General features: G+C 36.6%; 2 protein-coding genes across 3 annotated transcripts; one reads left to right on the top strand and one right to left on the bottom strand.

Moving 5' to 3' along the window:
- Positions 1-7856: 7856 nt before the first annotated feature.
- Positions 7857-58051, top strand: SLC12A2 (solute carrier family 12 member 2). Of its 2 annotated transcripts, none has more exons than XM_014062037.2 (28): positions 7857-8588; positions 8983-9792; positions 19556-19675; positions 22422-22497; positions 24001-24096; positions 24811-24950; positions 26120-26230; positions 26951-27059; positions 27715-27842; positions 27921-28005; positions 31664-31815; positions 35232-35339; positions 35632-35755; positions 37420-37521; positions 37916-38071; positions 39224-39323; positions 40218-40329; positions 41782-41922; positions 43469-43575; positions 45126-45205; positions 48837-48962; positions 49946-49990; positions 50653-50775; positions 50879-50990; positions 52425-52511; positions 53974-54109; positions 54228-54295; positions 55548-58051. In XM_014062037.2, the coding sequence occupies exons 2-28, from the start codon at positions 9070-9072 to the stop codon at positions 55681-55683; spliced, it is 3603 nt and encodes a 1200-aa protein (XP_013917512.2). In that variant the 5' UTR covers positions 7857-8588; positions 8983-9069; the 3' UTR covers positions 55684-58051. The 2 variants fall into 2 exon arrangements, with proteins under 2 accessions (XP_013917512.2, XP_013917511.2); XM_014062036.2 differs by having other exon boundaries at positions 7858-8588; positions 49943-49990.
- Positions 58052-69780: 11729 nt separating this feature from the next.
- Positions 69781-193758, bottom strand: FBN2 (fibrillin 2). The gene is made up of 65 exons (XM_087715879.1): positions 193535-193758; positions 191166-191248; positions 187682-187780; positions 185906-186001; positions 180956-181051; positions 174250-174447; positions 169114-169239; positions 160741-160866; positions 157102-157254; positions 155883-156089; positions 154141-154278; positions 152398-152517; positions 150797-150922; positions 150323-150445; positions 149194-149316; positions 148544-148696; positions 147321-147374; positions 146480-146605; positions 144649-144774; positions 139001-139120; positions 138173-138310; positions 131867-131917; positions 130018-130143; positions 127133-127360; positions 124948-125073; positions 121609-121737; positions 119820-119945; positions 115012-115137; positions 114485-114607; positions 112375-112500; positions 111224-111349; positions 109896-110018; positions 108820-108942; positions 108393-108518; positions 106800-106922; positions 105731-105853; positions 103565-103726; positions 103270-103338; positions 102324-102449; positions 100938-101063; positions 99311-99463; positions 97324-97392; positions 96736-96861; positions 95643-95768; positions 95149-95274; positions 92509-92625; positions 89888-90016; positions 89065-89184; positions 88287-88412; positions 87363-87515; positions 86885-86950; positions 85663-85788; positions 85424-85543; positions 83213-83335; positions 82718-82849; positions 81437-81562; positions 80769-80975; positions 79844-79969; positions 78976-79098; positions 77678-77794; positions 77054-77182; positions 75920-76039; positions 75363-75594; positions 73140-73305; positions 69781-71690 (listed from the first exon to the last, which is right to left on the bottom strand). Exons 1-65 carry the CDS (start codon positions 193756-193758, stop codon positions 71325-71327), a joined length of 8667 nt encoding a protein of 2888 aa, XP_087572005.1. The 3' UTR covers positions 69781-71324.
- Positions 193759-283495: the final 89737 nt, after the last annotated feature.

The raw sequence follows: 283495 nt of genomic DNA on the forward strand, positions 1-283495 counted from the left end.
GATAAAGACATTAACACCAGTTATATGAGTATGTGAGATAAGGGTTGAAAGTAATAAGAAACCCTTTTCCCACACACCTTCAGGTTCACCTTCCATTGCAGGCGGCCAGGGATTTACAGAATCTGACATAGCTAGGACCCAGTGATAGCCTGCCAGGCCTCTGACCTTCTCCAATAAGACTTATATATTTCTTCATCTTTTTGGAATGAAGCAGTGATATTCTGTAAGTATTCTCCTGCTTTTGGGAATACAGTCTAAATCTAAGGTGTTCTGTTTGGTAGATAATATTAGGTTATTACGTGTTTTGTAATTCTGTATCCCAATAGGTCTCAACCTTTTCTTCATCATGGATCCCCTTTAAATAACCTTTTGTGGTCATGGATTATGGCCACGAACTACCAAGACAACTCAAGATTGAAATCATTAACATTTATTCAAGCCTTCATGGACCCCTGTGATGATATATGGACCACAGGTTAAGAACCATTGTTGTACCTTGTTTAGATTCTGCATTATTATTACCTTCCCATGGAAAAACTTAATTAACTAGTTTTGATATTTAATCAGGATTTTCCCTTGTATTTCCAGGAGAGAAGAGAATACCCTGGTTTCATGAGTACCAGTTTGAAATAACCACCAAGGCATGGAAACAAGAATGCAGACATTGAAGATGCCATTGTTCTCAACTCAATAATAGTTGGAAAGCAATCCCATTCATTTGTTGAATCAACAATAAAGAACTTGAGGCAGGTGATAAATGAATTTGTTAGGACTAATCCTGCAGTTGAAAATTAAGCAGTTGAGTACTGAAGAGGAAGAATATAAATACCAAGGTGGGAAATTCTGGTGTATTCTCTGAAATATCTTCAGAGACAAACCACAGAATAGGAACTTATAATAATATTTATGTGGCACAGCTTGGATTCTTTGAAAAAGCTGCAGATTAAATCAACTCAATAGAGATTCTAGACTTTTGTTTTACACTTTTTTTTAAAAATGTAGTTTATATTGATCAAAACTCATAACATAAATATACTGCCCCCAACTCAATGCCCTCCAGATGTGGTCTTATTAAATTCCCAGAATCTAAGGTTGTTAATGGTAAGTCTTATGTAAATATTCGTAACACAGTCATGAATGTATTCAGAACGATCTTCATGGCTAGATTTACATTATAATTCCTCTATTAACCTTAACAAATAGGCTTATGGCTATAGTTTTACCAGATATTTGAGCCAAAGTTTTGACATTTACTTTGGATGCAAATAAGGAGGCAACAGAGTCATAACCTTCTTGGAAGCAAGTTTTGCCCAAAAGGTGCAGTAAGTTAGTAGATTTTATATCATTTAGTAGTTTTGAGAATAGATATTTCCTTATTTTCTAGGACAGGGGGCTTCTATAAATTGCAAGTTTTTCAATTTTATAAAGCTTTTATTCTTTCCTCTAGTTAGATGCTTCAGAAAGTCATGGACCAATCTTAGGTACTTAGGATTCCTGATTCATGCACAACAAAAATAGTTGCACCCATCAAAGCATTAATAATTAAGCTTGCAAGGAATATCTGATGATGTGAGAAAATATAAGGTATAAACATCGTTCTACAAAGATATTTTAAAGAACAGTATTTGCTAATTGTGTTCGTGATTAAAAACATCAGCATAAGACTGCAAAGCTGAAGATATAGTAGCAATTATAAATCAGCACACTGAAAAAGGCTTTTGGGCCTCTAAATTAAACAAGGAGTGCAAATTGCTCTGAACTATTTTGGCTAGAAAGGATTAATCAAGGAATTTGCCTGGCAAAATTTCAGAAGTCTACAACACTATAGAAAATCAATAAAATTGTGTTGTACTATACAAATGTTTCATTAATAATTTATCTATTATTTAAGAAGAAACATAGCAATTTCTAAAGCAGATCCATTTCGCACATTGAGATGACAGTTCAGTGTCCATCCATGAACACTAATTGTGCAACAAAATAGAAATAAGTCATCAAAGCAGAGTGAACATTTGAATGGAAAATATTATTTTTATATAAAGTGGCACACAATTTTATCATGATATAAAAGTTTTATGAAAAGAAATTCAAATTTTGAGCATGGCCTAAATACATGGTTTGTTGTAAAATTTTACTTTATGTAATGCAAAAGTGCCATAATATGGCCAAATGTATTGACTTTGAAGGTTTCATTCTAATTCACATTTGCACAAAAGGGAACCCCATTATCCTTACTTGAATTATTTTGAAAAAAAGTATAAAATTGGGTGGCCAGGTTCACTGAGATCAATATTTAAAATATTTAGAGATACAGAATATAAAACCTAATTTAAAACAATAAAACTAATAAAAAAGAATCACATAAATTAAAATAATATAATAAAATCATCTCAACCCCCTCCCCCCCCCAGCAACAGCAGATCACACGAGCCATTTAATGGGCTCCATCCTACTCTGGGTTACCCAGGCCTGCTTGCAGAACCAGGTCTTCATGCTTTCCAGAAGAGTATTAGAGTAGAGGCTGTTCTAATCTCTGGGGGAATGATGTTCCAGAGAGAGGGAGCCACCATGGAGAAGGTCCTTCTTCTGGTTCCCACCAAGTGTATCTCCCTTGGGAATGGGACCCGCAGCATTCCCTGCTTCTCCACTCTGATGGGTCAGGTAGATGTGACCATCAGGAGACGGTCCCTTAGATAACCTGGTCCCAAGCCATGAAGGGCTGTAAAGGTGACAACCAGCACTTTGAATTTCACCCGGAAGCAAATCGGCAGCCAATGCAGCTCCTGCAGGAAGAGGTGTTTCATGTGCACACCTGGTCTGCACAACAACAGCAAAGAGTTTCTTGAATTGTGATGCCCTTGTCAACTCTGTAATCTGAGCTGAGGCATCTTTGTTTATATACAAACCTAAACCTTGATCTGGTAGTAAAGAAGCTACTGAAATGCCTTGGTATACAAATAAAAACCATTAGAATGTAAAAAAAAACATTTGGTATTTATATCAGCTGAATAAATATTAACAAAAGATGAAAGTATGCAATTAGCAATGAATTATATACAAATGCACATGCAGGTAAGTTGATACAATGTTGCAAATAAATACAGATATATGACTAATATGACAGCATGTTACACCCAATTACATAGATTACACAGCAACATTTCACACCCCAAAGAATAGAATAGAATAAAATAGAATAGAATTCTTTGGCCAAGTGTGATTGGACACACAAGGAATTTGTCTTTGGTGCATATGTTCTCAGTGTACATAAAAAGACAAGATACATTCATCAAGAATCATAAAGTACAACACTTAGTGATAGTATTAGGGTACAAATAAGCAATCAGGAAATAATCAATATCAATATAAATCATAAGGATACAAGCAATAAAGTTAAAGTCCTGCAGTCAAAAATGGGAGGAGATGGGCAATAGGAAAGATTAGAAGACCAATAGTAATAGTAATGCAGCCTTAGTGAATGGTTCGACAGTGTTGAGGAAATTATTTGTTTAGCAGAGTGATGGCATTTTGGAAAAAACTGTTCTTGTGTGTAATTGTCTTTGTGTACAATACGCTATAGTGTCATTTTGAGGATAGGAGTTGAAACAATTTATGTCCAGGATGCGAGGTCTGTAAATATTTTCACAGCCCTCTTTTTGATTCATGTAGTATACAGATTCTCAATGGAAGATTGGCAGTAATTGTTTTTTCTGCAGTTCTGATTATCCTCTGAAGTCTGTGTCTGTCCTGTTAGGTTGCAGAACCAAACCAGACAGTTATAGAAGTGCATAATGTTCCCACAGTTCTTTCCTCACTACATACATGTATAACCTGAATCACAAAATACATGTTTTGTTTGGTTTATTGTAAAAATCCACATTGTGATTTATAAAGCAAACCATGTCTTACCATGTCATAAGTGGTGGGCTCCTACCGGTTTGGACCGGTTTGGCCGAAACAGTAGTCGTTTGGCAGCCTGGGTCACTGGAACCGGCAGCTACTCAGGCCTGCCAGGCCCCAGAACCTATGCCGCCGGCATCTTGTTTTTCGCTTTTGCACATAACAATTTTTATTGTACTGCGTATGTGCACAGGCTCACACAGCACGCCCACGAGCAAAGAGGCAGTAGTGCGTGCTGGAACTCACCCCTGTATGTCATGCATAATACCATGTATTATAACTTCATCAGTAACTGTCTATATGCTTTCTAAATACCATTTTGTAATGAGAAAACAGATTCTGCCATCAAATCTCAAATCTGTCAAAAAGTGTGAGTTATATGAATTAAGTTGTTTCCAGATGACAGGTTTCTAGTTCTATGTAGCAATCAAAAGAAATTGTGCAAATATTCCTTTTACCCCTTTTTCATGTATGTGCTGGAGAAACTGAAAAAGCAAAAATCAAATCAACCCTTGGCCCCCTGAAAAATTATGTAAATAAAGTATACTAATTACACATTAAATAAAAAGTCTGTCCAAAGAATGCAATATTTTCTATATTTCTTTAAAAATAAATATTGACCGTACCTAGAAATATATAACATATTTTACCAGTTAAAGATATTGTTTTCAGTATTTTTCAATTTTTGCCATAACATCAGATGTTATGTCAATCTGAATGTCCTTACAAGACTGAGTCTTCTTGCCAAAGTTTCTACTAGAACAAATTGTTTTTCTCTTTGGGTAAACAGATTCAAATTGATAGCAGATATAGATTATAAATTAGAATATTTATTGGCAATTAAAAATAAGGAAGTTATAGATGCCTTTTCCTGATTACTTGGTCAATTCAGTCTTATAAAACTAAGCTATTTTGAAACTGTTTACATGTACATAGTGTTGGTTACCTTTCTTTGAACCCACCTCAATTGTCCAATATTTGTGGAGCTCTTGATGCTTCCTAAACTGAGTGGGCAAGTGACAAATGACCAAAACAAACAAACCCCAAACAATAACAAAGGAAGTCAAAACGTTTATTAGAAGCAATCCACTTGGGAGATATTCAGGGGCTGCAGTAGACAAGAATCTCCTATCCTTCAACAGATGCCACTAAAAATATCCAAAATTAATCCAGCTGTTTTAGCTGCAGGATTTGCAAGTTAACGTCAGTTGCAAGAGTGTAAACCATACACCATGGTTGTCAAACTTGTCTAGTCACGTTGCTGTCATGTGACATTTCGCAACAGTTTCCCCATTCGTGGAACTGGGGTGGGCATGACCTTGCATGATGCATCCGGCCCATGGGCCGCCAGTTTGACACCCCTGCCATAGACTGAGTCATTAACTAGAGTAGGTATTATTAGTACAGTAACAGATAACATATCCCATTCAGGAACACAATATAAAACTGAATCAGGAAACATAAAAGCAGGTAATTCTGAATCAGTATTTTGTACTACAGTATAGGATATATAAATTGGATTATTTTGCCACAACCTTGATCTAATATCCACACTGAGAAAAATGGGAAGAGCAGAATTCAACAACTGCGTTAGCTGTCTTGAACTAGAACATCTCGGATGGAGAATGAATGCATATATTTATGTACAGGTGGTCCTCAAAGTACAACCTCAATTGGGACCACAATTTTCACTGCTAAGCAAGGCAGTTGTTAAGTGAGCCAAGCCCAATTTACAATCTTTTGCCATACTTAAACTAATCACTACAGTTGTTAAGTAAATCATGCAGTCATTCAGCAAATCTGCCATAACCCATTGACTTTGCTTGTCAGATTCCATCTGGGAAGGTTCATAAATGGCAATCCCATGAACCTACAAGGCTGCAACCATCATAAATAGATGCTGGTTGCCAAGCTCCTGAATTTTGATCACATGACCAGGGGGAATGCTGCAATGGTCCTAAGTGCGGGACAAGTCATAAATAATCTTTTCAGGGCTATGGCAAAGAGATTTAGAGATTTTATTAATATTTATAGGCCGCCCTTTTCCCTGAGGGGACTCAGGGCGGCTTACATAAAATGGGGAAGGGAGGGTACAGACAATAGACACACAATAGTACATAAAAGTAAAATAGTAAACATTCATTCATCATTCGGGTGGGGACAGATTATCTTTATCCCCAGGCCTGACGGGCTAGCCAGGTCTTAAGGGCTGTGCGGAAGGTCTGGACGGTGGTGAGGGTACGAATCTCCACGGGGAGATCGTTCCAAAGGGTCGGAGCTGCTACTGAAAAGGCTCTCCTCCGTGTGGTTGCCAGTCGACACTGACTGGCAGATGGTACTCGGAGGAGGCCTAATCTATGCGATCTAATTGGTCGCAGGGAGGTAATTGGCAGGAGGCGGTCTCTCAAAGATTTTCCAAGGATGCCTAAACTTACAATAATTCTATTGCTGTTGATATATAGATTGCCCGTTTTTCCTTTTCTACCCACAATACTAAACAATTTGTACAAATGGGACTATATATATATATATATAAAGTCCCCCTAAATGGGACTATCAATTATTTTTGTCTTGTAGATAATTTAGAATCTTTAGAGAATGCTCATACTATCTCTGTGCCAGACTGCAAATTTAGTAATTCTCCATCTTACCTAAGAAAGTAATCTATTAGAGACACGGCTTCAACCTCATGAATACACATTGTATTGTTTTAATTGGGTTCACCCAGCACATTAAAACAGATTATGACCCAATGTGATATGCAAACCCATTCAATATCTCCTCCCAATTCCTCAGCTTTCCTTTTTAAGTTTAAAAACAACTCCCACGCACATGGCAAAGGAGTTGCCTTTTCACCAAGGAACTTTCTACCACAACACTATTTATGTAAGAGCCTACTGTTTTCTACTAGGACGAAGTTGTTTGAAAATCGATGATCATTTCCCATTATTTGTATGCTACATGTAGGGGCAGACTAGAAATCTTGGTTTTGTAGAGCTGCTCCAAGTGTTATCTACTTCAGCAGGAAAAGAGTTAACTCAGAGTAAATGTTTCCTTCCATGTTCACTGACAAAGTTGATTTAGAGATACCCCCTCAGCTAAATAGGTTACAGAATTCACATGACATCAGCTAATCTTCCTCGACTGGGTTGAAAGGGCAAAAACAGGGCCCTTAACATAAAATAGCGTCATAGCAGAAGCTTCCTAGATGTAGGGCTGTTATTCCTTTTCCTTGAATGGGAGTTGTTTCTAAACCTCGGGCCTTGAGGGAATAATTTCCACATTATTTAGCATGTCCACGAATCCTCGCGCACCCTTGGGATTCGGGGGAATTTTTGGAGGATGCTCAATTCAAAGGAAGTATTCACTAGTATGTACCACACCAATACACATGGCTCAATTTAATTCCTGTGTAGCAACAACCACCAACTTCTCAGGATTGTGATAGAATTGAATAAAAACAGCAATAAAAACATTAAGTTTTCGGTTTGTATAACCATGCATGGACTGTTTTCGTGTGGGGACTTTGTTTTCCCCCTAAGGTAGGACATCTTTGACATCCTAGGAAAGCAAGGCTTGATTCAATGAAAGCCATTACACATCTTTTAGCAACTGAGACGTCCTGAGCAGCTTTCCCTGGGAAGCCAACATCCCCTTGGAGCATGTGGAGATCCACTCCCTCCTTCTATAAACCGCCCGCCTCAACGTAAAGCTTGACGGGGCTTCTTGCAACCTCCGTCACGTCTGAGCGTCTTGCTCGCGAGATCTTGAAGCTTGGTGGGGTTTTTTTTCTTCCTCCGCAGCAGAAGGAAGAGTCGGAGAACTTTCCTAGCCGTCCAGCTAGCCGTCCGCCCACGGAGGAGCAGTTTGCTTCGTAGGCCCGCCCATCCCCGCTTCAGCCGAGCGTCAGTTTTATAACCCGCCATCTGCCTGAAAGCTCTTCTCGGTCGAAAGGAGGCGGAGGCAAGCAGCACGCCGGGTGGATGCCTTCTTCGTCTCCCTCCTTCCGGACACTACAGGAGTAGTAAGGGCGCTGCTGGCTGAGTCGTCCCTCAGGGGGAAAAGCGGGCCACGCTGGACCGCGGCCTCGCTCTTTCTCTGAAAGGCACTTAAGCCAGGCTGAGGCTCCCGGCGGCCACGCAGCGGACAAGCCCTAACCTCGAAGTACGCCAAAGGCGAGCCAGCATCCGCCTGCTCCAGGAGCAGCGCTCGAACGCTGCTCCGCCCTCGCCGGGCCAGATTCCCTCCCTGTCGGGCTTTGCCTCCGCCTCCCGCTCCCTAGCAGCGGATGCTTTAAAGACTCGTCCCTGAGCCGCGCGGCTGTTAGGCGATTGGCTGCCGCCGGCCCGCTCTCCTTCGCTCCTTGGCGCCGGCTTTCGCTCGCTTCGGGGGGAACCGAGGGGAGGGAAGGAGATAACGGAGGGCCCAGCGGAAGCTTTGCCGCTGATAGGCCAGCGGCCCGCCGGATCGCAGAGGCATACACACACACGTGTCGAACCCTATTGAGGCTGAGACAGCGCAGGTCCGTGGCGGGTCGGTCAGCCGGTTTCCTCCTCCCCTCCGCGGTCCCCCAGGGAGCGCTGTCTCCTTGGCGCCCGCGATATCAAGCGTGTGGCGTTGCTGCTTCCAGCCGTCCCTGAGACTTCGGGAGACGAACCGAGGGTGCTCCTTGTCTGCGGGGTCGTGAGGTAAGAGAAAGCGGGAAGCAAGGCGACGGGGGGGGGGTGGAGTAGCGGAGACGTAGACTCTCCCCCCCCCCTCCATCGGCTGTTTCCTTGTCTCGGGTTTCGAGGAGGGGGACCCGGGTAGGCAGAGGGGCGAGAGGGGCCAGCAGCTGCGGAACATCATCATCACCTGGTGCGGCGGCGGCGCTAGAAGGACTGGGGTGGAGGGACCGGCAGGGAGGGAGCGGCAGGGCCGGGCCGCGCGGTTATCTGCCGAGGAAGTGCGGCGTGTTGCCTTGCTTTCTCTCGAGGGCGGCGGAGTGGAGCCCGGCAGCCGCGGGGCGCCATTTGGTGGTTTTAAAGCGCCCCGAGCGGCAGCCGACTGAGGGTTTTTGGTTTTTTTTTGCTTGCTTGCCAGAAACGAAAGGACTTCATTGAACCAGCCAGAACCGCAAGGAGGTCTGTTCCGGTCCGCATTGTCGCCGCCCGAGGAAAAGCAGAAGCCATGGAAGCAAAATCTTCGCGCGCGTCCTCCCCGCCGCCCCGCTCCGGCTCGCCGAAGCTTAAAGCTGCAGCGGAGGCAGAGAGAGAAGGAGGAGGAACCGCCGATGCAGCAGCAGCCACAGGCGCGGAGGAAGTATCTCCTCTGCCGGCGAGTGACGGGGATGCGCCGACTGGCACGGGCGACTCCTCGTCGGAGCCAGGGAGCGCCTTAACTCTTGCCTCTGCAGCCTCTGGAGATGGGCTCTGCAGACCTCTGGGTCCGACGCCCAGCCAGAGCCGCTTTCAGGTGGACCTGGTGGCAGAAAACCTGAGTCGGGCGGCCATGGCAGAAGAGTCGAAGAAGACTGAAGGGGCCCCCGAAGTCCCCGGTGATGGGCATAAGAAAAGCAGTGAGGAAGCAAAAGGCCGGTTCAGGGTGAATTTTGTGGACCCCTCTGCTGGAGACGATAGCTCTGGTGAACTTGGAGGTGGCGGCCCAGAAGGCTGCAGTGTCAGCTTCCAGAATGGTGGTGACACGGTTCTGAGTGAAGGGAGCCTACATTCCGGGGGAGGACACCATCACTACTATTATGACACTCACACGAACACGTACTATCTGCGCACCTTCGGCCACAACACCATCGATGCCGTGCCGAGGATAGACTATTATCGGCATACTGCTGCTGGTCTAGGAGAGAAACTTATTCGGCCCAGCCTCGCAGAGTTGCATGATGAGCTGGACAAGGTGAGTGATGGTGAGCAAGTCAAGAACAACTGGTAACCCTATTTGGGATATTTAAAAAAAAACCTGGGGCATCAGGCTGATGCAGTGTCTTGCTGAGAGTATGGAAGTAGAAAAATACTGTGTTTTTCTAAGCAAGATGAGTTTTACTTAGAATCTATAAATGTTATGTTTTCTAGGTTCTCTCTGCATGGACTTTGGCTTTAAAGATATGCATTGCAAATGTATTTGCTGTCTTTCTGTCTGTCTTTATGTTACATGTTGTCTCATGTTTGTGCATCTTTTACATGGAGCCAGTATACTTTATAGGTCTGTAAAAGTTAATGGAACACAACAGCAGTACTTGTCTGGTCTAAGGTAATATTTCCCCCTTTCAGATATTTTAGTTCATTTTAGATTAGGACAAGGGGTTAACTAGTTGCTGGAGAAACACAGTGTAAAGTCTCTACATGATGTAGGAACAACCAGATAGGCCAGAAGAAATCCCTTTATCTCTATTAATATGGATGCTTGAAATAAAATATTCTTCCCCAGCTTTCTGGTTTTCTGTATGCTTCGATTATTTACTGATGCCAAGTTCTTTGTCAGTCCACTGACCAGACTTACTGCAATGTTCATGGATTTATAAGCTGTCTATAGATATGTAAATTATGTTTGAGAGGCTATTTTCAGAATAACAACTTTTTAGCTTTTGCCTAAATAATTTAATAATATAGGCTGCTTTAAAGTTGCATCTTCCCAATATGTCAGAATTAAACATACGTTTGTTATAAGATGATGAAAGGAATTTAAACTCAGCAGCTTAAGTACTTCAACTATGTGTAGGTCTGAAATATATTAAAGAGTTTATAGTGCATTATGCATTTTATTAGTGCTTATTTATATTGTATTTGAAAGTTTTGATAACTTTCTGAGCTCTGTGTTTGAAAAGTAAGTCTATATGAGCCATTGTTAATATTTCTGGTTTTATTAATAATTAAGATTTCCCAAACAGAATTGCATATTGAATATTGCTATTGAAAACCTGTTTGCTAAATTAGTATAAAGATTAGATAGTTAGTTGAAGCAATATGTTAAATGTTAGCAATAAGGTAAAATATACAATGGAAATTTGGTTTCCATTGGGTTAAGAGCCTTTTAAAGATATAAACATTGTTGCTGACAGGGGAAAAATCTGGCATGATGAATATTGAACAGGTATTATACTACCTATTATTATAAAGCTTGCTCCAAAATCTATCTATTGTCTAGTGTAATATGGAAGAATTATATTAGTAGAATATAAATGTCCTTTTCCTGTAAGTGTGCAACTCTGTTAACTTCAGAATTCATTGAGTTGGCTTGGGGCTTAGGATAGACATATTTGTCTTGAGTATTGTCTAAATTAGATTTCCATTTTTTCAGGAAGTATATTCTAAGCATGGCAGTTTGAATCTAAATACATAGAGTGTATTTATGGAAGCAGTAGGATATTGTCTTGAAAGAAATGAAACAGGTTAAGCAGATATTTTTAGACAAATGAGTATTTTCCATTAAAAGTATATGTTGATTGCTTTTTAGCAGTTATAAAAATTGCTACACATGTATAAGCAATCTTGAGATGAGCAGTATATTCTGTAAATGTAAAATGGTTATTAGTTTAAAAATTGAAGTTAATGTAAATCATCCTGCTTAGAAAGTGGTTATATTTATTATCTTTCTGTCGTATAGCTTTGTCATCAAGAAATCTTGCAGTATTAAGGAAATACTTTGCAGTTGTGGTTATGTTGATTGTGTGAGGGCAGCCTGTCCTATAGAACTGCATGCAAATCTGGTATGTTTGAGGATTATTGTCAGGTCAAGAGCTGAAATGTTAGCTGGATGGCTCTTTAAAGCTTGCTTAATCAACTATCTCTAATTATCTATTAACGTAACATTAAAAGTAAAAGAAAATGTTAAAGAGGGATAGATATCCAAAGAAATATATCTAATGAAATCTTAAGCCAAGCTAAAATGCACCAATTCAGTTGGTTACATTGGTTCTGCATTACTTTATATCTTTTTCGATATAAAAATGAGGGTTACCTTGAAGTGAGAGGTTCCTTGACAAGGATATTTTGAAACTAGTTATGCATATATCACTAGTTTAGGTACTTTATGATATCAAGTCAGCTGATGTTATAAGAAGGTTCAGCCAAAACTACTAATGCATCTCCAAGTAGCAAATGCATTAATCATCTTGGCAATCATTCTGGCTTTGCTGTATTGTGTAGAATGTGATCTTGTCAGTAACATTTTATGTTAAAATTTGAAGAAAATATAATTTTCATTTCTTAGAATATTTTAAAGTTGATCTATGTTATTTGGGCAGATGAAGAATGGTCAGCATTTTGATACAGATAGTGTTTGTGGATATATATTGTATGAAACTAATGAGAGTCAGGATTAAGAGTAGACTGGCTTAATGTGTTAACGTTTACTGGTTATGAAAAACTGTTTTGAAAAATAGGTGCAGTTTAAAGATATCATTATGCTGGTTGTAACAAGTGTACCTAGACTGAAAATGATTGGTTTGATTAAAATCACAAGACTGATTCAGCAGCACTCCAGGTTAAGAACAATGTCTACACCAACAGGCAGAATGAACTGTCACCTGTCTCAAAGAAAGGCAAGTTTAAGCACCTACAGAAATGCAGGATGAGTGGCAGCAGAGAAAAGCTGAGCAGGTAGAACACTGCCACTGAAATTCTTCAGCGTCAATTTATGGCACTTGTAAATCAAGATGCTTCCTCTTGCTGTCATCTGATGGGCTGAGCTTAATCAAAGATCAGGAAGAATGGAAAAATCACTAGGCTAAATAATTTTCTAACCTACTCAATAGGCCATCCACAACTGATCCTGCTGCCTTACATCAGATTCCTCAGTTGTCAATTTTGGATGCCCTAGTCTGATGAGACCAAGACAGTGATCTTGCAGATGAACTCAAATAAAGCAACAGAGCAAATGGTATTCCTGTTGAGATCTATAAAGCTCTTCACCTAAATATCTTATAATTGTTTCAAGGAAGACATTTAGTTCATGGAAGAGATGCCTGATGATTTCTGTCATGCCCTCATCATAGCTCTCTATAAATAAGGGAAGTTAATCAAACCGCATAAATTATAGAGGCAGCTCACTGCTGTCCCTTGCTAGATCTCCCCCCACCCCCGGTTCTCCTGAGTACACTTGCCAATGTTTTGGAAAAGAACCTCCTGGAGGCGCAATGTGGCTTTTGGCCAGAAGTACAGTAGACATGATATTTACTGTGAGGCAAGTCCAGGAAAATTTCATTGAGCAGAACAAGCCTCTTTACTCTTGTCATCAAGTTCATAAAGCCATTTGACCCTGGAAACAGGGAGACTCTCTGGATCATCCTGAAAAATCATGGATGACCAAAGAAATTGATTGGAGTTGATTCAGCTGCTTCATATCAGAATGACAGAATAGGTCCTTTACAGTGGCGATAAGTCAACTGTATTTATCATTTCCATTGGAGTTGAAGCTGGTACTAGCCCCAGTCCTGTTCAATCTATCCTTTGCTTGCATGTTGTCCTATTCTGTCCAAGGTCTGAAGGAGGGAATTATATTGACAACTCTCTTTGACCCTTGTCCCTTGAACACATGGACAAAGGACCTCCATACATTCAAAAATAATGATTGCTTATGATTGTGTGCACTTGACGCACAAAGACAGTGATCTTCAATTTATGTTAAATAAAATTTTACATATTGGTATGCTCTTTAGCATGACTATCAACCTGAATAAGACTGAAGATTTTGCCAGCCTGTGTCAAATACCAACCCGATAGAAGATCACTGTTGATACCCAGCTGACAAATTAGACAGTTTCAAATACCTGGGAAGTATCATCTTGATCTATACCTCTTTGGACAAAGAAATTGATCACTGGATCAGTAAGGCCAGCCAGAGTTTGGGGCAGTTGTATACTAGAGAGTTTAATCATCAAAATATCCGTATCTCCACAAAGCTGAAAGTTTGCAGAACTAAAATTATCGTTTTTCTCCTATATGGGTATGAGCCCAGATGCAATGGATGAGACACATCATCAGAATGGATGAATATTTATGTCTAGTTAATAACTGTATGATGAATTGGAGACCAGATATAGACCTCAAGCTTGTCCCTACATGTGCCAAAGAAGCTGCCACCCAAAACTGATAGAATATTATGAGTTAGCAGCACAGAATAGCATCCACAATTATTGTAATAATGGATTTCTAGTGCCTCTATTTTCTAGAATGTGCTTCCAGACTGGGACTGCCACCTCTGTGTTCATAAATGCACAACATTGTGTCTTTTTGAACCCAAAGGACTACCTGTTATTGTGTGAACAAAACTTAAAATAGAGTGCTTTAAACTCTCCTGGGGAGACAAGAGGTTTATAGCTGAAATAATCATTCATTCTGCCTTATATTCTTATCTACTATATTGGATTATTTGGATTTCCCTACAATACAACATATTTGGTTTATTGTATACTTTTGATTATAAATATGCTGTGTGGTAATCAGATTAGGAAATGAAAAAAAAACATGAAGGGTTACATGAGTAAAGGCATTTCTTCTGGCAGAAAGCATGTTGAAGAATCCTTCAATCTATTAATCTTACATTATCTGAGGATTACCAGATTTCAGAAGATTTAATGAAAAGTAATGACTTTGATGCTACAGGTCATTAACAGATGGAATTGGTAATTGAATTTTAGCCTAATGAAGTTCACTGTCAAATTATTGATTATTTATTTATTTATTTAAAACATTTATATAGCCTCCCTTTATATCAAATTCTGGGTTGCTGTCAATGAAGAATTAAAACAATATAAAAATCATCTAAAACTATAACAAAAAAACTGACACTAATTCAAAACTTCCAACATTCAGTTGCTTTAACCATGCCAGTGCTTGATGGAAAATCTAGGTATTTAATTTTCAGTTTCTTTTTGGACAACTAGAAGTGCTAGTAAAGTTGAGGATTTGACATATTGTGCTTTGCTGAGTCCTTTCCCCCCAAAAAATAAAAACGATGAACCAAATAGTGGTGATTTGTGTGATTGAGAATGATGTGGATGACTTGCAAGAGCAATTTACAAGTTCATATGAAAAAGATTAATGAACTTTATTCAGATAGAAATTGCTGTCAGGTTTGACATTTCATAGGAATGCCTGGGCCATGTTACTAAAGTTCTTCAATTTTGGAAGATTGATGCAAATCAAGTCTTTCTTACATCAAGGGTCAAAAATTGCCAGCAATTATTGTTATACTATAAGAATGAATGTGAGGAATTTCTTTACAGAAATGTGACAGCCAACAAAACAAGTCCCAGGAACAAAATGTCAGTCCATAGAATATTATTATAAAATCTCATATACGAACAAAGGATTCAAAACATAGGTTTTGACAGGAAACCTCATGGTTATCATTCAGGGTTTGACAGGAAAACTCCTAGTTATAGTTTTTTAGATGCAGATAATGGTGTTCACATAGATTTGATAGCAATAGCAATAGCAGTAGACTTATATACCGCTTCATAGGGCTTTCAGCCCTCTCTAAGCGGTTTACAGAGAGTCAGCATATTGCCCCCAACAATCTGGGTCCTCATTTTACCCACCTCGGAAGGATGGAAGGCTGAGTCAACCCTGAGCCGGTGGGATTTGAACCGCTGAACTGCTGATCTAGCAGTAGCCTGCAGTGCTGCATTTAACCACTGCGCCACCTTGGCTTTCCTTGAATCTGGCACTACTATTAATTTAAAGCACTATACTGCAATACATACTATATACAGTTCAGAAACAAAATAAGGAAATTTGGATTGCAATCTGGCAGTGTTAGGTCTCATATTTCACAAGCCACCCAATAGTTATTTGTGAAATTGAATTTCGCAACCTTATTCCATCTACCACATAGCCCAAACTTTGTACCATACAACTTTCACCCTTTCCCAAATTTAGGAATACTTTTGTGGATATTCATTGGACTCAAATGAAGAGGTACAGAGGACTGTCAAGACTGGGTGAAAGACAAAGTTTAGAGTTCTTTCATAATAGGTTTAAAAAGTAGTTTGTTCATCATTGGCAGAAGTGTAACAAATGGTGATGATTATAGGACATATATATTGAACACATAGAAAATAGGAAGGTGTGTTTGATATGTTCATGGTCCTGAGTTATTTGTAAAAATAACAGGTAGAATATACATAATGTGAAGAAGTAAATAGAGATAAAAAATAGAGCTTATTTTGAGGATTATTTTTTCTGTTTCATTTATTATAATATCCATATAGATACTATGGAGATTAAGGTATTACATTCATTAAACTTCTTATAATCATTTTCTGTGCTTTTTAAAAAACATTAAAATCTACAGCAGCCTTTCTCAACTGGGGTTCCATGATGAGTTGTTTGGGGTTCTGCGAGAGGCCTGATTGGAAAAAAAGGGAGGTGGTGTTTTTGTTTTTTTACTTTATGCATCAATACTCACAATGGCGGGAATTTTTGCTCACCTGAGTCAGCTCCTGGCCTGCTGTTTTGCTGATGTTTTAAATGTGTTGTATAAGCAAGAAGTGAATTCTGTTGTAAACTTTTAAAAGTATGTTTTGTGATTTTTATACAGGGATCCTTGATATCTGAAAATTATTTCAAAGGCTCTTCTAGGGTAACAAAGTTTAGAAAGTCTGGTGTAGAACATTGAGCCTTTTGACTGAATGTAAAAGCGTGGCCCGACAAAACCGTGCTTGTCAAAATAGCGGCGACAAAACCACGTCGCTAAAGCCGCAACGTCATCACCGTGACGTCATCACCGCGGCGACAGAAGAGCGCTTTAAAACAGTGCGGCGGCAGAAAGCCGATTTAAATTAAGGTAAGGGTTAGGATTAGGTTTAGGGGTTAGGTTTAGGGTTAGGGTGCTGAGTGCTTTGGAAGGCGCGGATTTGCCCTCTGTGGTTATGTCGTCGCGCTAGGGTTGCCTTTTTCCTTAGCGCTTCGGACGGCGCAGATTTGCCCTCCGCGCTTATGTTGGCGCAGATAAGGTCTTCGCGGTTTTGTCGGTGAACCATGTAAAAGTACCTATGAATTATGTATACAGATAGTTCTCACTTCACCACCACGAATGGGGCCAGAAACACTATCACTAAACGATATCATTAAGCAAGTCATCATGTGACAGCAACAAACATAACTCCTCACTTCCATCATAATTGTTAAAAAAGTCAGCCATGGTTGGTAAGAGAGACATCAGTGACCAAAACTTGCAGTTTTATTGCCAGCTTCCGTATTGACTCTGCTTGTCAGAATCCAGCTGTGATGCATGCAAATGACAATCATGTGATAACAAGACATTATGAGAGTCATAAAATACCAATAGTATATAGTATTTATAAGTATGAATAGTATTTTAGTAAAAATATCATGAATATCATGTGACCATAGGGACACACTGACAGTTATAAGTGCAAGGACTGGCTATAAGGTTCCTTTCTCAATGCTGTAACTTTGAATAGTCACTAAACAGGGCAGTTATTTAGCAAGGAATATCTGTATATACTTGCTTTATATAATTGCCATGCTTTCTATAGTCTTTTGCAAAAGTTATTCATTTAAATATATTTTGTACATCATGCACAACATATTTCATTTAATAAATGAATCATATAAAACAGTGGTTCCCAAAGTGGGCGGTACCGCCCCCTGGGGGGTAGTGGGATGACTTAGGGGGCCGCTAAGAGGCAAGGGGGGGCAGGGGGCGCTAAGAGGCAAGGGGCAGCAGGGGGGCGCTAAGAGGCAAGGGAGGTGGCAGAGGAGTGCTGGAGGTGGCCCTCTCGCAGGGCGCAATTCTGCCTGGGGCTCTGTTGGCCGCCAGTCAGCTGAGCACTTCCGGCAGGGGTGAAATTCAGTCTAACGTCCCAAAGACTGGAAGGATTTTTCGCTCGCTCACTCGCTCATTCAGGAGGCATACAAGCATGTCAGGCTGTGGGGAGGCAAAGTGGGGGAAGAGAAAGAAGAGTATAGCCTTTTGCCTGCATTTCTCCTCTGATACGACTGTGTGTGCTGTGAATGGAGAAGAGATGCGGGACTGAACGGGGCTGTCCTTGGCCCTGCATTTCAGGGATTGGGAATTGGCGCTGCATTACGCAGCGAGTCCGATGTCACTACACAAGAGCACTTGCCTGCCTGCCTGCCTCTCACGCTTTTATAAATAGCTTTACTTCTGACTCCCTTTCCGGGGCTGTGCTGCAAGCCGGATTGCACCGCGGCGCGCCTGTGCAACGGAGCCATCCCCCCAATTCCTCTTGCACCCGCTCCACACGGATGCACCACTCTCGCCTATCTACCCCTCCCACCTTAGAAATACAACACAGGTAAACATGCAGTGGGGGGAAGAAAGCCTAGCCCCCCTCTGCCTCCTCGCTCCATTCATAGAGGTGGTCTTAAAAAGCGAGGAGTGGGAGGAAGGGCACTTGGGGTAGTTTCTCAAACTTTGACTTGCAAAGTAATCTCATTGCAGGCTGAAATATAGGGAAGATTGTGGAAAAGGGATAAGCATTTCCAACATATACTGTTTTTTAAAAAGTAAATAAAAAGTGGTCTAATTACTGTCTAAAGTTGGATATTGTCACATACAGGAAAAAGCAAAGCAAAACAAAACAAAATTATGATAGAACATCCCATATTAGAACAAAATGCTGTCTAAATGTTCCCAGTATGCCAAACAAGTTGTTTTATAACCAAATGGAGTCAAAACACTGCAGTTTTTTTAAAATAAAGTGCCCTTCCTATCTTGATATTTATGCACAGTGAGACTTTTGTCACAGATAAACCTGGATAATGGCATCACTCTTACGTTGTGTGAATACATGAGCTGCAAGGCTTGTATTTTGCCATAGTATCATCTACAGCTCCATAAGTAGTACTAGGGTTTTGACCAGCTGCTGGGCACCAATATATTGAGGAATACGGAAAGACTGATCATGTGGGGCAGTGTAATGGGCATTTCTGAAATGGCAGAGACCACAGAACAAAGTCGTCTTCTTTCTCTACCCCCACCCTGTTATTTTGAAAAAAATAAAAGGCAGCAGTGTGTGTGTGAATGATCAGGCATGTACTGTATTACACAGAATTTACTGAACAGTGAAGTAGTTACTAAATTTACTGAGTTTACTAAGTTACTAGTTACTAGTTACTAAGGTTCTTGATAAATGACTATCAGACTTTGAAAACCTGGTATCACTGGATCATGTTCAACAATTTTGTTGAATTAACATTAACTAAAAATGTTTTTAAATTGGATTTGAATAAATGCAATTAATTGTTACAGTTTTGAATTTTACTGTTACTATCTTCCTTCCGTCGTGCAAACCACCCAGTCACATGACACCCCCAGCCACGCCCACCAAGCCACGCCCACAGAACCGGTAGTAAAAAAATTGAATTCCACCACTGGGGGGAGGCACTGAGGATCAGTTTGTAGCACCAAGGAGCCTGTGAACTGAAAAAGTTTGGGAACCACTGATATAAAACATTCATATGAAGCTTCACTAGCTTTATATAAAAAATGTTATACAGTGGTAGACTACTTTTCTACAAAGAAGAAAACATTTCCAAGCTTTCTGATATTAGTCAGAAAGTGTTCTGCCATTTAATTCTTGGTTACAACACTATCAACATTAAACAGATTTATTAGAGACTCTTTTTTTACAATCTCCCTTTCCCTTCTGATTGTTATTGTGCCTTAGGAGCTATTTGAAGATGGCTATGCAAATGGAGAAGAAGGAACTCCTACTGGAGAAGCCACTGCAGCATATACTGCTGATAGTAAAGGGATTGTCAAATTTGGTTGGATTAAAGGTGTATTGGTGAGTAGAACTTCGGTATTTCAAGTAATTCTTAATTTCTATTTAATGTTTTAAATCATGTGTGGGATGAAGTTCAACATTTCATGAATGGTAAAAAACGATCTTATGATAGAACAGAACCAGAATTACTTGTAAAATAGAAATATTTCAATTTAGTCACTTAGCTCACAGTATTTTCTGTTCACCCAAATACCAATATTTAATTGTATTACTGATTTGATATGTAATATATTTTCAAGTTCATATCTAGGGTGAGATAATTTATCCATCTACTAAAAGTATGCAGACCCTGCTTTTTTTCTTGTCTTGGTTCTTTTCAGTCTTTTTCATATATGTTGTTACTTGACATCTCTATTTTTGCCTGGCAGAGTTTTTCCTTTTGTTTGCCTAGCAGCGATGTATTTTGTTTGCCTGTTTCCTTTTCTTCTTGCCTGGTAGAGAGGTTGAGAGCAGGTGTGGGTTCTCAGGGAATGGTGCTGCCCATCACAAGGAGATTTGTGGGGTTGATAGTGTTCCCTATGCCCGGAAAATATGCTAGGCTGGCGTATTAAGACAAGTTGTGAGGCTACTATTTCCAGACTGTTTCTATTCCAGGCCTTTTCCTATGGCCTGGAATTCACATCTGTAGAGCACTCACTGCCCTGCCTTTGCTGTTTAACATCCATGAAGTGTCATTATAGGCCATAGAAAATGGCTTGGAAAGACAGCATTTTGAGGTCCCTGTCTGTCTATCTGGCAGTTTTCATAATCACTGCCCCAAAGATTCTTTTTTTAAAAGAAGGAAAAGGTAAGAGTATCACTGGACTGAAAAAAGTAAGCTATGAAAATGTTTTCATTTGTGTCTTTTCATTCTTGATAGTCGGTTATTTTCTTTTGTTGATTGGATTACCATAATCCACAGACTACTTAGAAAAAACCCACATCCCATATAATTTATTAGTGCATTCTACCACAGAAATATTCTAGAGCTGTATGGTTAATTTGTAATAAGCAATATTATCGTTAGTTATATGTAATTAGCATCTTTTAAATTTATTTGAGATTTCTATCTTTATATTTTTAGCTTTCTGTTCAGTTATGCTGGCTTCAAGGATAGTATTGTATCTTTTCTATGGTTTAAACACTCCTTACAAAACAGTTTCCAGTTTGGCATGTTAAGAAACTACAGCTCAGTACTCACACTCTTCCTATAACCATACAAAGCAAATGGCTCCAAAATGGTGGTACAAATAACAACAAATGATATGTTTTTGGAGTGGCATTATATATTATGTTAGTTTTATTGCTATACTTTTGGTTTATAAACAGTGATCAGTCTTTTTCTGGTGAACATGTTTTCTTGCTATTAGGAATCTAGAAAGGTAATACATTTGTTTTCTTTATATAATTATTGATTAGATGTTAATAATAATTTCTTTCAATAATATGCAACTAGCTTTTTAAAATTGTCATCTTGCAATCTTGTTTTCTAAACTACCTTTTTATATGTAAATTAGAAACTTTTGCCCGCTGTTAAGAATATAAGAGCATGAACAGTAATTATAATGAGCTTTAAACAGAATAAGAGAGTTGGAAGAGACCTTGGAGGTCTTATAGTCCAACCCCCTGAGGCAGGAAACCCTACACCACTTCAGACAAATGGCTACCCAACATCTTCTTAAAAACTTCCAGTGTTGGAGCATTCACAGCTTCTGGAGGCAAGTTGTTCCACTGATTAATTATTCCAACTACCAGGAAATTTCTCCTTACTTCTAGGTTGCTCCTCTCCTTGATTACTTTCTACCCATTGCTTCTTGTCCTACCCTACTGTAGGTGCTTTGGAGAATAGCTTGACTCCCTCTTCTTTGTGGAAACCCCTGAGATATTGGAACACTGCTATCATGTCACCTCTAGTCCTTCTTTTCATTAAGACATACCAAGTTCCTGCAGCCGTTCTTCATGTTTTAGCCTCCAGTCCCCTAATCATCTTTGTTGCTCTTCTCTGCACTCTTTCTAGAGTTTCCACATCTTTTTACATCATGCGACCAAAACTGGATGCAGTATTCCAAGTGTGGCCTTACCAAGGCATTATAAAGTGGTATTAACATTTCACGTGATCTTGATTCTATCCCTCTGTTTATGCAGCCTAGAATTGTGTTGGCTTTTTTGGCAGCTGCTGCACACTGCTGCCTCATATTTAAATGGTTGTCTACTAGGACTCCAAGATCCCTCTCACAGTTATTATTATTGAGTGAGGTACCACATATACTGTGTTTTTCTTGCCTAAATTACTTTTTCACCATTGAATTTCATTCTGTTAGATAGAGCCCAATGTTCAATCTGTCAAGATCCTTCTGTATCTTAAGCCTATCTTCCGGGGTGTTGGCTATTCCTTCTAGCTTGGTGTCATCTGCAAATTTGATGAGTTCCCCATTTATCCCCTCATCCAAATCATTAATGAAGATATTGAAGATTAATGGGCCTAAAACAGAGCATTGGGGTACTCCACTGCATGCAGTTACATTGAGGACTACATGTTGAGTGCGGTTGTTCAGCCAGTTACGAGCCCAACCAGTTACAAATTTACTTGCTGAAAACTCATCTATGTGCTGTTAAAGTTAAATGGCTTCCAAGTTGCATTTTGAAAAGAATGCTTGAAAGCTTGAGATGCTTGGTTCTCTCATAAGAAACTTTTAACTTGAACTGTTACAATTACTTCAAAAATCTAATTTTAATATAAATGTTACTTACTTTCATGTTGATGTAGGTACGATGTATGTTGAATATCTGGGGTGTGATGCTCTTCATTCGACTATCCTGGATTGTAGGACATGCTGGCATAGGTAAATACTTCTGAACACCATATTTTCGCTATTGCTAAAATTCCTGTGATTTGACATGTGACAAAATATGAATTATAGAGTAGGATTACTGCTAAATGTCCATAATTTCTCAAAAAGCAAGAATTGAATGGTTAAACAACTGTCGTTGTTTTTTTTGCAAAACTTTCACATTTTGGGGTGAGGGAAGTTTGTTTCTATATTAAAACATAACACACCTGAATGATTAGCCCTGTATTTGATTTCCAGAAGTTTATGTAGGTGACTTTCTTACTAAAAATTAATATGATTTCTACTAAAGCTTTGTTTGAAAAAAAATATTGAGCAATTGCTGAATATGTTTCATTTGCTGTGAACTAGCAGTATCTTTTATACTCCCATCATTAAACATGTTTCCATATGTGACATTTATGCTACTTTTGTTATTTTTATATATTGCAATCAGTTGTTAACGTCCCATCAACCTGGTATCAACAACACTTATTGACTAGATAAATAGATTTTCAGGTCTTCCAATAGCACATCTATTGCTGCTGTAATTCACCACTTAAATGTATTCAATTTTAAGGCTGGGTTACTGCATCTGTTTTATACTAGTTTGGTTTTCTTTATATTTAATTATACTCCTATTTTCTCACTGAGGTGTTTGACTTTGATTACTACAGTAGAGCTCTCTAGTCATTTGTACTTTTAGAGTAATGTCAACCAACAAAGCCCAGTTTGATATTTATTTCTCCACTTTTAAAATTTCATTCATCAGCTTCTGATCAAGCTTCTTTCAGTATATATTTGATACATAGATCAAATAAATAAGACAGATAATTCAGTCTTTGCTGACCTGATCTGATTCTTTGCCATTTTCCTGTTGTGTGTGGTTTTTGCATTTGAAAATGATCTGAGAATGCCATTTACCTAAAGACATACCCCAGCTTGAGAGAATTACAGGCCTTCCTGTAATCAATGTAGTACATAGTGAATTATTTTTGGTATTCTTTGGCTTTCTCAATTATCCAGAGAGCAGTATTGTCTCTTGTTTTTAAAACATAATATTCTATTCAGCTTTGGATGATCCTAAGAATTATTTTGCTAATGATGAAATTAAAGATACGATATAACAGTTTGCAGAGAGTGTTCTTTCTTTGATATTGGCATTAAGCTGATCTATTCCAATCACTTGCCAATGTATCTTTCTCCAGATTTACTGTTATATGGAATCATTCAGTCATTATTTTGTTACTTTGTCATATTTCTATAAAATTTCATCAAATCCTTTAGCTTTTAAACTTGATAGTGGATTGTTGACCTAAAGTTATCATCTAGTACTAAAGGTCCTTGTAAATAGAGATTATCTTCTAAGGTAATTTGGATGTTGACATTGCTGTTATTCAGAATTTCATTACGTATTTTCCAACTTTGGTTGAATCAGTATTTTTTGTTAAATAATATACATTTGTTTTAGGAAATATATAGTCCTTACAAATCACAACAATTCTATTTTCCTTATAGGACTTGCTGTCTTGGTTATTGCAATGGCCACTGTTGTAACTACTATCACTGGCTTGTCTACATCAGCAATAGCTACCAATGGTTTTGTGAGAGGAGGTAAAACTTCATTATTACTTACATGATTAGTAGTCTTCAAATGTAGTTGGTATAAATGGTTTGTTAGCCCTACATTTATATATAATAACTTATGTATGTAAATTCCCTGATGGAACCATTTTTCGTATAATTTAAAGAAATGTTTAAAGACCATGAAATATATGATTGATGTGCATCCAACAGCAATTTGATACCACCTGCAGCAGCAATAACAAAATATTATGCTAGCTTGTCAGTGTCAGTTGGTTTCAAAAAACTTCTTTTTGGTAACTTGTTATAAAAATCCTCTATTCATCATGAATGTTTTGCTTAACAAGCAGAACAGTTACTTGCATGCAGTTTCATAGTTCTTTGGTTGTAAGGAAAGTTCTAGAAAATACATGAGTGCTTTATCCCTTGATCTTTTTCCATACAGTTAGTAGCTGTAATTCTCTCTATCTTTCTGCCTCTCTATAGTATCTATCTGTCAGTAGGACAGTCTGTCTGTTAGGTGTTGTTTACTTCAGTGCTAAACAGATGCAAACATTTTCTTACAAGTGAATAATATAATGTTATTAATTCTGTACTTCTTAAGACTGTGCACATGAAAATCAGAATTGACCTCAAATAGAAAAAAGGGGGAAATCAGTGCTTGTAAGACATAATCATAAATTTTGTGCATAAATACATAATATGTATCATAACTTACATCTTACACTGTCTGTTCTTTTTTAGGTGGTGCATATTATCTCATTTCCAGAAGCTTGGGGCCAGAATTTGGTGGTGCTATAGGCTTGATCTTTGCATTTGCTAATGCTGTTGCCGTAGCCATGTATGTAGTTGGTTTTGCAGAGACTGTTGTTGATCTACTTCAGGTAAACTCATTCTTCTAGTGTGCTGTTTGTTATCTTTCTGTTTCACAGTTTGAAGAAGATTTCCTCAGAACAGTTCTACTTTGGAATAGTTTATAAAAACTTTTTAGGAAGATGTGGGACAGTTTGGATTTAATGGTGTAGTAGTGCAATGGACAAATATTTGCTGAGATCAGCCCAAAATCAAATACATCATTAAATTATGCATACTGGAAAACCTGAGGAGGTCTATGATTCATCAAAATAGTTTGATAGTTCCAGTAGAAATAAACCTGTGAAAAGCCCATGAGTTTATAAAGTATCCCTTTAAAGGTTTGTGCAACTCTAGGAATAATTATAATGGGGGATTTGATGCTATGAAGATTATTCAGTCATTTAACATCTTTCATTTATTAACATTGGTGACTATAGCTTGTGCTTTATATGGTGTGCTTTAGTTCCAAACCAGAATTTGAAAAAAAAATTGAAGTCTGGATTAGAGGGCAAAGGCAAGTTCAGTGGTTGGATACAAATTTTTTTACTACCGGTTCTGTGGGCATGGCTTGGTGGGCGTGGCAGGGGAAGGTTACTATAAAATTTCCATTCCCACCTCACTCAAGGTGAAGGATACTGTAAAGTCTCCATTCCTTCCCCACTTCAAGGGAAGGATACTGTAAAATCCCCATTTCCTCCCAATCAGCTGGGACTCGGGAGGCGGGGGCGGGACCAGTCAGAGGTGGTATTTACCAGTTCTCTGAACTCCTCAAAATTTTCACTACCGGTTCTCCAGAACTGGTCAGAACCTGCTGAATACCACCTCTGGGCAAGTTGTACTTCATTGATGACCAACCTAAGTGGAAATTAAGGCAACATGAAAATATGGAGCATACATACATGTCATGTAGTTCTAAATCACAACTTTATTTTTCTAAACTTAGTAATCAAGTCAAAAACATTAAATTTAGAAGAGTTTAATATTAATCTCAATGATTAGAGATAGTTCTTATAAAATAGAGCAAAATAAACTTCAACACTTGTACAATCAGGATCTTTGATCCAATTATTGTATGTGACAAACTAAAATGAAGTTCTGTTTTCAAATATTCTTCCTAATCTTCTTTGTATTTGTTAAAATATTGTTTTAGTTTGTTGCAATATTAACTCTATTACAATTATCTCATTTTTTTTGGTAGGAACATGGCCTAGTTATGCTGGATGCAAGTAATGATATCAGAATTATAGGAGCAATTACAATTGTTGTTTTATTAGGCATCTCGTTAGCAGGAATGGAATGGGAAGCTAAAGTAAGTAACTATGATTTTAAAAAAAGATATAAATATGTAAGTAATTAAGAAAAAATGCATACATTACAAAAACAGATGCATACATTACAAAAACAGAACTAATATTCAAACATCTAACAAGGAACATTCAGGGTCTTATTTTCTTTTGACCCCCGAAAAAAGCGCTTGGACTTATTTTCAGGGAGGTCTTATTATTTTTGAGGTGTAGGAGGCATCGAGTATAGTCACCTCATGGCTGCTACTGTGTTGCAATATTTTGGGGGAGGGCTTATTTTAGCACATGCGCTCAAAAGCTCAATTGAGCTTATTATCCGGGGAGGTCTTATTTTCAGAGAAACGGTACATACAACGAAAAAACATTAAAGCAGTAAAATGGTAATTCAAACAGTAATAATACTATCATCCAGTTTCTGATGATTGAATTTAACCTTTTGTTTCTATTTTTAATATCTGTTTCTGAGACAGGTTTTTGACCCCTTAGGCTAATAAGGTTATAACAGATAATAGATTGGTGAACTATGCTTTTAAATTTATTCAATATGAAAGAATATTTTTGATAAGCAGATGGCATTGATTAAAAATAGAGAACTCAAACCTTTATAATATATATTTCACTCAACTAATAGATCAAAATATCTAAATATAATGATGGTTTTAATTTGGAGAATTGTTTTATATAAACATATTAACCAATTGATATTAACTACTTGAAAATTATAGGCACAGATTGTTCTGCTGGTGATATTACTGGTAGCTATCGTTGACTTCATCATAGGAACATTTATTCCATTTGAGAACAAGAAGCCTAAAGGATTTTTTGGTTACAAAGGTAAGACCAAAAAAAGCAAGTAATTTCTGTAAGTAATCTCTCCTTTGCCTGACCCTTTCCTGCTTTCAGCCCAGTCACATTGCTTTCGATGTGTAGAAGAGCAAACAGCTTGCTCTCTTACAATCCCATCTCTGTTCTGCAAGATGGGGAAAAAAGAAAAAAAACAACAATAACTAAAGGTCAGATATACGATGTGTACTGTCTGTAATGGGGAATTATGTGACTGAGGAATAATGCAAAGGTCATTAAAGATTGTAAGCAGGCTGTAAAGTTGTTTTTTCCAGCGCTGTTCTAATTTTAAACAGTCATCCGAAGACTGTTCAATAAGTGAGGACTACCTGTATGCTGTTTGTAGTTAATATGTCTACTATAATCCTACAGGAATTCTTGTAAATTTAAAAGTGGATTAAATTAATATCTGTGTTTTAGTTAATAATGGGAGAAAAATTACAGGTAGTAGAAAGATACACTGATTTGGTGAAAGATTGTATTTGGTAAAAAGACACATCTTTAAATATCTACCTTACAGTTTGTTTTTTTAAGTATCAGATACTTTTTTAAGTTTCATTGTAGTTTCTTCAATGGAATAATAAATATAAGTTTATTAGACAGCACAATGTTAAAATAATTCTTTTTTAACATTTTTATTTAATAGCTGAAATATTTTCAGAAAACTTTGGACCAGATTTCCGAGACGAACAAACTTTCTTTTCAGTATTTGCTATATTTTTCCCAGCTGCAACAGGCATTTTAGCTGGTGCAAATATCTCAGGTGATCTTGCGGTGAGTGATGTTTAGTTATTTTGTCGCTATTCAGTTCTTTGGAGTGTTATTGTGGTTCATAAATTCAATTTTTTCCAGGATCCTCAATCAGCCATACCTAAAGGGACACTGCTAGCCATCTTAATCACTACAGTGGTTTACATAGGAGTAGCAATATCAATAGGTAAGCAATTTTCACTTCTAAATTGTTTGGAAGTTTCTTGATGTGTGAGCCTAATTTTTCCCAGATTGTTTTTTACAATTTGAATTATTGTTTATTCTTCATATAGAGGCTATCATCTTATAATTTACCAAATACAAAATTTATCTATCTACTATGCATCATCTTAGACCAATCTTCTATATTGTAGTCCACTTGGTATTACCAAGTATTTATACCACTAGATAGGCAGAAAAAGGTAAGGCAAGAATAATATTATAAATATTGTATATGCTTCTAAAGGAGAACAAAAAGGACAAGAAAACCAAACTGCAGTTCAGATAAATTAGTTGTTTAAAATTTTCTAAAAATAGATTATAGATATTGTGAAGTTAATTTTTTTTCTTTATAAAACGTAATAGTCATTTCAGTAGAAATTCTCCCCAAAGCCAGGCATCATTTTTGCTTTTTATGGTATTTATGTTTTATGTTATTTAGATTTTTATACTACCAGTATAAATTTATAGTGTATGTCAACTACTTGGATTTCTAAGCAGTGCTTAGCTTTCGAAAATATCAGATTAGCAGTGTAGGATACTAGAGCCAAGCATACAGAACAAATGTTGTTAAGGAAATTATTTAAAAAGTTGAATCAAAAAGAAAGAAGAGTCATTACTAAGAACCTATATTTCTTCTTTATAACATATAAAACAAACTTTTATTTTAAATATGTTAAATTAGATAAAATAAACCTAATTTTACCAGAGTTTAGTCCATAGTTTTTTTACACTTCTGAGGTGTTGTTTCTCTAAAGTTGCTTAAAATTAGATCTATAAAAAACAGTGTTAATTGCAAAGACAATCTGATAGTTTGTTAGATGTTAGTTCTTGGTAATAATTTTTTTACCTAGTTAATAAAAAGTTAAGTTTAGTTTTGTGATGCTTATATGGCATTTAAGAACCATATCATTCAAGAATACGGCATTTTTACAATTCTGTTTCCCTAGTAGCATAGAAGGTAAGATGGGGAGATGAGGTCTGGAAAAAAAAAACCTTCCCCTTTCTTTCCACAAATAAAATCTCAACCATTTCTTCACGGACCCCCTTTAAATATCTTTTGTGGACACAAAAGACTTAATTCAAGATTTAAGAGCCAAGGTGGCGCAGTGGTTAAATGCAGCACTGCAGGCTACTGCTAGATCAGCAGGTCAGCGGTTCAAATCTCACCAGCTAAGGGTTGACTCAGCCTTCCATCCTTCCGAGGTGGGTAAAATGAGGACCCAGATTGTTGGGGGCAATATGCTGACTCTCTGTAAACTGCTTAGAGAGGCCTGAAAGGCCTATGAAGCGGTATATAAGTCTACTGCTATTGCTGCTATTGCTAAACCATAACATTTCTTAGAGCCTTCATTGACCTCTATGATGACTTTGTGCCCCCCTCCCCCCTGAGGTCCATGGACCACAGGTTGAGAACCACTGTTCTATTAGATTCAATTGCTCTTTTGGGTTAAAGGCTATATAGAACGAAACAAGTCTGCATCTGCTATTTCTATCATGGTATATGTTGCTATTGCCATTGCAACTTCCACAGATTCTGGTGTATGTTTGTGAATAAGTTCATCTAATGTCACTGGACATCAAGAAGCAAAGGATTTGTCAATTTTGCTTCTTTTCTAGTTCATAATTTGTGTTAATATGTTTAATTTAATTGCTTGAATTTATTGGTCCACTCCCACATTCCTGACTTTCTGGAAGAGCCTAAAATGCGCTGTGTGCTATGCTGTTTGACATGCAGGTGGCTGACGGAATAGAGAAGATTCTTACCCCCAAACCATCCATCATCTTGGTTAAAACTTCTTTATTCAAATTTTATAATTTTAATTGATTTTAGGACTTTTTAACTCTATTATACACCGAGCTGCCCAAAGTTGCTTTTATCAGTGAAATGTGTGGCATAGAAATTTAATAAATAAAATAATTAGAAAAAAACATAATTTACAAATGTGGGTTTTTTCAGAAGATAAATTTGTGTGCAGAGTAATGGGCTATTATTTTTCTTTTCCTGTCTCTACCTCTGGCTATCAGATGTTTAGAATTTTTTTACTCCCAGGCCTCATTTGTTGTTCCTGCAAAAGAATCTATACATCAGCATAAACTAATGCCTGAGCAACATAACTTTATATTTCCTTGCCGAAGTAACATAACTTATATTTGTGGCCAGAGGCTTTTCATAAATGTGCATAGATGCTGGCTAATATATTACAACAATATTAGTTTCCCATTCCTTGCGAAACAGGTCCAAAGAATTTTAAATTACTAACGGACTAAATCTATTTTCAACTTGTTAACCTGTCATCTACAGTGTATTCAGAACCCCTTTACTTTTGTCAATTTTGTTATGCTGCACCCTGATTACAGTCGTTGAAATTCATGTTTTTTCTCATTAATCTACACTCAGTACCCCATAACGACAAAGTAAAAACAGTCTGTAAATTTATTAAATATACTATATTAATAACAAAATAGTTATCATGAAGAACAGTAATAATACAAAAAAAAACAACCCAAGATTAAAATTCCAAACTCTGTTTACCACAGCTTTTTAACTATTCCAAATCATCCCCAAAATTAACCCTGGTTGGTTCCAGAGTAAATATCCACAATTGTTTTTTAATGCTGTCTCTCATCAATTGTTTTTTGATTCAATGCAATAAGTCCAATCTTTAAAAGCCAGTCTATCGTCCCTGAAAAATCCAGATGAAATTGTTTTCTAGTTAAATGTGATAGATTCATATTTCCTTCAATCCACTTTAAAAAAAAAGGAATTTCTCATTTATCCACCCAGACAGTTTTCTACTTTATATAAAAGTACAGATTTGGAGTTGAGGAAAATGTATAAAGTTGACTCTTGTTATTTCTGAGTTCATTTTTCTTCTCAACCAGTTACTGCTTTGAAATCACATTCCTTTTGTGGATTTGATTTATTTATATTCGGTTTCATCTGAATGTTTTCTATGCTCTTTATGAGTTCATCAAACATTTTAGAAAAACTTTCACCTAAAGATTGCATGTTGTCAAGCAGTCTTTTTCCCCAAAATGTCAGCTTCCTTCCCTCTGTAATCTGATATGTTGTTACTCAATGTAGTAGATAAACAGAACAAGAAAAAGACAAAAGAACAGGAAAGGTATGATATCTCATTCCAAGAAGTTAATGAATTTAATGAGAATAGCCAAATAGATCAAAGAAGAAAATCAGAAAAAAACCAGATAAAATCCAGCAGGGACTTAAAATAAATCATCATTCAGCCAGCCAATTAACCTTTAAAGATAAAGAACAAAGCTAGATAAAGAAGGGAGCTAGAATCTTCGAGACTCCTCCTCCCACATGGGTCCATAGCTGTCCAAAAGTTGCCTTGGGTCATTCCTAGGTGCCCCCACTGAACTCCAGTAAGCAACACTGCCAAAGAATCAGTTTTGGCAACAAAAACAGCAGATTGTCAGCAGGGGAGAAAAAATTTCCCTACTGGGCAGCAGTCATCATGGGGGAATAGTAGTTGATGATATATTTATGAAGAGCTTTAACAAAATCTAAATGACCTTCTTTATAGGAATGGGTTAAGATAGCTGTAATGTAGTGTGCTTTTCTGCTTGGTAAATCATCTCTTTTTCATCTACTTTTCTAGGTTCCTGTGTTGTTCGGGATGCCACCGGGAACCTTAATGACACAATTATTAATGAGCTGACAAACTGTACATCAGCAGCTTGTAAACTGAATTTTGATTTCTCTTCCTGTGAAACAACAAAATGTTCTTATGGGCTAATGGAAGACTTCCAGGTAAAGCACAATTTCCAATCCTGGGAATTCTTGGAGGGAGGGAATTTTCCATATTATATACAATTTTACAAAGAAAGATCTTTTTATGTTAAAAAGGATGTGAAATCAAATACTTAAAATGGAAAATGTTCCTCTCATTGGATGTTTAATTGAAAGTCGTGCCTTTCTATGTTTTTACGTTGGTGGTTCCTTTTTGTCACCTCTTCATACACACTCTATCATCTATCTATCTATCTATCTATCTATCTATCTATCTATCTATCTATCTATCTATCTATATCTATCATCTATCTATCTATCTTATCTATCATTGGATTTTACTTATAATAGTAAAATCTAATGCAAAAAAGAGAAAGTGAAAAGTGCAGAGGAGAAGAAAAAACAAAGAAAAGGAAAGAAAAGAATATAGAAAATATATGAAATAGCGGTCTTCCATCTTCGTGTTCATTATAAACATTTTTGTAACTCTTCATCCCCTCTTAGTTTACAATGATCTCTTCATCCCATATCCATCCCATCTCTTATCTATAACAAATTCATAAACCATGGTCTTTTCAGTCCTAGTATCAGTAGAAAGTTCATTAAGGATTAACAGCAATATCTTATTTTGACCTTGATCAAAGAAACCAACTTTATATTCCTCCTTTTTAGTTCAAAATATTATTTTTATGTCCATTCAGTGTTTCAAAATTTGATTTCATTTCTTTTTTTGCCAATTCTCACAAGATTCTTGAAAGTTTTTAACAAGTTTTTTTGTAAATCCAATGTAAAAAATTGCCCAGGTCACTCTCTTGGTTTATTATTTTTATTTTCCTTTTTATTAAACATCGACTGGTTTTGCATGTCTTAGACTTAGACTAACTTTATTGTCACTTTAAATGTACACTAATCAGCATACATTAAAATGGAATTTTGTTGCATGCAGCTCTCAAAGGGTCACCACCTCCAATGTACACTACGTAAAAATCAAAAATATAAAGAAATATACATATACTCACATATATTATAGCACAGAAAAAGAAAGATGTGCTCTCTTCATCCGATGCAGGAAATGCAGATGCTGGTTTGCATGCTTCACTAAGGATGACATGTAGAGATATCAATCCAGATTGTTAGTTAACTACACCCCCAGATATTTAATACTGTTGACCACCTCTTCAGCTGCATCCTTGATACTGAGTAGAGTATGACTATGCTGGCTCTTCCTAAAATCTACAATGATCCCCTTTGTTTTATTAACATTTAGAATCAGGTTACTTGTATTGCACCCTCCACAACAGCCTTTACCTCTTCCCTATAAGTATCTTCATTATCATCCCGGATAATACCCACCGCTGCCGTGTCATCCGCATACTTCACAATATGATTCGTAGTAGATTTGGCACAACAGTTGTGGGCAATGGTAGGATTCAAATAATTTAACAACCGGTTCTCTTCCCTAACAATTTCTTCCAGCAACCAGTTCACCAAGCTGCTCAGAAAGTTAACAACCGGTTCTTCCAAAGCGGTGTGAACAGGCTGAATCTCACCACTGGTTGTGGGTCATCAAATTGAACAGTAGTGGATTCAAAACACAGCTCTGTGGGAAACCTGTACTCAAGGAGATGGAATTGGGAACTTATTCTAACTTGCCAGACTGAGGCCTATCAATAAGGAAATCAAGTATTAAAACCTAATAGCACTAGTTTGTTCACCAAATGCTGAGGAATGATTATGTTGAATGCTGAACTAAAATCAACAAACAGCATTCACACATGAGTATTTTTCTCCAGGTGCACCAAGCTAAGATGAAGCACATAGGCTAGTGCATCATATATAGAGCGATTCTTCCGATAGGCAAACTAATGAGTCAAATGTAGAGGGAAGACATGAAACCATTTAGAGAGAGATCTTTTTCCATGTCGTTTTTAAAATGGTCAGTTGTAGATCCTTTTCTATCCATATCTATCTTGTCAAGTAAAACGTGTTCTTCACTTGAAATATATTCCATAATATTTTTGCAGACGAATTGTTGATAGAAACAAACATTACTATTAAGATTGGTGATAGTAATTTCTGGTTCCAAAAGTCCCCTTCAGTAGCTATCCCAGTTAATTAACTGTTAATTAGGCTTGTGTAATTTTATCCTTTAACTAAAAATTTTACTTCCCTCTAGTATCCAATTTTTAAAATTTATATATTTCTTTTTAAGGATTAAAGGGAAAGTCCTGTATAGACCTGTTGCTTGCATGATGCCTGGTGCTTGGACCTAAAAAGCCTGCAGGGACCCAAGGGCAATAAATGGATCTCAGTGTATTGGGGAGGGCGGGCCTGACAGGCTCAGGGCAGATGGGCCTGGGGCCTAGGCCTGTGCTAGGAGGCCTGAGGCACCCCATATTCTGCTTAAAGACCTATTCATTTAATGACTGCATCAGAGGAGCAAGGAGTGGGATTATTAAGTGAGGCCATCTTGCTTAATAGCCATTGTGACTTGCAACCATAATTAGCAGACTTCATTATCGTTGTATTTCAAGGACTGTCTGTACTCCTTTCTTCTACTATTTTCTCCACAAGAAGCCTGTGAGGTAGATTGAGCTGAGAGACAGTGACTGAATCAAAGTCACCTAGTCAACTTCATTTGTTTTTCTTTTGTTCTTCTTTTCTGTAATAATAATTTCAGGTTTAGTCTTGGCAAACATTTTACATGTCTTCAAGTTTTCAGAAAGTATAAGGACATTGAGGCTAAACAGAGAGTGCAACAAATATTTTAATTAGAAATACTGCCGTTCAATTTTTTGAGGAAGTTGCATTTCTTTTGTACAATTTAAAAAGTTTTAAACCTCTAAATACTTAGTAGATATTTCAGGATAATAATCTCATTGACAGTCCATATATTACCCCACCATTGTACAGCAGTTTCAAAATATGAATTGTTCACACTATGAGAAAAAAATAAATACATTTAAATTCCTGTCCAATAAAGCTCAAATAAGTCTTGTCCCCTTCAGTGGGATGATACAAATTTGTATTGTAATTGGAACCAAGAGCTTGCCAGGATTACAAGGGTACTGAATCGTAACTCATAATGGTGAGACAGTATCACTCACATTCCAGGCAAATAGTGTTAACAAATATCACATAAGTATTGTTTAAAATAGGAAAATTAAAACCACAGTTTTAAAGGAATATTATCTGCTATCTGAGTAATCTAGGTAATTTGGATAATCTAGGCTCCTTCCATCTAGGTAATTTGAGTAATCTAGGTTCCTTCCATTAAAAAATTTAACAATTCATTTATGAAACAGTTTAAAATGTTTAAATGTAAGCAGTGTGGACCTTGCTTTCAAAATAAATGTAGTCAGTGTTAATACAGATTCTATTTTCACAACATTAATTCTTCCGGCAAACTATTTTCTTATTTCTTATTCAATATACAGGTAATGAGCATGGTATCAGGATTTGCCCCACTGATAACAGCTGGTATATTTTCTGCAACTCTTTCTTCAGCATTAGCCTCTCTAGTCAGTGCACCTAAAATCTTTCAGGTAAGAAGGATTGTTTTCTTCAAACATGATCTATGTTAAAAAAATACTTTTCTCAACTTATATGTAGTATTCTTTTTTTTAAAAAAACCCTACAATATATCTAATAATGCTACCTGCTTTGTTTATCAACTATATCGTCTTGTGGCTATATTGTTGATGATCTGTATAGTTTTAATGTTATTGGATTTTTTATTACTGCCTATGTGTGCTTGGCCCTTGTCTTTTAAGATTTAATGCCTTGAGTATGTTTTTATATGTCCCTACTTTAATTGGTCATTTCTTTTGATCCTAGGCATTGTGCAAAGACAATATCTATCCAGGTTTTCTGATGTTTGCTAAAGGCTATGGGAAAAATAATGAACCTTTACGAGGGTATCTTCTCACTTTTTTGATTGCTCTTGGATTCATATTAATTGGTTAGTTTAAATCATATTTGTATACAAAACTTTAAAAAAAATCTGAATTATGTGGCATGATCTGTGGAAATAAAAAATGACAATATAATACCTGAACTGAGCCTTACAAGTTTTACCGTGTTTTTCCCAAAATAAGACACAAGGATAATAAGGGTTTGGCCTTATTATCATGGGGACTTATTTTCTGGCAGGTGGCGGGTGAGAAGTGAGACTTGCATCTTACCTTTCCAGCGCCATCACGTTTCTCGCCGTTGTGTCCAGGAAAACACGTTGTTAAAAAAACCTCACGAGTTCAAACTTCTCGAACTTACGAGAAGGGTTTTTTACAATGTGTTTCCCTGAGCACAACTGTGATGAACACAATGGAGCTGCCAGTGTCTGGTAAGACATACGTCTCGCACTGGAGCGCAATTTGGGGGTTAGCAGGTGGGGTGCGGGATGGGACAGGGCAGGCCGCAAGATGCGCATCTTACTGGATACTGGCAGCTCCATCACGTCTTTTAGCCAGTCAGTGCAAGGAAACACTTTGCACAGTAAAGAAAAACCTCTTGCGAGTGTGAGCAATCAACAGCTTCTCGAACTCGTGAAGTGTTTCCCTGCACTGACTGGGGTGCAATTTGGGGGTTGGCAGGTAGGACAGGGGATGGGGCTGGCCGGGCTGTAGACACACATCTTATCGGACATTGGCAGCTCCATTGCGTCTCTCAGCCAGTCTGTGCAGGGAAACACCTGCACATGCGTTTTAGTAGGTTTTTTGGGAGGGGGCTTATTTTAGCCCATGACCTGAAAAGCCTTATTGAGCTTAGTATCAGGACATGTCATATTTTGTGGGAAACACAGTATACAGATTAATTTCATCAGTCACATTAACTAGTTAGACTTTAAAGGCTTGTCACTAGAATTTCTAATTTTCTAAATATTTGAAGAATCTTTTTGTTAATCCAGCGCTCAACATTAACAAATGCAAAGAAGTATGTCTACCTTGCAATTACACTATGAAAAAGATTCCTGTGTAAATTAACCTGCTTAACTATCATGATGTTGAAAATATTGCACTATTAAAAATAAGTTATTAACATGATCTGGTCTAAATCAGATACTTTGGTCTTATGATCAAAAACATCCCATTTTTAATTCAGAGCAGCTATATAAACACTTACAAGAAGTATCCCAATACTATTCCATCTATTAGAACAGAATTGGAATGCTTCTCGAAAGCTCGAAATATTTCAGACTTGAAATATTTCTAGTTCTAAATATTTTACATACTATTAAAGTTTGGGAGGGGTTTTGTGGAATCTGTGTTGAGCAGAGCGAGGGAGGGAGAGAGAGAGAGAGAGAGATTATGTGTATTTATTCTTAGTAAGAGATATTTCAGCTTGATTTCAATTCTAGAGTTGTGTCATCCTACTAAGTGGCTTTAGCAGAAAAGCCACTTTTGCCACCCTAATCCAGATTGCATATGTCTGCATATATGAAGAAGGTAATCCTTTTAATTTGCAGCACCACTCTTGGAAGTTATGTCTATCGTTCGTGTAAATGCCTCACTATAAAAGAATACAAAGAATACAAAATCAAAAGAACCACCAATTCAAGTAAGGAACTGTTTTTCCATAGCAGTCTAATCTAAAAATCAATATGATTATGTGTTTCTGTCTTTGCAGCTGAATTGAATTTAATTGCTCCAATTATCTCCAATTTCTTCTTGGCTTCCTATGCTTTAATTAATTTTTCCGTGTTCCATGCTTCACTGGCAAAATCACCAGGTATGGATTTTATATTGATCCTAGTGAGAGCATGGGGTCTTTTTAAAAATACTTTTCAACAACGCTAATTGTACATTCATTTTTAAAATAAACACCATCAGCAATAAAAATAATTTTCAGCTTAATCAGATTGTAATCACTTTTGCATTGCAAAAGTTTGGAGGGTGGGGAGAAGGCATAGTATTACTATACTATTTTCTTTCATTTTTGATATATTTAAGTACATTGTACATAGCAACTGCATATATGAATGCTTTTGTTTATACAACATATTAAATGTGGCAATTAAAGGATAAGTTTTATATATGTCATATAACATGATAATAGATATATAGACATGTATATGTATGTATGTATATGTATGTTTATTTAATTTTTATTTGTTTTTGAATAGGCTGGCGTCCTGCTTTTAAATACTACAACATGTGGGTATCTCTAGTTGGAGCAATTCTCTGCTGCATAGTCATGTTTGTCATTAACTGGTGGGCAGCACTCCTCACATATGTTATTGTTCTAGGACTCTACATTTATGTAACTTACAAGAAGCCAGGTGGGTACATCTTTTTTAGCCAGTTAGGTTTGCATGGTTTTCCCCTTTGCTGCTACTTCACTCCAAGTCTAATGTTAAGTTTAGGTGAAGTAAATTAAAATCAGGATTTGTCTGTATGGTAAAATTGAAACCTTCATTTTTTTCAGAGTAACAGTTTATAGAGGAAATCAGTAACAAGGGGAAATAAAGCACTACTTTTCAAATAATGTTTGAATAGTTCAAGCATTTTATTATATGTTTACACAGCAGTCCTATTTTGCAAGACTTTCTTAGCTAATATGCCTTCAGTGGCTTTTCTTTCAGACCAGACTCTCTTAAGCTCCTTCTCAGCAACATTCACAAAGCTTTGAAGAGAGGCAGTAAAGTTTTTCTTGATTACATCTGAGTTTTGGAATCAATTTATTTTTGGTATCTTTTTCCTTAGGTTTCTTCTTTCTTAAGTTTCTTTAGTCATAAATCTGAAATCTGATACGCTCCTTTGTGCCTTGAAAGTTCACTATTACTTCACAGTATAGCGTCTTGGCTTCTCAATCATTACTACTGTCCTCTGGGACTTTTTCCAAATAGGATTCTTATACCATTTTTTTGAGCTCAGATTTTCTCATCTCTTTCTGAAACTGTTTGTCCAGAAATGCCATTCTAATTCTTTTTACCAATTAATATTTTACTCTAATTTCTTATAGTTGTGTCATATAGTCATTAATGCATAGTCAAGATTCTAACACTCTTAGAAATTTAGCTAGAGCTTTTTTCTAATAAATATATTTATGGTAACTATTAATTATCCTTTATATTAAAATGTGAAGAATCACCATTTTATTTAGCTATAAAAATATAAAGGGACCCTTAAATTCAGAAAATTTGCATATCTGATTATTGTAGGAACTTGTCTGAAGACAACATTTTATACCTCCATAAGATACTGTATTTGATTATAAAAATACATTTTAGGATCAAGTAAATTGCTAGTGATACTGCCTAAGTGGTTTTTTTTTATGACATGCTAAGATAATTTATCTTAACTCTTGAGTCGTGTTGAGATGTGACTTCCCTGATAAGTAGAAGCATGAGTATAACATTCAGTTATGTTTTCTTGAAATTAAGATTGTTATAGGGCATTTTTGTTTTAACATTAAAAGTTATTTTTTGCAGATGTGAACTGGGGTTCCTCAACTCAAGCTTTGACTTACCTGAGTGCTTTGCAGCATGCTGTCCGCCTTACTGGTGTGGAAGACCATGTAAAAAATTTCAGGTAACTTGAAAAATAGTAATCTGTATATTGCTAGATTTGAAGCATAAGAACAGCAGTCTGGGGAGAAAAAATATATATTTTTGAAATCAAATGTTTGGAAAATTAGGGTCAGTTGACTTACACTGAATTGGAATGTTCAAAAGTATCGCTATTGGTATTGAATGGTTATAGAATTATTATAACCTTATTGATCTTGCATATCAGTGCCTGTTTACCATTTTCCTTTAGATCTTTTAAAGTGACTTGATTGGTGATATGGTAAATATGGTGTGAAATATGCATAGATTACAAAATTCATTTAATGTACTTCCCTATTGCTGATTTGGACTAAGCATTCCTCTGACAAAACATATAAGTGGTTCTAGCTTCACCGTGTGATATTGTTATGGATCTCAGAAGAGGAATTTTGAAACTTAGTGTTTTTTATTAATTACAATCTCCCAGAGATGGTAACACCAGGTTAAATATGCAAAGGCCAATATGCAGCAAAGATTCATAAGTCGGGTTTTTTTTTCCTGTGGGAAATTTGCTTACATGATAGCTTAACAATAACATCAAAATATTATTACACCCTTAGGTTGTATTTATCTTCTTTGTTTTGATATACTGCAACCTAGTCCCTGACCGATAGATTAGGTCAGAATCCATGTCTTTATTTTAGTAAATATATATGTAGACCATATTTTTCACTTGGACAACATTATTCAAGGCCAGTGTAAGCGAGTCTTGATATTACAAATGAATAACAAGTAGTGATTCCAGTCACATGAAAAACATGGTGCTAATTCCGAATTGTTTTCGTGTGCAGATTCTGCTTAATGGCAACATTTTAACAGCAGTTCAGATTGGATTGCAAAAATGTAAATGTTAACTGTTGTTTGCATCTAAAATTAGGCCACAATGCCTTGTCATGAGTGGTGCTCCAAACTCACGTCCAGCTTTGCTTCATCTGGTCCATGCCTTCACCAAAAACGTAGGATTGATGATCTGTGGTCATGTACATAGGGTAAGTCTCTAAATAATTGGCTATACTTCTCAAAAAAATATATTTCTGTCTCGTTGTAATTTTTCCCTTTCCCTCGTTTATCTAGAAGTCTAAGATAATGCAAATTGCATGAAATAGAAGAAATGAAATAAAAGAAAATAGTAATACTCTAGTTATGGTATCAACTAAATTTTTGTTTAATAGTTTTATCTTTTAAAACCGGTAGCACATCTTGATTCTTAATAATCATAAAGCAGGTAAAGGTGAAGAAAACTCTTCCTTTCAGATAATTGCTTTTTTATGTGACATAATTAACAGCGACTATTCAAAGATTACTATTGATACAAAGATCTTGCCAATCAGTATTACAAATAACATCCATAACTTGATACAAGTTTAAAATATTAGTTCAGGGTATAGGCTGAAATCAATTTTTATTAAGCTCCTTTGCTGCTGGAGGTTACAATTTAATAATGTGTCATGAAACATTAAAATCTTATTAAAGTTATGCACGTTGTCCATTCTTATATTATTTTTGTAAAACTAGTTATTGCTTGTATAGGGAGTAATGTTTGTCTTATGTAAGTTTTATAATGTTGTAATTGACTGAATAGAAGCATGCAGATAAGATGTTCTTGGAGAATGAGTTGTTTGCTAGCTACTGAGGAACATTTTGACCAGCCTTGTCTGTCTAATATTCAGATATCACGGTACACAGAAATACTTGAGATGCAGAAGGTTTTAGGTATGCAGTTTCTGCCGTTTCTCATACTCTGTGAAATGGGTAATATTGGTTATATAATATATAATATATTTTATATATATATGTTATATTTGTGCTGATAAATAAATAAAGGGAGACTAGTATAGATCTATTTCAAGCTATTTAGCTCTCATCAGCTTACCCTTACTGAGAATCAAGCCTGTGCTGTATTGCCTCTTAGGCAGATGTGTTAACCACTGAGCTACAGAGCTCGACTCCTTACCAGCGAGGCCAGGGTGAAAGGTATATATTTTAAAGTCACAACCCCTGGTATGCCCAAATATGGGAGGAAGGTCACTACTTCCATTCTCTGTCATTCGGCTTGTCTCTCTCTCTCTCTCTCTCTCTCACACACACACACACACACACACACACACACACACAATGTAATATAATATAATATAATATAATATATATAATCACTATGTATATATTACCCATTCATATAGGGTATGCAAGATTTCTAAATTGTTTTGAGAGTGGTTATCAGTAAAGGTTTTTTTTTTTAGTTTGGCTTTTGTGTTAAAAAAGAATACTAATTTATGGTTCATAGTTTCTTCAATTATGTTCTAAATAATTTGTTTAGGATTTTTTTTTAATCGAATCTAAGAGATATCATATCTTTTGATAGAACAGTACATGGTCCTCAAAGAGGAATGCACATTTAAATTTCTTCCAAAAATTTTGATCAGGGGTTATGTTTCTTTTAGGGTCCTCGCAGACAAGCCATGAAGGAATTGTCAGCTGACTTGGCCAGGTACCAACGGTGGCTTATTAAAAACAAAATGAAAGCATTTTATGCTCCAGTACATGCAGAAGACATGAGAGATGGTGCCCAGTACTTAATGCAAGTAGGTGGTCTTTCTAAAAGAGAGATTTCTCTTTTGCAATTATTTGTGTTCTTTATTATATTATTATACAAATTATTTTGTATATTTTGTGTTATAGTAACATACATCCTGATAGATGGGAAGGCTTTACAAGATCATTTACTAAATAATTTCTGTTTATAAATGATGTTATCTACACATGTTTTAGAACTACATTATAGGAAAAGTAATATCCAGAAAATAAAAATGGTGACAAATAGGTGAACACTGCTTTTCATACAGCAGAAAGTGAAGCTTGATTGTTTTTCATGTATTAGAAATTGACATTCTTTTGGTTTTGAGTATCAAAAAGCAGAGGAGGGAAAACTATTTTTTCTGCAGCTGGGTTTCATGCATTGTGAAGCTGGATTGCAATTCACTGCCTCTCACTTGCTGCAGACCATTCTAAAAATTAGTACATTTTAAAGAGTTCCTTCTTCTACTCTTCCATATTAATGAAAGGTACACGTATTCAAGAAATGTGTATTTAAATATTCTCTTCATTAGAAAGCAACGTGACAATAGATTTGAAGTAACTATAAAAGTTTATAGTAAAGCTATAAAATTCTGTGTGCTCTTATAAGAAGACAAAACCACTCTCCTGTTCCCTTTCAGAAAGAATTTCATCCATAATAGAATAAAAAATGCTAGGTCTCTACATAGATAATTCTGGGTTCCTTTACCTTTATAATTGTACCTCCTTTCTGACTTTCATTAGAAGAATCTAGAAGGTGGCTGATAGAAATCAGGAAACAACTGCAAAGTTTAAGTTTATAAGTTTATAAGTTTAATAGCATTTATATGCCGCCCAATATACTGCAAACCCTGCAGTATATTATTTTAGTAGGAAAATAGGTGCCGTTCTGAGAATCTCTTCATAGCCTATTCCAGCGATGGCTAACCTTTTGCCATCGCATGCCAAAAGCAGGGGAAGCATGGGGTCGTGCATGCCCACACCCATAATTCTATGCGTCCTCCCCTCGCGCTTGTGCGCGACACCTCCTGCACATGTGCACGTGACCCCCACCCTCCCTCTGCTTTTGGCATGCAATGGCGTGGTGGACCTGTTTTTCATCCTCTCAAAGGCTTTCTAGGAGCCTGGGGAGGACAAAAACAGCCTCTCCCGCCCCCGGCCCGTTTTCCTTCTTCTGGGTTGCCCGTAGGTTGCTGTTTTTCTCCCTCTGGAGGCTAATGATTCATTATATGTAGGGAGAAGGATTATGTATGTATTAATATAATTTTATAATATAATTTTATTCTAATGTTCTATTAAAAATGTAGGAAACGTTTTGAGACATTAAAATCACATGTTTGGGCTTAAATTTGCTTACAAGATTAGTTTTTACTTCATTCCTCATCTCGAGGCATTTAGAGGGCTTCAAAATTTCAGCTAGTGTTGTCAAATGATTCTCAGTAAAACATAGGACTAGGTAGGGTAGAAAAATTCCAGTGTTTTATCTAATCTGAATAAAGCAAAGTTTAAAGATAGACATACCATTCCAAAGTGCTGTATGTACTTTTTTTCTAGGCTTCAGGTCTAGGAAGAATGAGGCCAAATATTCTTGTTCTCGGATTTAAGAAGGATTGGCAGTCAGCTGATATGAATGATGTTGACATCTACATCAACTTATTTCAGTAAGTAGTAATTAAGATATTGTTCTTGTAACCGAATAGCTATACTTATCAAGTTTTCAGAATAATTATAAGCCACCTTTTTTTATCCACTCCTGTTGTGGATGTTCTGGGATTTCAATAAAACAGGGTCCTGGATTGCTGATGAACTGACAACATAACTTCAAATGAAAGAAAACACAGCTCCTTGAACTACCTACAGAGAGTTTTCAAGGGTGGTTATTGAGATAAACACCCTGAATGAACTAGATTGTCTGGATCCTTTTCTCTTGGGTTTCAGGACAGGATATGTAACTAAACGTATTGTTTTTATGGGTGATCCTAGTTAGAATAACATAGGAGAAATGATATTCAGTTGGTTTTCAGTATCATTTTTCTAGATCGCCTGTGAAGGTTGAGAGTGAGGACATCATATAAGTGATCCATCAGTGGAAGAGAGGTTAAGCTCTTCAGTGGGCTGCAAGGCACAACTATCCCACTTATATTTAGTATTTACATAAGCCATTGAGAACATTTATTCAATTGCATAAGATGAGGTATTAACAAAGTTCTTTTTTAATGTATGGAGATTGTTGGGGTCTGGATGAAAACAACCATATTTAAATTGAATCCCAGCATAGCAAGTGTGGCCGTGGGTTGAGAAATTAGCTAATTTCAATAGAATTTTGATCCTAGATTGCTCACTCTGCAATGCAAGCATACAATTGTGAGATCCTATCATCATTACAGCTCCTGCTGGAAAAGCAGAGTGGAGGACTTTCAGCACAGCACAGTCTTATGTGGGCTAGTCCTATACCAACAGGCTTTGTTATCTATTAGTCATGCTTTTGTTACTTTATACTTGGATTTTGCAATTAATTTTACACTGGCTTGCCTCTGAAGACTATTTAGAAGCTATAGGTGCTCCAGAATGCAGTAGATCAGATCAGTTTACTCAGATTAGATATCTATTACAAAAGCTGCATTGTTTGTCAGAAAGCATATTGGTATAATTCAAGTTAATTGTCATTATTTTTAAAGTGTTTATGGCTCAGGCCCCTCCAGTGAATTCCAAAGAGGACATTTGCTGCAGGTCACAATCCCTGGGCAGTATCTCTAGTAGGATTTCTGAAGGCAAGCTTCTTTGTGGCAGTTCCTTCGCTTGGGAATAATGTGCCTAGAGAGATGGGAGTGGTCATATCCTTGATATTGTTTTGCGATGTGAAAAAGACATTGGATTTGAGGATTGTGTGGAAGGATACATTGTTCCTGGAGAAGTGATGTATGATTATAAAACTGTGATTATGTACTGTGTTTTTTGCTTTTTTGTGTGATATTGACGTTACCCAGTTGTTCTAAGTCAAAGACTTAGATTTTGCCAATGGATAGCATTTGAACAAAAAGCTGAAGCTAGAAAGAACAGTATTTTAAGTAAGTTTTTTGTTTTATAGGATGACCAGTGGAGACATTTCCCATATGGTTTGATTGATCAAATTTGCTTGTCCTTTCACATTAATTGTACTAGTTAGCCAATTGTGACTGCTCACTGGTTTTCCCACTTTATTTTATTTCAGCGATGCTTTTGACTATCAGTATGGAGTGGTTGTCATCCGTCTGAGGGAAGGTTTGGACATATCTCATCTTCAGGGACAAGGTAATCCTTAATATGATTTGGGATTTTCATAGTATTACAATTATATCCTTGCTTTACAACAGTAACCACTCTTCTGATGTTCTCTTTACTGTAATAAGCTTCCTAGATACTATTGTAATGTCTGCATCAGACTCTTGAAAACCTCAGGGGAAAAACAAACCCAACTCCTTAGAACATTGTTATAGTAGCACTCTACTTAATCTTGTTCTCTTCCCATTATGAGCACTTGAGTTGAGTTCTATTTTATTCTCAAATGTTGTATCACCACCTCTGATGGTGGCTTCTTGGGAGTTTTGCCTTTTCTTTTAGCTAAAAATGATAAGGACAAGAAACACTTTAAAAAAAATCTTTCTTTCCATAATCACACAATTTTGACACTAGTGAGTTCATTATTTAATAGCCTGGAGCTACTATTTCTTGCTTTGCGTCGTCTTCAGCATTTTATTTCTATTGATTTCATTTCTGCTATCCATCACTGCTAGTTTGATAAACTTGGCTCCAAGAATTGAGATCATGAAATTACTGCTGAACACCCCCCCTCCCCCAATTATCTCTCAGGTTGAAAATGAAACGCCTCTGTCACAGTAGCCCCAGGTTCAAGCATGTAGATTATTGCATCTCCAGTGATCAAATATTTCATCAGACTTTGTTTACACAATATTGTTGAAATGATTTGCATCAAGATATGCATCAGTGGTGCTCCTCCCTTTTCCTCCCTGTTTTAGAATTGAGACCAATAGCAGCTGGAATATAATGTATGTGTTGTGGCCTCAAAATATGTACCACTCCTGCTTCTAGGAATATGTTGTTTCCCCTGTGCAGTTTTTCATTTTTCCTTCACTAGACTTCCTAAATACAAATTGTGCACTTCTCTAGTTTTGATAAGAAATTCCATCAATTGAACCCAAACTGCTTCATATGAATTGATGCTTCACTTAACTATATTTTGGATAATTTTTATTTTTTGAGAATCACAGTCATCAACTTAATTGTCTCAGCAGTAAAAACTTAAAGGACAACTTTTTCCGTAAAGTAGGCCATAATAGGTCATTCAGGGACATTGATCTGCACAACTGCAATGGGCCATACTTTGAATATGCTTTTTCTTCTGTGTTGTTGCAAACATTTTCAATATGTTCTTAGATCCTTTGGTCCTTTGTATCCTGGTCACTCTGTCACAGTTCAGGCAGCTGTGATTCTCAATCCTTTTGTTATTTCTAAAGAACTCATTGTGCTTTCCGGCTAGAGATAGTCTTCTGATGCAGAGTAAGGCTAATTGCATCATTTGGATCAGCATTTTCTTTGTCTGATAACCTGGTTCTTTTCCAGGAGATATTTTCAGTAAATTTAGGAAATTTCCTAGAAGCAGTATATAAACCTTCACTTGAAAAACCTATGGTTATTAATCGAATTCCTTGTTTAAGTCAAGTTATTTACATGCTTGATATCTATTACTGAGACGTTTTTCATTTTTTTAATTTAAAGTTCTATACTTTCTTTCATGAAAGTATATTTATTATTGTTTCTAGTGTTCCAGTCTCAGATTGCAATTCAGTCTCTTTCTCCTCAGGTCTGAAGTCTTTAAGGATTTTCTAATTGTCCTTCATTTTTTACATTTCTTTTGATTAGTTCTTGTTTAGCCACTACAGTTGGGACCAGCAACTTGGTTGTTATGAGAAATGGTCACTAAATGAAACACATCTGTGCTTAAGATTTCTTTCCCTTTCCTTTGTTTTACAAACCTGTAAAGATTGCAAGCACAAGGATTGGTCACATATTTTATTCTCATCACCCTCATAATTCTGGTTGCTAAATGAGGCAGTTGCTAAATGAGAACTACTTTATATTTCAGATTGATTACTATGATACAACCACCAGAAGCATGAACAGTTGTCCCAGGTTATAAACAGAGCTTTAGTGCTGACTATCCTTTCTTTATATGTTCAGAAGATTCCCATTCCGTTTTTATCTAACATAGTTTACAAGTTCTACTTAGTTAATTGCCTATACACCTTAGGACTTCTGTAGGCTAGGGGTCCCTAATTCCCGGTCTGGGGATTGGTTCCAGTCTATGGCCTGTTAAGAATGGGCCGTGCAAGTGAGCAAGGCTTTATCTGTACATGTGCAGGATCTAGGTAGCACACAAAGTCACGCCCAAACCCCAGTCCCTGGTGGCCAAAAGGTTAGGGCACCATTTTTTGGTAGGTCCAAAATCTTTTCTTTATTACACAAATTCTTGCCAAAATATTTGCCAGTTTAACACTTTCCCAGAGGGATCATAGGCTAAGTAGAATTGTTTTACCAGCTGGTTGCTAGAACATTTCCAACGGGGAGCTAAATAATATCTCTATAAGGGCTAATACAATTTAGATTGTCTTTAATCATGGAAAACCATTACTGAAACCCATAATACAGATCTCTGCAAAGTGATCAGTCTTGATCTTCAAGGGTCAATGAGATTATCCAATATGTAAAGTACTATTATTCAAAGAAGTATTTATTATATTATTTTCATAAATTTCTTGGGATCAATGAACAACCTGAACCTTGATGAAGAAGTTAATGAGGTGAAGAATTGGGGATACCTTATCTAATGCTGTAACATTATAACCATCTTTACATGTGTATATGCTCATAAATTGATGTTTCTGAAACCTTTGGTATTGGACCTGGGTACTTGAAAGACCGCCTGCTGCCAATTACCTCCCAAAGACGCATTAGATCACACAGGGCTGGCCTCCTCCGGGTTCCGTCTACCAGCCAATGCCATCTGGCTACCACCCGGGGGAGGGCCTTCTCTGTGGCAGCTCCGGCCCTTTGGAATGAACTCCCCGCAGAGATTCGGACCCTTACCTCTCTCCAGGCCTTCCGAAAAGCCGTTAAAACCTGGCTGTGTCGGCAGGCCTGGGGTTGATGAGTTCCCTTCCCCTCTCGATCTGTGTGGCTGTTGGCTATTTTTAAATGCTTGTATTTGTACTTTTATGTTTCCCTTTCCCCCTTGGGTTTGTTTGCCGCCCTGAGTCCCGCAAGGAATAGGGCGGCATATAAATAAAACGAAACCTAAACCTAAACCTTTGGAAAAAAATATTTTACATCCTTTCCTTTCTAGCTGGAACCATTTCCAGTGATAAGCTTACTAAATAACTATGTATTTAATATGTAGACACCATGAGGAATGATTATTTTCCTGTGATTATAACTCTTCACTTGCAGCACATTCACACAACCAATCTCCATTCTCTTGCACAAATAGCAATAGCACTTACACTTATATACCTCTTCACAGTGCTTTACAGCAGTCTTTTAGCGGTTTGCAGTCAGGAAATTGCCCCCAACAATCTGCGTCCTCATTTTACCCACCTCAGAAAGATAGAAGGCTGAGTCGATCTTGACTTAGAGTACTGCATTCTAACCATTGTGCCAGCATGGCTCTTGGCAAATGCTACCTTGGCAGTTATTACTGTGCATTCTGAATATGAACTTTGAAAATTTTTAGTTAAGAGATTCTAGTGGAACACCTATGTAGAATCCCTATGTGCAAAAGCTGAGATTCCTCCTAGAAAAATCATGGTTTAAAATAGCAACCTATCCTTGCATAAATATTAAGCTATATATATTTTAATGTTCACAGAAGAATTATTGTCATCCCAAGAGAAATCACCAGTAACCAAAGACATTATAGTAAATGTGGACTACAGCAAGAAGACTGATATGGTAACTTCTAAGCCTGTTAGTGAAAAAGGACCTATTCATAAAGGTAACTATGTATGTAGTATATGTATACTTCTTTTTTTTTAGGAACTCAAGGTAGCTTGTATAGTTCTTTTCACATAGGTGTATGTGTGCACACACACATACATACACACACATAATTATTATTATACCAACCCTACAATGTAGATTTGACTCCAAATAGTAACTGATGACAATGTCATAGTGCTGTGTTTATTTAAATCTAAGACTCCTTGTTGTATAATGGAATAATTGTTTAGATCTTTTATTGGCCAGATATCTGGGGAAGGGAATATGTTAATTCAAATCTTTTCCTTACTACATTTTGCTTCATATTGCAAAATTTGAAGCTGGTGAGAGTTTCAGAACCAGCAGTGTTCAGCTTTGTTGGTACACAGTGTGTTACTGAATCATATTCATTACAAATTAAATGAATAAATAAAGCTTTTGGTATATTGAGGCACTGCACCAAAGGGGCTGCTGATATGATTATGGCAAGCTTGTTGACTATAATGTGGATTAAACTTAATAGGTAAATATATTGGCTCTGCCAATTCTAAAATATGTATTACTTGTATAGTAACTTAGTCTATTTTACATACTTGCCCAGTGGTACAGCTGGTCTTGAGTTAAATGTGAGACTGATCATGGATTTTACTCATCTTATTTCCATCTTAAGCTAATGTGGAATTTTAAATTCTATTAATATTTTGTCCCTGGATAAAAATATTTTTGTGTATATATATATGTTTGTATGCATGTGTGTGTTCATATATCTAGTGCAAAGAGGAGGGATATAGTGGACATTTATTTCAGCTACTAACATGATTCTTTTTTTAAAAGTAGTGGTATAAAGAAAAGTTGTGAATATGCTAATTAATAACGATGGCATGTATTTATTCATATTCGTTTTTTACCATTGAATGGTAAAACTGAATGGTCCATTATCATTAATATTGCAAATAACCTTTTTTCATTTTTTGTTTACTTTTAAAACTTGTCCAGAAGAAGAAGAAGATGTCAAGACTACAACACAGCCACTTTTGAAAAAAGGCAGGCCATTTTCCATCTTTTTTTTGTTTAATCCATTTCCTCTTTCTGTCAGTGTCCATTTATTATTTCTTTCATATCTTATTTTGTATATGGTTTATCACAAGTAGAAGTTAATAATTCCGACTTCCTTGGAACTTGGGTGGATGTTTTGGCTAGGACAGTGTTAGCATTTTTTAAAAAATTTCAGTGTTTACCTAAATCACTTTTTATTGCTGTGCTAAAAATGTAAGGATACTATTAGCTGATAAAAGTGATGCTAATTATTTCAAGCCATGACCAATATCTACATCAGTGTTTCTCAAGATTTTGTAGCTTTAAACTGTGTGGACTTTAACTGCAAAGTCCACACAGCTTAAAGCTGCCAACAACAGAGAAATACAGATCTAGATAGCGGAGTAAAAAGTGGTTGACCATTCATTTACACTCCCACTCTTCTCAGCAGTCACCTGCACTGCATATTGGGAGCTTCAAAGCCATGCAATGTGATGAAACTAAAAAAAAAAAATCAAGTGTTATATTAGGTCCATAAATTTTAGAACATATCCTCTTTATCTGTTATTTTTTTCTATTCCTTGTAAACCAGCTTCTGCATTTGAATGGAGATGGCTGATCGGATATTTTGGACTTCATTTTCTTCCAAATGTCACTTCTCAATTTTACAGATCCTAAGGGCCCGTCTGTTCCTCTGAACTTGGCCGATCAAAAGCTGCTTGATGCAAGTTCCCAATTTCAGAAAAAACAAGGCAAAAATTACATTGATGTTTGGTGGCTCTTTGATGATGGGGGTAAGACTTTACAAAAAAAAATTACAAGAAAATTAGAAATGTTATCGTATTTCTTTTCCAGCATTTGCTCCACACTAATATTGGCTTTTCTTCTCCCCTCTAGGCTTAACACTTTTGATTCCATATCTTCTGACAACCAAGAAAAAATGGAAAGACTGCAAGATCAGGGTGTTCATTGGTGGAAAAATAAATAGAATCGACCATGACAGAAGAGCGTGAGTTTAATGAATTAACAAAGTTCCCTTTATAATATATACTCTATGTTTTGTTGATCATGTTCTAAGCACTTAAGCATTTATAAGGAATTGCTTATGAAATGAAAAGTGGGATGAAAAATTAAATGAATCTATTTTTACTTAATCATTAGATTTAGAACACACTAAAAAAATCTCATACAAAATATTTTACCCTACACATTTCATAGAATGTAAAAGTTGGAAGAAATAATTTAGTCTAATGTCTGTACAGTGCAGAAATCGATTATAGCTAGTCCTTGACACATGACTGGTTGCTTAGCAACTGTTCGAAATTACAGTGGACCTCCCCAGAGCAGCTTACAACCCAGATTCAAAGTTTTGATGGCTCACCCCAGTCACATGATCACATATTGGGCCCTTGACAACCATATTGCATTTATGGTTGTTTACAGTGTCATATAGTCATGTGACCATGTTTAATGACGGGTTTTGCCAGAAGCTGGCAGTTACTTGCAGTTTACAGCAAAAAGCAAATGCTCAGGGAAAAGGGCGGCCTATAAATCCTAATAAAATACTAAAATACTCATTGTGAACGGGATTTGCTGAAAGACCATGTTCGCTTAATGACCATGATGTTTGCTTTATAAACTCTGCATTTAATGACCACAAAAAAGGTTATACAATTGAATGGGAATCACATGATGACTCATTGAACAACCAGCACAACCATAATTCCGAGCTCAATTATAGTCATAAGTTGAGGACTGCCTATATTAATAATATCCTTACTGAGACCCCGGTTACTTGTCCCAGCTTCTGCCAACCTAGCAGTTCAAAAGCATGTAAAAATGCAAGTAGAAAAATAGGGACCACTTTGGTGGGAAGGTAACAGCGTTCCATGTCCCTTCAGCATTTAGTCATGCCGGCTATATGACCACAGAGACATCTTCTGACAGCGCTGAAATGGAGATGAGCACACACACCCCTCTAGAGTTGGGAATGACTAGCACATATGTGTGAGGGAAACCTTTACTTTTATGTTACAGAGGCCATTCTATTCAAATGCTTCCTCAGAAAGAGGATCCACAACTTTCAAGGCACTATACATTTCATTGTTGAATGTTCTATCAAGATTTTCTTCTTGATGTTTACCTGTGCCTTGTCATTTAAAGCCATTGCTGCTTCTGTCTTCAGAAATAATCTTATTGTTCAGTTCTGTTTCCTAGACGACAGCCTTTCAGAGACTTCTAAGTAATCATTATAGCTCCCCATCGCCTGCTCTTCGGGCTAGCTGTACACAGTGCCTCTTAGCCTTTCATAAATATGTTATTGTGGCTACTGTCCTCTGGAACCATTCCAGCTTATCAATATCCTTACATTACTGAGCTCAGAAGTGGATGCAGTATTCTAAATTCCTACTGTTAAGTATGGTCTCCTCCTTTTAACTTTCAGGATGGCAACATTGCTTAGCAAATTTCGGATAGACTTTTCAGATATCATGGTTCTTGGCGATATCAATACAAAACCAAAGAAAGAAAAGTAAGTTGCATACTGATTTCCAATATCAATTTCTATGTAATTTAATGAGATATTACATCAATATTTAGACTCTAATGTAAAATGATTATACAATGAGGCAGGGGTGAAATTCAGCAGGTTCTAACAGGTTCTGGAGAATCTGTAGCAGAAATTTCGAGTAGTTCAGAGACAGGCAAATATCACCTCTGGCTGACCCCAGAGTGGGGTGAGAATGGAGATTTTGCAATATCCTTCCCCTGCCACGCCCACCAAGCCACGCCCACAGAATCAGTAGTAAAAGAAATTGAATTTCACCCCCTCAATGAGGTTACATTTTTAAAAATAACTTAAAATAATTAGTAAAAAAAAAATTATAGATATTGGGTAAGAAATGGCTTTTACAGAACATGGACTGAATTTCTATAAAAACAGAATCATTAAGTGCCATATGAATGCCATGCTACTATTTAAATGGCATTTCCCTGTGATAATTTATTTAATTATAGTTTTAACAGCAGAATCTCAATAATGAAAATAACGTGTTAGTATGATTTTTTTAATTACCATATAATCATTTTCTCAAACTAAAATCTGAAAACAGATGGTAATATGGAAGACTACAGATAATTCTTGCTTAACAGCTATAACTAGGATCGGCAATTTCATCACTAAGTAACAGTCATTAACCAAAATATCACACGATCATGCCAAATTTACAATGCAGATGCATTGCAGTATTAAGCATATCACAATGGGTTGTTAATGTCACATGACCACAATTTATAATCTGCCCCTTGAGTTTTCATGTCGAAACCTGATTTTGAAGGGTGCAAATGGTAACATCAGGTTGCAAAGTGCCTGAATTGAGATTGTGTGACCATGTGGATGCTGCAACCGCCATTATTTCAAGAACCAATTCTTAATTTATTTCTTCAGCACTCTGATAAGTCCAAGCACACTATTATCTGCAATAATAAGCCTCTGCCCTCTAAAGTCTTAACCAGTGAATCTTGTCCAGATATAAAAAGGCAGAATTAAAGTTTCAGTGAAATGAAAATTCCAACTTTACAAGGTAATCAACAAGGCCCTACACTATCTGGGAAGACTTAGTTTTTAAATAGAGGTAAATTGCAAAGCAAATTTGTGGTGTCCTTAGTGCTCTCTCAACTTGGTTGTTTGCTCAGGGTCTGCACTGAAGATATTATCTAGTTGAGATAACAAAACATCCAAGCTCAGAGAAGATCAAGGATTCCATTGCTTAAACCCAAGCTACATTTATTCTCTTCTATTGGAAAAAGAAATTGCTAGGGACCAGGATACCTCTGTGCAGAGATATAGTAGCTGTTCAATTCCAGTTACTAAGCCTGCAGTTTTTAATGGCATGATATGGTATGTGACGTGGTAGTCGTATGCCTTACTGCTGACATTGTGGTTAAAACCTAGAATTGATATATTCCAACTCTTGTGATCAAATAACTTTCAGCATTGCAGCCTTTGAAGAAATGATTGAGCCATTCAGACTTCATGAAGATGATAAAGAGCAAGATGTTGCAGACAAAATGAAAGAAGATGAACCTTGGAGAATCACAGATAATGAAATTGAGCTATATAAAACCAAGGTATGTAGCATTCTTTCCCACATGTACAAATTTTTGAACTTTACATCAGTATTTCAAATTAATTTTAAAATGATTATTTGCCTTTCAGAAATCAGTAATGCTTTCATTTTTCTTACAGAGTTACCGTCAGATTAGATTAAATGAATTACTGAAAGAACATTCAAGCACAGCTAATCTAATTGTTATGTAAGTACTCATTTCTATAATTCTTGGCATCCTTTCCAGTAAATATTTGAAATAACAAATCACTCAAAAGTGTCTTTGTTTAATGCCCTTTCATTCAGTAAATATTAAAAGTTGCAACAGAGGTGGAAAAAAATGAAATTGTGATTAATCATTGAACTTACGATCATCATTGTACCCACATGGTAATTTAAGCCAGTTCACATTTATGACCAGTCTTTGTCTTTGCCTGCTTCACCCTCTCCGCTGGGTTTACCATCCTGGCCATGCGTGGAGGCACCGTGACTCCAGGACTTCTTGTGCTGTGACTCTAGGGATACTTGCACCCTTGTGCATCATCTCTCACTCTTGCCAGGCCTCACCGGCGACCTGTTCTCTTAGTCCATGGTCATGCTACCGTTTGTTGGCCATTCACATACCCTCCCCCAGTCCCACTGCAATTCGCCTCACCAGCCACTTGCACATCCCACCTACACCAGTTCCAGTTTAACCTTGATCATTCCTTGAATGAACTACTTTAGATGCTTTGTGAGATGACTCAGGCTGCACCTAGGACAAACATGATAACAAACTCATTGTGAGATGACCTCATTTTTGTAAAATGATGCCAATTATATGGTTGTTGCACTGGTTGTCAATAGCTTCTGGGATCAGTTCATTTCCTTGAAAGCCACTGTTGCAACAGGATACATGATCAGAGATTTTCTAGCTTGAGTCTGTCTTAGACATGTCTGCTGTGAGTCCCAACCCCCTTCTCATGAAGTTCCTATAGAACAGACTTCCTGTGGGAATTTTCATTTTTATACCTGTTGTCTTTGTTTTGCTTTCTTTTTTTTAAAAAGAACATAATTTGGGGGGTTTGAGGAAATTTATAAATATTGCTAATAAGCATTAAATAACTAAAATAACCTTGGATCAATGTAAACTTGACTGCATAAGAAGTGAGTGATAATGGAAAGAATACAGTATGGGGGTTTGCAGTAAATTACTTATTTAATTGGGTGAGTTCTGCTTGAATATAGGTTTTGCTACTAAAGAATTTGGGGATGATTAGTAGAAATAGTAAATCAAATAAAAATTTAAAAACTGCTTTCAGTAGAATTGTTTATCAATACTACTCAGTGAACAACATTGAGTAAAACCATTTCATGTCAAAAATATTTTGGATGTCAGATCAGTTTAAATTAGATTACATAATACAATTCTAATCCTGTGCATCTGTGAATAATTCCCCCCCCCCTCTGTTTTTTAATAGGAGTTTACCAGTTGCACGAAAAAGTGCAGTATCGAGTGCATTGTACATGGCCTGGATAGAAGCTCTTTCAAAAGACCTGCCACCCATTCTCCTTGTCCGTGGAAATCATCAAAGTGTTCTTACCTTCTATTCATAAACTCTCTTGTGCAAGATGCAACGGGGAAGAAATGGTACTTCAGTGCCTAGAGGAAAGGGACTGGAACGTTCGATTAAAATATTAACCTCATACAGAGGCAGAAAGTGATAACTTTCTCACTATTCCCCTGACTCAAAAGCACATAAGGAAAGTCACTATACTCCTAAAGTTGTGGAAGTTCCATTTTTTTTCTAATTCTTCTGTAATTTAATCTTGCTAAATGGGGGAGGATTCCTTAGTAAAGAATAAATAAACCGGTTTTTCTTTGCTACTTGAAAGGCAGCAATAAAAGTGTTTATTTTTGATCAATGAATGGGTTATAGATTTATAAAAACCTTTTAGCCTTGAGGTGCCTTCTGAAGTTAACCAAATTTCATCCATATATCGTTTTGTAAATTTATAAAGTCAGTCTGCCATTGGTTAAAACTTTAGATCAGACTTCCTTTAGTTTCTAGACTCTTCCATCTTACAATAATAAAGATGCTGCATTCTGGTCTTCCATGAAGGTATTAGTTTGGACTGTTGTATGTTTCTTACTGTTTGGAACAAGGGGTTGTGTGTCTGTGGTCTGTGTATGTGTCAGTTTAAGAGACTGGTTAGACCTAAGAGATAAGTGGGATGACTTGGCTATGATAATAAAGTCAAATTCATGCAGTTAGCATTGAGGACTTTGTAATGTTTAATTTTTACTACTGAAAGATGTACTTAATGGGGAACTACTGATGTTCTCCGATTCCATCCCGTCCTGTTTTCCCTGGGCTCCTATGACAGAAGATTAACCAAACAGATTTTATTGTGCAACTCCGTTGTCAAAGGGTGCTTTTGTCACAGGATGCCATCGGCGTTGGGACTGATACTGTGTGTGTTCTTTTGGGGGGCACCATATGGATAAAGAGTAGTTCTGTGGGACCATGTTTTGTCCAGGGCATCCAAGGGCAGTTTATTTAAAATCTGCTAAAACTCTTGCTAAACACTCAGGTTTGGTTCTCTTGAGCTTTTTAATTTGATAAGATGGTGTATTCCAGAACTGCCCATTTGTGTGCCCTCTGTTTATGGATGGGTATATATTTCAATTGCTTTATATTTTTTTATTCTATGAACTGCTTCCTGAAGAATCTCTTGAGGCTTTATCCAATAAATAGTAACAACGCTTATACCTGTTACCTGTAGATTGCCTAAAATATGTTTCAACTATTGGCTTTAATACAGAGCGCCATATTAGATCAAAGATCTATAATTTCAGAGTTTGTAAGTGAATACATAGCATATAAAAACACAGCTTTCTTGCTAAGTGAGATCAAAATCTGTGAACAAATAATTGTTTTGGAAGATCTGGTTATTGGGACAACAGGATTCTTGCATATTGTAATTACCTTCAGTAACCAACTGCTCTAATGCTGATTGTTTTTTTTTCCAGAAGTGCAATACATGTTGGCTGCCACATAGAGTAATTCATTGCCAGGATATATTTTTCAAAGGAAATTGGAAGTTTATAATAGTTTGTTGTTACTTTTTTAAAAAATCACATTGCAAATAGAGTATTGATTACTACCAGATTGGTTGATTGTTGCTGTGATGAGAGAGGATGTAAAATTACTCAGTGAGGCTGAATTTCCTTTCCTTTCCCTTGTTTTGTTAAGTGCAGACTTAGAATAGGATAGAAAACAATGTCACCCTCCAGAGGAAATGCACTTGGGCATGTAGTAGTTTGGCCCATTCAGGGCAGCCATTATTTGTGATGTGCAAAAGAAAGGAATTGCATTTCTGTCTGTGTGGTGGCTGAAATAATTATTTTAACATTTGGATCTATTAATGGTACCAAATGTAGTCTGTGACTTAAAAGTTCTTTATCCAATATTAGAAATTCCAAATGCCAAATCCTGATTATAACATTAAAGCTCTCCAGGTAATATATACTATTAACTTGTTAGCAAATTTACCCATTCCAGTTTCTATTTACTACACATTTAAATTTCTTTTGGATGCTTTTTAAGTTTCAATCAATAACTTGAAATAGTTTTCCATTGACACTCAGCAATATCATTTTTATAAATTTATTTTGTGAAATTTGGAAGTGTTTAGAAAATAGTTGAAGAAATTGATTATTTATTATTTTCATTATGTTTGTCTTTCCTTTTTACACAATTATTTTATATGCTACTTTGTTTATTTAAAAATGAACTACGGTCTTAATTTAAAGCTTGAGCTTTGATTGGTACTATCCACAGTCCAAAAATGTTATGTCATATTTTGATAATGTATTGTAACTGTTATCTACAGTTATGACTTTTCTAATGTTTTAACAACATGGAGTATTGCAGCTACTATACTGAAGAAGGATCACTGCAATAAATGGAAGTGAATTAAATACTTTTTGTCTAAATCATTTCATTTTTATTGATGTGCTTCCCTGCACTTCCCACATCCACCCAGTGGAGTTCTGACCATTTTCCTTCCATGTCATCTGTTTTGGTTATTGCAGGTTTAATATTTTAAGCACCATTGACACTCTTTCTGTCGTCTCCAGATAAGAGAACTTTGATCTATCATAGTTGGTCCACTTCCTTCTCTAGGGGAATCTGCCTAAACAGCTACTTGGTCCTAACTGTGTGCACACAAGCCCAATATGAATTACTTGGCAGAATCAGCCTAGCCCAAGCAGTCTTGCTTGTCAGAGATAAGAAAAAAAATGCACAGGTTTTTTGCCTATTTATTTGTGAATAAACTCATTCTTAAGTTTGAAACTTGTATGCTTAAGTTCAGAAACATCTAGTCCCATCCAAAGACTATTGTGTCATTCTTCCCAGTCACCCACCCAGGCCACAGATGGTCTCTGTCTCTGTCTCTCTCTCCCTCCCTCCCTCTCCCTCTCCCTTCCTCCCCCCCTTCCTCCCTCCCAGGCTGTGTCCTGCCCCCAATTCAGCAAAACATCAGCAGCAGAATCCTCATTTATCTCAGAAGCCAAATAGAATATAATGTTCCATATTCCAGTGTATATATGGAATATTCCTTTTTTCACGATTATTCTGCATATAATGAAGAGGACTGTGATCCATAAAAATATTTGTATTGGTATTAAGGTGCCACAGAAATCTGCATAGATCTATCCGAATCTTATTCCACTCAGTATCAGTACCCTAAGTATGAAAAATCAGCTTCCCTCAGTATTGGCTGTCTGCATGTGAACATCACCCCAAGGAACTCCATTCTGGCTGTCCCTGCTTCAAAATGTTATCTGCTGTGGCAGCTCAGTCGCAAACAAGGGTATACTGCATTTTGAATACAGGCAGACATAGTCACAGTTTTACAATATCTAGAAATTGAGGCACTTTTTCAGAGGGGGGGAGGGGCATAATTTTACTGATACAAGGGCTGTGCCATTTGTGCTGTTTTCCAACATTATGGATGAGTGCCAATAGTTAAAGAATTCAAAATAACTATCCACACACAAAAATGGGAATAAAAAGCACTTAAGACTTCTAGAGCCATCACAATTGCCTTATTTACAAGCCTATAGAGAAGCACATTTCCAGTCCCAGGAAAATATTTTCCCAGTCATTGCTGAACTTGCATCTTTCAATTTTATTTAATTGCATTTAAAAATCCCCTCCATTGACCTCATTTGGAGCTCTCCTGCTCTTCCATTGGAGGGCCACAGTCCCTTGAGATAGAACCGGTCAGCACTCCTGGCTTGTCTTTGATACAGCGTGTGTTGCATTGAAACCACCCCTTTCTTCAGCTTCATGATCAGCTTCACTGAGCTGGAACTGGTGGTTAATTATGCAGCTCCTATAAAAGTTTTAACGCTTTTTAAAAAATTCAGCTGACCTGTAATCATATTTTATTGTATTACTGCAATACTTCTTGTGAAAATGAAACTTGGATTATTTTACATTCATTTTTTGTATTCAATTTTTTTTCTTTGTGAGATTGTTAAAGATAAAATTTCCTGTCTGCTTTTCTCCCATTGTCCTCTTCTTCAGCTGATTAGTGTACAGTTCTACAAAAACCCAGTTCTATTCATTAAGATGCAAAAGAATTCTGCATTTAGTTTTAACCCCCGAGGAGTTCAGCAAAATATTTCAGTGATTCTCAAATCTATGCAGAATTACCAATAATTGCCTTTTCAGCTCTAGTCTAGTTAGTGTATGGTTTAACACAGGGGTGTCAAACTCGCAATGACACGTAATGTATCACGACTTTTTCCCCCTTTGCTAAAATGGGGATGGGCATGGCCAGCATGTGACGCATCCAGGCTGCAGGTGGTGAGTTTGACACCCCTGGTTTAACAGGTTTCATGATAGATATTTTTCTGGTCATGAGCTCTGAATCTAAAATTGCAAATCCTATCCAAATACTAAGCTGGGCCAGAGGGAAAAAAATAAGCTGCTATTTATTTTATTTTTTCACCTGCTTAGCAACGTTGACTAACCACCTGCATCTTGTTGGAGGCTGAAGCTTTCTCTGTGGACCTGTGAGCATTCCTGAGGGGGAGAATCTTACTCAGAGCAATAATTAGTGAAGCAGGTTTTTAACTGTAGCAGAACATGCATTATAAGGATAAGCAGCTCCTAGCACTGAGCTAACTACATTCCATGCCCCACGTTGCTGAGAAGAGGCAAGAGGAAATAACCTCACATTAGCCACCTCTTATAGCAGGCAGATAGCCAATATAAGGTTAGCCCCACCTTTGGCATGAAAGGCAGCTGGGTGACTGGGCCAGCCATTCTCTCACAGCCCAACGTACCTCACAGGGTTAATGCTGTGGAGAAAATAGAAGGAATGTGTGTTGGATATGTTCACTATCTTGAGTTATTTATAAAAATAATAAAGGCAAGATTTTTTTAAAAAATTAAATTTACTCTCTATATGTACTTTGATTCACTATATCTATGGCCCATAGATCATGAGGGAACAAAGCGCCGTGGAATTGGAATCTTCAACAGGCATTTCATTTCCTTAACTCTGCCTGTGGCCCCAAATGACACCATTCACAGAAATCTAGAGGTAGGTCTGCTGAGTAGCATGCCTTGAAATCACTGCAGGGCTGATTTGTTCATCCAAAATGGGAGCACTAGTGTCAGGCCTGCGGTCATATTCCTTTTAGGATCTTTGGCCTGCCACACTCACTCTCTTTACTATGCTGTTTCATTAGTGGGGAATTTGGAGGCAGAATAGTAAGGAGTAGAAGCCCAAGGTCATTCTTTGTCTCCGCATCTCTGGACCTGACTGGAAACAGATGGGTGGAAATGCCAGCATGGCAGTAGATATGATGGACTTGGGGTTGTGGGGAAAAGATCATGAACTTTCAACTGGGTGGAAACCCCAGGAAGTCTTCAGATTCGGGTTTCCACAGATGTACCAACATGTCTCTCTTATTAAATTGGAACTTTGATGAAAGCTATGCCTTGAACTCTGATTTAATTCTGGATGATATTTGGAACGCTGACAACTAGAGCATGACAATTATCCCTCGGGAGGGGAAAAGTTATATGTGAGCGATGGTGTTACAGATTGGGCTGGATAAACACACTATGGATAACAGAGTGAATGAGTGGTAGATCTTGCTAGTCCTCCTCTATAACTTGCCTTAGAATAAAGAAGGAGAGAAAGATAATAGTCAGGACTGAACTCCAATGTTCTGGTTCAAACTTAGACTTCCCTTTGGAGAAAGCTAGGCTTATATTGGAGTGGAATGTAGGCTCACAAGTTAGTTTTCCATTGCATTTAATTTCCTCCAGGAAAAAGGAGTAGATATGAACTTGCTACCTGGGCTATATAAGCTTGTTAATTTGGGGTTCTTGTTGCATTTTTTAAATATTCAATATTGTGTTATTGTCTTCTCTTTTTTTCTTTTTTTTGCAAAATTAGAGTGAAAATATTTCTGAAGAATGATAGGAAATGTCCTTTTTATCTCTCCTCCAATTTGTTTTCCCTTCCAGCAAGGTTGCTAGAAGCATCTCTCAACGGGCCTCTTCATTCCTGTCTATTCAGGAATGGATAGGCCAGTTGAATTGAACCAGATAGTATGTCAAGTTTGAAATGTACCAGATAGTATGTCAACCAGGAAACAGAAATTGAGAACACATATAAAAGTTGTCGAACGCCATCTTGTGGTCAGAGAAAAATCCTACAAACCCTACTTAATTCGATTTTAATATCAAACTATAGACACTTGTATTCGGGTCTTTTCCCATGTAAGATTGAGATTGTCTTGGCAACGTTTCGGCGAGGTCTCACTTGCCATCTTCAGGCTGGTGTTTTCTTTTAGCGTGGTCGGAGCTGCTGTCTTTCTATAAATCTTGGTGGAGGTGTGTGGAGTGTTTGCTTTGTTTTAGTAAATGGATTGATTAGTTGTGTGGTTGTATCATGATTGGTACATTGGTGCTGATTGGTGCTAGCTATATGTCCGTTGTTGTTTTGTGTTGTAATGACCTGGGTGGTGGGTGGGGCTCGTTTGTTGACTAGGGCTGGTTTCAAGATGTCTGGTAGGTGGGAGGTATCGTCACGTTTATTCACATTGTGGGGGTGTTTCTCTATTTCGATAATTATTCTCTTGTTGAAGTGTTCAGTTTTGGAGATTAATTTGGTTCCTTCAAAATTAATTTCATGTCCTGTAGCTTTAAGGTACTAGAAAAGGGAGGAAGTTTTTTTTTCTTTTTTTCTTACTGCATTCTGCGTGCATTTATTCTCCTGTTCGTTTGCCCTATGTATGTTGCAGGGCAGATTTTGCATGGTATTTCATAGACTCCTTGGTTTACTAGCTGGATTTTGTCTTTGGGGTTTCTTAAGATGTTGGCTATTTTTTTGGTCAGTGCTGAAGGCTGTCTTGATATAGTGTTTGTGGAAAATTTTGCTGATTTTATCTGTGGTGCCTTTGATGTAAGGGAGGAGGGCGATGTTGTTGTCCTGTTCTGTGTCTCATTTTTGGGGGGGAGTCTCCCTTTGGATTAGATTGGTAATTGTTTTTCTTTGGAATCCGTTGGAAATTAATATGTTTGTGAGAGTGTGTAAAATGGTTGGTGAGACAAGCAGGCAAAAGCCGCCCTATGTCGGACACAGCGGCAGGGCGTTCAGATGCCCCAGCGCTGTGCCCGCCATAGATGCGAGACACAGGGAATAGGTCAGGTGGGGTTTGGGTGAGCTGGCTGGCGAGGGGGATCATGGCCGCTCAGGTGGCCCCTGCCGCCAGCAGCTTAGGTGTCCCGGCTCCGTCCAAGTTGAAGAAAGTGGAGGATTGTTCGGAGGAGGAGGCGCGGCAGCGGTGAAAAGGAGCATCCCTGCCGCTGTGTCCGACAGGTGTCTCACGTCTGTGGTGTACATAGATGCGAGACGCCTCTGTCGGACACAGCAGTGGGGATGCTGCTTCTCGCTGCTGCTGCGCTCCGCCACCTTGCACCCTGCCTCCAACGAACAATCCTCTGCTTTCTTCAGCTCGGACAGAGCCAGGACACCCAAGCTGCTGGCCATGATTCCCCCTTCCCAACCAGCCAGCCCACCCACCCCCTGCCCGACCTACTCCCTGCCTGGCCGGCCGGCACAAGTCCTCACCACTCTCCTCTTCCTCCTCCTCCCGGAGTGGCAGGCTCCGTGGGACAACGGGGTCTCATTCCTCCCCTGGCGTGGTGAGCTCCAGTGGGCTGGACGCGGGTGCGAGGGGCCTGGTCCCACGGTGCCTCCTTGCTCAGTTGCAGCCGGTGAAGAAAGGGGAGAGGAGGAAGAGGAGGAGGAAAGGGAGAGGGGAGCAGGACAGGGTTCCCAGTGGGGGGAGAGGAGAAAGGGAAGGGGAAGCACAGCGGGCAAAAGAAAGAAAACACCAGCCCGCCAGCAGAGGCGGGTAAAAGACCTTCCTCTGCTGGCGGGCTGCCCTTCTCTTCTCAAACAAGGCTGCCCCTCTCTTCAAATTGAGAGAGTTTGTTTGAGTGAAGTGAAGAAACAAACACACACACACACACAAATTACTTACAATAAAAAATTACTTACAAATTACATTAATTTTGAATTCCTCCCCCCTCCCTTTGACCCACATACCTTTTCCAGCTGTTTCACAATCACAGAGGATTTCAACTCTGCTCTTGCCTGCCATGATGAAAATGTAAAAAATGTAAAAAGAAAAAGGCAAGTGCTGCTGAGGTCAGGCTGGGTTAGCTGCTGCTGCCAGAGCCTCCAATGGATGACTCTGCTTAACTGTTTAAAAGAAGCCTCTTAAAAAAGTGCCCTCTACAGGAGGAGGCGAGAGAACCACGTGCCTCATCTACATAAGGAATTTTTCGGCTTTTAACCCTTGCTTAACTCTGCTCAAGTGATCATAAAGATAGACTAAATGAGGCACGTGGTTCTCTCGCCTCTTCCTGCAGAGGGCACTTTTTTAGAGGCTTTTTAAAACAGTTTAGCACTAAGCAGAGTCATCCACTGTGATTCTGGCAGCAACTACCTCAGCCTTTTTTCTTTTATTTTTTTTCTTTTCATGATGACAGTGGTGAGGCCCTGCCTCCCCTGACTACACATCCCTGATACACACACACACACACACACACACACACACACACACACACACACACACACAAACACATGCAATGAACCTCTGCTGATTTAATACCTAGACTTTTGTATTATAGCTTGCATGAGGTTTTCAGCAAAGTTATCAAACTGACATTATTCCTTTAGTTCCAGCACTATCTATACAATATTCAGGAAAATCTTTGTTAATTCTAATTCTATAGAGCAGGTAAAAATTACTTTTGTTGTGCTTTCAGCAAAACATACATTGAAATACAGACATTTAAAGTGTGACAATTTCCCCATATCTCAATTTCTATGATAACTTTTTTTTGTTCTAGAAGCCTTATATATATATTTAACTGCCAAGGTGGCGCAGTGGTTAAATGCAGCACTGCAGGCTACTGCTAGATCAGCAGGTCAGCGGTTCAAATCTCACTGGCTCAGGGTTGACTCAGCCTTCCATCCTTCCGAGGTGGGTAAAATGAGGACCCAGATTGTTGGGGGCAATATGCTGACTCTATGTAAACCGCTTAGAGAGGCCTGAAAGGCCTATGAAGCGGTATATAAGTCTACTGCTATTGCTATTGCTATTGCTATTAACTAACCAAGAGCTACAATTGAACTAAAATTATCAATGTATACAAATTCAGGCTAAAAAAGATCTGAGGTCATATAACAGGAGTTTCTGCCAGTGTCTTTAGATTAAGCACTGGAGAGAAGGGTCCTTGAACTAATATGAATAACTATTAAATATTTAATCCAAACAAAGCAACCATTCTCTACGAACAGAACTTTCATTATTTGTAGTGTAGCTAACTTTGTATTGCTCATCCTACCTTCTTCAGCATTTGCTGAGAAATGCAGGTGATTCTTAAATTCCAAAGCCAGCATTTTTTTTAAACTCCTTGTGCTGTTTTCAAAAGCAGAGGAGGCACCCATTTAAATAAAGGTAGGGCCAAGTGCAGCCAACTATTTTAAATCTTTGAAGAAGAAAAGAATGAAGGAGAACCTGATTCTGTGCATTACCAGGTACAATTTGAAAACTGAACCGAATGTAAAAAATACACTTCCACCTAGGTTGGCCTACATTTCCCATAATTCTTAGCCACCATACAGTATGCTACAGATACTGATAAATTATAATCAATTTGCTACACTTTCACCTGTAAAGGAAAATATTCAGGCTTACTCAATGCAATAAGAATAGGTATAAAGAACAGCATAAATGCACAACAGGGGTGGTTTGAAATCTGGGTTTAATTCTTAAAAGTAAGGTCATTCTCACTAACTTTCTATTTACCTGGAATGCCGCAGGTGATCTGAACTCTGCCAGCCTGGTCCCTGAGCTCTACAAAATTCCATTGTCATTTGCCAGAGTAGCTGCACTGAAAGTGGAAGCATCTTTTAACATGTAGCTAAAAGCTACAAAGGGAAAGGAGAAAGAGGAGGGGTAGTATTCCCTCCCCCCCCCCCCAATTATAATATTCTTTGCAATTGGGCCCCAGTGAGAAGAATAGATTGGGGGAGTAGAAGTTCAAGGATTAAAACATGATCATTTTGATTTGCCTCATTCTGATTTCTGGAAAAGACCAGTGATCCAATAAACAATATTTGTAGCAAAGGGATAAAATGTGGGATCCTTAGTGTCTAGACTTGGTTGTTTTCTTGCAGACATTTCATTATCCAAACTGGGTAACATCTTCAATGCACTGATGGTCTTACCTAAGGTGACCAGACGTCCTGCATTTGGCGGGACAGGGATGCTTCTTCATAATTTTTCTCGTGTCCCGGGCCATTGTCAAAAGATCCCGCTTTAATTTTGGCACCTTCTTTGATCGCTCGCTCCCCCGCCCATCCGCTGCCGCTCGCAACACCGCACAGCACTTTTCAACTCCCGCGCAGCCGCAGTGATTTGTTTTGATGAGCATGGGGCGACTGGACTGACGGTAAGCCCCCGCCACCACTGGACTAACTGCAGCTGCCTCCTCTTCCTCTAACAGCACCGCCGGATTTGCTGCCTGGTGCTGTGGCTGAGGTGAAGCTGGCAACACCCCCCCGTGCTTTTGAGGAGCCTTGAGGCCAAAGGAGCCAGTAGGAAGGCGGCGGAGGGGCAGGAGCAAGAAAAAAGGCCCAATGGCTACTCAAAAGCAGGGTGGAGGAGGAGGGGGCAGGGCAGGGGTAATGTAGTGCCCAGCTCAGGTGCTCCGAGCAGAGGGGGAGCCACCCACTCTGCCAGCGCTGGGCAGCAAAGCTTAACATCACAGCGCTGAGATGTTAAGCTTTGCTGCCCAGCGCTGGCAGAGGGGGCAGCTCCCCCTCTGCTCAGAGCACCTGAACTGGGCACCGCGTTACCCCTGCCCTGCCTACTCAGACCAGCTGAGCCTCCCTGGACGTCGCAGCAGCAGCAGCCCCAAGTGCGCCGATCTCGGCGTTTTTCGCATCGGGGCGTGCTGCAAGAAGGGGGAGTGAGTGAAGACCTTTTCTAGCCGGCGCAAATGGGGCGGGCTGCAAGAGGGAGGGAGTGAGTCTAGATTGCTGCAAAGCAAGTCTTGGGAAGTCCTTTGTGCCGGCTAGAAAAGGTCTTCACTCACTCCCTCTTCTTGCAGCACGCCCCGATGCGAAAAATGCCGAGATAGGCGCACTTGGGGCTGCTGCTACTGCGACGTCCAGGGAGGCTCAGCTGGTCTGAGTAACATGAGGGATCGCCCTCATGTTACTAGTCTTCCCGGATGGACTCTTTTGTTCAGCCTGTAATTAAGGTTCTTTGTTATGTCTTAGTCTCAGAAGATCACCTGGTTAAAAAGAAGGAAGAGGCTCCCCTGGTCCAGGGCCCATCTGCATGTTGGGAGGGAGGGAGAGACACACAGAAAGACAGACAGAGAGACAGAGAGACACACACACAGAGAGTGAGTGATTAAGTGAGTGAGTGAGTGACAGAAGAAGGGAGGGGAGAGAGATTGAGAGATAGGGAGGGAGGGAGAGAGACAGACAGAGACACACACAGAGTGAGTGATTAAGTGAGTGAGTGAGTGAGAGACAGACACACACAGAGACACATACACACAGAGTGACAGAGAGAGAGAGGGAGGGAGGGAGAGAGCTTTCAATTTGTAGGGATGTAACCTGGCTGTTTTTGCCTGCTCTCAAAAAGATGAGCAGGGTTGAACCTGGCTAATAATTGGAGGGGAATCTACCTGGGAATCTCAGTACTGTATATTTAATAGGAAAATATTAAAAATTGTCCAAAAGCAACAATGACAATTTCCAAACTACTGCTAAGAAAATTACAACACATCAATAAAATTATACAAGCTGAGTTTAACTCAAGAGAAACTTTTCTAAAGGTAGACAGTTATATAACAATTCCACAATTCTGAAAGAACAAGCTTGTTCTATATGAAATTTAATGCTACAGCAGAATGAAGTAACAATGAAGATAAGTGCACGACCACAATTGAGCTTAAAATTTATGTTGTTAAGTGAGAAATTTATTGAGTTTTGCCACATTTTACAATTTTTCTTGCCACATTTGTTAAGTGAAAAAAAATTTTTTTTTAAATCCCCCCCCCCCCTTTCCGGTCAAAGGTGTCCCTCTTTACCAATCTGAAAATCTGGTCATCTTAGTCTTACCTAATTGGAGTAATAAAACATCTGCAAGAAAACAACCAAACTCAGATAACACCAAGGACCCCTTAAGACTAGTGATGGATTCCTTACATTGCTTTGCTTCCTGATAATCAGTTCATCTGCATCATTCCTTATAAACCTCCATTCTTTCCAAATTGGCCTTTCAAAGTATAAGACTCCAATTTGTTCTATCAGGAATACTCTCAAAGCCAGCATCTGGGAGAAGGGCAGTGTGCAGGGTCAGAAAGATGGAAACCACATCAGGCCTTTGTGACACAAGCACACACATTGATCTTGCATTGTTTTGCATGCACCCATAAAAGGGGGAAGCTCACAGCACAACAGTGCCACACTACTTAGCCATTTTGACAAAAGCAGCAATCCTGTAACTATCCAGAACCACCGCATCTTTGATTGTATTCTGTTCCAAACAATAAAATTAGAAGCTCCTCAAAAAAAAAGTCAGATATTTAAAAAGTATAACTTAGAAAGTTCCAGCAATAATGTCCATGATTTAATACACGTTGGTGGCTCTTAATGAACACCTTATAGCAACTTGAAGTATGTTTTATAGAGGTACATAAAGTGGGAGTCTTAATCAGTAAAAGCTCATTAAATCTGTTAATTAAGGAAATATTTCTCTGCCAAACTGAGAACACTGGTGCAAGAAGATAGCTAACCTTGAAGCCTGATCTGTCTTGCCTCCTTTTCCAGAGTACAAAGGATGTTTTTGTTCAGAGGGAGGCAGGGCCAGCTTCAATCTGTTATCACCATTTTTAAACAATAAACATAGGGCCCCACATGACTCACATCCTTCTGCCTAGGATTCTGCTAGCCATCAGAATAGACAAGTATCAGCAGAAGCTTTATGGATTGTCTAGCAATGCTTTGCCAGGAATAGTATGTATTATTACACGCACTGATTTCTACACTACCTATTTTTCATAGGGCTCAAGGTTTAGAATCCTATGTAATAAACAGAAGTGTTGTAAGGAGACCATTGGCACCCTGAACGCTCAGAATAAAAACCTGTTTTTAAGGTCCTTTTTAAAAATCGGGTCATCAGGACAGCCATCAAGAAGCCCTCATGGGATGGGAATCCTCAAATCCTTTCTATATGGGTATGATCTTGTGAGATCTATATGTGTGGGGGACCAGAGCTGTCATGTCACTAAATGCTGGGACGAAGGCATGTTGAGACCCAACCCAGGTAGAGCGCCTCCCTTCCGAGTCTAGGATAATTTGCCATGGCCAATTCACTGAAGCCAACTCACCATAGCCAATTTGCCACAGCCAACTTGCTGCACCTAACTCATCATGGTGAACTCACTGCAGGATAACTGGCCACAGGACAAGAATTACATAATATTTAAGAAGTGGTGGAATAGAATCATTAAAGAAAGGATGTAAAAGGAGGGACAAAATGAAATGTGAATGAAAAAATAATAATATTTTTTAATAATTATTTTAAATTAAATTGAATTGTTGAATTGTCCCACAGTAAATTGTCCCAGAGTGAGTTGGCCACGTTGAGTTACTCTATTCTGCTCCCCTCCTGCCTTTTCCTCTGTGCAGGAAAAGACGTCTCAGACTCTGGAAATTATTGCTCTTCCTACCTGTGCAGATTAGATCACATAAGTGATTAATTTAGGACCACCACTTAAAATTGTTAAATAAAATTACCAAGTCATTAACTTAATTCATTTAGATTCCCAATATACTTTAACCCACAATGTACAAGTGGAGCCCTTTTTCATACTTTCCACCTGTCCTGTTTTTCACAGTAACATTTTTCAGTTTTGTTTCAGGAAAAATGCTATAATTCACCCAGAAAACAATTATAATCCTGTGCAAATTCTGCAAAATTGAAAATAAGGAGAGAAAACACATCATCATCCTTCACTCTTAATGTTATAAGTTTGACCATTTCCCCATATCAAAAGAAAATAATGCAGCTACCAGAAAATAAGTTTTATTTCAGGAAAATTGATGCTGTATTAATACAAAGACCAACAAAATAATACTGCTTTTTTCCAAAATGCCATTTACAAGGTTTTCTCTTTTCATAAAAGAAAATAGACAGAAAATACAGAGTATGAACCAAAACAGTGAGCATAACTTCTGGTAATTTTTGATCAGTAAAGATTAAAAAAAAAAACAGAGGAAAAAGCAGGCATGGAATGTGTTTTGTGTTGGTTCACGTGAGGCTTTTTTATATGACTTGTAACAAGTACAAGTTATTATTTAATAGCACCATGGTGACATACACTTATTAAATGACAAATTAAAACAAAAATAAAAAACACACTAAAATAAATGCCAACACATTGTACAAAGGTAACATAAAATAGGTTATGATAAAAGGAGACATATTGTGTATAACTACAGCATTAATGAACATTCTTATTTTCCAATATGTGCTTTTTTCCATGCAGCATGAATAGTGTACACATATGACAATTCTGCAATAGCTCAGCCATGTTTATTTCAGGATGAATTCAAGCCAGCACCACTTAGAATGAAACATCTAAGATGTTCCCTTCTAAGAATACATGATTTGTAATCAGCTGCCTACAGTAATGCAAATACGTCAAGCACCTTTTGTTGTAGTTTATGAGGTTTGTGTGACATAGTGAGGTTACCTGAAGGAAATACAGTACGGGTTAGCTTGCAATACCAAGGATATCACAAGCATTCCAGGTATTTTGTTACAGTGGTTGTGCATCATTTCCATGAATAGTCTTCTCGGATAGAAAAATCTAGTTTGTATGATGTGTATATTGGGTATCAGCACCAAGTTTAAAGTTGAAATTCTGATCGTACTTATTTAAGATAATGCATTATTTAAATATCTTGCCTAGGGAAAAGAAAGCCCTTGGGTAGTATATTACAGTGCTCATTTAATCATGTGATTTTAAAAAAATGCTTTGTGGATAATAGGCACAAGACTGAGAGGAAACTTTTTCAATCTATTCGTTTCTGTTCTTTTTTCTAAAATACCTAATACATGTAATAGTTCAAATTCATAAAATTGCAAAGAAAAGCAAGTGTTTTCTTTTTCCTTTTTAACACAGATTGCTAATTTCTCCATATATTATTGCATTAAAAATAAATAAAATCTCTGTTTTTAATTTAGGAACTACAGCAAAATCATCAATATGCTAGAGTGCTAATAGGAATAAAAGTAACTCACATTTTGTGCCATTTAGTGCCATATATGATTTTTAAAGCACATCTTCTTTTTTTAAAAAATATATATTTAAAATTGAGATTATATAGACAATATAGTAATCATGATTGTTGGCATTGTAATCAAGGTTTTGGTAATAGAAATGTTGAGGTCTGTTCTTCAGTCTTATTCAGGACAGAAGGATGCAGAGGTCACTATTTGCAATTTTGGGTCTTCTGAAAAAGTAAATTACTGACCCCTTTAAAGCTTTCAAAACCAAAGTATATGATATGATACGTGAACAGAAGGGAATCCTTCATGATGGGAGTGAGGAAGGAAGGTTTTAATAGAGTTCAATCCAAAGTCTCATTTTAAGAGCTTCTCCAAGTTCCCCTAGGAGGTAGTTGTCCTCATTGCTTTCTTCCAATTTCTTTAGTTCTTCCTTTTTGTACAGAGGAATGCTAACTATTTCCAGTGTGTAAATACCAGCTGTGGGTTTTTTCTTAGCAACCTGAAGATAACTGAGTCCATCTTTCTGGTGTATCCGGAAGGTGCTGTTGTGATTACCAAAGGAGATAACATAGCGGTTGTGATTTGTGAGGGTCTGTATTGCAGGCATGAGATCTAATATATGTTCTTTATTGCCAAGGCCAGTTACGCTGAATCTCATCTTCAATGGAAGATCAATGTCCAAACTTTCCAAACTGATCTGTTAAACCACAAAACAAAGATAAGGGTAAAAGGGATAGGCAAACCTCAATATTTCTGTTTAGGCATTTTTTAAAACCATAGATCATTAATTATTCTAATTTTCCATCATTGCTGCTACCTGGCTGTAAAATGGTACCAAGACCAGAAACTGCATTTTGGAGCATGTATGGACATCTAATGGACATCTACCATTCTTCCAGAATATTTCATCCAACATGAATTTTACAGAAATAAGTCTAAATTATCATCTTTTATGCTCTAATAATTTACTGGGTAATTTATTCAACAGCAAAATATAGAATTTGCATAGAACCAGATCAGAAATACTGATCAACACACAAGCTGAACAAGCTTCTTGGATGAGAAGTGAAACAAAAGGAAAAAATAGGAAAGTCAAGTTCCCTTTTGAAAAAGCATCTTTGGGACAATCATGACCTAGATGTTTGAGAATCTCCACAGACGCTGATCAACATACTTTAATCATTTCACCAAAGCAACCTTCCTCACACACAGGCCTTCAGATGTGTGAGATTTATGTTTTGTCAGCTAGTAGGAACAAAGCATACATGGTGTTAAATATCAATTAAACCAAGTGTTTATCTAGAGGAAGGTTAGCATGAAGTAATTCTCACTCCTCACTGTTCTTTCATTTTAATAAAACAGTTGTGGGGGAAGTGTGTGTGATGTCTACAAATATCTGATAAATTGGAAAGCCTATTACTATGAAGGTTTACATCATCTGTGATGACCTAATCAAATGGCACAAAATCTTACTTGGCATCATTTGTGTGATGACTTCTGCACACATTAAGACATTTATACCATTACCATAATCATAATTAGCCAAATTATATAAACTGCAGTGAACATTTGATCCATTGCATAAAATATCTATTCCATTATGCACTGAAATTTCATTGCAGTTATAATGATTAATGACTAATGGTGAGAATAACCGCAAAGCATGAAAAAAAACAGTCAAGAATTGAAAGTAGAATTCAGTAGACCAGAACAAAATTATCAATTGGTTTATTTAAATTTCTGAGACTCACATGCTGTAATTCTAAAATGAATCTGAGTGGCTTATATCAAGTTTGATAAAGTAATCATATGAAGATTAATTTGAAACAGTTTTTTCAGGATTCTTCAATATTCTATAGTAACAATCTTTTTCTCTGATGATTGCAGATAAATTGCAACTCAGTCCAATTTCAATTATTTCAATTCAATTATTTTATTCTGTTTGTATATACAAAATCTCTTTGAAACTGGAAGGGCAGAACTACTGTGCATAATGATTTCACATTCTATATTAATGCAATGCAAACTCATGTAAAAAACTGCTATTGACAGAAAACAGTGGGCAAAAGAATATCACTCTTGATGTTATTGCTTAGATCTGGTTTTGGAAAACCAAGTACAAATCAGTTGGACAGTTTTTGCTTACCTCTCTAGGCTGAGATGGATTGAGGCTTCTTTTCTTCCTGCTGTCTTTTTGGGAGTATCCATTAATTTTACACTCGTAACATGCTTCTGGGGACAAAGCATTCTCTTCACCTTGATCCACTGGTAGATACTGGCCTTTACCAAATCCCATACCGGAGACACAGTGCCTGATAAATAATGTCATAATATTAGTACCCGGCAAAAGAAGCCTTTTTGTTACCAGGTTGCTAATTCATAAGAGAAAAGAGTAATGTTTTCAATCTTTTACTTTTCACCTTTTTTAGTAACTTAACTTCAGGGAGGGATTTATTCCTTTCTAAACTTTTTATGTATATTACATACATATTTAAACAAAAAAACAAAAGCAGGGACACTCACACAAATAGAACAAACATTTGTAAGACAAAGGAATAAATTTCTATTTCTTTCTTCAGAGTGGCAAGTCAATGATATATTTAAAAAGGTAATGTAAATGGAATTAAATATATATTTTATTGTCAAGATTCTCAATATATATTACTGCTATTTTGTATATAAAAATCAGAAATTGTATAGTGTCTTCATTCAAGGTGATGTGATATCAAAAATACATCACTGGATAATGATGATATATTCCATCATTAGCTTTGGAATTATGGTCATAAATTATGGCAGCCGTAAAGCAAGTCACCACATGATCTGACTCAACTTTATGTCCACACTCCAAATTTCCAGCCTGTGGTTGTTAAACAAATGAAGCAAAAGAACTACCTGACCACTCCCCTATATGCAAATAAAGGACTTTGTGAGAGTCTTTTTTTTTTTGACCCAGTGCTGCAGTTCCCCTCCTGTTTGCCAAAGAGACAAGCAGCATTTTTTTCTCTGAAGGAGACTGGCTGAAAAAGGTCTGTCCTGAAATCCAGTCTTAGATTTTGGGATGGACCTTTTTCAGCCTGCCCCCAGGAACCAACCAGACAGCAACAGCTTGCGATCTTGTAGACTTTCTGGAAAAACCAGCAGGGAAGTTTGCCAATGGCAATCATATGATTGCAGGGCGCTTGGCAACCAGTGGTGGGATTCAAATATTTTTACTACCGGTTCTGTGGGCTTGGCTTGGCGGACGTGGTGGGGAAGGATACTGTAAAATCTCCATTCCCTCCCCACTCCACCAGGGGAAGATTATTGCAAAATCCCCATTTCCTCTTGATCAGCTGGGACTCGGGAGGCAGAGAATACATGGGGGCGGAGCCAATCAGAGGTGGTATTTACCAGTCCTCTGAACTACTAAAAATTTCTGTCATCGGTTCTCGAGAACTGTCAGAACATGCTGAATACCACTTCTGTTGGCAACCCATCCTAAGTGTGAATGAGTTACCAAATGCCCAGATCACAATCCTGTGTCCTCATGGGTGCTGCAACAACTGTAAGTTCAGGTGCTGCTCAAAAATCTCTTTGTTCAGCACCAAAGTAATTTTTAATGGTCACTGAAAGAATGGTCATTAAACAAGGACTCTCTGTAATTGCAAGCCAATTGATAAGCACCAAATTGTGATCAGATGACTGCGGGTATGCTGTCAGGGAAGCAACTTCCAGGGTCAGATCAAAATAATTCAACTCATGAAACAACGGTGGAGAAGAGACATAGGATACCACAGAAAATAAGATTATTGTTTCTTGCATAATTTATGCAGCTAAAAAACTCTACTGATTAAATCTACTCCTGCTGAAAAAGGCTATTCTGTCAGTGGTGGTTTTACTCTGGAACTGGTTCACATTTAATTTTCATCCATCTGAATTATAGTTTGTAAATTCTGTATAATTGTAATGTAAACACCATGGCTACCATCTTATTCAGTTTCATAAATATTTCATGTTTAAGCAACAGGTATATGATTTGTCTTACAAAAATGTAACTGGAATAGCATGAATTCAGTGTACATTGGAGAACAGAGGACCTGGACATATATTACACATACATTCCTTTTTTGTGAAGGAACAAAAATTATAGTTTCTATTAACTATTATAGTTTCTATTAACTGTTTTAAACATTCAATCTTTCATGAAAGCATAATACGAAATCAGAGATCACAGATCAGGGATTTCACTAACAGGAAATATTAACTATTTATTAATGAACTAAGATTTGACTTCCAAGATAGTAGAAATTGCTTCATACTAAAATATGTTAGTTGCTCACAGTTTTGCAAAAGATGCAGGAAGAGTTTGCTACGATCAACTACTCACCCTTGCCCTGCTCTGTAATACCCCGGAGGGCAGCCACAGAGGTATCCGCCTTCAGTATTGGAACAGCCATAATTGCAGGGATTCTTAGTAGAAGAACATTCATTGACATCGTGGCATGCGCTATTGAGCTGATCATAAGAGAATCCAGAGGGACATGCACATTTGTAGCTTCCTAGAGTGTTGTAGCATGAAGCTGAACCACAAATGCTAGGATTTGTGCATTCATTCTCATCTGTTGGGCAATTAAAAGCATACTTTTTAAGTATACAGGTTTTATCAAGGGAGAGAACAGTGTGACAACAGTGACTAGTTTCTAAGGCTAATAAATGTATTTCCCGGTTTTCTTTTTTAAGATTGGCATACAGAAATAGGTGTTGTTTTAAAGAACATGGAATAACAAAATAAATATATTTCATTTTAATAGCAGGGGTTGGTATATCAATAGCAACATGAAGATTAAATGATATAAAATAAACTAATTTGTTGTTTCTGTACACCATTTTTATTCTCTACTTTGTATCAATTCTAGCACTCTTTATGTAAAATGAGTTTCTTACCGACACACTGATTCCACTGATAATGCTGGATATATCCATGTGGGCAGCTGCATCTGTAGCCACCAAGGATATTCTGGCAGCCATGCTGGCATCTGTGATTTCCATCACACTCATCCACATCTATAAATAAAGATATTAAAACAAAGAAAAAGATATAAGAATAAAGCAGTAAATAATTTGCTAAATTTTGTGTATATATGTTTAGAAAAACAATTCCATATTACTCATTGACATTTTCTTCTGAGCAAAAGATTGTTATTATTAAAGTTTTTACTAGTAGAAAAATAGATTCAAGCTGTAAAAATCCTCTACAACCATTACAAGAAAATAATGCTTCAGTTTTCTCTTGCTTCTCACTGAAGGATAATTATGAATCAAAGGCCAGGAGGGCAGCCCTACCCTTAGCCATTCAGTATTCAGTGGGAGAAGCAGATGCTTTATTGATGGTGGGGATGGGATGGGAATAACAATTGCACATGGTTAGCTAGAAAGTTAAGTTTACTTGTCGGCTATTGAGAAAAGGACAAGATTCAGGTAAATGAAAGGATGGAAGATTTATGACATATTTTGTACATTTCAGGTACTCTTTTATTTTCTCTCTCTTATTATTCATTTGTTTGTTGAATTTGTAGGCCAAATTGAAGACTCTGGAAAGCTTTATGAAATTAAAATAGCAGTAAAATACAAAACAACTAAAGCAATCCATTCAGGAAGAAAAAACATTATGTTCCTCACGGTGCTCAGAACAACAGCAATGTGGATAAGCTCAGTTACAGTGACAATGGGTATGTTGTTAGAAGACCTAAAGGAACAAGTTAGGCATAGATTGTCATCAATTTATGTGATAGAGAAAATCTATCTATGTGGTAACTAGGGGCTAAAAACAACTTGATGGCACATAATCGGTCAAAAATTCAAAATTGTCCAATCTATATTTCTATAGCTCTGCCACACATACATGACAAAATTCCAATAACACTAAGAGTTAAAAGAGTTCTGGTGAATAATAAAGATGCCAAAAATCACATGATGTCTAACAGATACAAATATGATTATTAAGTAATGACTGGCAATTTCCAGAAATACCTCTTCAGTATGTAATTTATGACACTCACAGTTTTCACAACTTATTACCTTCACAGTTCAATCCAGTGGAGTCTAAAGAGAAACCTCTTTGGCATTCACAGGCAAAACTTCCAGGAGTATTTTGACAGATTCCTTTAGATCCACAAAGTGAAGGCTGTGATCCACATTCATTGTTATCTACAAAATGGCATTTCATTTTTTCATAAATCAGATACCAAAAGAAAAATAAAGAATGCTATGTTCAAATTTTTTGCAGAATTGTATGCATAATTGATATTCTTAGTATCATAAAGACATGCTCTCAATTTCAAATATTATCAAGGCTTTTAGCTTTCATTATAATATATAAAAACTATTTGTACCTATTGCATACTATCAATGCAAGCAATATAGGAAAATTATGGTTTCACTTTGAGAATGTTTCACAATTTCCCTCCATATGAAAGAGGTTGCAAATAGCAATGAATATATGATAAAGATCAATAAATGGAAAGATATATGCCAAGTGGAATTGATCAAATTCTCATCTTAATCTTTTTCTTATTAAATCATATTAATCTGATTTTATTAATCTAGCAATCTTATTACTAGTCCGGTTTGTTGCTAAGGAGATCTGAGAAATGTTACATGTTTTTCATGAAACGAAAAACAACAACAACATTAACCTCTTACCTATACAGGCTGTATGATGTTGGGTGAAACCTGGTGGACATTTACATGTGAATCCCCCCAGAGTATTGACACAAAGGAATTGACAGTTATGTTGTTTACTTTGACACTCATCAAGATCTGAAAAAATAAAGTGTTTATTTCTTTTAAAATGAAGGCAACATAATTATTTAATCTAATATTTAATAACACCGCTGCAGCAATCAAAATTGCTTTTAAATGCAGTGAATTAGCTAAAAGGCTTTCTTTGATTCAACACAAAAAACAGCACAGTCTAAGTGCCACCCCTTATAAACATACATGTAGAATCACAATGGATATACTAAAAGGGTGGCGTTGTCCTACAATGGTATGGCACTCATTGCATCATTTGAGCCACCCCACCATAGATATCTGTTCCTTACCAATTTTGCCTAGAAAAATCCAATCTCTCTGGTTTTCTCATAAATTGTCCTTTTTTGGAATTCTCAAGATTCTAATTTTGTTAATATCCCATATTCTGTGTTGCCCTGTATGGTTTTCAGAGAAGAGGATGCTGGCAACTGGCCTGCCCTGCTGTCATTTGGGCAGATAGTGAGTTTGGTCAGGGTGATGGGAATGGCATCCAAAAAAGCATAAAAGATCAGGACTCCCTGAGCAATGCTTCCTTAAGGATTTGTGTATAGAGAAGCATCTTTAAAAACCCACAAAAATGCTCAGTAAGAATGGAATAATGGCAGTCTTTACACATTTGCCCATAGAACTGGAATATATAAACCAGGGGTGTCAAACTTGATTTCTTTGAGGGCCAGATCAGCATTGCAGTTCTCCACATGCTGGCGGGACGGGCAGCAGGGGGGCAGGCTGGATGGATGCTTCTGCAGCACTCTGCCAGCCAAAAGGGCATGGGAGTGTCCACGTGCGCCTCATTTTCATTCTCCATGGCTTCCTGCACAACTCTGATGGAGGTTTTCAGGCCCATTTTGGGCCCACTTTTTCACTCCTGATATAAACAATCCAATATAGGTGTAACTGAACTCTATGATTTTATCATTATTTTCTTTGAAGATATTTCGCTTCTCATTCAAGAAACTTCTTCAACTCTCTGAAGAAGATGAAGAGCTGAAGAAGCTTCTTGGATGAGAAGTGAAATGTCTTCAAAGAAAAACAAAAAAGTTTAGTTGCATCTTGAAAAGCACCTTTGGGATTGAATCCAATGGGCCACATTTAATATTATTGTTTTGATAGTTGATATAAAACATGAATGTATCACATAATAAATTAATTGGTTAGAAAATCCACTAAGTTACTCAATCTTTTACCTCTACAGGATTTTCCATCATCTTGGAGGATATAGCCACGTGGACATGAACATTGGTAGCTTCCTTCAGTATTCTTGCAGATAAAATTACAGGGTTTGGGAGACTGGGAGCATTCATCAAGATCTAATTACAGAATAATTCATATTCAAGATTAATTTATTCCATAGCATTGGATCCAAAATAAAACTAGAGGACAATGCCTAATAGACTAAAATTTATTTAAAAAAACATGTTTAAATAAGGTTAAAGACAAGATTCATCATAATAAAAAAGGCCAATCAACCTGATAGGCAATAAGAATTTTGAAATTCTCATTTAGTAATGGAAAAAGTTCCAACTCAATTCAGAGTTCAGCATTTGCAATCAAATTTGTAAAATGATTGAGAAAAAATATTTCAAGAAAGTTTAAACTCACAATATCAAATTTACAGTTCATATAGGAAGCTATGTAAGTTTCAGTCTCAAATTCTCACATGATAAACCACAGTGATATTACTACTTTCCAGTCTTCATAAAAATATTTCCAAAGGCACTGGAAGAAAATACTACTTTGCTTAAAATAATTTATGACATTAATCTCACTTCCCAATTCCAAGCTTTGGAACTCTACAGAACAAGAACACTATTTTTGATCACAATACAGGGACTATGTTAAAAAGCGTTAAGTTACTATTCCTATTGACATGAGACAGTCTTGAATCAGGAATATAATTGAAGGGAACCTTTTATATTTGATGAAAAAGTAAATACAGAGCATGAGGCTTTGTAGCACAATATTTTAAATCACAAAATGGAAAATGTAACAAGTTATAATATAGATATAATAATAAACTATAATATAGAAGTAACTATAAAGGCTATAACTTACCCACACAAGAAGTACCACTTATATCAGTAGTATAGCCAACTTTGCAAAAACATCTGAAGGAACCCATGGTGTTTATGCATTGGCCATGTCTGCATAAATTTGGCATGACCTTACACTCATCAATATCTATGGAATAAAAAATAAGAATTATTTTTTATTTTGGCATGTAATTGCTTGCAGTTAATGAAATACATGCCATTAAAAATACAAATTAATGATATAGTCATATCCCTATGAGTTTTTTGTATGTATCAAAGCGTAATACCTTTCTGTCTATGGACAAAATGATTCATCAGCAGAGAAGCAAGCATTATTTAGGCAGACTGAAAATGAGGGTGTTAAGATTTAAAAAGCTACTGAAAAAAATCAGGATAATTTTTTAAATAAATGAGAACCCCTGCAGCATCTTCCTTTTCCCCAAACCACAGCAGAACTTTGCTACTTCTGTCTCACTCATAGCCAACATAGATTATCCCAAATTTCACTTTATAGTATTTCAATATGATGCCTACTAGTTTTAATCACAACAGTTAGTATCAATTGTTTCAATGTTACTACAATATTAAAATTTGGTAGAGAAATGCAAAAGAAGTGCCAATTTTTGAATGGTGCACTTCTGCATGTTGTCTTGAGATTGGGAAGATTGGACAATTTATTAACAATGAATTTTCTGGCAGTTTATCAATGAATAATCTCTATAATATAAATCAATAGAAATAATCCATTTTAATTATTAACTGCATTGGAAAATTTCACGAATGTGAAATTGTTTGCTAAGCAATGTAGCTAAAGTACACCACAATATTCTTCTATTTTCAAAATCAAGATATCCTTAGGGATACTAAGGCAATATTATACATCTTCATCTTCCTACCACCCTATAGATAGAAAAAGGAAACTTGTCTGAAGATTCCATGAAGAATACCTGTCCCATCAGTGGTATATCCTGGACCATGTGGACACAGCTTCTTGTACTGAGTTGTTACTAAGAGTGGGCAAATCTCACACTGATTGCCCCACCCCCTTCCACCATCACAACAGCATTCTGATTTGGTGACAAGATTACGGCTACTGGAAGCCATTTGACACATTGTCTGCAAGACTTCAGCAAAGCAGAAACCTTGTCGGTTGTCTGTGTAATGAGTGTGGAGAAATAACATACACATTTAAGTAAGGAGCATTTCATTCTGTTAAAATAATTTCTCATTTTTCAGTCACGCTCCCTAGAGTAACCATATTTTGGAAAACATATATTTTCATAAAAACAGCATCTAAATATACATTTCATGAAATAAAATGAAGATTTTTAGCTATGATAACAATTTAACACTTCACATATAATAACTTTTAACTCAAAACATTTGATTGTTTATTTCAAAACATTTGATAATTTATCTCTCTTACATCAAAGTAATTTAAAAAAAATGATTGTAGCATCCTAATAATAATAATAAAGTTAGTAAAGATTGATTTTTGTGAAAAAAAACAACTACTCTATTTTATGTGGCAAACAAGATATCTTTATTCTTGTCAGAAGCACCTACAAACTATAAACAAACAGAAATAGAAATTAAGGAATAAAAATTTACTTGCCAATGCATTCAGTTCCAGATGGGCTTGACTGGAAACCTTCATTACACTCACATATGTAACTTCCAATAATGTTTATACAACGACCATTTTCACAGATACCAGGCTTACTGTGGCATTCATTTTCATCTTGATCACAAGAAAACAAACAAAAAATGAAATAACACAAAAGCAAAAAGAGTAACAGTAATTCCCACAATTCAAAATGAAAGCTACACTTCTGATGATAGCCGATTTAAAAAAATTTCAATGCTAAAAAGTCTAACCTCAAAAGACAGTCATATTAAGTGTAAAAAAAAATTGATATGATTTTAATTCTTAGAAAGCTTGCATTTCTAAAAAACATTTCAATGAGAGCAGTGGTGAAGGAGAGATATATAACAATTACTGCATGATAGGGATCTGCATCTGCCTTGGTACAAATATGTGTAAAATTGCTGAAAAACCTAAATGGTAAATAGTCGGAGACTAGAAGGAAAGTATGCACTTAATTGAATAACTATTTGAAGCTTTAGCTGGATTGAACAAAGAAAATAATATAAAAAGATGTAATTTCTAATGAACAAAAATATTTTAAAACTCTTATTTCATGATTGACAATTCTTCATGATATTTATAGCTATACATTAAAAGTAATGTATTTTTCATATTGCAAAATTTTCAGGTTTATTTTTTCCAGGTGTCTTAAACTATAAAGATACAAATCTACTAAGAGCTGATAAAATATGCCGGTAGTTTGTTTGTTTTCTAGCAACACTACCTTGATAATGCAATTACTATTCATTGTCACATGACAATTTATAATGACTCAATACATTCTAACCATAATATATGTAAGCCTTTTATTATAAGAGTCCTTTGTGAAATATAGATTTTTTATTTTTGCAATCCTAAATTGACTTGGCAATGTTCTCCCTAGTAGATGTGGGAACTAAAATGTCAGAGGTTGCCAGGCAGAATTATACATAGTCTTGGCATGAAGCTCTGTATCAAGGTGTTCAGTTATACCTCTTAACTCGTTAGGGTCTGGCCTTAGTTTCTGGAATGTGGAAGGTAATACATCTGTGTATTACCTGTAGAAGTCCTGTTAGCAGCTACTGCCTATGAACAAGCCTTTTTTGTATTACAAACCTTATTTGGATTCTATAGCTGCTTCTCTGACAATTGTATACAAATATAATGCCTAGCAATAACATACACAATAAGAATGAATTATTAAATCAAATAGTTTGCTTTTAATTTAATTACAGAGAAAAAAGTAAAGTACCTAGTTTCGGTACCTACCAATACAACCTTCACCATCTGGTCTTCGAGTCATTCCAGGGGGACATATGCACATGAAGGTTCCAATCAGATTTTTGCACATCATGCCTCTTGATTCACAATCATGTAGACCCTCTGCACATTCATCGAGATCTTTTCAGAAAACAAAATAATATAAATGGTGGACAAACATATCTATTTTTTCTTAATACCAGAGTTAATTGGAAATTGAATGGCATCCCAATTCTTGTAACCTTATCAAAAGCCAAACTGAAATATAATGCAGCAATTCAGTAATTTATGAGGGACAATATTTTTAATTAACACCAAATAATTCAATGTTTTATTATACATTCTGCATACATTCTTTAATGCTCAGTTCCATCTTTCATACATTATCGCAATAGCCTTCTCTTCTATAGTACATTGTCATGCTTCAGTTTCAGAAACTTTACAGAATACATTGTTCTATAAATTGTATTGGCAAAAGTGTTAACATGCTAAAGAGATCCTTACCTTTGCACATTTTCTGGTCCTCTCTTAATTCATATCCCACTGGACAAGTGCATTCATAAAAACCATACGTATTTATACAGCGAAAAGCACAAAGCAAAGGATTTTGTGCACATTCATTTATATCTAAGCAAGACAAACAGAATAATACACTTGCATTTAATAGTATACTTATACTTTATAATTAATCATTTTTTCACATTTGTTAATGCTGTGGGTGGTGCAGTTACATGTGGATAAGAATTAATGAAGTTCTTTCTCAACAAACAAAATTTAGTGTACTGGTCATACATGACTTGTTTTATTCCTAAAATAATTAATAAATACCTAAAATAATTATCATTATTATTATCCAACAATATTTAAAACAATAAAACATAATTAGAACAAATAAATAGTAGGGAAAGAGATGTTACCAAGGTCGTAAAATGAGGACCCAGATTGTTGGGGGCAATAAGCTGACTTTCTAAATCGATTAGAGAGGGCTGTAAAACACTGTGAAGCAGTATATAAGTCTAAGTGCTATTCTATTAATAATGGAAACATCTCACTAGTTCACCAGTGTGCAGAGGTCCCTAGGCCTCAATGCATCAGTTGAATATATTTTACTTTATCAAGCCCACTCTACATGCAGGAATGCATAGACATGAGATTCACTGCTGCTGTTTGTGTTTTTGCTATATTGTGGGGGTTCTGGCCATCTTAAAGCTGAACTGATTAATTTCAGGCAATTAACAATGCAATTAATTGAAAACTTGCTACAGTCCTACCATCTTATTTTTCTCTTAAATATACCGTATTTTTCAGAGTATAAGACACTCCTTTTTTTCCTCAAAAAAGAGGCTGAAAATCTGGGTGCCCCTTATACATCAAATACAGCATTTTTTGCCAACCCTTTCACCAAAATGGCTGTGCAGAGCCTTATGAAAACTTTCAGAGAACACTTGGGAGCTGGGAGGGCAGAAATGAGCAAAAAATGGGCTGTTTTTTGCCCCCCCCCCAGCCCCCAGCAGCCTCCATAAGGCTATGCATGCAATTTTTTTTGATAAAAAACAGGCCCGTTTTCACGAAAAACGGACCATTTTTTGTTAGCGCCCCCCCCCCCGGAGCACTCTGTAAGCTCCCCCAAGGTTATTCATGCCTTTTATTTGAAAAAAACAGGCTCATTTTCATGGAAAATGGGCCGGTTTTTGGAGGTTTTCAGAGTGCAAAAACTTTTTTTTCCTTTTGGAAAGCTCTTTTACTGATGAGAATTACATTGATCAAGTGCTATGCCAGCAGAAACAAAATCTTAAGGTTTGTCAGTGATTTCCTTCTCCAGCACATGGATAAATACACCTGGAAACATCTACCTACCTACTTACTCTCTCTCTCCCTACCTACCTACTGTATTTCTCTCTATCCCTTTATCTACCTACCTACTACTTTCTCTCTCCCTACCTATCTACTGTATTTCTCTCTCTCTTTCTATTTCTCTCTATCACTCTATCTACCTATCTACCTACATACAAACTCTCTCTCCCTACCTATTGTATTTCTCTCTCTCTCTCTATCCCTTTATTTACCTACTTACTCTCTCTCCCTACCTATCTACTGTATTTCTCTCTTTCTATTTCTCTCTATCACTCTATCTATCTACCTACCTACCTACACACACACTCTCTCTCCCTATCTACGTACTGTATTTCTCTCTCCCTCTCTCTATCCCTCTACCTACTTACTACCTACCTACCTACCTACTCTCTCTCCTACCTACCTACTGTATCTCTCTCTCTCTCTCTTTCTCTATCCCTTTATCTACCTCCCTCCCTCCCTCCCTCCCTCCCTACCTACCTACCTACCTACCTTCCTACTATATTTCTCTTTCTTTTTCTCCCTCTCTATCCGTCTATCTACCTACCTACTTTTTTTTTAATTTGCCTCTTCAAAACCTTGGTGCATCTTATATTTTGGTACATGGTATACGCCGAAAAATATGGTAAGTACCCAGAACAGGCTAGCTGTTGAAATACACTCTTCATTTCAGAGGTGGGTTGCTCCCAGTTTGGCTGAACCGGTAGTGGCGGCGGTGGGAGGCTCTGCCCACCTGCTTCTGCGTATGTGCAGAAGCATTGCATGCATGCACAAGCATGCACGTGAGCATGAGTGAATGGTAGTAAACCAGTTAGCAACCCACCACTGCTTCAGTTGTATAAAAAATATACTGTAACTTACCTTCACAATTCATCATTGGCCCAGGTTCAAATCCATCCAGGCAATTGCACTCAAAACTACCAATCACATTGGAACATGTGCCATTTCCACAAGGATTACCAATGGAACATTCATCAGTATCTAAAATATAACAGGCCAAACAAGTATTTTAAAACTGAAATTCAAGCCAAATTTATAAACTTTAATGGTTATAAAACATGTAGTATATAAACAACATGCAATAAAGAATCAGCACACACCTACACATTGCACTCCAGTGTAGTCAAGGTTGTAGCCCAAGGGACATTCACAACGGAATGATCCATCAGTGTTTATGCAGTGTCCATTAGAACAAATACCAGGATTCTCCAGACATTCATTGACATCTAAAGGAAAAAGTTATGCCAAATCTTTATTCTTTATTAAGATTTCGGTGTACCATTATTGAATAATAGAATGTCAGTTTCTTCTGTTAAAAACAGTGAGTAAAAAACAGAAAAAGCTTTAACACACCACAGGTTTAAATGCAATATCTGCTATCACTTTCATTAAAATTTTATTCATAAAATAATGTCAAGAGCATACAAGAATATCCTTTCAGGGATTCACCAGATTTATTCTCATTACATATTGTTGAAAATGTTTTTAATTTGACTGGAAATATTTTTAATTTGACTGGATGCTAGCATAGGATGTACATGTGATTAGCTAACTTTTATAGGTTTATATTTTAAAATGTGAAGTGCTAACTGTTTAGCATTTTGGTATCAACATGTTAACTAGTGCAATGATTTATATATTTAAGTATTTATTACATTTGTTTTTATATATTTTATTAGAATTTAATTTTTTATTAAGCAACTTTAATTTTTAATACAATAAATGGGATATAACAATTTATTTATTAATGATATAAACCAGCATTAACTATAATAATATTAAACAATATTGTACTAAAGATAAAGGTAAAGGTTCCCCTGCACATGTGTACTAGTTGTTCCCGACTCTAGGGGGCGATGCTCATCTCCGTTCCCAAGCCGAAGAGCCAGCACTGTCTGAATATTTCTTTGCGGTCATGTGGCCGGCATGAATAAGCGCCGAAGGCGCATGGAGCGCTATTACCTTCCCACCAAAGGTGGTTCCTATTTTTCTACTTGCATTTTTATGTGCTTTCGAACTGCTAGGTTGGCAGAAGCTGTGACAAGTAACGAGAACCCACTCTATTACGCAGCACCAAGGATTCGAACTGCTGACTTTCTGATCGACAAGTTCAGCATCTTAGCCACTGAGCCACCGGGTCCCTTACCTTATGATAATTCTACACTTAGAGGCAGCAAAGCTTTCTTGAAATAAAATGTATATTCACTTCCCTTAGTTAAGTATATAAATCCTTTTTTAAAAGAGATCCATCCTATACACAATTTCTTTTATTATATAAAACAAGAGTGATATTTAGTCTCGTGGTAATGAGGAAATTTGTACCTTCTCTTGTATCATCTATTCCAGGTATTGTTCCATGGCCAAATGGACACAGATCCTGAAAAGCAACTGTTAAAAGAAAATTGTTGAAATACCACTACTAGGGAGACAATATACAAAGCAATATATTAAACTCGCTATTGTAATTTAAATAGCATTTTCAACACATTCTATCAAGGAAATTTTCCAATTACTCTTGTATAAGGAATTCAGCTAAGCGAAGAGTACGTCCAAAATGTAATCAGTAATTATAGCTGTAATACTGCTCAGCATCTAGTATAAGATGATAATAAAAACAGATGAAGAAAGTTTTTCTATGATAGGTTCCAACTCATGTTTTTCTACTTCCAATTTCATATGATGACTTGATGAGTGAGATCCCATATTTTAATTTAGGATGTGGTTTTTTAAATGGAGACACTATGTATTGGCTTCAGGTTTCGTTTTCTGCTTTTCTTGAAAAGCTTTGCAAAGTTTTTACCTTCTTCTTCCTTAGGACACAGTTCACATGGATCACCCCAACCTTCTCCTGGCATCTTGCTGCAACAACATTTTGCCTTGGTGGTATTAGATGCTTTTGGCACAGAGCACTTCCCATTCTCAAAGTTAGTGAAACAGAAGCTCTGTCGAGTATCTGAGAGAAATCAAAAGTCATACCACTGTAATTAATTCCACATTAAGAATGAATTAATCCAGGCTTTTTACTTGGAAATATTCCAACATAGACATTCCTCATCAGTAGGAAATAGTAATTCGCCATACATTGCCATGTTTTTGATTAAGCCTTAGTGTTGATTACCAACAATAATTTGTATTAATCACAATTCACTACAGTCCTACTTAGGATTAATTAGTACATGCTTAATTAGCAACAATTACTTTTATGTTCAATCCTATATCATGAAGTTAGTTGAGATTTCTTTTAAATGTTTATTTGCTTATTTTTTTTAAAAAGGCATGTAGCAATAGCAATAGCAATAGCAGTTAAACTTATATACCGCTTCATAGGGCTTTCAGCCCTCTCTAAGCGGTTTACAGAGTCAGCATATCGCCCCCACAGTCTGGGTCCTCATTTCACCCACCTCGGAAGGATGGAATGCTGAGTCAACCTTGAGCCGGTGAGATTAGAATCGCTGAACTGCAGATAACAGTCAGCTGAAGTGGCCTAACCACTGCGCCACCTTGGCTCTACAGCTATACAGCTGAATTTGTTACATTTACTCTTCATATCTACAAAATTTGTTATATTAAATGATCCTTTTAACTATTCTGACAAAATTTTAAAGGGAAATGGGAGATAGAAATGGTTTTATTCAATAAAAAACATGATTCCATATTGTTGTTAATTTAATCACTCATAATATTTGACTTCATTATTATTATCTGTTATAACAATTATACTTACCAAAACATCTCCTGCCATTGTCAGATATTACAAAACCTTGAGGGCAGATGCACTGAAATCCTCCTGGAGTATTAGTGCAGGATCCAAACAGGCATATGTTAGGATCCTCATTACATTCATCAATATCTGAAAATATAATTAAAACAATAAATATTTTCTATTGCAATCAGTTGAACCAGAGAATGGACAGAAAACGTTGTAATTCTCAAGGTATCATATGTTAAAGAAATTTTAAAATCACATGTATCTTAGATTAAAAACATTTTGTTTTTATTAGTTTGCTTCAGATATGGTTTTGATAAATAATTAGCAAAGACACTTTTTTCTGAATATAAAAATAGCATCCATCTCAATTTTTTTTTAAAAATGCAGGTACTGCATTCAAGAGGAAAATTTGTTCATAGAAAACAATGCATAAGTTTATAAAATATATAGTTACAATCTCCTGAATTCCAAAAAGTCACATAAAGAAACAGGCCACCTATAACTAATGTGAATATAGACCAAATAGGAAATTTATGATGATCCAAGGCTTGACTACAATTTTCATAAGATTTATTCAGCATGGGAACAACATCTGAAAGATCACAAAGATCAGTATGTTTCTAGTACCACAGAACAATCACACACCCACACCCACACACACCTCTGGTGTGTGTGTGTGTGTGTGTGTGTGTGTGTGTGTGTGTGTGTGTGTATAGCGCAATACTTAAATTTTATTTCCATAAACAGTTTTGTTACCATGCAAATCATCTCCAGAAAGAAAAGGCAGCCTTACCAATGCAGCTTTCACTTTTTACTTCATATCCTGGTGGGCAGATACATCTGAATGATCCTTCCAAATTTTGACATGTCCCAGGAAAGCATGAGCCAGGAAGCACTACACACTCATTAATATCTAAATAGAATGGAGGGGGAATACATGGCAATTTAAGGATTCTGAGTTGAATTCATTTCTTACATTTATATTCTGTCTGGCATCCTAGAGAGCAAGATTCATTATTTATCCATAACAGAAGCAGGCATAGATCCAACTGACAGACTGTCTCATAATCACTTAATGACTCTCATGAATAAATTTAATTTCTACTGATAGTTCAGTAGTTTGATTACTGCACCATAAAGTATACAAACATAATAGGCAAACATTGTATACAAATTCTATGAACTTCCCTCAATTACTATCACTACTTTTCTGGATTCTTTTCTAGTAAGTTCATCTATATAGAACTGCTATCTTCAAGAAAGTGTCATGGCTGAAAGAACTGTTAAATCTGCAGATGAAAAAATTACATCTAATGTTAAAATCAGCCCCTGCAGATAGTGCATAATCAAATCTCTTGCATGGAAATTTAATGGTATATTTATCCTATAGAAATTAAGCTACTTCAGATCTGCATCCCAAATAGCTAAATGTTAGGCAGCCAATAAATTTAAATACATAAATAAAATAATTACAAGTTCTATGAGTGGTGCCTAAAAATTCAGAGGAATATTGTAAAATATTTGTAAAAGTATATTCCACAATGTCCAGTGCAGCTGATTAAATGTGCATTACATTGTAGTAGCATAGAGCTCTCAATAACTGCTTTTATACATACCAATACAGTTTTTGCCATCTGGAGTAAGTTCATAACCTTCATTACATAAACATTTGAAAGAACCAATTTCATTAAAGCATCTTCCATTTCTGCACACCTGCCCAAAGAAGGAACTGCACTCATCAATATCTATAAACAAGAAAAAGTTAAGTATTTCTCACGAGCTCAATACAAGGACATGCATATATAGGCAGAGTTACCATTTTAAGGTATGAACACAGCTAATGGATAAAATCATAGAAATTGCACAACAGAGCTGTAAGGAAAGAGGTATATTTTTATCCTTGCATATGAAAAAATAATATCTCAAGCACTTTAAGGTATATGGAATTTTTAAGAATAGATATTACTAGACAGATCTTTATTTTTTTAATATTTCATTCATCAAAGAAATCTATTCAGAAAGACCAGAAATATTTGCATATACATTTTGATTTTAATCTTTAGTGCATATACAAAAGCCAATATGGCTGCCACTGTCAACCCTGAAGCTGATCTGACTGGAGCCATATTGGAGCTTCAGTGCTGCCCGACTGGAGCTGAGGGAAAGGGAGAGGGGATTAGAAATAGCGGGTGTTGTGTAGCTAAAATAAAATATTTTCTCTTGAGAACCAAGGACATTCTCATACCTGGACCAAGGAAGGAGGAGTGAGGTCACTAGACAACCAGACAGCAACTTGATGAGACCATGTGGCTAATTGTTTGGGGTTGTGGGAAAGCTTTCTCTTTTAATTAGGTGAAACCCGCGGGGACCTTCAGTGTTCTTTTTTACCAGATTTGTGCCAATATGATATTTCCAATAAAGCTATTCTTTGAGGAATTCATCTGCCTCTGGGTTTTGCTAGGACTATTACATGGACTATTACACTTTATGGCAGAACTACAAAGAGAGGCTTCTTTGATTAGGTCATTGACTAAAGCAAAGAAATCATTCAAGTCTTTGCACATGACCTAATAACTCGTACCAGCATCAGGTATGTTATCCAAGAAAATTCTAGGCACAGGAAGAGTTAAACTGAGTTGAAACGGTCCATTCATATTCACTTACTGGATAGTGAAAAATGAGAAGAGTGTTTCAGTTTAGCAGAGGAAAGAAAATCTTCCAATTTTGAGGAGGGAGGCATTGCCTGGGCAAATGGATAGCAGCACTATTATACTCTGGTTGATATTTTGACTGCTGGCTGGGAATAAGCTGGAGGCATATAGCATCAAATCAGAGGATAAGCACAATCACCTTGCCTAACTGGCTGGCACACCAACAAACCAAGACATTTTAGTTTGACAGTTATATTAAATAGATGCAACAGAGACAGGGCCCCACTGGCAATGGGGAGTACAAATATAGTGTATGTTGATATATGAAAAAGAGGTTAATACTGTAACTCAATAGTCGAGATAGTACTCTGTGGAATTGGAATCGTATAATATAGATGCCAGAATAGAAGTGCAACCATGTAATTCTACTCTCTGAAACCATCCACAGTAAAACATCACAATCTCCACCACAGAAATGATTCGAAAGATTTTGTGCTTAGTGCTAAAAGTTCAAGCAGGATCAGAACTGCACTCCTTCTATTTCTCTCCAACAAAAGGAAATCTATCAGGGCAATTAGGCCAATTTTATTTTCAAATCTGTCTGAATACAGATTGCAACTGCTTAGCAACCACATTCTTGGGTAAGTTCTCCCCACTAAAGTAGACTTATTTGTATTTGATTAAAAGTAAAACTCCAAATCCAGAAAAAAACATTTTTGGAAAGGAATAAAATAATTGTTTTTTCAAGTGTGAGCCAACTGGAGATCTTCTGTGTTTGACCTACATGAGTTTGACTCAAAAGAAGTTTTGGTAGAATGTCCTCATATTATCTATCATTCTTATCAAGATTCTTGATTATAACGATTGGCCACGTAAAAAACAACAACGAAGAAATAACTGAGAAATGACAACCCTAATTTTTGCAAATTCTGATTACCGTATTTTTCAGAGTATAAGACGCACCAAGGTTTTGAAGAGGCAAATTTTTAAAAAAGGTTTTGTATTCTGCAAACCTCCCCAAAACAGCCCTTTTTTGTGAAAATGGGCCTTCCCCCTAAAAAAAAAGGCATGAATAGCCTTTCGGGGGCTTGCAGAGTGCTCCTGGGGGGGCAAAATGAGCAAAAACAGACCCTTTTTTGTCAAAAGAAATTGCATTCATAGCCTTTAGGAGGCTTATAGAGTACTACTGGAAGCTGAGGGGGGGGGGAAATTGAACAAAAAACGGCCCACTTTTCACTCATTTTTGCCTTCCCAAACCCCAGGAGTTCTCTGAAAGCCTTCTACAGGCTCTGGACGGCCATTTTGGTGAAGGGGTGGGGTTTCAGGATGCATAAAATGCTGTGTTCAGTGTATAAGATGCACCCAGATTTATAGCCTCTTTTTTAAGGGAAAAAGGTGCATCTTATGCTCGGAAAAATATGGTTGTTAAAAGTATATTTATAATTACACTGCTCAATAAAATTTATGAAATTGAAAGATTATCGTAGTATTTTCTGATAAATATTATGGCATTTCCATGTTTCTCTTTGATAGTAATATATCATCACTTTTTCTAAATGATATGTACTATTTATTCATTCTCTTACCCATACAGTCATTATTATGAGTTAGCTCAAATCCTGGATAGCACAGGCAGTTATATGATCCAACTGTATTTTTACAAGTTCCGTTCCCACAAGGATGTCTTTCACATTCATCTACATCTAGAGATAGAAAACATTAATACCAAACAATTATTCACAATACAATTAATTTTCTGCTACTTTATGTGTTTTACTAAGGCTCATATGGCTCTCAGAAAATTATTCTGGGCAGCTTACAGATCTCATTACAGTTTTGGGTTAAAAATTAATAAAAGAACAACAAAACTATAGCAACAATCATCATTATCATAATTTGTCATATATCTATGCTCATTAATATAACAAGTATCTTACACCTCAGGAGCAACTAAAAACCACCCATCTCCAAAGGTCTTGCATAACATCCACACTTTAAATACTATTCAGAAAAAGTAGCTATCAAGGAAGGAATCCTTATTTCCATGCAGTCATGAAGCTGATAGTCACATTCTCTATGAATGGGGCTCACAGAAAGACTTCCCTGCTCAGTTTTATTGGGCAAGCAAATTCCACTGAGATAAGGTGGCCCTACAGATATCCAAGTCCTCAGCCATCAAGACTTTACATTTGAACTGGATCTCCCTAGTATTATGAGTCTGTAGGGCTATAGATGTTTAATACAATGCCTTGCTACAATGCTTTGAACTTATAGCAATAGCAGTTAGACTTATATACCGCTTCATAGGGCTTTCAGCCTTCTTTAAGCGGTTTACAGAGTCAGCATATTGCCCCCAACAACAATCCAGGTCCTCATTTTACCCACCTCGGAAGGATGGAAGGCTGAGTCAACCCTGAGCCGGTGAGATTTGAACAGCCGAACTGCCGAACTGCAGTCAGCTGAAGTAGCCTGCAGTGCTGCATTTAACCACTGCGCCACCTCGGCTCACTTCATTGATGTTTTAGCTTGATTCAAATCTAGTGTATAAATGGGTTGTATTAATTGCATATTTTTATTTGCCTTTTGCCTTTATTTATATTTGCCTTATGTAGAATCTCTGGACTGAACTTTCTATCTGTGAGGTAATGACTTCCAGAGTAATTTATGGGTACTTGTGGAGAGCAAATGATCTCAGCTCCTTTTTGGATTTCATCCGCTATTGCTGGCTAATTGCAACACTGCTGACAGATGGTGTCATTTATTATGTGGTCTCTCAATGGAGTGTCAGAGTCCTATAGAGCAGTATATTTGGAAGGTTTCCAATTTTTGGATTTCTGGCTGTAGAAGCATCCACCAGTTTGCTTCTTAGAGTAGTATCAGTGATTCAACAAATGCTGAAGCCTTCTAAGACTGATTTGGATCCCCGGGATCTGGGAGCTAGGGTATTTTTGACTTTGATTCTGAATAGAGTGGTACTTTCCCATTCAGACTTGTGCAATCTAGGATTTCTCAGAGAGCAGGTAGCAATTATGGCTAGTGGGTCCTTTCCACAACTATATTTGTATGCCAGTTTCATGTGTTGCTAGCTTGGGACGCTATACTTATATACTTAGGTGGGTTTTTTTTGATTGGATTATTGTAACATGCTCTATATGCAGCTGCCCTGAAGACCATCTGAAAGTTTTAGTTGGTTCAGAGTGCAGTGGCACCGGGTGGCATCATTACATCCATGTAACATTGCTGTTCTATAAGCTGCGCTATCACTTTAAAGCCTTACACGGCATAGTACTGAGTTACTTGCAATAGTGCCTTCTCCCAAGAACCCAATCCATACTCTCTCATGAGAATGGTAGGGTCCAGTTTCCCTCTTTTAAGCTTTGCGATATTAAAATGTTTGGATGAAATTGAATGGACCTCCTTATGGTTCTTATTAGTGTGTTTGGTCACTGTTTGCCATTTTATATTTATTCCCTAATTATTACCCTATTTATTTATATTCCCTAACTAGTGGGGTCATATGAACTGACCATGATACTCCAATGGCTACTCAACTTGTTGCATTCTGAATTAAAATAACTTCTGAATGGTCTTCTAGGATAGCTTCATGCACTGGTCTTTTGCAAAATTTCTTGACACAGGAATGGTTGCAGTTGGTGTCCAATATGAGGTTGTGCAAAGGTCAAGGTCTCCACCTGCTCTTCTAGCAGGAATCATGAGACCAAGAATAACTTGCCTAGTTGCTTCATGTGAGAGAACAAAAAAACACTCAGGACCAGAGAAGAAATGCTATTAGAAACTAGGGTATTAATTTCTGCATCCATAGTCATTACAGCTTGTAGGAACTGAGGATAAGCCCATTCCTCTCCCTTAAATCCTCCAAAGACCAAGACATAATTTTAGCTAGATTCATAGTTATGTCAGAATGTGTAACTGGGTATTATCAATATTTTGATCTTCTCATGGCAATTGATGTTCGGTTACAATAGTGTTATTTGATTTTATTCATATAATAGAGTCTTAACCAATATTTGTCTATCTGGGATTCTGACAGTTGTAAGCTCTGTACCCCTGATAAGTAACAAAGCTTGGCATATTAATTATTACATTTCATCTGTGCATATAAAACTTATACTTCCCTATTATACTCTACTGTTGCCATCCTATCTTCAGCATAGCAATACTTTAATTTACTGTAATATAAGAATTTTATATATTTCTTCACATACCCATACACATTGTTTGATCACGGGATGACTTAAAACCATTTTGACAGATGCAGTAGTAGCTCCCCTCTTTATCCACACATGTGCCATGACTACATACATTAGGTATTTCCTGACATTCATTGCGATCTAAAACAAAACATAAAACACATGATGCATATATTTATCTATGGTGTTATGATTTATCATTGACTCATAATTCCACTTTTAGAATCTGTTAATGATTATTTGAGTCAAAGCTTACTCCCTGGGCAAAATTGTTGTTCTAAAAAGCTATATTCTCCGAATCAGCAATCTTTGAACAAGCTTTATTTTCTGTGCATGTTAAAATCAATATATTAGCTATACTGAAGGAAATTACAACACCAATTTTCTTACATTTTTCCATTTATGAATTTTAAAAAGGGTGAATAAAATGCAAATTCAGTATAGAAAACTGGAAAATATGTAACTAAAATGAAAATTAAGCAATATGCTAATCATAACTGACTACTTACCAATGCAAGCACCATTGGGTGAAAGTTTGAAACCCGTAGCACATTCACAGCGGTAACTACCGGGGCTATTGATACAATCTGCATTCCGTTGACAGAGATTATCACCATTGCTACATTCATCAATATCTGTAACATCAATAATCCATGATTAAGAATCAATTTATGTGTTTTATCACAATGAAATCTTCAGATATTTCCTATATTGAACAAGGAACAGTGAATATGAATCAGGCAAAGGATATTTATATTCCATTCATTTTAATCTAGCTGAAATCTAAAACCTAAATGCATTTCAGATCTATGTACCGTATATCTGCCTAGTATTTTAGACTACCTATATGTTATTAACACATAAATATTTTAATTTACTTGTTAATTAAAATATCACAACATTATCTGAAAGGCAATACGTATGTTCCCAAATATATATTTAAAATAATAAATAAAGATAGTAATAGAAGATTATCAGTATTAAAAATTATTGAATAAATCTATTATTTTGCTTATAATATAGCAAACAATAAGAAAATCAACATAACATTTCATAATGTTTGCTTATAGAGGGTCACTGTTCTCTTTTTTTCCTAAGTAGGAAATCAAATTATCAGGAGAAATATTACCTTGTGAAATATATCAAAATACAGTGTCTTTATATTAGGAAAAGAATTGTAACCCATAATAAGGTTAAAAACTTAACAAACAGTCTAAAGACTAATATTCTGGCACACACCAAGCCAGAAATTCAATGAAATGAAATTAAATAAAATCTATTTTTCAAAGACAACCTTCCTTTTATCTTTTCAACAAACATTAACATTCTCATATATTTTAACAATTGGACTGTTTTAAGGACACATTCACAAAGTTCCAAACTATGGAGGGATATGCACTGACATTCCACAAGTATTTCATCTTGTGCATTTTTTTTTCTGGCCCACTCAAACACAGTAGATGATTGGGAGATAATGGTAATTTGCCAGTACAAGTGTATAAAATCTGCAGACAGTTATCAATGCATACACCGAGTCATTTGCATCAGCTTAAAACACATATAATTGCTGTAATGGTCAGGCTTTACAAGAAAGTACATCACCTTCACAGACCAAGAGCAGATCATTGTAGCTAAATCCTGTGGGGCATTCACAACGAAAACTTCCAATCTGGTTGATGCAAACACCATTTGCACAAATACCTGGTATCTCTTTACATTCATCAATATCTGAAACATGAACATTCCTTAATTAAATGTATTGGGTTCATATGCTACTATGCTTTTATTTTAAAGCTTTAAGAAAAATTATACATAAAAAGTAAAAGTATAGGGAATCAGAGTAGGCTTTTCTCTTTTAATAATTGTATTTAATAATACATGCAGAGATACATACAGTATGTTGATGTATTTTTTTTCAAATGACTCATTTTAATGAGGAATGCTAGGCTGACTGACACATGCATATCTATGTATGTAAATATCAGAATGAGCTTCAGTTTATCTTCAAAATATAATTTGGGAAGAGATTCTTGAGAAAACATTGTAATTTCTAAAACATCAGGCAACAGAAGTTAGAATTTTATTATTTATTTGATTTTTAAAAGGTAATTAAAAATAGAAGAGGTTTGCTTATCACTGTCTTACATTATTAATTATGTAGTTTAAAAAACACACAGCTTTCAGACTTACCAACTGCTTTTCCAGTATGAATGTCAAAGGTGAAACCAGGAAAATTTCCACATAATGTTTTGAACTCAACTTAAGTAACAAAAAGGAGAAAAACTTATTTTTATTAGAAGCCTTTTAAAATTACTTCATAGTTTTATTTTACAATCCTTGTATTTAATTATTAACTATCAACTGGTATAAAAATTCTGTAGAGGTCTGTAGAAATTCATATCAAATAAAAGCTTGTCTTTAATCATCATGTTCTTCTAAAGACTGAAAGCTTTTTCCTGTTCTTTCCCTGCTATTGTATAGCTGTCAATTATCCAAGTTTTGAACTGATTTGAAAAAAAAGGTCTGAGTTATTTGATATGAGAAGAAACACAGATTACTTCCAGAATAATCCAAGGTAAATTAGTGAGAAATCAACCTTATTTTTCAGATTTGTGATGTTCCATATATGAATAAACCCAACAAGGACATAACCTTTCTGATTGTATATGTATATTGTATTTACAGTGTTTCTCTGAAAATAAGACAGGTCTTATTTTCTTTTGACCCCCAAAATAAGCACTTGGCCTTATTTTCAGGGAGGTCTTATTATTTTTGAGGTGCAGGAGATGTTGAGCGTGATCACCTCATGGCTGTTGCTGTGTTGTAATATTTTTGGGAAGGGCTTATTTTGGGGGGAAGGTTTATTTTAGTGCATGTGCTGAAAAGCCCGGCTGGGCTTATTATCTGGGGAGGTCTTATTTTGGGGAAAACAGGGTATTAATTTATTAGTATATCTAATTTTAAAGAATTATTTTTGCACAATATATTACCTCATAAAACCACTGCAGAGGATTTCTATATTGTTCTTATGATATGTCAAATTCACATCTGTATAATATTTCATTCCTTATCTTTGTTCAAGCCACTTATAATTTTTTTGTTTATAATTAAAAATGAATTACTTTATTTGTTATAAACATTAACAAAGATAGCATTCCCTAATTTAACTAAAATAACATACTTAATATGCCAGAAAAGAACTGCATATTGAAGAAAATAAATACATTTCACTGCAAGACTTAGACAAATATACCATTATTTTAAAAGTAGTATAATTATATTTCAATATTTTTAAAAAATAAATAGTTGCTTCATATCACTAATCTAATACTTTCCTGCCTTGGATTAGCAAATGAAACACCAGCATCAATAAGAAAGGAAATGTAAAAACCAGTAATTCTGAAGAAAATACTGCATTATAAACTTCCCTATAGGAATATTTACTTCAGCCGAAATAATCCAATTGTTAACTACTTATTACACACTGCAAGATACGATTGTAGAAAGAGATGGTAATTGTGAATTCCTACCTTTTTTAAATTATTCAATTTTCCTATCAAAATACAGCAATGGAGAGGAAAGCATTAATCCTACTCTCTCGAATATCCCACCTCCCCACGGAGGGATCTGCCTCTACCCTTCTATCCTTCTGCAAGATACCTGGCTCTGCCAATTGTCCTTAGGACCCAGTGGTGCAGTCCCACACTGGAGGTGGCTACTAATTTTCCCACCTTCACCCCGCATTTCCTGATCCCAGCCAGCCATCTTTTAATCTCATATTACTGTATTTTTATTCTTTATTTTATTGTTTCATTATTTAGCTACTATTAGGTTTACATTTCTTTTCATTTCTGTTTTACTATTGTAAGCTGCCTAGATAGCCTCATGGCGAGATAAGCCACAAATAAATTAACAAATAAATAATTAAAGAAATAACTGAAGGAAGACAGCTTTCTTTCACTACTATCTAAGAATTGGAATTTTCATTTTTAACAAGTTTAATTGTACATGGAAAAAACACAATACTGGAGACAGAGAAAAAATTTAAAATTTACTTTCTTCCTTGCTGTGAAATTGAAAGTGAGGCTAACATGCTAAAGCTACCATGATACCAAACTGACATTCAAATGTATCCTTTAAATATAAATTGCTCAAGAAAATGTAAATAAATTGTTACCTGTCCCCGCAGCTGGGCATGGCTCACAGAGCTTGTTCCAGGCTTTCCCAATATTGTAAGTGCAGCAACACATTCTCTTGGTAATATTAAAGGGCAGTTCATTATCACAAGATGTTCCATTGTAACTTCTATAGCAAAAGCTCTTTCTCATATCTAAATATATAAAAATCACATGCTTTTAAAAATATCTTCGCGAGTACAATAAATGTTTAATTCAGTATTTATCATGCTAAGAGATTTTGAACTAAGAAAGCTCAATTTTATATGACAGAGCAGCAAATATGGAACGAGCTCCCCGTGGAGATTCGTACCCTCTCCACCGTCCAGGCCTTCCGCACAGCCCTTAAGAACTGGCTAGCCCGTCAGGCCTGGGGACAAGGATAGCCGCCCCTCCCGAATGATGAGTGTATGTTGCTTACTATTTTATTATATGTCTCTATGTCAATGTTTGTATTCCCCCTCCCTGATTTTATGTGAGCCGCCCTGAGTCCCCTCAGGGAAAAGGGCGGCCTACAAATATTAATAAAAAATCTCAAAAAAATCTCAAATATGTCAGACATATTTATATCTCATGATTTATTAAAGTGGGTGAAGAAAAGAGGGTAAGTAGGAAACTTAGCCATGATAGAAGTTAATTTTTGTTCTGAATTTCCAGAAGAAAAACAAGATCAAGGAAGGTTAGATTCATGTGACTTTTATTTGGATCAATCTGGCCTCTTATAGCTCCAAAATTTGGCATAATTACAAAATCAAAGAAAGTAGGAATAAAGAAAGAATTATAAATGCATCATTAATATTGGACAGTTTATGTTATGGACTCTACTTTAAATGTGTTTCTTCCAATACTCATTGTTTCAAAAGTAATTTAGACAGAAGGAAGTATAACATGTATTAGTTTGGTTTAATTTATAAGTAGGATATTCAACAGATATGAAGTTTGGGGGATACCTGTATGTTTATGTGCACATATACGTTTGCACACCAATTAATAATAAATATGAATACTGTTGTGGCCCAGCAGGAGCCGTTGGAGCTGCCACCAGACTCTGACAGCGAGGGGCCTTATGAGTTGGCTCTGGAGGATGTGGAGGACCCTGGACAGGGTTCCGACTCTGAGCAGGGCGCAGAGAGTCTGGTTGGCCACCAGGTGGCGCCTGAGCCGTGGACCAATGGGGGGGGAGACAAGGGAGAGTGATCCAGAAGGCAGCAATGAGTTGTTCCTGGATGCACGCCATCGAAGAGCTACTAGGCGTCAGAAACAATTATGCAATTATAGGAGGTGATTGTACTCAGCTGGTGGTCATTAGGTTCCTCTCCAGACTATAAAAACTATTGGTGCACACGGCCCTTTTTGTAGAAGTCAATGCAGGATTGAATGTTGGAGGACAGTTCTGTGAGCTTGGCAGGCTGGATTGCTGCCAAGCCTTATCTGTGTTTATTGCTGCCTGAGTTTGTCTGAATTGCTGCCAAGATCCTTATCTGTTTGTTTGCTTGGCTTTCCGCCACCGAGGCTTTGGTGTTTTGCTAATTAAAGTACATTCCACTTAAGCTTAATTATCAGTGTAAACTGGCCCAATGTTTTAAGAATTTAAGAAAGTAAATATAGCATATAAATGTGACAACATACCCATACAGTTGTGTCCTCCATTCACCTGCATATATTCCGGGGGGCAAATACAGGTATAATTTCCTAAAGTATTATAGCATGTCCCAGGACCACATACACCAGGATGTGCAACACACTCATCAATATCTAGGGGTGGGGAATCAATCACCAAAATTAATTTTAATAAATAAAAATGACAAATAATAACAAATCAGAAAAATTTAAATATAGAACAGATTGAAGAAATGACAACTACCATACTCTATTACAAAGTTCTCAAGGTGCATATAATGGATCTCTTAATCCTGTGTTTGAAATTTTACTAATCTTTTAAATGTCAACATTAACAAAATGATCTACAAAGTACATCAATAGTACAATATTTTTCCTATACTACATTCTCACTGAAAATCACTATGTGAACCTGACAGATATGTGGTTGGAAAAACATTGACTCAGGATACAAGTTATCCTTTCCCTCTCTGTTACAGGCCCTATACAGGTAGTCCTCAACTTACAACCACAATTGAGCCTGGAATTATAGTTGTAAATTGTGTTAATTTTTAAGTGGCTCACCGTATGACTAGACATATTAAGTGAATGCTACATTTGTTAAGTGATTCTATTGTCTGCAATGGCATTTTTCACTGAAAACTAGCTAACCAATAAACACCAGTTTCCACCAAAAACAATGTTGAAAATCATGGTCATGTGGCCATAGGAGACTGCAAATGGCTATAAATGAGACTAGTTGCCAAGTGCCCTAAATATAATCATGTGAATCTGGATCATAAGTAACTTTGGGGAGATCTGTTGTAAGTTTATGAGTGCTAAGCGATCGATCCTAAGTCAAGAACTACCTACATAGATCAAGTTGTCATTATTTCAAAACAGAAAAAAAAAAGAAATCAACATTCTGAATTTAAATCAAATAACATCAATTTAGAGTTTGTATATTAATAGGTTAAACTTAAGTACATCAATTGTGGCTTATAGTGAATTATACTGCAATTACTATAAATTAAGAATTTTAAGTCCTTTGAATCTTTCTTAAATTATTTAAAATATCTGTCTTTCTTTGTGTAAGACAGTGACCTAAATACATTTTTGAACTTATTGCTTGAACCTATTTTTGAAAAAATAATTCATGGGAAAGGACATAATTTGTATCCCATTGGGTTATTTGGGTTAATATCAGAATACAAAGAAGTCAGGATTAAATTTCTATTATTTATAAGAAATTCAGTAATGGGATCTGCAGAATAGCTAGAACCCACAAGCTTTAATTTATGACTCCACATTAAATATATATAGAATATTCTCAAGAGGAAAATGGTTGTGGGACAAAATATTGCTTAAGAATATTGTTTTTCCATTCCTGCTGTAACGAAAAATAAGAATTTTCACCTTCACAGATACGTGTTTCTTCACTGAGATAGTACCCATGGGGACATTCACATTGGAAGCTGCCAAAAGTATTGATGCAGTTTCCACCTTGGCATAGACCAGGCAATTCTTGGCATTCATCAATGTCTGCGAAGAAAAAGAAGGCCATGTTTCTTGGCTGATAAAAATTACATGAAAGACGACTTTTAAATCATTAACTTATGCTTTTAGTTTTTATTATAAATCTGCTTACTTTTGTTATTACAGAGATCTGGGGGTAGGGCAGCTGCAAATAAATGATTACCCATGCAAAGTTAAGAGAATAATTAACTCTCATAATTTTGGATGGAAAAATATTAAGTACAATATTAAAATACTGAGCAAATTTGATTCTCCTAACAAAATCATTACAATTAAATCATACTTCCTATTAATTTATGCCTTTATTAAATTGATTTAACCAATCTTAGACTTTTTGCAGTAGATTTTAATACATGTTCAGTAACTTTTCATTTTCAGCCTTTTTTTTTGTCTTGCAGCAGGAACTAATAATCAAGTACAGAGTTGCCAATTCATATTTCTAATTATTCTTTTTCTGAAGTAAAGATGGAAATTCCTTAGAGATATCAAAAGTAATAAAATTTGGGCAACTAATATTAACGTCCTTATTCCCCTTTAACAGTAACTCTTGCCAAATCCAACAAGAAATTCTGAGGACCTCAGCATTCCAAAAGGAAATTGTGAATTGGTGGAAAAAATTATATAAATGGAGAAGGTTGAATTATCATCATGAACTTTTATCAATCTCCCCATCTATATTTTAAAATGTGATTGTAAATTTATTCTAAACTTGAAAGTACTTTCTCTATAACCTCAATTTGCAAATCTCCCTTTTTATAGATAATTGACTAAATCTGACTACTGTCAGCAAAACCTATGGTGGTTATACTGAAAGAAACAGAAATACCTTCTAAGATAATTGTTATGGGATTTGGTCTGAAGCCTTCGCCTCCTGGACACAAGGTATTATATTCACCTAGGAATTAAATAAAACAATTAAGAATAAAACCAAGTCATGAGGATTAATTTGACATGTGATAGAAGCATAGCACGGAACTTTGACAAGTTGATGTATCACTTCAGAGAAATGCTTGAATCCTCATAAACACTGGTTTAGAGAAAGCCTTATGGCTTATGTATATAGCCATATTATTTGCTATATTAGTTATTTGTCCTCCCATCTAACAGAGTCATTTCCTTACTGCTATTTACAGGTGGGCATGTCTCACAGGGATATCCCCAGGCTTTCCCCAAAGAACAGCAACAAGAAGAACGACTGACTCCAACACCAATTTCAGTACTGCAGGACAGACTTCCATCACCCCTTGGTCCATATTTCAAGTAGCAGTTGCCAACTCTGTTATCTGGACAGAACAAAAGAAAAAAAAGAGGTGTTGATAAGCATGTCATTAAAATGAGACTGTAGGGAGCAGCAATGAACAAATTAAACAAACAAATAAATAGCATATGACTATGGTAACCTATTCTAAGTTCTAATTTTATCACTATTACTAAACTTAGGAAATCATTTCAGTTAAAATCCAATTAAGTAAATTAAAATCTGTTAATAAGGTTGTTAACACCATAAATATTCTTACTGGGTTGAAGGCAGAATGGATGGATGGATGGATGAACGAATGAATGAATCACATTTATTATATACTGGCTATCTTCAAGATATGATATTGAAAATGATAATGATATATTTTACTCATACAGCCCCTTGTGTGCTCCATTCATATTAAGATGCAATAAATTCATTTCATTATTTCCATAAGCTTGTGAAACAAAGTTTAGGCTTTATAAATTAGCCTATGTTTATCAGCAAAATGTTGGAAAATTGACTATAGGTAATTCCTAGTTTGGTTTGCACACAGTACACTTCCAAGTCCCTAAATCAAAATAACAGTCTACAGTTTCAGTATTCATGTATTTATCAAAAGGAACTTTCTATAGTCATTTGAAGTATATTATGGGTAATGAGCCCAAAGAAAACAGCATTTGGTTTTTCTAGCTACAGCTCTAAGAGCACCAGAACAGAGATGGAAAGTAGAACACCAGTTATGCCTCCTATGTTCTGCACCATGAAGGAAATAATTTGGAGGTAGGGAGATGTATAGAAATATAGAAAGGTATTCCACAAATGCATTTAGAGAATAATCCAATAAGACTTCCCTAAAAAAGCTAAAGAACAGCTTATTTATTGTAATGGCTATGAAGCTCTGGCTATGATTCTCAGGCTGTTTTTCCACCTAACCTAGATACTAAACCTAAAAATATATTCTCTTTCATATTTTTAAGGAGTACCTCGCTCATTAGTAGTAACTGTGAGAGAGTTACAGCTGCCAAAAAAGCCAACACAGTTCTGCATTAACAAGATCCTGCGAAGTGTTAATACCACTTTATAATGCTTTGGTAAGGCCACACTTAGAATACTGCATTCAGTTTTGGTCACCACAATATAAAAAAAAAGATGTGGAGACTCTAGAAAGAGTGCAGAGAAGAGTAACAAACATGATTAGGGGACTGGAGGCTAAAACATATAAAGAAAGGTTGGTGGAATTCGGTGTGTCTAGTTTAATGAAAAGAAAGACTACAGGTGACATGATACCTGTGTTCTGATATCTCAGATGTTGCCACAAAAAGAGAGGGTCAGGCTACTCTCCAAAGCACCTAAGTTCAGGACAAGAAGCAATGAATGGAAACTAATCAAGGAGAGAAGCAACCTAGAACTAAGGAGAACTTTCCTGACAGTTGGAACAATGAACTAGTGGAACAACTTGCCTCCAAAAGTTGTGAATTCTCCAACACTTTAAGAAGAGATTGGACAACCATTTGTCTGAAATGGTATAGGGTTTCCTGCCTGAGCAGGGGGTTGGACTAGAAAACCTCCAAGGTCCCTTCCAACTCTGTTATTCTATTCTATTCAAGTAAAGTCATCAGGCATATTACAAAACACACCATGTAATAAAGCTGTGTTTATAACACAAGCATATATAACATACTGAAATGTATAGTATTTTAAGCACAGAATAATATATTTTTTTAGTTTTTTAGTTCTTTTAGATTTTAGTTCAATTACAGTGCAGTCATAAACTATAATTATGGTTATTTCTGGTTGCCTTATAACCTGCTATTTTCCTACTTGTTAATTTGTTCCTCAAGAACCAATCTGAACACAATGCTTCACTTTTAGAAATTAACCATTTTGCTAGCCATTCCCACTGGATTAGCACATTTAATGAATTTGAATCATCTGCATCATGAAACATTTGTTGTCAGTTTTGTTCTTGTCTCCATACCAACATCCATATGGTAATCTTTCCTCTCCACTTGTATAAAATAGTTATATGTGTAATTCTACATACCAACACAGCCAACTCCTGTAGGGTTCAGCTGGAAATCTGGAGGACAGTTACATTCATATCTTCCAGGAGTATTTACACAAAAGCCATTGACACAATTTATAGGATCAGCACACTCATCAATATCTAAAGTAAAAAACATGTATCTGAAATTAATCTTAAGCCTTTATAATCAGTTCATTCGGTTTTTTTCATAATAAAAAATAAACACACTTCCTTCTTAACTGTTTACTGAACACAACCTATTAATCTCAACAGTTTCTGAAATACTGAACCAATCAGCATTTCATTGCATTATATTTTGATTTCATGGCTATATTCTAGGAATTATTATTTTTTAATTATTTTTATGACCCTATAATCCTTTTTTATAGGGTGGACTCAGGGTGACTCAATGAAGCTGAATGTTTACTGGTCAGATGCCCTTTCTGATGCCTATGTGGAGTTTGCTGCAGATATTTTCTCTTTGCGTCTTAACTTTGAATTCTCAACCTTCTGAGTGGGAGGGGAGTGTCCTCACACTCGGCCATGGCACCACTCATACTCTAGCAATGAATAGCATAATGAAAAAAGAAGTCAGAATTCTTTCTTTTAACCAATGTCTAATTATATAAAATATACTTGAATTTCATAGCTATTATAATATTATTATAAGATATATATGTAATTATACTTTAGTACAGTGTTTCTCAACCTTGGCAACTTGAAGATGTCCGGATTTCAACTCCCAGAATTCCCCAGCCAGCATTCGTCCGGACATCTTCAAGTTGCCAAGGTTGAGAAACACTGCTTTAGTACATATAACTTTTTTATGCTGGCATTTTTCTTTTTAAGATTGTTTATCATTATGGCTTTTACCTAATCTGTTCATAGGAAGAATATGTAATTTTGTATTTTTGGAAATATTTGCTAACAGTCCATTTGAAAAAAAAAATCAATGAACAGTAGTCCAGTGATAATAATTTTCTCTTTGTCTCAGTAATGTTCCTGTTTTGACCTCTTTACACAGAGGATTGGTTATACACATACTTCCATATATACACCTACCACACCCAGAGACATATTTTTTTACCTGTACAATTTCCTCCAGTTCTGTCCAGTTCATAGCCATCATCACAAATACAGTGAAACATGCCAGGTAAGTTATTGCAAGTACCAAACACACATATATTCTGAAAGGCACATTCATCAATATCTGAAACAAAGGATAATAGCCAAAATGATTGGTTACTATGTATGAATACAATACATACACCCAATAATTTATTTCCTATTAATTCATAGAATGCAAACCTATATTTGAAAGGTCTAAATCTTATATGTATATGGTTCCCTGTGTTTTACTGAGAGAAAGTTGGCTCTATTAATTTTATTATACAATAAGAAGATAATGTCATGAATGAAGACAAATATACGTATTCCCAGGATAATGTTGCAGGATCCAATCTGGATCCATCACTAGGACCAGAGATTTTGTCTTCCGAGTTTTTGGACTCGTGCTACAGCCTATACTTAGGAAATGTCATACTCTGCCAGAGGGAAGTTCCCTGAAGTTGGGCTATAGCCTTAATCCTAAAACTTGGAAAACAAAACCTCTGCTCCCAGTGACCAAGCCAGATTGGATCTGCAGAAGAGAATGTATATATCTTAGAATACAATATTTGTATATAATGGGAACATTTAATGGAGATCATTTCAAAACATTTGCATATCACATTGTAGTCATATTGCATATTGTTTTCCATTCAAAACAGCTAAATAAAAAAATGAAAAATTTAAACAGCATGCCAAAATAATTGATAAAATCAATTTTTATCAACAGTGCTAAAATAAAGACTGCAATAAAAACAATAATGCAACTGGAGCTGCAATAATAAATTTAAAATATCATAGCAGAGATAAACATGATGGATATAATGCAAATGAATCATGAAAGACCACAGCCATGTCACTAAATTAAATCATTCATTTTACTTTGAAATCTACTGAAAAATATATTATCACAAATACAAAATTCTTATGTTTACTTCTGTAAGATCCCTATTAATGTAATACATTTCCATATACATACAATGGTGTATCTAGAACATTTTTTTCTACACTCTATTTGTTAATTGACAAAAATAGCCAATTGACTGTTTAATGCAACATTTTATCCATCTAGTGCAAACATCTAACATGCAGACATTTTGCTTGAAAGAAACAGCTAGCTTTATATGTAAATCATATATTCTGAATCCCACAAAAGCTCTGTTAGTACTTGGAAATTACCTCCTCATATCTGATCCAAATTCTCCCCCCCAAAAAAAAGGGGGGGGGGTTATCCCTGTGGATTTTACTCCACTAGTTGTTGCTGACAATAGACACAGTGCTCATCTCTGTTTCAAGGGCCACTGAGCTAATGCTGTCCAAAGACATTTCTGCTGTCATGAGCCAACATACTCTTACCTTCCCACCAAAGTGGTACCTATTTAGCTACCGGTATTTGCATGCTTTCGAATTACTAGATTGGCAGGAGCTAGGATGAGGACATGAGCTTATCCCATCATGAGATACTTGGGTCTTGAATCTGGGCTGTCGGCTTTCCAACCAACAAGCCCAGGGTCTTAACTGCTGAGCCACTACTCAGTCGCAATCCAGCTACTCAAAATGAGGTTAGAATTACCTTGGCAAGTTCGGCTATTGGAAGTTGAAGTAAAGCCCATCTCACACTCACAACGGTATTCACCAGGGATATTAAGACATTGTCCATTGTCACACAGGTTAATATTTTCTGCACATTCATCAATATCTATTGAATCGGAAATGTTAAAGCAGTAAGCATTTATAGATTAGAAATTCATTTCATTCGCTTTTTCTTAAATTTATTAGTAGAAAAAATAAAGTTTATTCTCCAAGAAATATATACACTATTTTCAAAATAATCTATATTTTGAAATGATGTATCAGAAAATTTAGGACTTTGATGAAACTCCATATTAAGGTTCACATAAAAGTAAATGCTGAATCGATCCATTGTCACATGAAGTTCTGAATTCAACTTCTAAATTAAATATAATTCTTTCATAAAATATGTTTAAACTTTCTCTTACCTGAACAAATAAATCCATCTCCAGTAAATCCTTCTGCACAGGTGCAATGATATGATCCAGGAGCATTTACACACTGAGCATTTATGCTACATTGGTGTGTTCCATTAGAACACTCATCGAGATCTATTAAAGCAATTAGTAAGAAAGAGAAAAATCATAAACATGCTAATAGTATCCATTATTTGGCTTTATGGAATTCACAGAAGCAAATTGCTAGCAGAAGTTGGCTTAAAAGCTATTAGTACTGGCTTCAATCACTATGATATAATTCCCTTGAAAGAGCAAACAGTTTAGCTTGATATTTATTATTGAAACACCAGAAAATCGATGAATTGGTTAAATGCTATCTCAGGTTTTCTAAAAAGGCCATAAAACATTTGGCGAACTATGAGAATAGTTATGATTCCATAAGGTGGTACCCTCTCAGGGAAACACTAGAGATCATTCAAGTTTCACAGATTGTCTTACGGATAATGGTTATATTTGAAAAGTTAATAATAGTGTAATATACAGATGTACTTTTGAAATACTGGTATGGGCAGGAAGATTTGGAACCAAAAGAGCATCTGAAATTGGAGAGAAGATACTGCAAAAAAATAATAGATATAATTGATTCCTATCTTGGGAGTGGGGAGATAATGAGATTGGTTTACTGAAATTCTCAGAGCTACATTTTAATTTTTGCATAAATACAGAGCCTAAGCTATATTGGGAATTGGTAATGAATTTACAGCTGACAGTGAAGATCATTGTCTGAAATTATCTTTTTAAATTCTATAAATATAAAGTTCTAGATGATAGTTTATAATATTTTCTCTGAAAATAACCAATACATTCAATATGTAAAATGGAAGCATTTGATTTAGCAAATTGGGGGAGGAGAGATTCTATCAGAAATTTGTTGAAATTCTTTTAGAACCATTTCCTAACAGTATATATACAACTGATTCTGTTACTGTGGTGTCAGTTAGCTAGTTGTCTTATTGACAACCTATAGAATCAATTATAAAAGAAACACATAACTTACATTTACTTTTTTATGAGGCAAACAATCATATCAATTTATCTTTACTCACCTATACACTTAATTCCATTTCCAATCCATCCTTCCTTACAGCTACATCTGAAGCTTCCCGGAACATTGAGACACAGACCATGCATGTCACAATTGTGGGCACCAATCTCACATTCATCCACATCTAAACAAAGAAATGTTAAACATTAAAATATCAAAACTTTCAATTAACTTGTTAAGTGTTAGCTAGGTTGGTAATAATGATAATGGCTTTAATGTACCACATACTTTAAGTACCATGATTATATCTCTTTAGAATGTCTGCAACTGATAAAATAGCTGTAAACAATGCCTATAAATCATAACATAGATTTAATATAGATTTAAAAATAATGGATATTAGTTTTATAAACCTAAGAAAGAAATACAGTGACCCAGGAAATTGTAAGCAATTAATCATAGAAAAGTATCAAAATATATAAAGGAGCCAATATAACATGAAAAGAAAACCTGCCACATCTCTCAGTGTCACATTTTCTTGGAGTTCCTGATATGACAGAAGAGGTACAATTTAATTCCAATAAAAATATCAATAAATCAAATACAAAAAAACCTCCAAAACAAACTAAAAATTATGTGTTTTGAATTACATGCAAGAAAGGGTGAATTAAATATAAGAACAGAAACTGATGTACAAATTTGATAGAAAGCATTTTACATTCATCTGATTTCTACTGCTGTCATCATATCTATGGAAAGTACAGCAAGAATGAGAAGAGTGAGAAACAAGCATGTGAAAATCAAAATTCCTTATAAGATTTTTCTGATGAGCATACATTTGCTTTTAAAGAAAACAAAGTACAGAAATTTGAAGCGCTGGGATTTCAACTTCAGCTACAGGTAGTCATCAGTTAATGACCACTCATTAGTGACCTTTCAAAGTTACAATCTGAGTCCTTGGCAGTTGACTCACATTTATAAAAGTTGCAGCACTCCACCATCATGTGACTGAATTTGTGATTTTCCCTGCTTGTTTCCTACAATCAAAAAGAATGGGGGAAACTGGCAGGGAAGGCCACAAGTCATCCCAGCAAGTCACTTGCATCTCCCCCTTAGCATTACTTGTTGCCAGGGCCCAGTTGCATGGCACTGCATGAATCACTTGTGCACCCTCCCTCATCTAGGTTTTATAGGTTTTATTCAACTTGTATGAGTTGATCTAGAATCAGTCATGCTCACACTAAGCTTCACCAGCATGACCTCTTATTTGTGGAATCCCTTTTTTTAGTAGGATGAGAAGGAAGCCCAATCAATAACAATGGAAAATGTTCAGAACCTCTCCAAGGAGGCAAATCTAAGTTTGTTTGTGCTTGTATTGTAATATCATACCTGTGCATCCAGTAGTTCCCTTCTTGACAGAATAACCCAGTTGGCAATGACAAATGAAGGATCCTTTGGTGTTCTCGCATTCCCCAAACATGCAAATGTTCGAATTTAGATCACATTCATTCACATCTGTATAAAAAAGTAAAATGTCTTCTATATTTTGGCTAACATTTAAAAGAGCTTGATTAACAAAAGCATTTAATAAAGAATTGTTATATATTAATAAATTACTTAAGCATATTATTTAATCCCGTGGGGAGTTATAGAATTGGACCTTTATTCTGTGTTTCACTTTTAGGATAATGATTGAAACAACCCTTTGGTTACCTGAAAAGTACTATCATACATCAAAACTAAACATAGCCATTATTACCCCAATTCTACTGCTCTAAACATATGCCAGCTTCTTTGAATCTTTTTTAAGTTTGGCATCTGAACAGCTCTCTGTTGAAATGGAGTATGAACAATACAGCATTGTAACTTTTTCTTCATGAGAACTGGAAACTTTATTTGTACTGTTGAAATCTAAGATTGCATTGTTCTTTTACACCACAATTTACAATAGAACCAAATTCAGTTTCTGATCAGTTTCAATTCCCAAACACATTTCAATAATATTATTATTTTGTCTGGTATGGAATAAAATGGACACTTTTATTTCATGAACATTAGAGCAAAGCACCCCTTGAAGCATCTTTCCAGCAGATTTTTTTAATATATGCCTCCTACTTATTAGCCATCTCATTAAGTGGTATGTGAACTTCAAATCTGATGAGCATTCCTTCTGCTTTTTCATCCAAATTATAAATAAAAAGGTTAAATATACTAGGCCAAACACTAATTTCTATGCTATTCCACTTGATATCTTTATTCAATTTGATGAGGAACCATTCAAGAAAACTATGACCAGCAATGAATCAATTTAACATATATGCCATCTTCCCATCCAAAATTAGTTTATTAGAATATCATTAGTACAAATAAAATCAAAATATATTATATTCCCAGAATTTTCACAGGCTGAAATCAAATCTATCTGAAATAAAACTACATTTAAGCACAGAAAAACTATAATTCATTTCCCCTACTTGTATGTGTTTTATAACAGTATCTTATAAAAAGTAACCTCTGAAATCTGTAACCATCTCACATACCAATGCATATTTTCATGTCAACCGAAGCCATGAATCCATCATAACAAAGACAACGATATTCTCCTGGAATGTTAATGCACTGCCCACCATCACAGATATCTGGGTTGCTGTCACATTCATCAATATCTGAAAAAAACCCTCAATATCATCACATTTGATCTTTCATTTGCCAAATAAATTTGATAACTTTTTCCCAGTAATAAAATTGGAAAAGAAAAGTTCAAATGCATCATTATATAATCTATTATGAAATATTTGTTGGGGCACACATTTTTTTTCAGCATAACTGTAGAATGTCAACATTTTGTAGTCTTTACCTGTATTAAAGTGCCCCAAATCCCCTTGTTTCCAGGCATATTTTACTTTCCTAACATTTCTGCACAGTGACTTTGCCATAGGATTTACTTATTCCCTTGGACTACTATAAAGTTCTTACCATCATCTCTATTTTATTCTAAAATCTAGGCATCCGAAATCCTTTGCCCGGGTCCGGCAATGCTAATCTGAAGTGATTCTTACACTGTACAAATGCTTCCCTTATTCCTTTTATGAAGCAATCACTAATCCAGTAGACCATGCAAAATACTTCTATTCTACAAATATATTTTTATGTTATGTGCATGTTCCAAAAGAGCAGAACTTGTATGTCAACTGTGTGACATTGTTTTTGTCATTTTGATAAAAGCAACTGAAGCTACGGCTGTCTGTGCATTTAACCCATGGCCTATTTTCATTCCTGACTTGACTTTCCTGATTCTTCATTTCATTTTTCTGATGCCTAAAAAAAAAATCCCTCATGAGTTTCTTGTTGAAAATGAATAGTTCTAATGCTCAGACTGAAATTTGTGAGGAAACTATTACCTATTAAGCAAACTTTCCTTTTCAGAAGTTTAAATTAAATATTTCCTAATTCACAGGTTTTAATAGAAAGAAAGATAGGAGAGAGATCATGTTTTTTTTTAAAGCACCATTTGATGCTATACAAGGTTGCAAAGATTGCAAAGACTTGCAGAGATTGTCCTTTCTTTCTGTATTTTAATTTTTTTAACCTGATATTTGGTGTATACTGCTACTTTGTTGTACTTTACTGGAACCACACATTTGTTAGAATCATACTACCGTATATACTCGAGTATAGGCTGACCCGAATATAAGCCGAGGCATCTAATTTTACCACAAAAAACTGGAAAAGTTATTGACTCGAGTATAAGCCTAGGGTGGGAAATGCAGCAGCTACCGGTAATGATGTCCCGTGCAGCCGCGGGAGCGATGTCCCGCCTCCTATGACACACGGCACAGTGATTCCTATCATTGGATCACTGTACCAGAGGAGGTGGGACATCGCTATGTGGCTGCTTGCCATAACAAGGAGGAGGTGGGACATCGTTGCAGAGCGGCAGGAGGGGGAGGAAGGGGAATCGTAAGACAGCCCTGCATTACATTAGAACGTGAGGAGGGGGGATGGTGCGGTGCGCGCTGCGCGGCAAACTGACACAGAGGGAGGGGAAACTCAGGGGCGCCGGGCCATTCACGAGCGTCACCCAGCGGCATGGCCCCGCCCCTTTTTCTCCTCCATTTCAGGCAAATTTTTCACTGACTCGAGTATAAGCCGAGGCGGCTTTTTTCAGCCCAAAAAGTGGGCTGAAAAACTTGGCTTATACTTGAGTATATACGGTAATTTTACTGTCAAAGCTAAAATTCTAGTGTGACAGCTTAAAGGCAAGTAAGGAAATTACTAAAAGAATTGGGCTGCAATTCTATTATATAATAGAATATAATAAGCATAATATAAATCTAACAAGTGACCATTATTTATTTGATTTATATTTCTATTATTCAATTAGCTCAAGCTAATGTACATCACATTCCCTCCTCCAATTTTCCTCCAGATCAATTGCCCGATGTGCTGGCTGGACTGTGAGAAAATGAAGGTTAGAACCTTCGTCCACCCATTTCTAGCCCAGCATCTTTACCACTATATCACCCTGACTCTAACTTTGATGGTTCGTGGTTCATTCTCTAAGCCTCTTTACTATAGAACCATATTGATATTTTCTCAATTGTTCGGTGGATATAATATAAGAAATAAAGTCAAACTTATTTATCTTACCTGCACAAGTCCTCATATCTGGCATCAGAGCATATCCATCACTGCAACTGCATTCATAGCTGCCTTCTGAATTACTGCAGTGAGTGTCACAGCCTCCATTCATAATCATGCACTCATCAATATCTAGGAGAGTATATTTGGGACAGATGAGACACGTACCTTACAAAGCATCCCTTTTTTTGTTTCTAATAGCTGCATTTTTACATTTTTATTCTCTAATTTTCACATTTCATCCCTATCTCTATCAACAGAAGAACATAAGTGCTTTTAGGAGTCAATATTTTGGTATATAACTTATCAAACTAAAGTTATAGTTTAGATAACTTTAGTTTAGTTTTATAGTTAGAATGTAAAATATAGCTAAATTGACAAAATTAACAGTGCAATTTTGTACTGAGGTGTACTCAGGGTGGCACAGCTTTATAGATCTTGAAGCTACATCTTATTTTTTATGAAGTTGAAATTCTGAAAAGAACACATTAAAAAGTATTATAAAATTGTCAGGTTTTAAAATTTCTAGTACTCACCGATGCAACCTTGCTTATCTGGAGTTGCCTGGTACCCAGGATTACAGGAACACTGATACATTCCAATCACATTCACACATTTCCCATTTCTACATAGGTTATCACTAAGAGAACATTCATTGATATCTGAAAAAGAAAATTTGCTTGCTTCAGCTCTTGCATTTTTTTTCAGATTTTCAACGGGAAAAAAAATCTAGCAATATCACGAAAGGGGGTTCTGATATGAAGTTAAACTTTTCAACAGCTAAGGGCCAGTTGTTTTATGCTGTAATATTACAAGAATGCTAATATTACAGTCATAGAAAAATCACAATCACATTATTGATATAATACAAATTCCAGTCCCTATATACGTAACACACATATACAGAGAGACACTACGTTCTCCAAAGTTGGTGGAGACACAGCCATGCATGGGTTAACTTAGCCAGTAATCAATGGACTGAGTCTACCAAAGTGATGTCATAGCGTCTGAGGAGTGTCCTCTCGCTTTTTTAGAGTCAGTCGACTAGCTGTGCTGATTGCTCTCTCTGCTTCTAGAAATTAAGAAAAAAATTATTAAACTGGCTATGTTCAAATTAAATTACCTGTTTTTTGCTTCCCCTGCTAATAATTAGGCAGGGGATCTCATTTCGGACTTCCAGCTCCCTCCTGGAGCTCTGGGCTTTGCAGCCCTTCAAGGCTGAGGGAAAGAAGAACCACAAGGTGCCTCATTTTTCCTCAGGGCTTCTTGGGCGGCGGCACTGCTGGACACTGGCCATTGGAGGCTACCGCCCATCAGGCAGCCCTTTCCAGCCTTCTGGCTTTGGGACTGGCCTTTCTTGCCATCGCTGCCACCGCTACAGCTGCTGCAGCCGCCACTTCAGCCTTCGCCTTCACTGCCGCTATCGCCATCGCTGCCATCACTGCTGCCGCCACCATTGCCCCCACTGCCATCGCTGTCATCTCCGTCCTTGCCATCATGCCCGCTGCAACCACTGTAGCATCAGGGGTGCAGCCGAAGCTTTCCGCAGCATCCTTCGTCTCCGTGGCTTTCTCTGTGGCTTTCTCGGTCACGCTGCCTTCTGAGGCTTTCTGCCTCAGTGGCCATTTTGAATTGGCAGGAAACCTCCGGCTGCCATTTTGAGTGTCACAGTGACTACTGGCCATGTCTGCCACACAAGATCAAGGCCCGCAGGCTCCTCCAGACAACCAGGCCTCAATCCCTCAGGCTGATCCTCTCCCCACCAGGGCTTCCAAATGCAGGGCCACCAATGGGGTCTCCTCTGCTCCACCACCAACTAAGACACACAGGCCCAACTGCAGGCCTACTTCAGGTACTCCGATGGAGGAAGGGGGTGGAGTCCAACTGCCCCACCCCCCAGAAAGGCCAGGGAGAAGACCAAACATGTGGAACCCTGTTCTTTCCAGGCCCAAAGGCAGGTTGAGGTTAGCTCTCCTCCAGACCTTTCTTCAGATTCTGAGGAGGAACTTTGTCCTGCAGCCTCCATCATTCAACCTGGGGAAGCCAGGGATGCAGATGCCCAGGTTTACAGTGGGGAGGAGTCGGACGGGGATAGGAGTTTCACTCCTGAAGGCAAGGTCTTCTCCCACAATTCTGGTGCTACACCCTTCAGGGCCCTACCCTATACACCTGAGATGGCAGCTATCATTTCTGATGCCATTGAGCGGGGAATTGCTGTGGGACTAAAGCACAGGTCTTCATCTTCTTCTCATTCCACTTCTCGCAGGTCTTCCTCTTCCAGTTCCAGGTGCAGGGAAGAGTGAACCTTTCAGCCTCCATTTCTCACAAGCTTCCAGGCACCTCCAGTCAACCGTCCGTTTTTGGAGAAGAGAAGCATCCAGCCAGAGATTTGGACCTGTCTGAAGATGAGGATCTCCCTCCCAACCCCCCTTCTTTTGTTGGTCTGTTTAAACCAGCGGTTTTTTGTTATCTTCTATTCTAGGTGAGAAAGATCGCGGGCATCCCAGCCCCGAAGATTCCCTAGGGGGCGGAAGCGGACAAGACAGACACTACAGATCCTTTCTCTACTCAACCCAGGGTGGAGAAGGAAGTGATCCCCTCCCCCAGACTATTCATCAATGTGGTCCAGAAACAGTGAGTGTTGCCAGGTACAGGTCCTCTCCCCTCCAATTAGACAAGCATCTGTACAATGTGGGTCTCGACCTCGCCAAAGCTCTTGAGGTACCTTCCATTGATTTGCCTGTGTTGACCTTGTCCTCTCCCATTGCGGCTTCAGCTGCTCCCAAAGAGGCGCTTCGTACGGAGGATAAAAGGATCGAACAGACTCCTCTCAAGGCCCATCAAGCCGCGGTGTGGGCTGTTCGGGCTGCAATCTCCTCCTCTTTCTTTAGCCGCTCTGCCCTTCTGTGGCTTTGGCAGCTTCAGGAAAGGATTCCTCCTAGCAATTCCAGGGCTTGCAAAAACATTAACAAGCTAAAGGCAGCCCTGGAATACAACACAGATGCTTCCTTGGCCTACTTTGCATCCAAATCTATTGCTTTCTCTATCTCTTCCCGCAGACTCATTTGGCTCAGGCAATGGCAAGCAGAGGCCCAGGCTAAGTGGAGGCTTGCTTCTTCAGCCTACTCCTCCAGCCTTCTCTTTGGAGCCCCTCTTAGTAGAATCTAAAGATAAGAGGAAGGTTCTCCAAGCTGCCATTAAGAAACAGGAAGGTCAAGGCCACTCCTTCTACTGTAGGCAGCCCTTTTGCAGCCAGGACAGGGGTTTCTCCAACTCCCATCCACAACGTTAGGCTTCTCCCAGACAGGGTCCCTCATTCTCCAACCCATCAAACAGGAGTAACCAGAGGTTCTACCCCCAGAAGTCCTTCAGGGACTCTTCCAATAAGTCATTCAAGAGGCAATAGGGGGACACCTGGCAGCTTTTTCGGACTGTTGGGACAACATCACCAATGACGTGTAGGTCAGGTCCACCATCAGATTCGGCCTAGCTCGGGACTTGTGCTCCAGCCCCCCGAACCACTTTGTCATGTGTCCAATATCCAGGGATCCTCACAAGAGACTCCTGGTGGAGCAAGCCATTCATCACCTGCTCCACATTCAGGCCATTTAACCTGTGCCTCCAGGCCAGGTAAGACGAGGGTTCTACTCTTGTCTCTTTATCGTGCCAAAGTCTTTGGGGGGCTGGAGGATGATTCTTGACCTCAAATTTCTTAATTGATACATAACGTACAGAAAATTCAAGATGCACTCTCTTTGGCAATTCTGGAGAGTGTGAGCAGTAACGATCTCCTCATCTCGGTGGACCTCACAGAGGTTATGATTGGTGAAGCTTTTTGGGTCAGAAGTGAATGTCATTTTGAATGTGATATTTTTCATGCTTTTAGCCATTTCATTGTAATGAAACTCAAGTCTGTATAAGATACCCTAATTATGCAGGGTCAGACCATTTTCATTTGTACCTGCTACAGCTTTCCACTTTAGCTTCCTTCACATTTTGGATTAGATATGTGAAATTAAATTCTTCACGTTTACTTAGAGATCCTCCTGAATAATCAACCCTGAAAATACATGTGTCTTTGATAATATTAAGCTATTAATACTTAGTTAATATTTGATAACATTGTCATTTATCTTTGTTAATTAAATAAATATAAAGGAGAAATTTTTTCCATATGGAAAGGCTGAATATTAAATAATAGCTGTGTCAGATATGTGCAAAACTGCATAAGTATTTTTCAAATTTCCAAGAAATAGTATGCATGCTTAGCAACTAGAACCAGAAATTCCTAAAAATTTTTGACCAAAATCATTACGTTTCCCAATATAAATAGGAGTTTAGTGTCAGTTTATCAAATGAAGAATGTGGAGGACAGAGTTCAAAAAATGGAAGAAAAAAAATAAGTAAAGAGATAGGAAAACTGTGGATACTGATAACAAAGTGAGTGTAGTTGGTAATGGCAAGAGCGGAATAAGGAATGGGGAGATAGATGGATTGGAACTCTACCCCAGACTTCAAAGCACAGAAGAAGAAAAGAGAGAAAAATTGATGGAGATAAGGAGACAAATTTTGGCAGAAACACTGGTGATAAGCAAAGATAAGCTGATGGAAAGAGCTTTGAGCTTTTATGAGATACAAAAGGAACAACATATTGTGAAGAGAAATTCATAAAAGATTTATTAAGAAAGTAACTAGAATATTAATGCTACAAATGGCAAGAGGTATAAGACTGCACTATTACTGGAAAGATACAGGTTGATGTAATGAAAATGTACAATAAAAACTAAGCTAAATTTAGTTTACTAGTAGTATGTATAAAATGAAGTGACAATAGCTATAGTTAAATAATGATTAATAATAATAACAAAACATATAGATATATTAGTTTGATAATATAAATTTTATATAAACAACACATGGAGAATATGAGAGGACGTTTAAAAGCTTTATCTAGAACTGACACACTTTCTACAATTTGTAATGGAAGATTTTTTTTAATTTTTATGTTTGTTTGTCTATGTTCAAAAATAAAAAAAAAATGTTTAAAAAAAGAATAGAAAATTATTGAAAATTATAGTGAATGGTGTTAGTGTAAGCTAGATTTAGTTAGTTTATTTTCTTTTATATCTTGCCTTTATTTTGTTTTGTTTGTTATTTGTTTCTTCTACTCTGAAATTTGCATAACACTGTTTTCCCCAAAAAGAAACAGTATGATGGATATGTAGGTAGTCCAAATATTCCAGGTGAAACAATTTTTAATTAGTGGATGAATTTATATCATGCTATTGAACATCATAGATGATTTATTCACACAATAACTTATTCATAAATTCATGAAACTTACCCACACATTCTTCACGTGATGAAGACAATTCATGCCCAAGAGGACAATCACACCGAAAGCTTCCTTCAGTATTCAAGCATTTCCCACCTCTACAGAGAAGCGGGTTACGTTCACATTCATCTATGTCTGAAAAGATTTTAAAGGATATGTTAATTGCCAATATAGGGAAGCAACAAGAAACAATTACATTCTAAGATTCTATTTATAAAAACAATGACAACTTATCCCTCTATGTTTTTTAGTAATAATAAAATCCTTTATTTGACCAAGTGTGTTTAGACACACAAGGAATTTGTCTACAGTGCAGAAGGTCACAGTGTACATGCGAAGCAACAGAATAATGATATTACAGGGATATGGGTAATTTGGTGCTTACAAAATCCTTTTAAAACCCAATGTATTGAGGTTTCCTTTTACTGCTATTTCTGAAGTTATTTTATATATTCTAATATGTGCAAAAAGATCATGTCCCATCCAGGAGTGGGTTGCTGCTGGCATTACTGCCAGTTCGGTGTGCGCACAATGCAATAATGTGAATTAGCTTAAAGGTAAACTGATTATAGTTTTCAAAGTGGAGAAATCAGATTTTTTTATTATTCTGTTTGCCACTCAGAATTTCTTTTTGTACATGGGTTACCAAAAAATAGATCTGCGCATGTGTGGAACATTAAAAGGGTGGGGGGACATGCTGTGCCGACTGGAGAACTGGTTTGGAGGTGTGGCAGGCCTGGGTCACTGCCGGTTCCAGAGACCCAGGCTTGAAAAACACTACTGGTTTGGCCGAACCAGTCTGAACCGGTAGGAACCCACCTCTGGTCCCACCACATTTTTTAGAGTTTTGTTTTAGACTATAAGCAGCAAAATAGGTGCTAAGTCTCATGTGCTTTTCACAAGTGGTTTGTGATCTTTTGGTATTGCTGAAAAATCTTTTTTCTGTAGTTAGACCACAATTTAATTTAATGGATTTCTATGTTCTGAAAAAGAAAGAGAAAGACTTTTATGTTTAGATTCAGTGTTAGTGGCTTCTATTAGTCCCATAGCACTTACTTTGTACTATTATGGGATACCATGCCTCTGAATTGTATACCAAGTCATCAAATAAAAATAGCAGATATCGCTAAAGCAAACTAAAATAATTAAATGGCAATCAGGATTAAAATGCTTGTATGCCTTATATTTATTTTGTAGATCTTTTCATCACAAATATAGTATAGTGTAGTATAACATAGTATAGTAGAATACCATACCATACCATACCATACCATACCATACCATACCATACCATACCATACCATACCATACCAAGTTCCCCAACCTTTCCACCTTTGTGGCCTAGTTGGGGGGAGCTATGCGGGTGGCAGGTATGTGTGCAGCTCCTTTTGAGCAAGTGGTGGATATTGTACTTACCACTGTTCCCACTAATGGAGCATAAATGCACGCATGGACCCTCTACTTGCACAAGTGGGGATGTGCACTTGCGCACTCGCCCACCACTTCCATGGCTCAGTTCCAAATGGCTGATGATCTGGTAATGAACCGCAGCCAGGGGTTGGGGAACCCTGTAATGTAGCGTAGCGTAGTGTAGTGTAATGTAGCATAGTATATAAATATGTATATATAAAATTGCTGTACCCCAATGGTGAACCCTGTGTAGTTAGTGTAGTGTAGTGTAGCATAGTATATAAATACGTATATATAAAATTGTTGTACCCCAATTGTAAGATTCTCAGTCCAATATATGTGGAAAATTTGAAGGTGGAAAAAAACTGCGCAAAAGTTCATCACTCACCCATACAGTTTTTCATCATCATAAATCCACTTTCATAGCCATCAAAGCATTCACACTCAAAGCTTCCTGGAGTGTTGACACAAGTGCCACTTCCACAAAGATCAGGTGAGATACGGCATTCATTAATATCTAGTTCCAGAATAAAAAAAGGAAATAATATGTTATTGTTAACACAAGCATCAAATAAATTAATTGTCCATAAAACAGAGACAATAATACAGTTCAAATGCAGAGACAACAGGAGCCTTACAATTATTGAAACTAATTGGAAGAATGATGACTGAAACAAGAAGATGATATTTATATAATGAAAGGATGCACTGCTATAACTAGTAATTTCTACAATCATTGACAATCAATTATTTTTTATCCCTTCTCATTCTTCTCAGATTTCTCCCTCTTTCTACTGGAATTATTTATAAGCAAATGACTTCTTCTCATAAGGTGGATAGAAGTTCATCTTGCTGGCTTACTAGGATACTGTCTGCACTGTGGAAAATAATACTAACATATCCCAAGAAGATACATCGTGGAGTCTGCAGTATGGATGGTCTTGATCTATGTTATGCCATTCAACTTCAGACTTAAAGACTACATTTTGAATCTGGAAGCACTTAACATGAACTGGTGTTCACTCTGGAAGCTCTGTTAATGTTAATCAACATTTGAATTTACAATAACCACAACCAGAATTATATTGATTTTATGTTGATATTCATAAACATTTTGATACTTTCTATCATATCTGTAATATGCATTTTAATTTTATAACTTGCTCTGTGTAGATGGATACATGTACGGATGGATATATAGACAGATAGACAGGCAGACAGATACTGCCAGTAGGAAAACCAAAGGCCTTATTGACTGATATTGAAATGCACCTCTTTCACATTGCTCTGAGATGTCCAGAACAGTTGACCGGCAAGTATGACAACAAATAAGCCTTGTCTTTCTGCGTTTTCTTTTTTGCTTCAAACTGAAGAAAAAAAATGGCAGAAAGCTTGCCCATCCTTACTAATGAATGTATAGGATGGCAGGCACATGGTTACTTCTCAAATTGGCTGGACTGGAAAGGAAGTGAGACAAGCCAATCAAAATTCTAAGACTGAAGGAAGGTTTCAAGTATATTTTTCCCAATCTAGCAGGCAGCATAGGTAGAAAAATTTAACACGCATTGTTCTGACATAAAAAAGAGCAGGAGGCCTCCCATTAACAACATTTAAAGTCACTTCCTGACTTACTCAGTTGACATTCTAATCTCTCCCTACATATTATGAAAGAAAAGAAAGGAAGGTAAATGTGATAGCATGAGTATAAACTTATGTGGGGCTCTATTTTTTTATTTAACTTGACTGGGAAATTGGCCTTGCTCCCCTAATGAGAGAATTGACCTTTCTTCTAGTGATGAGGTGACTCTATGTCAGAGGAAAAGGAAATTCTCCTGATACATAATAGGCGTAAGAATTCAGGGTAACATTTTCTTTCCAAACTTTAAGTTAAGTTTGGCAAGAACATTTTTATGAATGCAATCTTTATAAAAACAAGGAAAACAATCATTATATAAACAAGGAAATAACTGCTACAGCAGTATTAATACCAAGAAAACCTTGATTTACATGTTTTGCCACACACATTTTACATTACTCTGGTGATTTAATTTCTACCGTTCCAGAACAAACTTCTCTTTACTTAAATGTGCAGCCACCCACAATGCAAACAACTATGGTATTCTTCACAGATGTATAAAGTCACTAACTAAATCTAAGATTTTTAGATGCTAAAGAATTATTTTTCCTTTCAGAACAACGTTGGATAGTGATTTATTTAGAAAGGTTGAAACCATATTTAAACAAACTAAGCCAGTTGATGATAATTTAAATAACCTGCCTTTTCTCTTGACTCCCTGAAACTTTTCCAATTTTTTTACATTAGTACTATTGTTATTTTAAATACAGTAGTACAACTGCATTTTAAGAAATCTTTTCAAGCTCACCTGTCAACAAGATTCTTACTTATGCTTTTCTCCTTACAGTTAAAAAGATGAGATCTGTATAGGTAGTCCTCAACGTACGACCACAATGGAGCCCAAAATTTCTGTTGCTAAGTGAGAAGTTTGTTAAGCGAGTTTTGCCCCATTTTACAACTTTTCTTGCCACATTTCTTAAGTGAATCACTGTTATTAAATTAATAACACAGTTAAGTGAATCTGGTTTCCCCATTGACTTTGCTTGTTAGAAAGTCGCAAAAGGGGATCCCATGACTCCAGGACCCTACAACTGTCATAAATGTGAACCAGTTGTCAAGCATCCGAAAGTAAATCATGTGACCATAGGCATGCTGAAAGCCATAGATGTGAAAAATGATCATGTCACTTTTTACAGTGCCGTTATGAATGGTCACTAAATGAACTGTTATAAGTTGAGGACTACCTGTATTTTTAAAAAGACACACCAAGTATATTAGTGACAGAATGTTGGACTACAGTGCAAAATGGGCTTAGCATTTTTAAACTGTGGCATTGTATGTCAAAATAGATCGAGATAAGTATTTTCTATAGGCATGCTTCATGTTAAATAATCTATCAGAGACAAAAGAACTGGAGAAAAAAATGTTGCTTCTGTATGTTCTCTCATTAACAGTTCAAGATCAAAGAATTAACAAGGCCTGCAGAGAGAAGACGGGACAAGAAGGCCCCAGGGCTGAATGCTAGCAACTATTGGAATGTAAAAGTTGCTTTACCTTTAAGGCTGAAATGATTTGGAAGGAATTCTTTTCTGCTTTTCATTAAAGCAGCCCAACTTTCCCACTTTTACAGCAATATGCTCTCATGAGAGTTTGAAAAGTTAGCCTGCTTTAATGAACAGCAAACAAGTTGTTTACCTGAGAGGTGCAAAACACTTCTGAATCATTTCCAAAGCATGTACAACCTTACTTACAAAACATCTAATTCCCACATTGTGGATCTTAAACACCTGTGGGCAGGCTATTGCATAAATATTTTTTCAAAATATTTCTAAAATGAAAAGTGTACAAATATTTGTTAGTTTTGGTAGAAAAATGGAAGGTGGAACAAACTACTCAAATTTTTACTATTTGGTGATTTTAGCCATTCAAAATGACGTACCACCTAAATTTAGATTGTAGGAATGTTGAGAAAAACAATGTTTTACTTTTTTTAATGAACATCAGATGTTGATATCAATACTTTTCAAACTTTATTTATTGCAAGATCGATAGACATGATCAGTAGTGAGAATCTAATGACAGCAATGGAGTCTCTCATCTAATAAAGCAGTGAAAGGCAATCCTTTATATGTAATCCCCCCTCAAATTTACCTGTACAATTTCTCTCTTCCATATCAAGTGCAAATCCATTATTGCATCTACATTTGAAGCTTCCAATTGTATTTCTACATTTGCCATTTGTGCACATGCCAGAGAACATTTTACATTCATTTATATCTGCAACAAGAAAATAAATTCATACTTTTGGGTTCAAAAGGTTACTTATCTGATAGAAAAATGTACTTAAAAACATCATAAAGCACAGGAATATATCTGGACAATCATTATAAATATATGATAAACAGTTTTAATGTTTCCATTCATTTAGATGCCTTATACTTATTTTGTAGATCTTTCCATCACAAAACAATTCTCCAAAGAAAATTCAGACCATTATGAATTTGTATCAAAGCGTATTTTCTCAAAATGCACAGTAAACTCTTTCATTTTTGCTTTAATGTCATGAGCAAGAAAGATATCATTGTCTGAAATTAGGAATTGTGCTTCTTTGTGGCTGGCAGTTAATAACATGTCACTTAGATTAAATAAGAAAAGATACAGATTTATTTTGATGTAGGCAATTAAATCATTAAATTACTAAGCAAGTCTGTGAAGTCATAATTAAAGTAATAATAACATCCTGTATACAGAAGGAATGTTTTTTGTACAACAAACCATTTCTCAAAATATTGCCTAGAAAACTGCACATGCTTGTCCACATAGTTAGCAGGAAAGAATTATTAAAAGGCAAAAACAAACAAAATCGTAACCAACAGCAATGTGGTTTAATGATTAAAGCACTGGATTTGAGTGAAGAGACTTCAATTCTAACGCTATTTTAGGTACAGAAGACAAATGAGTGATTTTGACCTCTTAGCTGTAGGAAGAAAGCATTGGCAAAGAAAGTCTGAATATGCTGCCTGGAAAAGAATAAAGGACCAAGGGATAGATTAAGGTTACATGGCCAAATCTTGTGTTTCTGAGAGGGTTCCTTGATTATTCAGACAGTGGTCTGGGAATTATAAATGTGTTTTACCAAATAATTTCATTCCTTCACAGAAAATTAGGCTCAATAATTGAGTTGATTGTATAAATAAATATTATTGTTATTTATAGTTATATATGATTCAAAAACCCAGAGACAAATATATTAAGCTGAACAAAATCTCTTTGGCTGCAATTCAATATATAAAGACTCGGATAAGTGCTACTGAGTGCCATGTATGGGGCTGCATACTTGCATATTTCAAACTTTTGAAAGAACCTTTTGTCATCCTGGATACAGTGGTAAGATGTACTTTCCACACTCTCCTTTCAATTATACAATGGTAAAACTAGACCTTACATGGAAGAGTATTTAGTAGTTTCCTGACATCTATAACGAAAAACATCTGTTAGGAATGCTATGCAGAGCTGCTTAAATGTTTCTTCTTTAACCATTTTCCCAGTCAAAAACACTTTTCTCAGCTATTTCTCATTTGAGAGACAAAATATATGGTTTTGGAATATGATTTTGAGTGGAAAATATCTCTAGGGGAAAGAACTTTCATTCCTCACCAAATTCACAATCCTTTGTAGCTGCTTCAAAAGAAAAGAAAAAGAAAATGCTTATTTTGTTTTGCTTGAATAATTGCATCATATACTCTATATAACATTTCATATGTTTTGGAGAAGATCTTCCAAGCACAGCAAAGGGGGAAGAGACTTATGTAGATTGTTTCAACAATTGTGTATTTCATATAAGGACTTCAGTTTTTTATCAAAAGGTATCTGTTAAAATTGTACAGGTAGACCTTGACTTATGACCATAATTGAGTGCAAAATTTCTGTTGTTAAGTGAGACATTTGATGGGTTTTGCCCCATTTCATGACATTTCTTGCCATAATTGTTAAATGAATCATTGCAGTTGTGAAGTTAATATCATGGTTGTAAAGTGAATTTGGCTTCCCCATTGACTTCGCTTGTCAGAAGGTTGCAAGAGGGGATCACATGACCCCACGACACTGCAATCATCATAAACAGCTGCCAAGCATCTGAATTTTGATCACAATGTTATAATGGTCATAACTGTCAAATGTCACTTTATTTCAATGCCGTTGTAACTTTGAACGGTTATAAATGAACTGTTGTAAGTCGAGGACAACCTGTAGTTGCTGGATTATGAGTCCCTGTAATGGAATTTTAAAAAAATATCAATGAAGCACATAAAAGTTTATCTGAAATATTATTCTTTACCTTTGTAAAATGGCCTTCCAGTTAAAATATCCCCACGGTTGGAGAAGCCTGGACCTCTGGGGCATAAGTCTTCATATTCTTTTGTGCCTGGCTTGGGGCATTCTTCGCAGTCTGAACCCCAAGCAGCACCTATAGCACAGCAACATGTGTCCATACGGAATTTTCCAAGCACAGGTTGAACACAATCATCTTCATCCCATCTCAGGTAACACTGTTCCATTCGGATATCTGCATGTGTCATTAAAAGCAATATCACATATGGAAGTTTTTCTGCTGCACTTATTTTTATATGCTGTATACCTGGCCCGGTACTGGGCTGTGGCCCTTTGGGAATATTAAAACTATATTCAAATGTGTTGATTAGTTTACTGCCAGTTAAAAGTAAGGAAATCAGCATGTGCATTCATATAACGGCTTTATATGTTGCTTATTATGTGAGCAGATATGAAAATTAATATGAAAGATAAATACAAAAGATTCCCATTTGTACTTGTCAAATATAATAAAGATTAATTATAATTAATTCAAATTAAATAAGAATTCAAAAGAACACTATTTCTTCCACAACTATGTATGAAAGTCTTTCTTAAGGATTAAAAATAGTAATAAATTACAGGAGACTGTTACTTCTTAAAGAAAAAAGTCTTCTAAATATTCTAGAATTAAGTACAAAGCAGCATATAAACAAGAGGGCAGAAGGATGAAAACAGCATGGTAGATTGATGTTGTAAATTTTTGTATATGCACTATAACATTGCACCAAGGGTGGGTTCCTGTCAGTTCTAACCTCTTCTATAGAAGAGGTTCCACAAATCTACAGTGCCATTTAGAATCTGTTCCAGCTCTCCCCCCCCCCCCCCCGTCCTCACATCATCAAGATGAAGAGTGAGAGGAGGAATTCTGGGAGTTGAAGTACACAAGTCTTAAAGCTATCAAGTTTGAACACTCCTAGGGGTTTTTTTTTCTAAAGGGTTAGGGGTGCAAGGTCTTATAACTTGACAGCTTTAAGACTTGTGGACTTCACTGCCAGAGTTTCTGAGCCAACAACATTTTGGTTGCTAAGCAAGAACGTTGTTAAGTGAGTTTCACCACATTTTACAAGTTGGTCACGCCCACCCAGTCACATGGCTGCCAAGCCACTCCCACTTGATTACATGGCCAGCAAACCAATCCCACAAAATAGGCCACACCTACAGAAGAGGTTCTAAAAAAATTTGAACCTCACCACTGCATTACATGCATGTAACAAAGGAGCAGAACCTGCAGTTGTAACATTACCATGCTGCTTTCTTCATCCTGACAAAACTCCTGCAGAGATCTATCTTTTTAGAAAAAAATGTAAATGAATTGTCTATTTTGAATATGTTTTTATACTATAACAGAGAGGAAAATTATATATGTTATTTTGTGGTGAGAGAGACATAGCCCTGTTTTTAATTTTATTGCAATTTAGTTGTTTTGTAAAATTAATTCAATATGTTTACAGATACATTACGAAATGCTGGCATCTAACAAGTACAAATATAATGTGAAATTCTAAGAAGTGGGTGGAAAGTACACCTACAAATGAACCAATAAAAACAAAACAGAGGCTTTGTTAATGTATTTTTTTTCCTAACCATTTTGGTCATTCTGTGATATTAAGGTCTTAGGTGAAAACAACTTCCATTTAATTAATGGACTTCCTTTCCAGTAAGTATAACCAATATATTCCAAAGGTCCTTTTTTCAAGAGGCAACTGGACTTTCTGGTTTTTCTTTGAAGATATTTGCTTCTCAACCAAGGAGCTTCTTCAGCTCTGACTGGATGTTGGAGAATAGAGGGATTTAAACTCCTTGCAGACAGCTGATAATTTGCATTCTTTTAGCGGGTCGTTAAGGTCACCTGGAGGTTTATCTGAGTCATCAGGGTCACCTGACTGGTGCAAATGGGTGTGGAACCTGCTTGAACTGTTGGAAGGACTGCGTTGAAGACTGGAGATAGGTGATGTTGTACCCCTCCTCCTTTGTTGAGAGAGGGCTGTTCAATTTTGACATAGCAATAGCAATAGCAATAGCAGTAGACTTATATACCGCTTCATAGGGCTTTCAGCCCTCTCTAAGCGGTTTACAGAGAGTCAGCATATTGCCCCCAACAATCTGGGTCCTCATTTTACCCACCTCGGAAGGATGGAAGGCTGAGTCAACCCTGAGCCAGTGAGATTTGAACCGCTGAACTGCTGATCTAGCAGTAGCCTGCAGTGCTGCATTTAACCACTGCGCCACCTTGGCTCCACATAGATGGCCTCTTTAATCCCTCTTTCAAGGCAGCAGTTCTCTCTGTCCAAAATGTGGAGTCTGCAATCTTCAAAAGAGCTGTAAAATCCTTCCATACCCCACCACGCAGTCAGAGCTGAAGAAGCTTCTTGGATGAGAAGCGAAACGTTTTCAAAGAAAAACCAGAAAGTCCAGTTGCCTCTTGAAAAAAGCATCTTTGAGACAATCATGACCTGGATGACTGAATCTCCACAGACATTTATGATCAATACATTTGCATGTATATGTATATGTATATTTATGTGTATATGTATGTGTGTGTGTTTATGTGTGCCTGTGTTGTGTTTGTGTGCATAATTCTAGCATGTAATTCTTGTCTTTAGCATCTCTGACTCTGAAGCTAAACCTGAACAAGTGCACAATAAATGCAGAAAATACCTGTTCTATCTCATTTTTCTTCAGTTCACAAATATGTCTGAGAGTCCAAGACTTGCAGATATATAGCATTTGGATGATAACAGACTAGAAAAGGCCAACGTGTGTGAGTGATAAAAGCTGAGGATCTCTTTCACTGTGTAACTTGTAGTGGCTTATGTAGATAGACAGAAGCTTAATATCTTGAATACTCACCTAAACACACCCTGCCTGTTCCATCCAAGGTTAGACCGTTGGGACACTCACAATGAAAAGAGCCTCTGTTGTTGATGCACCGCCCATTGGGACACACACCCGGAAAAACTTCACACTCATTTACATCTGATATATACATAAAAGGGAACTGACAATCTATTCTTATAGGCATACCGTATATCAGAAATATAAAATACCTAGTATATTTCTTACAAATAAGTTACATTTTCTTTATACAGCTTATTTTTTGAAGTAAGAAAATGCAAGTATGAGTACAATGCTAGGTACACCTATTTTTGAGTAAGCTCTACTGAGCAGTGAAACTTTATATTGAATATTTAGGTTTAAAATTGCACAGTCAAAATTGAACTGATTTATTTTTAAAAAATGAAAGGTGATTGTGAAGGTATCTGTTGAGAAAAAGGTTAGAACTTTGATAATTTAATAGTTTTCTGTTTTCTATAGACTGCAGCTGAAATCAGGATTCAAAATGGATTTTTCATATAACTTTTGAACTGCAAAGAATTTGGTTACATAAGTTAGGAAATATTTCTTAATCCAAAGAATAGGTAGCTAAAGTAGTTTTTAAAATGTCAGTCATTTAGAGGATTTGGTCCCTACAGGAAAGAAGAGGTCTGGACAGTTGATCAAAAGGTAAAAGCCATGGATAGGGGATCCCTTTGACAAGCTTTGGGTGGTGGGTCATTTGTGGCTCTTTTTATAGCCAACAAATTTTCGCAACAGTGACTTTTCACCTTATACCTTAACATTAGAATGTTACAACAGTCTGCCTTTAAAGATTGTTCAGAAAGTACAAACAATACAGAAGGTAGTTGCTCATTTGCTGACGGGTGGCAGTTGCTTCAGCTGATTAACCCCAGTTTTGTGGGTACCGCAGAATTCTGAGGGCAATTCAAAATTATATATATAATTGTATATATAATTGTATATATAATTGTATATATAATTGTATATATAATTGTATATATAATTGTATATATAATTGTATATATAATTGTATATATAACTTTATATATAACTTTATATATAACTTTATATATAACTTTATATATAATTTTATATATAACTTTATATATAATTATAAAGCCTTAATTCGTGGTTACTATTAGAACCATCTCTTCTGAATAGAACAATTCTCTGCAATTCTTTAAGGGATGTTTCAGGATCTGACCTTATAAGGAATATGACAGGGGTGGATTCCTGCCAGTTCTACAGTGCCGTTTAGAACCGATTCCAGCTCCCTCCCCCCGCCCATCATCAAGATGAAGAGTGAGAGGAGGAATCCTGGGAGTTGAAATACACAAGTCTTAAAGCTGTCAAGTTTGAACACCCCTGGGGTTTTTTTTCCTAAAGGGTTAGGGGTACAAGGGTCTTGTAACTTGACAGCTTTAAGACTTGTGTGCTTCAAATGCCAGGGTTTCTGAGCCAACATTTTGGTTGCTAAGCAAGAGCGTTATTAAGTGAGTTTCATTATATTTTACAAGTTGGCCACACCCACCCAGTCACATGGTGGCAAGCCACTCTCACCCGGTCACATGGCTGGCAAACCACTCCCACAAAGCAGGCCACACCTACAGAAGAGGTTCTAAAAAAATTTGAAACCCACCACTGAATATGGAGCATAGGTCCATATCTTCTATTGCCAGAAAATAACTGGAACCTGAAGGAGTTGAAATGAACTCAAAGGAAAGATTACAATTATTATTCTAATATAAAAGATAGTGTTCATTGGAGAACAATAAGTAGATTTCAACTGCAATATGTGTCATGTAAGATACTTTCATTTTATTTTGTTAGTTAAAATAACTCAAATAGTTAACAAGATTACCTTCACAAGAAACACCTTTGACTCTTGCAAATCCTCTAGGGCATGCAGAATCTGTAAGAGAAAAGAAGAAACATTTGGAGAAATACACATATGCGCGCGCGCGCACACACACACACACACACACACACACACAAACTTAGTTTAGAACAGGATAAACCACAGTTTTAAAAACGGAAAACATTTTTTATCAGCTACATGAAGGAAAAAATATACTAAGAGAATGATTGTTGGAGTAATAGCAAATAAGTCCAATATTGCAAATCCCACTATCCTAATAACAAAATATTTCATGCTTTATGAACTAAAGATATATTAATAAATCCATCTCAGATTTGCATGTATTTTACTCATTATCCCATTTCTTCCATTTAAAAAAAAACCTGGAAGTATTTTCCCCTAACACATACATTTTATATAACTTCACCAAAGACAAACTTTTATAAGTATGGGTATTCATACATGCATACCTGTGCATATCCAGGTTAGGTAGGACTCAGATTCAAAGAGAAAAAAATATTTATTAAATTTATAAATATATAACATAGAAATATAAAAATATCATCTAGACTACAGCACATGGCTGATATATGCAGCATCTGTCAATAATTCCTTAAAGCAGCTGCAACTTTTATCAGGATCATGCAGCTGCAGCTGCTTTACAATCCTAGGAAGATGTTTTTGATTTATGGAATTATTGACAAATTTTCCTTTTGAATGTAAAATTCTGTATACATACAAACAAACAAACAAACACACACACACAAACAAGCTCTGGCAATGGTCACTCATGATCTTATCACTTCACCCACAATGTGGAACTGAACATTGTTCTGAAAATGCTAAATGTATAACTGCGACTGCGTGGAGGCCAACTGGGACTCTTTAGTATATCCATAAACACTTGTAAAGAAGACATTTTCTTCGATGCAAATTGGTTCAACATACAAGGGCCTTAAGATCTGGTTACCTGTGAGACCATTTAGTCAGATAGAATCTGGCCACCCAAGATATGTCTGAAGAAAGTTTGCTGACGTCACCATAACCAATCAATACAATACAATAGCAGAGTTGGAAGGGACCTTGAAGATCTTCAATTCCAACCCCCTGCCTAGGAAGGAAACCCTAGGAAGGAAAGCCCTATGAAGCGGTATATAAGTCTAACTGCTATTGCTATTGCTATTGCTATTGCTATTACCCTATACCGTTTCAGACAAATGGCTATCCAACATCTACTTAAAGACTTCCAGTGTTGGGGCATTCACAACTTATGGAGGCAAACTGTTCCACTGATTAATTGTTCTAACTGTCAGGAAATTTCTCCTCAGTTCTAAATTGCTTGTCTCCTTGTTTAGTTTCCACCCATTGCTTCTTGTTCTACACCCAGGTGCCTTGGAAATAATTTGACTCCCTCTTCTTTGTGGCACTCCCTGAGATATTGGAGCACTGCTATCATGTTTCCCCTAATCCTTTTTTCTATTAAACTAGACATGCCCAGTTCCTGAAACCATTCTTTTTTTTTTCTCTTCAAATGTTTTATTTCATTTTTCATTTTCATTTCATACAATCACATATATACTGTGCATGATTGGGGCCATATAACATTGAGCGATAAACACAGCCCTCCTTATGTTCCCCAAAATACAAAACCAATATAACGCTTCAACCCTCCATACACCCTTTCTTTCTCCCCCCTCCAACTTTCCTTTCTCCCCTCCAACATTCCCCTCTCCTACTTCCCCTCCCCCTCTAACACTCCTTTCTCCCCCTCCCTTCCATCTCACCCTCCTTCCAGTCCTCTCTCCCTCTCTCTCTACCCCTCCCTCTTCTTTCCCTCTGCTCCTCACTTCGGTGTATTTCTACTATCCATCGATATATTCAGCTTCTTATTTTTATACTAAAATTAAAAAAAGAGCAACAGTATACAAGTGCAATCATGTTATTTTAAAAACTGGCACATACTATATTTCCCCCCCTCCCCCCTCTCCCCTATGGCCCCACCTCCCTTCCCCCCTCCCTACTTCCCAGAGCCCGTACACGGTATAGCTTTTTATCAAACACAGTCTAAAATGTGTTAAAACCAAGTAAGTTAGGGGAAAAAATAATAAAGAAAAAAAAAGGGAAAAGAAAAAAGAAAGAGAAAAAAGAAAGTCAGTAAAATCTCTACATTGAACTCAGCTTCTTACCATTACACAAACTTAAGCAGTTTATATTGTTCCTAATCTTAATTGATTGATTACCTGCAGGATTTCAAAATGTATTAAGACCAAGTAGGTTAGGAAAAAAGAATAATAAAGAAAAAAAAGGGGGGGGAAAGAAGAAAGAAAGAGAAGAAAAAAAAGTCAGTAAAATCTCTGCATTGAATTCAGCTTCTTACCATTACACAAACTTAAGCAGTTTACATTGTTCCTAATCTTAATTGATTGATTACCTGCAGGGTTTCCCCAGAAATTATTTGTTGATTCAGCTTTTCCTGTACTCTTCTCTAGCTAGGGACCTTATCTCTTTATCTAAATATCTATCTGTTTCCAAACCCTTAATTTTGTCCTCTTTATGCCTCCTTCCTCTATAACACAATTTAGATGCATCTCAAATTTTTCTTTTGGTTTCCTCTTCCAATTCTTTTTGTTTTTGCCCTTGTTTATGTCTATATATATATATATATATATATATATATATATATATATATATCCCTGAATATGCCCTTATTCATATTCCGAACAAAGAATTCAGATAGCAATTTTTTACAATCATTAATATACTTTTCATATCAACGTAAACTCCCATTCGACCTCCAAGACCTCCTTGCCCGCACTACCCTTCCCAATTCGGTCCAAACTGAGTTATGATCCAAGAGAACCCTCACCGCAATCTTTGTCAACAGGCAAGCTGTTCCACTGACTAATTGCTCTAACTGTCAGGAAATTTGTCCTCAGTTCTAAGTTGCTTCTCTCCTTGATTAGTTTCCACCCATTGCTTCTTGTTCTACCCTCAGGTACCTTGGAAAATAGTTTGACTCCCTCTTCTTTGTGGCAACCCCTGAGATATTGGAACACTGCTATCATGTCTCTCCTAGTCCTTCTTTCTATTAAACTAGACATATACAGTTCCTGAAACCATTCTTCATATGTTTTAGTCTCCAGTCCCCTAATCATCTTTGTTGCTCTTCTCTGCACTCTTTCCAGAGTCTCCACATCTTTTCTATATCATGACAACCAAAACTGAATGCAGTATTCCAAGTGTGGCCTCCAAGGCATTATAAACATTATAAACAATATTAACACTTTACATGATCTTGATTCTATCCCTAGATATGTAGCCTAGAACCGTGTTGGCTTTTTTTGGCAGCTGCTGCACACTGCTGTCTCATAGTTAAATGGTTGTCCACTAGAACTCCAAGATCCCTCTCACAGTTACTACTATTGAGCAAGGTACCACCTATACTGTACTTGTGCATTGCATTTTTCTTGCCTAAATGTAGAACCTTACTCTTTTCACCATTGAATTTTATTTTATTAGATAGTGCCCATTGTTCAAGTTTGTCAAGATCCTTCTTAAGCCTATCTTCTGGAGTGTTGGCTATTCCTGCCGGCTTGGTGTCATCTGCAAATTTGATGAGTTCCCCATTTATTCCCTCATCCAAATCATTGATGAAGATGTTGAAGAGGGCCTAAAATAGAGCCTTGGGTACTCCACTGAATACTTCCCTCCATGTAAATGCAGTTCCATTGAGAACTACATGTTGTGTGCGGTTGGTCAGCCAGTTACAAATCCATCTGGTGGTGATGCTGTCTAACCAACATTCTTCTATTTCATCTAGTAGTAGGTTATCAAATGCTTTATTGAAGTTCAAATAAACTATATTGATGGCATTCCTTTGGTCCACTAATTTTGTCACTATCAAAGAATGCAATAATATTAGTCTGGCATGATCTGTTTTTGACAAACCCATGTTGGCTTTTGGCTATTACTTTGTCTACTTCTAGGTGTTCGCTAATTCGTTGCTTGATTATCTTTTCCAGAATCTTTCCTGGTATTGAAGTCAGGCGGATAGGTCTGTAGTTTCCTGGATCTGTTTTTTTTCCCTTTTTTGAAGATAGGAACCACATCAGCTCTTTTCCAGTCCTCTGGCAGTTCCCCGGTGCTCCAGGAGCTCTGAAATATATAGTTCAGTGGTTCTGAGATCTTGTCTGCCAGTTCCTTCAGAACTCTGGGGTGTAATCCATCCGGTCCTGGTGATTTGAACTTGTCTAGGGTAGACAGGTGCTCACTTACCATTTTCTTCCCTATTTCAACTTGTGTTCCTAATCTGATTTTTGTGGTGCTGTTTTTGAAAGGTTGGACTCTTTTATCCCTTTGTGTAAAGACAGATGCAAAAAATGAGTTAAATAGTTCTGCTTTCTCCCTGTTGCTTGTCACCTTCTTGCCACTTTCTCCAAGCAATGGACCAACTGTTTCCTTAACTTTTTTTCTTGTTATTTTTTACTTTTGTGGCAAACCTTTCTTCATCGTGAGCCTTAGCTTTCCTCACTTCATCTTTACAGGCTCAGGCTATTTGCTGATATTCTGCCTTAGTTATGTCCCCCTCTTTTCACTTTTTATACTTATCTTTTTTGTCTTTCAATTTTTCAGAGAGTTCTTTATGCAGCCATGCTGGTTTCTTTTGGGAGCTGTTATTTTTCTTCTTCATTGGTATTTTGCTAGACTGGGCTTTCTCATTTTTTTCACAATTTCCAAACCTTCTTGAGTTGTTTTCCCCTTGAGGATTCTCATCCATGGAATTCTTCCCAAGCTCTCTCTAAGCTTATTGAAATTAGCTCTTTAAAGTCCAAGACTCTAGTTTGACTTTGTTTTACTACTTGTATTTGTATAATGTTAAATTCCAATATTGCATGGTCACTTGTCCCCAGGGTTCCAATCAGATTCAGTGGAAAGAACTTGAAACACAAAAACTTTTCAAGAATACCCATACATCAGAAACAAGACCTGTAGCTTAACTCCTGGTACTTAAGGAGCTGCCAAAACCTCAGCTTTTTAAAAAAGCATTTGGGACATTTTGATATTGCTGTACTATAGACAGCCCTTGACTTATGACAGGCCTCTTAGTGACCATTCAAAGTTATGACAGACCCCCCTCCAAAAATTACTTGCAGACTAATTTCAAAGTTACAATGGCTGCACACACCCCTCCAATCCTGTGTTTTCATTTGGATTCTTGGCATCTGGATCACCATTATAGCCACCTGCAGTGTCCTGTGATCACATGACTGCAATTTTTTAATTTATTTTTGCAGATTTCAGGTGTTTACTTCTGGCTTCCAGCAAATAAAATTTCCATTGGGTAAAATGGATTTGTTTTATTTGATTAATGATCACTACAAAAAAATATATATAGTGTCCTGCCTAACAACCACAATCCTGTGATTCTGGCCTCAATTACAGTCCTATGTCAAGGACATACTATAAGCTGCCAAAAGGCAGAATGATTAAAGCAGCATAAATGCACTTGAAATTAAAAAAAAATATCAACACATAAAAACTACAGGTGGTCTTGTTACTTAATAACTGTTGAAAATTACAATACCCACAGGTTAGTTAAGAGTCATTTTTGAATTATGATGGTTACCCCTACCTCGTTCACATAATCATATTTTGGGTACTTGGCAACCAGCTTATATTTATGGCCATTTGTGGTTACGTGAACATGTTTGCAGCTTTATAGCTTTTTTTTCTATAGTTTCTAGCATTTAATGTTGGTTACCAGTAAAAAAAAAAACAGCCATTGTGTTAGGGTTCACTTAACAACTACTGAAAAAGATGTAAAAAAATATGGTGCAGTCACATAATGCCATCACTTATAACCCCAGTCCTTCTACTTTAATTCCTGGGTCAATTATGGTCATAAGTCGAGGACTACTTTTATTTTAATTGAAAACTACATTACAATATTCCAAGAAGTATAAATAAAATTTTAACTTTAATCTACAAAAAATCTAAAATTTGGAATTATATGTTTAAAAACGTAGGTAAAATGAAAGTATTCTTTTATACTCATGCATATAAATAAGTTTGTTTGTTTATTAAATTTATCTATGTTACCTATCGCCTCAGAGATGTCTTTGGAGAGCCTAAAAGCATTAAAACTAATATAGATTAAAATAATAAAACAAAATAATAATAATAAATAATTTTAACACAAAGTAAACTCTGTGTCATATACATGTTCTACTGAAGTTGAAGTCTACTTACATACACAAATATGTAAGGTATGTATAGGATTTAGAAAACATTATTAAGTAGAAATCATACCAAATTCACAACGCTCGCAAGGGCTACCCCAAGCAGCTCCCAGAGTAGCACAGCATTCTGATTTCAAAGTAGCTCCATGAAGGTTTACTTCACAACGATTATCTTGGATGTTCAACCAGCATGTTCCTTTCAGACTATCTACAGGAAAGTCAAACACAATAAGGCCTTCCTAATTCATCTGTGGTAAAGCATATTAATTATAAATGAACACAAAATAACTACTGATCTTGTAGAAATTTACTGTTAGAGCCTTTCAAACTGGCTTGTCAAATTGTGCTGCTACAATATAGTACTGCTATAAATAAGGCAATGTCATTCTATCCAGTCTGTTCTTCATGCCTTTTTAAAAATATTATTTATTCCCTTTAATTGGTTCTTCTTATAATTTCTTGCTTTCAATTATTGTGAGCCACCCAACTGGCACAGTTCATGAGGAGACCTTATCAGTAAATCAGAAAACTCCTAATTAAATATTAATTCTTCTTCTATTAACAGCAAACAATTAGGATTTTTCTAAATGTAATAAATGTACCAATCACGAATTACAGCTTATTTTTCTCTGAGGTATATTTAAGTTTCACTAAATAAAAGACAAATTCTTTTTGTAACATATTCTGAAACTTTTTTTCTGAAGTTTGATAGCATTTTCTTGCTGAAAAATGAATTTTAATTAGAATGTCACCAAGTAAGATATTGTATGGAGCTATTGTTCAGCTATATTATTTTTTGGATATTACCATATACTCTTCTTTTCTCTTTTAAAGACTATTGTGTAAAAACAAATTAAAAATTCATACTTTTTTTAAAAAAAGAAATCATTAGACTTACCAATACAAATGAAGCCGGTAGAGTCTAATTTGCTGCCAGATAAACATTCACAGATGAAAGACCCAAGATTGTTCCTGCAAGCACCATTGACACAAGGACTGCTTTCACATTCATTTATATCTATAATGCAGAAGGAAACATGTCAGACTCACTGTATGTTTCTGGAAAATATTATAATGTATGAATCTTGCCATAACAACATTATGCCAGATTGTCTGGAAAATGTGTTCACAGATCTAAGAAAAGAATTAAATGTCTATAATGCAAAGAATGTATGACAGGCAGATAACAGTGCCTGCATAATTTTGTAAGTGATAATTGGTTACCTCAAATAACCTAGAAATATATAAGAATTTCAACTGAAGCAGTTTTCCAGAATAACTGTTTTGTGAGAAATCAAGAATACTTTTTAATGGAAGCAGCATGTTCTGTGCAACAATATGTCCAAAAATTGTTTTTTTTTCCATTTATGGCTCATACAGCTTTAAGATATTTTTAAAAACTATATAAACTAATTGTGTTGTGACTCCACTGACTCAGCCAGAGTTTGGAAAATAATATTGTATAAGAGGGGTGTGTGTGATTGCAATAATCTATTCTCCTCCATTTTTTCCACAATTGTGTTTAAGTAGTTCCATGTGAAGACATATCATCTGACGGTTGGTATTAATTGCAGAAAGATAAATAAGGGGTGTTTTTAGTGACTTAGGCATTGTGTAAATGGTATATGAAAAAGACCTTGAGAAACAGGGCAAAGTGATACAGCTTAGAGAATAATCAGATAAGAGAAGATACAGGCCACAGCTACATAAAGGGTGGAGAAAGAGGTTCAGAAGACACCCTCCCTAACTTTACAGGCTTCAAAAGAAACAGTGGAGATTTATACATTCACACTTGTAAGATTCTGTTAATTAGCATTACAATATAGTAGTAGTTCATGTGTCTGTTTCATATCTGGTATAACTAAGATTAATACACTTATTTTATTGGCAAGAATACCTGTACCACTTTTCCAGTATGTTGTTCTGACTTCTAGGCCGAACATGTCTATTAATAGTCTGCTAATGATTAAATGGTACAATGGACAACCTTTAGACATTCAAATTGGGGACAACCAGTAATGGTATGTGAGAATGTATTAGATAAACAAGGGAAAGAGATGTTGTCAAAGGAACAAACAGACAAGACAAGGAAGAGTTCTCAATGGCTTAATGTCACAGCAAGAAACCTAGAAAGGACCTCCTATTGCTTTTAACTGCCTGATCAGTTAGGGCAGATCATGTCCCATTTTATCATGAGCTTGTGTGAAATTCTAGACTTGGAGGGAGGGGGTTTTCTGAGTTTAAAATCCTTGAAACAACCATTTTGAATATTTTGATAAACTTTAAATGACAATGAAAATGGAATACAATGAATTTATTATTTAATGTATCAGACATTAACACATCTGCATATCTACACATCCCTAAATTCTATCAGCAATTCAATCTGGGGGAAAAATGAACTTGGACAAGGTACTGAAAACTCTGTTTTACTTAATCTAAATGAATTTGAGTTTCTATAAAGACTATATATCAATAAAAATGCTGGCAAATTTCTCAAGAGGTTAGGTGGAAATGGGGAATCTGTATTTATGTCCTGTAGTCACTTCTAATGATTAGAAAGTGTGCCTTGTGACTTTGGCCAAATAGCCTTTTTTGGGTGCCAAATGAATAGAAGGGTTTTTTTTCCCCCAGTCGTCTCCTTCTCCCTCTCTCTTCTGCTAACTTTACACATGTTTAGTGTTTAGAAACGCTCATAAATTTAAGATATTTGCCAGGGGCATGGAGAAAATTTGCTCTTTTAAAATATGTCCACCATTTAAGTGAACTGTAAATGTCTGTGTTCTTGTAACTTTATATTTCTAGACATATTATTAATTATAATAAACCTACCAAGCCCAAGTGGCTGGTAATATTCTGGTAATATTCCATGTTTAGCATTTTCCCACTCACGGGTGGTCAGACAAGACTTTTACACAGTTTCATCTGTTATGCCAGTTATGCCCTAGATCAGTGATGGTTAACCTTTTCGGCACTGACAGCTGAAACTGGAACGTGCGCATGTGCGCCGGAACCCAGAAGAGAGCAGCCGGTGTGCATGTGCAAGGTAATCAGCTGCTCTTCTGGGTTCCATGGTGCTCATGTGTGCTTGCCAGCTGGTCTGGCACGCATGCACACTGACCAGCTTCTCTCTTCCGGTTCTGTTATGCACATGCTTCTAGGTGTCATTAGAGATGCTGGTTGCTATTTTCAAAGGCTTACATAGCATAGGGCCTGGTTACTTGATGGACCCCTGTGTTGCATAATATCTGCCTACTTGATTCAAGGTAGTAGGGTTGGCACACTGCAGGTTCCTTCTGTTAAACAATGTTATCTATTGGGTGCTGAAAACACATTTTCTACCTGCTACAAGTATGGCAAAAAAAATCAAAGTTAAGCATTACACTAAAGTACCAAATTGGCTTTCAACGATGGAAGCATTTATCTATCCAAACGTGTTAGATATAGATAAAATAAAGAGATACAAATATTTACTAAATGAGCAGGGGGAATTGAAAACGAGACTAGAACTAAAAGAGCAGGGCACAGATATCGATTGGTGGCCATACATGCAAATTCAGGCTAGATATAGGAAGGACAAAGAACAACATGGATTCCAAAATAACTGCAAGAATTAGACAAGATTTTACAAGGTACGGAGGATAAATTGATTAAGAAAATATACAATTATTTATTGAATTATAGAATGGAGAAGGTAGTTAATAATAGTAAATAATAATAATAGTAAATAATAATTATTTGAAGAAGAAAAATGGAAACACATCTTCTAGTAATAGCACCTGCCCTCTGGAATGAGATTCCTCCAAAATGCAAACAGTCCCACCCTACTGGAATTTTGAAAGGTCCTGAAGACCTGGCTTTAGATATGCTATCTCAGCCATCTTTGTACTCTTTTTGTTTTGTGAAGTTTCTTGTTTTAAAATTAACTATTTCTAAACCCAGAAATTATGGTTCGTCACACAGTCAACCAAATGTTTAGACTGGATTTGAGTACCCAGGTTGTTGAAGGCAATATGCTTATATTTGTAAACACTATGAAGTGGTATATTTAAGAGCTATTGCTATTGCTATTTGTCATTTTTATCCATAGTAAGTCCTTGCCAAGGACCTGGAATAGGCAGTTGTTGATGTCTGATGGTTAGAGGTATCACTGCAGGATGTAAGCTGTTCCCAGTAGAGCTACTACTATTACTATTATTATTTACTACAGGTAATTTATATGTAAACCTTTTTAAGACAAGTCCTATTCTTATATGGTTTGGAGTGGACTATAGTGTTACATTTTGCAACACTCTATTTTCTTTGTTTTAATGCACCCTTGAGTATTTTATATATTTGCCATAGCAGTTTAAGAACTAAATAACATTATTTAAAACAAAATAAAAAATATGACAACTTTCATTTCTGTTTCTCATAGATTTAAGCCCAGATTATTCAATATTTTAATACGCTTATAAGAGTTTGCAATCATCTTAGAACAGGTTTTAGGGAGTTTTTTATCTAATAAAATGTTAAAGAAAAAAAGATTTATAAAGATTATAAACAGGCTATTTTCCATTGTAATTTCTACATTAAAAACTTAGCGTAGCTGAATTTTCTCCTGCTATAAAACTATTATGTTATTTTTTTTCTTCTTGAAAGTCAAAGCCAACATCTGAAATGTTCCTTGTGATTACATTACAATGATTTATGTATCGTTGTTTGTGTTCTGGATTCATGTATAACAGCGTGAACATGTTTATAGCTACAGCTGTTCTTTGAAGCTAAATATCAAGATAAACAGATACAGTTAGCATCTCTTTGTTGTACTATTTCAGCCTTCATTTTTTAATAAATTCTCCATAGTACTAAAATATTAAAACACATACGCAACCATCTAAACTCCCAACAAAGGACAACTTCAAATATCCTGCAATCTGATTTCCCTTAGTTCTTCTTCCTTATTGTCTTCTACATACACCAAATCTACTCTGGAGGTTTCCCCCAACTCTTTAAACCAGATTTAGAGGTCTATAAAGAAAAAAATATCCATCTGGTGGACAGCTTTTAAAACATTGACATGCACTATAATGCTAAGCATGTTTATTTAATGCAAGTCTCCCAGGGTTCAACAGAATCTACTTCCAATTGAACCGAATTGTGTTACATAAAATAACTCTTGTTGCAGTGTTATTTGTTGCATCAATATATTTTTACGCAGATATATTTATGTATCCTGATTTTACAACAGAAATGTGATTTTTTAAAAATACTTACAAGGTTTTCAATAAGTGTTCAAATTTTGACCATAATGGAAACTGGTTATTTAGAGTGAACCAAAATGTAGATATGTAGAAAGAGTATATGTTAACCATAAGGTATGTGGAAATCAGGAGCGAAGTTTTCACTGAACTTTTGGGAAGGCTTTGAGAAGTGCTGTTTGATTGGGCATTGATAAAATTAAAATGTCCCTGGAAGTGAACTGTGAATTCTATTGACTACAATATGTCCCTGAAAACAGACTGCTTTTATTAACAAACAAGTAGGGCATTGTCCAATAGGGCATTTTCAATTTGTTGTAGCATGGTATATAAGATTATGATTCCGATGGCTATCATAAAATTATTTAAGAACAAGAAATCATGTTCTGAACAAATATGGATAATCTTATAGGAGCACATAAGTTCCTGCATGGCTGTACAAAGTACCATTCAACTTTTACCTGTGCAACAAAATTGTTATGCTACTACTTCACTGAGTTCACCACTTCAAATTTTGCTGGTTTTCTCCACATTTATCTGCACACAACACATTTCCTCTGAAACTGGGCAGTGGGCAAAATGAAGGCAATCGCCTTATCATTATCAACCACAGATGCCTTATTTTTCCACAGCACTATACTATCTCATAATAGATCAGTTAATCAACTGGAACTGAAGCAGCACCTTTCAAAATTATTGCTATTCGTATGTATAATTCAAATCACATTTTGCTTTGCATGCAGATTTTACATGTTGTAAATGTTCGGCAGATGTAAATGTTAGATGATAATTTAGAAAGTTATCTAAATCAGGCTATCTTTGTAGTACATGGTAATATTTTTCAAAAGATTATAGCCCAACATTCAAACCCAGTAATGTACTTCTCATTTAATATCATAAACAGACTTCCAGAATATTTAAGCAAATATGCCATACACCACCGTCACCAACAGCTTTTAGAGGAATAGTTACTCTGTAAAATATCTGCCCTAACAACTAAAAAACTGATGCAACTTTACAAATTAGCTTTCAATTTAGCTCCAGATATGTCCTACTTGTCCAGAAAAGTTTATTAATATTTAGTGAATCAGACTTCAAGATTTGTCTATTTTAATGTCTCAAAAATTAAAAAATTAGCTTACAATTAAAGTTTATAAGAATGAAGACTTTTGGCACTTTACATTTTTTTAAAGGAAGAAGTCCTACTGTAATCAAGTACTTTACCTTTACTAATATTATCAATTTAAATTAATGAGAGAATTGATTAAACAACAGAATCCCTATTTTTTTAATTAAAAATTATTACCTTCGCATGTGTCAGTTTCACTGCTGAATATATATCCTTTTGGGCACACACAGCTGTAACTTCCAGGCGTATTTCGACAAAGGCCATTGTCACATAATAATCGATTCACAAAACATTCATCAATGTCTAGAAAAGAAATGAATAGTTCAAATTAGTTTATATGCTAGAGAATGTGCTCTTCTATAAGCAAGCTATACCTACACTTAATTTTCACATTACTAAGTGTTTCTATAATAGATTGTCTCACTTCTTGAGACTTCATTTTATTCATGGTGACTGTCAGTTGCCTGCAATTTGGCAGTTCAAATCTCACCAGGCTCAAGGTTATCTCAGCCTTCCATCCTTTTGAGGTGGGTAAAATAAGGACCCAAATTGTTGGGGGCAGTATGCTGATTCAGTAAACTGCTTAGAGAGGGCTGTAAAGCACTGTAAAGCAGTATATGTCTAAGTGCTGTTACTATTGCTATTTCCATTGCTCAGCTAAAATAAGTAGGTGCCTATACCTAGTGGGTGGCAGTCAAATAAATAGCAACATAGGAAGATGCAAAAATCACATGAGTCACATTAGGGACAATAATGAAGCATCAATTCATACTGTGCAGATACAACAATGTGCCGTAGACAAACTAGATACCAAAATGGATGATAGCTTCTGTGTTTTAGGATCAACTATCCACAATAAAATAACAAATAGTCAAGAAAAAAATACTGCTAAGACTAGAACTTAGTAGAGGAGCCACGAAGGCCTTGAAAAATAAATTCTAATGCTGTGTTGTATCTACCTTTACAGAATTCAGAATAATGCAAACAATGGTATCTCCTATAACACTTTGTGTAGACGAAAATTGGACTGTAAAGAAACAGGATAGGAAGAGTTCTAAAACTTTTCAGTTTTGGATTTCTGAGAATACAAGCCAAAAAAACAAACAAGTTGATCATCCCAAAAAAATCAACCCAGAATTCCCACTCAAGGCACAAACGTTCAGTTTCAAACTACTGTATTACATTTCAGGCACATTGTGTGAGGATCTACCCTTCTGAAAACATCAGGGAGAAAGATGGCCTCAGTTACTGTGGCAATGGATTAGAAAGACTTAAAGGACTAGGCTAGGGACAGTTCGGCATGAAGATAATAACAGATTGTGATGGAGAAAAAATATCTATATAAGGGCTTAAGTGGTGATACTTAGTGATACTTATATGATGGCACATAATGAAAAATAACAATGATTTTTTTAAGGCTTTATTTTTTATTAGCCTCTAAAATGCTAATAATGGATTGATAAGATATTAATTATGATTTTAGAAAACGATCTCACATTCTATTTATAGGAAATGTATTTATACTGCAAAAGTTCAATAAATAGCTAAAGTAGCTAAAGCCCCAGCGGCGCAGGGGCTGACAAGCAACGTATTTCATAATTCCCACAAATGGCAATGTTTAATAGAATAAACAAAATGAATCAAAAAAGAAAATGATTCCCTATAACAGTGTTTCTCAACCTTGGCAACTTGAAGATGTCCGGACTTCAACTCCCAGAATTCCCCAGCCAGCATTCGCTGGCTGGGGAATTCTGGGAGTTGAAGTCCGGATATGTTCAAGTTGCTAAGGTTGAGAAACACTGCCCTATAATATTGGAAGGTAGATATTATATGGTTAAATATATTATATGCAGTTAAAAATTGGTCATAACTGTTATAAGATACAAAGTCAATAACTTATTGATAGTAAGTGAAGACATACTCTAGTAGAGGTCACTATTCTTTCTGTGTATCAAAATCTTAAGGTATTAGAAATAGTTTCAGAATGAATATTGTTCATATAACATACCAACACAATTTTGTCCAGAAACATCTGATTCATATCCACTGTTGCAGTTACAACGATAGCTGCCACGTAAGTTTTCACAAACCCCGTTAGAGCAAATATCGGGATCTAAAGCACATTCATTTATATCTGCAATAATAATATAATCTGTCAGAGTATATTCTGCAGTTCCTTTTTTTATTAAATAGTAAGGATATATTATTCATAAAGGTCAGCACAGGTTTATATTCAATATGAACATTAATAGATAAAATAAAAAATCTTAGTTAGAAATCTAGAGACATATACATTGTTATTTAAAAATGGCATCATCAAAATATCCAACACATTACAATGTATTAAAACAGAATGAACCCAATACTATGTGGTTCTAAAGAAAAATATGTAGTCATTATAACAGTTTACATGCACAAGAATACAGGTAGTCCTTGACTTATCATCAGCCGCTTTGTGACCATTTAAAGTTACGATGAATCCCAAAAAGGTACTTATGACCTGGATTCAAAGTTCTGAAAGTCACCCACCACTTGTGGTCATTTTGGGCATTCAGCCACTGGATGACATTTACAACTTATTGTAGCGTTTTACAACATATTTTGCTGGAAACCAGCATTTACTTTAATTTTTCAGCAAAAATGTCCATTGCCCATAATGACTTTGTATAATGACCACAGCATTTACCACAAAAAGGAAAAAAAAATCAGTGCAGTCATGTCATGATCCACTTAATGGCCAGCAGAGTTTATGATTATAATCTGGAGCTCAATTATAGTTGTAAATCAAAGACTAGGTTTACTTCTGTATATGAATGTTATTTGTTATTTTCTGTATATGCATATTTTACCTCTTCCATCCACAGTAATTCCTACTCCTCCACTACAAAGGCCATGGAACTCAGCTTCCCATGAGAAAATAAAAATAGCAAAACACAATATAATTAGAGCAACTATATTAAGTTTTAATATTTTAAAATATTTTAATGAATGTAGTTAAATTCTTTGAAAATTCTGCTCTTGTTCATACACTCAACATAATCAATTTCATTCTCTTATAAATAAAATAACTTCAGAAACACTTCCTAAAATAACAGCAAAATAATTTGTTTTAATGTTACTATAGTAACTATACCATATTTACTGTTTTTAAATAAGATAAATGTAGTCAAAGGTACACACATTACTTATATGGAAACAAACCTTCTATTACAATCATTAGATTATATCTTCATTTATAGTACAGAATACTATCTTGTTCACAATATTATTGTGTGTTATATACCACCCACCTACACAGATTCCAAAATTCCTGGACAATTACACTACATTGTAATAGAGCAGTATCTCAACTAACAATTTACCATTGGCAAAGTTTGTAAAATATGCTTTTCTGGAATAAAAACAAGTTGCAAAGTATTGGTTTTTATATTAAATATCCTCTGTTTTTATATTTATTTGCATGTTATGGAATATGATCAAATAAGCTTTTTGGAACAGAATCCAGTTCAACATTTAGATCCAATTAAATTCAATGCTTGGATTAATTTATTATGAATGTCCTGTGCACATACACTTTGCTTTCCACATTCCTATTTTGTGCTATAGGGTATACTTTTTTATTTACTAAAATTGAATTCAATCCATTGTGATTTTTTATGCAAAGCATGATTTTTTTGTATATAAGAAAAGTGTAATGCTCTCAGTAATATAAATCTTAAAGGGGATCTATATTATATTATTGTCTGTGGTTTAAAGACAAATAATGTTTCCTAAGAAAAACATACACAAGTATTAAAACTTCCACTGAAAAACAAAGAGATATACTTTCATCTGAAACTGATTTGAAATACCATTAAAAGCCCAGCAGAATCAAATGTCCTAGACATATAATATAATACTTTGGAAAACTCTCTTTGTTTCCCTCTCTTTGTTTGTAATGCTACCAAAATGGTGTAGGTTCTTCATAATAATAAAAAACCCTGTTTTTAAAAAACAATGGACAAGATTTATAATTCATTTGTTTACAATTTATTATTCATACGTTATGTAGTCCAAAATTATATCCCATTACCTGAATTCTTGGCAGGACATGGGTGGCATGGTTCGCCAAAGCCATAATCTAAATTGGCACAGCAACATTCAGATTTTGTCACTGCTCCAGGAAAAGGGCGTACACATGCTCCCTTTTTTATTCCTCCATAGCATGTGCTTCGCATATGAGTATCTAAGAAACAATGTGAAAACAATATATAAATTCTTACTCTATAATGACATAAATATGCATTCTCAATTAAAAAATGAATCCAATTTTTACACCTAAAATTTATGGATTCATATGGAATCCAAGAATTTCCGTAAAATTCTATACCAGTCAAATACTAACATCCAGTTGTGGTTTATGTAATTACTGTTTTAAGTGGGTATTCTGTCTATGTTACAAATTATTTCTTAAGTAGCATACTAAAGTTTATCAATTAATTTATTTGACAAAAACATGTTATTTCAGATATGAATGAATCCATGTTCTACTATTTGTAACATTACTTTTTTTAAAATCTAAGATATATTTGTTGCAACAGGTGATTATATTGAACTGAGCCTGATTAATTAAAAAACAAGATAAACAGGGTTGGACCCAATTAGCACTGGAAAACCACTAGTAAATCTCAAAACTATAGGTTAGACCTAAAATGTTTTCTTAAAGTAGAATAAAATACTAACCTACACAAACTCGACCATCAACTCCAACAGCTAGTCCAGATGGACAATCACAACGAAATGATCCTTCTGTATTAATGCAGTGGCCATTCATGCAAATACCTGGAGTCTTGCATTCATCAATATCTATTAGAAAAAGTAAATTGTACATATTATTTAGTACTCCCTATGTGAACACCAATAGATCATATTTTTTAAAAATAAACAAAAATCTTATTAAGTAGATTGCTTGATAAACAATTAATATGGCTTTATTAATCAATGAATATTTCCCACCATTAAAAAAAGTTTGCTATCTTACATTCACAATCATATGACCCAGCGGTCTAAACCTTTCACGGACCATCAGTGGCAATGGCAGGGGGATAAATGATGGTTTCGTGCATATAATCTAGATCCTGTGCATGCACAAATGAAACTTGATGCTTCGATGGCCCAGTTCCCAGCAGGCCACAGACCAGGGGCTGGAGACTCCTGATATAGCCTACACCCTAATGCAGTTGAACACTTGGGGACCACTTTTTAAAAAAACTATTTTCTTCAGCCAAGAACAAGCTTATATTATCATAAAGGAATTAGAAGTCAATGAAGTCATTTTTTTCTTTCATTCATTTGTTTGATGTTTAAACTTATCCAACATCTTAATGAATGTATTTTGTTCACTACCCAAAAGAAAAAAAATATACCATTGATTTCCTACTGAATTTTATCAGTGAGATAAAATTGGTGGAATCCCAGACAGTCCACAAAAAGACTGTCTCTGTAAAATATTCTTACTTATGTTATAAATAAATGTTATGTGTAACTAATTCTCCACGATTGTTCAACAACTATTATTGAAAACAATCTGGCTTAATATTATGTGGTAGCTACAGTAATGTAATTCTGCAATTACATTAAAGACTTTAACAACAAAAAGATAACATATGCATGTTATAAATAATAAAGATTTTCATTACACTTTAAAATGCAGAAAACACATCACAAACACATCACAAGCAATAGTTGCTAGGAGTCAGGTGGTATTGAAATGTAAATTTAGTAGTATTGTTATATAAGTACAGAACTTTTTATACAAATACTGGTCTCATCAAGACAGGTATAATATATATCTATATATACATATACATACCAGTACAGTAACGTCCATTAGGAGCCAGGACAAACCCAGGTTTACAGATGCACTTGAAACTGCCATCCTCATTAATACACATTCCATTCAAACACATGTTGGTAGTCGTACATTCATCATGGTCTGGAAAATAAAGCATTAGATATTACAATTTAAATAATAGCTCAAATTCTAAATACCAAAATATTTGTTTTCTACTCAGAAATAGAATTCTGATCTAATGGAAACTCCTGATGCAGGACAAAAAGGTGGGATTTTTTAAAAACTAGTTTTCCTCCTTATGCCAATCCCATTACTCCACACCTCAAAACTTGACAGTATCCAATATAATTCCTTAATCCATGGAATGCATCTTTAGCAATTTGCAAGCTTTTCTCAAGGAATTTGATTTTAGCAAATAATTTTAGGAATTATAACTAAAACAAACCATAAATTCAAAGCTCATCTAAGTAAAATAAAATAAAAAATGCATACCAATACAGTTTTTCCCATCAGTTGTTAGTTCAAAGCCAGCATTGCAAATGCACTGGAAACTACCATCAGTGTTCACACAACGACCATTCTTACAAAGGACACCATTCTGAATACACTCATCAATGTCTGAGAAAAACAAATAAAAGTAAACATTTCAATAACCAGCTATTATTTTATCTCAAGAGTTTTAAGACTACCTTCGTCTATAAATCCTGGGAACCTAACTATTTTGTGACTCAAGAGCCAGATATGGACAGAGGTGAGAGGTGGAGCAGCAAGAAAGAAAATGAATTTGGCTAAGTATAAAATGGGCATTTAATATAAAAAACACATGTTTTAAACCCCTTAAATTTTTCAAATAAATTTATTCCTTATGTCTTCCACTTTGTCACTATATTTAAAACCACAAATTTTAAAACCACTGACCAAAAGTTACTGTCAGATTAAAAAACAGCACAAGTATCTTTTTCTAAAACAAATAAAATTAACTACAAAACTAAGCTATTTACCCTGACCAAAGATTAAGACAATCAAGACTCTGTTCTCCACATACCAGTTGCTTTCTTTGCCTTAAAAATAATGTGTAGTTGCATGGGACATCATTAAATTAGGACTCTTTAATTCATACCCATATTGAGGCCCTAACTTGGATTGCTATGATTTCCCCAAAATCATTTCCCATCCCCATGGAAATAGTAGGTTAGGGGCTATTTTGAATAAGTGTTCTTGTCTTGAACATTAACTTCTGCTGAACTTAGGCAAGAATGAATTCTCCTCTGGCTATAATTTCTGGAATAAAACAGATAACCAAGTTCAGAACAATTTTTGTTCTAAAAATTGAACTCTAAAAAAAGTAACCATATGCTTGTGTTGTATACACACCAATGAGAAATTATATTCATTGCAAATTGCAAACTTCCAGAATTAATCATGATTGATGAAAAAAGAAACTGGATATGCAAGCATACAATTTATTCATTATTTTTCATTATCTAAATGGAGCATTCAAGCAGCAAGAGGGTTACAGCTTTTCATGTTTAAAGCCTCAGAATATCCTGGATATATCTGAGCTCATATACTGAAACCTGAACTCTCCTAGTCAGCAGAATACTCTTTATCACCTGAGTTCAATAGAGTCCAATATATGCTAGGGATCAATAGGCCTATGGATTAAAATTTTAGTGCTATCATTAGGATCAAAATGGGTCTAGAAGCTTCTTCAGATTTTTTTTAGTGCTTTTCTGGCAAACATTAATTTGAAAAAAAAAATGAAAAATGTGCTTGGAAAAAAGACTCATTGAAATCTTGTTAACAGAACCAGTAACTGTTTTATTAGAACTGTACATATGGAATGCTGCTTTATTTTTTCATGGTTCAAATGAGATACATGTGTGCAGGATCACCGGAGTTAAACATGATACAGTTTGTCAAATTTTGCTTCACTATACCATAAATTTAATTAAATACCTGCAAACATTAAATCATTACCATGGTTTATTGAAGAGACAAAATAATCTTGTTTTCAGAGTTGAATAGGTATCAGACTCAAATCAAATATAAGCATACGTTGAATTGATAGATTGCAAACAACATTTCCATACCAATGCAAGCCTGCTTAGTAGGTGTTCTTTGGAAACCTGTATGGCATTTGCAATAATAAGAGCCAGGTGTGTTCACACAGTCTCCATTAGAGCATGGATTTGATATACACTCATCAACATCTGTTGGCATCAGAAAAGAATGCAATCAGATTTCATAATTGATCCATAATAGTTTTTAATAAGATACAGCATTTCATAAATGAATACAATTAGCTTACATCAATCACAAACTACCTAATTCATTTCCCCATTTTAAATACATAAGTATCACAATTCTCTAAACAAACGTAATATAAAGTATAAATTTGCTTTTTAAAAAATAGAATATTAAATTCCATGCAAATAAAATCTTCAAAAAGGAAATAATCAAATATAGACCTTTACATACAAGTAATTATTAACATTATTACATTCCAATTTTTGTTTTTACTCTAGCTTGTTATACAGATTTAGATATACTGAATTTCGTTAATATAATGTTATTAACAAACAAAGCAAAATACAGTATCACAGAAGTCAAGTACAATAACATTAAAGTATTCCCTAGTAATAGGTCATTATTCTGTAGGGAAACTATTGCTCAAGTAATTGTGAGCTGCACTGTGCTTGCTGATACTTCCACTTGACTTTAAAAAATTAAGCTGCTTCATTATTTTTTTTAAAGTAAATGAAGCAACTAGCATTCTGCAGAGCAAACTGCAGTTATTAGAGAATCCAGCACGTTTTTTCCCCAAGAGTATTTTTGCCAAGAAGCACTATGGAACAAAAAATAATGGCTCCTTAGATATTCTTTGAAAATAAAGATTACATGTGACTAGCCCAATGCTTTGTTTGGCAGTGTACCACTTCTAAATTTCTAAAGTATGCTTAGAAAAAATAGTATGTGTGCTAAGTCCAAAAAGAGGCACACTATATATGTATAGTACTTTATCTCTGAATTGGACAGAAATAATATTTTCTTTCTATTCAGATCAATGAATACAGAATAAGATCAAACCTTCCTTGTCTTTTAAGTAAAAAAAAACCTATCCAGAAAAAAAAATGTATGAAATCACATTGTGTTTTGACATCTTTGTAATTTCCCAGCCATACTACTCAAACTACCTTAAGATTGTTCAGTGTTTTCTAAACACTTTCCTCCCAAGTACTCTCTTTAATATTTTAACTTACATGGGAATTTATTATACAGTATTTGTTTTGTCCATAAAAGCAAGTTATTTCACAACCAATGCTTCTATGGAATTTTATAAATGAATTCATAAACATATAGTTAGAAATTTGGAGCTGTAACTGAAATATGTATTAGGAGTTGCTTCTTAGCATATTCTAATAATTCAGTATATATTTCCTATATGAACTTGTTCAAGAATTTGATTATCTTAGATATTGCAAATGCTTTCCTGTCATTTTTCTCTAAAATGTCTCGAGAAGCAAAGGGCTAGTGGAGATCTTTATATTCTTAATTATTTTTACCTAGCAAGTATGTTACTAATTTATATATATTTTGTACAGAAACAGAAAACATTTCCTTTGCTGGATACGTCTTTTGAAGGTTTTATGTTGGTGAGATAAGTACAAATAAAAATTATGTTGTTATCAATTATCTAAAACATATCTATCTACATTTCAGATAGATCAGAGCTTGCAAAAATGCACGAGAATCAGAAACATGACATTTCTAAAAGTCTGATTTTTAAAGAAGGATATAATAAGAAAAAAGGTGAAATTGGAAGTTGCACTCACCAGTACAGTCTCCATTGGCATCCTGCTTATATCCCATATTGCATTCACACCGGTAACTGGAAATTGTTGGGATGCAACGCCCATTTAAACATAAATTTGGATGATGTTTACAGATATCTATTGTCTGATTGAGTATTGCTATAAAAAGACATAAAGTAAGTTTGGATTATTACCTCTAAAGTTTTTATTTTTTAAAAACAGTACTGTTTTTAAACATTAAATAAAAAATATTGTGTTATTAGGTGAACTCAACATTCTCTGAAGTCAACTGCATTTGTGGAATATCTCTTAGAATGGAATGTAGGACGATGCTGGAAACATTTCAAATTACACTTGACCAGACAACAAGGGTTTCAAACAGCTCAGCCAAGGTAAGGGCTTGTTACTTATTTCCGGAGTTCTTTTTGATGGATATAGGAATTTCTTGTGAAAGAAAGTGGTATTCTCACAATCCTATAGAGAATTCCATTTCAAAGGAGGCTTCATGTTACGGAGGTTCCCTTTTCTTTAAAAATTGAGATTTCCAAAGGATTTCAAGAAAAGCACATGCTTGCAAAAGTCTTCCTCTGAGCTTTACATCTGTTGGGTGCCTCTCTCAGAAGTTGCAAAAAAAGAAAGATGAGTTGAATGCTGCTGGGTCCTGAAACTGGCTTGAGTTCCAGGACCCTGCAAAGCCTTAGGTGGCTGAGTGGCTGATTAGGAAACAAGACCAAGGCCTGGAAGCTTCAACAGCTTTGCACACATTGGTAACCTCTGCAACTGACTTGAGGCTCCCTGAATGACTAGCTTGGGAGCAGGGAAAAAGTCTGCAGATTATCCAATGGGCCGGGATTGGTGAGGGAGATCTATGGGTACAGCTCTGCAACATACTGCAGTGAGTCATAAGGGTGAATGACAACAGGGGCACTGCAGTGGGTATAACTTTGAAACCAGGTCATAAGTAGGTTGGGAGCAACTATCCTAACTTTGGTCACCAAGTGACTAGTTGCACATATGTATTTTCCTATTGGTTTTTGCTGGTTTCTTCTTAATTTAAGCAGAACTGCAGATTTCTCTCGCATAATGTTGAGATTCATCATTTTTCATTCCTTACATAACTTGGTTGAACCTCAATGAAGAAATCTAGAGTTTTGGAAATGGAAATCAGATTCCACTGGACTGATGAAAGCAGCATCACAATATTGCAATGTAAGTGCTATCTGTGTTTTCCCAGAAGCCCAAAAGAGGTACAGCTTATATTGGGTTACTTCTTTCATTAATCTAAAGAAAGCAGCTAGAGAGTGTGGATGTCACTGCCAGGTTCCCTATCAGGAAGAAAATGGAAATAGAGCCCATAATGCATGAAATATGGAAAGACCAAGTGCAGATCAATTAATGTTTTTTAAATCAAAAATTACTTAGAATATATAACGAATTTGAAATTTTACGTAAGATTAAATTAGCATTGATTGTGAGCATAGACTTAAAATGTAAGATGATTTTTTTTAAAAAAAAATGAGGACACATAATACTTCACATACTGAATGACTCATAAGTGCAATAGGAGTATCCTGGGAATGTAAAGCAACTTGAGAAGCAATAGGAAGAACTGAAAAAAATCAAGTTTATATTGTTAGCCATATTTTACTGATAAAGTAGATATTAAAAACCCTATTAGTTTTAAGCATGAAGCAGAAAAGAAGGTATTAAAAAGTTTACTATAAGAGCTTTCAGTTTTATAATTATGCAATGAAGCGACTTACTCAGTCCTGTAATGATGGGGCCATTTCCTGTGGGACCTTGACCACCAGTCCCTATTCCCGTTCCATGCACACCTGGGGAAAACCCATTTCCACCAGGAATAGGGATGAATCCTGTTCCTCCTGGGCCAAAGCCATTTCCTCCTGTGCCACCAGGCCTGGAACCTCCTATAACAGGAATGCCATCTATGCAAAGCCCACGATATTCATCTACAAAAATTAAAAACATTTATAATCACATTTTTCCAAAAAATGCAAATCATAAGATCACATATTTTTCAAAACATGCATACAGACATCAATTGTTGAAAAACAGCATTTTACTATAAGATTTGCTATTCTTTACATACAAAAATGAGTAACTATTGAGTAGATCTAGTATAACGTTTTATTATAGTATCTAGTATACATTTTATTTAGTTATCAATTTAGTTTAATTCACTATATGATAAATATTGATAACTGTGAACATTTAGATAAAATTTAAGACACCTCCAATATAATTACACTCTAAGTCAACATTTCTCAGGAAATTATGTAGGCTTTTAATACGGAAAAGATTATTCTAATCAAAGTAAATAAAATAACTAAAGGAACAATAAAAGCTAGTGCAAATCTACATAATAGATGCAGATAATAGAGGCAACATTAAAATGAAGTATAATTCTGAATTATTTCCCACGTCAATATTCTCCATCAGCCACTACAAATGTTGTCCTACTCAGCAAGTCAATGAGCTACTAACTAAAGATGTATTTCAATTAGCTTAAAGGGAAAAAAGGAGTTCTATATAGAACAACTCTTACATATACAATGCAATATAGGAAAATATAATTTTGTATGCAGACAAATAGCTCATTTAACTAAATTTTCTTGCTACTTTTTATTTCAAAAACATCCTATTGGCTGATGCTTTCTGTATGTAAGTTCACCCTTCGAAGATCCAACAGAATGAAGATATAAAAAATTGTTATCAGTTTAATTTAACAATGAAATGAAATGAAAGTTGCTTCATTAAATCCAAATGATAAATAATTCCCTCAAACAAATTTTGTTTTAAAGAATTATTTCAAATAACTATAGGAAAAACTGGCTCAATCAATAATAAATCAGAAGCAGTGGGGCTTAATTTGATAAATACTTTAAAGTAAGCCTTTTCATTGTTTCAGGGTTGATATTAAAATGAGTTTTTCTAGTAAATTTAACACGCTAAGATATTTACCAGAGCCTCTAGCTGGACAAATTTCTGGAATGGATCCAAGAGCCCAACACCGTCCAGACTCACAACAGCACTGCATCTTGATAAACCTGCCTGGAAGCTCTTGTGCACAGCGACCATTCAGCAGACTGGAGAAACAAGTACCTGCTCTTTGATCTGGATATTAATTTAAAAAAATTATTAATGGAGCACTTAGTAAAAATATTTTCTTAACTATTATAAATATAATCAGTGAAACAGGCAACACTACCATCTGCAATTTATGACTGCTGTTATTGTGAATATAGCTATAAGAACATTTGGGAAGGCCATAGACAAAAAAAGACAAAAGTATGCAAATAAATTTATATCTACACCACAAATCAGTCAAGTGACTCCGTACTTAAGCACTACTTCAAACTTTTCCTTTTTCACTGCAATTCGCAGTGGGGGAGAAGAAATGATTTGCTTTTTTAGTTATAGCATTTAGTGGTGTATAGTCACCCATTTCTAACAAAGTGACTCTGAATGATATAGAAAAGTTTTCTATAAATACAAATCCTCCCCTTTTCCTCAAAAACCCCAATACAGTACTTTAAAAACTAACTAGAACCGTAAAATATATCCATCTCCCAAAACAAGCAAATTTGGGCAGTGTACAATAAAGTTAAAAAATAATCCTTCACAAATAATAATAATTATTATTAAAAACATTAAAAACTAATGGTGACTAATTGAAATGATGACTAGATTAAAATATGCTGCAAATTAACTACTTTTATTTCGTACATCTTTTATTGACTTACATTATCAGGTTTGTCATGTGGCTATTTTCAGGAATCTTGTGGCTGGAAATTAACGTGGGGTTGTGAATTTGCTACTTTGTATTTGTATCTAGATCACTTGGATGGATCAGCAAGCATCTGTAACAGAAGGTCTGTGGCACCCTTCTGTACATAGAAATTTCCTTGTGATAAATAATTTAATTGTGCCTTCTAGACTCTCAAGGAAAGCATGATAAATGTGACCAGAAAGTGTATCTTTATTGTTTAGAAGAATTGACAACCATATACAGTAAGATAGATGGCAGTTTCTGAGGAACAGTACCATAGAATAGTGCCTCAGAATTTACTCTCAGAATTTCTGTGCCCTCTTGAAGAACTACCCCCCTGTAAGAAGAAAAGCTTTGGATTTCTTCTCTTGGCCTCCACACTGTCTTTATGATGGATACTTGTTTACATTCACTAATTTTTCCTTTTAGTGCAGAAAATCTCACCAAGTTATACTGAAGCCTTTGAGCTACTAACTTGATACCTAGCATATCCACTGCTGAGTTGGTTTCTGATATAGGATAAAGAGTACAAAATGATATCTTACAAAAAAAAGTGTAGAAAAAAGGCAAAAGTGTGTAAGACCATAACATTTTCACTTCCCAAAATAATTGAGAACACAATATTGCATACCATCTGATACAATGTTCTCTGAACAAGATCTTCAGAATGAAGTAACTTCAACTGCAGAATTGGGCAAAGATTTGAAAGTTACTCAAGAGACCAGGGACATGCAGTCAGGGGAGACAGGGGAGGCAGGGCCTCACCACTGTCATCATGAAAAGAAAAAAAATAAAAGGAAAAAGCTGAGGTAGTTGCTGCCAGAGTCACAGTGGATGACTCTGCTTAGTGCTGAACTGTTTAAAAAAGCCTCTTAAAAAAGTGCCATCTACAGGAGGAGGCAAGAGAACCAATTGCCTCATTTAGTCTATCTTTATGATCACTTGAGCAGATTTAAGCAAGGGTTAGAAGGCGAAAAATTCCTTATGTAGATGAGGCACGTGGTTCTCTTGCCTCCTCCTGTAGAGGGCACTTTTTAAAGAGGCTTTTTAAAAACAGTTAAGCAGAGTCATTCATTTGGGACTCTGGCAGCTAGCCCAGCCTTACTTCAGCAGCTCTTGCCTTTTTCTTTTTACCTTTTTTACATTTTCATCATGGCAGACAAAAGGAGAGTTGAAATCCTCTGTGAAACAGCTGGAAAAGGTATGTGGGTTGGAGGGAGGGGGGAGGAATTCAAAATTATTGTAATTTGTAAGTATTTTTTATTGTAAGTAATTTCTGTGTGTGTGTGTGTGTTTGTTTTTTCACTTCACTCAAACAAACTCTCTCTCAATTTGAGAGAGTGTTTGTTTGAGAAGAGAGGGAAGGGGGAGAGCAGGGATGGCAGCTTGTTTGAGAAGAGAGGGGTAGCCCGCCAGCAGAGGCGGGTCTTTTACCCACCTCTGCTGGCGGGCTGGTGCTTTCTTTCTTTTGCCAGGCCCCTCGCACCCACAACCAGCCCGCTGGAGCTCGCCATGCAGCTGGAGGAATGGGCTGGCTGGGCTGACTGGCTGGGGAGGGGGCATCATGGCCGCTCAGGTGGCCTCCGCTGCCGCCGCCACCAGCAGCTTGGGTGTCCCGGCTCTGTCCGAGCTGAAGAAAGCAGAGGATTGTTCATCGGAGGAGGCGGGGGGCGAGGCAGTGGAGCTTAGCAGTGGCGAGAAACAGTCGGGTTCGGGGCTTCACCAGGGCTTTTGAGTCGCTAGGTATGGGGTGGGTGAGGGTGGGGGGTGGGGAAGGCTATTGGTGGTATCTTGTTTACTTTAAACCACTGCAGGTGAAAACTGATCCATCTGGGCGTGCGTATCATATGAGTGTTAAGGTTTACGAGGCATCCCAGGTTTAAAAACAGCTGTCTTGACTGGCTTCCTTGATGGTGCAAAAAGAGCCTTTTGTCTTTGACTTTCTTTGTGGAACCACCGAAACTCCTCTTTGAAAGGACAATCTGCAGGCGGGCGGGTGAGATTTCCTGCACTTTGGCAGCATCATCTCCTCACAGGGTTTCTTCCAATGTCCCAAGTGTATGGATTTTCATGCCTATAAGAGGTGGCTTCTCACCTACATATTCACACTGAAGGCTTGAAATGGGCGTTTTTGCAAACGGCTTGAAAATGTGGAGGAGGATATTCCTGCCTCTCACCCTGTTCTGAAGGTCAGCACAGACTGAAAACAGGATAAGAGACAAAATCCCCCCTCCTCATTTTCAAGCAGTTTGCAAAAACATTCCGATCCTTCACATTATCCAGGATTGCAGGATTGAAGGCATGGAATGGGGCGTTTTTGCAAACTACTTGAAAATGGGGAGGGGGGATTTTGTCTCTTATCCTGTTTTCAGACTGTGCTGACCTTCAGAACAGGGGGAGAGGAAGAAATATCCCCCTCCACATTTTCAAGCCGTTCGCAAAAATGCCCCATTTCGAGCCTTCAACATATTCCAGGATTGCAGCATTGAAGGATTGGAATGGGGCATTTTTGCGAACGGCTTGAAAATGTGGAGAGGAGATTTTACTTTACATTGTGACATCACCAAGGCCAGTCCTTTTCAATCTCCCTCCCGGTGCCCGCTTTCAAGAAAGAGGCTTTTGGCCGTTCCGGCACTTTGTCCGACTCCGACATGTCAGAGTCGGACAAAGCGCCGGAGCGGCCAAAAGCCTCTTTCTTTCTTTTTGCCTCACCAGCCATAAACCTCACCACACGTCATTGCCAGAGACTAATAACAAATGAAATGAAAAGAAAAAAGAAAAATCCGTAGAAAGGACAATAAAAATTGGTACTTTGCGGTATGGTAACTTACCAAGGCAATGAGAGCCATCTGTGGATGTCACAAAGCCACGTGGACATAGACAAATGTAACTTCCAACAGTATTGGAACATTCACCAGCATCACAGATTCCTGGGATGAGGCTGCATTCATTAATATCTACAGATTTAAACAAATGAGGAATGACTGTCCACAAAATATAATTATTTTAAATATATTTATGTTATTAAATATTATATCCATGAGTGCACTATATTGGGCTCTATATGCAAGCTGGAATTCTGATTATTTGATATATATCTACAAATATTGAATTCTGCACTTTTATATCTGATTTACAGAATTAATATTAGCTCAATAAAGTATAGGAAATCTTATGCAATTTGTGATCTGCAACTGTAACAAAATATCATTATAGTATAGAAACCGTATATAGGATAAAGCTAAACTGGGGGGCGGGAGCGATAAGACACTTCTTTAACATAAATGGATATTAAATCTCATCAACAAAAGATCATCTTATCTATGTAAAAATCCTGCACTGATACAAAGTATCTATTTGTGACAGAAGACAGGCATGTATATAACTTAACATGTTGAGGTAGAGTTCAGGAGGGATACTTTTTTACTTAACAGCATTTTTGAACCCCCACATAATACTAAATGTACTTAAGAACTTTAAACTTTAAAACAATAGATTAAAAAAACAAATATAAATTGTTATCTGTAATAAAAATACAATAAAAAGAATACATTAAATAACAAACATCTATATATTAAAATTAATAAGAAAAAGTTCTTTAAAATAGTGTTCATATATTTAACATCATTTAATAAAAGATGAAACTCATTATAAAATGAATTATGCAAAGGATGTGAAACTAGAAAAGAACCTTGCCCCATATTCCCATAAACCTAGCCTCCTTAATGGCAGAATATATAGAAGAATGAGCAACACATATCTTATTCAAGGCAGATTCATATGGAAGATTGTTTCTATAGTTAATTTTATAGTCCATTAATGCATGAAAATAAAAGTTGAATTATAAATATGTAGAAAGTATGTTTAAAGAAACTTCAGACAAACTTGTTTTACTAGACGCAGTTTTTAAATTTTGCACTTCTCTCTTTCAAAGGTTGCTGTGTTCACTTAAAATGTGTGATGTAGAAGTAATAAATCCATTAGCTACACTGGAAGTGGCCCCTAGCAGATGCTATGATTTTTTAAATCATCTCTACAGTACCTCCAAAGTAAATGTATATGTAACTATTTACAAGGATAAAGAATACAGAAACTTTTTAACTGGAGAAAACATTAATCATTGTTCTAAGTCCTAACAAGGCCAGGGATGTAAGAACCGATATTTAAGGACTAGGCATCAAAAACAGGAGTAGACACAGCTATAAAACTGATGGCCAATTCCCAGCTATGGAATAAGGTAATAAAAAGCCAGCCTGCCAGGAAAAACAGTTTTCCTCCAAGGAGAAAATAAAGGAATAAAGTAAGAATGCATCTATTTGCTAAAATACTTTCATTGAATATCTAATAAGTATCTAATAAATAATTCCACCAATATACAAGAATAATTTTGCAGACACATACAAATGAATAAATGTTCTTTTCTGTTAATAGTAGAATTGATATTATTATTAATAAAGCACTTAAAACTGTATGATCGCATATTCGGAAGCTTCTAAAAAGTCTATTCTTATAGTTCTATGCATTAATAAAACCAGAAAAGGAGCCACCCAACATTCTGAATTTGGTTGCTCTTAGAAATGTCTACTAACAATTCATAAGAAAATTCCAAAAGTTTGGAAGCCATTACTGGCAAAGGTCTATGGAGATTCTCAGTCATTCAGGTCTTGGTTGTCACCAGAATTATTGGTGAAGATTAGATTGAACTACAAATCAAGGATTACCCTTCCATCATTATAATCAATATTTTTAGATTAACTGAAATTAATGGATACTTTGTGGTGGACTGCTGTTCCTCACTGTTCAACAATTATTGAATTCCTTAATCTAGAAAGAGGAGTATTTCTCTTTAACATTTTTTGGCATTAGCAACAAGAAATCAAATGCAGTGATCCAGAAAAATGTCTCTTCCACATTTCATCTCAAAACAAATCAGGATAACTCAAAAGTCGCTGTGAGCGAATAGGTGGCTATAAGGGAGAGGAAGAGAGGGAGGAACCCTTTCTTTCTCTCTTCTTTCCCTTTTTTATTTCTTTTGTATGGGATATGTATGTGATATGTATGTAATTGAGTGAATGATCCCACTTTTTATTGCCTATTATTGTTGTATTTCTGTGTTTTTAATCATTACGTGGGGACTGCCTGGGTGAGTGAATGAGTATGTTCGATTCGGAGGACCTGTCGAGGAATGCGGGGGTCATTGGGGTGGTCGGGGGAACTATCGACATGGGAGTGGGCCGGAGCATCACGGTCGTAACAGGGAGGGGCAGATATGGCGGGGACTTTAGGGCTGGCCATTACCGGGGAAGGAGGGCTCGCTACGTTACAGAGATCCCTCCTTCCGGCCCTATGAGTCCCACTCCAAGGCCAGATGGCACGAGTAATCAGGACCCTGGTCTCAGGCTGTTGTCACTAAATGCCAGGTCTCTAGTTCATAAGGCTCCTCTCGTCCGGGACTTAATTTTAGACGAGAGGGCAGACCTGGCATGTATTACTGAAACCTGGCTTGGCCCGGATGGAGGAGTCCCCCTCATAGAGATGTGCCCAGAAGGTTTTCAGGTGCTCCATCAGCCGAGAACTCAGAGAAGGGGTGGGGGTGTGGCTATTGTTATCCGAGAGTCTCTAGTACCTCGTAGGATCCCTGCTCCGGAGCTTGTCGGGTGTGAGTCCCTGCTGGTGAAGTTGGACCTCAAGGGTCAAGTGGGTTTGCTGTTAACGTACCTGCCTCCCAACAGCGTTGCAGCAGCCCTCCCCTCGCTCCTCGAGTTGGTAGCCGAGCTGACAGTTGAGTTCCCCAGGCTTATGGTTCTGGGGGATTTCAATCTGCCTTCGCTCGGTGAACACTCTGATGGAGCGCAGGAGTTCATGGCTTCCATGACAGCCATGGGCTTGACCCAAGTAATTCGGGGCCCAACCCACTCAGCGGGTCACATGTTCGACCTCGTATTTCTCTTGTAGCAGTGGACTTGTGATCTTGGTCTGAGGGGTAGTGAGATCATACCCCTGTCATGGTCAGACCACTGCCTACTGAGGCTTGACTTTCGGAGACCAAACTCCCACTGTAGGGAGGAGGAACCAACCAGGTGGTTCTGCCCCAGGCGACTTATGGACCCTCTGAGGTTCCAGACGGAGCTTGGGGTTATTCCTGATACCCTCGCCCGCAGTTCGGTGGAGACTCTGGTTGCTGCTTGGAACTAGGCAGCGATGGAGTCTCTTAACCGGATTGCACCTCTACGGCCTCTCCGAGGCAGTGGATCCAGGAGGCCCCCTTGGTTTACTGAGGAACTCCTGGAGAGGAAGCGCCGGAAGAGACGCCTAGAGCACTTATGGAGATCCAATAAATCCGAATCGAACCGAGCACTTTTAACATCTTGCATCAGAGAATACATCAGGGCAATCAGGACGTCGAAAAGAACTTATATTGCCACTCTGATTGCTTCCGCTGAGTCGTGCCCAGCCGCCCTGTTCAGGATAACCCGCTCCCTCCTAAATAGGAGGGATATGGGGAATCCTTTGCAGGGTAGGGCTGAGGATTAGGTCCAGTTTCTAGCGGACAAAGTTGCTCGGTTTCGGTCGGACTTGACTCCAATTCTGCAGATCCAGCCGAGGCACTAAGGGATAATCTGGTAGGCCATCGCTGGGTTGAGTTTCAAGCTGTTGCCCCTGAGGACGTGGACAAGGCCATGAGAGCTGTGAGTACCTCCACATGTGTACTGGACCCGTGCCCCTCCTGACTGGTCGTTAACAGCAGGGAGGTGACACGGGACTGGATCCAGGTGGTTGTTGCCGCCTCCCTTCGGGAGGGGGTCTTTCCCCCCGCTCTTAAGGCGGCAGTGGTGAGACCCCTCCTGAAGAAACCATCTTTGGATCCAGCCGTTCTTAACAACTATCGTCCAGTCTCCAACCTCCCCTTTGTGGGGAAGGTTGTTGAGAAGGTAGTGGCCTTTCAGCTCCAGCGGTCCTTGGAGGAAGCTAGTTATCTTGACCCATTCCAGTCTGGCTTCAGGCCTGGCTACAGCACAGAAACCGCTTTGGTCACATTGACCGATGACCTCTGGAGAGCCAGGGATGGAGGCCACGCCTCCATCCTGGTTCTCCTTGACCTCTCAGCGGCTTTCGATACCATCGACCATGGTATCCTTCTGCGACGACTGCGAGAGGTGGGGGTGGGAGGCACTGTTTTACGGTGGTTCTCCTCTTACCTCTCGGACAGGTCGCAGTCGGTGGTAGTCGGAGGGCAGAGATCGACCCCTAGGCCCCAACATATGGGGTGCCGCAGGGTTCGGTCCTGTCCCCCCTACTTTTTAACATCTACATGAAACCGCTGGGCGAGATCATTTGGCGGCACGGGATAAAATACCACCAGTATGCGGACGATACTCAGCTGTATCTGTCCGCCCCGTGCCAACTCAATGAAGCAGTGGACGTGATGAACCAGGGCCTTGAAGCTGTTAGGGACTGGATGAGGGTTAACAAGCTTGTGCTCAACCCAGATAAGACCGAGTGGCTGTTGTGTTTCCCTCCCACTAATTCGGCAAGTATTCCATCTCTCAGGCTGGGGGGCCAAATACTACACCCCTCAGACAGGGTCCACAACTTGGGAATCCTCCTGGATCCACAGCTGACTTTTGAACACCATTTGTCAGCTGTGACCAGGGGGGCATTTGCCCAGGTTCGCCTGGTGCGCCAGTTGCGCCCCTACCTGAACCGGGAGGCTCTCACAACAGTCACTCGTGCCCTTGTGACCTCTAGGCTGGAGTACTGCAATGTGCTCTACATGGGGCTGCCCTTGAAGAGTATTCGGCGACTTCAGCTAGTCCAGAATGCGGCCGCGTGAGCGGTTGTGGGTGCACCTCGTTTCACCCACATAACACCTATCCTCTGCGAGCTGCACTGGCTACTTGTCGATCTCCGGGTACGCTTCAAGGTGCTACTTGTCACCTACAAAGCCCTTCATGGTAGTGGATCTGGGTACTTGAGAGACCGCCTACTGTCAATTACCTCCACTCGACCAATTAGATCCCATAGATTAGGCCTCCTCCGAGTTCCATCTGCCGGTCAATGTCGACTGGCAACCATGTGGAGGAGAGCCTTCTCGGTGGCAGCTCTGATCCTATGGAACGATCTCCCAGTGGAGATTCGTACCCTCACCACCCTCCAGACCTTCCGCACAGCCCTCAAAATCTGGCTATCCCGTCAGGCCTGGGGTTAAAGATCGTAATCCACCCGAATTGTATGAATGTTGTGCTTTTAATGATGTACTGTCTTATGTGTTAATCTGTTTGTTTTCCCCTCCTTTCGAATTGTAAGCCGCCCTGAGTCCCCCCAGGGAAAAGGGCGGCATATAAATAAACTACTCCAACCCTGCATACAGTTCCCAAGTCAAACAGCTCCCATGTATCGTCTCTGACCTGTGTCACACCCCACACATATTCCCTGACCCATGTAGTAATTTTGCATCGCTCCACATACCCTCCCTGACAGCACTACCCCACAAACACTTGCCCCAAGCTAAGAGACAAGTGAGGTGGCAAGCAGCTCCAGAGCTTCATAGTTCTTATACCATGGGAAGTTTTAGCAAGCACCAGCAAGCATTGATTCATCCAGCTGTTTTATCTCCCAAACTCAGTGTGTACCAGCAAGCAAACCAAATGCCAGCAAACATTCATTCACTCAGCTGTGTTCTCTCCCAATTCCCCACATCAACCTTTTTCGCCCAGGGCTTTGCTGCCTTTGCTGCCTTCTATTCAGACCTAGTTTCTCCAGAAAATGCTTCCTACACATGCTTAAATCTGCATAGTCTTCGAACTCCTCACCCCATTTTCAAAGTGGCTAAAACTACTATGCAGTCTTTGGAAATTTTCCAAAGACAGTGCAGCTTATGGACATTCCAGTTTGACATGGTGAAGACAGTAAGAGGTCTTCATATAAATAACAACGTATTTTTTATAGAACTGAAAGAGTCTATATGTGAGGTTCCTCTCCAGTCTGAGGAGGCAGAGAAACCGCCAGACAGTGACTATTGCAAGTTTGTAGGCTTTACAGTTCTGTAGATTTCATGATTTCTGCGTGAGTGTTTTCGCGTATATATATATATATATATATATATATATATATATATATATATATATATATATATATATATATATATATATATATATATATATATATATATATATATATATATATAAACGCGAAAACACTCACGCAGAAATCATGAAATCTACAGAACTGTAAAGCCTACAAACTTGCAATTTGGCACATATGTTCCTCTTGTCTTCCAGATGCTTGGTAACAAAGGATTTTTCGAAATGACCATCAGAGCATTAGTATTTTATATATTATTATTAACACTCTCTGATGCTAAGGAATTAGACGTTCTACTCCCCCTCCCAATGTGAAAACTTGGACATGGGCATGGCCAGCGCGTGACTCATCTGGCCTGCTGGCTGGAAGTTTGGAGAGGAGCCTGAGGGAGAGAAGGTGATAAGATAGGTGGAGATTCTGTGAGCAAACCTGAGGGAGAGAAATGGATAGGAGAGATCGATGGTAACTACTCATTAATTTTCAAGCTGTAAGTGCAAATTTATCAAGCCCATTCACATAGTTTCGTAGCAGAGCACAGGTATTCAGCTAGTATTATATATATATATATATTTAAATTGAAACCATGAAGCAAACTATGAATGCTTTTTGTATGTGATGTTTTTATACCTATTTTTAAAGCTAACAAAACTTTTCATTATTATTAGAAGTAGGATACATTAAAATCAATTGAAGTTATATCTGAATAATACTGAAAAGATAAATTTCACATTCAGATCACATAATAGATTGAAGATCTGATGTCACTTGAAATTTAATAATAAATTGCTTAGAGGCAATGTATGAAGTGTTATGTAGTCACTGCTTACTGAAATATTTGTATAAAACTGTTTAAATATATAATATACATCAAGCCTTTCATGTCTCTGTAAGTATGTGTATGTGTGTACATATATATTTGTGTATACACATGTATGTGTTCATCTATTTAATTAATGACAATAAGAAATTACGTAAATAATTTACGTCATTTAATTAATGACAATAAGAAATTACGTAAATTACGTGAGCCAAGGTGGCGCAGTGGTTAAATGCAGCACTGCAGGCTACTGCTAGATCAGCAGGTCAGCGGCTCAAATCTCACCGGCTCAGGGTTGACTCAGCCTTCCATCCTTCCGAGGTGGGTAAAATGAGGACCCAGATTGTTGGGGGCAATATGCTGACTCTCTGTAAACCGCTTAGAGAGGCCTGAAAGGCCTATGAAGCGGTATATAAGTCTACTGCTATTGCTATTGCTATTGCTATTGCTATAAAATGTACATGGAATGTAAGGTAAGAGACTATTAGCAATCCTTTAAGGTTCTATAATTTTCCTGCAATACTACTATATAACTAGTAACTAAATAAAAAGCTTTCAGTAATAAAAATAAAAACTAATATACAATTGCATGCAATTACAGAAGTACAATAGACTTTGTACTTCTAGGTAAACTAACTTTACATTTAGTAAATGTTGTGCTTTTTAAAGGAATTTTAGCTAGCAATCTTTTGAAAATGTAATAGCAATACTTATTCAGATTATTGATAGGAAAAAATATTTTAAGCATGCTAAAACATAACTGAAACTGTAGGCCTCCCATTTAAGAAACCTGGATCATTAATGTCAAAGTCATATTTTAAACCTGGCATGTTGCCTAGGTGTGGCCTATAAAACTTTTGCCCCTTTGCAATGTTTGAACTGGCTTTGTGCACGTATCAGGAAAGGAAGGGAGTAGACAGGATACTTGCGAGTGAGATCAGTTACATTAAGGAAAAAATAAATATTCATCTATTGACTGAATAATTCTCACTCTTCTCTCACTCTCTGAAAATGGGAGTTCCATTTAAAAATTATTTTTTAACCTCAGCCTCCAATTATGTCAATGTTATATTTTCAAATTTGTATTTTTAAGCAAATGCCATTTTTGTCTAAAGAACATAATATGCATTTAAAAGATTTTAAAAGTTCCTTATTATTTTTATTTAACATTAGAAATCCCACAATTGCTATTTGGGGTCATTCCAAATGACATGAAAATTGTAGGGTTTCCATTATCTATGCTTTCAAAAGGCAATATAGGTACCAACTACTGTATATTATTTTTTTAAGTCATTTTACTTACCTTCACACTTTTGAGTTATTTCATTCTGTTTATGACCAGCAGGGCATTTGCATTCATATGATCCGACTGTATTGATGCAAGTTCCCCCCTGACAGATTCCAGGGATAGCCTGACATTCATCTATATCTGTAAATTAAGTAAGATAAACTCTGAAAATTTATCTTCCATTGTTCTTCAAAATAAGTTTTATTTGACTGCAAGACATTCTAGATAGAGGATTTTTCTACTGGTAACAACTAGAATATAGAACTCATACAGAATTTTCTTCAAAGGTCAATGGAAAATGTCTCCCTTTTTATGATCTTGTAATCTCAGTCTGGGCAACTGGATGGATCTAAACAGTTATAGGCCAGATGCCTTTCCTGACATCATGCAGTTTGCAGCAGATATTTTTTCTTTGTGCCCTAAAAGAGAAATACCTGCTGCTACCTAGGATTGAACTCTCAATCTTCCAAGTAGAAGGCGAGTATCTTCACCATTAGGCCACTATGCTGCCCAGATTCTAAGAGCTGGGGTGGTGCAGTGATTAGAATGCAGCAATGCAGGCGACTTCTGCTGATCACCGGTTGCCAACCATTTGGCAATTCGGGTCTCACCGGCTCAAGGTTGACTCAGCATTCCAACCTGAGAACCCAGATTGTTGGGAGTAATATGCTGACTCTGTAAAACCACTTAGAGGGGGCTGTAAAGCACTGTGAAGCAATATATGTCTAATTGCTATTGCTATTACTATTCCTATAAATCTTAGAAAAAAATTACCCTTGCAAGCTTTTTTATTTAGTTTTAGAAAATGCTATTTGTTTTAAATTTCTGTGCACATATATCCTGAATAGTACATTTAGATGGATCCAATTCACTTTCCCTCAATTACTATACTTTAATATTAAAGTAAACAAACTTATGTAAAATAATAATATAGAAATATTTTCAAAGATCCAACAATCTGAAAGAATGTACCCTGTGGAAAAAAAGGGTTTGGAACATGTAGCATAGCAATGAATATTAAGCTTTAGTTTTTAGTATAATTGCAGGATGTGTTTATGTTTTACTGAATTTACTTAAAACACTTCAGTTTCTATAATGTATCATTTAGATTAAACTGAGACAAAGCCATGTTCATATCCTGTTTTCTTAAGGCTTACCATTTTAATACATTTCCATTTTAGTGCACAGTCTAGGCTGTTTAATATGTTTCACAGTAGATTAATAAAATTTATATTTATATAAATAGAGAATTTTACACATAGAAATGGTCTACAACGGAATTATCTGAAAAAGCTCAATAGCTCTTCAATTAGTGAGTTAATTGTTGCCAACAGTAATGATTTGATAAACATTATCTTTACCATAAAATATGTGGAAATATTCCTACTAAGGTCTTCAGAAATGTGAGCAATATTGGTAATTTAATAATTAACAATCATCGAGCCTCTATGAACAGCACAATTTTACTCTATCGTGCCTGAAAAATGAGTGCAGTTGCATATATTGTGCATCTTGTCAAAGTTGATATAATAGTACAGTGTGCTAGTATCAATACCATTTGGACCATTATTTTCTTGGATTGCTTTCAGTTGTTCTATGTATCAACAAACTGGAAACAAGATAAAATCATGAGCAAATTTCTATGATTCCAAACTTGCATACTTGTTTATCATTCAAAAACTAGCAATTTACATATATCAATAAACACCAAACAGTAAATGCACGAACAGAATTTTCCTGTCACCTTCAAACTGAATGTTTTAATTGGATGGAAAATCATTGAAATACATTCTATTTCAGGTGAAGCAATCAATGGTGAAACAGGATTAAACAACAAAATGCTAACAGGTGATGTTTGTGTATTTAAAATACTATAAAATACAATCCAGCCCAACTTAATACTAACTGAAGCATAGTATTTGTAACCATTTCAATATTCCCAATAACCTTTTCATTTCTTAAATCATGTTCTGCTTTGGACTGATGCTTCAATGGGCACTTAATACATTTAGTTACTGAGTATAAGTACATTCTTTATCTGCCACTGTTATTGTTCAATTTAGCCAAGGCTGTCAGGAAAGCACTAGCTAGTACTAACAATTTACAGATGTTTTTAAGCAACAAAGTAATGTGGAAACAGAAATATATGAATTATCTAGTGACAATTACTTTACAAAGAAGTCTCTGTCTGACTCCCTCACAAGAAGCTGTTTCACAGTTGAATGAAATGAAGTAATTAACTAATTAAAAGGAATTATTGTACTTAAGGTCTTGAAGCAGAGATGAGCAATGATTAGCAGAGTAAAATATACAAGGATCCCTTGTACTCATAGGAAACAAAAATATGCTAAGTTTCCCTTTCTCCTTAAAAATATTTTTGCATTGAACAAATGTTGAGTCAGTCTATAATGAAATTATAAAAAAAAAATTTCTAAATGAGGAAAGGCAAGTGACTTGCATTATGTTAAGACTGATCTACTGAAAAGAGATCAAGATTTTTTTAAAAAAAATAGTTTTCCTATATTATGACCTGAAGTTAGAAAATATCTTACTAGACAAGGAAATAACCTAGGGCTGAAGTATATATGCAGATATATCAGATAGACTTACACAATAATATATTCACAATAGCTGTGAATCATTACCAGAAAATATAAATGAAAAATCACATTTATTTCCCTTTGTATAGTTATCTCTTTCTATAATTCCTTTTACTAAAGCTATTCTGATTTTTTCTCCACTAGCTGAACTCCTTGGCAACACCACTGTAACAACTTTTATTTAATGTAAGACAGATATCAAATTATTGTCCTATGACAATTAGCCTATCTTTGAAGGCTAATGATTGTTCACTGCCAAATACAAACATGTAAATGGTTGGCAAGTGTGTGAAGCTTCATTTGCACATGCATGGGATTAGGTTGCACGCACAAAATCTTTGCCCTGATCTCTGCTGCTGGTCTGTGGAGCCAGAAAGGTTGGGGACCGCTATGTTAGCTTGTTTATAGGGATCTGTTCTTAGAAACAGAACCATAAAATCTTCAGTACCTATATTTGTCTGTTCTGTATTTCTTTCAAATGTAGGTTAGTTTGATTAGGTCTTTCACCTACAGCTAGAAGCTTTTTCTGAGCTTCTTTGGGTAGTTTGATTAGGTCTTTCAGTTATAGCTAGAAGCTTTATTATCATGCTTCATAATACAGTATCATATTTAGAATAATTCTATGCAATTTGAATTCTTAATTAAAATCCTTAATTAAAATGTGAATTGTTTCCTCTCTTTTATAGTTTTTAGGGATTGTATTCTTTGCTCCTGAGTTGGTTTTATTTATTTATTTATTTATTTATTTATTTATTTATTTATTTATTTATTTATTTATTTATCTATCTATCTATCTATCTATCTATCTATCTATTTATTTATCTATTTATTTATTTATTTATTATTTATCCTGATGTACATTCTTAAATCTCATTTCATAAAATCTGTAATAGCCCATATTGCTGAAATAATGCCATTTCTTTTCAGTTATATCAAACTTGACAGATTTAAGACTTGTGTACTTCAACTCCCAGAATTCCTCCTCTTACTCTTCATCTTGATGGTGTTTGGACGTGTGGAGGGAGGGAGCTGGAACTGGTTCTAAACGGCACTGTAGATTTGTGGAACCTTTTCTATAGAAGAGGTTCAAACTGACAGGAACCCACCCCTACCATTTGTTCTGACATGTTCATGTAGATATAAAGATGTTTACATCTCTCTTTCACAATTTGTTGAACATGGTCAATAATCATTAACCTTGTAATACTATTATGATAATATTTTAAAATGAAAGAATGCTGTATTCAGAATGCAAAAGAAACCACAAATAATTGGGCTTTTTTCTTATTATGAGCTTCATGTTTGTTAAATTGTACAGTAGTAACAATCTTAAAGAATAGATTAAAAATATCATGTCAAAATATAAAGCAAAATAATATGATTGCAATATTTTATATACAAGTCAGCTTGATCTAGTGTTCAGGTAGAAACTGAAAGGCTAAAAACTGAAAAATTGAGCTCTAGTCCTGCCTTAGAAATGAAAGCCAGCTGGGTCACTTTGGGCCAGTCACTCTCTCTCTCTGTTGAACTCACCTCACATGATTGTTGTGGGAAAATAGAAGGAGGAAGGATGTTAGGTATATTCACCACTCAAGTTATTTATAAAAATAATATAGGTGGGGTATAAATAAATAAATAAATGTTCATACTACTAATTCTAATCACTGCTAGTTAAATCTGCCAAATATTATGCCATCTTGTGATAGTATCAATGATGCACTTAGCAGGTGGCATCCTACTATAATTTGCCTTTTTCTTGAAATGACATTCTTCATTGCTGGCAAGCATTTGTTAACTTTATAAATAAGCAGCCATGTGCTACCCTGTATTTTCTATTATGTTTAGAATAAAATATAGCCAAAAATATCCCTCAAAGGGATATCTCGCAATCTGTCTTGTACTTTTTAGCCCTGTTAATGCATATAAAAATAATAATTAGGGAGTTATGGTTGCATAGTAAATGTTCACTATGGAATCATGTTTTAGTTTAGCATCATTTGCGTCTCTATCTTACTTCTTAAGGAAACATGAATTATTTAATACATGGAAATCTGATAATGTGTAGTAATGTTCTATTTCAAACTTCTTAAAAAATTTAATAAAACTATTTTAAGTTCAAAATAGTTGCTCCAGTTTTCAAATTTTAGGAATTCAAAATAGAGTTTAAGCATATCCAAAATGATTGAGATAATTTCAAATGCAAAAAGTTGTTTCAAATTCAAAAACGTAGGTAGAACCTGCAATGGATCATTTGCATTTGAAACCTCCCTAATAATTAATATCCAAGAAAACTGTACAATCTTTCAATGTAGAAATTAAACTCATGTCTTAATTAACAAATACACAATACAGTTCTTTTTTGCTTCTTGTTTTCTTTGTAGTATATTTCCCAAAGACATTCATTTTATTGTGACATAATGCAACCTAATAAGTACTTGATACTTGCACAAACAGTATACAAACAGGAGTAAATATCATCTGGCTGGAATAATTTATTCTAAGATATTTCACAGCAGGAAAACATTTAACATTAGTAAAGTACTTTGCTCACCTTGACATGCTCCAGTGCGGATGTTTGGAATGAAACCACGACGACATGGTTGAGGTTGAGCAGGGCACATTTCACAAGGATGGCCCCATGCACGTCCAATAGTTGCACAACAAAGTGTCTTCGTGCAAACAATACCAGCTAGCTGACCTTGACACATCTGATTGTTGACTTGAATAAAACAAGGCCCTGTTCTATAATCTGGAAATTAAAAGGAAACAGTTTAATATACAGGCAGTGTCCCTCCATCCCATCTGTTTAAACACACAAGAATTTTTCAATCTAGTTCTGTTATCCAATGCAATAATCTGTTCCCCATTAATGCTCTTGTCCCAATAAACCACTGATCTCTAAGGTCCAAGGGCATGATTTTTAAAATATTTTTTATAACCACCAAAAATATTAAAAGTGAAACTCTAGTCTTAGAGCACCTTGTCTATCTTTTCAAATAATAGAAGGGTTTAATAAAAATCTCTACTATACGATATCCTATTATGAGATACATTATACAACTGACAGAATGCCAAATTTCAAAATGTTGCTTTTTTATTATTTCAATTTACAGAAAACACACACAAATGTAAACAGATTAAAAATAATTCAGGTAAAGAATGTATTTGAGAAAATGATCATGTTCAAAAAGTTATCCCCTGAGGGGGGAAAAACACAGTATAGCCATATTATTATTCAAATATTTGCAAGACCAGAAATTTAACAAATAAAGGATTATATCTTTACTTTTGTAATTAAAGAACATCTATTTTACAATTGTAATCAGATTATTTTAACCTTCTATCCCGTTCCTGATTTAAAAAAGAGTTAAATTCAATTAATAACTTTACTGAAATACATTCTCCTCCATCATTAGATGATGTCTATATATATATATTCAAACCAACATGGATATATTTCCTAGGATGATATCTCCCATGATTATTAGTCTTATAATAAATTGAAGGTCACATTATCAGATTGGGTTATTCAGTCTCAATTTCCCTTTTGTGTGGTTATTCATTTTACTGAATTATACCATTTGAATAATCTTCATTTATTTTTTATGACTAGCTAAGCTTCCAGACTTGTAAAGTTCCATAGAGTGTCCTGGTAAATTGAGGATGTGGATGTGATTTCCTAACGTTATTCTCTTTAGCTTTTCATTTGAAAAACACTTTTAATATTATATTGAAATATACATTTTAAAAAACTAATAGATATTAAAGTTTTGGAAATGTAAAATTATGGGAAAAATCATATTTTTACTAATGGCCAGTCTTGAATGCACCATAAAATTATAACAAGATTGAACACGTAACCTAAAGCCTTCTCCAGGCAATATGGATGGACCAATTAAAACTTAATGGACTGAATGAAGATTGTTAATCACATGAAACATTTATAGGCTTTCTTTCCTTCTTCAGCTATTCAGTCCTCTAATACACGAGTAAGGACAGCAATGCAAATTATACTGGGAACTAGTAACTCTATTCCAGGTATACTAAGAATTACTGACTTTTTAACTAGGTAGTGCTTAATTTAATGCAGCAGCTCATTCTAGCACTTTTCTGTTTGTCACAAAACTTACTCTGTTGGTTATCCCTAGAATCTTTGATTTTAAGGAATATATATATTGTCCATATGTAAAATTGATTAAGGGAAAGGATAGGTTCTGACTGGAATTGTTTATGTCCATCTGTCAAAATAAACAACTACAAAGGACAAAAAGCCAGAAGAGCTGAAAAAATGCTCCTCACCATACTGACAAATTCCAAGAGTCAATATATGCTAAATAAATAAAATAAATAAAATAAATAAATAAATAAAAGCACCTACAAATAGTAGTGGTGGATTTTAACTACCCTGACCTCAACTGGGAAACAAACTCTGCACCAAGTCGAAGATCCAACAGGTTCCTAACAAACCTAGCAGACAACTTTGTTTCCCAAAAGTAGAGAAGGGAACAAGGAGATCAGCCATATTGGACTTAATTCTCACTAACAGAGAGGAAATGATAGAAGGTGTTGAAGCCACAGGAACCCTGGGGGCAATATTGGAATTCAACATTATGCAAACACAAGTAGTAGAACAAAGTGAAACTAGAGTCTTGAACTTTAAGAGAGCTAATTTCTATAAACTTAGAAAGAGCTTGGGAAAAATTCCATGGATGAGAATCCTCAAGGGGAAAACAACTCAAGAAACTTGGGAAATTTTGAAAAATGAGATTACAAAAGCCCAATCTAATGTGGTTCCCATCTTCAAAAAGGGGGAAAAAAACAGATCCAGGAAAGTACAGACCTATCAGCCTGACCTCAATACCAGGAAAGATTCTGGAAAAGATAATCAAGCAACAAATTAGTGAACACCTAGAAGCAAACAAAGTAATAGCCAAAAGCCAACCTGGGTTTGTCAAAAACAGATCCTGCCAGACTAATCTTATTGCATTCTTTGATAATGTGACAAAATTAGTGGACCAGAGGAATGTTGTCGATATAGTTTACTTGGACTTCAGTAAGGCATTTGATAAGGTAGACCATAACCTTGACTGTTGTGCTTTTTTTTAACAATGTACTGTCTTCATGTTTGTAACTTGTTTGTCTTCCCGTCCCCCTGAATTGTGAGCCACCCTGAGTCCCCTCAGGGAAAAGGGCGGCATACAAATAAAGTAAAAAACAAAAAACAAAAAACCTACTACTAGATAAAGTAGAAGAATGTGGGTTAGACAGCATCACCACCAGATGGATTTGTAACTGGCTGACCAACCACACTCAACATGTAGTCCTCAATGGAACTGCATCTTCATGGAGGGAAGTATGCAGTGGAGTACCCCAAGGCTTTGTTTTGGGCCCAGTACTCTTCAGTATCTTCATCAATGATTTGGATGAGGGAATAAATGGGGAACTCATCAAATTTGCAAATGACACCAAGCTGGTAGGAATAGTCAACACTCCAGAAGATAGGCTAAAGATACAAAAGGATCTTGACAAATTTGAACATTGGGCACTATCTAATAAAATGAAATTCAATGGTGAAAAGAGTAAGGTTCTACATTTAGGCAACAAAAACAAAATGGACAGGTACAGTATAGGCTATACAGTAGAACTGTGAAAGGGATTTTGGAGTCCTAGTGGACAACCATTTAAATATGAGCCAGCAGTGTGCAGCAGCTGCCAAAAAAGCCAACACAGTTCTAGGCTGCATAAACAGAGGGATAGAATCAAGATCACGTGAAATGTTAATACCACTTTATAATGCCTTGGTAAGGCTACACTTGGAATACTGCATTCAGTTTTGGTCACCATGATGTAGAAAAGATGTGGAGATTCTAGAAAGAGTGCAGAGAATAACAACAAAGATGATTAGGGGACTGGAGACTAAAACATAGTTGCAGGAACTGTATACGTCTAGTTTAATAGAAAGAAGGACTAGGAGAGACATGATAGCAGTGTTCCAATATCTCAGGGGTTGGCACAAAGAAGAGGGAATCAAACTATTTTCCAAGGCACCTGAGGGTAGAACAAGAAGTAATGGGTGGAAACTAATCAAGGAGAGAAGCAACTTAGAACTGAGGACAATTTCCTGACAGTAAAGTTGTGAATGCCCCAACACTGGAAGTCTTTAAGAAGAAGTTGGACAGACATTTATCTGAAACGATATAGGGTTTCCTGCCTAGGCAGGGGGTTGGACTAGAAGACCTCCAAGGTGCCTTCCAACTCTGCTATTGTATTGCATTGTAAATATATTATGAATCAGCAACACACACACACACACACACACACACACACTTCAAAATAATAGGACATTTCACTCTACTCAACTTATGCAGATCCCACTAAGCACTGTCTTCAGCTTTATCATAAAGAGTTAGATGGCTTTATAGAAGATAAATAAGAATGATTAGAGGATTATAAATAATAATTATGAATATAGATATACAACTTGAGGAACAAAAAATGTTTCAAGTGTAAGCATTAGTATCATTGTCATGTAAGGATAATTATTTTACTCATTAAACTATGTTCATATACAATTCTTAAATTTATTATGAAATAGTTTCCTTAAGTTGGTTAAAATATATCTTATTTTGGTAAAATATATGTTATGAACAGAAAAGTCAATAAAGAGTACTGAATATCTAGTATTTTAAATTGAGAAATTCCAATTATTTACTTTAAAATGATACATAGAAACAAACATATAGAATATATATATGCTCACATGCATTGCAATCTGAAACACTGGAAAAACAAAATGATAAAGAAATATTTCGCAATCTTTAATGATTGCTATTGGCGTGTATATTGTGGCTTCTTTATAGTAAGATGCGTAACTGGGCTGAATTATATTGAGTCACAAGCAGCCAATATAAGTAAATGCAAGAAAAGGCTTACTGAAAACTAGCCAAGAAACAACTAAAGAAAAAGCTTTTGAGGGTGACATCCCACTTGTGGAATGTCTTCCCTAAAGAAATGTATCTGGCATCTCTATTACAATCTTTCTGGCACCTATTTAAAACCTTTACTTTCCCAAGCAAATTAAAATGAAAAAAAATGCCTTTACCTTTTGTATCTTCTCATGATTTAAATGAAATTTATAACTTACAAATTTATATTTATAAGATACATTGTGTTTAAAAAGAATATTTCCATTTTGTTCTAGGTTTTATTCAAAAAAACCTCCCAGAATGTATGTCTTTTACACCAGAAATAGAGCTAACCACAGCCAACAGTTCAATAATGAACATAAATATTTATATAGAAAAATGTACTTAGGAAAGCACCGGAGTCTAAGACGCACCAAGGTTTTGAAGAGGCAAATTTAAAAAAAAAAAGGTTTTTGCACTTTGCAAACCTCCCCAAAATGGCCCCGTATGTATGTATGTATGTATGTATGTATGTATGTATGTATGCCACCAGGTCTAGTGTTTGGTCTTTAACAGTCAACATTTTTATTAACTACAGGTAGTCTTCAACTTAGAATAGTTTGTTTAGTGACGGTTCAAAATTACAAACTGAAAAAAGTGACTTATGACCATTTTTTACACTTACAAAAATTGCATGATCCCTACAATTGCACGATCAAAATTCAGACACTTGTCCATTGACTCATAATTATGATGGCTGCAGTGTCCCAGGTTCATGTGATCACCTTTTGCCACCTTCTGACAAGCAAAGTCAATAGGGAAGCCAGATTCACTTAGCAACTATGTTACTAACTTACTAGTTGCAGTGATTCACTTAGGATCTGTGGCAAGAAAGGTGGTAAAATGGGGCAAAATTCATTAACAAATGTCTCACTTAGCAACATATATTTTGGGCTCAATTGTGGTTGTAAGTTGAGAACTATCTGTATTTAGATGACATAAAAAGTTACAAAATTTGCAGACAACACAGTACTGGGAGGGATAACTAAGATGGTAGAAGAAAGTAGAATTCATAATGAATTTTGAATAGAAATAGACTGAAAACAGTAGAATGAAATTTGGCAGTCAACACTACAAAATTATCTATTAATACCATACATTAAATTCTGTTAAGAGAAATTGATGGATTAGGAATGTTCATGGTGTATGAGACATTATTCAAGGAATGTCACTAAAAGCTAAGACCTCTTCTTTATTATCCTGGATATAATATATGAAATAACAGACTTAATTTACTACAGAAAAGCAGATTCCATTTGAACAGGATGAAAGATTTTCTGGTAGCAAGAGAAATTCAGCACTGGAATCAATTATATAAAAATTGAGTTGTGCTCCTCCAAAAGATATATTCAAGTATAAGTAGTCGTTTGTCAGGAATTCTTTAGTTTGGATTGCTGCATGGGGCACAGTACACTGAACCATAAACTAACCAAAAGCTAAAAGCTAAGACTTCTTCTTTATTATCCTGGAGCATAAGATATGAAATAACAAATATAAGTAGTTGTTTCTCAGGAATTCTTTAGTTTGGATTGCTGCATGGGACACAATACACTGAACCATAAACTAACCAAAAGCTAAAAGCTAAGACCTCTTCTTTATTATCCTGCATGGGGTACAATACACTGAACCATAAACTAACCAAGCATTAAGAATTCTAATTCAGTTATATCTTTACTAATACAAGCAATCCTCAACATAGGGCCACAATTGAGCTCACAATTTCTGTTGCTAAGCAAAACATAAAGTGAATTTTACCCCATTTTACAACCTTTCTTGCTACACTTGTTAAGTGAATCACTGCAGTTGTTAAGTTAGTAAGACGTTTATTAAGTGAATTGGCTTCCCTATTGACTTTGCTTATCAGAAGTTTGCAAAAAAGTGATCAAATGTCCTTAGGACACTGCAACCATCATAAATACATACCAATTACTAAATGCCCAAATTTTGAACACATGACCACGAGGGTGCCGCAATCGTCATTAGTGTTTTTAACTTTAGTCACTAAATGAACCATTATACGTTGAGGATTACCTGCATGCTGATCCATTCCCAATGCTCAGATTATTGTACAACTCTACTATCTTGCTTAGCGGAAATACAGGGCCCTGCTATCTGCCGATTCTTTGAAAAAAAATCTTAAATTTCCAACTGGAGTAATATCAACATCATATTAAAAACTGCTATTCTAATTGCTTGCAAAGAGAAGTGATATCGCGCATGCCTCTTATTTAGCACTACAGCACTTAACATTCATATTTTGGGTACATTTCATTTTGATTTTGTGGTTCTTACCTCTTTCACATTGAGGGCCTGTGAATCCATATACACATGCACAACGATTGGGCCCAATGCAGCGACCTCCATTCTGGCATCCATGTTCACAGACAGCTGTGTTTTTGAATAAAAATATTATATGTCTATAATAAAGTGAAAATAGTCACTTGAGGACTATTAAAAATCTAGATAGTCACAATAATCATTATTCCTAATTTAAAAGGCTTAGAAGAAAATGAATTAGGAAAATGTGCCTGTATTAATTAATTAATTAGCTAATTCATACAATTTTAAGCCTGGGACAAGGCTTAAATTCTTTGCCAAGTATTTAATTGTTGAACATTATCAGATTTCTCTGGCCAGTTGTCATTCCAGAAGAAAGGTACTACATCAGAAAAGGCATGATTCCTGCATCCCACTAGATGACACAGCTTCATTGATGAGTCCAAAATAAGCTATGATACCTTGTACTTGCCCTCAACCAATACAAGTGTCATTGCAATAGGTGTTGACAAGGCATAATTGAAAATGTAAATGGATTTTTGAGGAACATCTAAATTAAGGTTTTTCCTCATGACCATATTAAAATGACTGGCAGATGTTGTCCCTACAATTTTAATGAGGGACAAATGAAAAAAAAACAACAACTGGTGGATTGCCATGGCTTTCTCTCCCCTCATACTAAGCATAACTTCTTGAAAGGAAAAATAATGACTAATTGCTCTCATGAACCTGAAGGATGGGTGGGTGGAGGACATTTGCTTTAATGACAAGTTTAGTTATATACATTGTGCCTAAAGCTTTGGGAGAAAGAAGGTCATACATGATGGCTGGAGAAATCAGAAGGTATTTGAATGTTAAATAGATATTGAAAATCTATTCCAAAACATGACCACAATGTCTTAAAAACATTTAGGTAAATGGCACTACTTATTCAGAGGTTAGCTGTATAATCAAAGAAAAAATTGATGTATGACAGTTTTAAACCAATTATTAATTGTAGCAGAAAAGAAAGAAAGAAATGTTATGCTACATTAAAATGTTGTTTTCAATACTAAAATATCAAAATACAGTTTCACTGAAATTCATATTCAAATATATCACTTTTTAAATATAACATAAAGAAATTACATGTGCCAAGTACAGCCTGAAAGGATTTTCTAAAATAAAGGATTTCACACATCTGTCTGGAGTAAGAATTTCTACCATACAACGATTAAAGCACCATTTGTTATGCTTTCTATATTGCCTAAGATTTTTGACCTGGCCTCTAAGAAAACAAGCATTTATATTCAGCAGAACCCACTCCCTTCTCTTGCAGATCAAGACATCTCAAGGGACATGACATTTGTTTGCAGTGCCACAGTGTCTGGGAAAAGAAGGGGGGAAAACATACATCCAGATAGTTAGAGGAGACAAGAAATACTCAAAGTGAGGGAACTAAGGAAAAGATTGTGTTGAAAAGATCAAAATGCAAAAAAAAAAAAGCAACATAATTCATCTACAGTGTTGAAAAAATAATGGCAACAGCTTAAAGACTTTTCTATCATATGTTTTGAGGCTACAAAACCTTGGGATTATGTATGTCATCTGTAAAAAGAGAGTGAAAAATTACACTGTCCATATTATACGTGGATAGTTGTATTTATATATTTTATTTCATATGCTTTTGTATCAGAGTAATTGCATTATTTTAATGCTTCTTTGATTTAATTTGTTATCTATTAATAAAATAAATATATTTCATTGCTTACTGTATTATTTTGTTAGTATTTTTATATTTACTCTTCTATAACACACTAATCAACCTGAAAAACTCCTGCATTGAATACATAAAAATATAATAAATACATTTCTTCTCTTACTGGCACAATGTAGTCATTAATAACTAAGGTAAAATCTTCCAAAGCAAGGGTGAGTAAAACTAATGAATATACAGAAATCTAAAAATGTAAACTTACAAACAGTCCTAAGTATATGTAGAAACCAGTGTTAAAATTGTCAACACATTTTCATTCACAGATGGTCTGTGTAATTGTGTGAATTAAAAAAAAATACAAATTTTGAACAGGCATCCGTTTTTTTCCAAGTATGTTTATGTTAGCTTATTTAAACTTGAATAACAGAACTTGACAAATTTGTATTACTTCTATAGCAGACATGTTGAATTCCAAGACATTTTTTAAAAAGGCAATACTTGCCTATAAATTCAAAATTAATCCTTCATTGCAGTATGCACAATTGCTCCAATAGTCTACAAAGTATGAAAAAATGATGCATAGGTAATAGTTGTATTTCACTGTTACAAAACAGATACATTTATAACAGGTTTATAACTTCCTCAAGAAAAAGCTAAAGGTTATTTGGTTTGAGTATTTTAGGCAATTTTTGCAACTAAAGGCTCAAACAGCATATGATCAGCTATTGAAAGCATTCATTCTCTTGTGCCAACAGAACAGATAAGTAGAAAGAAGGGGGGGTACTATTTAAACATGGAAAAAAGAAATTAGATCTCATTGAATGAATGATTGCTGTTTGGTAATTACCATACAATTATTTTTTATATAATAAATTATAAAGTAGGACAGTGAATTATGGCAGCAACTGAACAATTTATGTAACAAATAATTATATTGTCATAATCTAAAGATTATCTCTCTAAATACTTGTGAACTAAAATTCAATGACTCCAAATGGGAATTGCCACAAAATGTTACAATATAATTTTATCCTGACCTCATTTTAATCAGCCATGCCCTTCTTTAGGATATTCCATTCTTCTGTAACACCACTATACAAGAATTTTAAACACAAACCATGTTGATTCTTCATTGAGTTCTCTTCCCTTAAATAATCTCCCTGAATTTCACAAAGTCCCTAAGAGCTGGCTCTGCTCCAAGGCCTGGGTTAATGTGTTTCTTAATGCACATATGGGGCCCTTCTTGCATTGTATGGTTTATTGTTCTGCTTGATTTAGTCTGAGGCTGTCTTTTTATGCATTTCTAATGGGTTTTTTTTTTTGAGAATTCTGTAAACTGTCCTGTCTAATGGTGTAATAGGTCATAATCAATTTGATAAATTAAATTAATGACAATTCACAAATTTGTTAAGACCATGTATGTGGAATTTTGGTACTTTTTTCATTTAAAAATGGTGCTCCAACTCAAAACAGCAAAAATAGGATATAACAGTAAGAAACAAAGTAATGAAATGATGCATAGTTTAATCAGAACCAATGAACTAGTAGAGAAACATAGCAGAAACAGCTAATATAAAAGAAGTGGGAATACAAATACTGTATTATGAAAAGAAAGAAGGCTGAAAAAAGAGCAACAGATATAAAACAGGATCTTCTGAGACAAGAAATAGATAACTGTATTTTGCTTACATCATATATTTCTATTCTTATAGCTAAGGAACAAGTTGCCAACAACAATAAACCAGAATTTTTTTCAGAAACAAAATCAATCCTTTGATTTAAAAAAAAAAAAGCTCCATCTCCCAGTCTTCTTCTTGTGCTCCATCACTTCTACAAAACTTTTCAATTTTTGTACATAGATTATTTACCACTTATCAGAACCTGCAAATTATTGCTTTATAATTTTAACTTGCTCTTAAAATCCGGTCTAAGGGCAATTAATGACTGATTAAGAACCCGAAAGGAAACATTGAATTTATAATATAAAGAGGGAGTATAGGACTTTGGAGCCATGTTCTATTTATTGAGGTAATATCCAACCATGGCTTCACATTTTTAGAATATACTTTATAGGTCCTGTTTACAAATATTAATAATATCATGAGAAAGAAGTTTCTAAATGTTCTAGTGTAGATTCCTTAAGTTGCTTTGCTCTACACAATCAGCTAAGCAAATACTTCAGAAAATATTGTACATTCTACAAAATTAATTGCTACCAGATTAGCACCACCTATATTAGTTTTTGGAAACTTTTAAATTTTATATCCTTTAAGAGAAAAATGCATTTTATTATTTCATTAGTTATCAATTACTAGCTGTTTCAGAGACTGAGCTGTAAATTCAGTGAATGAAGAAACACTCCAATTTCCCTGTGCTTCCTTAAGTCACAGTTTGTCATTTGCTTCAGTCTGTAATTTATAAAATGTAGAGTTTTCAAACTTCCATTATACTTATTTATACATGGCTTTATATGTTCCAAAGAAATGACAACAATCACTTTTCAATTATTACATTCATTAGCAGTGCATGTAGGTATTGTAGTCATTTCTATTTCACTATGCAGGTAGGTAGACATTAAATGAAGATTACATGTAGAGTATGAGTGCCATAAGTTTAACATTTGAGGCATTTTAATGTAATTTACATGCCAAAACTTTTCTGAAAGAAAAGGCTGTTGCATAGACTTTACAGTGCCATATTGACAAAACCAAACCATCAGGACTTATTATTAAGTATTATTAAGTACTTATTATTATCATTTTTTTTCTGAAAAACACCAGAATGTGAAGCATGGCTGTAGCATTTGAAGTGAACAGCAGAAATTCAGATGATATATATACATAAAACACAAAATATATAACAATGTTATTGTTTTTACATATAAACTAAAAAGTCTGCTTAATTAAGGACTCCTTGAAATGTAAAAATTCATTCAAAATATTCCTACTTACTGCCAGTACTTTAATTCACAATTCTAATGGTGCTTAAACAATTAATGTTATTACTGCTTCTTATAAATACCTCTCTGTATTTTTATAATAATTACATGAGAGAAATATGTCTTCCCTGTAACTACCCTATCTACATAATACATGTTTGTTCATGATTATCCATTGAACCTAACAGATGAATAATGCACTAAATTCACAATTTCCATATCCAGATGAAATAGCAGCCATTCAAAAATATCAGAAGACTAAGCAAATACCTATGCTACATCCATGACAGGAATAATTCAAATAAATCACAGTTGCCAAATGTCTACTTACGTTGCCCACAGTAAGTGCCAATATATCCTTTTTGACACTGGCATTGGTCATCTAGACAGGTACCACCATTCAGACATCTGACGTTACACTGTTGTACTACAGAAAAATATAGACAATTAGTTGTGCATTAAATTGTCATTTTATATTAGGTAGCAGGGACACAAATATTGAGAAATGCAATTATATATATATTAAATCATTAAAATACATCATGTAAACTTTAATATCTATTAGCATTTTGTGGCCTAAGAATTCACTTTAAACTGATTTAAGTTTCTAGTATAAGTGACTAATAGTCATTAGAGCATCAGGCTAGAAATCAGGAGACTGTGAGTTCCAGTCCTGTCTTAGCCATGAAAACCTGCTGGGTGACTTTTGCCAGTCACCTCAAAGGGTTGATATTGTGGGGGAAATAGGAGGAAGAAGGAGTATTAGCTATGTTCCCTGCCTTGAGTTATTTATAAAAACAATAGAGGCAGGATGTAAATTAATAAATGTTTCTTTATAAATGCTACTGTATGTATAACTTTGGGGACTATCTGTTCAGCTTTTTTGTGCAGTTTTCCTATTAATGTCTCTTTCTTACTCTTCCTCAGCACATATACATTTGTCCTTAACACATTTCATCTATTTCTTTGTTTCTCAAATGCTGTTTCAATGTTTCATTTCTTTGCCAAAATAACACTAGAGTATCTGAATTCTGCATTAATAAACTCAACCCAACTATAGTTTTTCTTTTATATTTAGAATATGGTTTCCTCCACTAATTCCTTTGACTACATTACCTTGATCTTTAATCATCTTTAATTGGTTCTCTATTAATGCTTTGAAGCTTTTTTTTATCTTTATTACATTCATTTAATTTTAAAACTCTATCATTCTGATTTCCACTAATTTCCGCTTTGTTTAATTAAGTTCACTCCAACACAATCTAAACTCATGTTATTGCAATTTTGAATATACAAGTTGTTTACCACATAACACAATTGATATCTTATTTTTCAATCAAAAAAACAATGTGGCTCATAAAAATTATTAACCAATATAAAAATGCAGTAAAACAACGGGATATTGTAAATGATCACAAACAAAAATGAATGAGGTCAAAACAACAGGAAGTAAAACTATATTCACTTTGCTATAAGAAGGGGGAAAGGGATATAGTCGATGAGATAACTTCAAAGGGGTGCTTCATGCAAGCTATCAAAACAAAAAAAGGGCTTGAAACTTTGCACAGCCCTATTATTTAGGTAATTAAACAGCAAAAAGTCAACAACATCTTGCTTGCAAAGTTCTTTGCACTCAAACATATAGATCTAGGAAGAAACTAGGTAAACAGTGAAATTAGAATTAGAATCAGATCATGTTCATCCATATTTACATACTGTAAAGCAGATTGTTTGCTTCTGACAGTGTATCCACATGATTGTTTCTCAATCATGATTTAGTGATTACTGTGTTATACGAAAAGAGCTATTTAAAATTTTCAATAAACTAACATTATATCCTGACCCAGCATTATCTGTGAACAAACCCAGATAATGTGCTAAGCTTTTTGTGCTTTTAGGTATGGGTAACCAACATGCAACAGAAGAGACACAACAGAAGGGTAGGAAAACTGTGGACAGATACTAGAAGTTTCAAAAGACAGTAACTGGATTTACTATTTATCTATTTTTAAACAGAATCCCAGAATAAATGGAATCCTTCTAACCTTAAACAGCAAATGCCTTTATTACGTATAATAAAATGAAAATGATGCTATTTAAGCCTTACTAGATTTTGGTCCACAGCTTGGCAATATCTGTCCATTGGAGCAAGTGCACATATTAGGACGAGAACAAAATCCATCACCACAACTATTTCTACATATTGCTGTGGAAAAAATAATATATTAGATGACTTGCAATATTACATTGTTAAACAAACAATAAAACATACATTTTAAAGTTTCAAAACTACAGAATGTAGCCATTTTCCTTAATTATATTAGGAATTTTTATTATTTTGCTCTCATTTATTTAATGCTTCAACAAACAGAATGAAAACAATAGTCTTCATTCAGTATCTTTAAAATGTTCAGTGTGGGACAAAGCACACAAAATTCTTCTCCAAAGAAATTATATACGGGTAGTACAAAGTCGATATAGAAATCAGAATCATCCAGATCATCTATATAGATAAAAATAGGATATCAAGTTTTTATTGTCAAGACAATTTAAGACTGAGAGATATGGGGATCAGTAGGGCAGGAATGTCTACAAATAAGCCTACCCTAAGCTGCTATTAAAATCAATGATAGGCAATGGAAGTTTCCCATTGAACACCTTCAGGAGGAAAAGATTTCTATCAGAAGTGGGATATGAAAGGGAAAGTCAACTGAAATCAGTTCCCATTTATCTGAATTCTAGTTTTATTTCTCCACACAATCTCATGATTGCTACTTTGACAGATTTATTGATAGATTCTTGCATGTAGCTAGGACTAAAATATTGCTTTCCAGCTGATATCTTTAAAAAAACAACCTTCAGTAGTATTATTTTCCCAACCAAAGCATGTGTTTTTGAGATATGCTAGGTTTAGACATTGTTTAGATGCACTAATTGCAAATGCATTTCTAGCTTCACTTCAAAGAACAATATATTTTTCTTAGTTAACTGGCTACATTTATAAAATATTAAAATGAGATCTTAATTCTGCTTTAACTGCCCCTTGCAAACTATATACATGAACACATACTATAGATACATCCTTTCTTTACAGTTGATTTCTTTCTTTACTTCTTCAAAAGAAATTTATTAGTTCAAAGAGTTTTATTTCAAAATACCCTTAAGACAGGGATATTTTAATTAAATGCTATAGACAATGAGAGCCACATTAAGCAGAGTAATGCCATCAAACAAGTTGGCAAGGCTGATATTTTGGCGGAAAAAAATTATGGACATTTGTAGAAAGGCTGTACTTCAAATCTATCTTGAGAGCCAGGCTGATGTAGTAGTTGAAATGCCAGGTTAGAAACCAGTAGACTATGAGTTCTGATCCCTGCTTCTAGACAAAGCCAGCTGGGTGGCCTTGGGCCAGTCACTCTCTCTCAGCCTTAGGAAGAAGGCAATGCCAAGCCACAAAAAAAAAAAAAAAAAAAGACAAGTCACCATAATGAATGAATGATTTGAATCTGTTTCTATACCTGGAATATAACATTTACATATGCTCATAGATAGTTTTCTTGGCAACCATCAGGTTCCATCTCCCTCATTTTTCTATTTTTATTTTATTAACTGGTAGGCATCCTTTATCTCCACTCTGGGTGGTACAACTATTGTTAGAAAACAAACTCTGGATAATTGGTGTTCGACTGTCAGGCCTGCAGCGGTTCCTTTAAGAATCTTTGGCCTGCCATACTTTTATTAAGGGGGGGGGATTTAGCAAGGAGTAGAATGTGTTGTTTCCAAAATAAAAAATTCCTTCCTAGAAGCTCAAAGTTAACTTTTCTCTCCCAAACCTTTACACCTGACTGGAAACAGTTAGGCGTAGACGCCAGGGTGGAAGAAGAAGATTGGACCATGTGATGGACTTTGGGTTTGGGGGCAAGATCATAAACTTTTAACTGGGTGGGATTCTGATGTAACTTCCAGAGTTGGAATCCCACAGAACGATGCCAACATGCCTGCCTTATTAAATTGGAACTTTAAGCATAGTTTTGCCTTCGACTCTGATTTAATTCTGCATGATATTTGGAACGCTGACTTTCATCAATGTCTATGGAGATTCTCAGTCATCCAGTTCATGGTTGACCCAAAGGTTAGCATTTCGCTTCTCATCTAAGGAGGTTCTTGGATGAAAAGCAAAATGTCTTCAAGGAAAAACACAAAGAAAGTTCATTTCCTCTTGAAAAAGCATCTTTGGGACACTTTTTAAAAAGCATATCCAGATGCCTGAAGGGAACAGAGAAGCTAAAACATAGTAGTGCAAGCTGATGAACATAACTTAAGACGGAGAGTACTTTTAGTAGATTAGAGTCTGTTATATGGCATTGCACTGGCCTGCATGTTTTTTCCTTTCCTGGTGATCTGTCTCTTTTATTGATTGACATTGTAAGGTTATTTGAGATTTATGCCTCACTGTACATGTGTGATTTTAGCTATTTGATTTAGGACAATATTAGGTTTGTGGTAGTATATAAGCTTAGTATTTGCTTCATGAATTGTTATTATATTGGGTGGAATAACTGGTAGGCCTCTCTGATAACCACAACAATGAACAATAAAACAGGCTATTTACACAATGTATTAATTGGGTAGCACAGAAATGCTTTTGGGATTTTTATTTGTCAACCAAAAACCAGCACCACATAAAGAAGACTAATCCTCTCAAATTCTACATTTCTGAAAATTCACATTTGTGTATGTATGCACATAGAGGTGAAAAGTTTCACTGGAAGCAATGATTTTAATCTTCATGTATTTGAGAATAGTAAAGGTAAAGGCTGTGGCGAAAAACTTCCCCCACCCATGCAGTGGCCTTGACCTAAGTCAATCCATTGTGTTCAATTTTTTTAAAAAAGGAGAGCAACCACATATTCATAATTTAATATACTCCATTGTTTGTCCCTATTGTATTTAATAAGAATTACTTGTAAATAAACGTACAAAGGATTTCACTGTAATAAAATTCAATTTACCCCAACATAGATATAATTTATATATTATCTATAGATAGTAGATCAATAGAAAAACCAGAAGAAATCAAAAATATTCTGCCCAATACTTTTTATCATATTTTTTTTCAAATGTTCTAGAGCTGAAAGATGATCTCAACCACAGATTGTAGAGGTCTATCTTGGTGAATTCCAGGCATAGAACAACTAAATTCCATTTTACCAAGACCATTTTACCAAGTAGTCACATAATATTGGCCAAACAAGACTGATAAGCTATTAAAATACGCTTATCACATCTAATCTAAATCTATTATAACTTAAGTACAGCAAAAATACAAATATCCTAACCAATTCATATCATTTATGTACTATATTATTTATGAATTTCATAAATGAGTTTTTTTATCACATTATTTTTAAACTTTAGTTTACATTGCCCATATTTTTGTTTTAAAAACTGTCAAGCAATTGCTATTTCTTAAATTCGAAGTTGAAGGCTAAATTTATCAATTCAGCTACTGTAGTATAAATTCATATTTTTGTTTAAATATAAGTATCTACTAAAAATCAATATTGCAAATCTGAAGCCAGAACACTTACGAACAATACACTGATTTCCCCCAGGGAGTGTTTTCCATCCAGGGCAACAGTAGGAGTGGAATCTGGAGCCACACACATTTGGTCTGTTGCATGCAAACAAATACATACACAAAAACACAGGTCATTTAGAACAGCCATTCAAATATTTGCTCCACAGAATTAAAAAAAAGTATCGTCTATAGCAATGACAGACAAATTCAAATAGGTTTTATATGTCTAAAAAAAAGATTCCTACTAATTATTTTAAAAATTAATAACTTGCTTCTTAGCAAAAAAAAAAAAGGAGGGGGAGATGAGCAATATGTTTTCCATTTTAAACTATTCTGTGAATGGATCAAATCCATGCATACTTTATTTTTATTAAAGAGTGAAACATCAAAGACATCTGACAAAACATTTCTATCTCAAGAGAAAGAATTACAGCATCTATCAAACTGGTATGCAAGTAAGCCATTACAAAGACTTAAAATAGAAAGGATTTGTCACACATTTTATATAGTGGCACTTTTAAGTTTCTCCCCTTAAATTTGAAAAAGCATGTATCTTTATCAAGTTTAATTGAAATGATTCTTCAACTTTACTATACCAAAACCCTTTAAAACTTGATAATATCCACTACATTTGGTACTCTTGCTGGTATCATATTATGTATGTTTGGTTTTTTAAAAGCCAGTTGTTGTTTTCAACTAGCTTTTAGAAAAGTAACTGATGGTGTTGCCTAGTTTGGGTAATGAAACATCTGCAAGAAAACAACTAAGCTCAGAAAGCACCAAGGACCCCTGAGTTATTTTTTTTTAGTTTTAGTTTTACACCAGACCCTCAAGACACATGAAAAGTTTCCAACAAGGAGCAAAATTAAAATTAAAAAGGAGTAACAATTATAAATATGGGAAATGATATATTGCAGTGTTCAAAAGGAAAACTGAGATACCTGCCAAGTATTTAGACTAAAAGTTTTAAAGGGAATGATATACTAAGATATGATGCATTTTACCTGAGAAAACAAGTAAAATAAAGAAGTGGCTGTTGTAACACAATTAAAATGAACACAACAAGCAAATAGGAATAATGGAAAGGAAATTATATATGGAACTTCCAATTCAAACTTGTGAGCAAGATTCTGTCATGAAATCACACAAATACTGAGTGAAGTGTTGCCAATGTTATGGCAATACTTCAAACAATTAACTATTTAAAACCTAAGTACAATCCAGTTTTGGACATACAGATTTGTTAGCGAAGCAAGGTGGAAGTGTGTTTTAAACAATGTGGTTTTGCCCCAGACTTGATGCTACCTGTGGGTAAATGAATTGTTTGGACACAGGTTGCTGAGGTAGTTAGGTACATAGACATTCCTGTATCATGTAGGCCTAGCCATGTTCTTGAGAAGGTTAATAATCAAATCAAAGAAAGACAATGGGTTTAGGAGTAAAAACATAATTTGGTAGAAATGTGACATCAAAACAGACTTATGGACTATAAGCCTGTAACTACTGGTAGATTTCAAGACTGCTTTAGTCTTTAAGGACACAGAATAAAATAGTATGCTGTCTCTTTAAAGACTACAATCTTGAAATGGCATTTTAGTCAATGAGGATATACCTAAAACATAGACTTGATCAATGGCCAACAGGCTTACATGGCTGAAGAATGAAGATGGTCATTGTATTTCAAGCAGGTGAATTACCTGCCTAAAGCTATGGAAAGTTTAAGAAAAGTTTTAGAAATAGATGAAGGTCATAAGGGATTAAAGACAAAGTGTCTCTCTATTCTACAATCTATGTCACAACCTCCTTTGTTTAAGGAGGAACAAAATTAGTACCTATACTATCTTGATATTGGTACTGTGGAATAATGCTTAAAGGTGGAAGATGGCTAGTTATAAGTGTTACAGAAGCAAAAAAATGACAGCACCATTCTATCTGTGAGTTACCTTCAGATATTAAGGCCTATACAGTTCATATCTAAGTTTAAAAGATGTGGTCAACTACATAATTGCTGTTGTGGCCTATTTTCCCCCAAACAGCAGCTGAGGAAGAAAACCTGTGGCTGAATTGTACCACTTCAGACAACCCTTTCAGAGATGGAGGGTCACATTAAGTGGAACGGAGAGAGCAGAGCCAAGACATTCCTGCGCATAGCAGCAGAGCCAAGAAGGGTAGGTAGACTACAGTCCTAGTCCCCTCCTTATCTTTGCTCAGGGATTAGTCGGTTTTATCCCTGGGAAGGCACATTTCAGCATGCCACTCCCTACCTGCCGTCTGTAGTGATCCCATCCAGGCGCAGGTTTATACTACCTTCCACTGCTGTCTGCAGGAAACAGGCCTACCTGTGGCGGACGTGGGTGCGAGCAAAGGTTGCTTTCCTACCCCCTGAGCACGTCCTGCTGGCCTCTCCTGCGGACACGGTTGGCGGCGGCGGCGGCGGACGCTGTGCCTCCTTCCAGGCTCCCCAAGATAGAGTAGCGGCTAGTATCCGCACCCTCCGCCGGACGACCCTGCCGCTGCTGCCCAGAGGATCCATGCGCCCACAGCGCCACACACCCCAGCCAAAGGAAATAAGGCTGCAGGCAAAGCGCCCGCCGTCTCCCCATCGCGGACGGCTGGAATTCCTGAGGTGTCGGCACTGAGTCCGACTTGTTCCTAGGGGAGCGCCCGCTGCTGCTCCTCTCTCGCCCGCTGCCCTCCTCTGCGAAGCGAGCGACGCTCCTGCTGCTGGCCCTCCGCCCCCTCAGCGAGACGCTTTGCGGGTCGTGGCGGTCAAGGGGACTGCTGCTCGCCTTCCGCGGTACATCTTTCTCACTCCCTCCTTCCCCCTTTTTCCTCCTGAGCAACTGGAAAGCGCGCAAATTTCACCACCACCCCCAAAGAAAAAAAATTAGAGCAACAAGTGAGGCTTCCAGTTTCTTTCGAGGGAACCGTTGGGGGGAAAGGGGGGGAAGGCAGGAGGGCGGGAAACGTTGTCTGAACCAGTCGTTTTACACTAACTGAAAAGAATCCTCAGGGAGCCAAAACGACTCTTTGCAAAGAAAGAAAAAATAAAGAGAATTGTCCGCCACAAAAATAAAACATTAAAGTTACTAATAACCACAGCAGACACGAGCCAACTTCACCCGGGCGGCGAACCCAGCGGCAAAAAAGCAAAAACAAAAATTTCAGGAACTCCTTGCTACGCTGCTGCCGCCCCAGGAGCGAGGAAAGGCGGCGATCCGGTGTACGGAAAGAAGAATGAGGGGAGGAGGAAAGCGCGGCTGGGCGAGGGAGGAAAGAAAGGGCAAGGGGGAGGCGATTGCCTGCCTGTCAGTGGGGAGCAGCAGCGGCGCGCCAAACACGTGGGAAAGGAGCCCACTGGAGGCGGGAGGGAGACTGAGCCAAGGGGGCGCCGAGAGTCGGGTGGGGGCGGAGGATGGAAAAGGAAAGCCCGCGCGGCGCTGGTAATTGGCTGAAAGCAGGGGGGAAAGTTTGGGAAACCGGGATGCGAGAGAAGGAGCTGAGGCCGGGAAGTTGGAAGGGGGCGCTGGAGAAGACTGACGGAGGAGGAGGTGGGCGCCAGTCAGTCAGTCTCTCAGTCCCAGGAGTACCGCGTCGTGGTACCTTCTCCGACGGCTCTTGGCATCCTCTTTTCTTACCCAACGAAGGAGCTAAAAAGAGGCTTTCGCTCGTTGCCACCGCTTCCTATCGCAATTCTTGTAGACCCTCGGAGAGCAACTGCCATAAAAACATAAAAAGACGGATCGGATTGATTGCCAGTAAAACTTGGTGTTGTTGCCCTTCACTTCCTTAGTTTGGAAGAAATGTGTTTAGGCTACACAACTGGCTTGTGGTAGTTTGTCAGGGTCTGTGAGTCTCTCTGTGACACTCACAACGGGATTTCGTAACGATTCTTCAGTTATCTGTCAGGCTCAAGACATCATCCTTTGCCACTGATGTCACTGAGAGCACTGGCTCAGCTTTGATCAGAGAAGCTGGCAGCTGCAAACACAGGAACAAGGGAAGGTCGTCCCCCCAACCCCCCCCCCCCCAATGTTTCAGAAATATCCATGTCCAGAACTCCATTGTTGGCAAAATGATCTTGGAAATGGAACAATAATTCCTTGAAAAAGAAGGGTATGAAAATATTTGGCTGCTCCCTTTGGTCCAAAAAGTTCAAGAAAGCATTGTAGAAGGAGGGTGTTATTCCCCCCAAAATGGATGTTTTGCTCTTCCAGCAGAGATAGTTTCCAGAATGCTTTTGAGGAATCTTTTCTCAGAAGTCCTGCTCAACCCCGGGCCAATCTCTGGAATATGAGCTACTTGGGTCAGTTTAAGCTATTACTCCTAAGCATCCCCTTCTCTTTAACACAGTAACATTGTTTTAACAGGAAGCAGAAAGCAACAAAGAAGCAGAAAACAAAGGGAGAACAAAACTTAGGAACTTTCAGGATGGGTCAAATCAGAATGAGGTCTTTTGTAAGACTTCTCTGAAGTCTCTTGACAATGGGTGCAGTGAAGAGAGATGACTTCTCTTTGTACCATTGCCAGCAACATTTTTCCATTCTGAATAGAATTTATTTTTTGTGCCATTTATACAATTTAGTGCTTCCAGTTTCTTGAATTCTAGATAGTTTAGCAATATTAAAACAGTGATAATAGAATATTCTAAAATTTTAGTAATAAGGGGATAAAATAATACAAATACAAACAGGTTCTTAGAACTCTGCAGCATCAGAAGCCTTCTGAAAAAAACCAAGCTTTTATTTCTTCTGGTAGGAGAAATAAATAGATACAGGCTATTTTCATCTTGTTTTCTTGAGAAGGTGGACAAAACATGTGGAGAAGAGCAACAGCTGCTTGCTCAATTCTTCTCATACAGATGATTAAATTATCTAGCCTGGGACTAGAGAAAGAGAAAGATGGCGAGGGGACATTGATGGCTTTTTGATGAGAAGGTAAACTGCTATCTCCAACCTTAGAACTACCTTGTCTATCAAGGATGAATTCATTGTGTTCTGGCCCAACTATATTTCATCTCCAAATAAGTCTAAGCTAATCAGGAGGGACATAGATCCCATATATGGGAAGCCAAGCTTTCTATTCCAAAACCCCTGTTCATTCCACTATTACTAACAGGATCAAATTCCTTCCAGAATACTAAGCAACACCAGAGTACTAGAAAGCCTTACACTTTTCTATCAACCCAAAGGTGAATTGAAAGCTACTGTCCTCCTCCTACCTCTTCTGTGTGAAGCCCAAACAGCACCCATTTATGAAAATCTTCCAAGTTCAAATGTAACTCATTGATTAAAAGTTCATGAGGGAAAGATCTAAAGTCCAGAAGGGAAATTCAGAAGTTCCAAATACCCATGGCAGTTTTTTCCATCCTTTCCAGAGTCAGATCCTGCACAATGAGAACAAGATGGTTGCCAACTAAATTCAAAAGGTTGAGTAGCAGCTGCAAGGACAGGTTCACCCAGGCAACTTCACAAGAAGCTCTTCCTGCTCCCAGTGCTACTGCAGTTCCTCTATGGTTGCTGCCTGCTCTCCTTTCACACCTCCCAGAATGACTTACTTCCTTCACCATTATCAGTGACATGATAAAGACTGGATGGGAAGGAAGCAATCATGCTAGTCTCCTGGACGTCTTAGGGGTTTATTTATCACATTTTGGAATTTCCCATTTCCCTCACCAATGGACTCCTAATAAGGGATTACTGCATCTTAAAATATATTCTTATTGGGAGGATTCCATAAGTTGGTTGATTTATAAAAATAATGCTACAAATATAGATATCACTTCTGAAGACATCCAACACTATTGGAATATGTAGAATACACTAAAATTACTTTTAGTAATATGACATAACAACCCTAGCTGATTTTTGGAATGGAAACAAGAAAGATATATCTGGTTACATGATTAAAGTTTCCATATACATAACAAGATAGATATATCAGGTTACCATACCATGATTAAAGTTCCCATATATATTTATGCATTTTGAGTATGAATATGTTTGAATTGTCTATTTTCTTTCCTGCCATCCTTTTTCTTTAAATTCACCAATACCATTTATGGGAGAAGGGGCCAAAATCAGGGAAGAAAAGACTAAAATGTTATATTACACAATACTGAGTATAGCCATTGGAGGAAGGCTTCTCCATTTAATCTACAGCTGTCTTAAATGAAAAAAGTGTCTATCTGCCAAGCAAAGCACACTGAATCTATTACCCGGTGGATATGTTAAAAGCAATGTCAAGAGACAGATGAAATGAAACCAAAACAGAACGACAAATTCATATAAGCAAGGAACAAGAGAGCAAAGCAAAAGTTGTAACAGAGCACTTGCAAATATGAAAAAATGATCAGAAATAAGAAAAAAATATCAATAAGGAAAAATATGGGAATGCCAGGAACATCCTGGAAAAATACCAGCAAACAACAAAAGTACCAACGTTAATGGAAAAAATAGACAGGAAGTGATCAATAGGTAGATAATGTCCCAAATACCCATCCTGTGGAAGGCATACTAAAAGTCATACCAAAAAAAAGTAAAGTAAACACCATACATGGTTTGGTTTGGGAAGAATTGAAACCATGCCCAGCCAATAGTCATTATTGCATGGCCTACCACCAATCACCAAAGAGAAAGAACTCCCGAAATAATTTAAATTAAGGAAAATGTTTCATAAAATTCTATAATAAAAATACAAAATATAAATAGTATTAAAACAGTTGAATTAAAACTGTAGTCAGTAGAATTAAACTCAACAGCTATGGAATTTTTATGTTTATTGTCTATATAGAAATACCAGCTATACAACTGAAGAAGCTTCTTGGATGAGAAGCAAAACATCTTCAAAGAAAAACCAGAAAGTCCAGTCGCTTCTTGGAAAGGCACATCTGTGGGAAAAGCATGACCTGGATGACTGAGAATTTCCATAGACATTCACCAACTATATATGTTTTAACTTTTAGTAGTAATTGTCTATATTTAGACTATGTTGAAATAGAAAGCTAGTAAAAATTGCTAATAAAAAAAACTGGGATCTGTTTAGGTGTTTTTTAAATGTCTGTGTAAGAAAAATTCTTTATATATTATCTAAATATATAATTTATGAGCATTCTAGAGTGGTAGACCTGTTTGTTTTATAAACTTTTATGGATGTTGCTCAAAAGAGAATACCATTTTACTGCAACAGAATAGAAAATTAAAAACTCAAAATATAGCATATTCTAAGGCCTGACACATAAAAAATATCCTAGTTCTAAAAGATTCTACAAATACTTGTACTCTGATGTGACACTAAAACCACTATAGATTCTACAAAAGGAATCACAGTATAATGAATTAAGACTTTTTAATAGCAGGTAAAATTTTGAATTGCCATATTTCATTTTACAGGAAATCTATGTAGACCTTAGAAATAAAGGAAAACAACAAAGGATCAATGGGTCAGTTATTTCTTCCCCACCATCACCATAAATCATGAAAGTGCCATTTTGGGATGTATTAGCAGGAGCATTGAGTTCACCTCAAAAGTAGCGATGTCCCACACTGCTTTGTCTTAGCCAAGCCAAGTTTGAAATGCTGGGTCTAGTTTACATCCACGTGGTGATACTGATAGACTGTACCTGCCCCGAAAATCAGGTGGCAGAGGATTATTACAAGTGAAGCAAACAGTTGAAGAAGAAAAACATGCACTGACTGATTATTTAAAAGAAAGTCAAGAACATCTATTAATCGAAATAAAGAACAAAAATCTACTGAAGGCCCAACAGATGAAACAAGAATACAGAAAAGATGTGATAAAATCAAGAATGGAGAGTTGGCAGAACAAAGCACTGCATGGCCAATTTCTGGAAAAAATAAAAGATAAAGTGGACAGTGAACTAACTTGGTTATGGTTAACAACAGGTACATTAAAGAAAGAAACAGAGTACTAATCCTGGCTGCGCAAGAACAAGCTATCCGCACTAATGCCATTAAGGCCAAAATCGAAAAATCCTCTGATGATGCCAAATGCAGACTTTGCAAAGAAGCTGATGAAACTGTTGATCACATACTCAGCTGCTGTAAAAAAATCACGCAGACTGATTATAAATTGCAGCACAATTCAGTAGCACAAATGATCCATTGGAATTTGTGCAAAAATTATAATATTAAAACAGCAACAAACTGGTGGGAACATCAGCCTGAAAAAGTCACCGAAAATCAGATGGTCAAGATCTTGTGGGATTTCCATATACAAATGAACAAAATACTGGCGCATAATACACCAGACATCACACTGGTTGAGAAAAATAAGATCACAATCATAGACATCGCAATACCAGGTGATAGCAGGGTCGCCTAGAAGGAACATAAAAAAAATCGCAAAATACCAGGACTTAAAAATTGAAATTCAACGACTATGGCACAAACCAGCAGTGGTAATTCCAGTGGCAATTGGCACACTGGGTGCTATTCCAAAAGCACTGGAATTACATTTAAAACAGTTAAAAATTGACAAAATCACCATCAGTCAAATGCAAAAAGCCGTATTGCTTGGATCTGCACAGATATTACGAAAATATGTTACGACGTCCTAGGCCCCTGGGTGGAGCCCGACTAGTAACCAATGCCAAATCCGGCAAAACAACTGGCCGCTGTGATACAACTGTATAATAATAATATAACAGCAGAAATAGTGGTGAAAGGGGCAAGGAAGATCAAGAATTAATCAGCACCAGGTGAAGATGAACTGCATGCATCTGACTGGCCTATACCCATTCCATTGCTAAGCAAATATACTGCAAGAAGTGAAATTGAAGATTGGTTGACATCTGCCAAAACTTTCCTGATAATGAAAGCAGCAAAAAGCTTACTTGAGTACTGGAACGATCAAACTGAGAACACAAATGAAGAATAAAAAGAGACACAGCAATACAAATTACACAGCTCCATAAAAAATAGTAAAGCAAATAACAAGAGCTGGCAATGGCTAAGAGCAGGAAAATTGAAAAAAAAAGAAGGGCTAATTCTGGCTGCACAGGACCAAACGAGTGATCATGGGCGCACCTCGGTTCGCCCATATAACACCAATCCTCCGTGAGCTGCGCTGGCTACCTGTTGATCGTCGGGTGCACTTCAAGGTCTTACTTACCACCTATAAAGCGCTCCATGGTAGTGGATCTGACTATTTGAGAGACCGCCTCCTGCCAATCACCTCCCTGCGTCCCATCAGATCGCACAGAGTAGGCCTCCTCCGAATTCCATCCGCCAGTCAGTGCCGACTGGCGACTACGCGGAGGAGAGCCTTCTCAGTTGCCGCTCCGACATTATGGAACAACCTCCCCGTGGAGATCCGTACCCTCACCACAGTCCAGGCCTTCCGCATAGCACTTAAGAACTGGCTATCCCGTCAGGCCTGGGGATAGGATTACTCTCACCCCGCCCGAATGTTGAGTGAATGTTGTGTTTTATGACTAATTTTTCTTTAAACCACGATTCTTTTCTTTTAAGTCTTGTCTTGCACTCCCTTCCCTTCATTGTTGTAAGCCGCCCTGAGTCCCCTCAGGGAAAAGGGCGGCATATAAATTTTCAATAAAATCACTAAAAAAAAATCACTAAAAACCTTAAGAGCAAATGTATACAAAGCCAGAAATGAGATGACAACAACAGACGTCAAATGCCAACTCTGTGTTATAGCTGAAGAAACAGTGGACCATTTATTAGCTGCTGCAAGAAGTTCTCACAGACTGACTACAAATAATGGCATGATAAAGTAGCAATATTTCATTGGCAGATCTGTAAGAATACCATTTCTCTGCAGGCAAAAGCAGTGGGATTACAAAATAGAGAAAGAAATAGAAAATGAAGAAGCTATATTGGTCTGGGACTTCAGAATTCAAATAGACACGCACCTGCCACGTAACACCCCAACTTAACAACTGTCAATAAGAAAGACAAAAAGCTCTGATATTATAATCTTGTAAACCACCGAGTCACCATACAGTTGTTTCTGTTTTGACTAATTTCTAATACACACATATCCACAGAAGCTAACTGGATGATTTTGGATCAATCTATCCCTCTCAGCTCAACCTACTTCACAGGTCTTCTCTTGGAAAAAGGTGAAGTACAGCATATATAGCTCTGAGCTCTTGAATGACAGGTAGGATGGTAATCTAATGTAATCAATCAATCAATCTGTCCCTCTGAATTATTTACATTCAGACTCAAACAAATGGTGGATTCAAAATGTCTGCAGTTTACCCAACACACTCTGGAATACTGGCAGAGCTGTAAGGCAGGCTGGCTTCACAACAAACCCATTTCATCAATAATTTTGTTTCAGGAGAGTTAACAAGAGTCGTCCCCCCCCCCCCCCAGCAAGATCACTCCAAAATAAACGAGCAAGATTTTGTTTCAAGTTTAATTAGGAAAACTGTTAAAAATGGATCAGCAACCAATTGCCTTATCGCTTGAAACTCTTTCTCTTTTTGACGCTGAGCTTACAATGAAGGAGATCTTTCTAGCTGAGAGATCACAGAACATTTTTAAATAGTAATATTTTTATTATATTGTTGCTAACTTACTCGATACATTATATTGTTTGATATGGTGATTTTTGTGCAGTGTTGATTAAAGATTATTAACACTCTAATGTTTAGAGTGGCCTAACTTAGACCATTGAGGATTTTAAAAAAGAAATATATACACAATACATAAAAAGGGATGGAGCTTTGGTTCTATGACTTGGTTGCGACTTTGACTTTTTTGACCTCCCCTGCAAATATCCCAGACTTCAAGTGAGAATTAATTTCAAATTCATTACCTTTAAATTAAGACTGAAGGAGCAGCAGCAACAGTCATTCTTGAAAAATGACTGTGAAAGAAGACTTGGAGTATAACAGTAGGAGGGCTGGGGTGGTGGTGGATGAAAAGAGGTTTAGAATCAGATGATGATAAGGTAAGTAAGTGTTTAGCTCCAGCAATAAGATTAATGTATCACAATACTATTTTGTACAGAAAAGGGAATTTTACATGTCCTTAAAATTTAAGTTATTAGCCCACATCTAACAGGCATAAAGAGCATTATGTAGTCCTTCATCTTTTTTCTCATTATTTATAAATCATTATAATGGTTATATATTATGTATTTGATGATGTGCCCATTATTAATTTTTCCAGATAAAACAAAACTTGACAGAACTAAACTTTTAGTTCATGTCTCAGTTTTCCATAATAATATGCTTGATTTTATAGCATATTGAGTTTTGTTCCCATATTTTTTATATTAAAATTCTTTAAATTCTACATCTGTGTTTGAAGCTGATCATAATTCAAGCAAAAAGAAATATTCTGAATTCCTTTACATACACAGTAAACTGCTATTACAAAAGGGATCTGTGCAGATGAGTCACCTTTCAATATATTTTAAAAAGCAAATAACAGTATTTCCGAATCTAAATAGATTGGGCTGGATAACCACTTTTTAATGCAGAATTCTATTGTCTGATTATATATACATCTTGTAAAAATCACATTCACAATAATGTGTTTCTTCTTCGTCTCTGTGAGTGCCTGGAACGGTACCTATAATTTTCTTTGCAAGTATTTTTGGGATTGGTTTGCCATTGCCTTCTTCCTATGGATGAGAGAGAATGATTGGCCCAAGGTCACCCAGGTGGCTTCATGCCTAAGGCAGAACTAGAACTCATAGTCTTACAGTTTCTACTCTAAACCACTAAACCACTAAACCAAATTGGCTCTGTATTTCTTTTCAACACTTGTTTACAGAGCCAGTTTGATATAGTGATAAAAGCATGAGGCTAGAAACAGGAAAATCATGAGTTCTAGTGTCTCCTTAGGCCCAAAGTCAGCTGGGTAATAGTAGGCTGCTCACTTTTCTCTCAGCCCTAGGAAAGAGGCAATGGCAAGCCTCCAAAATCTTGCCAAAAAACTCCTAAAGGGATCGGTCCAGTCTCTAAGAATTGGACGTGATTGAACAGGGAAAAAAAAATCCCACTTGTTTAATAGCACCAAAATATACTAAAGATAGTATAGAAAATTTACTGCAATCATCCTATAAACTAACATTCCTACTCCTTGCATATTACCCATGTTACAAAAAGGATTTTAGGAGTAAATAAGAATGAGAAATTAACTAAAATATTTATTCAATAGTAATTTCATTTTAGTATTAGTATTATTATTTTGAGGAAGAATGGGTGCTTACCCCCCACTCAACCAGTTTCATGGAAGACAATTTTTCAACAGGCGGCGGGGGGAGCATGATTTTGGTTTTGCTCACTTGCTCACCTGCAGCTGTGCAGCCTGGTTCCTAACAGACTGCAAGGGGTTGAGGACCCCTGGAATAATATAATAATTAGCAAGGTATTGTATATTCCTAGGCTTATGTATTACAAAAACAAGTGGTCCAGTACTTTGGGTCCATGATTAGCTGAAGAGTCTCAGCTGGATTAGGATTCCATCAATAGCCAACGTGCTGTGCTTCTTTCAAAGAGACCACCAAGAATAAACTGAAAACGGAATTGGATGATGAAAAACTTTTGAATGAAGCTAGTATTCAAATACATCAAAGGTAAAAAAAAATTCCAGTTCCATATGCAATACACTATAAGCAAAAATGAACTGAATTGCATTAAAAAACAGATATATATTTTTTTAATTGCAGGAAGCCAATGGGCTAGACATGCATGTGGTGGAACTATTGGGATCCATAGTGATTTTAGACTTAACATTACTTCACTAATATAAGCTGAAGAATACTTCTTGCCCAGATTTGGGGATATTTTTGCTAACCAATCCCACTGGAGTGAGACGGTTCCTTAGATAATGTGGACCCATGACATGAAGTGCTTTAAATGTGTTAATTAATTCCTTGAACTGGACCCAGAAGCAACTGGCAACCAGTGCAGCTTACAAAACAGGGTGTGGGCTACCCTAGGGCCCCCAAGAACTGTCTGTGGAGATGTATTTTGTGCCAGCTGTAGCTTTAGAATATTTTTCAAGGCCCCATGCAGAGCATGTTGCAACAGTCCAAGCGTGTGATGATTGGGTTTAAATGAGTGGGGGCTCAATCAGTGCCATCAGCCAAAAGAATAGTATCTATTTTTCCTCAGTCCTATACTTGTGATTTATTTGGCGAACTGATTCATTGGTTGTAAATCAAAATATTTACTATTAATTTATTGTTATCCAATTTTTAAAAAAGGTATAGGAAATTTGTCCAAAATTCCATCCAACACATTCACTGCCACATATTCTTGGCGAAATAACAGCATTCCTCTTTACAGCTTGGAGTAGATGTGGAGAATGATCAATCAAGTGTGAAGTACTTTACTAAAATTGACAATAAATTAAACAGACAAGAAGGCTGAAAGATACTTCCAGCAGGTGCTTTTAGCCAGATGCTAGTTTTGATTATGACATTATATTGCTTAGTTCTTTTGTTTCATTTCCAACTATTATATTTTTCTGTGTATCATTTTCATTTCTTCTGTTGCCTTCCAAAATCTTCTATAAGTGGTCTATTTTTCCACCAATACTGTATACATTTTAGCACTTAATGTTCTTTTCTCGTACAACCTTCGGTTTAAAAAACTAGGTGGATTTTACAGCTTGATTCACTTAATCCCATTCCTCCATTCTCATATTGAATATAGATACCTGTGTGTTTGTGATAGTGAGATCAATGGCATCAAATGACAGCTGCAACCAGGCAATTGAAGTCCCAGCTCTTTTTAAAAATGTGTCATCTGCATTGCATGCATGTAAAAAGAGTCAGCATTTCAATTACCCAATTACACCAAATATTTTGACACTGTTGATCCCATACTCATGATGCAAGTAGTATTTTATTATTTTAAGATAGGGAATGTAAAAACCTTCCATTGGTATTTTATGAGTATATTCTATTCCCAAGGAATTAACTCACAAACTTTAGAGAACTGATAATGATAATGACCAGATAAAGATCTTTTGCATGCATAGAGAGATGCATAGAATCAGAATCAATACCAATGATTGCTTACATGCCATGGCAAGATGTATGTCTGATTATTTTTCTATCTAAAACCAGCTTGCTAAAAAGTGGCTTGCTTCAGTACATGCAATCAACAATGACAATTTGTGCTTGGAAAAAGAGCAGGCACAAGGTATTTATCACTGTGACTTTACCTTCGATATGCCCCACTTCCCCTCATCTTGAACCCAGTGGTTTTGAAGCCACTCATATAAAATTACTCAGCAAATACTAAGATATTAATATAGATATTTACATAATTACCATAGTGATTAATGAACAGAGATAACAGTGGTCCAGATCTAAAGACACCAACCCTATTGTGAGTCTCTCAACTATTTGTGATGGCATTCTCTCAAATTCAGAATGAATTATAGTAGTATTGAAATTTAATGTGGGGAAAAAGGCAAAACTCACACCTACAGAATTTCTATTTATTTAATATGTTAGCTTTTCAGCCTAAGGTCCGGAAAGCGTAAAATAATTTTTCAGCAAAACTAATCTATATGTGGGTATTTGGCTATCTTGAGAAACAAAGCTTCAAATACCTGTATAGTCTATCATAACTTTAAAAGTTTTGTGCTAGTAATGTTACTTTGGGTGAAAGCTATTCAATTTTAATTAGGAAAAATACAGAAGTGCTACTAGTAGTAGATACTAAAAGTAGGCTAAAAATAGTTTTGAAGAATTGGGGGGGAGATGTAGGGAGAGAAGGAGGGAGGGAGGGAGGGAGAGAGAGAGAGAGAGAAAGAGAGAGAGAGAGAGAGAGAGAGAGAGAGAGAGAGAGAGAGAGAGAGAGAGAGAGAGAGAGAGAGAGAGAATGAATGAATGAATATGAAACTCCAAAGTGATGCAGCCAGCATTCATGCCTAAGGAAACACTAATATGATACTGCCAAGCACAAAGGCTATCATGACAAAGGCCTACTCAAGTGGCTATTCAAAATGCCACATTATTTGCTATTTATATGAGAGCTTCTGCAATTTATTTTAGATCTATAAAAGAGGAAGCATATTTTCAGACAACATACTCCAATAAAGAGTTTAATAAGAAACAAAATACAAATAAACTAGAAGACAATGGAGATGGCATACATAATACAATATGCAGTTCCAGTCAGATTCTAGGTCTCATATTCTGCATTAATCAAAATTTTGCAACCTCATTGCAACACACTTCAGTAATTTAAACAAGAAGTTGTTATGACATGGATGACTGAAGCATGGCTATGTCTATCCAAGAAGGGTTGCATCTGATACAACTTGGTGCAAGTTTGTAAACAACTATTCATGCCACAAAGAACACTTTTGTTCCAATGACAAAAAAGGAAAAAAATCTAGAGACTCTCCCAAGCGTATGGAATTCATTAGTCTCTGCACTACAGTAGCTTAACCATCCCACATTCCAACAGAGAAAAATAAATGTTACAAGCATAATATTAAGAAAAATAAAGAGGCAAATTTTAGTACAAATTAATTAATTAGATGTATGTTCTTATATTTACACAAAGGATTACTGAATCAAAGGATAGACAAAGCAAGCAAATAGTGTTTGACACCCCAAAACTAAAATTGAGACATGAAATTATAGATGGTGCCTTGAGATAAATAATTATTGAGCACCAAATGTGCGGATTAAGCTGGATTAATTTATGTGCACTAATAAACTCTTTGAAGAAAAGCGAATTATATTTGTAGTAAAAAATCATAACTGCTGTAACTTATAGATTGAAAAGAGCTGAGATGTATAGTTACTCCTTACTCATTTTTTCCTTTATCAGACTTGAACATAAGCATCTGACATGAGAGCAGAAGTACAGTATTTATGATTTCATACATTTTTTTCCAACGTAACAAAGTTTTACTATGACATATTGAATTGTTGTTTACACATTAAAAATGGGTGTTTTGCCAATATTAAAAGTACAATTTTACAGCTGGCAAATATTTATTTTTCAAACAAAATATTGTACATCTATCAAATTGACCTGTATTTTTAATGACTTTTGGATATTTAGCAACTTTTCATTCTTTTGATATAAAATGCCTAAATATTAAAAGATCAAATTCTTTTTAACTCCACTGATATGTCTCACCACATATTTTGCACACCTGTGCTCACAGCATTAATAGTTTTTAGTACATGAACCTGAGAGACCGCCTTCTGCCAATTACCTCCCAAAGACTGATTCAATCTCACAGGCTTGGCCGTCTCCGGGTTCCATCGGCCAGCCAATGTCGGCTGGCAACCCTCCGGGGGAGAGCCTTCTCTGTTGCTGCACTGGCCCTCTGGAATGAGCTCCCCGTGGAGATCCGGACCTTTACTACCCTCCCGGCCTTCCGTAAAGCTACCAAGTCCTGGCTGTTCTGACAAGCTGGGGGCTGTTGAAATATCCAGGCCCGCCTCAATTGTGAATGTTGTGCATTTTTTAAATTCTTTGTATTGTCTTATTTATTTCCCTTTCCGTGTTTATTGTGAGCCGCCCGGAGTCCTTCGGGAGTGGGCAGCATACAAAACTAAAAAAACAACAACAACAACAACAACCAATTACCATATTTTGGAGTATGATACACCTTTATCCCTCAAAAAGGAGAGTAAAAATCTGGGTGCATCTTATAGACTGAATACAATATTTGGTCTACTGAAACCCTACCCTCTTTGCAAAAATGGTTGTGCAGAGGGTTTGAGAGGCTTGCAAAGTGCTCTTGAGGGCTGGAGAGGGCAAAAATGAACAAAAAATGGGCTGATTTTGTTTGTTTTTGCCCCCCAGCCCCCAGGAGCACTCTAGAAGCCTCCCAAAGCCTCTGCATGCCCTTTATTTTTTGCTTGTTTCTCCCTCCCCAAACTCCCAGGAGCACTCTACAAGCCTCCCAAAGGTCTGCTCCCCCCCTTTTTTGCAAAAAAATGAGGCGTGCAGAAGGTTTGGGAGGCATGCAGAGTGCAAAAAAATATATTTTTTAATTTACTGTATCTCTTCAAAATCATGATGCATCTTATTCTCTGGTGTGTCTTATAGTCCGAAAAATATGGTATATCCTTGTTTTCCTACTTGAAATTACTACAGCATAGAACAAACAGTAATTATGGCCATTCTTGAAGTTATGGCTATTGTAGTGGCTCTGTGGTCATGTGAACAAAATCTGCCACTTGGCAGTCCAGACATATTTATGACCATAACATGAGCTTTAACTGCCTCACCCATTTTGCTCCAATCTCTGTCTATTTGGCTGCCCTGCACTCTGCCACAACCTACATCTGCTGCCTCTTGTCAGTCCCAGCTGATTCTCATCAATTCTTCCATAACCGCTGTCAAGGTGCACCTGGCCAAGGAAGCTGCTGGTCCTTCCTGAGATCTTGATGATCTCAGGGTGGCCTCCTGAAGTACTAGCAACTGCTTTGCTCAGCACACCTCATCGTTAACATAGAGAAAACAGTGATGGTCAGCTGCAGTGGTGCAATTCAGGTGATTCTATCTGGTTCGGGTGAACCGGCGGCAGTGGCAGCGGGAGGCTCCACCCACCCACTTGGACATCATCACATCCCATTTTTGACACTCTGCGCATGTGTGGAAGGTCTCTGTGTGCACACCCTCACATTTGCAAACTGGTAGCGAAGGTAAGTTGATTTCACCCCTGGTCAGCTGGAACCATAATGATAGCAGGAAGATAAGTGGGCAGAGAGAGTTGAAACAGAAGTGACAATGTCAGGGCAGGTGAAACATGAGATCCTTGACTAATGATGGCAACTAACAACTTGCCTAACAATTGCACTAGCCGATGGGACTAGCAGAACTGTCATTGCTAACACGTTTTGATCCTGGTTTGTTCAAGGAGAAATAATTCAGAGTTCCCATTTGCACATAAACATAACGTAGCAAACCACATACTTAAATAGGGGGTTAGACTAGAAGATCTCCAAGGTCCTTGCAACTCTGCTGTTTTGTTCTATTCTGTTCTACCTGAGTAGAATTTACTGCTTGCAAAAGTAATGCCGATAATTCACAATTAAGTTCCACTTAATATTTTGTCTGACCAAAACTACAAATGGAACAGAAATGTTCTCTGAAAATCTGTCCTTCATTACATTGACAAAAAGGGGCAATTTCTGGTTGATTATAATTGACTTTTGACTTTCACATGTTTAACTGAAGCAAGCACTATCTATCTTGCTTATATCTAAATTAGGCTGTCAAAATGAAGAAAGCTGGAGGTAATATGGACAATAATATTTCTGAGTAAAAATAAGAGTTAAAAATGGTAAAGCAAACAATCAGAATATGTTCAGTATCCTTTTGTTATTCAACTCTAGTAACTGCCTACAAGACGTTGGGCTTCTAGTTAAAAAAAGATAGACTTGAGACCTATCATCTGTGATCTACATTATGCCTAGGCTTGCAATATACAGTGCAGATTAGATGACAGGACAAAAGTGCAGCTATACAAATGTAACTTATCCACTCAGCATTTCTGGTTAAAAAAAAAGACCCCAGAATATAAAAGATAAGGTCAATGTATGTATGTATGTATGTATGTATGTATGTATGTATGTATGTATGTTCGATTCCCAGTAGAGGAGCTAAATAGCTTGAAATAGATCTATATTAGTCTCCCTTTATTTATTTATCAGCACAAATGCAACACAAAATGTAACAAAGGCAACATAAAAAATGGTTTTCTGCGTGGATGGCTCCTAGGGTGAGCCAAAAACAGGAAAAGGGAAGCAGTATTCTCCCTCCCATATTTGGGCATAACAGGGGTTGTAACACAATACATACATACATACATACATACATACATACATACACACACACACACACACACACACACACACACACACACACACACACATACAGTATGTATATGTATATGTATATGTATATGTATATGTATATGTATATGTATATGTATATGTATATGTATATGTATATGTATATGTATATGTATATGTATATGTATATGTATATGTATATGTATATGTATATGTATATGTATATGTATACATACATACATACATACACATATATATATATATATACACACATACCTACTATATACTATATATATATATATATATATATATATACACACACATTTTTTAAAAAATAAAACCCTATTTGCCCCTATGAGTGGCATGAGTCTACTTTAATCTCAGGTCCTCTACCAGAGGCCTAAAAGTTTGAGGGTTCTGCACAGTATCTAAGCAGTTCCTAGCATTGTATTCTTCAGAACAGAAAACATTGATATTGTTCCTTGGATCTGTTGGAGCCACTCTCCAACAGCTTAGAAGTCACAGCCCCAAGTTCTCCTACCACCACTGGGACCACTTTAGAAATAAAAGATTAGCTTGAAGTCTGATCCCAAACACAACTGAACAATTCAGTTACACAAATGTATTCCCATGCAAATCAGAAGAACCAATTTAAAAAACAAAACAAAAAAACCTTTCCAATTGGTGCCTCCTTCAATAAATCAGAAGGTATCACCAACATGAGTGGAAGTTCTATTATGTGCCTGTTAGAGGAACTAGAAAACTCTTGGGATATACAGGTAAAACTCGAAAAATTAGAATATCGTGCAAAATTTATTTATTTCAGTAGTGCAACTTAAAAGGTGAAACTAATATATGAGATAGACTCATTACATGCAAAGCCAGATAGTTCAAGCAGTGATTTGTCATAATTGTGATGATTATGGCTTACAGCTCATGAAAACTCCAAATCCACAATCTCAGAAAATTAGAATATTACATGCAATCAAGAAAACAAGGATTGTACATAGAACAATATCGGACCTTTTTAAAAGTATAAGCATTCATATGTACTCAGTACTTGCTTTGGGCTCCTTTTGCAGCAATTACTGCCTCAATGCGGCGTGGCATGGAAGCTATCAGCCTGTGGCACTGCTGAGGTGTTATGGAAGACCAGGATGCTTCAATAGCGGCCTTCAGCTCTTCTGCATTGTTCGGTCTCACGTCTCTCATCTTTATCTTGGCAATGCACCATGGATTCTCTATGGGGTTCAGGTCAGGTCAGGCGAGTTTGTTGGCCAATCAAACACAGTAATCCCACGGTCATTGAACCAGGTTTTGGTGCTTTTGGCAATGTGGGCAGGTGCCAGGTCTTGCTGGAAAATGAAGTCAGCATCCCCATAAAGCTCATCTGGGGAAGGAAGCATGAAGTGATCCAAAACCTCCTGGTAGACGGCTGCGTTGACCCTAGACTTAATGAAGCAAGATGGACCAACACCAGCAGATGACATGGTTCCCCAAATCAACACAGACTGTGGAAACTTCACACTGGACTTCAAGCATCTTGAAGTGTGTGCCTCTCCATTCTTCCTCCATACTCTGGGTCCTTGGTTTTCAAATGAGATGCAAAAGTTGCTCTCATCAGAAAAGAGGACTTTGGACCACTGAGCCACAGACCAGATCTGTCTTTCTTTAGCCCAGGTAAGACGCTTCTGACATTGTTTCTTGTTCAGGAGTGGCTTGACAAAAGGAATATGACATTTGAAGCCCATGTCCAGGATCCGTCTGTGTGTGGTGGCTCTTGATGCACTGACTCCAGCCTCAGGCCACTCCTTGTGAAAGTCCCCAACACTTTTGAATTGCCTTTTCCTGACAATCCTTTCCAGGCTGCGATCATCGCTGCTGCTTGTGCACCTTTTTCTTCCACACTTTTTCCTTCCACGTAACTTTCTATTAATGTGCTTGGATACAGCACTTTGGGAACATCCAACTTCTTTTGCAATTCCCTTTTGAGGCTTTCCCTCCTTATGGAGGGTGTCAATGATGGTTTTCTGCACAACTGTCAGGTCAGCAGTCTTTCCCCTGATTGTGATTCCTACTGAACCAGACTGAGAGACCATTTAAAGGCTCTGGGACCCTTTGCAGGTGTTATGGCTTAATTAGCTGATTAGAGTGGGACACTTTGAGCCTAGAATATTGCACCTTTTCACAATATTCTAATTTTCTGAGATTGTGGATTTGGAGTTTTCATGAGCTGCAAGCCATAATCATCACAATTATGACAAATCACAGCTTGAACTATCTTGCTTTGCATGTAATGAGTTTATCTCATTTATTAGTTTCACCTTTTAAGTTGCATTTCTGAAATAAATGCACTTTTGCATGATATTCTAATTTTTCGAGTTTCAACTGTATGTGAAAAAAAAGTCCTCTTGAACTCTGTAATTTCTTCCCACAATAAATTATTGGAAGACACAAATATGTTCTGTTATTGGCAAATAAAAGGAAGAAAAGGAAGATGCTTGGGGAGCATAGGGAAGTTCAATATAATCAGGACACATATAAACTCTTTGTAACTCAGACTGCATTTAGGATTTTTGATATTGAAGATTTGCAACAGCCATGATGTAGAGAGGGCAGGGCCATGTCATGCAGATGGGTAGAATTGGATTCATTTTGATAGTAGTTGTTTGGCAAGATTTCTGATAGATTTTATTCATCATTTCCACTCCAGTTTTGAATATATACAAATGGGAAATGCTATGCCTCTGTTTTTCAACTGAAGGCATATGAAATGCTAATCGGGTAAGCTTACAACTTTCTCTTTTCTTCTTTTACTATTGAAATTATAGTCTTCAGTTGCCACTATGGTCTGAATGGTTTCCCCTTTCAGAGTGAAATAAGCTTCTTTCAATTGAAACTGACATGAAACTAATCTTTTAAAAGAGAACCTCAAAAAATAAATATTTGAATCCAACAATAATTTCTACCATTAGATCGCATTCAAGTTTTTCCTAGCATTTTCCCACAAGTGCAGGACCTGTTTTTCCCCCCAGATCAACCAAGTGTTGATCCTTTGATTGCAAAGGAATTGACCAACTGGCTTGTTGCCTGAGCCTGATGCTGTGTGTGGAGACAGGCTGACTGGCCCCAAATCACCCAGCTGGCTTTCTTTCCTTAAACTACACTAAGTCTCCAGAATAAGACTAGAACTCACTGTCTCCTGGTTGTTATACTGGTGTCTTAATTATTAGACCAAACTGGTTTTCTTTAGACGTACCATGCTGGTTGGTTATTTTCTCTTGAAAACATGAAATAAAAATCAAAAAGAATATTTCACGTAACTCACAAAATAATTATCATGGACTAGTTAACTACCATCAGAAAAAACCATTTTCTGTGTTAAAGCAAATGTTACACAGGATCTACATGTCGGGCATTTAAGCAAAAGTTCACATTGCAACTACGATTAAATAACATTCTTGCATCATATCAAACAAAGGATGCCAGTTCTGATGTAAATCTGGAGATAGGCTTCAGGTTTTCCTCTCAACAATATTTAATTGTTCTCTAAAAACAAGTCTTAGTTATAATATTTAGTAACCTTTAATAAGTTATTAACTTTATTAAGCAGCCAACAGTATATAGAAGTGTTCTAAGCAAGTGTTTTATTGACAAGCAATTTCTTAAATTTATACCCAGCTTGCCTCCTTTCCTCATACCAACACAGGAATAAGTCTTGTTTTTATCTCCATAGATTGACAGTTTTCTGAGTATTTCATCTAACTAAATAAATCAGCTACCTTGAGAAGCCATTTAGTCTGGCAAACAGGTTCTATCTTCTTAATTGCCAGACTGATCGAATCTGATTATTTTAATTCATGGTTCTGAAAATAGTGAATTTACTTTCCTTTGCTTTGTATTGCTTTGCTTTGCTTTCTACTGTAAGCCCCTTTTTGCCCCAGCATGATCTTGGCATCCAAGCTACAGTTGAACGAAGCAGACATTCCTAAGGTGTTCCTGCCAAAAATAATGGAAAGCTTGATACAATGGAATAGCACCTGAAATGCTTGGGAAGCCATAATGTTTAATGTTGCACAGCTCTCCTACTGGTGCCAACTACTGAATACAGCTGTTGAAATGGTCTATAGTGAAGATTTTTTGTGCTTATTTTTAAAAATGTGCAGCACGCAATAGACATTTAAAACTCACTTGTGTATAATAGAAGCAACAATGATTTCTACTGTGATTGTTTGGGGAAAAATCAACTTCAACTTCAAAATGTCATCCATAAAATACTGGAGTGGAAAAGTAACAAAATAATGTTTAACTATTTTAATATGTTAATTTAATATTGCCAAGTGCTGTCTAATAGGAAGTTGATAAGCATACAGTAAGCCACTGTAATACTGTTTTAGGTCAGCAGATGGTCCAGTCAAACTTTTCTTTACGAAAAAGAAGCTAGCAAGCAAGAACTCATTGTTTAGCATCAGGGAAAGAAAGTGATAAAACAAATATTTTTAATTAAACATCAGTATAATTTCACATATGTCAGTTATGCATTTCAGCTCAGTATTCCTCATATAGCTAATTTCTATCTCCACTTATCTTAATTATCCAGTCTTATTCTCTTACATCTATCATTTTCTTTGTCTAGTTTCTCTCAGTCTCTCTCCCTTCTTGATTGAAGGTCAACTATTCATTGTTCTTAATAATTTCAGCAATTCCTCTACCAATTAAATGTTTCTAAATTTTTGTATAGATAAAATATTTCTTAAGCAGATATTCAAATATTTTACACACACAGCAGTTTTATCTATAAAGAGATTCCTATTTTTCAGTAAGGGTAGAAAAAATGGCTCAGTTAATTACATCCAGTTTCTTAAGCACTATCAGTGAGAAGAAGAAAAAAAATCTATGTCAGGGATTTGTACTGGAAGTTGTTAGACTGGCTGAACATAGAAGGCTTCTTGCTACTGTATATAATGATCCAGAGTCTGAAACTATCTTGCTGAAAATATACTGTAAAATGTAAATGTATGTTTGAGGCTTTGATTTCATTTCTAGTGTAAATCTATAACAGAAGCTAATGGCATCATCAGCAGTGCTCTGTTATTTATTAAGTATATATCAGAACTAGCTTGAGATTAAAATGCATTCCAGGAGGGCACTTGTCTAAAGTGATATACACTAGAAAGGCAAACACAACACAAAACAAACAAACAAGCAACGATGCACCCTTGCATATGACTCTATCATATATGCTTTGTAGAAAATGTAACATTTCCATTATTATTTTTTTGTTATTGTTGCTTTTGAGTTTGTTCATGAGTCCTGACACAACTAACTGCAGTTTTCTTCACATGTTTTTCAGAATTGGCTCTCCATTGCCTTCTTCCAAGAGCTAGGAGGGTATGACTGGCCAAATGTCATTCAGCTGGCTTTGTGCCAAGGCAGGACTAGAATGTATGGTCTCCCAGTTTCTAACCCGGCTCAAAATACTTAAAGAATTCTGGAATTAAGATACAGAATTAAAGTTATAGGATACCACTCATTGTGATCACAGTAAGCTTTCATCTGCCTGGGGCTTTTACTAAATCTGGAGAAATATTTATGTGTGTTTGTGTCCAACAGCTACTCCCTAAAAGGCATATAACTTGATTTACTGTTTTCATAATAAATGAAGTTGTACAAAGAGCTAGCCCTCCAGTGCATATCGTTGTTATAAAATTAGCTTTATATTTAAGATAGCAAATGCTTTCACAATATAAACAATACTATATAATTATAAAGTAGGAGGATAGGTAGATGAATCCAAGCCCTATAACATTGAAAGATATTTTTTGCATTTGAACTACTGAAAACACAGCATTCATTATCACCCGCTATAAGTTTTGTACATAACTTTCCCTCTATGAATGCTTTCATAGCTCCATATACTGTATGCTTTTAAAAGCACTGATAATATACAAACCTTTGTATGCAATATTCACAAATAATTGCTTACGTTGGTTAAATAAGAATCTGTTCTCATGTTCCACACTCTTTAATATCTCTGGTTTTTAATTTTTTTTAATTTTAAAAACATGTATTGCCAAATTTCAAATTACAGACTTTATATACAGTAAACTAAATTTCCACTATTTTTCATATTATTGATTTACCAATGGCATGAATTACATATTATAAAGTAATTCACATAGATAACATCATCATGGTATCAATTGCTATGATGAAATAATGGACTTTCTAAATGACAAAGACCTCTGCCACCAATTAATCAATGAAACAAGGTTTCCTCATATTGTTAAAAACGTTGCCATTAACCTTTCTGATAAAGCACATTAGCACTTATGAAGTTAGATTTTCCAAAGATTGGGAAGGATTCATGAGTATGAAATGCAATTTCTACACCTTTTAACAGTTTATTCATAGCCTTTAAAAGAGAAATTGAGTTAGGCATAGGAATAAGATTTTATTGGCACTTCTTCAGAAATGTTTGTCATGCATGGCTTCATTATTCACAACTTAGTTGGATATAATTGATTGATGTAGAATTAATGCTGTGAGCACAGGTATGAGAAATGTATGGTGAGGCATATCAGTCGAGTTAAAAAGATTTTGATCTTTTAATATTTCGGCATTTTATATAAAAATGAAACATTACTAAATATTATTCAAAAGTCATTAAAATACAGATATGTTTTCTAGATGTCCAAGATTTTTTTTATTTTTCTGTGAAAAATTAGCTTGTAAATAATTTTTTGTAGCAATATCTCTCAACATAGCAAAATAATAATTGCTACCAAATTAATAAGATTTGTTCTTCACACAGTTTGTATTTTCTGTACAACTCTGATGCAAGTTATATAGTGGCTTAAAAAAAAAAAATCTGTATCAGTACTTTGCATTACAGTTCTGATCTAATAGGATGAAATAACAAACTACAGTATAGGATAAATGATCTACATTATGACAGGCAATCCATTCCATAGGGTGAAATTCTTCTAGTAAATCTCCTGACTTTTATAAAATCATTCATTTCATCTGGCATTTTGAAAAAGTCAGAAGACAATGCCAAGTCTGCAATTATAGAATGCTGGCAACTTAGAAATGTAAAGAAATAGGTTAGCTTGCTCAGATAAAATTATACTTTCTAAATCAGACATTGACAATATTGTATAATTCCAGTAAGCTAATATGCCAAAATTTACATTTATATTGTTATTCAAAATACAGCCAATTATACATGTAATAAGGGAAACATGTTTGCCACCTTGAGTTAATTGTAAAAATAAAAGGCAGGAAGCTAATAAACAAACCCAAACATAAAATAACTTGCATTAATGCTATCCTTTTATACTGTTCTGGTTATGCTGCATGATTGTACTATGTTGTGTTTTTCACATTTCATAGTAATTTTTAAAACAAGCTTTCAAAGGGAAAATAAAAAGTTGTCAATGAACAATTTTCCCTATCAATCTGTAAAGAGAGATTCTGAAATATTAATAAAAATTAAAAAATGAATCCCGAAGATAATCAAGTCTAAATTATCTACCCAACTTCAGCTGATTAGTCCCCCTGAATTTGGCATAAATCCAAATCTTCCAGTTAGTCTAGTTTGTAGATTGCATTGAAAATTTAACAGATGGTAGTCTTGCTCATATTTCATCCGCAACAGTCACACCAGTTGGAAATACAGTTTGCTTAATTGCTTATGTTTTTTATTACCATATATTCTGTTGCAAAATATCTAATGTGTGCTAGAAGCTACGTGACACAATGAATTCATATGTTTCCCATTGTTGTGAAAGCAGAGAACATAAAATGCAATTTTGGTCAGTTAAAAGAAATTAAATTTTGCCAAAAAAATAAAGCAAAAATTATTTTTCAGTACTAAGCAAACTTACATCTTTGCTCCCAAGCATTTGGGTCAAATTTCTATAATATCCATATCGCCATTAAGAAATATTACTATATCTTACTTTTTTGTAGTAAAATCATATAAAGTACAAAAAGCATTAAAATACTTTTGTGAATTAAACAATAAGCACACATATATTATGAGCAACAACAACAATAAAAGAATGTAATCTAGTCCTCAGTTTTCCTCATCTCAGGGCAAGAGACATCACATGCATAGACCTCAAATTGTCTCATTGATATGATTGTGTTTTATGCTAATAACATTGGTTGGTTATACAAATGAAATGATTTGTATTATTTGTTTTGCAGCAATGATGTACTTGGTATAATTTGCATCATAGTAATAATGCAGTGTTTGATTTCATGGACTTTGAAGGATCTTCACTTCTCTCACAGACTGTCCCATGCAGTCTCATCTTATACATTCTTGTCCTACCCAAGTAGCTGGATTACAAGAGTAGCAGCACCAGGAGGTCAACTTTGGATTTCCTTCAAGCCTTTCCAGACTTGGACTTAGAATAACTTTATTGTCACTTTGAATGTACACTAATCGGCATTCATTAAAATGAAATTTCATTACAGGAACCATTTAGATTATCGTAGTCTTGCCTATCCATTCTATCAGCTGCTATCCAGATTTAGTTACACCACTTACACTGTATCTTATTTCATTCATTGCAAGACTAGCTTGCTAGTTGCACTGAAATACCAGAAAAACAGAATCTTGAAAAACTGAAAGACACCTTCCTGCCCTGAGGTGGCATTCAGCAGGTTTTGACCAGTTGTGGAGAACCAATAGCGGAAATTTTGAGTAGTTCCGAGAACCGGTAAATATAAATTTTTACTGGCCCCACCCCCATCTATTCTCTGCCTCCTGGGTCCCAGCTGATAGGGAGGGAATGGAGATTTTCCAATATCTTCCTCTGCCACATCCACCAAGCCATACGCACAGAACCAGTAGTAAAAAATTTTGAAGTTCACCACTGTTCCTGCCTCTCATGTTTACTCTCTTGAAAACTAGGGAGAGTCTCTTGTGAGACACTTTTGCTGCTCCTTCAGATTCAAATTTCATTTATAATACCGTTGTCTAGGATATTTCTCTTTCTCTTCTTTCCAAAGGTTATTCATACTTACCTCTACACATGTTTTAACCTGGTATATAACTGGAGCGGAAAAATGCAACTCAATGTCTATGGAGATTCTCAGTCAGCCAGGTTATGGTTGTCCAAAGGTTTTTTTTCAAGAGGCAACTGGAGTTTCTGTTTTTTCTTTGAATATGTTTTGCTTCTCATTCAAGAAGCTTCTTCATCTCTGACTGGATGGCGGGGACTGGAAGGATTTATACTCCTTGCAGGCAACTGATCATTTGCATTCTTTTAGCAGGTTGTTAAGGTCACCTGGAGGTTTATCTGTATCATCAGGGTCACCTGAGTGGTGCAAACTGGTGTGGAGCCTTCTTGGAACTGTTAAAAGGAATGTGTTGTGGATTGGAGATAGGTGATGTCGAATCCTCCTCTGTGGAGGGAGGGCTGTTCAATTTTGACATAGATGGCCTATTTAACCCCTATTTCAAACCAGCGGTTCTCTCTATTCAAAATGTGGACTTTGCTGTATTCAAAAGAGTAGTCTGTAAAATCCTTCCGTTCCCCACCATCCAGTCAGAGCTGAAGAAGCTTCTTTGATGAGAAGGGAAATGTCTTCAAAGAAAAACCAGAAACACCAGTTGCCTCTTGAAAAAAAGCACCTTTGGGACAATGCAACTCAATATTTAAACCACCACAATCAAATATTACAAGTTATTGCTCATTGGAAACTAGGAAGTGAAAGTACGGGTAATCCTTGCTTGGTGACCACAACTGGGATCAGCAAATCCATTGCTAAATGATGTGCTTGCTAAATGAAACATCACATGACAATGATGGCATATTAAGCAGGAAATCATGTGAGTGCAATTTATGATTTTACTATGGACTGCTTCATCGATTCTGCTTCTGTGGAACAGGGCTATGAAGAATGCAAATGCAATCACATGACCACAAAATACTAGGACAGTCATAAAACCTGCAAAGTGCCTGAATATCAACCACATGATAAAAGGGATGTGGTGATAATTGTAAATGTGAGAAGTGATTGTAAAGTTATTTTTCACTACTGTCATAACTTCACAGTCACTAGACAGATCACTTTTTAAGTAAAGACTACCCAATTGATTATTTTTTAAGCTAATATTACCTAATAATCTAGGCCAATTCTATTTCTATAAACCTGGTTGGATTTTTTCAGTAAAATAGTTGCATTTTAGAAGAATCTTAGAAAACACATAGGAAAACAATGGTCCAGGAAAAATTTATTTAACTGTAAACAAATTGTCTATTTTAATAAAGTCCCATTGAGAAGTTATTCTAGATATTCCTAAGAGCTGCCCTAAAGCATGTATTAGGTTGGGGAAATCTGCCTTAGATCAAGAGCAGAGTTGATGCTTTGCCTTTTTATTTTACTCTATATTGGAATTTTGGGAGGAAAATTGTTTTGCTTTGTTAAGTGGCACAAATAATCTTTTCACCCAATATCCTGGAAATAAAAGCATACTGATGTTCCAGTTCATTAAAAGAGAGGAGGCAAAAAGTGGACAGATATGCAATGCAAATAGCTTATACAGAGATAGACAAAATAGGATAAAAAATAATGGAAAGTTATATTTGGTGCTGAGAAGACCGCATGGAGTAATGCTTGAATTCTAAAATGAAGGGGCTGGGGTTCAAGAATCGGCTTGCCAAGAAGCTGCACTCTTTGATGGCTGTAAATCCAGATGTCTGGGAGATGTTGTGGTTATTTAGTGGCAAAGAATGCCATTGTTCATATGCACATATGTATTCTATTTCTACTTTGCATGCCCATGGTATTTAAAACAGGTTCTGGAGTTAAGCCTTAGGTCTTTCTGGCTCAAATTAACCTCTGGGAAAGAGCAGAGAATAACCAGAATTCTTATTGCACTTGTCATCTTCAAAGTATTTTAAACAGAATCCCAAACACATTCACTTTCAGGCAAGTTGTTCTTGTTCTTCTTAGCTCTTATCCTGCTTAGTTGCAAGATCACTTGTTTTGCACGTGCTCACCTTAGGTCTTCAGCAAAACACATCAGTGCATGATGTGATAAGGGAATTTCTTTTTCAGTCAGCTTGTTCCACAGCTTGATAAAGACTGAATGATTCATTCGAGGTTATCCTGCTAGTTTCCATGCTTAAGCTAGAATCTGCCTCTTCAGGTTACTAGTTCAGCAACTTAACCACTACATTGCTCTGGTTCCCTTAATTATTTCAGGGAAACCCCATTTTAATTTCAGTCCAATTAAATGTGTTTAGGAACAGGAGGAATATTGCTGGCATTATTCAATATATTGGAAATAAATGCAATTTATGACTAAAATATCTGAATATAATGCTACAGTATGACTAGATTCTAATGATCAATGGGAGAATGTGTAGAGTAAAGGATTGAAATTTACATTGAATTATAATTTGAAACATGATTTTTATAAAATGATGTCATTGGTATTTAACATATGATAAGTTGTCAAAGATGTAGAAGGGTGTGTCAATTATATAATGGAAATGTAATCAAGCTGAAGATGCCTTTAAATCATCATTGGGGGACATGTAAGAAAACTAAGAAATTTGGAGATCAATATGTGCTTTAATTCAGATAATTGTTGGAGCAAAGGTACATTTGAAACTAGGACACAGCTTGAAAAAAATGAAACTTTGTTTTTATACATGATAACAGCAGCAAGACTTTTGTATACACATAGTCGGAAGGATTTACAGATTCCCACAATGGAAGAATAGATGATGAAGCTAATTGAGTTGGCGAAGATTACGAAATTAACTATTTTGAATAAAGAAAAAGAATTTATCAAGTTGTATTTTTACCTTGAAACCACTTTTGGATTTTTTGGGATGAAACTTTAATTTTGGCATTTGATAATTAGAACTGTTTGTGATTATAGAAATATTGTGTATTATTGTTAATATGATAGTAAAGGATTCCTATATTTGTATCTGTACCAGAGAAAGTCTTTTTCCCCTTTTTTGTTCCTAATTTGTTTCTTTTCTGAGGTTTTCATTTTCTACTTATTTTTGTTTTCTTATATTTTATTTTTTGATGAAACTTAAAAGTTTTTAAAAATTTTTAAAATTTTCAAAAAAGTAAGAGAAAATTTATTTATTGTGTTTTGGTACACCAAAATGTTCTTTTTTTAAAAAAGTGGGGGACTATAACATCTGAGGAATTATTTTTCATTAAATAATATTTTCTTCTATCAAGTATTTCATATGGAATTATTATTTTAAGGCAGCAAAAATCTACAGCTTATTAAAATTTTAGTGCTAAGTACTACTGCTCCTTTGATACCAGGGACAATAAATTCTTTGTATAAGCTTTTTGAAGGAAAAGTACTGTGTTCTAGGAAGCATGCCCTAAATTATTTTAAAAATATCTGCATATTTTTAAAGCCTGGTTGAAGCCTCTGCTGGCCCTTACTGAGGCCACGTGAGGCCTCTGTGACACCATACCAGGACTCCCTACGGCCTCCGTGTGGCAATGGCTCACTGAGGCAGCTCTTGATCCTTTATAAAGTCTTTGCAAGGCAGACCCTGCTTAAAGCATCTGCTGGCCCTTTGTGAAGCCATGCAAGGCCTTTGTGACACCATGCCAGGCCTCCCTAAGGCCTTGGGAGATCTCCATGGCAGCATGCAAGGTCTCCCTATATCCTTATATCTCACTGAGGCAGCTGCTGGCTCTTTATGAGGCCTTGTGAGTCAGAACCTGGCTGAGGCAGCTGCTGTTCCTTTGCAAGGCCTTCACAATACCGCACAAGGCCTCCCACAGCTTCGGCAAGGGCTTGTGAAGGCCATGCAAAGGAGACAGGAAGATGGGGAATTTGAAGTGCATGCTACAGTTGTAAGTGTGGGTGGGCTGCCAAGTGCCCAAATTTTGATTATGCCTTGGCAGGGACACTGCAACAGCTGTGATTCTGAGAACCAGTTTTAACTACTGTTTGTTCAGTGCCGTCATAACTTTGAATGGTTGCTGAACAAATGGTTGTTAAGCAAGGACTTCCTGTAATTTGGGATTGATTTGTGTGGGAGAGTGGGGGCTGTTTTCCATTAGGGAACCTATATAAGGATCTTTCCTAACAATTGGCCATCTGTTTTTGCCCTATATTTCTCCTTTTTCATTAAAGCTTTTATGTTTTTCTGCAATGCTTTTTTCAAGGTTTTATAACTGATTGTCAGGAAAGTGACTTTGTGATCAAGCTATAGATGATCTCTTGAAGTTAGAATATATGTAATCTTATATAAACCAGGATGAGGTGTTATTTAAGTATTACTAATAAAATGTTTTACTAACATCATGAATAAACTAGCTTCAGTCAACCCTTGAGATTGTGTTATGTCCCAGTTTCATGAGACTTGTCCGTGCACAGTCATTCCTGATTGGCCAAGCCATAAAATCAGAGCAGGAAGATTAGCGCATCCTGATTGGCCGCCCCATTGACAGCTTGGGGTATAAAAGCTGTCAAGCGGGAACTGTTCTTTACCCTAGTTCTGGAGTTGCCGTTAGTGTGTTAATAAAGGTTTCTGTTAAGTTGCCATTTTGCCTCAGTCATTCTTGCCGCCTCTACATATATAAAACTGGCAACGAAGGTGAGATTGGCTGAGGTGAATAATAAGAGCGAAGTCACCATTTAAGAACCGAGGCACAACGAACTGACTGCACCTCATAGTCACTGACACGATAACTATGAGGCAATCTCTTCAGCCATGCGTCCTTTTCAGGATGGCTTCTTCAAACAGTTTTGCGGTTTTCTCTCTGACAACCAAGTCGTGGGAAGCCTACATAGAGTGCTTTGAGTGCTTCCTTGAGGCCAACAATATGACTGGTTTGCCTAGCAGCATGAAGCGAGCAAAATTTCTAAATGCCTGCAGCCCTGAGATTTTTGGAACGGCTAAGGTTTTGTCCGCCCCTTAGTCCATTCACTCCGTGCCATGGGAGACATTGCTGGAAAAACTGAAGGCGCATTATACCCCAGGACCTTCCCGTATCACCACAAGATATTCCTTCAGGCAGGTAATAAAAAAGGAGAGTCAGTCAGTAAACCATTATCTGGCTTTTCTCAGGTTTGCTGCTTTGTACTGTGACTTCCCAAATTTAGATGACTCCCTCCTGGAACAGTTAGTCTGTGGGGTCCGAGATCTGCGGCTCCAACGCTGTCTACTGGCTCTCCCTGATTTAACCCTTCAGTCAGCTATTGATGAAGGTTGGGCGGCTGAAATGCCAGACCATTCCTCAGCAGAAATGTAGAAATTCCACGCTGCAAGGGCACCTGTCAAGTCAGAGAACGTCCACCATGAGACATGGAGGAGGACTCCTTGTCTGAGACTGAGGAAGATGACATATGCCGCCTCAGGTCTACTATGCTCTCTTCTAGAAGAGTCAAAAAGAAGCCCTCTCTGAGCCCTTGTGCTGGGTGCGGCAGCAACCACGCTTGTGCATTCTGCCATTTTAGATCTGCTGGCTGCCGCAAGTGTGGCAAGAAAGGCCATCTGCCCAAGGTTTGCCAGGCTCCTTCTCCCTCAAGAAACCAGAGAAAGAGAAGACATATAACATCAATGGACACTGGTTGTAAGACCTGAGAACAGACCACAGCAATCTCCCAGAGTAGGAACCAGCCACCACTGCAGTACCAGCCATCCAACTGTGGATCAAGAATATGAAGATCTGGAGAGCAACTGATATTCAAAGAGAAGCTGCTGAGACAATGCCTGAGGCAGCAGCAGAGATGAGAGAAAGATCAAGCAGAGGAATTGCCATGGCAAGACAAAATCCATCATGGGATGTATCAGAGACAATCCAACATATATGGCAGGGTATAAGATAAAGTAGGAACATCATACTTTGAATGGCAAAACCAAGTAGCTGGAATTATGTACATGAACATCTGCACAGTGTGTGGGCTACCCTCTCCCAAATCCAGATGGGAGATTCCATAGAAGGTCATAGAGGATAACAAGGCTAAGATTTTATGGGACATCCCGATATAGATGATCAGGCAATACTGGCCAATCAACCAGATGCTGTGTTAATAGACAAGAGTAGAAGACAGTGGTGATAGATATAGCAATGCCAAGTGACAGCAACATTAGTCAAATGAGTAGGAGACACTGGAGAAGTACCGGGGTCTAAAGGAGGAACCAGAAAGTTGTGGAAAGGAAGGAATAAAGTAGTTCCTGGGTGGTAGGAGCACTTGAGGATGTGACTCCTAAACTGGGCGAGTGACTCTGACAGATCTCAGGAACAACACCAGAGCTATCTGTCCAGAAGAGTGAAGTACTGGGAACAGCTAAGATACTACACAGAACCATCAAAGTCTCAGCTTTTTGGTAAAGGACCTGAGACTGAGGAAAATACATACTACCCATAGGGGTAAGAAGGGATTCACATGAATATTTTGATTCCTTCAAATGTTAATAGTTGCCAAAGAAAAGAAGCTGTAGTGACATTTGTACTGTCCCCAGATTGAACATAAAGTTCCTTTATTTCTGTAAGAACAACAAGGATTTGACCAAAAAATGGTGGGAAACAGCTCTACAATATATTGGCAGGTTGACATCTAAAAAATGTTTATGGCTGGATATATTGGATCAGCCTTTGCCTTGCTCCATACAATAAGCCAGGGCTGGCAAAGAATCAGTTAAAAATGTAAAGAAGCCTAGCCAGTTCCTAAAGTAGCTTGATTCACATTTCCACTGAAACATAATTGGACTAAATTAGTTTAATCCAAAACATACTAAATAAATAACTTAGAATAGAAATATCCCCTTGTTCTGGATAGATAAACAAGAACTTCATTTCATTTCCATCTTCACATCTTTTATATCTTTATCTAATACAGTATTTAGAAGAAAATAGAGAGTGCTAAGATCAATTGGGAACTGGACTATAATACAAAGTCTAGCATCCAAAACCCACTAAAATGCTGCTATCACATGAGACTTTTTCACCTGATAGTACACATGACTCTTACTGTGCATATAATCATTATTGATGATAATCAAACAAACTAACAACGGTGTCTATAAAAATATTATGTATACATAGATATTGTATTATGTGTTCCTGTGTTGCTTATGTAAGATAGCATTCTAGAACAGTCACAAATCCCATTTTGGTCTATGAATGGCAAGCTTACTTCAAATCATGGCTGGGGAATAGCAAAATAAACAAATTTGATTTAATTTTTCATGTTAATCAACTAAAGTCAACATGATATTATACACATGATTATTTCCAAGATATTTAATCACTGAGTTCCAAAATGGAACTCAGATGCAACATTTAGTGAAATCCTGTGGGTGAAGCCAAAGTTTTGGAAGACTGCAGAAAGTCTTCTGACTATAGATTGTTTAATCTGTTGTTACTTATGACTGTCCATAAAAGTGATCCCATTACTCTACAGTCAAAAGCTTTGACATTTTGGTTTTTTTAAGGTCAGAATAAACCAATTAGGCAAGCCTTTCATTGTAATAGGAAGCTTCTGCTTTCTTAGTAGAGTGGGAAAGATTGTATGGATCTTTGTAGGCCATACAAATAAAATCAGGAGTGAAATTCAGCAGTTCTGACAGGTTCTGGAGAAATTTTGAGTAGTTCAGAGAACCGCAAATATAACTTGTGGCTGGCCCCAGAGTGGGGTGGGAATGAAGATTTTACAGTATCCTTCCCCTGCCATGCCCACAAAGCCACTCCCACAGAACTGGTAGTAAAAAAAATGAATTACACCACTGGTTGAAATTATCTAGGATAATCATATGGTGATAACTCCATCTGGATCAAGAGAGATTGTATGAAGGCTGAACAGTTGTAATCTGGACAAATAAGATGAAGCTAAATCCAGAGCCAAGAAGCAATGTTGATACAAATGATTCTGAACTTTGGGAGTTAGACAAATAGATGGTGTTCTGTTGCATCTCAGACGAAAACAAAGTTTATTTAGAGTTTTGAAGGGAGGAAAACTGGATGCTTTCATATGTTTCCGGGTGAGATCAGACTATAACTATTTTGACTCAAAAATCAAACAAAATGGACAGAGTAGAAGTGGTATAATTTACTTTAGCCAATAAATGTGATGAGAGAGAGATTGCTCCCCCTTATAGTAGGATTAAAGCCAACTGATGTCCTAAACTCAGCCCAACAATAGTGCCTCTCAGCCATATGTAGCTGACAAGCCATTAAAACTCAGCATGATGAAAATTAAAGATGGGTGTGGCAGTGAAAGAGTTATTGCATGACAACTCAAGGGAAAACTGTGTGGTGCCCTGTTTCCCATAGTTCCTTAAGCACATGCTTATTTCCCTTAATGGTTAATCCAGGACTACTCCTGCTCCTCCTATGCTGAAAGAGACTAATCTATTTAAATCAGCAATAAATATTTTTTTTCATCCAGAATTTCCTGCAACTACGCTACCATATGATTAGCCCAACTTGCCTGTTGATTTCAGGAAACCCCTGAGGAAAAATAAGAGGCTGGGAATTTTAAATGCATGAGGATTTTTCTGTTTTAGTCTATTGTTACAAATCTTCATTGTTAGCTGAAGATATATTTGTGTGCTCACACTGTTGTTTGAATCTGCACTCCTTAAACTTTTTTTTACTGTTCTTTAAAAATGTATTTACATTTATTGTTTTATTTTGCATCTTTTGCTTTGGGATCATTCAGAAAATGAAAAGTGAAATGAATATTACAGATAAATGATGAAATATAAGTTGGCATGACCATTTAAGCCTGGTGGTTCAAGAGGAGAAAGTTTCACTATTTCTAAGAGTGAATAGATAATGTAGTTATTTCCCTAAATAGAAAGAACTTTATCTCGCTGCAAACTTTCTTTTATTATATTAAAGACCAAATGATTTTTTGTTATAGTCAACTCTGGAACTAAAAACATTGCAAAATATAAATAATTTACATTTTACAAACATTTGATTGGAAGTAAGTTATTTCCTGTTGTGTCTGTACTGTACCATGACTGAGATGCTAGATCTGATTTCGTGGCAGGCTACCAACATCAACTCAACACATATATTTTTCCAGCCGAATAGATGGCTAACTCACCTAGCATTGAGTACATTGAGTTCTTGACCTTGTAAAAATGCGTCAGAATAGTTAATTTAACATATGGAAGTAATATGGCTACATTATTTAAACCTCTTTTTCAGTCCTCTCTGTCTGGATAAATTATTAATTGCCCAACCTGACAGCTAATGCATTTAGCAAAAACTAAAAAAAGTAAGAGATAGAGTTAAAATTTTGTTTTTCTCCCAATGACAACATACACATGTGTGTATGTGTGTTTAAAAATATAACTAAAAATCAGTACTGCATTCTGTCTGTCTATCCTTAAATCTGCCTCAAATTATCTTTGGCATTACATTACATACAGTTCTTTTTCAGACAGTCACACTCAACAAATGCCTGTTTTAACTTCTTTGGCATTTCTTCAAAAAAAATACATGCTTCACTTCTTTGAGCAGAAGTAGATTACAGAATTAGATTACAGACATTTCCAAAGGGCAGAGAAATGCTGAGATGAGATATGAACTGCTGCATTTAAGCTTGCGGTAGTGTAACAGGAAACAGTCTTCCCCAGGAACATCAAAAGGAAGACAGATTCAACAGAAGAGACGGCAACAAAATATACTTTCATAGGTTCTGCAGCAACACTGTTGCCATTCACTAATGACATCTCTACCAATAACATTCCCACATAAGCCATATACAATAGCATTTTTTCAACAGATCCCATGCTGAAGGCACCCATTTAGCATCCACAGCACTTTTTTCAATACAAGTAATACCATAGATCACTTGTCAGAAGGCATAAATTATCACCCGTAGCCACAAATATCAGGACCATTTGGTTATGTAAAATAATATACCAGCTTAGAGGTTCTTAACTTTTTTTTATTCCATGAGTCTTTGAGGATTTTGTGAAACCTACAGAGCTCTTCTCAGGAAGCATACATTTAAATGCATAAAGAAATACAAAAATATAGATTGCATTACAAAGGACACCAATCATGCTAAAATATAATACAGTACAGGGAGTAGTCCACTTACAACCGTAATTGAGCTTGGAATTATGGCCATAAATCATTAAGCAGGCTACCACATGACTATATCTGATTTTTGCAGTGGTTGATAAGCAAATGCTGGTGCTTTTAAGTGAATTCATTGTCCATAAAGGGCATTTTTTGCAAGAAAATAAATAAATGCTGGTTTCCAACAAAAAATGTCAAAAATCACTGTCACATGACTGTGGGATACTACAAATTGCCCTAAATCCAGGCATCCAAAGACTCAAAATGTGATCATGTGACTGTACTGGGTGGAGTCAGCCATTGGAACTTCAGATTTGGGTCATAAGTAGCCTTAAGGAGGTCCATTGCAACTTCATATGTTCACCAGTCATAATTTGAGGACTAACTGAACTAGATTTGAAAAATAGCATAAACATAATTTATAAACCATCAAAAATCTAGGTTAAGAATTTCTATTATAGAAATTAAATGATCCAGTTATTCTTTCCTCAGTCAATACACTCACTTACTGTATGTATATCACCAACATGTAAAACAACACAGAATGTCTTATTATCTTGCAATGGCTGCTTTTGTGCCCACAAAATGCCCAAAAGGAAAACTAGTGGGAAGCAATCCACATGAAAGCTAGTGGGAAGGAGAGCCCACCACTAATTCCAAGCAAATATTAGGTTGACCCCAATACAGTATGAAGAATGGTGGAAATACCCATTTTAAATTAAATCAAATTTAAATTTAAATTAGCTCCTATTTGAAGTTCCTAATTACCAGATTGGGAAGAAACAAGTTATATTTAAAAAGACTTGTAAGGCTGATAGTCCTAAAGATGAAGATGGACATTTACAATTTTACACTACTGTGTTTCCCCAAAAATAAGACATGCCCTGCTAATAAGCCCAATTGGGCTTTTCAAAGCATGCACCATAATAAGCCCTCCCCCTAAAATAAGCCCGCCCCCAACTATTTAAGCGCATGCTACCGGTACAGCTTGCAGGGCAAAAAGAGGGCTCGCTGCAAAAACAGCGGCAGGTGAAGCAAAGTGCTTCCACCTCCCGCCCTTCTCTCCCACGCAAAAAGAGCTTGCCGCAAAAACAGCGGCAGGCCAGCAATGCGATCACTCCCTCCCGCCTGTTCCTTCTCACACAAAAAGACACCGCATACCCCAATGGTAAAGGCAGCCTGCCTGGTTCCCTTCCCCGCTGTCCCTTTAGTGAGGGGTGGCAGGTGGGGGTGGAGAAGCGAGGCGTGCCTCTTACCTTTCCAGGTCTGTTGTGTTCCTCCCCCTTTCACCCATTGAATCCCCTTGTAAAAAAAACCTCGTGAGTTGAACTCATCAGGTTTTTTTTTACAAGGGGATTCAATGGGCAAAAGGGCAACGGACCCAACGGACCTGGAAAGGTAAGAGGCGCACCTAGCTTCTCCCCCCACCTGATACCGCTCACTAAAGGGACGGTGGGGAAGGGAACCAGGCAGGCTGCCTTTACCATTGGGGCGAAGTGGGCAGTGTTGAGCCATGAGGCACACCTCTTACCTTTCCAGCTCCGTCGCGTTCCTCACCCTTTTGCCCATTGAATCCCCTTGTAAAAAAACCCTTGTGAGATGAACTCATGAGGTTTTTTTTACAAGGTGATTCAATGGGTGAAAGGGTGAGGAACGTGATGGAGCTGGAAAGGTAAAATGTGCGCCTCGCTTCTCACCTGCCCCGGAAAATAATAAGCCCTCCCCTATAATAAGCCCAAGGCCATATTTCATGGGGCAAAAGAAAATAAGACCCTGTCTTATTTTCGGGGAAACACGGTAGACAACTCCTGCCCCATTGGGTTCTCATTTCAAAGACCTTTCCTTATCTAAATAGAGAAACAGAGCAGGACAAAAAAACAATAGGAACAGAAGCAACTTCTGACTTCATGCTGGGCTCTTTGTGGGAACATCAGAAACTCTTCCTTCTTCCCTCCTTCCATCCCTCCCAAGAATTCTTGCTGGATTCCCCATTTACTTTGCTTGGGAGAAGTTTGCTAGGAGAAAGTCAGTGCAGAAGCCACCAGGAAGTTGCAAATCCAAGGCCAGCAGGAAGATAAGTGGCTGCTGCCAGGTGGAGAAGGGATTAAAGGAGTGTGGTTCAGAAATAGTATGTAGAGGTGCTATGTGTGTCAGGAATGGTACGTAGGGATATATAGGAGATGCCGCATGAGTTGGGAAAGGTGTATGAGAGTGCATCAAAGATGCTGCATGAAGTCAGGGAAGGCTTGCGGGTAGATAAGGAGGAGTGCCCAGGGATGCGAAAGAAGTGCTATGTGGATTGGGAGAGGGCAGGGTGGGGTAGCATGGATCAAGGGTTTGGAGTGGTCATGGGGTTGTGTACGAGGCAGAATGTGTCAAGAGTGCATCAGTATTGCAGGGGTGTGTGAGAGAGAGAGGTGTTGTACCAGTTGGAGATGGTGGGGTGGGAGGCATGTGGATTGAGAAAGGTGCCTGAAGGTATTCAAGAGGTGCCATGCAAGTCAGGAAAGATCAGTAGTGGCTTTCAAAAATTGTTCGAACCTACTCTGTGGGTGTGGCCGCCTTTGTGGGAGTGGCTTGCCGCCCATGTGACTGGATGGGAGTGGCTTGCCGCCCATGTGACCGGATATGAAGATGCCGACGACACTTGTCAGAACCACCTTAAATTACCTCACACACAGCACTGGCATGCATAAGAATATGATGTAAACTTGTTTTTTAAAAGGCATCTTTGGTTTGCATTAAAACAACTTCAACACACGCAATGTTCTGATTGCACCACAAACTCAGTAGTCATCCTTACCGTTCACAGAGGCACTGAGTTTTATAAATATGAGCATGATAGTGTAGAATAATCATATCCAAGGACCAGTGGTGGGTTTCAAAAATTTTTGGAACCTCTTCTGTAGGTGTGGCCTGCTTTCCGGGTCCACTGGTGGAACCTCTTCTAACCGGTTCGGTAGATTTGACGAACCGGTTCTACCGAATAGGTGCGAACTGGTAGGAACCCACCTCTGGGAAAGATGCATGCAGGGTGGTGCAAGTCAGGAAGGGATCTGGCCAATAAATGCTCAGCTCCATCCAGTTGCCCCAACTTTACCTTAAATAGCGACTACAGGTAATACAGGGTCTGGTATTTTATTCCTGATACTTAGTAACTAAGAAATTCTATTACTTCTAGAAAACTCTGTAAATTACATATTAGGCTGGTCAGGAATATGCCCATTTCAAAACTAAATAATAGTTTGTAGCAATTATTTATGGAAAAAAGCCAAAGAGACTTGGAAATAAAATGGAACAGAAAAGGAAAGTAACACAACTTCATTTGAACCAAATGAAATGACATTTTTTCTCATTCAATACAAAATAAGGCATGTCAGTATCTGAACTGGAATTAGAGTTTGTTAATAAACACACAATATTTCAATTATTCTAATTATACTTAATCCTTTTCCAATCAGGGATAGAAATCACTATACTTTTTGATGCAAAATAGTGAGAACAATTAAATCAATGGGACATCTTGCCTTCATAAGTTGTGACTGCTCCATTACTGGAGGCTTTTTAGAAGAGACTGGATAGCCACTTGTGTGGAATGGTATAGGGCTGTGATGGTGAACCTATGGCACATGTGCCTCAGGTGGAACAGGGAACCGTATCTGAGGGCACATGAGGCATTGCCATGTCAGCACCAGTGTGCATGTGCATGCTGGCCAGCTGATTTTTGGCCTTCCCCAGGCTGCAGGAAAACCTCTGAAGCCTGGGGAGGGTGAAAAACTGCCCAATGGACCTACTGGAAGTTTGTTTCCGAACTTCCGGTAGGCCTGTTGGGCCCGTTTTTCACCATCCACAGGCTCCAGAGGGTTTCCTGAAGCTGGAGAGGGCAAAAAATGGCGCAACAGGCCTATTGGAAGTCTGTAGGTTTCAATGAGGCCTGTGTGCATGCATGGGGGGGGGGAGCACAAGGGGTTTGTGCGTGCATTGCATTATGGATGTTGGCATGCACGCATGTGCTATTGTGCACACACCCTTTTGACAACCGAGCAAACAAACATACGCCATCACTGGTATAGGGTCTCCTGCTTCAGCAGGGGGTTGGACTAGAAAACCTCCAAGGTCGCTTCCAACTCTGTTATTCTGTTATGTTCTATATTCTGTCCTAATCCTGTTATTCTGTGGATGAGTAATATCAAGCATTCAGCCCAAGCACACCCACAATAAATAATACACATGCATAAAGCAGCTAAGAAGAGCAATGGACCAAAAAAATGTTCAAACAAAACGGTTTTAACTTCTTTATAGAAAGTAGGCAGGATTGACACCATCATCAACTCCAAAGAGATTCCAAAGGGGGGGTGGGATGTCAAGCAGGAAAGTTTGCTTTACATCACATGAACCTCAGAAAAGGAAGGTATCATCAACCATTAGAGTCTCTGTGCATGTGTATATTGGATTAGCAGATTGGCAAGACTTTGCTTGATTGATCAAAATATCAGTCACCTGCATAATAAGAAAAAGGCACAGAACTGTTTATCTTAATCTATAGTTCCTGGTTAAATTTACTGAAGAGTACTAGCACTCTAATCTGGAAAATATTACAATTCACTTCGTATCTTTTCTAGCGTTGTTGGATAAATGTATCTATTGTCCCTTTGGACAGATTCTCATTCATTTATTCATTACCAAACATGTGCAATCCATTATGTACCATAAGGAAAAGCTACATTAGAGGCTATGCATTTTGAAAGAGCTGATAAACTAATCAGATACAAAATTCAAGCCCAAGTAATTTCTACATGGACCTTTTAATGTGTTCTGAATACATTTACTTCATTCTAGTACCTTACAAAACACTCAGATAACAGCAAGGTATTCTGGTTATCAGATGCAAATATATCCTTAAACATAATTAAGGATGAAGATATTACTTTTTATGACACAGGCACACAATCAGACACACACACAGACAGAGTTGTGTATATATGTAAATAATATATAGGAGATTTAGGACAACACAACTGAGTGTTTGAAGAAATGCTACCCAATATAATGTTAAAAGGATATTCTCTTTAGGTAATCCCTTCTTAATCCATTACAAATATATTCAGTGCACTCCTTATTTGTTTTTGTATTTTCTATAATAGCTCCTTATCCTGTAGTTACATAATATAATTTAAAATTACATCCAACTTTGCTTTAAAAAGCCCATTAGCTTTGTAGTCAAAAATAAAAGCTTTTGAATGGAAACACATTGACTGTAAATTAAAGAAATAAAAGGTGAAGGAATCCAAATGTATTTTTTTAAAGAAAAAAGCACAGGAGATTTTGTTTTTGTTTTTTTGTTATTTTTGTTGGCAAAATGAGTGGCACTCCATAAAATGTGCACACACTTAAAAATGTTAGTCTTGGGGGATTTAATAGATCACAAATATTAAAAAGAATATGCATATGCATTCTATTTATGGAGATATACATGTAAACTAAAAGGGAGAGAGGGAGGGAGGGAGGGAGAGAGAGAGAGAGAGAGAGGATAAAAATACCAAGAGGCTGTGATTGGCCAGTTGGTAAACTTTAATATAAGTACAATTTTCAAAAAAAATATCCATTTTTTATTTACACTGGAATTTTCTAAATGTCTACAGAGTAATTGTACTTGTCACTGAAGACCTTAACTAAACAAAGAGGCAAGTAATGTGTGGTATTACTTGGGAAAAGTCTTTTATGTTTATATAACATACTCTGGATTTTGACTACATTAAATCGATACATCTATACTTGATGCTAAAAGAATGAGAAATATGCTATTATGAAGAACAGATGGAAGAGATCTTTATATTGAATAATAATCATCTTCAGAGGCAACAACTGCCTGGCTCAAACATGATGCTAAACTATAATATAGTCTTTATTATGAACCCAATCTCTTGCCAAGTTCACATGTGTCTTCCATCCCTCTGTCAACCTGGCTATGAGCAAGAGCTCAGAAGCTTTGATTTCTGTCTTAGATATCCACAGTTTCTAAATTGAAACTCAAACAAATTATGGCTAATTTTAATTATAATTAGTGGAAGCAAGTGCATTTCAGATGGTCAGTGATAAAGCTAACTTGTTTTCACCAACCCTAGTTAACATCAGCCCCATTTCAGGTTTGGTTGATATGAAAATTCTGAAATGAAACAGATTCTTCCAATTTTGTGCTATGCCTGTGCAAGGAGAGGAACATAATCAGGTTTTTTAAAAATATTTGTGGCTTTATTATATGTTTTTGTATTCAAAAGATGCAAAGCAATAGATACAGCTTCTATAAAGCAGAGGAGTAATCCATGCATTAAGATTTTCCTGTTTGACATACTTTTTTATACTTTTCAAAGCCCAATCACTCTTCCTTCAAAAACATAAAGAATCATAGACCCCCAAAGAGACATTTAAAAAGAAAAACTTCTCAGGCGTAGGGAGTTACCTCTTTCTGCTTTAAATGATAGCTTAACATTACAACCAATAAAATGCAATGCTTATATAAATGTAGGAGAAATGTGAAAGATTTCAGAAGTGTCAAATCAAAACTGAAACATATTTAAGACAGATTTCACCACATTAAATAGAGCAATAAATTAAAAAGACCTGTGAACCATAAAAGCAGATGTCTATTCAAATGCTGAGTCTAAAAAATATGAAATATAGTGGTTAAATCTAAAGAACCACAGGAGGAAAACTCTGCTAAGCTACCTGCTAAGCTAAACCAAAACATCTATTAAGCGTAATATAAAACATCAATGTAAATAAAGGAAACAGCATACTGACCCGATGAAAGATACATTCAAAACTTCTATATTACCAGTGTTTAATGTAACAATAATTTCAAAATTACCATGAATATGTAATCTGATCAATAGCTAAATCAGACAAGAACCTATAATTTAATGTCATATGCTCCAAAATATTAACAGATGAAGCAAATTCTCTCCAATAAGTTGAAATCTTGCATATGAAGGGTTTTGCCCCCAACTCCTAAGTATTTATCTTATACACAGGAGCATCCCCAGGAGAGACTCAAAATGAAACAAAGGACTTTGAGCATGAAGTAACCATGTTGCCTTTTTATTAACCCCACTGTGGATGGTATTATGCTTAAGTATGTTATTTTATATGGAATGCATTTGTTCATATGAGTTGCTCGATTTTTTAAAATGTCTAAAATAGGAATCATTAACATATCAGTTCTGTATGGCTTGCGTAGTCTCAGGTCAGTCAGCATACTGGAAAAAAGTGAAGAAAATCACTTGTGAAGCAGTGATTAATATACAGGTAATCCTGGACTTACAACATTTTCTTTAGTGACTGTTCAAAGTTGCATTGGCACTGAAAAAAATGACTTATGATCATTTTTCACACTTATGAGCACTGCAACATCCCCATGGTTATGTGATCAAAATTCAGATGCTTGGAAAATGGTTCATCTTTATGACAGTTGCAATATCCCAGGGTCATGTGACCACCTTTTGTGACCTTCTGACAAGCAAAGTCAATGGGGAAGCCAGATTCCCTTAACAACCCTGTGACTAACTTAACAACTGCAATGATTCACTTAACAGCTGTAGCAAGAAATGTTGTAAAATGGGGCAAAACTCACTTAACAAATGTCTCACTTAGCAACATAAATTTGGGGTTCATAAGTTGTGGTTATAAGTCAAGGATTATCTGTATTGGATTCAACACTCAAATAAATCTCCTGGTTCTGGTGCACATGTAAGTCACTGCAGTGGTGGGATTCAATTTTTTTACTACCAGTTCTGTGGGTGTGGCTTGGTGGGCATGGCAGGGGAAGGATACTATAAAATCTCCATTCCCTCCCGATCAGCTGGGACTTGGGAGGCAGAGAATAGATGGGGACGGGGCCAGTCAGAGGTGGTATTTCTCCAAACTACTCAAAATTTCCACTACCAGTTCTCCAGAACTGGTCAGAACCTGCTGAATGCCACCTCTGAGTCACTGTCTGTATTAGAGGGAAAGGGCCATACTAGAAATTATGGTGGCATCAGTATTAAAACCCACATAGAATTATACAATGTTCAGGTTCTGTTTTTGTGTAGAAGTTTTTCTCATGTGGTAATTGTTGATTTTTAAAAGCCCAAGGCCTCAGATAGAATGGAATTGCAATGTGATCATTGCTCTGTAGTGGGGCAGAACAAAGGAATGCAGGAAGTCAGGTCTTAATGAAGTGGTAAGATTACAACATAAGCAAACCCCTGAGAGGCAGGAATTCTCATCTGGAATTCAGGCAGAAAAGTGTCTTGGGCAGGCACTGATAATGGCCATCATGATTAGCTGTGGTGGTGCTAATTACGAGTTTTGTGAAGAAATATTTTCCCTTGTTCTACCCTGTACCCAATTTCCACTGATTTTATTAAAAGACTTACATGTACTAATATAATGAGATTTTTAAAAACACCTATTTTCCCTCTACTGCATACAGCTTTGTAAACCTCAGACATGGCTACTATCCATACAGCTGGTTCTTGGTTAAAACAATAATTGGAGCTGGAATTCCCATTGTGAAGCACATTTAAAGTATGATGTCACATGACTGCCTCATTTAGCAATGGCAATCCCAACAGTTTTCATTGCCGTCAGTAAGTGAGGATGGTGGGTCATTAAGTAAGGACCTTCTTGAGACTTTCCAGCCTTGGTTTAACATAGATGCTAAAAAGGAGCAGAGAGAGCATCTATGCCCTGTGGCACCCCACAAAGTAGGAGCCATGAACTCAGCATCAATTGGGACCAGTCTCTGAGGAAGGAGATGAGGTGACATACTATTGTACAATCTACTACCAGCTCTGTAAACTGGCTCAAAAGGATACCATGGTTGATGACATTGAAAGCTGGCAAGAGAGGTCAAGAAAAGCAAGGATGGATGCAGACTTCCATCCTGCTCTTGCCAGAGATCATCTAAAAGTGCAATCAATGCTGTTTCTGTTCCATATCTGGGGCACAAACCTGACTGAAAGGAGTCCAGATAACCTAGTTTATCCAGGATCTTCTGGAGTTGCAACACCACCATCTTCTTAACCACCTTCCCTAAAAAGGGAAGAGGAGAGATTGGACAAAAATTATTCAGAATGGTGGGGTTCAGTGATGGTTTCTTGGGGAGTGGGACACACCAGATAAAATCATTTATGTATAGAATGTACTACCAGCATTGTTTTATTTTTCCCAGAAAAATAAATGTTTTAAAATAAAGTAGAAAAAGATGGATGTTCACAGCCATTAAACTCCATAATGTGTAAAGTTTCTGTTAAAATCTGAATATAAACTAGGCTAAAAATTATTTTATTTAACTCTTTTTCTCTAGTCACATCCCCCCTAAACAAAGTTCACAGTCTGGGAAGATGATAAAAATATACTTTGGATAGGATATTAATTCTTAAACCTTATCTAGGTCAGTGTGTCCTTGAATATAACAAGACACACTATCATGTGAGCCAAAAAGTAATTTAATATTCTGTAACACTAAATCAACTTATCTTAAAGATGTTTGTTTTAAGTACATTTACTGTAATTTAGATTTTAAAAAGTCTGATGCTGTTATACTATTATTTGGAAAGTACATGGACATTAGTACTTATCTGTGTTAAAACTGCCTGCCTGACATATCAGAAATGTATGATATGAATCATAAACCGACATTAATTCAGCTTCAGAAGACAGCCTATGGCTAATTTTCAAAAATAATTATATTTTCTTAAAGGATCTTGTTCAGGCCTTCAAAAGGAGTAACATTTTGTAGTGATATCTATGCTATGAAAATGGAAAACTGTTAGAATAACAAAACTGGCAAGGACCTTGGAGGTCTTCTTGTCCAAACTCTGCTCAAGCAAGAAACTCTGTACTAGTTCAGGCAAATGAAAACTGTATTCATCCCTTTTAGAAGAAAGAGTAGTTTGCAAACATAATAAACACTTAAGGAGTGGGAATGAAAATAGCATCAGGTTATCTCATCAGAATCCATCCAGCAATTTCCTTAGCCATAGAATAAAAAAAAATCTGACTTCATGTATAATCTTAATTTGAGTACTCTACTTTCTTATTCAATATCCATTTATATTTTCTTAGAGTGTTTGATCCCTACTTAGAGATATGCATACAGTGGGGCAATCTTGAACCTATATGTAGAGGAACCAGCTTTATTAAACTAAAAAGTCTTTCTCCTATTTTCATGTGGATAAGATTCTATCATAAACTCCAAATTCATGTTGAGAGTTTTTTTCTTTTTAAAAGATGGCTAAATAATTAGCAAGTTCTAATATATGTCCACTTTTTTCTAAGCTATATAGTAGTAAGTACATAAATCCTCCATTGAAAAAGATATGAGGGAGGAAGGTCCTTTCTCACTTGAGGTGGAGGAAAGCAATTTAGTGCTAAATCAGTGGAGATGGTTTCCTCTTGCCATTGTTTAAACTTTACACATGCAAAAGATTTATAACCAATATTCTATAAGTATTTAAATGTTTTACATTTTATCTACTTGCATCTTCATTTGAAACTAACTTTGATACAATCCTAAAGTGACCAGACGTCCCGATTTCAGTGGGACAATCACGTTTTATAACAATTTGTCCCGTGTCCCGCTGCGGTTTTAAAAAGTCCTGATTTTCTGGCTTCATGTTGAAAGCCCAGTGGATTTGCTTAAGAAATTCTAACCGGGGCAACACAAAAGACACTCTATCTAACTAACCTCTCTCTCTGTCTCAGTACTTTCATTGAAAATATTAAAACATTAAAGCAAGAAAGCGGACCCACCCACCTCCGCGCCCCTTTTACCTCATTTTATAAGAAAAAATGACCAAGTACCATAGAGATCCAGGAAATGCTTGGCTAGAGAAGCCACGAGTGTTACTTCCTGGATTTTCCAGAGGGGAGGGGCACGGAGGTTGGAGGTCGGAAAAAATGGTGGCAAAGTTTCTTTGAAAAAATATTTCCCTGATTAATTTCACCATTTTAAGTTGCTCAGTTCTTTGTATTAACATCTACATCATTCTGGATTGACTTGGAATGCTCACTTGTGCTTGCTGGTAAGTGAACTGGGTTTTTTTCTTTTATTTTTTAATGTATTTTAAAATAATATTTTATTTATTGTGCATAGGATTTTTTAAAATATTTCTATTCTGTGTGGATTCTTTTTTTAAATTGTCTTAGACTATTTAAAAAAAGATTCTATCCAAAATAAATTCTATGCACAATACTTTGAAATGTTTTACTTCAATTTATTCTGTGTGGATTCTTTTTTTAAATTGTCTTAGACTATTTAAAAAAAGATTCTATCCAAAATACAAAATACCAGCTGCATTATTCACTTAAGAACTGTGGCAAGAAAGGTGGTGTAGTGACCAAAGTTACAATGGCATTGAAAAAAGTGACTGATGACCATTTTCACACTTAGCGACCATTTTCACACTTAGCGACCATTGCAGCATCCTCATGGTCATGCGATCAAAATTTTGATGTTTGGCAACAGATTCATATTTATGATGGTTTCAGTGTCCTGGGGTCACCTTTTGACAAAGTCAAATGGGGAAACCAGATTCACTTATGTTACTAACTTATCAGCTGCATTTATTCACTTAAGAACTGTGGCAAGAAAGGTGATATAGTGACCAAAGTTACAATGGTATTGAAAAAAGTGATTGATGACCATTTTTCATACTTAGCGACCATTTTCACACTTAGCGACCATTGCAGCATCCTCATGGTCACATGATCAAAATTTTGATGTTTGGTAACAGTTACAATTTATATTTGTAAATTGTAGTTATGTTGAAATAAAAAAATATATTAAAACACTATTTTTGCATTGTATGAAAATTTTTGTTGCTCCGTATAATTTTTTTAATCAAGTCCTCCCCCCCCCCCCCGGTCAAAGGTCTTTACCAATCGGAAAATCTGGTCACCTTATACAATCCCTCTCATCATTTTAATAAGGAACCTTAACCTTCTGTGTCTATTAAAAAGAATCATTATCTCAAATCATAACTCATTTTTTTCAAGCTTTCTAAGGTCCAGATATGTGGCCCTATTGCAGATTTTCAGAAGTGCTAATATCTGGCCTTGCAAAATCCAGAAAGAAAAATAGAAATAGTCCTAGAGGGAAAGCATTATTCTTCCACAGCCTGAAGGTACCAAAGAAAAAGTAACTTGAAGATCTGCAGAGAATGGTACAAATCAAGCTTTCTTTAAAAAAAAAACCAGTAAAAATCCAGGGCTCTCCTGCCTGGACTTTTTATTGTTGCAGCTGCAAAGCATTCTTAAACTCTCTGACTGCCAAATGGGGGACAGTGAACAGTGCCAAAATAATGTGCATGTTTCAATTGCACAGCCTTGACACAGCTTATAAAACGGGCAACCCAAGGTTTGGCACTGAGCAAAAAGAGAGAGTCTACTACAACAATGTTTATTTGTTGAAATAACCTATCCCAACATAGCCACTTTCTCCACAGTCACCCCAGGAGGAAACCGAGCGTCTGACTCTGGACGACTATAAAGACAAAAGCACATTCAAAATCAAATGGAAACAATCTACTATACATTTCTGATAGCCTTGCCTAACCATTTCCCTTCCTTCCTCAATATAAAAGCAGTGTTCCCATTCTTGCATACCTTCTATATCACATTATAAGGATAATTAGGCCAAATGGTGAAAAATGTTTGGTTACAACCCACAGCTGTCTTCTATCTGCCCCGAATAGACAAAAGCAGCTGCAGCCTTTTGGATCACTGTCTACAAGCCTTCATTCCTTTTACCACAAGCATTATTATCTTCCCCCCATAAAGAGACAGTTTCCTGTTCCTTGAAAGTAACCCCCTCCTACTTGTTGAAGATTTGTGCAAACCACAGATAAGGCACTTTTTGGCACCTGGCACAACCAAGCAATGGAGAACAGCCTTAGATTTCTAGGGAGTGATTATCCTAAGGAAACATCTCTGCAGTAGCTACCTATTAAATCAAATCTTTGCTCTGCTTATACACCAGCTTAAAAGATGGGATACAGACATTGTGGGGGGCAAACCCGTGAAAATATAATAGAAATAAATCATGAAAAGATGTGTGTGTATGTGTGTCTGTGTGTGTGCAGCAGCTGCCAAAAAAGCCAACACAGTTCTAGACTGCATAAACAGAGGGATGGAATCAAGATCATATGAAGTGTTAATACCACTTTATAATGCCTTGGTAAGGCCACTCTTGGAATACTGCATTCAGTTTTGGTCACCACAATGTAGAAAAGATGTGGAGACTCTAGAAAGAGTGCAGAGAAGAGCAACAAAGGTGATTAGGGCACTGGAGACTAAAACACATGAAGAATGGTTGCAGGAACTGAGTATGTCTAGTTTAATGAAAAGAAGGACTAGGGGAGACATGATAGCAGTGTTCCAATGTCTCAGGAGTTGCCACAAAGAAGAGGGAGTCAAACTATTCTCCAAGGGACCTGAGGGTAGAACAAGAAGCAATGGGTGGAAACTCATCAAGGAGAGAAGCAACTTAGAACTGAGGAGAAATTTCCTGACAGCTAGAACAATTAATCAGTGGAACAGCTTGCCTCCAGAAGTTGTGAATGCCCCAACATTGGAAGTCTTTAAAAAGATGTTGGATCGCCATTTGTCTGAAACGGTATAGAGTTTCCTGCCTAGGCAGGGGGTTGGACTAGAAGACCTCCAAGCTCCCTTCCAACTCTGCTATTATGTATGTATGTATGCATGTATGTATGTATGTATGTATGTATGTATGTATGTATGTATGTATGTATGTATGTATGTATCAGTGGTGGGTTCCTACTAGTTTGGACAGTTTGGCCAAACCGCTAGTGATTTGGCTGCCTGGGTCACTGGAGGCCTACCACACCCCTGAATTGGTTCACCATTTGCGCCACCATCTTGTTTTTTGCTTCTGCACATGCACAGTTCAATTTTTATTGCACTGTGCATGCATGTACGACGCACCCACGAACGTACCGGCAAGAGTGACTGCCGGAACCCACCCTGGTATGTATATATGTAAAAAGTATAAATGTTAATATAAAGCATGAGAATGTAAAAGGAGGAATAGGAGCTTGAGAAGTGTGTAGGGAAAATAAAATGTGACACTCTACATTACAAAACATCCTCATATTGAAAGCTAGCTGCACACTGAACCTAATTTATAATGCGGTGTCTCAAGCACAACCCAAAAATCATCATCTGATGGATTTTGAGCACTGCTATGCAGAATTTGGCAATGCCGTATCTTGTGGCAGGGTTACTATTCAAAAGTGGTGTAATGTACATCCTAGATATGCAGCATGAAATAGAATGATAGGAGAAGTTAATGCATATATCTCTGCAGGTTGAGTATCTAGAAGAATACAGGTCCAGTTGTTTCTAGATGTCCAGAGTTTTAAGGGCATTTTTTTAAAAAAATAATAATAATTCAGAATACTGTAATCCCCAAAAGTGTGCTTACCACATCTCAAATGACAATAATGGACTTAAACCACTGCTCTCCAGTGTCAGAAAGGTTCCTTAAACTCATTTGGAAAATTAATTTCTTGGAACAGAGGCAGCCCCAGGTTTGATGTACATACCTTGTACTCAAATTCTTCATGCTTTGAGGCAGTAATAAAGTTGTCTGCAGATGTTTTGCCCCAAGTTTCCACCAGGCTTCTTCAGTGCAAGGAGTATGAAGAGGTGGCAAGACTGCCTTGTGGTATTTCTACTTTGCATTCTGGGATATTACTTGGTGATTGGATGTTTTCTGTGAGGTGACAATGAATTGGTTGATGGGAATGTTGTTTTCTTCATTTTGATTAGTCCTCCCCATTTTAATCTTATGGGTGTTTTGGTTCAGGCACTTCACTGGATGGGAGATGGTATCCAGTTCACTGGATCTGTTAATGTTCTATTTATTTGACTGCCAAACTTCTAGAAATGCTCTGGCATTTTTTTTGGCTATTTTCAGTATTATCCCAGTCAAATATGTAGTTGGGATTAACAGCATGGGTGGCTGCTAACATATTTATAATCTTGGTTCTTTACTGGAGTTTTGTGTAGGTTGTTCCAACCACCAGTCATTACAGTGGCCCACAAACCCTGCAAAAAATTCTGCACACCCCATCAGGATGGAACCCATGTCATATACAAAGTTAATTTGTCTGAATTACAAGCAACATTTCCTAAGATAAATAAGATAGCCCCTACAGTACCTCAAAGAATTAAGGGGGGAGGGAAAGGTGCAATAAAGAGGCGTCTGATTCAAAATGCCACAAGGAGATAAGAAGGACCAATCAAAACTAACAAAAATTAAGAATGATAGGAACTGCATTTCAGTAACATTTAAATGGTGACAAATGTCTCAACCCCATGTACTTGCCCTAGAATGTGTACACTTAGTCAGAAAACCATTCCTTCCGTCCCCAATTTGTACAATCAAATCCATTCCATATTGTAGTAAAGTAAATAAAGCTCTAAACATTAAAAGTAAAATCACGCAGCATTAATTTCATTTTCTTTATGTCACATCATGTTTTTCCATATAAAACTGATTTTTCATTTAAAACTATTACATTCTCCACATATGAAATAATGAGTGGGAATTAAAAGCATACACTGATATATTTTATTCCCATTCCTTCATTTAAATTCTAATTTTGTAGTATATGATTTGTTCTCATATGCCCAAAGAAAACTATAGAAATATTGAAATTCCTGGTAGACAAAAACATATTTGCTTTTAAAGTCTGTCTGTCTAATCTTATAGTATCCATAAACATGCAGGTATTTACCTAAAATAAATGGTATTTCTTTTCCTTTTTCATATGTGCTTAAATTTCTCTTTTGAGTTTTTAATATTGCCTCATTTAGTTACATAAGGTGTGGCAGTGTGTGTGTTTGTGTGTGTGTGTTTGTGTGATTTTTTACAAATATGAGTTTTTATTTTAAAAAAAGATGGAAAAAACATTCCTAATTTCTTATACAGTTGGCTGCATTCTTGGAGAGAGACTGTTTAGAATACATTATGTCACAATTGGCAGTAGTACATTTCACCTTGTCTCATCTCAAGAAAAGCTAAATGCAATTGGCTCAGTTGTGATGAATCATCAGGAAAATCCTACATGAGGAAGAGGAGGAGAATCACTTCTATATTGTTGCCAAATTCTTGTAATTCCAACCAACTATTTATTTATTTGACTGGTTGATTGATTTTTATCCGGCCTTTATTACTTTTATAAGTAACTCAAGGCAGCAAATATACATAATACTCCTTTTCCCTAAAATGGCTCATCTAATAAAATGCTTGTAAAATAGAATTCTTCATTTTCTGAAATAATTATAAAAGTTGGTCTTTAAAATTTTTATAACAAAGATTTCCTCCTGTCTCCCTATTTTAATCTTTTTTATAACTTCTGATATTTCTAGATATACCAGATATAGAACTAGTCTATAGTTTATAATTTGTTTATAATTTGTTTCTGGGATTGCAAAAATTTTGATGAATTTTACTTTTTAAGTTATTTCTCAATATTTCCTGAGAGAATATCTTATACTTTAAACAAATTGAAATAATAATAAAGTTTTCTGTAGACTTGCATTGCTCACTAATACCTTACCTCCTTGAATTTTCAATATTATTTCCTTTTCTTTTGCCTTTCTCAGTTTATATGCAAAACATTTCCCAGGTTTATTTACAAATTCATTTTTTGTATTTCACACATTACAATTTTGTCTCCATTTATCTTACAGTTAGCATAGATAGTTTTTTTTAGCATAGATAGTTCTTGTAGAAGTTTAGTGTGATATATAATAGTTGCACTCATTGGTGAATTTTATACATCTTCTTTCTTTAATTTCATCCAAAATGGCCTGTAATTTTTCTTGAGATTTTTTAAAAATTCTTGATCATATTGGATTAAAAAACCCGTTCATAAAAGCTTTATTGGCATACCAAATAATCTTTAACTCCATCTCTTTATCTCAATTGCCGTAAACAAAAAAAAATCACTTCGTATCTTCCTGTAGTCACCTACCATCAAGTCTTTCTGTAAACAATACTTCATTTAATCTGAATTTAAAAATTATAGATTTTCTCTTAAGTATTAAAATGTTGTGATCAGAAAATGTCTTAAGTAAAACTTCTACTTTAGAAATGTTATTTGCAAAATTCTTAGAAATTCATATCACATCAAGGATCTATTCTTTCTGAAAAAATATCCCTAGAAGTATCATACCACAAGTAATCATCAATAATCAATTCGCCACCCATACCAGTTACTATCAAAGAGATCTGTACCTTATAATTAGAGCCCCAAAACACAGAAAAAACATTCAGAAAATTAATCAGATATGTTAATTTTAAATGCATGTGTTTTACATAATTGAGTTGCATTGTACTAGCAAAAAAATCTTTCTTTGTTTATTCAAAGAGATAGTGTATGTTCAATGTAGCACTAGATAAACAAGCAAAAGAGAAACCATAAATGGTATTCTTAAAGATGTTCTCCAGCTGGCCACTAAAAATAATTAGTAGTAATTTTGGCAATAGCAACAAAATAATTGTATTGGGACAGAAATTGGCTCTAGGATTGGGAACTGCATACGTACCACACATGCACACGCACACATACACACACAATATATCCCATGTATGAGTTAAATTTGTTAGCAGTTTAAGTTATATTGTTGACCTAACATTGTCTAAATTTATCTAAATAATATGTAAAAGAGAGAAAGATAATTTGTGCTAATACTTGGAACTTTTTTTGAAGATTGTAATGCCACTAATCACCATGAAATAGAAATCTATGCTTTTTTAATATACATATTGATGTTTTAGCACAAAGTTTATATATCTGATTACCACTGCAAAGTATTGGATGAAATTCTAATCCCTTCTATATTTTGCAAGTTTTCCATAAATTCCTTTATGGATGAAAACTAAAATCATATACTAAACAAGGTTAACATTGGTTCAGGTAGTTCAGTATGTTGTGGGAACTTTGTTATGTTGTTAGTTAAGAAGTTGTGTTTGACCCATTGCAACCCCATGGACAATGTTCCTCCAGGCCTTCCTGTCCTCCCCCTGGAGTCCATTTAAGACTCACGCCAACTACTTCAGTGACTCCACCTCATTCTCTGTCGTCCCTTTCTTCTTTTGCCCTCAATCTTTCCCAGCATTAGGCTCTTCACCAGTGAGTCTTTCCATCTCATTAGATAGCCAAAGTATTTTAGTTTCATCTTCAGGATCTGGCCTTCTAAAGAGCAGTCCCCTCTAGGACTAACCGGTTTGATCACCTTGCAGTCCAAGGGACTCACGGGAGTCCTTTCCAGCACCATAGTTCAATGGCCTCAATTCTTTGGCATTCAGCCTTTCTTATGATCCAACTTTCACAGCCATACATTGCAACTGGGAAAACCATAGCCTTGACTATACGCACTTTTGTTGGCAGGGTGATGTCTCTGCTTTTTAGTATGTTGTCTAGATTTGCCATAGCTTTCCTCTCCAGGAGCAAGCATCTTTTCATTTCTTGGCTGCAATCTCAATCTGGAGTGATCTTGGAGCCCAGAAAAATAAAATCTACCTTCATTTCTTCCCCATCTATTTATGAACTATGTGGGAACTTAGCCACTGATTTAACATTCTATGTCAATCAGGCCATCACATTAAACCATACTTTGGCTCAATGTTTGGCCCCTCTATGTTGTACTTCATTAAGCTGTTTTAACAAATCTAATGAACCAGGTTCAGGTTCTAAGTCTGAGATTCCAGGATCATAATAGAATCATAAATAGAAATAAATCCATAACCCATAGCTAAAATTTATACAAATTTCCTTTTCTGGGGTTAGAAATGGATACTCATTTTAGTTAACAAAAATCTATTTTAAATAGTTATAATTTGCCCTTCATCAAATGATATCATGGAGACAATCTGTGTATAATATTAAGTGAAACTGTAGCAGATGATAAAATAAAATCCATAATAAAGCAGCCTAAAAGGTAATAAAAATAATAGGTCTACTTGAGCAACTAATAATATGTACCCATATGAGAAAGTAAATAACAACGCTTAGCATGCCTTTCCACTTAGAACTTTTTGGCTAAAGTTATGGAGCATATCATTTCTAATTATTTTTCAGAGTAGGGCCAAATCTTTTATCCCTATTTTGGACTCTACATTTATGGTCATCTTTTTTTTTTTTTACATGGATGGTGGGACACAGGAAGTTATCCATCGTCCCATGCTTGTAATTTTAGATGTGAGATATTTAAACAGTATTTCTGCTTTGTAAGTTGTTTGTGTTGTTCATACAGTAATAGATATAGACTATTTTTATCATTCTTTTCAATTTTAATATGCTTCAGCAGAAAAACTATGGCTTTGAAAAACAGTTTGTTACAAGCACTTTTTACCAATTGTTTTTGGGAACTTAATGGAACTAAATTCTTGGCGATGTTCGTCTTTGTCAGTATTGTATTGAAAGAGAGGGATACCAACTTTGAAAGTCACATGATTGTGACATCATAAGTCTACTGCCAGAACAAAAGTTCATTTTAGTCCACCAGTCTTCTTACGAGTTTATAAATGAATACAAATGTTTTCTAGAACATTCAGCTCAAATTAACAGTGTGGTTATTCCAGGAATCGAAATTTAAATCATTTCATATATTGAATGACAAACATTTACGTAGATTTAAGAAAAAGTTAAGGGATATTTTGGCATAAAATTATACATAAATTTATTGAATTAAAATGGTAATATATTTCAACATAGAGTCAAAGTTATTTTAGTTTAGCAATAGCAATAGCACGTAGACTTATATACCACTTCATAGTGCTTTATACCCTCTCTAAGTGACTTACAGAGTTAGCATATTGCCCCCAACAATCTGGAATCTCAGAAGAATGGAAGGCTGAATAAACCTTGAGCCGGTCAGAATCAAACTCCTGAAGTGAGCATTGAATTAGCCTGCTGTACTGCATTCTAACCACTGTGCCACCATAGCTCTTAGTTTAGATCTTGTTTCATCTGAATTTGTTTATTCATATGGGAGAGAGTTACCTGAACAAGTTGTGACTTTCCCTTTCAACATTCATTTGTTTATGGGAAGCTGGCAAGTAACGTCACAAATTATGATCACATGAAGTGACACTGTAAATGTTGTTAAGTGTGAACCAGTTACCAAGTTCCCAGTTCTCAATCACATGACCACAGGGGCCACAACTTTGAAGACTGAACATAATCAACGCTTATTCAGCAACTAATGATCATTAACTGAGGACTACCACTAGTGCTATTCAAATGATTTGACCAATACTATTAAGTATCAATTGAAGAAACCTCAAATATGGATTATATTATTGGATTATGAATTATTTCTGGAACTTGAGCAAACATGTATTTTGAACTTTTCTAACATATCAAGGAAGACCTTATTGCTCTATTTGTTAGTTATTACAAAAGGGACATTACAGGGATCTTATAATGGCAGAGGGCTTTGGGTTGACATGACAGACTTAATCCAACATGTTTGCATCTATCCATTCTGGCACTTTGCATTCTTTGTTAAAGTCTCCCAGTTATAACTTTTTGTATATTATCTACGTGCCAATGAAAAGAACAAACTCAGAACACACGTCTAAACTGCAGCAAAGGGAAAGTGCAGACGAATTGCAGACAAATTATGTGAGAAGCCTGCTGACAGATGCAATTCTTTACACAGCACATGGTTAATGACAATGGCCATCAGATTAGAGAGATCTAAAATTAGTTAATTTGCTGGTGCTTTATTATGACTTTGATAGGACATGGGAACTAAGATGAGAAGCTCTTTCCATTTATGAGTTACACTTGAGGCAATCTTGCTAGAGCAAACAGTGAAGATCTAGGCTAGTGATGGTTAACCTTTTTGGTGCCAAGTGCCAAAAGCAAGCACGCGTGCTCAAAACCCAAAATGCAATGCGAGCGTTGCCCCTCTCTCTGTCACCCATTTTTGGCTTCCAGGTTGATGTGAGGCCCCCCGTGCCCCGTTTTGTACCTGGAAAACTTCCTACACCAAAATGGAAAGCAAAATGGGGTGCAGGAGTGCTGTGCAAGGTCCCAAAATGCAATATGAGCACACCTCACATGCACCTGCCCCCTCGGGCATGTGCAGCAGAGACCCAAAGATCAGATGGCTGGCAGGAGGCCCACGCACATGTGGAGCTGGGCTCGGTTGACGGCTGGCGTGCCCACAGAAAGGGCTCTGCTTGCCACTTGTGGCACTCGTGCCATAGGTTTGCCATCACAGATCTAGGCTTAAGTTCTAGGGGAAGGAACTTTTGCATGAAAATGATGGTTTCTATATCAGCAGGAATCCTGCCCATTAGACAATCCATGAATCTACTATGTTTCCTGCTTTGAACAATCTTGTAACAGATACTGGTTTTTCAGTTATCCTGTTGGCTGAAGAGGAGTCCCATCCTGAAGAAGAAGAAAAAGGCTGCTCACTACTGTTTGAAATTATATTGGTTAACATATCAGGTCATCTTCTGAGGACATTATGTGACTTAATATTGATTGCTAGAGGATATTAGTCAAAGAAAAATACTGCCTTTATACCTGTCAGTTGACCATGTAGACTAGTCAGGAACACACAACCAGGTAAGCTAATTCTATTTTATTTTAATGCTACAAAATAGAATCTCTGATGACAGTACCTTAATCTTGGATGAGACTAGTGTGAGAAACACAATTTCATATTTGTGATATTTTCCAACAAAGGTTTTCTTATCTTAAACTAAATCCAAAGTGACTGAGAGTTTAATTTTTGAAATCACAAAGAAGAGGGAGTCAACCTATTCTCCAAAGCACCTGAAGGCAGAACTAGAAACAGTGGATGGAAACTAATCAAGGAGACAGCCAACGTACAACTATGGAGAAATTTCCTGACATTCACAGTAGAACAATTGATCAGTGAAATGACTTGCTTCTAGAAGTTGTGAATGCTCCAACACTGGAAGTTTTTAAAAAGAGATTGGACAACTATTTGTCTGAAATGGTTTCCTGAGCAGAGGGTTGGAATAGAAGACGTCCAAAGTCCATTCCAACTCTGTTATTCTGCAAAGTCCATCTCACTAGGAGAAAGGAAAAGCTATTAGATCTCATCGATTAGGCCTCCTCCAAGTTCCATCCGCTGGCCAATGCCGACTGGCAACCACGCGGAGGAGAGCCTTCTCGGTGGTAGCTCCGACCCAATGGAACGATCTCCCCGTGGAGATTCGTACCCTCACCACCCTCCAGACCTTCTGCACAGCCCTTAGAATCTGGCTATCCCATCAGGCCTGGGGCTAAAGATTGTAACCCGCCCGAATGGTATGAATGTTGTGTTTTAATCATGTATTGTCTTATATGTAAAAGTCTGTTTTCCCCCTCTCCTTTGGATTGTGAGCCGCCCTGAGTCCCCCCCAGGGAAAAGGGAGGCATATAAATAAACCTTCTAATCTAATCTAATCTAATCTGTAAAAAGTATAGTACAAATATAAGGAGAAATCATTATTCAAGATTGTGACTCACCCAGAATTTGTTTGAAATCAGGCAGTATCAAATTAAATAAATATTACACTCCATGCATACTTAAAGCAGAGATAGGCAACCTAGTTCCCTCCAAAGTTATGGTTAAAGTTGCCATAATTCCTTGCTATGGGTCATACTAAGTGGCATTGATGAAGTGCACAAGGCTGGCTATACTGAGTTAAAGTATTGAAATGATAGGAAAAACCTTTGCCGGAGACAATGGAGAGACAATATGAACTAAATACCTCTCCTTGCAGGTTCTTGTAATTCAAATGCAACTCAGACAGGGGTGGGTTGCTGCCAGTGTTACTGCCAGTTCACTTCGCATGCGTGCCCGCCCCCCTTTGCTTGTGGATGCGCGGTTGCCTATAAATTGTTCTACGCATGCACAGAACATTATAAAATGACAAAAAAAAAACCATACTGGCAACGGCATGGCCGACCAGGGAACTGGTTCAGGGGTGTGGCCGGTTCAGTGACCCAGTCCAATTGCCACTACCAGTTCGCCTGAACTGGTGCGAACCAGTAGCAACCCATCTCTGAACTCAGACAATATAATAAAACAATTCCACTGAAGTTCTGTCTTCCAAGGAATGATTCCTTATACAAACTGAAACTGAAATTGCTACAAACATAATTATGCTTGTATAATATGGATTCACTAACAATAAATCTCCCTTCTCAAATAAATAAACTAACAAACAAATAAATAAATCTGCTGCTGAGGGAAGTTACAAGAAAATAGAAATGCAAAGATATCTTTCTACATTATTTCCAGAATTGTACTTTCCTTATATTTCTTTTTGCTAGTAGCAGTATCTACTATGTATTCCTATTTCATTTTGTTCCTTCGTATGCTCTGGCATAGTCATCAGTGCATGTGTGGCCATTTTTAGATGTGCTTGGCATGCATCAAGTTATGGTTTGCCAATACAGAAAATATAATTTTTAACCTAGTTTTGATATTTAGCTTTCTTTCCATACTATGCTTCTGGCTTTTTCCACTACTGGCTATTCCAGATACCTTGGCAGTTTTGCTAGGAGGCCCTAGTGTGAAGATTAATATAGTTTAGCTGTCTCAAACCTCAGGATGTCATGGTCCTCCCATTTCCTTAAACCAAATGGCTATTTTCCACCTTTTTTGTCAGTTTTCTATGAGCAAATCCCTAGAAACACTTTTGCTTCAGGTTATCTACAAGGAGTTTTTGTGGTTAAAAGAGGAGGTGTGCACTATGCGTTAAGTGTTGTTTCAAAATCATAAAAGAAACCAATTCTATTGTAGCTTTCACTGGTCTCGTTTACTGAGTTCAAGCCACAAAACGTTTGGCCAACTTTTCTTATGAGGAACCAAATGGATAATCACATTATTCCAAAGAAAAGTAAAAATTCAGACAAGTTTCCTGATATATTTCCAAAATATTCTCCATGCTAACACAAAGTAAAATAGCATATCTGAATTTGAAAAGCCAGGTTCCATATTCATATATATCCAATGATTTAAAAACCTGCTGTTATGAAATCATTGATATATAAACCTGCCATTTCTTCTTTTAAATATTGTCTATGGCTACCATTATCTCTGATATAACTGCTTTGAAAAACTAATGACACATAGCAGTCTATGCCTTGTATGCTTGACTGTATCTTCCCACAGCTACAGATCATTGCTTCAATAGTCCACAATGGAAAAGAGATTCATTCCAAATTGAGGGCTCAGGATGTAAAGATATTCAGAAGTGGTTGCCTTCTGCCTCAAGCTTCTAGTTGTTAAGTGGGAAAGATATTACCTAAATTCAATTGTATAGATTTTATTCATTTTGGTTATAATTTCCTTAGTTATCTAGATTAAGGAACACATTTAACATGGTAAACTGGCTTCTTCTACTTCCTACTTCTTTATCCAGGATAGTGGGTGGATATTGACAAGCTGCTGGTTTGCTTTAAGAACACAGTATGCTAGATTTCTGGGTGAAGTTCCATGGTGAACTAGACATCTCAAAAGGAGTGAAGATGGCTCTTTGGAAGTGAATGTTGGACAACAGTGATTTCTGGCCAGCAAAGCCTTTTCAAATAAAGAAGAGACCAATAGATTGCCCACCTGCAGCCCGGATAGCGGCTTCTTTTGAGGAAACCATAGGACGGAAATGCCTTGCCACGCCTCTGAACTGATTCCCCAATTTCTTCTTCCATTGCCGGCATATTTCTGCGCATGCGCAGAATAAATTACAGTCAACTGCACATGCTTGAGCAATGCATAGCGGGTGCATGTGAGGCAAACTGGTACCAACTGGCACAGGAACCCATCCCTGGGCCAAACCCTCACTTTTAAAAATTGTCTTTGGATACAATAAATTTGCAGTTGAAATCAGGTCTTTTTTAAACAGCCGAGTAAAGGAAACAAGCACTTCATGAGGCAGCCTTCCTTCTGAAAATAAAGAGAAAAATAAACACTTTTAAAAGACTTTAAAATGACAGCAAAGAGCTTAATGAGATTTTGACTGGGAAAGTTACAACAGATAAAATGAATTATATACATTCAAAATATTAATGTTTTGGCAAAAGTGCTTTTGGAGTTGTTGGTAATTAATTAAATAAATAGACATGGGAATGTTGACTGTCTGACATCAAAGGGAAAAGACAATTGATGGATTTTTACAAATTAAGGACATAAGTGTAACATAAAATGGATTGTGCCATTAAAACCATGGAAAGATAGATTTGATTAAAGCCTTAAGAGTTAGGAAAAAGTGTAATAGGAAAAAGTGGAACCTGCTTTATACTTTTATATTTGTAACTTAGTTACTTGCACTCTGGGGTTATAAAAAAACCAATGGCGACCACCAGGAAAACAACAAAGCTTGTTAAAGGAAGAAGAGAATAATTGGAGCAACTGACAGAAATGGGGATGACTTCAGAAATATTACAAAAATGTTTGAAGAGATGGAAAAAACAATTATCTGAAGCTTTAAAATCTGTTAAAAGTGATTTTAAAGTGAGAATGGAAGTGTGTAAAGATGAAAGAGGAGATGAAAGAAGAAGTTACAAAAATATTAAAAAATTATAGGACAACTTACATGAAAAATAAAACCATGACAAAATTGAAATTTTAGAAAGTAAAACAGAAATAATAAATAGAGAGATGGAAAAAGTCTCACCATATTTTTCTGAATATAAGACGCACCTATCCTCTCCCAAAAAGAGGGTGAAAATTTGGGTGGGTCTTATACACTGAATACAGCATTTTTGGCCTCCCAAAACCCCTCCCCTTTCACAAAAATGGACGTGCAGAGGGTTTGGGAGGCCTGCAAAGTGCTCCTGTGGGCTGGGGAGGGCAAAAATGAATGGAAAATGGACTGTTTTTTGCTCGTTTTTGCCTCCCCCAGCCCCCAGGAACACTCTGTAAGCCTCCAAAAGGCTTGTTTGGGCAAAAATGGGCCCGTTTTTGTGAAAAATAGGCCATTTTTTGCTTTCCCCCACCCAGCCCCCAGGAGCACTTTGGAGGCCTCTCAAACTCTCTCCGTTTTTCACAAAAAATGAGGAGTGCAGAGGGTTTGGGAAGTCTGCAGAGTGCAAAACCTTTTTTAAAAAATTTACCTCTTCAAAATCTTGGTGCGTCTTATACTCGGGTGCATTTTATGCTCCAAAAAATACAGTAGACCAGGGGACTTGTGGACTTCAACTCCCAGAATTCAGCACTGATGATGCTACCTAGTTTAGGTAATGAAACATCTGCAAAAAAAACAAGCTCAGAGATCACGAAGGACCCTTCATGTTTTTGTTTTTATTCTTTAAGCCACTCGTTTTGATACATTTGGGTGGCCTATAAATTTAATTTTAAAAAATGTAGATTGGGTTTGTTTGTTTTTTCTCTTCTTTCAATTTCAACAAGAAATTGCCTTGCTCACTTTCAGCAACTATAATGATATTGTTAGCATAAATGAGATTGTGAATTTATTAAAGTCAAATGTCTATTTGTTCTAGTCTAGAATTTCTAATGAAATGCTTTGCATATCAAATAAATAAAATAACCATATAGAACTTTTGCACACTCCTTCCCAATCTAGAACCAGTTATTTCCTTCATGTTTCATTCTCTTTATCCAGGCCTTTGGTGAGGCCTGGTGAGCAAAACCCACCTTGAATCATGTGCGTCAATTTCTGTTTTGTTCTCATTCTTGTCATTTTCCATTCTATTTCTTTCTAGTTTTTAATGTTTTAACTCATGAACTTCCTAGAGGTTTTGGAATTTGGATAGCATATAAATGTAACACTAATAAATAATAAACGGTTCTGGCTCTTGCTTCTGGTTATTATACAAATAATTCAAGAGATAGATGGGGGAAAGATATACCCACATTTTTTCACAATTTGTTTGGCCTACGCAATAAAACTTCTTATATATCATGACCTGCAACATTAAGTGTATTTTTTGCAACTGTCTTGGGTTTTCTAGTATCTGTTGGATGTTAGCAGTGTGATGCTTCCTCTGCTGAACCCACCTTGGCAGTCAGTTCTGAGCTTTTAAATACAGCAGACTACACTTTGCAGTAGCTGATTTCCATTATTATGATTCATTGTGTCTGCAATAAAAGCAATTTTTTATCCGAGCTTTGTCCTTGACTCTTCCATTGTTAGCTCTTGAGTGTTTATTGGATTTCTAATAGTGTGCTATGGATGAACCTCTGACAACAGGAACTCCTCAACTCTAAAATTTCTACCTGGGGATTATCTCTCAGGCTCAGAATTATTAGCTGACAAGACTTGATCATTATGACTCCAGAAAGAAAACGAAATCTTGATTATTTATTGTTGCATAACTTTAAACTTTAAATATATTTTGAATAATTATTTCTGTTAAAGATGAAACAAAATATATAGCAATCTTTTTGTTTTTAATTATTTCTCCAGTGTTCGCACTGAGGAACAGTACCTGGGCCTATGGTTTATTGCTCTGAATGGATTTGACAGACATGCTAGCAAATTGACAATATTCCCTAAATTTAGCATTTTACAATTTGGGAAAAAAATATGTAATATTTCTTACATATGACATCAAAGGGATTTTCTTACCCAATTTGAATATAGCCAGCAGCTTCTTCCTGTGTTCTGCTTCCTATCACCATAGTTCTCTAGTATTATTCAGACTTAGTCCTGACAGAGCTATGAGAAGGTAAACCTTTATTTTTTGATTCTGGTAGGGTGAGAAGCAATGGATCTTAGGATAGACAAAACAGTTCTATAAACTTTAAGCAGATGTTTCCCAGTTTTAAGGCCAGGAAGAAAATATCCAAGTTTATGTTGACTCAAAAGGGTGAGAGGAAAAAACCTAGAATTACAAGCCTGGAGAAAGTCCTAAACATATGGCTTGATTTCTGTGTGCTTCAGTAGCTGATCTTCTGCATATATATGGTATCAGTTTTTGGCCTCCGGAGGAAGATTTTGCCCTCTCAGGAGGCTTGAGGAAAGCCTCCAAAGCTGTTGGACAAAGTGAAAATGCTCCCCTCTGCCATGGTGCAGGAGGCTGACTAGACCATGTCCACCCAGTAACTAGGCAGAAAATCCATTGCTGAAATTTTTGAAGCCTACCCCTTTATGGTATGATGGATATTATGGCCGGAGAGGAAAAGGCAATTCATGCTAAGATATCATAGAATGCTGGTTATTCCTGAGGCAGAAGAGGATGACAGGATGCAATCCTGGCGTTTGGTTGCAGATCCCATTTCTACTACCAGAGGCACGACTTTATTTCTGCTAGTAATTTCTCATGAAGAAAAGCCAAATTTCTCATGGTTCAAGTGAAAGATCAGGCAATCAAAACAGAAGAAATGAGGGAAATACAACAAGTGTGGGAGCACTCAGAGTTCAGTAGGGAGCTGAAGTCTGCAGACAGTGACAATCTTCACACATGCTTAGCATATGCCAAGCTTGCCTTATTATCTGAGCTGATGTTTATGGTACAATGCTCTGTGGGAACAAGGGAATCCAAGGCAGATTCTACTACCCTGCTAGCATCACTAGAGGACATTTCTGTTCTTATTTTATCCATTCAGACTGAAGCACTGAAATTAATAGGAAACACTGTCCCAGATGACTACATTTTTCTTTTTATCCCAGGTGGAATAACATCAAGAACTGACTGAATAGGAGGAGTTAAAATTATTTTGTCATTGTGGTCAGAAAGCAATATACATTTCAATGAAAAAAAAACTTTACAAAGAAATTAACAGTGTAGCATAGGATCTTGTTCCAACTAGTCAACATTCACCAATTTCCTTGGTAAAATATTTGCTAGAATATGTAAATAAAGAACAGAAAGTATATGCTTCAGACAAGTGTGCTAAAGCATCTGGGATTTTGTTTACACTGGAATATAACGCAAACAGTACACTCTGTTAGGAAAGAAAATGGGTAGAATCAAAGGAATGAAATAAAACGAGGAGGAATTCTCCCATGAATTATGAGATGCCTCTTGGCTAGTGATACCAAATCTGTGTTGCAAAAAAACTGGACAATCATTGGTGGTAGCAAGGAATTAGACTTATCTGCATTTAATGGTCACGTGGATTTTGGAAATCTGAATTGGATAGCTGTACTCTTTGTTGCAAAAGTAAATGCAGCTTGTAGGAATTATTGTTGTTGTTGTTGGACAAAGTCAGGCAGATGTTTGGATTGGATTTGGCACTTTTATCTGCCTATTAAGTCTTTCCCAAGGTCCTGGAATAGGCAGATCTTTGCAGAGGCGGCATTTACTTTCTGTTGCTATCTTCTCAGTTCTGGCTTTTGTATGCATTTTTTCTTAAAACTTATTCTTGTGCAGCCAGAATTAGCCCCTCCGTCTAATTCTTCAACTTTCCTGTCTGAGCCATTTCTAGGTCTTGTTATCTGTTTTGCCTACTAGCATTTTTATATACTAGCCATGTAATATTTTGCTTTGCCACATCTCTTTTCTATTCTTCATTTGGTCTTTGTTGTAGGTCAGTTTAGTCTTTCAATACTCAATACACCATCATAATATACTAGCTTCAGTACATCTTCTTCACTATCCTTCAGATATTTTCAATACTTTATTTGGTATTATGAATCAATGTTGATCTGCTAGCCTCTGTTATTAGTCCATGCATATGTACTCTTACAATAAAATGGAGAAATACTATAGTGATGATCTCCTGCACTGGTCTGTGTCCTATCTTCATGGTATGATTTTTACTATTGTACAGTTGGGTAAAAAGACTTCTCTCAGTGATCTCTCTGTTACAATAGATATAAATCACTAGATTTGTTGCACCTCTGTAGCAACTATTTGTGTAGAAACAAAATTCACTTCTTGCTAAGTATATCAATATTATTTCCAACATTTTGTGCTGTCAGAATCATTATTCATACTTATCCATGCTTCTTTGGAAGGGGAGGGTGTTGCAAAATGAAGGTTGCAGATCTTTATCCAAAGTTCACTTCCTTTCAGTGTGATTAGGAGGATTGTGTATTTATTCACAAATAAATAGATGGACCTTGGGAGGAGGTTTTCATAGCAGTCAGTTAGAGGATTCTGCCCGGGGAGTGCTAGTATCAAAAAATTGTCATTGCTAAGCGTGCTTGGATGTTATTTTTTTCACAAAAAAACAGGCCCATTTTTTTGTCAGAAAAGGGCATAAATAGCCTTTAGGAGGCTTGTAGCATGTTCCTGGGGTCTGGGGGGGAGGGAATTGAGCAAAAAGCAGCCTATTTTTCACTCATTTCTACCCTCCCCAGCCCCCAGGAGCTCTCTGGAAGCCTTCTGCAGGCTTTGCACAGCATTTTGGTGAAGGGGTGTGGTTTCGGGAGACAAAAAATGGTGTATTCAGTGTATAAGACGCACCCATATTTTCAGCCTCTTTTTTGAAGGAAAAAGATGTATCTTGTACTCCAAAAAATACGCTAAAGGGCAAGCCTTTTTTTAGCTTTAATTGTTGCAAATCTGGTAGCAGTGATGGTCTTTTGTCTTATGCTTCATGTGTCATAAGCCTCAGTCATGTTTTTCATCTTTCTTTCCTCTTTCTACTATAGAAATGATCACCCAACCACATCAGACGTATGTCTTAGTATATATTATTATTAAACATTTTCATCACAGATTCCAGTAGTAGTACCAAAAATCTGCTTTATGCAGCTCCAACCGGGGTGTTTCTTCTTTTCATACAAAAGAATGCATAGGAATGAAAGAAAGAAGGTGGATGGTTCAAGCCTTGATTTATTTGCTTTTATAACAAAATCTCATTCAGAAGACAACCCAGACAGAAACTCTTTGTCACTTTTTGACAGAGAGTCCAAACAAATGGGACAATACTCAGGACTTATAATCAGGGAGACTTCTAAAAGCCTTAAATCCCAAAGTGATTCTTTTGTAAAAGAGAAATATCTGTTTTCAATTAAAACAAACAAAATGAAGTAATTACATAGTTATAGAGACTTAAAAACATAATTACAGCATGATCGAAAAGGGATCCAAATAAAAATGTTTCCATATTGTAATCCAGACATCAAAATAATGTAGGTATCATATACTGTTTTAGGTTTGAAAATGTAAGACAATATATACATGATTCTGATAATGTAAACTTGTTAAATAAATGAATGAATATATTGGCATTGAATAATTCCTGCTTTGCTCTCCTTTTAAGCTACCTTGCAGCCTCATTTTATAACATTAGATTATTTTATTTCTTCTCTAATATCATGTTCTCTATTTAGTGCCTTGTTGTTTGCCTTGATAAGATATTATCTGCTAGGCAGCTGATAGTTCCTACTTATTTCATCCCAGTAAAACCATTCTGCACTGGTCAAGCTAATTACAAGTCTGCAAAAAAACATTTTCAAGAGTTGTTTTGGTTATTCCATGTAATCTTTATGTCTTTTGGTGTGCTGAATCTGAAAATGACCTCCATTTTGTCATAGGACACCATGTTTCCTGACAATTTAGGTAACTATGTTAAATAAGGCAATACCTCAAAATAAATGGAAATAGACTTATAAAATTAAATTTTTATTACAATATTTTCATGAAAATCCTTTTTTGAACTGAAATGAGCTCACCTACACACACTAAACTCGATTCTTCTTCCTTGTGAGGCTCCTCTTGGTGCATTTATGCTTGTGAGTAACATCTGGAATTTCTCTCTGAAGCATCCAACAGTAGTCTGCCATCATTGTAATGCTCCATTTTCCCTGGTATCTCCTTTCCATCTCTTTAATGTCTTGGTGGAATTGTTCACCTTGTTCCTCACTCACAGCTCCCAAATTTTCAGGAAAGTAATCAAGGTGGGACTGGAGGAAATGCATTTTCAAACTCATCAGGCAACCTAAAGCTTGAAATGCTTTCAGCATTCTTCCGACGATCTTTTTGTATTGAGGATCTTTGTTATTGCCTAAAAATTTCTGTATGACTTCTTTAAATGCAATCTACCCTTCTTTTTGAGGATCCGTCATGGTATTGACAAACTCTTGATCAACTATAAGCCTTCTAATGTCCGGTCCGATGAACACACCTTCCTTCAATTTTGCCTCTGACAGGCATGGAAACTTGGTGACCAAGTATTTGAAGCATTCTCCATCTCTTGGAAGTGATTTTACGAATTGCTTCATCAATCCCAATTTTATGTGGAGAGGTGGTAGAAGAACTTTATGGGAAGGTACCAAAGTTTCTCGGAGGACATTTTTTTCACTGACTGTTAGCACTCTCGGCTGCCAACTCTTCTTGGTCCAGTGATTTTGTCGGTCTCGACTGCCCCATAGACACAGAAAACAAGGGTATTTAGTATACCCAGCTTGTTGCCCGAGCATCATGCACAAGACCTTCAAGTCCCCACATACTTGCCAACCATGGTCTTCATATTTAAGTTTATGAAGAACCAATTCCAAGTTCTTGTAGGTTTTCTTCAAGTGTACGGAATGACCTACAGGTATGGAAGCGTAAAAACCGTTGTGAAATAAAACCACAACGAGACTTCTTTTTGAAGAGTCTATAAAAAGACACCATTGCTCTGAATCATATTGGATTTTAAATTGACCCATCAGACCTTCGACATCGATGCAATAAACCAACTTGTCTTCCTGGATGAAGTAAGGAACAAACTCCTTTTCACGATGTCTGAACCATGAAGATGACACTCCTGGCAACAATAAGTTCCTGCTTTTCAGCCTTGATCCGAGTAACTCAGAAGCATCTTTGGGAAGATTCAAGTCTCTTACCAAATCATTCATCTCCTCCTGAGAAAACAATTTTGGTCTTCTATCATCTTCAAAGTCAGAACTTGATTCGTCATCTGGTTCAGGTATGACTTCACCTTCATAAGAGCTAGGTATCTTTTCCAAGGTAGCAGGAGGCTTGGGTACTGGTATATCTGTGCCATGGGGGATGGGACAAATTGCTGAGTGAAGATTGGGGTATGAAATGGAATGCTTCCATTTGGAATTAAACCTTTTCACATCGCATGAACAAAAGTAACAGTCATCACTGTGGTTCTTTTGCTCTCGCCATACCATAGGAATCCCATAACAGAAAGATTTTTTCTTACCCTTGAACCAGTTTTGGAGGTCCTCAACACACATGAGGCACCCAAACTTTATCTTGATCTCCAATTTTTAGTCCAAAGTATGCAAAGTATACTTTTTTTCACAAATTCTATAATAGTCTGCTGTTGCTTCAACACTGTATATTCACTACAGATGAAGCAGAAACTGTCTGGCGAATTAATACACTTTCACAGAGCCATAACATAATGGTTGAAGAATGATGAGCTAACATGAATTGCGATGAAAAAGTGAGAACAGCCTAGAACCAAGAACCTGATGATGATTCGTGCACAAGTGAGGCATGCAGGAGAGAGCAGCTCTGTGTCTGTACACGAGACGTCACAGTGGTGGCCATGCTCCCTGCACTGACCGGAGATGCTGCTATCTGCCCTGTGTCTCCCTCCCATTGGATTCTTCAGGAAAGATTAACCCCTTCTACCATTAGAAGCACAGACTTAAAACTTGCTTAGTTTACGTATATATTGCTGACCATCAGATTTACAGTGCTATATTTTTTTACATAACTCAGACAAACCTTTTAAGGTTTTTTTGGCATTTTATATCTTAAATGCACTTGTGTGAATTAATTAATTAATAGTAATTTGGACTTTAAATTTGGTTAAAAACCCATAATATAAAAAAATACTAAACATTTTAAATAAATTGATAAGTTTGAAGACAGTTTTGCATGTTGTGGCAAATCATGACGTCTAGGAGTTTTTTCAATATTTTATTTGTTTTCAGCACACCAAAATACATGGAAATTAGATGAAAATAATCAAACAGCTTTTTAGTCGCAGATCTGTGTATCCAGTTTGATTGGAGATTAAATTACATGAACAACATCACACAGAGTTTCATAGGATTACATTTCTATGTTATCCCTTAAAATGTTTTATTTGTCATATATATATATCCTACCTTAGTGTTACCGAAACTCTTGGATTGCTCAGATGGAGACTATTTGATAATTTTTTGAGTTTAATTGAAATCAATTATTGCTGTAACATTTGAAATTTACAATATTAATAATTACTTATTCATGTGAGAAAATCCATTCAGAGCTTGAGGCTCAAATTACCATATTTGGACACATTATTGTAAAGACCTTGGTCTCTTTGAGTAACCTATAATGCTAGGGAAACTGGAAAGACGGAAGGAAGATGACCAACAGAAAACTGGGATGAAGTCAGTTACAGAGATTATGACTGCACTACTGAAAGATTTGAAGGACCAAGTTGGAGACAGATTGTCCTGCAGAAAATGTATCAATGTGGTTGCTAAAAATCAAAACTAATTTGATAGCATATATAGAAAAAAAGTATTTGTAGATTTTGATTTTCAAAAAAGCTTTCTGAATTAAGCAGAGGAGAAGGAGGAGGAGCAGCAGCAGCATTTGGGAGGAGATGCTTTTTGGACTGTTTTATGGAAGACTTGTGTTGATGTATCTTCCTGATCTTGTTATATTTCACATAGCAGCAGCTGGGATGAACCCTAATCTACTGATGTTAGTGTCATTTAACCGAAAAAAGCTTCTGCAAAACCATAAGTCAGAGAGGATAAACCTGGGACCTTACAGATGCTTTTAGATTTGGCATCTGCCAGCCACCCAGCCAGCATAGCCCACTGATCAGGAATGATAGAAATTCCAGGGAAACATCTGAAGACCTATTTTTATTCTGCAATGACATAACCAAGAAGCAGTACAGTCTTGGGAAGAAGCAAGGTGATCTATGTCAAAACTAATCTAATATCTATGACTGGAAATGTTCCCAATGTATTTGGTGGTGTATACTTCTCATCATGACTCTATTAACTCTCTTCCTAGAGTACAGCAAGGTTCTTTAAGGCAGTGGTCTCCAACCTTGGCAACTTTAAGACTTGTGGACTTCAACTCCCAGAGTTCCTCAGCCAGCTTTGCTGGCTGAGGAACTCTGGGAGTTGAAGTCCACAGGTCTTAAAGTTGCCAAGGTTGGAGACCACTGCTTTAAGGAAACTTCCATTCATAAGATTCACAGAGTATTCAACTCTTAACCAATTTTGTAGCATTTTTTCCTCTCCTCTTAGTTAATTATCTTTAATTTTAAAAGGTTAGCTGCATTGGCAAAAGCATAGGCTACTGTATAACATCTAAATTCTCTGTAAAGCTGCAAAAAGAAAACAGGTTTAATGAAAGCATCAATTCTCAGGAGTATTTTTGGAGTAGTTTAGTGACTTCTTATAAGCAACAACTACCTGTGCCCAGGTGCCTGAAATATTAATAGGATACATGCAACTTGTAAAACAAGAATATAGTGGGAAAATTCCAAAAGGCCATGTATTTTTAGATTTGTTAATTTACAAAAGAGACAATAAAAGAAAAAAAAAGATTTGTACAAAATGATATATCAATTCATGCTGGCCAGTGAAATTATTTGTTACTGTTCCATAAAGATGTGATGAAACAGTATGAAGCTTCTTTAAAATTGAGATTACATTTGAAAATATGAGCTCTAGGAAAAATCAGAATGAAAGTCAGAGCCTTCCAGGTTTTTGTTATTTAAATTTTCACATAATTCACAGGAAGGATATTTGCTATAATAACTTGTATTTCTTTACATTTTATATTACAGATTCCTTCCTTCCTTCCTTCCTTTTTTCCTTCCTTCCTTCTTTCCTTCCTTCCTTCCTTCCTTCCTTCCTTCCTTCCTTCCATCATTCCATCCAAATGCTTGATTTTAACACAAGGGTGCCCTCTACTGGATTGAATGATAATAAATACAATGTACCTACATAATATCAAAGGTTCAGACACATTTTCAGTAGTCGTGATTGAATTTTGCATTCAATACTTTTCCTCTCTTGCACAAAAACCACATGTGGCATTGATTCACTCTATGTATCAGGATCTATTGCATACCTGTTCTGTATTGTATCCCCTTTTGCCTGATGTATTATCAAAGGTGAAATTTTCAACTTTCAATTAAAGTTCACTAGATTTTGGTTCAGTTTGAAAAATTGCCATGCATCTGTCCGCCTTCATAAAACCTAGATCCATATTTTCTGGAAATAAAATACAAAAGATCAGAGGTTTTGGGAAAAACAAAGGAACAGAACATGAACATTTTCAGTAGGGTGTGTAATGGCCGTTTCTACTTTGATTTCCTTTGATTTAAGTAGCAAATATTGGCATTGAAAGCAAATGCTGAGCTGGAATCGAGCTCAGATTTGAAGTGAGGGAAGGTTACTATCCACTGGCAGATGTTCAGCAACCAGTGAAATGCCTGGGTGGTCTTTCTCAGCAAGGCTCTTATCTCACCAGTTTGCCAATGCAAGTAGACTAATTGGCAAATATTTTGGCAGACTCAGCATAGCAGTTGAGGAAATGAAAAAGGAAAATAGCCTTTAACATATGATACATTTATGTGGCTATTTATGAAGGACAATTTCATTAGTTAATCTCTAATACAGATATAATTGCAGGTGGAAAATACAGGTATTGCTAGTCTTCTCTTTAAAATAGTGGGTCATCTAATTTCAGCAAATACTTTTCAATGATTTCCTCACATACTGTCTTCATAGTTTGATACACATTATTCTGCCCTAGGCTTCTCAAGAGTATGAAACAAACTCCTTGTCTCAACAAAAAACCCTTTTATTAATTTACTGTGGATTCTGCTCATTCACAGCCTGCAAAGTTTTTCAAGGGAGGATTTAAAGTCACAGCCCATGGTCGATGGTATTGAAAGCCGCTGAGAGGTCAAGGAGCACCAGGATGGAGGCGTGGCCTCCATCCCTGGCTCTCCAAAGATCATCGGTCAACGCGACCAAAGCGGTTTCTGTGCTGCAGCCAGGTCTGAAGCCTGACTGGAAAGGATCGAGATAACTGGCTTCCTCCAAGGACCGCTGGAGCTGAAAGGCCACCACCTTCTCAACAACCTTCCCCACAAAGGGGAGGTTGGAGACCGGACAATAGTTATTTAAAACAGCTGGATCCAAGGATGGTTTCTTCAGGAGGGGTCTCACCACCGCCGCCTTTAAAGCGGGGGAAAGACCCCCTCCCGAAGAGAGGTGGTAACAACCGCCTGGATCCAGCCTCGTGTCACCTTTCTGCTGTTGACAACCAGCCAGGAGGGGCACGGGTCCAGCACACATGTGGAGGCTCCTACAGCTCTCATCGCCTTGTCCACATCCTCAGGGGTAACAGCTTGAAACTCAACCCAGCGATGGCTTACCAGATCATCCCTTAGTGCCTCAGCTGGTTCTGCAGAATTGGAGTCCAGGTCCGCCCGGAACCGAGCAACCTTGTCTGCGAGGAAATGGACGTAATCCTCAGCCCTACCCTGCAGCGGATCGCCCGTATCCCTCCTATTTAGGAGGGAACGGGTTATCCTAAACAGGGCGGCTGGGCGCGACTCAGCAGACGCAACCAGAGAGGCAATGTGTGTTCTCTTAGCCATCCTAATTGCCCGAATGTACTCTCTGGTGCAGGTTGTTAAACGTGCTCGGTTCGGTTCGGATTTACTGGTCCTCCATAAGTGCTCTAGGCGTCTCCTTTGGCGTTTCCTCTCCCGGAGTTCCTCAGTAAACCAAGGAGCCCTCTGGGATCCACTGCCTCGGAGCGGCCATAGAGGCGCAATCCGGTTAAGAGACTTCGTCGCTACCAAGTTGTTCCCTTTGTCTGGCAACTCTGAGCATGCGCACACTGGGAACAGGCTCCAACTGTTTGTCTGCCTCACTGATGTCTGACTCTGAAGGCAGCTGATAGCTGGCATATGGCTCCTGCCTCCTCTCTGCCTCCGACACAGAGGCCTGATCAGAGCCTTCCCCAGACTCCAGGACTGGCCCATGTTCCTCCCCAACCTCCTCACTGTCCGAATCTGCTGCCAGCTCCACTGGTGGGCCACAACACATATACAGTGAGCATTCTTAAACAATACAAGCAACAGTTTAGCTTCAACATTCAAGAATTTATAAATAAGGTATATTGCTTTCAAAGCATTCAGAGTTCATAGCAGAACTTAGACAAACAGATTAAATTCTTATGAGCATAATATATTGTGTAAAAATGAAACAGTTTAGACAGCAATAAAACATAAAATTATGAATTAGCAGCCTTGAATAGCTATAAAAGGAAAGTTGCCATGGTTTGAAACAAATGAGATATACAGGTAATCCTAAACTTACCACCACAATTGAGCCTAAAATTGATGTTGCTAAGTGAAAAATTAGTTAAGTGAGTTTTGCCCCATTTTACAACTTTTCTTGCCACATTTGTTAAGTCAATCACTGTAATTCTTAAATTAATAACATGGTTGTTAAATGAATCTGGTTTCCCCATTGACTTTGCTTGTCAGAAAATTGCAGAAGGAAATCACATAACTCCAGGACACTGCAACCATCATAAATATGAGTCAGTTGTCAAGCATCCAAATGTAAATCACAATGTCAGGGTTCCAAATAGCATCCAAAATTAAATCAGAATCCAAAGCAAAGTATTGCTCAAAGTTCCAATTTATTAAGAGAGCCATGTTGGCACATCTGGGAAAACCCAAAAGTGAAAGCTTCCCAGTTTTCCCTACCCAGTTGAAAGTTCAAGATCTTGCCCCACACCCACAAACCCATCACATGGTCTAAATCTTCCACTGCCATGCTGGCAGTTCCACCCATCCAGTTCTGGTCAGGTACAGAGGTGCAGAGAGAAAGGATGACCTTGGTTTTCTAGAAGGAATTTTGTTTTGGCTACATAGCATCTAACTCCGTACAATCCCCCCTTCCATTTTCCCACAATAGAAAAGGCATAGTAGAATAATAGAAAGTGTGGCAGGCTAAAGATCCAAGAGGAATATGGCTGCAGACTTGACACGTGACCATAGAGATGCTGCAATGGTCATAAGTATAAAAAAAATAAGCAGAAGTCACCTTTTTCACTGCCCATTTAACTTTGAACTGTCCCTAAATGAATTATTGTAAGTCGAAGACTACCTTCTATTTATAAAAGCTCCAGCATGACTTTTACAGGTAGTCCTCAACTTACCACCACAATTAAGCCCAAAATTTCTGATGCTAAACAAGACAGTTGTTAAATGAATTTTGCCCCATTTTACAACCGTTCTTGTTATAGTTGTTAAGTGAATCTGGCAGTTGTTAATTTAGTAACATGATTATTAAGTGACTCTGACTTCACCATTGAGCCTGCTTGTAGAAGGTCACCAAATGGATCCCATGATCTTGGGACACTGGAAGCATACATGCCAGTTGCCAAGGGTTCAAATTTTGATCATGTGACTATGGAGATGCTCCTACAGTTATAAGTTTTGAAAAACAACCACAAGTTACTTTTTCAGTACCATTGTAAGTTCAAATGGTCACTATGAATGGTTGTAACTTGAGGAGTACCTCTATTATGCTTAGGATATCGATAACAGTAACATGCTCCAGGAGTGAAAAACAAAATTGTTAATAGGAAGAATATAGAATAATTTCTGCTAGAATTTGTTTGTTAAGCATTAACCTAATGTACTATATCATATTTTAAACTGAAAATGGTTGCATTGTTACTAGCCACCTCCTCAGGCATTATGGGAAGACAGTCGTGTTCATCTATGGTAGCAACAAACAAAAGGAATACTTTTTTTCATGAGTTATATCTGTTGAAGTAGGCTTATAAAAAGTTAAATCTTTTAAAGAAAATGTGTTAGCTGGAAAAGGTGAGCTCAGAATCCTGATTTCTTGTAACTTCCACAGTGTGGCACTGTTTTAAAACTCCGTAGAATTATACCAAGTTATGCTTTCTGCACCTAAGATATCATAATAGTGGCAAATGCAGTAAAATGATCACCAAAAAATTGATTACAGAGGAATTATAGTATCTACCCTAACACGACATTCCATTGTGTCTTGCACCTTTAGCTTAGAAAGCTAAAAATGACTTACAATTTTAACCCAGTTAATTGTTCAGGATGATCAACATTTTGATAGAATGCATTGGTTTATCACTGCATGATACTAACGATGGTTTAGATATGATCCAGAAAAAAAATCTTATATTCTCGTTTTTCTTCTAAAGAATGTAGGAGAAGGAATAGCCGAACCTGATGATGGAATTAAAAGAGGGAGAAGCCTAGAATCTCTACATAGCAGTGGTAGGTTTCAAAAATTGTTGGAACCTACTCTGTGGGTGTGGCCTCCTTTGTGGGAGTGGCTTGCTGCCCATGTGACAGGATTTGAAATTATGAATTAGTACTTAGGTCGGTCCAAGTAGCTATTCATAAGTTAGTGGTTAGAAGCAATCGTAAAGCAAGATATGGAATTAAAACCAGAAATATTTTGTTGGCTATTTGAAAGGGAGTATAATATATATTTAATTTTACACTTGTTAGCAGCTACTGGAATTGTGTTTGCACAACAGTGGAAAAACAGAGATATGTAAATGAATAAATATTACAATGCCCAGGAATAAATAAATTGACAATTAAAATCAAGAAGGCTTTGAATACTTTTTCACATGGGATTGGTTTTAGCAATTGCCAACTAATGGAAACAGAAATTAGAAATCCAAAAGTATGAAAGAAAACACCAATTATGTAAGGAAAGGTCCCTAAAATGTATAAGGAAATATTACTAGATCATTATTAATGCGGAAATAACTGTGGGACATTACACACCCACCAGTGGTGGGTTTCAAAAAAATTTGGAACCTCTTCTGTAGGTGTGGCCTGTTTTCCGGGTCCACTGGTGGAACCTCTTCTAACTGGTTTGGTAGATTTGACGAAGCGGTTCTACCGAATAGGTGCGAGCTGGTAGGAATCCACCTCTGCTACCTAGCCATCACTCCAATCCTCCTTAAATTCCATGAACCCTTATCTAATTCCAAGCAGGTGCTAGGCATTAGTTGAGAAGACTGCTGTACACAGGCTGTTAGCAATAAATCAGTTTAATTGGACGTTTTTATATGGACCTCATCTTTCATGCCTTAGTTTCTTTTTCCTCTTCTGACAAGTTGAATTCCTAACTGTAATTTAGGTTAGTGCTGACACCTGCTATTGATAAGAGACCACATGTTTTAATTTCAAAAAATGTTTGTTTAATAAAAGGGGAAAAAATTAACACTTAACAAGAGAGCGAACCATACCAATAAAGTAGAATATTTGTAGCTCATGGTTAAAATGAGGGGCACTCGGTGCTATCTGAGCTTGTTTGTTTTCTTGTAGATGTTTCATTACCCAAACTAGGTAACATCATCAGTGCTCAGAGTGAAGAGTCTTAAAAATAATAGACATAGTTCACTGTGTTCCTTCACTGAAGGTCTAAATGTGGGAATAAACATTGGGAATTGTAAAAATATATGTCAAGTTCTGTTGATATAAGCTGTTTTAGTAAAACATCTTCTTAGATCACAATCTCAAAAGGTAGACTAGAGAGGACTATATTAGGCTGGACTAGACTAGAATCTCGTGTCCCACTCTTGCCAGGTTCTGGCCTGCCTACGATTCATGGCCAATATTTCACTTTGAGGAATTACTCAGAATTAGGCATTATGGATGAAGTGCCTATGGAAGAACCTCCCAAGCTGCAGAAAGCCAACCCAGGTGTTCAACAGTCGTGGGTCTCAGAAGTGCCTGCAGAATGTGACCTCAAAACTCTCAGTTCTTATTGGAATGGGACGTAAATGTGACAGGTGGGGGAATGGAGCATGGCCAAAATTAAATGGCTATGTATATTGCCTTTTTTCCCCTGTTCAGTAATCTAGCTCTGAGAATCCTCTTCCAAAAGATGATAGCCATTTTTTGAAAAACAGCATAGGACTTTTGCTTTCTTCATCCTAGTTGGAGGGAGGGATGATGTGCTACTTATCAGAAAGGAGAAGGAAAATCAGCTAGATATTTTGGAATGAAATTAATCAAAGTGTGGTTGAATATTAATCAGTCAAATCATATTGAATGTTATTTGCTTTAAGATTAATCTTACAGCGAAGAAGTTATCAAATAGATTCATATTCCTGATAAATATTTTTAAATTAAGAATAACCATATCATCATATTTTCAGATCAATGGAAGAATTAAATTTGATGATTGACATGAGATGGAACGTCTAAACCAGTGTTCCCCAACATTTCCGACTTTACAGACCAGTGGAGGGAGAGAGGGGATGGCTCTGTGTGAGTGGCTGGCCAGGACATGCACAACCAGCTCCATTTGTATGAGCGGCATGCATGCCATTCACGCAAATGGAGCATGTGTGCATGTGGTCCCCCAATGCTCTTGCAATTGAGAATGTGCATGCGCATGCACACAGCCTTTTCCACAGCCCAGTTGTAATCTCCTTATGGCTCACTAGTGGGTTGTGGCTCACAGGTTGGGGACCTCTAGTCTAAACAAAATAAAAAAACCTCAAATATACTCATCCACATCCTCATCATTTTCCTAGCGATGTTTCCACAGGTGCAGGGCCCACTGTTTAGATTGATGAACACAATCTACCCCCAAAACCCACAAATATAAAAATCAAATATATTGCTATTAACAATATGTTATAGGCATTCAAAGTGGGAATGAAATAACAGTTCCGAGATATGAACAATATTTTGAATTGTAAAAACATTTACACAGTATTAAACTGTATGATAAATGTAGTTGTAAGTGCTTCCAGTAAAGTCTTCGCCTCTTTTTAAAATCTTGGCTATTGTGCTCAGGAACTTTTCCTTAACAGCTACACATCGAGTGTCTCTTGGCATAAAAACCACCGCAGATCACCATAATTCATCAAGAACATAAATACAGTTATTATACCAAATCCAAATGAAATTATTTGGCAAGAAAACCTCTTCAACATAATGAATAGCTAATCCCTCATAAATCACACACCCCATTGTTTATATTACCATCATTTTCCATTGTGATGAAATCAGAATTAAAAACAGAAGATAAAATTCTCATCTTCCCCAAAGTGACAAAATGTGAAACTAAAAATAAATAAATTTATGTTTTCTTTAAGTACCCTAGAGATGACCAAAAGTCTTAGTCTTTAAGTTCTAAAGAAGTATAAAACAAGTAAGAAAGCAAGCAAGCCAACAAACAAGACTTTATTATGGTCTAAAGGACTGAAGCAATTATACACATTGTCCTTTGCACAGTATATGCTGAAGTGATAGAATTGTGTTGTAATGAGTTTTAAGAATCCTAAAAATTCTGAGTGATAATTAAATCTGATAAATATTTAAATAGCTCACTCAAAGCATTCAAACATCCACCAAGATAATCATGATATAAGCAACAATTAATTTTGTCTGGATAGGAAGACCTCCTCTTCTACATGATACAGTTCTTATTACAGTAACATTTTTTCTTCTAAAGCATATTTTGAGATCTTAAAACATCACCTGATGTAGTTGTTAATTATGTAATAAAGGATTAGCAAAGGATGTTTTGTTTAAGTAAAAGACAAAACAGTTCATAAGTGGCCAGATAGGGAAAAGGTTGTTGGTGACTGCTAAGTGATATTGATTTGGAAGTCAACTACTGTTCTGTTCTCAAGCAATTATCTGTTTTATACTTCTAGAAAAAAGGGCTAAGTTACCATTTTGCAATTCAGTCCTTAAGGAGATTTCTTGCATTTTTACAGGGAAGTGGAATTTTTTCATATAACCCTTCACACATTTTTATATAATAAAAATTACAATTCTGTGTTTGGGCAGCAATCTGTCTAAATGAGCCTTTGGACTGGCCAGTTCTTCTGTTATGATGGTTCAGCAAAAAATAATTCACCCTTAGAAATCAAGATCTTGTAATCCTCTCTGAACTTTCTAATTCTTCTGTCATTATTCTACTCCATCAAACATCAGCATTGGGCAAAAAGAGGTTTGCCACATGGCCTGTCAGAACAGAAGCTATGAGTTCACAGCAGAAGTGTGTTGCTGCTGGTTCGGCATGGTTTGGCTGAACCAGTAGTGGTGGTGGCGGGAGGCTCCGCCCACTACCCGGAGGCTTCTGTGCATGCACAGAAGCATCGCACGCGTGTGCGAGAGAGTACGTGTGCGCAGGGGCGAAGTGGTACAAACCTGGTACAAACCCACCACTGGTTTACAGGATCGATCCATCTCTGTCTCAGCATCTAGATACACTCATGGTCAACTGGCATAGAATATGTAGTTGCCTCCTATTGGGGAGATCAAAAAACAAAACAAAATATAGAACTGCTTCTCCTCTTTCAACCCACCCTAAAAGTGCTTTAGAAATGATGCATATTTCTTTTGCTTGCAGATATTGTAGCTCTTTAAGACTATAATCCCAGAAGTTTAAAAAGACAAACATCTGATCGTTTAAAAGGATAAACATGCTTATGCAATGCTACATTACTCTAATGATAATCTCTTCATATCCCCTTTGCTATATGCGAGTGCACTGTCTTGTCTAAACTTATCTCCCCATCCACTCTGCATTCCCACACAGATAAGCTTTCTCTTGGCAAAGGCCAAGCATTCTACCTCCAACACTACCACCCCTGGCCAAATATTTGATTCGACCCATTCAACAGCACAAGCTCTAATGCTGCATAGATTCCTCTGCTATCTATAAGAAGGAAGTGTGTTGCTTTTACCCCTGGTGGACAGGAAACTGAAAAATATAAGCACTGGCAAAGAATTGAAATGACATCACTCTCCTCTCTCTCATTCAGCTACAACCACCTACCGTGCATCCATGTTTAAGGGTTATGAACTCTAGCAGCTGGTCATAACTTAATGTTTTTATAAGGTCCCATCTCCTCATTCTGTTAGTATGATTTCATTGTTAATCTCTTTCACGTGGTTGCTTGCAAAAGGAAGAGGAGGGAAGGGAAGGAAGAAATTTTTCTCCTACATTGCCTTGCTCCCTTGTTGTAAGGGCTCTAGCAAACTCCTTGATCAGGGAAGAGTGTTCTTTCCTACATTTTGTGTACTGTATTAAAAATCAGTAACTACCAAAAAATAGAAAATCCATGTATATGACGAAGACTTGGACGATTTAGGAGTTATTTGGGTAAAAATCCAAATAACCCTTAAATAGCACTTCCTATATCTCATTTCTTTTATCTAATTGATGCATTTTGCATGCCCGGTTTGGTAGCTAAAATCTAGTAGAATTGCTAGGTACTACTACAATGGTGGGTTGCAGGCAGAACACCCTGGTATGGGCGTACCAGAGCCTGCCCGAGCACCGGATACTGTTCCAGTATGGTGCTCCGGAGGCCCCACCTGCCCGCCCAAGCTCCTCACTCTTAACTCTTGGTGCTTTTGCACACGGTGCATACAGAGCCTGCATGATGGTCCGCTGAGCAGCTGGAGTGTTGCAGAGGCTCGCAGAGGTGATAAATTGTCCATGTGGATGCCGCGGGGCCTGTTCCAACTGTACCGGTTGGAACGGGATCCAGAACCCACCACTGTACTACTACTAGTAGCATGTTGTAGCACCTATAATAGCAACCTGTTTTTTGCAGAAAAGCAATATATGCACTATAGCACGGGTTTCAAACTTAATAATGTCACATGATGAATCGTGAGTATTGTGACTTTTTTGCCTTTGTGGAGTAGGCATGTGACACATCCAGCCTGTGGGCCACCAGTTTGGCAGGCCTGCACTAGAGGCATGCCTAAATAGTTAGAAGTTACTGGCTTATTCCATATCAGGACCTTATATGGACACATTCAGTACTGTCCGTTTATTAAATGTGATAGTATGTCTGTGGTATTATCCCATTGCTTCCTAGTAGTATGTCTATTGTTTATTTTATTAATTCCTAGCTCTGAGCACAATGGCTGCAAAGCAAGAAACTGAGCAGGGCAAGTGAATAAGTCATAAGTCCAGGAAACAAAGGAACAAGGCAATTAATCCAGGAAGCAAGAATTAAAGCAAGAAGTTCAGGAAACGTCAAACATCGGCAACGGCACACAACACTCCATGAATTCTCTCCACTCTCTGTGCTCAAAGATCAAGAGGGCGTGGTCCTTGCTCATAGCCTGAGCTCTATCTCTCATATTCATTGCTTCACCTCTCTTGGTCATTTGCCCATATACCTCCCTCCCTACAAGCTGTCCCAATCCTGAAAGGCCCTGGCCTGACTCAGCCTGTTTCTCCCCATATTCTTCTGAAGCCAACAAAGCCTCCTCCTTGATCTCTGCAGGCTCCAGTTACGGGTCGTCTTCCTCTGCAGATTCAGGCTCTGATGGGGACACAACACTACCTCTCATAGAATGCATTATAATAAGGTGACCAGATTTTCAGATTGGTAAAGAGGGACACCTTTGACTGGGGGGGGGGGGAGGTTGATAAAAAATTTTATACAGAGCAACAAAAATTTTCATACAACGCAAAAATAGTATTGTAATGTTTTTTTTATTTCAACATAACTACAATTTACAAATATAAATTGTAACTGTTGCCAAACATCCAAATTTTGATCACGTGACCATGAGGATGCTGCAACGGTCGCTAAGTGTGAAAATGATTGCTAAGTGTGAAAAATGGTCATCAGTCACTTTTTTCAATGCCATTGTAACTTTGGTCACTATACCACCTTTCTTGCCACAGTTCTTAAGTGAATCTTAAGTGAAGATGTTATATCTTAAGTGAATCTTAAGTCTTAAGTGAAGATGTTATACGGTAGAACCTCTGGTCATGAACGCTTCTGACCAAAATATTCACATTCTTCCCCCCCCCCCGCTGCTGATTTCCCCTTCTGCGCCATTTTTTTTGTAAGCGCCAAATTTCCAAAATTAGGTTTGATTCATGACCAAATCAGTTTGCGACCAAAGTTATGGAATGAATTATGGTTGTGACCAGAGGTTCTACTGTATTCATGCCTTTACATACTCTATATCACCTCAAAATGTTGCACAGCCTTCATAAGTTTCTAATACAGATAAAATTACATACAACATCAAAACCATAAAAAAGTAAAATTAACCTGGCTGGAAAATCCTATGCCTGTCTCGCTATTATTACTGACACACTTGCTGCAGTATTTGATGGCTAAAAGAAAAAAAAAATATTGTTAAAGTGTGTATTATGTTCACACCCATGTCTTGTCTGCTGCGTTGATTTTGAATTCATTAAAAGAGCTTTTTTTTAAATAAATGTTTTTTTAATTTTAATTTGAAACAGGTACAGCATCTTTTAATCTGAAACAGGTACAGATGCTGTACCTGTTTCAAATTAAAATTAAAAGAGCTTATTTTACATCAAATCCCTCTCATATTATTCTCCTATGTTCAATAAACCCTAAGAGACAGCATACTATACATGAAATTCCTGTAACTGTATATTTAGTAAATTGTGGAGCTGAGTTTATCCAATTAACTCAGTTTTTGGACTTGAGTAATCACATACAATGAAGGAAATAAAACTATTTAGAATGAAGTGTAGTTGGCTATTTGTGATTAAGGGTGTCATGCAGAAACAATTATAGTTTTGATCAGGAAAATACCCTAAAAAAAACCTTTTGTTCTTTCAGGTTTTTTTTTAAATGATTTTTCCATGGCACATCATAGTGTTACACATATTGTTTTGAATAAAAAAACAGCAGCTGCACATTTTTAAAAACCTACATTATTTTAAAATGCATTAAAAAATAAAAGAAAAAAACCCAGCACACTTACCAGAACTGAACAAATTGAAACTTTCCCACCATTTTGGAGAGTCCTCCAACCTCCGTGCCCCTCCCCTCTGGAAAATCCAGGAAGTAACCTCTCTAGCCATTTCCTGCAGCTCTATGGTGCTAGATCATTTTTTTCTTATAAAAGTGAGTAAAAACGGCGCGGGCGGGCGGGGGGTAGGTCCGTTTTGTTGCTTTAACGTTTTAATATCTTCAATGAAAGTACTGAGACAGAGAGAGAGAGGTTAGACAGGGTGTCTTTTGTCTCACCCCGGTTAGGATTTCTTAAGCAAATCCACTGGGCTTTCAACATGAAGCCAGAAAAAAATCGGGACTTTTTTAAAAGGCGGAGGGACGCGGGAAAAATTGTTAAAAATCGTGCTTGTCACGCTGAAATCGGTACGTCTGGTCACCCTACATTATAATAATGCAGATAAAATATACTTAAATAGTCAAATTCCATGGTAAAATATTCAGAATAAGCATAAATGAACAAGCAAAACAATAATAATAGGATTGATACATGATTTTTCGTTATCCAATTACCTTTTTATGTGGAAGATTTAAACCAACTAGACATCAGTGTGTAGCTTGTTTCTAACTTTAAATTATTTGTCCCACAGACATTCTGAATAAGCAACTCTTTTGATTTGAAAGTGATATTAAACAGTTCAGCTTCCTCCATATTAAGGACTGACTTCGGTTGTGGGCAACTGCCGATGTGAGAAGAACAAAGTCCTGTGACACTTGAAAATGTAAGAACCATAATGTGATTTGCTAGCTGCAGTCTATGAATAGATTTTAATCTGTTAAATGTTATGGCATAATAAAAATAGTCCCCTTTGAAAGCAGGGTGTCTCTTTCTTAATTTTACTTTGATGACATCCTTATCACATGCTATTACGCTTTCTCTTAGGCAGCCCTCTGCAATTATTAAGTACAATTCTATAACTGGATAAACTTGCCTGTCTTGAAAAGGCATAGTAACAGAAAATCTGTATTGCTCAAGAGAGAGCCAAACACTCTTTCATTTAAAAAAATATATAAATAATGAAGGTTTGAATATTAACTTGAAAAATACTTTTGATATAAAGCAGGGGTGTCCAACCTTGGCAACTTTATTCCCCAATACTGGCTGAGGGATTCTGGGAGTTGAAGTCCATAGTTCTTAAAAGTTGCCAAGGTTGGACATACCTGATATAAAGGAAAGTGGGAAGGGGGTGAGAAAGTATAAAATAATTCCAGATTGTGGGTCTGACAGAATGATGGTCATTTCAGTCCTAGACCGGAAAGAAGATTCTGAGAACCTTCCTAATTGGGACATCTACCAAATTAATGAATGACCTGATTCCCACTATTCTGAAATACCTCTTCTTTCTATTGCTCTTTATTAACTTTAACTTTTGTATTGTAATGATCAAGATGTCCCCAACCTCAATGTATCTTCCAGAGACTTACTTTACAATACTACACCATGTACACAAAATAAACTCATGAATGACATCATTAAATTATAACTTCTGCATTTCTGAAATCATGTCATAACCCATTCTAAGGCTTTTCTATCATGCTTTTCATGGCTTAGTCATTAATGTAGGAAAGATATTGCTACTTATTTTATGGGAAAAAGAGAGACTGGCACTTCATTCTTACTTAAATTTGGTGATATGCAATGCATAATAGAGATTAATTTGCTAAATTCAGGGTAGGCTTTAAATTCAATAGACTTCATTTGAAGGATACAGGTTTAATAGGATGATAGCAGTTGAGGATTCAATTGGGGGGCTATAAGTGTCTCTCAGCAACTCTCTTACTCTGCTTACTAATGTTAGTCATGGTTTCTTTTCTGTGTGGGGGGGAGGGTTGTGGTCTTGCACATGTAAATATATGTGGGATATCATATTATCAGCATTTGCTTTCAATAACATGGCCATCCATTCACCAGATGGAATAGAAATCCACGAATTTCATATCTCTGCCAACTGAAGTTAACATATGGGCTCACACATATCACACATTGCATTAGTATGAATATTAAACCCAGACATTAGATATAGTAGTAGAATTTATGGTTTATGGTGCCATAAGCTTAGTCAAATCTAAACCACAATCAAGAAAATAATGCTTCAGTGTGATGCATAGAATTAGACTTTTTCTTTGGTGCATAAACATCTCTACCATAATGAATGTACAGTATTACTCTTCAAAAAAAGGTTATTGTATTTATTTCAAGAAATAAACATGGTCTTCCATTCTGACCTAATATTTTAGATGCTTTCTCCTTCATACAAGCTATTTCTCCTGTCAAACCATGGACAACAAAACTGGTAATTCCTGAGAAAGGGGGAGGGAGTAACATTGGAAAGAACATATGTTTTTATTTATTTTCCTGTTATTGCTTAAATAAAGCCATACTTTGACATTCTAGACAATGGTGTCAGCCAGCAACACAACTCAGAATGTTTCTGTTTTTTTGTGAACAAATCCCAGAAGATTCAGATACTATGCCTGCACATATACACACATTCCTATGCATCACCTCAATTATGCACCTTATCATACTTTCTCTTTTCACTGTAATGAACTGGTTTGGGATCTACCAGAATCCTGCATCTGGGTAATATGTAACCTTCTCGCCATGATTTTGCCTGATCCCAAAAATCATACATTCCTGCAGTTCTGCACTATATATGCCTCTTTTTCTCAGTGGCTTTGGACCTGGTTCAAAGTATTTTGTGCCTTAGGATATATTTGAACTGTTTAAAATCACTTTGTTCTGACTTTCAATAGTATCTATGAACTTACATAATCAAGATTGGAAAGAGGGCTACAGAAACAGTTTGAATTTATCTGTGTTCTAGTGGAATGTCTACAATCAACACTATTTCCTTTTGTTAATGAAAGGGAGACATGAAAGCAGAGTTTCCCTAGATGTTAAGTTGGCTATTAGAGAGTTTAACTTCCTGAAACCTACAAATTAACCCTTCAGTCTGAGTTGGGCTATTTTCTTTGATCATACTGCTGAACAAGAAAGTGCAATAAAAATCCTTTTTAAAAAATTTAGAGACGTTTCAGCAGGATTTACATAAAGTACCCAGTAAACTTAGTGAAGTAATAAATGTGATGTTTCAGAGGCTGTGGTATTTGGTCATGAAAACCGGGCATCTGAGTGCTTCAAAAAGCCGAGATTTGTGGTAGAAAGAATCATATAGCAATGGATTTAAATTGTAGAAAGGGAGATTCTCTTTGTTAGAACAAGCTGGCTGGGTGGATTTGGGCCAATCACTTTCTCAGCCCATCTTACCTCACAGGGTTGTTGTGGGGAATACAGAAAGCAGGAGCTATATATATTCTACCTTGAGTTATACAAAACAAATGTGTGGTAGAAATCAAACAAACAAACAAATACCCTTTTTAAACAATAGGAACAGAAAACTCAATTACTCAGACTAATGGTAGGATCCCCATACAACATCTTCCCGGAATTATTTAAGTTGGATTTCAATGATTAGCAGGAATTGGAATGGAAGGTCCAAAGTGGGTGTTTTTGATTATGATCATTCTATTTTTTTAAAATACTGCACAATGCTTACATCTTCACTGCTTGATTATAACCAAACTGAGTCACATACTGTAGTAAGACCATTGGTATGCGTTTTAATACAGTGTAGCACTTTGTAGCACTCTGGACTGTTTATGTAGAAATGCAACACATATCTGCAAGTCCTTAAACCAAACATATCTTTTTCTGTGATTGTATGCAGCTGTAACAGAAACTTTGGTTGCTTTAAGGCAGCATTTTGAAACTTGGCAACTTTAAGATGTGTGGACTCCAATTCCCAGAATGCTGGCTGGGGAATTCTGGGAGTTAGGTCTATACATCTTGAAGTTGCCAAGTTTTAAAAACATCGTCTTAAGGAATATCATCTGGGAATTATGGTCATGCTCCCTATTACTCCTAAACAACTTTATGCCTTTGAATTTGAAGCATGGTACAGCCCTATTTATTAATTTTTGAACAAAACATCTATAACCTCAGAAATATATATTCTCCACTCATATTAAAGAAATTAATTTTAAAAGAAACTGTTGGAAATTTACTATGATTTCTTCCCAAACTTCTTGATTCTTTTTTTTATACTCTTTTAAGAAAAAGCCTGTAGCTCTCCATCCAGGCAGATTGATTGATTCTGGTGCATTTTTTTTCCAAATTGAAAATGAACTGAATATGTTAAAACTTTGAAAATTTGAAATTGGTTAAGCAAAGTAAAATCTTCCTACTTTTTAATATTTGCATTGTGGTATCTTCTTTCAAATTGAATTTGGAATGAAGATATTTTCTTGACTTCTACACCTGCAATGTCGACCAGATTCCATGTGTGCATTCATTTACAGCAGGGGTGTCCAAACTTGGCAACTCCAAGACATGTGGACTTCAACAGCACGGCTGGCTAGGGAATTCTGGGAGATGAAGTCCACAAGTCTTAAAGTTGTCAAGTTTGGACACCCCAGATATAAAGGAAAGTGGGAACAGAGTATGAAAGTATAAAAAAATCCAGATTGTGGGTCTGGCTGGCTGGGGAATTCTTAAATTCTTAAAAATTAAAGTCTTAAATTTGCCAAGTTTGGAGAGCCCTGATTTACAGGGTGAATTCACACCTCCATCTGATGATGGGGGATAGACCCTTGGTAGCAGTCCTTGTAGCAGTCAGTGAAACGCATCATACATTCAGAAGTGACAGCTTCATATTAAGTGTCTGTTATTTTAAAATGTCTTGTAGAAAGAGGATGAAAGAATCAGAATTTGCCTCACAGTTGGGAATAGATTAAAAACAGATGTGTGGAAAGAATTTTTATACCAAATTGGTGACATCAAGATATGTAATTATATGCAGCAACTGAAAGAAACATTACTGTCATCAATCGCACAGAGAAAATTGGATCTGTGGGGACTAATTTCTTCTGTAAGATGATTATTTATATATGTATATTCTGTGAAAGACTGCCTGATTACATTATTTTTACACTACCCAACATCAACAGCTTTCTTGGAAAATCTGAAAAATGAAGATCAAATAAAATGCAAGAATATAAAATCTCAGGATCATAAAGCATTAATATGTTGTTAAATTTCAGACTGATTAAGACACAAGCTAGAAATCAGAAAAATCTGAGTTGTTATGGGAAAAAAAGGAGGAGGAAGGAGTATTCAGTGTGTTTGCTGCCTTGTTCTTCTTTATAAAAATAATAAAGGTGGGTAAAAAAAAGGCAACTTGATTATAATGCTGCAATTTAATCAACAGGTTCATAGTTAAAGCTATAACTCTCTTTTCAATGTTCCAGAATAATTCAATTAAAATGAGGAAATTTAGTTCTGAATGGATAGGTATAAGATTGCATCAAAAATATTAACCCATTTTGTAAAGTACCAAAACAATGAGGAAAACACAGAGAGAGCGAGAGCGAGAGCGAGAGCGAGAGCGAGAGCGAGAGCGAGAGAGAGAGAGAGAGAGAGAGAGAGAGAGAGAGAGAGAGAGAGAGAGAGAGAGAGAGAGAGAGAGAGAGAGAATCCTTAACTTACAACCATTTATTTAATGGTGCTGAATGAGTGATGGTTACAACCAGTCCCTGGAGGTGTGGCCATCCTAGCACTCCCATAGTAATGTGTGATCTGTGCACTTTGCAACAGGTTCACATTTATGACTGGTTGCAACATCCTGCAATCAGGGGATTGCAATCTTTCTTGCCAACTTTCCTAGAAAATCAACGGGGAAGACAGCAGGGAACATTGCAAGTTGTTAGGAGAAGTCTCCCCCACCCCACCCCCACCTATACCCTCTCCTCCACCTCCCACCTGAACTCATATTGCTACTCCTGCCTTCCCAAGCCCTTCCTTGCATCTGTGTGCATCCTCCTTGAACCTTCCCTTCATCCATGTGCATTCCTTTCCTACCTCCTCCACCCAGCAGAGCCATTTACCTGTCTGTGTGCTTGGGACTTGCAACTTCCTGCTGACTTAGATTGTGGGAAGCTGGCAGGAACCTTCCTTGCCAAATATCAATGGGACTTGGTTAAGAACAGCAACTATGACTGCAGGGATTGTCACTGTTTAGTGATGTGATCATGTTTTATGACCGCATTATTTCATAACAAAAATTCTGGTCCCAACTGCCATACATGTATATAAGCAGATATATTTATATTGTTAAATTGAAACCATGATAATATGAGTCAATTCTATAAACCACTGAAAAGTTGGATTAAAAGAGATGGGGAAAAAATTAAAATGTGAACTTGATATGCCTTACTGTCTCACATAACATCAAGTTCTAAATCAGTAATCATGGATTATACTTGATTATATTTTGAGAGATGATAAAAGTAAAGCATTAGCAACTCTGTAATCATTCACCAAGCAGAATATGTGACATTACTCATACATAGAAAAGTCAGTATCCAATGCAATTAAATAATGTGAATGATACCAAAAATTCCAGTAACACAAAACTTAAAATCAAGAACTCAAAGAGTTCTGTAACTAATATGTAACTAATATGTCTCTACTTCATAGAGAGAAGTTGTATTTGATCTTGATATATGATGATAATTTAGATTTTAGATCTGAAGTATAGTATCAATAATGTATTTTTGAGGTTAACTGAAGCAAACTGGTTGCTGGTTGACCAGCAAACTATAAAAATGGAAATCTACATAAATAAACCTGGATAGTCATGGATCCTTCTACTGGATTCTATGAATTTTGTGT

Source organism: Thamnophis sirtalis, unplaced genomic scaffold (genome assembly GCF_051295495.1).
Source record: "Thamnophis sirtalis isolate CommonGarterSnake01/CBP01778 unplaced genomic scaffold, rThaSir2_p1.2 scaffold_5, whole genome shotgun sequence".
NCBI lineage: Eukaryota > Metazoa > Chordata > Lepidosauria > Squamata > Natricidae > Thamnophis > Thamnophis sirtalis.

Coding starts and splice junctions, on each gene's coding strand:
- SLC12A2 (XM_014062036.2), top strand. CDS start 9,070: ATGGAAGCAAAATCTTCGCGCGCGTCCTCCCCGCCGCCCCGCTCCGGC. Junction 35,340..35,631: donor GTGCACCTAAAATCTTTCAG/GTAAGAAGGATT, acceptor TTTTGATCCTAG/GCATTGTGCAAAGACAATAT. Junction 50,991..52,424: donor ATCGACCATGACAGAAGAGC/GTGAGTTTAATG, acceptor TTTAACTTTCAG/GATGGCAACATTGCTTAGCA.
- FBN2 (XM_087715879.1), bottom strand. CDS start 193,758: ATGGGGAGACGGCGGGCGCTTTGCCTGCAGCCTTATTTCCTTTGGCTG. Junction 119,946..121,608: donor GATGATGAAAAACTGTATGG/GTGAGTGATGAA, acceptor AAATCTTTTCAG/ACATAGATGAATGTGAACGT. Junction 108,519..108,819: donor AGATGGATTTATTTGTTCAG/GTAAGAGAAAGT, acceptor CCGATTCAATAG/ATATTGATGAATGTGCAGAA.